We start from the raw sequence: 288,358 nt of genomic DNA, 5'->3' as shown, positions 1-288,358 counted from the left end.
CCATCAAGGAAAAGTATTACCCTGTCAGGAGCTATGAATATAAGTACATAAAGTGGACCACACCGAGGCACAGAAGGGACCAAGAAGTGTCAGATTTCACAAATATTTTTTATACCCTTCGCACAAATTTGGGTATCAACGATTCGTAGCAGCATTTGGTACTCAAGTACTGCAACTTTCTACATAAATACATCCAATACAAGATGGATTTCTTGGAAATCTCCTTGCTTGGTGTGACCTATCGATACACTGTCAATATCGAGCACAAATTTAAACAAAAGAAGTGAGACTTTGGATATGTGAATTCGAAGCAAGCGAAAGGCATCCCCAAACCGCAGAACAAAGGAAAAAGCTAAGGTGGGGTGACCCAGGAAAACCCTCTGAATCTAAAAGTAAATAACAACATCACGAAGACAAATAATGACACAAGAAAGTGGTTTGAGTTCCATAATAGCCAAGCTCACAACACAAGTGAGTGTCAATCCAAGTAGTCATTAGTGGCCAAGTTGAAGGCTTTAGATTCAGATGCAATTTTTGAATCTGAGTCAAAACCTAACAAGGGGAATAACAAAGGGAAGCATATTATTGATGTAGAGTCTAGCACCATTGTTGCCACCACCAAGGTCTAGAAGATTGAGCCCGAAGATCCATAGGAAGGGAGCATCTCTTCCACTCACATATGTGGGTGAAGGGTTCTCCATTGTAGTTCATTGTTAACAATGGTGTTATCACTCAGGTTGTTCCCAAAAGTTGTAAGAAAGGGAATACGGCCAAGGTAACCACAAACCAATCTTTTAGATACAGATTCTAGCCAATCTGCATCCAGAGAGGGCTCTCTCTTTATGATTTAGCTTTGTTTTTTAAAGTATTAGGCTAGTTATGAAGTTCAAGGGTTTTGTTTTGAGTTTGGGTGGTGAGATTCAATAGAACAGTGAGGTAAAACAGAATAGTTCAGTCCATTGGGCATGATGGAGTCAAAGCAGCATGGCTTTTTGGATTTGGTTTCTAACAGAGGATGGCATCACAGAGCAAGGTACTCAAGCATGGAACAATTAAAAGGCTAGAATCAGATGGAATGGACTCAAATGGGTGAAGGATAGTTAAGAATCCTTCAACATATTGAAAGAGGGAAAATGGATGCTTACCGACAAAGAGTAGTTAAGAATTCTTTATCAAATAATCAATATGAGAGAATCAGGAAACAGGAGCAATTAAGAATTCACTGTTTATACTAATTCTGAAGAAAACACAGAGAATAATAAAGACTGAAAACAGAGTGCAGTTAAGCAAATTCTGAATTAATCTTTTTCTTTACTATTCAGATCATGAAACACAGATGATATAGTAAACATGAAAACTGTAAAAACACAAGTTATAAGGGAATTATTGATCCGGAGTTTGATTCAATAATTCTGTGATAGGTCCTTTGCATCAATTCCTCATCCAGTAGGCCAGACAAGATTTTGTTTCCAACAGCTCTTTATTCCAAAGTTTCAGTATTACAGCAAAGTCTAAGAATCCACACAGTACCCAACCTCTCTAAAAATCTAAAGGAGGGGGTATTTATAAAAAAAAATATGTACAACAGAATATCTCATTATAGCTCTGAGATAATATCTGAATTTTAACCTAAAGTAATTTACAAGCAAAGTAGAAACAGCTAACTTATGTTGTGCTGGAGGCAGGCTTTTAGGGTTCGGCTTGCAGCTGTCCTACAGTAGCTCTGCGCCGACTGTTTGGTTTAACTGTGCTTTAATTCTGATCTGCTTCTCCTTATCGGCTCGGATACTCTTTATTTCTTATTTGATTTGCCTTTAATTCTGCAGTGATACTCTTCAATTCTAAACTGATATTCTTTGACTATGATCTGATACTCTTTAATGCCGTATTGATTTCTGCCCACCGTTGTCTACTAAGGTGTCTTCTCACCATTTTTCTCTGGCAAATCATGTCTCTAACGGTTCACTGGTTAGGGCAGCAAGTATCCCTGTTTATCTCTATTTTTTCTTCTGTGGGCTAAGAAGTCCTTCGGCGCTGGCTCGAACTGTATTTTAAAGGAAGAAGACTGTACAATGGCAACTTTGGTTGAGGTCGCGAGCTCATTGTTTGGAGCTTTTCTGGTTGGAGGTGGTCGAAAACAGCTGAAAATTTGATCTTGGTCCCTTTTACGCCTGGAGTGCACAGGGGCGTTGAATGAAAAAACATAAAAAAATGACCTTTCCACCCCTTTAATTGACAAAAATGATTTTTGGCGGGAAATTTTAATTCAAAGGATGGATGACGTCAGCATGACGTCAGCGGGGGGTACTTGACAAATGACGTGGTGGTGACATCAGCAAAGGATAGCTGACGTCATTAGATGACGTCAGCGAGGGGAGGGTGGTAAATGGTTTTCCCCGCACCGCTTTTGGGCTTGGGCGGTTTCGGGTGGAGGGGCAGTGAACACGGCGGGAGCTTGACTCGTGGCAAAGGTACGACGCCAAAACCACTGTTTCCCTGGGGCTTAACGTTCAGCGGCGGAGGGCTAGCGAAATGGATGCGAACTGTCAGATGTGGCGATGGAGATCTGACGGTGGACGCTCTACGGAGATGGCAGGGAGTTAACACGCAGGGCCGACACAAATAAATCACGTTTTTTAATTGTATCGGGGCGGATTTGATTGGTTCACGGGGTTGATTTGGTTATTAATTAACCAGAGGTTAATTAATCCCTTTATTTACGCAGAGGGAAGGCTATTAAAAGGTTCCAAATGAACTTATTAATCCCTTTTTTAAAACGGTGATATGGTTATATTTCAACCACGGGCGGGGATATTAATATTCTGGGGTTTTTGTTATATTTACAATACAGGATGGGTAAAAATTTTAGGGATTTATACATAATAAAAGTTAAAAATTAATATGGAATTTATGAAATGGAAAGCGCTAAGCCATAATGTTTAAAACTTTAGGCTAAAGGGGGAAAAAGAGTTTATACAAGAAATATGGCTAATCCCTAAGTAAAACAGATTCTTACTTAGGCAATCGTTATGGAATGAGATGAGTGATTTTTGAGTGATATTAAGCAGATCTTAATATCTCTGGGGGAAATTAGTAAGTGATTAGGGAGAAGTGTGAAGGGGAGTTAGTCATGCCTCGCTTGAGCTGCTCCAAAAAAATGTCTACCATGGCACTTGTGATAGAGATGTAAGATTAACATTTTGAGGGACAAAATTTATCACAAGTCTCAATCTGCAACACCAATCTACCTACCCAGCATACTTTGCCTAACATTTTTTCCTTCTTTCATTGGGTGCACTTAGACTAGCAAACCCTTTTCAATCTTCTTTTCTTTTCATTGTAAGCCTACCTAAGTCTGCACTTATTTCTTCCAAGGGCTCAGATTAAATAGTTGGGCTCCTTTGCTTCTCTACCTATCTACTTATCTGCCAAGTTTAAACAGTTTGGACAGATTTTTATTCTCTATCTCTAAAACATGAAATTCAAACATGAACCGGCCAAGATTAAGATGTTTGGCCATTCATCAATTGTGGCAAAAAAATTTCAACAAGCTGTACATGATGCTTTATTTACAGAAAATGAAATAGTAGTGACATTTGGACTTGCACACTTTCCTGGTCTTTCTTTTTTTTGGGTTCATTTCTTTTCATTTTTTCTTTTGACCATTTATTTTTTTCACCCTTTGATTTTTCTTTTAGGGTATACCCTCTTTACATTTGTTAATTTTTTTGATTTTTTTTTTGATAATATGGAAACCTTTACAGCAAGGAAAGGATGAACATATTACAGAGCTCAACCAGTCAATCATGAAATATGACACCTATAACTATATGAGTATAACAAACGGGAGCCAAAAAAAACTAATTTCAGCAAAATTCATGAAGGGGTTGGGCCTACCGACCACACCACACCCACATCCAGACATCATCGGGTGGCTTCACCAAGGAAGAGGTATTTGCGTCATCCAATAGTGTCACCTTCCCTACAGCATCAAGCCCTTCATGGATGAAGTATTGTGTGATGTTTCTCCTCTTGAATTTTTTGATGTATTATTAGGCCAACCATACTTGTGGAAGTGTCATACTGTGTATGAGTCTAGGCCTCACACTATTATTATTACTTTGGGCAATAAGTTATACAGGATACCAAAGGTAGCAATGCCTACCACCATCTCTGTGTTGGGTGTGGAGCCTGATTATCTTCTTTATTCAGATGTATCACCATGTTGTACCCCAGTTCTCAACAGGGCGGAAATGTTGCCCGTTTAATCGCCGTCAATGGCGGGGGGTGGGGGGTGAGGGTGATTTTATGAGCCCCCCTGGCAGGGGTGCCCCTGAAGCTAAAAATAGATGTAAAATTGTCTTGTAAAATATTGTAATATAGTCAATATGGTTCGTTCATTGGGTAGATGATCTGACGATAGAAGTTATGCTAATTTAGGGTTTTTTTTCCCTAGAAGGAAACCCTCGGTTTATATGAGGGAATTATATTGTGGTTGTGTATGATTATTCTGAGTGAGAAAGAGAGAGGAGACTATGTGAGAGAAAATAGGAAATTACATCAGATCTATTGTACGTTGTATCTCTTCATTTTGCAGGATAATATAAAGGAAGGATTGATTGTTTCTCCATGGACGTAGCCCAAATTGGGTGAACCACGTATACTCGTATCTCTCTTGTTTTATGCATTTTATGTGTTTGTGTTTCTGAAATATTTTATGTGTTCCATTTCTTTGTAATATATAATTTTCTAACAACCGATATCAAAGTCGAAGGTCTATATGGCTGATAAACTTAGAGGAGAGAAGGGTCCCTAGTTCAAGTGGGAGAAATGGCAGAAGATGATAGGTTTAGGGTCGAGAAATTTAACAGCCAAAACTACCAGTTGTGGAAGATTCAGATGGAATATTATTTGTATCGGAAATATCTATACCTACCATTGAGCATAAAAACAAAGAAGTCGACGAGTATGATAGACAAAAAATGGGAGATTCTCGACAGAAAGGCACTTGGAACAATATGGTTGTGCCTAGCAGTGTCGGTAGCCTTTAATATTTCAAAGGAAGTGACAACAAAGGGTTTAATGTTGGCATTGGCCAAACTATATGAAAAGCCCTGCGCCTGAAACAATGTATTTCTTATGAAGTGTTTATTTAATATGAAGATGTCAGAAGGTGGATCTATTGTTAACCATTTAAATGAATTTAAGATGGTTATAATTCAGTTAAGTTTTTTAGGGGTAAATTTTGATGATGAAGTTAGGGCTTTGTTATGTCTGTGCTCATTTCCAAAAAGTTTATGACCATTAGTTACTCTATCTCTGGATCTAGTACTTTAAAGTTTTATGATGTTGTCGGTGCCATCCTTGGCGAGGAAATGCAATGGAAAAGCTCTAGTGAGGCATTAGGTAATGCTTTGACTGTAGAGACTAGGTTACGAAAAATGGAAAGAGGAAATAGCCCAGGATATCGCAGTAATTCAAGGAAAGGAAGATCCAAGTCTAGATCAGGGATAGTGTGCTAGAAATGCAGGAATAAAGGACACCTGAAGAAAGATTGTAAGTCTCAGAAGGGAAAATAAGGAGACGCACAACAAAAAAACAAACATGAAGCGAATATGAAAGGTGATTTGTTGCAATATGCTTTGATTCTTTCATTAGAAAATATTATTGATGTCTGGGTGGTAGATTAAGGGGCCTCATTTCATGCCACACCTGATATGAAACATTTTCATGATTATGTTCAGGGAGATTTTGGACAGGTTCGTTTGGGTGATGATAAACCCTGTAAAATTGTTGGAATGGGTAAATTTTTCATAAAAAAGCAGAATGGAAACTGATGGATATTAAAGGAGGTAAGGCATGTTCCAGATCTGAAGAAAAATATGATTTCAACAAGGCTATTGGGAGGTGAAAGTTCTGTAACTACTTTTACAGATAAAACCTAGAAGGTCACTAAAGGAACCCTGGTAATAGCAAAAGGAGAAAATGTTGGTACATTGTATTTATGCAATGGTATTTCTAATTTTGTTAATGCTTTAACCTCCACAGGACCATATACAACATTGTGGCATCATAGGCTCGGGCACATGAGTGAGAAGGAGATGCAGATTCTCCACTCAAGAAATTTGTTGCCAGGTTTGAAGCATGTTCATTTGGATTTCTGTGAAAATTATGTTTATGGAAAATAGAAGAGAGTTGGATTTCTCAGAGTTGGGAAAGAAAATAAGAGCAGAAAATTAGAGCGTGTGCATATATATGTATGGGGACCTTCTCAGGTATCATCTCTTAATGGCTCTCACTATTATGATACTTTAATTGATGATGAAACTAGAAAAAACTGGATTTATTGTATTCGAAATAAATCTGATGTATTTGATACTTTCAAGAAATCAGAAGCTTTGGTTGAGAATGAGACAGGAAAGAAGTTGAAGTGTCTCAGATCAAACAATGGAGGAGAATATTGCACCAAAGAGTTTGATAAGTACTTTCCAGATCATGGAATTCGCAGAGAGAAGATAGTTCCAGGGATACCACATGAAAATGGTGTGTCAGAAAGGTGAATAGGACAATCATGGAGCGTGCAAGGTGCATGAGACCACATGCAGGATTGCCTTTACAATTTTGGGTAGATGTTGTAGATATTGTTATTTATCTAATAAACAAAGGGCCTTCAAGTTCCTTAGATGGTGGAATTCCATAGGAGGCATGGATAGGTAAAAAGGTAAACTACTCATTTTTAAAGACTCTCGATTGTGAAGCCTTTTTCCACATTAATAAAGAAAATAGAACAAAGCTTGAGGAAAAATCAAAGAAATGTACCTTTATTGGATATGGTGTTAATGATTTTGGTTATCACTTATATGATTATGATAATCACAAAATCATTAGGAGTAGAGATGTCATATTCAATTAACGGGTCTGGTATAAGGATCAGATGAAGGAAAAGAAACAGGAAAAAGAAAACAGAGAATACACATTGGTTAATGAGATCACAAAAGAAGTAAAAGTTCCTGAAAATCATAATGATCAAAAACCACAACAACAGGAAACTCAAACACATGAAAGCGGTGTTAGAAGATCTACCAAGATAAGTAGACCCCCTGAACAATACTCTCCTTCATTATATTATGTATTGTTGACTTATCCTAGTGAACCATAACGTTATGAAGAAGCAATGTAAGTAGAAACCAGGAAGAAGTGGGAGCTAGCCATGAAAGAGGAGATGGACTCCTTGGTACATAACCAGACTTGGGACTTAGTCATGATTCCTGGAGGTAAAACACCACTGCAGAATAAATGGGTTTACAAGTTGAAGGAAGGAGATGAAGGTAGAAAAAGGTATAAAGCTAGACTTGTGGTGAAGGGGTTTGCACAGAAGAAAGGTATAAACTTTGATGAAATTTTTTCTCCTGTTGTTAAAATGACCTCAATTAGAATTATTTTAAGTCTAGTAGTAGCAGACGATTTGCATCTTGAGCAGTTAGATGTAAATATGACCTTTCTCCATGGGGATTTGGAGGAAGAGATCTATATGAAGCAGCCACAAGGGTATGAGGTCAAATGAAAGGAGAAACTAGTGTGCAGGTTGAAGAAGAGGTTGTATGGCCTAAAACAATCTCCAAGGTAGTGGTATCAAAAATTTGATAGGTTTATGTCTGAACAAGGTTATACTAGATGTCACTTTGATCATTGTGTTTATCTCAAAAGGAAAAATGATGGTAGCTATAGTATATTGTTATTGTATGTAGATGACATGCTTATTGATGGTTCTAACATGCAGGAAATAAATATGCTCAAAGGAAATTTGGCAAATCCATTTGCAATGAAGGATTTGGGTGCTGCAAAACAAATCTTTGGTATGAGAATAACTAGAGACAAGAAAAATCATGAACTAACATTGTCTCAGAGTGAGTACATACAAAAGGTGTTGGCTAGCCATTTCAAAATAAGTAAGGAGATGTGTCCGAAGACTCAAGAAGAGATGGATTATATGTATAAAGTTCCATATACATCAGCACTTGGAAGCTTAATGTATGCAATGGTCTGCACAAGGCCTGATATTTCACATGCAGTGGGAGTTGTAAGTAGGTACATGAACAATCTAGGAAAAGAAAATTGGATGGTAGTGAAATGGATTCTTGGGTATTTGAGAGGTACCACAAATCAAGCATTATGCTTTGGTGGTTCAAACATTTCTCTACAAGGATATGTTAATGCAGATATGGCAAGTGATAGAGATAACAAGAGGAGCACCACAAGGTATATGTTTACTGTAGGTGGAACAACTATTAGTTGGGTTTTAGAAATGCAGTGTTGTTGCACTTTCAACAACGAAAGCAGAGTATGTTCCTGCTACAAAGGCTAGTAAATAAATGATTTGGTTACAAAGGTTTATGGATGAATTGTGTAAGAAGCAAGAGATGGGAAGGTTATATAGTGACAGTCTGAGTGCCATTCATCTTGCAAAGAACACAACATTTCATTCCAAGACTAAACATATACAACTCAAGTACCATTTCATACAGTCGGTGTTGGAAGATGGACAGTTGAAGTTGGAAAAGATACACACTAGCCAGAATCCTGTAGATATGTTACCAAAAGTTATAACCAAGGAGAAACTAAGATTCTTCTCGATTTAAATTGGTCTTCAAGTATGATTATGAAGATGAGAAAAAACCAGATCCAAAGTGGAAGCATTATCTAGCAAATGAAGCAGTGGTGGAGTTACTATAATTAGTCTCCAAGTGGGAGATTGTTGGGTGTGGAGCCTGATTATATTATTTATTTAGAGGTATCACTATGTTGGACCCAGTTCTTAACAGGGTGGAAACCTCGCCCGTTTAATCATCATCACAGGGGGGCGACAGTGATTTTATGACCCCCCCAGGTGAGGGTTCGGGGGCAACCCCCGAAGCTAAAAATAGATGTAAAATTGCCTTGTAAAATATTGTAATTTCATAGTCAATCTGGGTCATTCATTAGGCGGATGATCTAACGGTATAAATTATGTTAATTTAGGGTTTTTTTCCCTGGAAAGAAACCCTCAGTTTATATGAGGGAATTGTATTGCAGCTAAGTATGATTATTCTGAGCGAGAAGAGAGACAATATTGTGTGAGAGAAAAGAGGAAATTACAACAGATCTGCTATAGTGTGTATCTCTTCATTTTTCTAGATAATATAAAGGAAAGATTGATTTTTTCTCCATGGACGTAGCCCAAATTGGGTGAATCACATATATCTATGTCTCTCTTGTTTTATGCATTTTTTGTGTTTGTGTTTCTGCAATATTTTATTTGTTCCATTTCTCTGTAATATATAATTTTCTAACACTCTTTGACCTTTGGTAATTAATGCAGTAAGATCATCTCCCAGACCAGGCATTTTCTTCTTTCTAATTTGCTCTCAAAGTAAGGGGAAGATCGTGGCCACATCCATGACCCCCGGGAAGGGTTCCTGCACGTAACAGAAGCATGTGGATAAGTTCATGGAATAATACAGGGACATCTTCTACTCACCCATAGGGGTACCCATGAACTGTTAGTTCAAGCATTCGATCGATCTAACTCCCAAACCACCGCCACCCAATGGGCTGATATATCGTCGCTCCATTCTGGAAAAGGAAGAGATCAAATGGCGGATCTAGGATTTGTCGTAAAAAGGGCACATCCAACCAAGTTCCTCCCCCTATGGGATCTCGATTGTACTTGTACAAAAGAAGGATGGGACCTGGACACTCTACATTGATTATCAAGCACTAAATAAAATCATTGTCAGGAACACGTATCCAATCCCACAGATTGATGACTTTTTGCACCAACACAAGGGGGAAAAGTATTTCAATAAGATTGATTTGAAGTATGGCTATCACCAAGTTCCAATAGAGCCCACAAATGTATGAAAGACTACCTTCAAATCCAAGGAAGGCACTTTTGAATGGTTGTTCATGCCCTTCGAGTTGACAAATGCCCCTACTTCTTTTATGAGGTTGATGGATGACATTTTGCGGCCCTTCACCAACTTGTTTGTCGTTTTTTATCTGGATGACATCCTCATCTTCAACAAGTGTTGGGAGGTGCACTTGCAACATATTCGACAGGTCCTTCAAACCCTGCAGCAACACAAATCATGCACCAACTTGGAGGCATGCACCTTTGGCATGACCTAGGTCTAGGATCTGGGTTACGTTATAGATGAGCAAGGCATGCATGTGGATCCAAGTCATTCGTGATTAGCCAACCTCGACCACTCTAACAAATTTTTGCATCTTTTTGATCCTTGCAAATTTTTATCATAGGTTCGTGTTAGGATTCTCCCATATCACTTGGCCTTTGAGTCAGATTACCAAGGGCGGAGCAAAAAAAAAAAAATCCTGGTATGAGTCCCAATAGAATTCGTTCGTTGAACTAAAGCAATGTCTTTGCTCTGCATCTATACTCAAATTTCCATACTTGTAGCCACCATTTGAAATTGATAAATACACCTCTGACTATGCTATTGGTGTAGTCCTCACCCAACACGAGCATCCAATGGTCTATCATAGTGAGACGCTTTCCAATACAATTCATAAGTACCCCACCTATGATGAAGAGATGTATTATATCATGCAAGTGTGCTGACAATGAAACATTACATTCTGGGGAAGGAGATGGTCATCCACACTGATCACTGACGTCTTTAGTTTATATAGACACAAGGGAATTTGCAGAACGATCGCCATTAGAAGTGATCTACATATCTACAACAATTCCACTTGAACATTAAATACAAAAGGGGCAGCACCAATCATGTTGCAGATTGCCTCAGCCGACCCCCAGTTGCAACACTTACTATTTTTCTCGACTCTTGCGGCCACGAGATCTTTTGATGACTGCAACTATACAAAAAAGATACAAAGTTTTCCACCAAATACCAAATGCTAGTGGATGGAAAGCAAATTCCTGATTTCCACCTCCATGATACATTATTATGCTAATTGGGCCACCTTTGTGTTCCTCCAAACGAGCATGCCAAGCTAATTTGGGAGGCACACTATAGTCGGGTCACATGACACTTTGGTGTGGAGAAAAATGTGGTCGTACTCCAGAAGTACTTTTATTGGAAAAAACTCCGACAAAATGTTGGAAAATATATCAAATCCTAAATTTAATGTTCCATCGCCAAACCAACCATCAAGAAGCAAGGCATGTACACTCCTCTGCCTACTCCCAGCCAGCCTTGGGAATCCATCTCCATGGACTATCTGTCTAGTCCCCCTTCAACCAAACATGGTAATGATTGTGTATTTGTGGTTGTGGATAGATTTTTTAAGATGGATATATTGGCAACCTGCAAGAAGAGTATCACAGCAGAGGACACTGCCAAAGTCTTCTTTGAACAAGCGTGGGTACATTTTAGGATCCCGTAGACAAGTATATTAGATTTGGATAACAGGCTCCTAAGCACGTTATGGTCAATCCTCTGGACACTATTGGACACCAAGTTCACCAAGTCAACTGCATTCCATCCCTAGATTGATGGCCGGACAGAAGTCGTCAACAGGATGACAATGCACACACTGCGCATGTACAACTCCAAGCATCCACGAACTTGGGATGAGATCCTTCCCTATGTGTAGCATAGCTATAACAGAACTCTCCATAGCTCAACTGGTCATATTTCCTTTCAATTGGGTTTGAGATTTCAACCATTATGTTCGATTGATGTTGCAATGCCTCATGTGACTATAGAGACAAAATCCACACATGTAGAGTCTGACGCTGATAAAGCAATTAGGTTTATTGAACACATCCAACACATCCACCATTAGGTTCATGACATCTTAGAGAATTCCAATACAAATTACAATAAGTGGTATGATCAACATTGGGTGCCACACAAGTTTCAAGTGGGCGACAAAGTTTGGTTGGATTTGCATAAAGAACGCCTTACCGAAGCCCATCAGAAGATCAAACCACTCTGATATGGGCCTTACACCATCACCAAGGTTGTGGGAGATAATTATTTTGAGTTCAACATTCCCCCATTCCTTGGCCTACACCCATTGTTCAATTTTGGCCACCTTCGGTCATACTTTCCACCATTATTGGACACATCAGACATTGCATAACAACTCATACTAATAGAGCTAAACCCAAATTGCATGGAACATGCCACAACTGATCGAATCATGGACACGTATATCAAGAACACTTTCCATCAAAAGATCCAGCTTTATCGAGTTTTCAAAGCTGGCCAACTCTTGCACCAAGGCAAGTGGCTGACTAGGGAATAATTTTCGCAGAATTTTCTCCATCTCATAGAGGCACTCAACGTAATGGGGACCATTGCTTCCTAAGGAAGAGGACTGATCTAGGTGGATATTAGTGGCCACCCACCTATTCCACTTGAACCCCCAACATTGTTTCTTTCAATTTCCTTAATTGTAGCACAATTTATTATTTTTGGCAGTTTTTCGGGTCCTGAACTTCCAGAGTAGTTTTGAGGCCCTAAATAACATTTTTTAGGAAAACAGGTAAAGTGAAAACCAATGGTAAAGGTCTATAGACAAAATTTGTATTCCTCAGATAGATCTTTCTAATGAGGTATCATACGTGTCAAATGAAGATTGTATGCCAAAGTTATGACCCCAAGAAGTTGTACCAGTTTACCCCAACAAGGCCCACAAACTTTTGGCTCTTCATCTCCTAGGGTTAGGTTTTTGGAAGTTTAGGGTTTTCCATTATTTCTCATAAATAAATAGGTCTTTGAGCCTCATTGTCACACAATTTAGAAGGCATGTAGTTGCCACATATCTACTTAGAAATAAGCTATGGTCGCCTAAGCTAGTTTATTTCCATTCTGCATGTAAACAATTTGCAGTACTTTGTTACGCCGAGAGGCACTCTACGAGTGTAAAATAGATGTGTAGGTGTAATGTAAGTATGTAAACAATTCTTAACATAAGCTTAATTAAAAAATATTAATAATAAAAATTCAAAAGTGATCGAGGCTAAGTGCAAACATCTAAATGTTGGCTCAATTAATAATAAAAAGTTAAAGTAATAAAAATAATAAAATTCAATTTTTTATATTTTTATTTTGTTATTAACTTGTGAATATATTTTGTTACAATACCATGAGCCAATACCATGGCTTATTAATACCGCAAGCCCAAAAACCATAACTTATTTCACAACCAAAATATTTTATAATAATATGCTAAGATTCTTAACCACGGATATTCACCCCTACTTTATAGTGGATATTATTAGCTTGTAAAAAAATAGTTTTGTTACAATATCATGGGCCAATACCATGACTTACCAATACAACATACCCTAAAAGACATGAATTATTTCACAATCAAAATATTTTATTAACAATACCAAAATTTTCTTAACCATGGATATTCATCCCCACTTTACCATATATATTATTAACTTGTAAATAAATTTCTTATAATAGCATGGGCCAATACCATGGCTTATCAATACCACATGCCCAAAAAACATAACTATTTCACAATCAAAATATTTTATAACAATATGATAAGATTCTTAATGATGGATATTCACCCCCACTTTGTCATTGATATTATGAACTTGTGAATAGGCTTTGTTACAATAGCATGGGCTAATACCATGGTTTATTAATACCACATGCCAAAAAATCATGACCTATTTTACAATTAAAATATTTTATAACAATATTACAATAGCATGGGGCTAATACCATGGTTTATTAATACCACATGCCAAAAAATCATAACCTATTTTACAATCAAAATATTTTATAACAATATGAGAAGATTCTTAACCATCGATATTCACCCCCACTTTACCATGTATATTATTAACTTGTAAATAGACTTTGTTACAATACCATGAGCCAATACCATGGCTTATCAATAACACAAGCCCAAAAACCGTAACTTATTTCACAATAAAAATATTTTATTTTAATTTAATATATAGCATTTTTTTAATTGAAGCTAATAAGAAAAGAGTTATAATTAGTTTTGAGATATATATAAACCCTCTATCCTGGCAACTACTAAAAATATTCCCATAGAAATTAAATTAAGGTTTTAATCAAATTAAAAATGAGAATACATTTATATTTAAAGATGTGAAATTTATATAATACAATTATTATTAATAAGAACCAACATAGATCTATCTTAACTAAGGATCTAAGGGATGATAAAAAGCAAAGTGAAGGGAAGATAGGGGAAGAGAGAGAGGGAGGGAGATAGTGACAAAGGTGGAGGGCGGCGAGAGAGAGAATGATAGGGAGAGAGAATTATGGGGGGAGACGGAGAGAGAGGAACGAATTGAGAGAGGAGGGGAGAGAGAGATGGAGTTGGAGGGGGAGAGAGGGAAGAAAGAACAAAGACATAGGGAGAGAGGGGTGGAGAGAGAGAGGGAGAGAGGAGAGTCGGGAAGAGAGAGAAGAGGTGGGGAGAGAGAGGGAGAGGGAGAGAAGGGAAAGAGAGAGAGGGAGACACAAAGATGGAGGGGAGAGAGAGAGAGCGGTGGCGAGAGAAAGAGGGATGTGGGAGAGAAAGGGAGAGAGAGGACTCAAGAGAGAGAAGAGAGAGATGGAGTTGGAGGGGGAGAGAGAGGGAAGGAAGAAGAAAAACATGAGGGAGAAAGGTAGAGAGAGAGAGGGAGTGACAAGGGAGTCATGAAGAGGGAGTGAGGGAGAGAGGAGAGCAGGAGGGAATAGAGAGAGGTAGAGAGGAAGAGGGAGGGAGAGAGAAAGAGATAGATATGGAGAGAGAGTGTGTATGTTTGGGAGTTGAGATAGAGAGAGGGAACAAGATAGAGACGCATAGATGCAAATATATATATATATATATATATATATATATATATAACCAGTCCTTGAATCTATCAAGCATTGAGAGGGATCAAATCTCTCGAGGTGCAAACATTTCCTCAAGTTTTGCACTCAAAAAAGAGGTTTTCACCTTGAGAGATTGGATCCCTCTCGGCACTTGATAGATCCAGGTAAAATGGATCTTTATTAATGAATTGTTTTGTTCATATTTTCATTCATGCATAAATATGAATCGTGAAATTGGTTTATACCCTATTTCCAAACATATTAATATGTTATGCTCCTTCCGCCCTCATTACAATGTGATATATTTATATGTTTCGTTACTCCTAAGTGTAGACTTCTCTATAGATTCCAAGGCTTACATTGTATGTTCATATACATGTCACACTGAGAAAACTCCATAGAAGCTCCTTAGACCTAACTTAATCAATGTTTCTAATGTGTTCTTGCGATCAATGGTGTTAAGAAGCATTAAGGTTTCCAACAACCTTCATTTTATTCATTCATTCTTTTGTTTGCTTCTAGCGATTTTGCTTCTCTGCAACTAGTTTCGAGGCTTGTGTTTTCTTGGCTTGGACTATAATGTCGATAGTAGAGAGTTAAAGAAATAGGTTTTAAATCCATATTTCCTTTTTCCCTAAATTTACCCGTCGAAGTATCCATTACTTGGTTTTTTGAGTGGAGGTAACATATTTTTGTGTCGTTACTTGCATTTATTCTAAATGCTTCTCTCATTCAAAGTGTTAAGAGTTTTAAGCACTAACATTTCCCTTGTTGCGATTTCCTTCAGCTATTCGTAAATTTGACGTATATCCTTCCTTCCAAAATGGGTTTAGTGGAGTTTTAACTTCTTGACATACTACTCCTTTCCAGCATTGTTCTTTACGTTTCTATCAACCACTGTTTCTAAGGATAAATTTAAGATGACTCCCTTGAAAATTACTTTTATTACTTTTTATAATTTACGGCTTAAAATCTTTGTTTTTCTTATTTCTTTCTGTTGAAATTGTTCACAAGTTTCATTTAATATGTATAAGCTCTAGGGTTCTTGTACACTTGGCTTCCTAACCGCGAACTCTAGAAATACAAGGTAATTCTCATAAATTAATAGTTTTCCTTTTTGTTTGGAGTTGTCTATAATGCGACTTTTTGGAGATTCCGGTGACGGAATCCGACGGAAGAAATTGAGGTTAAATCTTGATTTGTTGCAGTTAAAATGGTTTTTTAACTGCATATTTAGATTCAGCACCCTGAAAAACCCCTGGGACGCTTTCATTGTGCAGAAACTAGCTATCAAACTTGCGATTCCAATAAATTCCTGCCGGATTTAGACCGGAAAAACCCGCCGAAAAGACTTTCAAAAAGTCGCGTTATAGACAACTGCTTTTTGTTTTACTATGTTATAATGATACCAGCCTTGTAACACCATTTTTTCCTTTTCACAAATGTGGGTTTTCTCGATATGGTTTTTTTTTTTAACCTTAGGGTTAAAGCCCTTTCCAGCCCTTTGAGCGATTGTTGGACTCTACAATACAATTTATAAGTGCCGGGGTTTCTTTTTATTTATTTTTTATTCTTGTGTTGTATCAAGGTGTGTTTTTTGAAGTAGGGTTTTTGTCTAGCCCTAAATCTTCGACAACAACATCCTAACTCTGATCCTGTCTTTGTCTTTCTTTCGGATTTATCAATTTATTTTTGAAGTTTGTTTTTACATACCTTATTTTTTTTTAGGGATTTCCTATTTTTATACTTATAAAATAAATAAATAAAATTACTCCCTATAAATATGCAAAAGAGTCTGGAACTACTTTCCTGTAATGTTTTCCATTATATATATGGTTATCCTCACACACATGTTGACTTTATTTCTAATATATTTTTACCAACTTAATGATTTTTATTATCATATATATATATATGATTATCCTCAGAGAGATGTTGATTTTATTTCTAATATATTTTATTAATTTAATGTTTTTTATTATCATGTGGATTTTCTGAGTCATTTGTACACTCGATTCTCCTTAGGTATAAATTCTCTTTGATATAATTGCTTTCAGTTAGATTTAATTTAACTCATTTGTATGTTTTAAAGTGTATTTTATAACATAATACTTTCTCTATTGTTTTCGAGTATTAATGCTCTTTTAAAATGATTTTTCTACCACAAGCTTTTATTCTTGCTCATGGAAGTTCTGGTAACTTGTCATTCCAAGTGAGAGGATTTCAAAACCCTGGACATGTTTGTGCATGTGACGCTAAGATATTTCACCAGGATGCTTATTCTTTGTGTTATTTATTTATGTTATGGTTTTTAGATTTATCTTGCTTTCTAGAAGATTCTTAGTCTACAAGCTTACAAGCCTTTTATTGTACTTAACAGTGGGTTCTTTCAACCTAGGAATTCTATGGATATTTGTAATTTGATAAGGTCATGTTGACTTATATTGTTTTGATGGATATTTCATTTCTCTATAATATTTTATAGAAACAATGTTTAAATGACAAATCTTTCTTCGTTATTTATTAACTATCTCTTTATATGTCCCATTGTTCTTGTATATAACAATTGTATTTGATTAGTTTGGATTCCTAGTCGTAAATATTCCTTTAGTTATATATTTGTGTGTGTGTGTGTGTGGGAATACTAGGAAAAAATATGGAATACAATGTTATAGTCAAATCCCATGAGACATAGGTTTGTAATAATTACACAAAAGCAGCTCAAAGCCCAAAAGAGAAAGGGGAATTATTTCCTAGCTTATATGGAGAGAAACAAGAAAATTTTGAAGCCAAGTTTGATTCCTTGTAGGAAAAATTATTCAAGGTAGAATTTGCAACACTATTTGAGGAGAGGACTTGGAAATCCTCAATGCCCCCTCATAATGCATCCATAGACTCATTTAAATATTATGTTGTCCGAGCGAAACAAGATGATATAGTGTGAGTAGGTTAAGGCCTAGAGGGGAACATGGACATAGGACCAATTAACCAAATAGACAACTCCTATTTTGGCATCAATCCTGAAGTCCTTGAGCTATGTAATTTTTATTTTATTATGTTTTGCAAAGTAGTTTTTCATTCAATCGGTTCACTAAGCAACATATAAGTACATTCCATAGGTATATAGCTAGGAAAATAAGGCTAGAACAACTGTTGGAAATCAAATTTGAAAATTTTGAATTGTATGAAGTAACTAAAATAGCTCTAATCTATTTTTTCCTTGTATTATCTTGCTATCTAGTTCAAATATAGGAAATTTTTAATACAGATTATAATCCTTCTTATTAAAATAAATAATTAAATTTGTAAAGGACAAACCTTCACAAAGGTATGTCAATCATGTGTTTTTACTCTATCAAAATCACCTTTTTTCATCAAGATATTTTATTGTTGCTAGCGAATCCAATTCAAAATATGATGTTACAACATCTTTCACTGCATTACTCCCTTCCTTTGTAAATAACCATGGAAGAATTGTTAGTTTCCCATGACTAGAAGACTAATTCAAATGTCACATCATATTAGCTTCCTCAATGTCACTACTATCATTGCAAATTTGATCTTTGTTATTCCTTCCATCTAACATTCTCCATATTAATTCTATGACATTCTTCCCAATATGCATTTTTTCAAACAAATCAACTATTGGAAGGTGCTCAAAGTATGGGTGTCAATTGAATTGTACAAAAAATTGCTTCATACATTAGGGAAGGCCATTGCACCAAACTATCGATAACATAAAATGAATCACATTTGTCAGTACAAAAAAATCTACACCAAGTAAACATTGACGAGGTACATACTTCAAGATAATTGATTTCTTACAATGGATACTTTTATCACAAGCTCTCTTCCACCGATGAGGTGTCACTCTTCATGGTTTTTTTCTTATCTCTTCTTTACAATTAAGATGTTTTTTAATTGTATGGTAGTTACCATTTTCAAAGAAAGAAATGTGTGTACTTATCATACACCTTTCTTAAACTGCTTCAATGTTTATATATAGATAGATAGATAGATAGATAGAGAGAGAGAGAGAGAGAGAGAGAGAGAGAGAGAGAGTACAAAGTTGTAGTCAAACCCCATGAGACATAGGTTTGAATAATTACACACAAGCAGCTCAAAGACCGAAAGAGAAAAGGGAATTATTTCATATCTTATATGGAGAGCAACAAGAAAAGGTATGCAATTTTGAAAGACAAGTTTGATTCCTTGTAGGAAAAAGTATTTAAGGTAGAGGTTGGGATAAGATTTGAGGAGAGGATTTGGAAATCGTCACTGCCCCCTCATAGTGCATCCATAGGCTCATTCAAAAACTATGTTTCCCAAGGTAAACAAGATGATATAGAGTGAGAAGGTTAATTCCTAGAGGGGAATATGGACATAGGACCAATTAACCAAATAGAAAACTCCTATTTTGGTGTCAAGCTTGAAGCCCTTGATGGGCATGAGCTATGTAATTTTTATTTTATTATGTTTTGCAAAGTAGTTTTTTCATTCAATCAGATCACTAAGCAATATATAAGTACATTCCATATGTATATATCTAGGACAATAGGGCTAGAACAACTATTGGAATAATTTTGAAAATTTTGAATTGTATGAAGTAACTAAAATAGTGGTACTCTCTTTTTTCCTTGTATTATCTTGCTATCTAGTTCAACTATAGAAAAAATTTAATACAAATTATAATCCTTTTTATTAAAATAAATAGATAAATTTGTAAAGGACAAACCTTCATAAAGGTATGTCAATCATGTGTTTTTACTCTATCAAAATCACCTTTTTTCGTCAAGATATTTTAGTGTTGCCAACGAATCTAATTCAAATTTTAATGTTACAACATCTTTCACTGCATTACTCCCTTCCTTTATAAATAACCCTGGAAGAATTGTCAGTTGTCCATGACTAGAAGAATAACTCAAATGTCACATCATATTAGCCTCCTCAATGTCACTACTATCATTGGCAATTTGATATTTGTTATTTCTTCCATCTAACATTCTCCATATGAATTCTATGACATTATTCCCAATATGCAATTTGTCAAATAAATCAACTATCGAAAGGTGATCATAGTATGGGTGTCAATTAAATTGTACAAAAAAAATCTCCATACATTGGGAAATCCCATTGCACCAAACTATTGATAACATAAAATAAATCACATTTGTAAGTACAAGAAAATATACACTAGGTAACCATTAACAAGGTACATACTTTAAGATAATTGAAATTGATTGCTTATAATGGAGACTTTTATCACAAGCTCTCTTCCACCGTTTAGGTGTCACTCTTCATGGTTTTCTTCTAATCGCTTATTTACCATTAAGAAGATGTTTTTTTATTGTTTGGTAGTTACCATTTTATAAGAAGGAAATGTGTGTACTTATCATACACCTTTCTTAAACTACTTCAACGTTGAGATAAAAATTTTGGAACACATATTAGACAACCATATTAAATACCCTTTGTTCGAATCCATCAAGATGTACAACACTATTATTAGTAATGAAATAGTTAATAAAAATGTGATTAATGATAGACAAATTAATGTTTGAGTGCACTTTGGTTACCATAAAAATGTAATATCCAAAAGCATCATGAAACAACCATGTAATATGGCATAGAATTGGAATGGTATTTTCCCTATTGATTTGAAATCTTCATGTGCAGTGATCCCAACTTATAATTTTTTAATTTCATGTTGTAGCGGCTACAACCACCCTCCAAAATTTTTCCTTAGCTTCGTTTTGGAGCCTCCCTACCAACCTTTCACAACAACATGTTTTGTCTTGTCATGTACACAAGCTTCAGTGATTTTCTTGCAAAATGACAACCTGTCCATCAAATCTTGTTGCATCCCCCTCACAGGTTGTTTCATCGGACTTGGTCCAGCTGCATGTTGAGCATCTCCCTCAAGAAACTGCTCAATTCTGGAGGGCACCTAGCCTTCCCTCCATAAATTGCGCAATTTTGTCTGGTAGCCTACTGGGCTCTAGAATTGCACAATTCTGCTTATCACTGTTCACTAAGAAAATTACGCAATTCCTCCTAGCAGGGTTGCTCAGCCCAGAAATTGCACAATTATGGGCAGCAGTCAGCTGCTCTGCCCAGAAATTGCGCAATCCCTCTAGGTAGCCAGCCCAACTCCCTCCCAGAAATGCGCATTTTTTCCTCCTAGTTGAGCAAACTGTTGCATGTGCAGTTGAGTTGACGGGTTCCCTCTGGGACAGAGAAAAACTAATTTGCATGCATGGGTTGCTCCTTCCAAGGAAGCATGCAAAGGCATCCCTTGATTTAGGGATCAACTTTTAACAACTAGAGGTTACATGCAAGGATCATCTCAGAAACCTCCCACCAAGTGTCACTTTTCCTAGATTTGTGGCATGCGCGTCACAACCTCGATCTTATCGAAACTCATCAATTGGACGTTGCATAGCTCATTCCTCACATCGACCTTCTAGCTCTAGCATCCCACATTACATTTAGGAGTCGTCAGCACATTCAGCTCAGTTGTCTTGGGGTAAGCCCACTACTCATGACTTGCGCTACGTTTTTGGCGCTTTTTGTGTTTCGCTTCGTATGAATGTTGTTTGCTTGATTTCAGTGAGCGCTTGTTGTCGTTTGCATGCATACTAGCTTGTACTAGCACCATTTCAGTTTTCATTTGCATCTCACTGTTGTCGCATGCATGACATTGTTTTGCACGGAGGGTCGTCGTTGCAGTGACTCGCTTCACACACATGCATGCTTTCCCGTTTTCTAAATCATGCACTTGTTGTTTGCATGAATAATCATTCACTCTCGTTTTCACTCATCTCACTATGCATTCAAACTTCTCATGTTTTTAGTCACCCATTGGCCGGATTGGGTTGCTTTGGCCCGAACTATGCCTTGCCCAGCTAGCACTGCGCATTTCCAGGAGCGAAGATTCTGCCTTCCCTCCAGAAATTGCGCAAGTCTAGCCAAGCACTGACCTCTAGGCTTGCATTGCACAATTCTTGTAGGCAGTGTCATGTTGGCTCAGAAACTGCGCAATACAGTTTGCTCGTTGCATGTCACTACTGACTAAAATTGTGCATTATGCAATTTCAGTCCTCAGTAGGCCAGGCTGGAATTTGCATTGTGCATTTCCAGCAGTCAGTCAGCCTCCTGATAGCTCAGACTGTGCCTTGCATAGTTTTGGCAGTTAGTCTCCCGACCTCCCAGTGGAAACTACGTGACCTTCATGATCAGTCACACAGGTATGTTGCAAGTCAGTTCTCAAGTTCGTTTTGGTTTTCGACTGACAAATTTCTTTCCATGAGTGTTGCCATGTCTCGAGATATCACAGGTGTTCATATGCCTCTCAGCAGTATAGGTATAATTGTTTCCAAGAGATCAAAGTCAAAGACACCATTTAGAGCACACTTGGGGATGCAGTCAATCAAGTATCTATGAACTTGCCTACCCATGAAGACATCAAGTTGTTCGTAGACAAGGACATCAAGATATGACAGCAGCAACATCACAACAAGCAGCACCATGAACAGTAGTTTAAGGTAGAATATTGGATGCAACGAATGCAAGAGGAAGGTTGTTGACAACACAGAGGCATAACAAAGTTGCAAGCTCAAGCAGATCCACTTGTGATGAAAGCAACTTTGGAGACTCAAGCTATGAGGTGATGGCACAACATGAGGATTATGTGAAGGTAGAGAATGGAACAGAGGAGTTGCATGTGCTGAAGAAGCAACTCAAGGAAGAACAAGAGTTGCATAGATGAGAGAATGAGTTGCAGCAGGAATAGGTACAGCAGGGGGCACAACATGCACTCGCAGATGAAACTGCACCCATACAAGTTATAGATCCATCCCAGCAGCTAGCACAGACCAGACATGGTGATTAGTGTTTTTGATCGCATGCAAGGGAATTCAGCAACATTCATGTCATTGTGCGCACTCATGCAATCCCACCCATTCAACACACTCACCAAGGCAAAGAAAAGAAGCAAATCAACTAGAGTTGAACATGTAGTTGATAGTTGATGCACATGACCACCAACACACACTGGAAGATCAGCATAGACATTATGCATCAGTGTGTTGTCGGTTCGGCCACACCCAAAAAGACCATGCGCATGCTAGTAGACGAGTTGGATGGAGGATCCATACCAATGCACCTGGATGCAACAGAGGCAAGAGTTCACTTCAGCAAGATGTCACCATGGAGTGCATGCACACTATCATGGATGACCAAGCTTGGCATCAACTCACCACCTTCACCATCACAAGCATGTCAAAGAGTTGGTCTCAAAACAAAGGACCGAGTGTCATTGATGTCTTGCATGGCTTGTTCAAGCCATTTGGTCTCACATGTGCATTGTAATGTAACGTCTTGTCAAGTGGAAGTTCAAGTGTCGATAGTTGGATGTAACAGTCATAGAGCAGATGAAGAGTCATGAGGGTAGACGAACTGTCACAAAGGGGAATGTTAAGGGTCACCCCACCCTTTGCTATAAATAGAACCTAATAACTCATTATAAAGGCTTTTGGTCAGCCAAGCTTCTGATAAGACTATCTTGGAGAGAGCTTGGACAATATTCTAACAAGCCTTGGCTTCTCCACTGTGTAGAGCTAGTATATCTCTTTCAAGGAGCAGGCGGTTGTGGTTGTAACATTCCGCTGTCGAACTCGTTGTTAGACATGGATGTATTGTATGACTAGAACTTACACTTATTAATATAACAGATCCAGCATGTTTCATGCATATGTTGTATTGTATTATATGCTATCTGGTTTACTCTAAATGATATATGTATTTGTTTTCTCATGCATGCATGTATGGACTATTCTGTATAAGTATGTATGAATCTTTCTAAAATGTGTTGTTGGTTTAACCATCACTTTGGATTTCTCGCTAACTTGCTTTCCAGCTTGTGATGCATCTTCGCTCATGTGTTCCCTTCCAAGTCACGTACTATTACAGGTTTCCAAGGGGTGCACTCACCTCACCCTCAGTGTGTTAGAACCTCTCATGCACCTTCCTTGACTTACTGCAGTTATCACACCCTTGCTACCAACAAGGACATCTTACTTGCCTCTGTGCAAAATCACGGTCAAGGCATTACCATACGACCCACTGCTGGGACTCCTACACCAAACAGTTTGAGGTCTAACTGGGACTTCTTACTGGGGAGATCCCCTTACATGTTGGTGGGTCCAGCACTATTAACATTTAGGCACTAGAAGGAGGGCCAGATGACAAGCTGAGTCCTCACATCTGTTTTGAATCTCTACATATCTACAATGACCAACTACAGAGTTTCTCTTCCGGAGTGTATGTCTTATGGAAACGACTTCATAATCTCAGAAGATCTCTTGGATAACTTGTCACATAAAACATATGATGGTGGAGGCCACGTAGCCTTGGTTAGGCACGCGGTCGGTATTGTAGGCTCATGTGAAGAATACATGACCTGCGCATTGTTCATCTACACGCTTCGAGGGCACCCAATGCACTGGTGTGCCACGCTGCCCGAAAAATATATTCATTCTCTTTCTCATCTAGTCGCAAAGATAGACCATGCTTTCAATCACTTTAACCATAAAGAACTCAATCAAGAAATTATGAAATTACGAAAAGCACCTGATGAATCCATTGATCAGTTTTACACATGCTTTTATAATCTTGCATACCAATTTCCCGAAGATGAAATTGATTGGGAATTTATTTATGGGAGATTTGAGTATCTTCTTCACATATCCGAACCCCACTCAGCACACTTCAGTGATGGAGTTGCACAATCACAGGTAGGCACAGTTGTTGTCACAAGTGATTTTCCACCTTCACCTCATCAAACAGCTCCACCATCGTGGAGTGATGTGGGAGATCATGCACACACATGTGGGAGATCATGCACACACATCTGTTGAACTGTCACATCCTCCCACGCCACCAGCTCTTGAGATATGTGCAGATTTGGCTTGCAAGTCTGTTGGTTGTCACGTGATTCATTCCCTCAACTTCCACCCCTGCATTCTGTTGATCCTATGGATTGTACTGACTTGTGTTCTTCCATTCCAGACTTCTCACCTATTGTGAACAAGGATCAAGTTGTCGACGGAGTTGGTGTTATGCAGCCAACCTACGCCATAATTCATGATGAGTGTGTTCATGAATCTAAAGAAGAACCCGCTGTGAAGGATGACTCCCTTCTAACCACACCTCATCTGCTTTATCTTGACATCCCTTGTGATTCTACCACTGTTGATTTCCCCTGTGAAAACTCATTTCTAGATTTTTCTACTTCCGATCGTTCACAGGACACGTCGGATGTCAGTCTGTCATTATAGTGCGGAGAGGACACATGTTCCTCTAGAAGTTCGTCCAATCTGTCATCTGTCATTTTTGAAAACACAAAGAGTGAACATATTTTCTTCCCATCTACCCCTCTACCTGATACATCAAATCATGAGGATGCCGACAAACATCTTGAATTTTCTGATCTTGGTTGTCATGATCTCTCTACTTCTTCATCTGATCAGGTGCTCATGTCCTAAGTGTCATAAAATGCTCAAAATTTAAAGTGATTAGAACTAGTTCAAAGTTGAATTACTGGAAAGTGCTCGTCTTCCCGATTCCGGCGCCGCAAACGGTTCGAAAAACGGTCGTCGTATGAGGAAGTTATGGCAAAAAGAAGAATTTGTCCATAACATTAGAAATTTTAATTTTTCAAAAAAAATTAAAAAATGAATATTCCGCCTGGCACGAAATCCAAGGCAACCACCAAACATTAAATGTAACTGCAGTTAAGTTGGCGGAATTTTGGCAGGAGCGCCAAATTTGGCGGACCCGCCATAATTGGCGGAGCTATCTGGAGTTAACTAAAGTTAGTTGGAGTTTTCTAGGGAAAAATTGGAGAAACTTTAAATGGCCATAACTTTGGCTAGGAAAGTCGGTTTTGGACGAATTTTTTTTTTATTTTGGGTATTTTCGACCTTCTGAAGCCATTGGCATAGGTTTCACAGCCATATGAGTTCATTTGGAGGTGTTTTTGCTTCGTGGAAGTTCCAGGAGCCACTAGGGCCAAATCAATTTGGGAGTTGCATTGGGAACTGTGCAACCAGTGAATGTGGAACGAAGGTCATTCCTGAAGGTTTTCAGCATTTTGAATCCATTTCTACAGCTCATTTTTCCTTCTGAGACATTCTTCTCAATGTTTATTTTCAGGGAAGCTTTCAGGGCCACGAGGACCATTTCAGTGTTGGAGCTGTTTGGGGGCTATGTTCATCCGTTTTTGGTGATTCAAAAGCCTATGTCTGCTATTTTCAACCTTCTGAGTCTAATGGAAGAGGTTTCAGAACCAATTGAGGTCATATTCACCTCAAAATTCTCCATGCAAGTTTAAAGGGCCACCAGGGCCAATTGGGGAAAGTACTGTATAAGGTACAAAATTCACTGTTTAGTGTTTTGGAAAGAGCATGTTTGGCTAATTCCTATCTTCTGATTCTGTATTTACAGTCAGATCTATCCTTTGAGACACCCATATTCTTGTATTAGCCTTTGTAGCAATTTTAATACAAGAGGACAAGCCTAGTTGGAGAGGTTTGGTCCAGCAGATGTAGCCCAGAGGGGGGGGTGAACTGCTTTATCATTTTGATGTCTTTATTTGCTGAAGATGATATGCTAAACAAAACTGATATAAAGTTTTAAATAGAAAATATATATAACTTGCATACATCCATAATCACCTATTCAGCTGCAGAAAGTTATTTGTCTTATTCCGCAAGGACATTAAACTTCAAGTTTGTGTATGTCAAAGACTTCTAAGTGTTTACTTGTTTATTTCTTTAGGCAGAGCCTGTAGAGGGCCAGGTAGCCTCTGGAACTCATCCTCTTTTTAGAGGTGACATGTCTGGTGAATGCCCCTACAGTCTATCTCTGTATAAGAAATAAGAGGTTTACACATTTTTAGAGGTCCATTGGAGTGTATAGCTCTCAGTTGAAATTATTGGAAATGGATACCTTGCACCCTTAAACAAGGACATTCCATTTTCAGGTCAGATGGTATCAGAGCACTAGGTTTCTTGACTGACATCACTAGCTTGATTGAGAAATAGGTTGCTTGACTGACATCACTAGCTGGAAAGGATGCATGAGTTGGAGACACAACTCCTTGTTGCCAAAGAAGCCTTAGCCAAGTATCAGCTGGAAGAAGAGGTAAACAATTCTAGTTTGTCTTCAAATTCGCATAAGAATGTTTATGTTGGTTCTTTTGAGAAACATACCAGAGGCATAGGGTCCAAGTTGATGTCCAAAATGGGATATGAAGGAAAAGGATTGGGCAAACATGCACAGGGTATAGTTGAGCCAATAATGGTTGAGGTAAGGCCTAAGAATTTAGGTCTTGGCTATGGACAATCTTGTGGAGGAAGTTCTAAAGCAACCATGAAGGCAATTGAAACAGCTCCTAGAAGGAGTTTCATTTCAGGTTCTCTATCTCAAGGTTGTAAAGGTTGTATCCTTGATGAATGCAATAGTTTGAAACATACCTTGCAGGAAGAAGGTGTGCATAAGCATGCACTTGAACAAGAGAATTGTGAAAGCTCTAAAACCATTGAAGGGATTCATGGTGTTCCAAAAGGAGCTTCTTCTTCGTTTGATTCACCTCCTCATGAAGGTAATGAAGGTGAAAGGGAAAGGTATAAATCTGATTTCAATCATATTTCCTTTGATCATGTAAAGCATGGAAAATTTCCACATAAGCATTGGAAAAGAATTGCATGTTCTTTTTGTGGTTTGTTTAACCATAGTGTTTCTAGATGTTGGAAAAGAATGGCAACATACAGGAAACTTTTGAAGGAAAGGAGGCAAGAAGCCAAAGTTCCATTGAACAATGCAAATCATGTTGTCAAGAAGATGAATATGTGTTGCACTTATTTCCATAAGCAAGGACATACTGTTGAAAGGTGTTGGGCTCTGAATCCAACAATGCTTCCACGAAAGTTGAAGAAATTGGAGAAAGAGTATGGCAAGAATGGGAAGGAAGTTTCCATCATTTATATGTGTCAGGATGATACGCATTTTGATATCGATGTGCAGTTAAAGGAAGCGCCTTTGAATGGATTGGTAAGAAATGGTTAGAATTCTTATCCAATTAAAGTTGCATGTCTTTTGATTGAATGCATTTCTTTGTTACGGGAATGCAAGTTGCAGGATGGAAAAGCTGAGTATGAGACTCACTCTATTGCAGCGAAAGTTATATTCATTTCAGCTTTGAAAGTACATGCACATGTGATCGAGAATCTTGTACTTATGATTGTACTTAATAGAAAGTTGAAAGATAAACTGCATGCATGAGAATGATATGCATGAGCACAGGGATCATGATGATTTCTTTGTATTTTAAACATGTATGTGTGATTAACTTGAAAGGTTGATTACTTTGTTTTTAACCATGCATATAATGTAATATTGACTTGGAAAAAGTTAATTTGATCTCCAAGATTGTAAAGAGGAGAAATGATGAGGTGTTTCATCTTTGTAAAAGCCTTCTCATTTGGGAGGCAGCTTTTCTTCTGGAGCGGAGGTGCCATGGATGGGCATCGTGACAGCTGGCAAGCCCACATGTTCAGGAGAATATTTCAGCTCATATATCAGAAAGTTTCATTGCTGGTTTCTGCAAACTTTCAGTTTGTCTGGCGAACAAGCTTGGTCGGGATTCGACGAATACTTGGTTTATGCAGCAACATTCGCCATGACGACAGTTGATAAGGCAGGACATTTTGGCATCAGTATGCTCTTTTGGCTGAACGGAAGAGGATATTTCTGTTCCTCAAGTGCTGTACAGTTCAGTTCAGAGATTCAGTGAGCTTTTGGGGACCAAAAGCCTTCTCATTTGGGAGGTGTGATCAGGTGCTCATGTCCTAAGTGTCGTAAAATGCTCAAAATTTAAAGTACTTAGAACTGGTTCAAAGTTGAATGACTGGAAAGTGCTCGTCTTCCCGATTCCGGCGCCACAAACGGTTCGAAAAACGGTCACCGTATGAGGAAGTTATGGCAAAAAGAAGAATTTGTCCATAACATTAGAAATTTTAATTTTTCAAAAAAAATTAAAAAAGGAATATTCCGCCTGGCACGAAATCCGAGGCAACCACCAAAAATTAAATGTAACTGCAGTTAAGTTGGCGGAATTTTGGCAGGAGCGCCAAATTTGGCGGACCCGCCATAATTGGCGGAGCTATCTGGAGTTAACTAAAGTTAGCTGGAGTTTTTCTAGGGAAAAACTGGAGAAACTTTAAATGGCCATAACTTTGGCTAGGAAAGTCGATTTTGGACGAATTTTTTTTTATTTTGGGTATTTTCGACCTTCTAAAGCCATTGGCACAGGTTTCACAGCCATCTGAGGTCATTTGCAGGATTTTTTGCTTCGTGGAAGTTCCAGGAGCCACTAGGGCCAAATCAGTTTGGGAGTTGCATTGGGAATTGTGCAGCCAGTGAATGTGGAACGAAGGTCATTCCTGAAGGTTTTCAGCATTCTGAATCCATTTCTACAGCTCGTTTTTCCTTCTGAGGCATTCTTCTCACTATTTAGCTTCAGGGAAGCTTTCAGGGCCACCAGGGCCATTTCAGTGTTGGAGCTGTTTGGGGGCTATGTTCATCCATTTTTGGTGATTCAAAAGCCTATGTCTGCTATTTTCGACCTTCTGAGTCTAATGGCAGAGGTTTCAGAACCAATTGAGGTCATCTTCACCTCGAAATTCTCCATGCAAGTTTAAAGGGCCACCAGGGCCAATTGGGGAAAGTACTGTATAAGGTACAAAATTCACTGTTTAGTGTTTGGGAAAGAGCATGTTTGGCTAATTCCTATCTTTTGATTCTGTATTTACAGTCAGATCTATCCTTTGAGACACCCATATTCTTGTATTAGCCTTTGTAGCAATTTTAATACAAGAGGACAAGCCTAGTTGGAGAGGTTTGGTCCAGCAGATGTAGCCCAAAGGGGGGGTGAACTGCTTTATCATTTTGATGTCTTTATTTGCTGAAGATGATATGCTAAACAAAACTAATATAAATTATTAAAGAGCAAATAAATATAACTTGCATACACACATAATCACTTATTCAGCTACAGAAAGTTACTTGTCTTATTCCGCAAGACCTTAAACTTCAAGTATGTGTATGTCAAAGACTTCTAAGTGTTTACTTTTTTATTTCTTTAGGCAGAGCCTGTAGAGGGCCAGGTAGCTTCTGGAACTCATCCTCCTTTTAGAGGTGACATGTCTGGTGAATGCCCCTACAGTCTATCTCTGTATAAGAAATAAGAAGTTTATACATTTTTAGAGGTCATTTGGAGTGTCTAGCTCACTGTTGAAACTATTGGAAATGGATACCTTGCACCCTTAAACAAGTACATTCCATTTTCAGATCATCATCTGATCACGATGTTGATTCAATCGTTGTTAATTTTTCTAAGACACTGGTCTACGATGATCTATCTATCAATGAAGTCAAAACCCCGCAAATTGTTGAGGCACTTCAACCCGAGCTGATGGTTATGTCAGGCCCTCGTTGTCCTGAGGTTGGTTTCACTTTCGGTCAGGAAATTGTTGAAACACTCAAGGCTCCTCATCATTCTCTTCTTTGCATCGAAGATCAACCAAACACCCAGATTTCACTTCCTCCACTCAAACTACATGATCCCATCACTCATGCATTGGAGGAATCTTACACAGCAAGCACACATGCACAACGTAAGTGGTCTACCTTTCTCACATTTTCTTGCATGTCATAGTCAAGAGAATGCATAGACTCGACATCTGCACACAGTGTAGCACAGCACCATGGCAACTCCACAGAGTGCATGTCATGCGCTTTCACTCATCTTTGTTATGTGGTCACTTGTAAGCTCGGAGTGTGTCTGTCTTCATCGTTATATCTTTCATGCTTGCTGGTTTGCGCAACTGCGATGTTCGCAAACCGTTCCTTCACCAACATGGGTCAACCAATGCGTTGGTGGCTGCATTGGAAATATCACTTCACATGAGATGACCCATGCATTGTTAGCTTAGGAGTAGGAGTAGTGTTTTCTTTTGGGTTGTTTTCTTGCATGCATATTTGCTTCTTTCTTTGTGTGTTTGTTTGCTTGCTTGTTTGTTTTCTTACTCGCTTTGCTTCCACATTTGCTTCTGCTTCTTGCTTTGATTTTTGGTTTGTTTGCTTGTTATTATCCATAGGTTAGTTTCGCATGGACCATGTGTGACTCTTGAAACAAGCTAGGTAAAGTACGAGAGGACTTGTACAACTATCAACATTTGGTTATCTGTTATCCGCTCTCTTATGTAAGAACTTGTTATCTTCAGTCCATGATACATCAATGAAAAATACGAATTGTTCGAAGTGAACCTTGGTGAAAACACAACGCTTGCGCGCTAACTAGTATCACCAACTCTAGTCGGTTGTTTTTGGGTTAATCCTTGTCATCTTAGTCAAGTAGAGTAAGGTGAGGGGGAAAACCTTAACAAGCACATCAGAGGTATACATAAACTACTTCTCTGAAGGAGCAACCTCTTCTGCTCTAATTAAGTCGGTATCCCTCTTCTGCCTCTGAAATGAATAAGTGTTATGCACAGTTATGAAGATAAAAAATGAAAAAAATGAAAAAGTGAAAAAAGTTTGAAAAAAAATGAAAATGAATAAGGCGAAAGAAGAGAAAGGCTTCATGTGTAGAGAGGTGATGCATGTAACTCCACCGGGGTACTGACCAGGCTCGCTGACAGCAGAGCAATGCTTGTGTTCCTGCGTGACTCCGCCGGGGTACTAACCAAGCTCGCTGGCAGCGGAGCGATGCTTATGTTCCTGCGTGACTCTGTCGGGGTACTGTCGAGGCCTACTGGTAGCGGAGCAACACTAGAGATGAAACTAAGGCTCTGACGATTATACTTCTTGTGCACCAATATACCCCTCAACCCCAATCGAAACAACTGTGTTGACTTGGCTTGGAATGTGTGTCAATCGACCAAGAGCTTGGCAGATGCTACATCTTACAATCAAGCAAGTGTGGAAACCAAGACGAACTGAGAACTGAACAATACTTCCGGAGGTGTTAGACTTGCTTTTCACGAACAAGGTCCATTCAGAGAGCTGGAGTTCTACCAGTGTGTCGCCAAGTGTTGTAGCGGCTACAACCACCCTCCAAAATTTTGCCTTAGCTTCGTTTTGGAGCCTCCCTACCAACCTTTCACAGCAGCATGTCTTGTCTTGTCAAGTACACAAGCTTCAGTGATTTTCTTGCAGAATGACAACCTGTCCATCAAAGCTTGTTGCATCCCCCTCACAGGCTATTTCACCGGACTTGGTCCAACTACAGGCTAAGAAGCTCCCTCAAGAAATTGTGCAATTCTGGAGGGGAACCAGCCTTCCCTCCAGAAATTGCACAATTTTGTCTGGCAGCCTATTGGGCTCCAGAATTGCGCAATTCTGCCTGTCACTGTTCACTGAGAAAATTGCGTAATTCCTCCCAGCAGGGCTGCTCAGCCCAGAAATTGTGCAATTCTGGGCAGCAGTCAGCTGCTCTGCCTAGAAATTGTGCAATCCCTCTGGGCATCTAGCCCATATCCCTCCCAGAAATGCACATTTTTTCCTCCTAGCTAAGCATATTGTTGCATGTGCAGTTGAGTTAAACGGTTCCCTTCGGGACCGAGCAAAACTGATTTGCATGTATGGGTTGCTCCTCCCAAGGCAGCATGCAAAGGAATCCCTTGATTCAGGGATCTATTTTTAGCAGTTGGAGGTTACATGCAAGGATCATCTCAGAAACCTCCCGCCAAGTGTTGCTTTTCCTATATTTGTGGCATGCGCGTCACAACCTCGATCTTATCAAAACTCATCAACTAGACGTTGCAAAGCTCATTCCCCACATCGACCTTGCAGCTCTAGCATCCCACATTGCATATAAGGGTCATCGGAACATTTAGCTCAGTTGTCTTGGGGTAAGCCTGCTGCTCATGACTTGCGCTGCATTTATGGCGCTTTTTGTGTTTCGCTTAGTATTAATGTTGTCTGCTTGATTTCAGTAAGCGCTTGTTGTCATTTGCATGCATACTAGCTTGTACTAGTACTGTTTCATTTTTCATTTGCATCTCACTATTGTCGCATGCATAACATTATTTTGCACTGAGGGTTGTCGTTGTGACAACTCGCTTCACACACATGCATGCTTTCTCATTTTCTGAATCCTACACTTGATGTTTGTATGAATGATCATTCACTCTCACTTTCACTCATCTCACCATGCATTCAGACTTCTCATGTTTTCAGTCACCCATTGGTTGGACTAGGCTGCATTGGCCCAGACCGTGCCTTGCTCGGCTAGCACTGCGCATTTTCGGAAGTGAAGACTTTGCCTTCCCTCCAGAAATTTCACAAGTCTAGTCAGGCACTGACCTTCAGGCTTGCATTGCGCAATTCTTGGAGGTAGTGTCATGTTGGCCCCAGAAACTATGCAATGCAGTTTGCTGGTTGCATGTCACTGCTGGTTGAAATTGCACATAGTGAAATTTCAATCCTCAGCAGGCCAGGTTGGACTGTGCATTGCACAGTTCCAGCAATCATTCATCCTCCTGACATCTCGGACTATGCCTTGCATAGTTTTGGCAGTCAGTCTCCCAACCTCTCGGCGGAAACTACGCGACCTTCATGATCAGTCACACAGGTATGTTGCAAGTTAGTTCTCAAGTTCATTTTGGTTTTCAACTGACAGATTGCTTGCCGTGAGTGTTGCCATGTCTCCAGGTATCGCAGGTGTTCATCTGCCTTTCAATAGTACAGGTACAATGATTTCTAGTAGAGCAGAGTCGAAGACAATGTTCAGAGCACACTTGCGGATGCAGTATATCAAGTGTCTATGAACTTGCCTACCCATGAAGACATCAAGTTGTTTCTAGAAAAGGACATCAAGATATGATAGCAGCAGCATCACAGCAAGCAGCACCATGAACAGCAGTTGAAGGCAGCATACCGGATGCAACGAACGCAAGAGGAAGGTTGTTGACAACACAAAGGCAAAACAAAGTTGCAAGCTCAAGCAGATCCACTTGTGATGAAAGAAACTTTGGAGACTCAGGCTATGAGGTGACAGCACGACATGAAGATCGCGCAAAGGTAGAGAACATAATAGAGAAGGAGTTGCATGTGTTGAAGTAGCAACTCAAGGAAGAATAGGAGCTGCATAGACGAGAGAATGAGATGCAGCAGGAACATGTACAGGATCGGGCGTAACATGCACTCACGAATGACACTGCGTCTGTACAAGTTATAGATTTGTTAACGGTGTTGAACCCGCCAACATTCAGGGGATCACCCCGGTATGAAGTCCCAACTAGACCTCACACTGTTTGGTGTGGGAGTCCCATCCGATATGATGGCCTGGTTGCCATTGTCTTAAGGATTTTCCTTAACTCTTGCTTGTCAGCACAGGAGAGTGGTTTGCTTTGTCTTCGAGAAGTGAGGTTCGCGTACCTGGTGAGTGTAAGTATACTTGTGTCAATGGTTCTTTTATTGTGAGGAGAAGAGAGTGAAGGTGAGTTCCAAGTTGAAAGGAATCATTCCCAACTCGGCTAGGAACACACAAAACAAAAGGACATGCACAGCGTCTGGCGGATCAGTCCACTCGGATGTGGTTGTCACAACATACAAGGTAAGATAACATGTACAGCACTCACGGATCAGTATGAGATGAGTACGATGGTTGTTGCAGCAAGGTTCATGTAAAAGGTCTGTCTGATGTCCGGCAGAGTAGTCGACACGGACGGGATAGTATTAAACAACATATACAACACATTCCCGTTAATATATGATGCATTACAACAAATGAATCAATTCAGATGTAGAACACATGGTTAAAGAAACATGCATTACAAGTCTTAAAGATCAATCTTACAAAAAATACAATACATGTATGAAAACGTGCTGGTCTATTAACAGCCTTCTGAATTAAGTGAAAGTTCCAAGACACATCGTTACGCCATACATCACTAACCCTGTCAACGGGGCATTGGAGCCATTACTTACTCCTCAAAGAAAAGATTACAAACTCTCTTGGCTATGTGGGAGGAGCTGAGTTGAAAAGTCCCTTCATGTACAAATGAGGGGGGTATTTATAGCCAAGGGTGAAACTGACCCTTATGGTTGTTTGACTACCCTCATGATCATTCGACTTCCATGAAATTTTGACTTACATGACTCTACGTTCAACAAGTGGGTCTCTTGGACTTCCATGCTACATCACGTTGATTTACAACAAGCCCATAGTGGAGAAGTGGGCAACATGACTCATGAATTGACATGACAATGCTAGTACATCCGTGTTGCTACTGGAGTGCATGTCAAGCTACAGTGCTCCAGAGTGATGGATGTATTCATGGTGTATCATAGATTCACCTCCACATGGTGAAGTGCATGGAGTCTTCAATGGTCCTTGGTTCACTTGATGAAGCTCTAGCATGTTGTTCCTTGCTTTCATGTTGGAAGGCTTGACAGGTTCACTTGTTCGCGAAGGTGCATGTTCGTTGTGTTCGTCCGCTTCGCATGCTTCATTCATTCGTCCGTTGGTGAACCTGTCCATCTACATGTGCTCCCTTTGTTCATCTCGTTCGTCGTCTTGACATGTCTGTTGGTGTACCTGTACCTGCAATCACTCATGACGAGACGACATCAAATCGAAAACCTCCTAGTTTACCATGACACATGATCATTCGAATGCGGGTGAACGGGATAGGCAGCAAGGCTATGATGCGGGATGATGGCTGTGGGAAACTGTTGATGAAAACTGCACAAGAGTCACTGAAGGATGAAGACGGACAATCTGAGTCGACAGTAACTGATTGCAAGGTCTAGCTCGGCTGGGAGGCAACATTGTGCAAATTTCAGGAGGGACGGTTCAGGCTGCTGGAAGGAAAGGCGGGCATGCTCTGTGCATTTTTCGGAATGAACGGTCAATAGGGGCTAGACAGCCAAATTTGCACAAATTTTCAAAGGAACGGGTCAGGCTGCATGAGGGGTCAGCAGGCAGGGATTGCACAATTTTTCTAGGGAATTTCCCGAGAGGCTGGCAGCCAGATCTGCGCAATTCCCAGAGGGAACTGCAAGTTAGCTGTTGGGGTCACTGGCATCTATATCTATGCAATTCCCAGAGGGAACTACTAGTTGGCTGCTGGGGTCACTGGCAGCCAAATCTACGCAATTCCCAGAGGGAACTGCCAGTTGGCTGCTGGGGTCACTGGTAGCCATAACTGCGTGATTCCCAGAGGGAATTTCCAGTTGGCTGCTGGGGTCACTAGCAGTCGGAACTATGCAATTCCCAGAGGGAACTTCCATTTGGCTGCTCAGTCACTAGCAGCAGAAACTGCGTAATTCCTAGAGGGAACAGGTAGTCTACTACTGGGAGCTGCTGGCTAGAAAAAATGCACTAAGGCTGGGAGGCAGGCCTGCTGATCATCTCTGCATAATTTCTGAGCTGAGATGACTGATGGGAAGTGGGAGACCTGCTCATGATCACTGTGCAATTTCTGAGATGAACAGCCAGTCGACTGTCCGGGTGGCCAACATGAGTGTTACTTGAGTTGCTTGCAGGCAGCGCATCCTGAAAGAACTAGCTTGGTGTTTCTGCGTTGTTTTGGTGGACAGTCGATCAAGTCGAAATCAGGGTGATGGTCTAGCTACCAGTGAGGAGTCTAGTCGTAAGAACTTCATCAAAAATGACTAAGTGCGTGAAGAGCCGAAAGATGCATAGGGGATCATACGAACACACACTCGCATGACTTGACGACGAAACAACCAAATCATCCAAACACACATGTTCAACATGGTTGATCGACGGTGCGAGCGACAAGCGTGACACTCGTGATTGATCATTCATGATCGAGACGAAGCTTGTGCAACAGTGAATGTGACTCCATGTGTGAGTGCGAAATATGCTTTCATGGCGAACACAACAATCACATACGAAGCGAAGACTTTGAGCATAACCAGAACATGGTCGCAAGCATGACTTAGACATCAACATGCAGAGACTTCAGTGCAACAGACAAGCAAGGAAAATGTAAAGACACACACGAGCTCATGGAGTGAACTCGAGCGTGTGCAGTCATCAAGCGAAACTCTTCAAGGGAGGTTCTGAAATTGGTGCAGGCCAAAATTTGGAGGCTGGTTGTAGCTGCTACAACACTTGACGACACGCTAGTAGAACTCCAGCTTCTATGTTTTGGTTCATTGCTAACACGGGGCTTTGGTCCTTCAGGGAGTATTGAATCACTATGCAAGTTACTTCAATTTCCCCACTTACCCCTAGACATACATGGTTCACCCTTTTCCAACTCAGTCAAACACAATCAAAAGTTCAGCTTAGATCTTAGTGTTTCGAATCCAGGAAGGGTAGTTTAGCTCGCGAGTTGAAGATTTTCAAAGTATAAGTTTTCATCTCTAGTGTTGCTCCACTGCCAGCAGGCCTGGACAGTACCCCGACGAAGTCACGTAGGAACACACGCATTGCTCCACTGCCAGTGAGCCTGGTCAGTACTTCGGTGGAGTTGCACGCTTCACCTCTCTGCGCAGGAAGCCTTTCTCTTCTTTCGCCTTTGTATTTTTGAAGAGAACTGTGCATAGGAACTTATTTATTTTTGGGGCAGAAAATGGATCCCGACTTATTGAGAGCTGAAGAGGTTGTTCCTTCAGAGAAGCATGTAAGACCTCTGACATAGGCTTGCTCGTTTATATTTTTCCCCTTCTCCGTTTCTACTAATTGGATTAGCTTCAACACTGAGATCAGAAGTTTGAGTACAGGCATGGGGCTTCCCAGTGTGGACACAGGTTCATGGTTTGACCAAAGCTTCCCTTACAGATGGTTTGTATTTTCTGTCATGACTTCATCAGCGGAAGGTTGTAACAAGCACAGAGAAAATGGACACAAGACTAGCCAAGTGTTGCAGTGTCACAAGTCTCTTCAAATTTTAGCCACATACTCTATTCAAAAGCCAGAACGTGGTAGTCGGCAGCACTTATTTCTGGAAACAAACAAAAATTCACGTGAACAAACAAAAATGCACGTGAACAAAAATAGTAAGCAAAATCAAAGATAATAAGCACAAAAAAACAAAGGAAACAACAAGTGGCAAGCAGACTATGTACAAGGCATGGGCGTGACCCACATGCTGAACTAATGTTTGAGGACTTGGCCTTTGATAAGAAGATTATCAATCCTCCCATCAAGTGATTGCAAATGATATGTGTGTGAGCCAAGTTTCTCGTGGACCAGTGCCAGTCCACTGGGCTCCGCTACCGAAACCTGGTGGCATTCCAAAAGACCTTCAAGTGAAGACAACACCATTGTTTCAGGACTACATGCAACATGGGTTCGGATGATGGCACGAGGTAGTTGTTTTTACTCCAAGAAGGGTTCAAGTTTCTGAAGTCAATGCGTGAGCGGATCTTCCTAGATTTCTTATGTGCAGGATTTAAATCAGAACACCAAGTGTGATGACGAACTTTGCAAGTAATCCAACCACTTAAAATATTAGTCAATTTATTCGGTGAAAGGAGTGCAAACAACATATATGTGTTACATGTTCTTTGTTGTAATGGCTTGTCTTTTCCTTTACCTAGAATCTCATGTTGGATTGTTCGCATGTAGTGGGTACTCAGGTCATCATCTACTCGTGTACGCCCATCTTGGTATTGTTCAATCAAGCAATCAACGATTGGTCGTTGTTGTAGTGTGAAACTTGTACCGAGATTAGCCATCTTCGGATCATGGTGGATTCCCAAGTTGCTATGTTCATTCATAGTGTTGGTCCTCCTTGTGTTCAGCATGAGTGCTTCAACATCATTGTTTGTGACTCCGAACTTCAAACAGCTTGAAATCATGCATTGTTCATTGTTTTGGATGACTAAGATGCACTCAGTCCTTGAGTCATCATGTGTTCCTAATTTATCAAGACTCATGGTCCGCAACTTGTCTGTACATGGACCGTTTGGCATGCTGGTACTGCTGCTACTACCGTTGTTGCCACTACTGCTAATAACAGAAAAAGAAATTGTACAAGTTTCATTATCATCAGTTGGGCGAGGAAGGAGTCCCAACTTCTTGTCTAATGGGGTTGGGGTTGGCTGGGTAAGATAACACTCCAATGTCTTTTCCAGGAAGCAGTTGCCAAACATGAGTTCTGCGAAGGTGAATGGTTTGTTCTCACCGTCAAGAGGAATGACATTGTGTTTCATATACCTCTCAGATAACACTTGGATTTGGTTGCATTTTCCCTTGTACGGAAGCCACAGGTGAGACCAGTCTGTAGCAAAGTACCCATCTAGCTTGTTGGACCAGCCTCTGCTGAGCAGCAGACCATATGCTTCTGGCATGCCCACAACAATTATGTTGATTCACTAGTGGACTCGACTATCATGGGATAGTTTGATGATCACATCTCGTTGTTCACCAATGGCTAGTACTAATGTTCTATCAAGTTGGATGATTCTCACGGATGTTTCGCTCCATTGTGCATTGATCTTCTTAGCAATGGAGAGCAGCATGACATTAGTTTTTGTGCTAGAATCAACTAGACAGTTGGGGACATTGTAGTTGAAAACTTCAAATGAAATCAGGAATGGGGGACAACCTAAGTTTGCTTCTTCCATCCGGAGTGTATTGAGCACAGTGGATAGTGATCCAGGAGGTGTGCATGCTCCCTTGCTGGTAGAGGTCGAGTTGTTTGTTTCTGTTTGTCCCAATGCGCGCAGCAGGATATCATGCTAGCTTTCGACTTTGGCTAACTCGAACAAACTGATGTTCGCTCTATTTTTCTTCATGTCATATACTATGTTGTAATCCATAGGTGTTAGACTCATCGAGGTGTCCGGGGTGGAACGGATGCTCGTGTTGTCTAGTGGATTGTTCTGCAACTTGTTGTTGATGGACGTGTTCTTATCTCTTGCTCTCCTTTCGGACTTGCTTTGTGTTTGTTGCTTTGAGGCAGCTGGTGGATTGGCCTTCTTTATCCGTCAGCTCACTTTCTCTTGCATCTCCTCAAGTGTCCGGGGAGCCCTTTACTCCTAAGATTGTATCGATCATTTTGCTTGTGGGGTTACTTCTCAGTGTTCGTCTTTGAGACTACTTGCAAGCACTGGTATGTGTTCACCACATGCCCAGAACTTGGTGCTTCATCATGTGCGACCTCTTCATTATCATCAGTGTCTTTCGGTTGCTCCTGTACGTTGCCATCCACATCAAGTGTCTAAGTACAGACAGAGATAACAACTCGCTTCCAATATGAACAAGAGTTCTCAAGGTGAAATTCTTCATGGAAGGAACAATACTTAGGATTGGCACATTGATTGATTTGGAACATAGGCTTCTATGCAGATCTAGAACTGAACCAGTTGTTCCTGTCTCTATCTGGGTGGATGACTGTTCACAAATGTGTCCGTCTTCCATTGCTTAAGTTCGGACATTTCAGTGGTCAAGTTCTTGACAAGGCGAGTGAGGGTCTCAAAATTAGTTGCTTCCTTGTCTCTGCCCTTGCTCGCTGTTTCTTGGGTCTTTCTGCTCGGCTCCTTGGAGTCTTTGGTTGATTTGTCATCCTTGATGACTCCAATGGCACGCAAGTCCTTCTCAACAGCAATAGCCTCTTTACAGCTTTCTAACAGTGTTGGCTTCGTAGCTCGCTTGACGAACTGCGCAATGGTGGTTAGCAATGCAGTTGTGTAATAGTCGACATTGATGGAGTCATGAGGTTTGGTGTCTGCTACAAACTTGTTCAAGATACGCATAAACCTCTTATTGAAATCTTTCACTTTCTCTTTTCCCTCCATCTTGAGGCTTCCCAGTTCTTTGAGTAGCATGGCTGAGGTCTTTTCATCAACAAACTTTTCAAGGAACATACGTTTGAAAGAACCCCAGTTCTGTATGGAGTTGGGTGGAAGGCTATGATACCAAGCAGCTGCCCAGTTGTCCAAGGTACATGGAAACAGTCTACATGCTACGTCGTCATAATGTACCTCAAGGGTTTGTAGTTGTAGGTAGAAGTTGTCTAAGTGGTCTTCTGCCTTCACCGCATTGTCAGGGTTAAACTTGATGTTCATTCTCTCTGCTTGCTTCGGCATCTTGTGCAGAACATCCAGGAGAGCCAATGGTCCCTGAGTCATCCATTCAAGATTTTGGTCAACCATCTCTTCGTCTTCTTCATCCTCTTCATCTTCTTCCTCTATGTCTGAATCTGATGGTTCCAAATCTGAGTCTGTTGGTTCATCTCTGCCTCCACTTCCTCCACTGCCTTCCACTCTGCCTCCTACACCGAAGTTCGATCCCATGACCACAAGAGTGCCTTTTTCATCTTCAAAGAAGATTGGAGGTTCCTCTCCATATTCAGGAGCTTCTTCCAACCCTTCAAAAGTAGCAAGGACTTCTTCTTCCACCGATGATACAACTACTCATGTGGAAGTGGCCTTTAGCTTCTTAGATGTGTGTGGAAGGTATTGTATGCCTGGGATCAGTCCAACTGCTTTCGCGAACTGGCAAGTGATGGGACGAACGAAGTGAAGGTGTTGATATGAAATTTCGTGTTCGATTCTAGAAGTGAGGAGTAACCAACTGCAGAGTCGTGAGAGAGGGGTTGTGATTTACTGCCTTGACCAGATGGTTGATGAGTGAGTGTGAGGGGAATTTTATCCATGTACAACTAGTTGCCCTCCTTCTAGCGCCAGAAATGTTGACGATGCTGGACCCGCCAACATTCAGGGGATCACCCAGGTATGAAGTCCCAACTACACCTCACACCGTTTGGTGTGAGAGTCCCATACGGTATGATGGCCCGATTGCCATTGTCTTAAGGATGTTCCTTCTTCCCTGTCAGCACAGGAGAGTGTTTCGCTTTGTCTTTGAGAAGTGAGGTTCGCATGCTTGGTAAGTGTAAGTGTACTTGTGTCAATGGTTCTTTCACTGTGAGGGGAAGAGAGTGAAGGTGAGTTCCAGGTTGAAAGTTATCAGTCCCAACTCGGCTAGGAACACACAACACAAAAGGACATGCACAGCTTCTGCCGGAGTAGTCCACTTAGATGCGGTTGTCACAACATACAAGGTAAGATAACACGTACAAAACTCACGAATCAGTCTGAGACGAGTGCGACGGTTGTTGCAGCAAGGTTCATGTGAAAATTTTGTCTGATGTCCAACAGAGCAGTTGACACGGATGGGACAGCATTAACAACATATACAACACATTTTCGTTAATAGATGATGCATTACAACAAATGAATCATTTCAGACGTAGAACACATGGTTAAAGCAACATGCATTACAAGTGTTAAAGATCAGCCTTACAACAAATACAATACATGTATGAAAACATGTTGACCTGTTAATAGGCTTCTGAATTAAGCGAAAGTTCCAAGACACATCGTTACACCATACATCACTAGCCCCATCAAGGGGGCGTTGGAGCCACTACTTACTCCTCAAAGAAAAGATTACAGACTCTCTTGGCTATGTGGGAGGAGCTGAGGTGAAAAGTCCCTCCATGTACAAATGAGGGGGGTATTTATAGCCAAGGGTGAAACTGACCCTTATGGTTGTTCGACTACCCTCATGACCATTCGACTTCCATGACTTTCTGACTTACATGACTCTATGTTCAACAAGTGGGTCTCTTGGACTTCCACATTACATCACATTGATTTACAACAAGCCCATAGTGGAGATGTGGGCAACATGACTCATGACTTGACTTGACATGACTTGACTCGACATGACTTGACATGACAATGCTAGTACATTCGTGTTGCTGCTGGAGTGCATGTCGAGCTACAGTGCTGTTGAGTGATGGATGTCTTCATGGTGTATCATAGCTTCACCTCCACATGGCGAAGTGTGCAAAGTCTTCGATGGTCCTTGGTTCGTTTGATGAAGCTCTAGCATGTTGTTATGTGCTTTCATGTTGGAAGTCTTGACAGTTTCACTTGTTCGCGAAGGTGCATGTTCGTCGTGTTCGTCTACTTAGCATGCTTCATTCGTTCGTCCGCTTCGTATGCTTCATTCATTCATCTGTTGGTGAACCTGTCCATCTGCATGTGCTCCCTTCATTCATTCCGTTCATCATCTTAACATGTTTGTTGGTGTACCTGTACCTGCAGTCACTCATGATGAGACGACATAAAATCCAAAACCTCCTAGTCTACCATGACACATGATCATTCAGATGCAGGTGACAGGGAAAGGCAGCAGCGCTGTGATGCGGGATGATGGCTCCAGGCAACTGGTGACAAAAACAGAGCAAGATTCACTGAAGGATGGAGATGGACAATCTGTGTCGAGAGTGACTGACTGCAAGGTCTAGCTCGACTAGGAGGCAACATTGTGCAAATTTCGGGAGGGACAGTTCGGGCTGCTGGAAAGCAACGCAAGCATACTCTGCACATTTTCCAGAACAAATGGTCAGCAGGGGCTAGACAGCCAAATTTGTGCAAATTTCTAGAGGAACAGGTCGGGTTGCATTAGGGGTCAGCAGGCAGGGATTACGCAATTTTTCTGGGGAACTTCCCGGGAGACTGGCAGCCAGATCTGCGAAATTCCCAGAGGGAACTACCAGTTGGCTGCTAGGGTCACTGGCAGCCAGATCTGCGTAATTCCCAGATGGAACTGCTAGTTGGCTGCTGGGATCACTGGTAGCCAGATCTGCGCAATTCCCAGAGGGAACTACCAATTGGCTGTTGGGGTCACTGGCAACCATAACTATGTAATTCCTAGAGGGAACTGCCAGTTGGTTGCACAGTCACTAGAAGAAGAAACTACACAATTCCTTCAGGGAACAGGTAGTGTACTGCTGGGAGTTGTTGACTGGAAAAAATGCACTAAGGCTGGGAGGCCAACCTGCTGATCATCTCTGAACAATTTCTGAGTTGAACTGAGTGATGGACAGCGGGAGACCTGCTCATGAGCACTACGCAATTTCTAAGATGAACAGCCGGTCGGCTGTCCGGGTGGCCAGCATGAGTGTTACTGGAGCTGCTTGCGGGTGGCACAGCTTGAAAGAACTAGCTTGGTGTTTATGCATTGTTCTGGTTGACAATCGATCAAGTCAAAAGCAGGGTGATGGTCTGGTTGTCATTGAGGAGTCTGGTCGTTAGAACTTTAGAAAAAATGACTAAGTGCATGAACAGTCGAAAGATGCATAGGTGATCATACGAACACACACTCGCATGACTTGACGACGAAATGACCAAACCATCTAGACACACATGTTCAACATGGTTGATCGACGGTGCGAGCGATAAGTGCGACACTCGTGATTGATCGTTCATGATCGAGACGACACTTGTGCGACAGCGAATGTGACTCCGTGTGTGAGTTCCACATATGCTTTCATGGCGAACACAACAATCACATACGAAGTGAAGACTTTGATCATAACCAAAACATGGTCGCAAGCATGACTTAGACATCAACATGCAGAGACTTGAGTGCAATAGACAAGCAAGGTGAATGTAAAGACCCACACGAGCTCATGGAGTCAACCTGAGCGTGTGTAGTCATCAAGCGAAACTCTTCAAGCGAGGCTCTGAAATTGGTGTAGGCCAAAATTTGGAGGGTGGTTGTAGCCGCTACAACAAGATCCATCCCAAAAGTTGGCACAGAGCAGACATGGTGAGAAGTTTTGTTGATCACATGCAAGTGAATTCAGCAGCATGAATTTCATTGTGTGCACTCATGCGATCCCACCCACTTAGCACACTCACCAAGGAAAAGACAAGAAGCAATTCCGACTGGATCTGAACATGTAGTTGATATTTGATGCGCATGACCACCAGAACGCACAGGGAGATCATCACAGACACTATGCCTTAGTGTGTTGCCGGTTCGGCCACATCCAAGAAGACCATGCGCATGTTAGTAGACGAGTTGGATAGAGGATCCATACCAATGCACCCAGATGAAATGGAGGCAAGAGTTCGCTCCAACAAGATGTCACCATGGAGCGCATGCACACCATCACGGACGAACAAGCTTCGCATCACATCACCACCTTCACCATCACAAGTGTTATCACTCCAAAATTTCTCTAGAGTTTTTGTGAAAGAAATAACAGAGGTAACCACAAACCTACTTTTGAGATCAGGATCTAGCCTTCCCAATGCTCAGAGAGGGCTCTCTCTTTATGATTTAACTTTGTTTAGTCAATTGATTTTATGCTAGGTATGATTGTACTTGGGTTTTGATTTGGATTTGGTGGTGGAATCACTAACTAGATGGATAGAGGGATGTCTTTTACCATTGGGCTATGGGGTCAAGTATCAAGCAAATAGCACTGGATTAAGCTCTAAAAATAGTGTTTACATGGCAAGGTAGCTGAGTGAATTCCGATCTTTTAGGCTGGATGGTGAAGTGGTTTTCAATTGGGGTCAAGAAGCAATTAAGGGTTCCTCAAACCTGATAATGTAGGAAATGACAGAGGTCAATTGAAACTAGGGAGCAATTAAGGATTCCCTAATCTGGATATCAGAAGAAAACATTAAAATGATTAACTGTTCAAGACAGAGTGTACTTAAACAAATTCTGTAATAAATTTCCAGTTATTTCATTCAATTTAGATAACATGCAAGTTTGTGAAACACTTAAGAAAATAACAATTTGACAAAAAGAAAATACTTCGGTGAAGTGGCCCAACACATGAATCCTGTAATGCAATCTCTTTATTACTCAGTCCAGTCTGCTGACTTGAAAAAATTGGTACAATGAACCCTCAAGTTACAGATCAATACAACTATAGAAATGTCTAGCAATCCACACTCTATACTTCAAATTCTGAAGTATTTATACAAAAATAGTTATAAAATATCCCAAACTGTCTTGGGAATTAATCTAGGAAAAAGAAATATCTTCATGCAAGAAGATAGAGATAGATATTCAACAGATGCAATCTGTCCCTATTTATTAGGTTGTGTTGTTAGATCTTTTGTTGCCTTCTCTCACTTGTTGTTTGTTTTCCATGCTAGTTGTCTTTTTACTTGGCCTTTTAACTGATACTCTTTCATCTAATACTCTTTTATCTGGTTGATATGTTACTTTTCTTTCACTGCTCTGTTTTTACTTTTACCTTGCAATTTCACAATAAATCATTTAACTTTTCCCAAGTCTCTGTGTCTGGTAATTTAATATTTACCATTCTTCTGTAGAATTCATCTGCTTCTATGTACTTTGCAAAGGTGGGCTTGTTCAAAAAAAGGTGTTTTACCTCATGCTAGAGGTAAAATAGGTTCTCAAAAGTTTGGTACAGAACCTTTCCTGTAGGCATCCCTTTCATAGATGAATTATTTGCTTGATCTCTTGCCACTTCTCTGATTTTCCTATTGTAGTCTTCTTGTGGCATTAATATATCATTTATCACCAAGGGATTTGGCAGACCTTTCTGCCTTAAAGCATCAAACTTAACCATGAACCTGTCTATAGCTAGCTCCATGGTTTGGCATTTGTCCTCAAGGTTCATCATTAAGTTTCTCTTGGTGAGCACTTTCTTCACCTCTAGTATGGTGTCAATCCTATCAGCTATGTCTAGCTCCTGCAATTCATATTTGTTCTTAGAGTTAAGGAATTGGATTATTCTAGTGGCTTCTTTTGGCATGTCTCCAAGCTCGGCCTTAACTCTCTGAATTGCTTCAGTAGCCTCTTTGACTAAATCATTTTGTTCAAAGATGACTTGTATAGATGGCCAAATATCATTGACAAAGTCAATGATATTGGCCCATAGTTGTTCTTTAGCTTGGGCAAGTGGCTTCTTCAATGTTAACTCTTTTTCTAAGTTCTTTATCCTCTCAGTCAACCTGGTTGACTTTTGAACTTCATTCTTGTGCATAATCTATGCCAGTTTCTTCTCATCCTCTAGACTTGTTATTTTTTCTTTTAGTTTATTTATCTCAGTGGTCTGAATGGACATGTCCTCCATTGCTTTGACCAGTTTGCTTACCTCATCACTTGGCTGAGTTACTGCTATTGTTGAAACTGTTACTGATGTAGATGATGTTGCAGCTAGAAGTGTTATAGCTAGTGGAGCTGTGGGGGCCAATGAAGCTGCCAAGGTTGATGGAACTGTTGTAGTCACTGTGGGAATGGCAGTGGCAGTGGCTGTCTCAAGGCTGGCATGTTTCAGCTGTATTAAGTTGTCCAACTCCTTCTCCATTTCTTTCAATTGATCATTTAATTGGAGAATGAGATCCATCATCTCCTCCTGCTGAGTTTGGCTTTCAAGGACCTCCTTGGTCTGTGGATGCTCTGAATGAGGCAGCTTCAATTGTTTCTTTAAAGCAGCAATATCCTCATTTTTCTTCTTTATCAATTTCTCTACAGCCTTGACATCATTGGGATTATATCCAAGCTCAATCACCAAGTCTTCTAGTGACTTGATTCTGTTATCCTTGGCCTGTGAGGATGCCTTTTCCAGCTTGTATTGTGTTGTAATATTATCCAGTGAGCTTTGGAGTTTGTGCACAGTCATTGCTTTATTTGTCATTGTGGAGTAAATCATCTTACTTGCTTATTTTTGGAACTCAATTTGGTCAATAGGGTGAACATCCCTAGCCAAAACTTCAAATTCAGTATTCCTGTAGTCTGTTGATGATTTGGGTTGTTGAATTGTAGGCTGATGGATGTCATTTGCATCATATCAGTCTTAATGTCAAAGGCTGACATTAATCTATTTTTATTTGCAGGTGTTTGTTTGAAGTATTGGGCATAAGTTTCAGCCTTCAATGCCTCATTCCTCAACTTAATTTCCTTGTATTTTTCTTTTATATCTTTCTCTTTATCCACAGGCTTGCTGGATGAAGAGACTTCAACATTGAGTTATTTCTCAATAAGTTGAGTGTTTGAAGTAGAAGGCTAGTGAGTTTCCTCTGAAACTCTTGGGCCTTTACTCGTTCCAACCATAGTGTCAGTGTTAGTGATTTCCACTATCGCAATGGTGTCTTCTTGCTCAGTTACATGATTAAGCTTGGGCCTCTTCCTGTAACTGATCTCAAATCTGTCATCTATGGTGTCCATCCCAGAGCTAGAACCTTCTTCCCTGGTTCTTTTCACATTTCTGTCTTCATTGGCTGGAGTCTGCAAAATGGGAGTAATAGTCATATTTTCTTGTAGGGATGGAACCTGCAGAAAGGAACTAGTATCAATCTGCTTTTCCACATCAATTAATGTACTCTCAACATCTATTAAAGTGTTCTCCAACCATTCTGATTGGTTGGCATATCTCTCAATGTCTGGCCTGGGATCATGTATGAAAGGACTCAATTTGAATTTGAGCCTTAGTTTATTTATGACTCCATTAGGGTCATACTGCCACATAAAATTGCTCTTGAAGTTCATCTCCTGTAAGAGTTTCTCTGCCTCTTGTCCAGCTTCCCTATTATTACAAATAAAAGGGCCCAATTGGTTTTTGATCTTAAATAGAGTCTTCTTCTTAGCTGATAGGAAATTAACCTCGTCAGAGTTTATGATTTGCCTTAAATACTCTAATGAAAATATCCTCATGGGGAGGTATTTGGGCAGCTTTTAGGGAGTGAGTTGGAATCCATATATTCTTATTTTTGTGTGGTCCTAGTAAAGATACCAATCTCCCACTCTATTGTTCTTAGTCAACTATAAAACTCTCTTAATCTCATCACTTGTCCTAGGTTGATAGCTACTGGTCAACATGTTTATAACTGGATGAACAAATGAATCAATGAACTCTTTATAAGTAAAAACAGTGGAATACATTTGGATCAATGGTGTCCAAAAGATGACAGATCTTGGATTGCCCTTGGTGTCTAACTTTTGGATGCTGACTGGAAACTTATCTGACTGAAAATACAGGAACATGTGAAACAATACAGATGAGTATTTGAATACTCTCTCATTTGGCAATCTGATAAATTGTTCATGGATTCTGTCTGCCAAGAACTGAGCATAGTTGTAAACTGTAGCAGGAGGCTTGCCTGGGAAAAAGATAGAAAGGAAATCAAGAACAACCTCATCCACATGTTCATCAGTGGTGTACCCTAGAATGCAAGAGAGCATGGTTATAATTTGTCTGCCTCTCTCAGAGAAAATGGTGGCAGCATATGGAGGACTATCTTTTGGAGTATGAGACTCTTCAATGATGAAGGTCTGAAAGATCTAAGCTTTATTGGGAAGGTCTAGTTTGGTGTAGAGTTCAAGTAAGCCTTCGATGGAAAGTGGGGTCTCATTTGGGCTTGGCTGGATCTGCAACATTTGATTTATTGATTCTGCAGTAATGGTGAACAAAACCTGTTGATCAGGGGTGACTATGGCTCTCTGACTTGGAACATAGCAAGCTTGGCAGAAGTGGATGATTTCTGGGAATAGGTGTACCTATGGGAACAAGTACTTGGGTAAATTTGATTCCTAGAGGTGAATATCATCATTTTGGTTCAAAAAATTGTCTTTACTCCAGCAGTGGGGTTTCAGTAGGTAGCTAGGGGAAACAGTGTCCTTGATTTGAAATTATCTGTCGGTTAATGGAAGGTGGTCAATATCTAGGTGAGGGATTTGCAGAGGTCTTACATCTAGAGAGGTTTGGGAAGCCATAATTTGTTTTATTCAACTAAATTACTCTTTTTGTGGCTTTAGGAATAAGGTCAGAAGCTCTAGAGCAGTGGGGAGGGTAATAACAGTTTGTAAAAAGAGGTTTGGGTGCACAGTGAGATTTTCTTCAATTTAGGAAGGTTTTTTTAATAATTTAATTAATTAACCTTTGATAGTTACTGTGTATAACTTTAAATTGCAGGGTCATTCCGGTTCTATCAAGAATACTGTCACGACCCTTCCACAATACATAAAAGTAATTTTTTTTTTTATGGTAAATTATGATACCCTTACATGAACCCCTTTAACATAACTACTGTCGCACATAGTTTATCATTACGTATAGCCGTTCGGAAATTGATACAATTTGGACATATAGTTAATTGGTTCACAGTTCGGCTCGTTTCTATGGTTTACATGTGTATTTATTCGGCAATCGGAATGTATGCATTGTTACGACCGGTAACTTTTCCAGCGATGAGTTGTTGGTGGCATTTAAGATTTCATGGCAGCTGTTTAATGCCCCAGCATAGGTGGCCTGGCTCACCTGCTTGGCCATGTGACTCGCCGTTCTTCGTACCCTCGGCCTTCACGCCTTGGGTTCCCGCTCCTTTCCTACGGTGGAGATCTAATGACTCAGATCTGAGGGCGGAGATCCGTCTAAGGGTTTGAGAGCTCTTCATAAACATTTGGAGTTTCTCTCGCGGCTCATTTGGTTCTGGAATGGCTTTCGGATTCCGCTTGTCTCTTTGCTCTTTGGACTCGTTTCCATTTCTCGCCTCCTCCAGGGCTTCATCAACAGCTCAAAGAATTTATGCTTAATTCCTGGAGTTACCGTGCAGGTAATGTATCATTTTTTTTTTAGAAATTAGATACAGTTTTCGCTATATGTTATTTCCTTCTTACGGGTTTCGCTACTAGTTCTGCATGCGTTTCTCACGAGTTTCACTGCTAGTTTTGCATGCATCTGTTAACAGTTTGTCTCTTGTTCTTTGTTGTATGAAGGTAAGGATTATAGCGATGCAACCTCTCTGCTTGCGGATTGACAGGCCTTCAGCGTTTCAACCTTCTCCGCCGCGTGCCAGGTAAGCAAATCGGTCGTAAGGTCCTGATGCGATGACTGGGGTTTTCCCTTGATGTGCTTGAGTCGGCTGTGATTCATACATGCTTGTCTTCTTCTCTTTTTTTACGTTTACTGGCTTCCTGCTTTCTATAATCCAAGCGAGGATTTCCAGAATAGGATCCTCATGATTTGCATGTGTTCTCGTATTCCCAGGTTTTGTGTTCCCCGCTTACCCTGTTGGGTTATGAGGAACAGTCGGTTCCCTTGCGCGGGATAAGCCTTAACCTTTTACAGCGATTGAGTTATTTGAAGGCAAACTTGTTTTTCTATGTTTAGTCATCCAGATGCAATTGTTTATGTGTAAATGATAAGGGCCACTGTTGAACTGGCCGCTGAATATGGACCCCTCTGTTCAAAGGGTGTTTTATTTATATTTTGATGAATATATTTCATTTGCACTTCCAGTTTCATCGTTTTAATAAAAACTTGCTCTGTAATTGTCGGTTCAATTCTGGTTTTTCCTCGGATAGTTTTAATAGCATGCCGCTTGTGTTTCAGTATGCTCAGCCTGATATTATTGGCTTGCCATTCTGAATCGGTTAGATGTTTAATTTTGTCCTGTGGATTGTATGTAATCTCCGGTTTTCAAGCTACAGCAGTTTGCTATTGTCCTCAAGAAGGGTAGGAAAGTTATTATTTCCTTGCTGCTCGTTTTTGTTTAAATGCTCCTTTTAACTGATACGGAACTCTGTTCTTACCAGCATATGGGTATTTACTGTTAACGAGCTTAATTTATAATGGGAATGTTAAGGTCGTTACTGAGTATATGTGTTTACTTGGTTTGAATGTATGTACATACATGTAGATACTTCCGCTGTCGTGTCCACGGCCACGGTTAGAGTAGTTTCTGCGGTTGCATTTTGTTGTCCTTTGAATGGAATACTACGGAATCTAGATTTGGTTCGTATTCCTCTTGAATCTTTTCTTAAGTTAATCATTCTCGTAATATTTACCTCTTCGGTATCTTTTGGTTACATGTAATTGTTTCACAGTTTAAGCAAACTGTTTCGTAATATTTACCTCTTTCGGTATCATTTGGTTACATGTAATTGTTTCACAGTTTTAAGCAAACTTTCTTGCTACCACAGACTCATATAGTTTCTAAACTCTAAACTATGTTCACACTGTACGTTTAGATGAATTGTCCAGTGGGTTTTCATATTACAGTTCTGATAACCCTGGCTGGCAGTCTAAAATAGCTCGAGGCCTTTTACATTCCTTCTTTTTAATAATGGATAAACTCAAGTAATTAAAGATAACTTAACCATTCTATTAATGCACTAACTGTTCGGATAACCTACACAGTACTTCTGATCCCGACTAATTGTTTTATTTTTTTTTTGTTGAAGCTACCATTAGCATATCAGGTTTTCCTTTTAACAGTTATCTAGCATTAAATCAGTAATATTTGCCTGAATCAATTATATTACAGCAACATAATATTGATGTGGGATTTTTATAATGTAATGGGTCTTCACTACCAACTACTGTGATTTTAGCTAACAGTATTGTCTACAATCACTGTTGAACTAATTTTCTTCAAATACTGTTACGTACCTGGTTCGCCAGATTTGTATATATGCTTCAGAAGTTCACCTGCAATCCATGTTTGCTCTTGTCCTCCCAACCATGAGATCCATCGCCAAGACTGGAATCTCCCCCCGAGCTATCTTGCAGGCCTACAGCCCTCAACAAGATACATGCACCTTGTGCCTGGTTATCTGGTCCTTACTAGACTTAACCAGCTTTCTTTTTTCTTCTCCTTCTGTCTATCCCTACAGCACAGAATTTTTGTCTCTACCCCCCCTTTTCCCCTGGAGGCCTTTCCAGTTAGGGAGGGTAGTTTCATGCAGTTTTCATAACTGATTTCCTCTTCAAATCTTCCTTTCAGAGGTTGCCAGCATTTCAAGAAGTATATATTTCTTTTCAATATATATTTAATTCACAATAAAATAATATGATTAGAGTTTTTTTAAAAACAGTCTTTCAACTCTATCTCTTACTACAGTAAAATTCCAATATTTACATTTTCCGAGGTCATCACAAATACCTAGAAATTTGACGGTTTGGTGCATAGACAGGGTTTTGTGGTAGCTGCAGAGGTTACTGAGTCTTCAGCTAGCTATTCGTTGCTTCAATTTGGTGTCTGTAGCGTCTTCGAGTGGAAAAAGGTGGTTAATTTGGTCGTGCAGAGGTTCAGGGTGTCAAAATTGGTTAACAGAGGTTTACAGTGAAAATGAGTGAAAAGAGTAAAATGGGGCTTTTTCAGCCTTTTAACCAATAACGGTTTCATTTTAGCACAAGATTTTTTGAATGAACAGTGGGCAGTTTTGGTTTAGGTGGGGAGGTGGTTTTTAGGCCATATCGCACTGCTTTTGGGTGGAGGGCGGTATTTTTCATGAGCACGCGATATAACCTGGTGTCACCACGTAGCCAAATTGTGCTCAGCCAAAACCGTGAATCTCGTGTGCTCTCGGACCGTTAACCGTCGAACGATGAATCTGCGCGATATTCATGTGCATCATTGGATCTGGAGGTGGGAGATCAGAGGGATATCGCGCAATGAAGTTGCACGGCTGGAGTTGGAAAGTGGTTGGCGGGCCCCGAGGTTTAATTACAATGAATTGTAATTAATTAACAAATAATGACGGGATTTAAATATAAGCAGTGGGTTAATAAGAGGTGGGGACCATGGGTTATATTGTGGAGTTTTTAACTATACCCCAAGGCTTGTTGGGTTAAAAAGGGTGTCGGGAAATTACAACATGGGGGATCTATAAAGCGGGACTTTAGGAAAAAACTTAGGATAAAGGGTTTTTGTAGGATTTTAAGGGGAAAAGGGAAATTAATAAGGGGGGAAAGTATCATTTGTGATGGGAATGTGTTTCACACTAGGAAAAGGGGTTTTGGAAAGGGGGAATGATTTTTTGAAGGGTAATGTCTAGGGAAATGTGTGAAACAAAGGGATAAAAGGTCAAAATGAAGGGAAAGGGTTTTTACAAGTAATGAAGGGATAATGAGGGGAAATTAGCAAATAAGTATGGGCTTAATGCTTTTGATATTATGATAAGCTTGGGCTTTTCTTCTGTTTCTATGTTACATTCTTCTATGTCTGCTCTTAAAGGCTCCATTTTTTGATTTCTAGCCACATCATTTGAGTCAAACAAATATTCTAATGGGACTAATCCCTTAGGCAAAAAATTATTCTTAAGGTTTAAAATCTCATAATCATCATTGATTATTTCTTCTATTTCTACTTTTTATAAGTTATCTATTTCTACTTTAGTGAATTTAGTGGGTTTATATACATCTAAAGCATTTATATCTATCTCAGTATTTATGATGTTATCTACTGTACAATCAGTATCTATGTGACAGTTTTGAAACTTTCCTTCAACATTCATGAAATCATAGATTTGAGAATCTTATGAAAAAATCTGCCAATTTTCAAATTGTCAGGTATGACAGATCTATGTCTTACTTCTGCAGTGTACTAGTGGTTGGGCTGAAAAGGTAATCTACAAGTGCTAGCAAAAGTAGCCAAACTGTGAGCTTGCATATTATGTTTCCTAGGAATAGCAGCAAAATCAGTTTCAAGGAGTTCATTAATCAGATCTAGAACAGTTCCTCTGTATTGGCTAAGTATGGGATTATTCACAGAGTATTCTCCTTTAATTTGTTTTATGATCAATTCTGAGTCTCGCATGATAGAAACTCTCTTGGCTCCAAGTTTTCTTACAATTTTCAGTCCTAAGATTAAAGCCGCATACTCGGCCATGCTGTTTGTGCATTTAAAGTTTAATCTAAAGGCATGACCTTCAGAATGATTGTTTTCCATGTTATGAATCCAAACTCTTGCACCTGCTCCTAATCTATTTACAGAGCCATCAAAATCCAAATGCCATAGAGACTCATGAAATATGTTTTCATTATCAGGTGATTTGTATTTTTCTTCTACAGTTGTGATTTCATTTTTGTCTTTGTCTAAATTATACAAGATAAAAGAGTCCATATCATAATGCATGGAGTATATAGAGAAATTATGTGGTTGTTTTGCACTACTTACCATGTGTTTCATCAAGGTCTCTCGGTAAAGCTTTCTTTGCTGACCAAACATAGAGATGGTAGCATATGACATGTCTAATTGTAGAGATCCCTGCAATTTTGATCCCAACGAGCGAGATAATATCATTCCATACTTGGGTGGGATATCAGCAACTACTATGTCCATAACAATACTCTTTGTTGGGCACTAGACTAGAGTCACACACAAATCTTTAATCAGGCCAAGGCATTTGACTTGGCTGGAATCAAAAGAAAACAGGTCCTTGTAGGGTCTGGTGATATCTAAATTTAATCTTTCCATGATTGCCTTAGGCATTAGGTTATGGGATGCCCCTGAATCTAGCATAGCATTATGTAAGATTTTATCATGAACATTTAAGCTAATGTAGAATGGAGGAATACCCCCTTGCTGATGTGTGCCATTTACTTCTGGACCAAATAATAACTCAGGTTGATCATCATTAAGGTTTACAACATCTTCTCCTTCACCTATGTTTAGTGTTTGAATGATTTGTGCTTTGTATGATTCATTTTTCACTAACTTTGTCAAAGGAACTAATATTTTCAATTTGGCTATCTCAGTCTTAATGTTGAATGGCAATTGAGTTTTTCCTGATTGTGTGAGATCTTCCTGAGCAATTGTGGTCTATGTAGTTTTATCTTCTTTTTCAGCACTTGGCAATTCAGTTTGTGTACCAACAGTTTTGTTTTGAATTCTCTTATTTGGAATAGTTTGACTAACAGTTGAAGTTTGAGTTTCAGCTGAAGTTATATCTACAATTTTAGGGTTGGAAGTCTCCTGAGTTCCTCTAGGGAGAATTTGTAGAACTTTGGTCACAGGAGCTTCTGTTATTTTTTTAGTTTGTATTTGGATTGATTTCTTAGTGGGAACTTCAGTATTCTTTTTGCTTCTAAGGCTGTATTGTTTGTGAACTTCATAGATAGCAAATTCATAGCCTTGTTTGAAGTCAAAGGACTCTCCAGATTCTAATTGTAATTATTGTAACATGTACAATTCATGTTCTTCCTGAGTAAGAAAAACAACATCTTCATTTTTAATCCCTAATAGGTTTATCTGGGTGTCATCCTCTTCTTCATGGTTTTGTGAACCTTCAGCATAATTTTCCTAGAAAGGTGGTCTAACCTGTTGATCAGGTATAGCATTTTTTCCAGTATTAAGATTTTTCCTAAAGTTGGGGTTCCTAATTGGGGGTGCTTGTTGACTTTCCCACTGAGATTTTCTTTCCATATTTTCTAATCTATCCATTATCCTTTCTACACTTTTAGCTAAACTGTCTATTTTACCATCTGAAGTGGATGGTTCCTCTTTAATGGTAACTCTTTTCTCATTTCTCATCCTAGCTTTCTTAGCTAATAAATTGGCTTCTACACTAACAGCATTACTTTGCATTTGTTCCAATGTTTCAGGGTTTCTTTCTCTCAATTGGTAAGACATATTAGTGTCAAAACCATCAGGAAATTTGATTAGTGCTAGGTTTGGTGGAGGTTTAATATTTGCAGGGATTGCATTATAGATATTGTTGAACCTAGTACAATAATCCTGAACAGATTCATTAGGAGCTCTTCTAATGTTTTCATATTCAGACAATATTTGTAAAGGGTTTTTCTTTCTTTCCCATCTATCAATAAACAATCTATGGAAAGCAGCTAAATCAGCAATATGATTAGCAGGTAAACCTTTAAACCATTTCTTGACATCCCCTGCCAGTGTTTGGACAAATAACCTCATTTTCACATCAGACTCATCAATCTCATGCAACTCAAAATAGTTAGTCATTTTATTCACATGTTGTTGGGCAGTATACTGACCAGTAGCATCAAACAAAAAGATTTTACTTTGGTAGTCTTGGGGCATGCCATGTAGTTGAGCTGGTAAGACCAAAGGTGCATATCTGTCTACCATGGCTGAGGTTCTGGTTTGACTGGGGGGTAAAGTAGTGGTGCTTGAAGTAGAACTTGAGATGGTTGTGGATGAACTAGATGAGCTTGACATGTTTGGTTGAAGAGGAAGTTGAGGAATGAATGGTTTAGGGGAATGAACTGTAGTGGATATTATAGGTGAGGTAGTAGTAAATGAAGGTTTATTTATAGTTTTTGAAGACTCTGTATAAGTTTCAGGGGTAGCAGCAGTCAGGGCAGCTAATTCAACTGATTGTTGAAGATAGGCTTCGTTTATATGTCTTATCAATGTTGAAATTAAAGCTTCTAGTTTATCAAAAGTGTCCAAAACATGTTGATCTAAATCAGGATGTATAGGCACCTTTTTGACTCAATAAATTGAATAAAATTTGGGTCTATTACAGTATCATGAATTGAATTTTCATATTTGGTTCTAAACAAAGAAAGCTCAAATGATAAATCAAATTGAATATCCTCTAAATTTGATAATTCCTTAGGGAGTGAATTTGCTTTAATTAATTGACTACTACTTCCTTGAGTTTCTACCTTTTTTGGTTTTCTTAAAATTCTGTCAGGATCATCAACTATTGTAGCAGGGTTTGGATCTGGATTTGCCCTGGTATAGTGTGTTCTTTTGGAAGCCAGAATTTTAATTTTTTAATTGTTTAATGAAACTTTTTTAACAACTCTAAAATGATCTTAAGGTGCAAAAGATGAGATTTAAGATTTCCTTAAAGTTTTATTAAACTGAGGACTGGTCCCCAGTATGGTCGCCAATATGTTATCACTCCAAAATTTCTCTAGAGTTGTTGTGAAAGAAATAATAGAGGTAACCACAAACCTACTTTTGAGATCAGGATCTAGCCTTCCTAATGCTCAGAGAGGGCTCTCTCTTTATGATTTAATTGTGTTTAGTCAATTGATTTTAGGCTAGTTATGATTGTACTTGGGTTTTGATTTGGATTTGGTGGTGGAATCACTGACTTAGATGGATAGAGGGATGTCTTTTACCATTGGGCTATGGGGTCAAGTGTCAAGCAAATAGGACTGGATGGATCTTTTAGGCTGGATGGTGAAGTGGTTTTCAATCGGGGTCAAGAAGCAATTACAGGTTCCTCAAACCGGATAATGTAGGAAATGATAGAGGTCAATTGAAACTAGGGAGCAATTAAGGATTCCCTAATCTGGATATCAGAAGAAAACTTTAAAATGATTAATTGTTCAAGACAGAGTGTACTTAAACAAATTATGTAATAAAATTATAATTATTTCATTCAATTTAGATAACATGCAAGTTTGTGAAACACTTAAGAAAATAACAATTTGACAAAAAGAAAATACTTCACTAAAGTGGCCCAACACATGAATCCTGTAATGCAATCTCTTTATTACTCAGTCCAATCTGTTGACTTGAAAAAATTGGTACAATGAACCCTTAGGTTACATATCAATACAACTATAGAAATGTCTAGCAATCCACACTCTATACTTCGAATTATGAAGTATTTATACAAAAATAGTTACAAAATATCCCAAACTGCCTTGGGAATTAATCTAGGAAAAAGAAATATCTTCATGCAAGAAGATAGAGACAGATATTCAACTGCTGCAATATGTCCCTGTTTATTAGGTTGTGTTGTCATATATTTTGCTGCCTTCTCTCACTTGTTGTTTGTTTTCCACGCTGGATGTCTTTTACTTGGCCTTTTAACTGATACTCTTTCATCTGATACTATTTTATCTTGTTGATATGTTACTTTTCTTTCACTGCTCTGTTTTTACTTTTACCTTGCAATTTCACAGTAAATCATTTAACTTTTCCCAAGTCTCTATGTCTGGTAATTTAATATTTACCATTCTTCTGTAGACTTCATCTGCTTCTGTGTACTTTGCAAAGGTGGGCTTGTTCACAAAAAGGTGTTTTACCTCATGCTGGAGGTAAAATAGGTTCTCAAAATTTTAGTACAGAACCTTTCTTGTAGGCATCCCTTTCATAGATAAAGTATTTGCCTGATCTCTTGCCACTTCTCTGATTTTCCTGTTGTAGTCTTCTTGTGGCATTAATCTATCATTTATCACCAAGGGATTTGGCAGACCTTTTAGCCTTAAAGCATCAAACTTAACCATGAACCTATTTATAGCTAGCTCCATGGTTTGGAATTTGTCCTCAAGGTTCATCATTAAGTTCCTCTTGGTGAGCACTTTATTCACCTCTAGTATGGTGTTAGTCCTCTCAGCTATGTCCATATCCTGCAATTCATATTTGTTCTTAGAGTTAAGGAATTGGATTATTCTGGTGGCTTCTTCTGGCATGTCTCCAAGTTTGGCCTTAACTCTCTGAATTGCTTCAGTAGCCTCTTTGACTAAATCATTTTGTTCAAAGATGACTTGTATAGATGGCCAAATATCATTGACAGAGTCAATGATATTGGCCCATAGTTGTTCTTTAGCTTGGGCAAGTGGCTCCTTCAATGTTAACTCTTTCTCTAAGTTCTTTATCCTCTCAGTCAACCTGGTTGACTTCTGAACTTCATTCTTGTGCATAATTTGTGCCAGTTTCTTCTCATCCTCTAGACTTGTTATTTGTTCTTTTAGTTTATTTATCTCAGTGGTCTGAATGGACATGTCCTCCATTGCTTTGACTAGTTTGCTTGCCTCATCACTTGGCTGAGTTGCTGCTGTTGTTGAACCTGTTGCTGATGTAGATGTTGTTGCAGCTGGAAGTGTTGTAGCCAGTGGAGCTGTGGGGGCCAATGAAGCTGCCAAGGTTGATGGAACTGTTGTAGTCACTGTGGGAATGGCAGTGGCAGTGGCTGTCTCAAGGTTGGCCTGTTTCAGCTGTATTAAGTTGTCCAAATCCTTCTCCATTTCTTTCAATTGATCATTTAATTGGAGAATGAGATCCATCATCTCCTCCTGCTGAGTTTGGCTTTCAAGGACCTCCTTGGTCTATGGATGGTTTGAATGAGGCAGCATCAATTTTTCTTTAAAGCAGAAATCTCCTCATTTTTCTTATTTATCAATTTCTCTACAGCCTTGACATCATTGGGATTATATCCAAGCTCAATCACCAACTCTTCTAGTGACTTGGTTTTATTATCGTTGGCCTGTGAGGATGCCTTTTCCAGCTTGTACTGTGTTGTAATATTATCCAGCGAGCTTTGGAGTTTGTGCACAGTCATTGCTTTATTTTTCATTGTGGAGTAAATCATCTTACTTGCCTATTTGTGGAACTCAATTTGGTCAATAGGGTGAACATCCCTAGCCAAAACTTCAAATTCAGCCTTCCTGTAGTCTATTGATGATTTGGGCTACTAGACTGTAGGCTGCATGAATGTCATTTGCATCTTACCAGTCTTAATGTCAAAGGCTGACATTAATTGGTTTTGATTTGCAAGTCTTTGTTTGAAGTACTGGGCATAAGTTTCAGCCTTCAATGCCTCATTCCTCAACTTAATTTCCTTGTATTTTTCTTTTATATCTTTCTCTTTATCCACAGGGTTGCTAAATGAAGAGACTTCAATGCTAAGCTGTTTCTCAATAATTTGAGTGTTTGAAGTAGAATGCTGGTGAGTTTCCTTTGAAACTGTTGGGCCTTTACTCGTTCCAACCATTGTGTCAGTGTTAGTGATTTCCATTGTCTCAATCATGTCTTCTTGCTCAGTTACAGGATTGAGCTTGGGCATATTCCTGTAACTGATCTCAAATCTATCATCTGTGGTGTCCATCCCAGAGCTAGAACCTTCTTCCCTAGTTCTTTTCAAATTTTTGTCTTCATTGGCTGGAGTCTGCAAAATGGGAGTAATAGTCATCTGTTCTTGTAGGGCTGGAACCTGCAGAAAGGAACTAGTATCAATCTGCTTTTCCACATCAATTAATGTACTCTCAACATCTATTAAAGTGTTCTCCAACCATTCTGATTGGTTGGAATATCTCTCAATGTTTGGCCTGGGATCATGTATGAAAGGACTCAATTTGAATTTGAGCCTTAGTTTATTTATGACTCCATTAGGGTCATACTGCCACATAAAACTGCTCTTGAAGTTCATCTCCTGTAAGAGTTTCTCTGCCTCTTGTCCAGCTTCCCTATTATTACAAATAAAAGGGCCCAATTGGTTTTTGATCTTAAATTGAGTCTTCTTCTTAGCTGACAGGAAATTAACCTCATCAGAGTTTATGATTTGCCTAAAATACTCTAATGCAAATATCCTCATGGGGAGGTATTTGGGCAGCTTGTAGGGAGTGAGTTGGCATCCATATATTCTGATTTTTGTGTGGTCCTGGTATAGATACCAGTCTCCCACTCTATTGTTCTTAGTCAACTGTAAAACTCTCTTAATCTCCTCACTTATCCTGGGTTGATAGCTATTGGTCAGCATGTTTATAACTAGATGAACAAATGAATCAATGAACTCTTTATAAGTAAAAACAGTGGAATACATTTGGATCAATGGTGTCCAAAAGATGACAGATCTTGGACTGCCCTTGGTGTCTAACTTTTGGATGCTGACTCGAAACTTATCCGACTGAAAATACAGGAACATGTGAAACAATACTGAAAAGTATTTGAATACTCTCTCATTTGGAAATCAGATAAATTGTTCATGGATTCTGTCTGCCAAGAACTCGGCATAGTTGTAAACTGTAGCAGGAGGTTTACCTGGGAAACAGATAGAAAGGAAATCAAGAACAACCTCAGCCACATGTTCATGAGTGGTGTACCCTAGAATGCAAGAGAACATGGTTATAATTTTTCTGCCTCTCTCAGAGAAAATGGTGGCAGCATATGGAGGACTATCTGTTGGAGTATGAGACTCTTTAATGATGAAGGTCTGAAAGATATGAGCTTTATTGGGAAGGTCTAGTTTGGTGTAGAGTTCAAGTAAGCCTTCGATGGAAAGTGGGGTCTCATTTGGGTTTTGCTGGATCTGCAGCATCTGATTTATTGATTCTGCAGTAAGGGTGAAAAAACCTGTTGATCATGGGTGACTATGGCTCTCTGACTTGGAACATAGCAATATTGGTAGAAGTGGATGATTTCTGGGAATAGGTGTACCTATGGGAACAAGTACTTGGGAAAATGTGATTCCTAGAGGTGAATATCATCATTTTGGTTCAAAATCTTGTCTTTACTCCAGCAGTGGAGTTTCAATAGGTAGCTAGGGGAAACAGTGTCCTTGATTTGAAATTCTCTGTCGGCTAATGGAAGGTGGTCAATATCCAGGTGAGGGGTTTGCAAAGGTCTTACATCCAGAGAGGTTTGGGAAGCCATAATTTGGTTTATTCAACTAAATTACTCTTTCTGTGGCTTTAGGAATAAGGTCAGAAGCTCTAGAACAGTGGGGAGGGTAATAACAGTTTGTAAAAAGGGGTTTGGGTGCACAGTAAGCTTTTCTTCAATTTAGGAAGGTTTTTTAATTAATTTAATTAATTAACCTTTGATAATTATTGTGTATAACTTTAAATTGCAAGGTCATTCTAGTTCTATCAAGAATACCTGGAAATTTGACGGTTTGGTGCGTAGATGGGGTTTTGTGGTAGCTGCAGAGGTTAGTGAGGCTTCAGTTGGATATTCGTTGCTTCAATTTGGTGTCTACGGCGTCTTCGGGTGGAAAAAGGTGGTTAATTTGATCGCACAAAGGTTCAGTGTGTCAGAATTTCTTAACAGAGGTTTACAGTGAAAATGAGCGAAAAGAGTAAAATGGGGCTTTTTCAGTCTTTTAACCAATAACAGTTACATTTTGACGCAAGATTTATTGAATGAACAGTGGGTAGTTTTGGTTTAGGCGAGGAGGTGGTTTTTAGGCCATATCGCACAGCTTTTGGGTGGAGGGCGATATTTTTCGCGAGCACACGATATAACCTAGTGCCACCACGTAGCCAAACAGTGCTCGGCCAAAACTACGAATATCGCGTGCTCTCGAACAGTTAACTATCAGACGATGAATCTGCGTGATATTGATATGCGTCGTTGGATCTAGAGGTGGGAGATCGGAGGGATATCGCACAGTGAAGTTGCACGGGAGTTGGAAAGTGGTTGGTGGGGCCCGGGGTTAAATTACAATGAATTTTAATTAATTAACAAATAATGACGGGATTTAAATATAAGCAACAAGTTAATAAGAGGTGGGGACCATGGGTTATATTACGGAGCTTTTAACTATACACCAAGGCTTGGTGGGTTAAAAAGGGTGTCAGGAAATTATAACGTGGGGGATTTATAAAGCGGGACTTTAGGAAAAAACTTAGGATAAAGGGTTTTGTGGGTTTTTAAGGGGAAAAGGGAAATTAATAAGGGGGGAAAGTATTATTTGTGATGGGAATGTGTTTCACACTAGGGAAAGGGGTTTTGGGAAGGGGGAATGATTTTTTGAAGGGTAATGTCTAGGGAAATGTGTGAAACAAAGGGATAAAAGGTCAAAATGAAGGGAAAGGGTTTTTACAAGTAATGAAGGGATAATGAGGGGAAATTAGCAAATAAGTATATGGGGGTGTAGTGAAGCGAGGGAAAATTAGTAAATAATCTTTAGTGAATGTCATTTCTCTTATACAATTCCTCTTGCACATGAAACATAGGATTAAGCATGATGAATGTGCTTTTGACTTAGCAACCTTGTGCACTTGCAAAACTTCTTCTACCTACCTTTGATTCACCCTAACATTTTCTCTTCATTCATTGGGTGCATTTGAGCTTGCTGACCCTTTATTTATTTTTCTTTTGATAAGCAAACTATCTAATTCTAACCTTATAACTTCCAATGGCTCAGATTAAACTATTGAGCTCATTTTTATTCTCTACCTAACTATTGATCTGCCAAGATTAAACAGTTTGGCTAGACCTTTATTCTCTATCTATCAACACGAAATTTAAAGCATGAATGAGTCAAGATTAAACTATTTTGACCATCATGGATTGTGGCATTTTTGACAAGCTACACACAATCTTATTTTGGAAAGTAAAGTAAAAGGAGTGGCATTTGAATTTGCACACTTTCATGATCTATTTTTATCTCTTTTTTGCGGTTCATATTTTTTACTTTTTTTATATTTTTCTTTCTTTTTGTGCTTTGATTATTCTTTTAGGACATACCCTCTTTACATTTTTTAATTTTAATATGGTAAAACATTTTGCAGAAAGCAAATGTATGTACAATATTACAAGATTCACCATAGCCAATTCAAAATTATAAATCATATTATTATAGGACCCTAACAACAAGCATGTCAAAGAGTTGGTCTCACCACAACGGACCGAGTGTCAGTGATGTCTTGCATGGCTTGCTCAAGCCATTTTATCTCACATGGCACATGTGCATTGCAATGTAACGTCTTGTCAAGTGGAAGTTCAAGTGTTGATAGTTGGATGTAACAGTCATAGAGTAGATGAAGAGTCATGAGGGTAGACGAATTGTCACAAAGGGGAATGTTAAGGGTCACCCCACCCTTTGCTATAAATAGAACCTCATAACTCATTGTAAAGGCTTTTGGTCAGCCAAGCTTCCGATAAGACTATCTTGGAGAGATATTGGACAGTATTGTAACGAGCCTTGGCTTCTCCACTATGCAGAGCTAGTATATCTCTTTGGAGGAGCAGGCGGTTGTGGCTATAACATTTCGTTGTCGAAACTAGTGGTTAGACATGGATGTATTGTATTACTGGAACTTACACTTCTTAATATTAACAAAGCCAGCACGTTTCATACATAGGTTGTATTGTATTTTATGCTATCTGGTTTACTCTAGATGATATATGTATTTGTTTGCTCACACATGCATGTATGGACTATTATGTATAAGTATGTATGAATCTTTCTAAAATGTGTTGTTGGTTTAACCATCACTTTGAATTTCTCGCTAACTTGCTTTCCAGCTTGTGATGCATCTTCGCTCATCTGTTCCCTTCCAAGCTGCGTACTATTACAGGTTTCCAAGGGACACACTCACCTCACCCTCAGTGTGTTAGAACCTCTCATGCACCTTCCTTGACTTACTGCAACTGTCACACCCTTGCTACCAACAAGGACATATTACTTGCCTTTGTGCGAAATCGCAGTCAACGCATTATCGTATGACCCACTGTTGGGACTCCTACACCAAACAGTCTGAGGTCTAATTGGGACTTCTTACCAGGGATATCCCCTTACATGTTGGCGGGTCCAACACTGTCAACAGTTCATTAATAAGATGCTTTATATATGGCATTTATAAGCATCAACATATCAACATTAATAAGTTTTTTTCTTTTTGAATTACAACAAATTTCTGAAGTCAACAATGACAAATCATGGTACATATCAAAATTAATGTCATAATAAATCTCCTTTTTGGACCCCAAATGTAGTAGTTTTTCTTTTCATGGAGTGCACACATAGAGGAATCGGTCATTTTCTTAGAGGACAACTCACTTTGGAGCAGGTCATTGTTTCCTACATAACTTGGAGACACTTGATTGCATGCATGGAGGTTTTTATTTTACTTGCAGATGCTTGGGTTGAGGAGTGATCATGTAGTTGTGGTTGAAATATAGGTACACATGCCTTAATAGATAGCATTTTGAGCATTGGAGGCCTTTGGAAAAGGTGCACAGGATTTTTTTCAATGAGTGTTCAGCCTTGGAAATTTCTTTTTAGATGTGCATTCCTTGAAGTTTGATATGTGTCACTTAGAGTTTGTGTGCTCACATGTAGCATATATATTGTATAGATAGGTTACTTATTATGGATAAAGTCCACTTGTTATTGTTGGCCTCCCCACATTTCATATAAATAGGGGAAGGATAAACTATTTCCATAATATTCATTGATGTTCACACATGTAATCACATACCTATGTTAGAGATGCTAGAACCAGAGAAAACTAGAATTTGTGTACTCTCTTCATTGTATTTACTCTATTTTGACTAGATCTAGGGTTCTTTATGGAATTCAAATGAAGAATAGGTTTAGGGTTTTATGTTAAGAACACTAGAGAAGCCAGGTTTGGAAGAAACCCTAGAGGCATAAAGGGAGCACTTGATATTGTAGTTGTTGCGGGAGAAAATGACTAGGATTTTTTGGCATGCGAAAATCCTTTGGAGTGATTTATGTGTAAATATAGGTGGAGACCATCTTGTACACTTATGTGATTCAAGTGGTGGTGCCAAAGAGGACCTTCCAATGTGTATGCTAGGTTGTTGAGGATCTTTAGTGAAGTAACTAGCACTAGTTCGTAGTGATTCCCAACAAGGAGGAGTTAGAAAATAAGGTTTTCTTATGGTTTCTCTAGATAGAGTTTGCAGAGTTTGACGTATACTAGCTTGTATCAAGTTGTGGTGTGTACCTCTACTAAATGAATTAGAAGTAAGTACCACAACTTGATACCAGTTGGTATAGGTCAAACTCTCCAAACCCTATCAAGAGAAACCATAAGAAAACCTTATCCACCAACTCCTTGTTAGGAATCACTTCCAATTATTGCCACTTCATTTGATATATATCCATGGCTTATATCCCTAAAAAAAAATTGGAGAAAATTAGCAAAAAAAAAAATAAGGACTCATGTTGAGAAATCTAGGGCAGCTAGATTAGGGCAATTTCTCTTACTTTCATAACCGCTTGTGATGTTCTTTTACTTAACTTGATGTACTTGTAATTAGATTCTTCTTTCACTTGATTATTATTGTGTTCTTATCATCAAATAATTACCAAACTATGAAGATAAATGTGACAAGAGGACACAAAATATAGGTTACTAACGAGGACCAAAACCTTTCCTTTGAGAGTAAAACCCACAAGAATTCTTCTCTTCTTATATAATCTTCAAATGACAAATTCCAAGACCTAAGACCCAAGACAAAGACCCCTCCAAGACAAATTCCAACTTCTCCTTGATGAATTTGTTTCCCACAAATTCAACCCAAGTCAACATTGCTTCAAAACTATTGCAACTTCTCCTTCAACCTTAATTTCAGACCTGCAACTTATGACTACAATTTTTGGGCTAACTATAGAAACCCTAGCTCGCATGTGTGAGTAAAATATGGTAGATTAAAACTCCTTTCTCCTTCGCTTAGTTTGTTTCTTCTTCCTTTGTAACTCAGCTTGCAAAATTGATCTCTTTGTTCCCAAACTTTGGCTTCTCTTGGCAAGTCTGCAATTCAGTCTTGCTGTAATAAGATAATGCCCTATTTCTTTCGCACGCGTGTGAAGATACATCCCTAAAACAGTCCTTAAAAATTTGATTTATCTTCCCTCTTTCTTTTCCTCTTCTTCAATGGTTATTCTTGTCCTTGTTGTACTTCAACGAGCTTGATGGATGTCCCTTCAAATGAGGTCTAGCTTATTTATATATAGGCTTCTTGGTGAGGTTCAAATAGCCCTAATGAGGCTGATTTCTCTGTTGTAGGCCGACTTGGTCTTAGAGGTTCTTTAGACATGATTTTGACTCAATTAAATACTTTTGACTTAATACATGATGCCCAATAGGGTATTTTACATATTACAATGATTCTTTGACTTCTTTGACTCTTTGAAAAATACCTAGAAGCACTCAATGGGTGCTTGATCTACAAATAAATTAACCTAGATCATGAAACCCATGCTAGAAATAATAATAATCAATATTTTTTTTCTCTTTTACATCAAATACGAAAATCAAAATCACATAAGACATTATGAAGACCGAACCTAGTTACATTTTCCAACACTCTCTCTTAACTAGGGATGTATTCATAATACATAAAATGTACATGGACATTCTCATACTAAAGAATTCTCATAAGAAGAGTCGGATTGGTAAGCCATCTCATAAGATATCTTATCAGCTTACATGAGTGCATATAATCATATCAACCAACATTGTTATATAGCAATGCATTGACTAACAACTCTATCTCTCCACTAGATTAGAGCACAATTCTCGGGAGACAATAATTTATAGACACCTTCAACATTGTCTCTCAAGGGACATACCCCATCTGGATGTTCAAGGTATGTACTTTTAGGACCATTCCTATCTTAGATTTACACATCCTCATGGAATTTCCTCTTCGACTACTCTTACCTATTGAATGCCCTACCTCATCCTCAAAGAGTATCATAATCAATCTTAGATGCTTACCCAAGCATCCATTCTTTCTTCACGATTTGAAGACAAGAATGATGTTTGTCTTTCCCTCTCAACTAGGGAGGATCTATTCATTCCTATAAAAGGAATATACCCAAGCTCCCTCTTAACTAGGGATTTGTTTCCAACAACAACTATCTTCTCTTTGGTGGAGATTATGGTACTATCAGCTGCTTGTAGGGCTCCTTCTCTTTGCATCATCATGTCATGGATGAAAATCAACTTCTTAATTATGGACCCATCTACTTCATAAATTCTTTGTAGGGCTTCGTCCAACTTCTACATAACTTACCTTCAACATAGTGTTGAACCAATAGTCATGTCATCCTTTTCTTCATTAGGAAGTGGCTTTCTTCGTCATCATCTGGCTACCCTTTATACTGCTACTTCTTCCAAGTCATGTTATTTCCAAGATTTTCCATCCAAGTCTATGTGTTCTAGTAGTAGGAGAATCTCTACAACCCTCTTCTGGTAGCACTATTTCCAATCTAACCATACGCTTGCTTTCAAAAATCAAAAAGTGAACTTCAAAAATATAATTACCTCTTCATGATGGCCTTTCATCATGACTTTTTCTTTCATAACATCAACATCTTGCATATTGTACAAATCCATCTCCAAGACATTTATCAAGGTTATCCTTCTTCATCGTACACATCAAGGTCTTCATACCTTTTCCATGGAGATGTCATAGCTAATTCTTCTAATTGTTATCAAATGTTGATTACACATCTTTACGAACTCTTCTTCTAGCTTCATCAAGTTGATTTGTGTTAGCATCGAATGTGCTCTAGCCACGAAAATTGGTAGAGAGGCTAAAGCACATGAGATCTCCAATACCCAGAAATGGTTTGGGCATATTCTAAACAATTTGAGAGATATTAAAATAATTAATATTTTTAATGGAGTCCCTAAGTCTAAACTTAGGGAAAATAAAATATTAATGTGAATTAATATAAAACTATGTTAGAAGGGTCCAAAAGTCATGGATCAAGCCAGAGTTAATCTTAGACATTGATTAAGGACTTAATATTGACCGTTGAATTGTCAACGAGAAAAGTATAAGAGGAGGCTTGAGGGTCACTTGGAGAACACACCAAGTTGATCAAGATTTCGGTTTTCTGGGGCAGGGTTTGCTGAGGAAGTCAAAAGAGTGATCATAGTTGCAGCTAAGGGGCAGTGAATACAGAATCAGAGACGCAAAGATAGCACCAGGAGGATCAGCGTTGTTGGCTTATGGGGGCCTGACCCAGGTTCAGAGTTATTTAGCCAAACAAATCCCTACACTACTGACCCTTTCGGCATTAGCCCGCGGAGCGCGGACTGAAGTCTCACATGAAGCAGTATGGGGAGATGTTGGAACCAAGTTTCTGCACCCTTGATATGGTTGTGATGTCGATTTAGTCCAACTAGACCTTCCTTCGTGCAGGTCGCTTCGTGCTCTGTTCTAACCATCAGTACCTTCGTGATCTGTTACAATCAGCCTTTGCGCAGCCCTAACCAGGGGTTGAGATGCTTTCGCACTACTAGGGCAGCGATCTGTGCTATTTCTCGAACTAGACTAAGTATCTTACTTATCTTAGTGACAGATCTTAATTATCTTCGCGTAAGAAGATATTCTAACTTGCGTTCACTTAACCAATACACATACACATTCGCGCATCATATAAGCATTAGAAATGAAATTCATACCCAATATAAAAGATGCATAAAACAGGAAATAAAGATGCAAAATTGATAGAAACTTCTCTTTATTAATACTTCCATATAGTTACAGACTCGACTCGCCCTGTGCACTCAGCTACAGGGTTCCGCGCACTCAGCTGCGGACTACTAGGCCTCTGCACACTCAGCTGCAAAGCCTCTACCTATGCTACAACCCAAAACTAGACTTTACACTTCAGATCTATCTTGCATACATCATATGTTCTTTTTTTTAGATTAGATTCCTTAACTACTTAGACCCTCACTCTATTTATACAATTCCATGTATCGCGGACTATGGATAGATCTTCTACAGCTAATATTACATTATCAAAATTAAGGGCGGACAACCCTATGACTCTTTAACAAACTATGCACTCTGTGCCCACAAAATGCAGATTCTTTACATTGGAATTACAAAATTAACCAAAATTTGGGCTCTAAGCCCCAAAACTTCCCTTTGGGGATCCCGCGCCCAACAAGCCTCCAACACAAACATCGTGACTCACCCTCGAGTCACTCTGCAGGGGCAGAGATCTTAGCACGAAGACCTCCCAACTCTGATTGGATCGCTGCAAGTTTGGCAGCACACTGAGCGGCTACTTGTTGAACTTCCTCTACACGTTGTTCGGTGACTCTTGTCATTGAATTGATGCCCTGAATCCTTTCCTGAGTTGCTTGCAGTTGCACAAGCTTTGCTTCAATGGAGGCTGTAATGGTATAAGCCTCATCGATCCATGGCTGTAGGTGCACTTTCAAAACTGCCTCTTTATGCTGAGCGGCATCTACCTGCTCCTTGAGCGCCTTTTCCTATTGCATCCTTGCAAGCCTCTGTGTAAGGGAAACTGTCTGTGCGGTCCCTTTTACCTCATCGTATCTCTGCTGCAGCTCGCGCGCCTCTGTCTCTAGGCGCTCTATGTTCGGGTCCTCCTGCAGGGTGGTGAGGACCTCGAACGATTGCTCAAACAGCTTCATGCAGTCTGTCACTGCACTGTCAACCATCGCCATTGTTGTTGTGATCGCGGTGGTGCGTTGTTCTCTGACCTCCAGCGGAGTTGAAGGTTGTGCCTTCAACTGTAGTTCTGTTATCTGAAGGTTCAACTCCAACTGAACCCTGGCCATTTCTGCTCTTGCATCGCGTACCCCTGTAGCTAACTTACGTACACGCGCCTCCATCGGTTCCTCTACTTCGATGGCCAACTCTGGGACCATTTGGCAGGCTTCCTCCACAACCTGCACTATCTGTCTGTTCTGTGCCACTGCCTCGTTGCGTTGCAGGCTCAATTGCTCAATGTTGATGCGTTGCTAGCTCATTACCTGTATAGCGCGACTCTTCCTGACCCGAAGTTCTGCAGTGACTCCATCCTGTAAAAGATAGAGCATCTCCCGAGGGAGCTCAACCATGTTTAACCTGACCCCTTTCAATCTGTTGACCATAGGCCTATCGGCCTCATTCTTTGTCATGAGTGCTCCATCTGGTAGCACTATTTTGTTGGTCACCCTGGCGCGTAGCATTTCCTCGGCAGTTGAAGTGTCAACTGTGAGGCTAGTGGACATTGTGCCAGCCTGTGGAGTGCACACCTACAACTCCTCTATTTTTGTCCGGAGAGCCCCCAATACCAGCTGGTGTTGTTCCTCAAACTACTGGAGGGCCTCCGTGGTGACATCCCTCACCGTTTCTCCAATAGCGTGCAAGTCTCCTTTAGTAAGGGTGATAGGGTCGAAAGATGTTTTTGAGGCCTTTGTCTTCTTTTGCGGCCCTAACTACTCTCGTGGTCGCGGACGCTTTAGCTGGGTGGACGTTGTCTGTGGGTCCATGCCACCTTATTCTGTATCAATCTCTGGTTCAAGCAAAGGCGACTTTTGTCCTTCGCGCTCTTATTTTGTTGTCTTCTGCTGCTCCTCGGCCAAATTCACAGCATTGCGTGCCGCCTGGGCCTTAGCCGTTGCTTCTTCCTTCCTGCGCTTTTCTGCCAGCTGCGCCATCCGCAGTTTCGTCTCTTCCTTCTTCCGTTGTGCGAAAAACTTCTCTCCTTCCACCGCGGAGCCAGCTGGAGTGTGCCACTCCGGTGGCCAAGACTCAAGGACTGAAAATATCACATCGTCAGTCGCCAAGTATGGTAACTCATGCCACATCTTCGTGGGGTCCTTCTGTGCCCTACCTACTCTCGTGGCCTATGTCTTCTTTTGCGGCCCTACCTACTCTCGTGGTCACGGACGCTTTAGCTGGGTGGACATTGTCTGCGGGTCCATGCCACCTTATTCTGTATCAGTCTCTGGTTCAAGCGAAGGCGAATTTTGTCCTTCGCGCTCTTATTTTGTTGTCTTCTGCTGCTCCTCGACCAAATTCACAGCATTGCGTGCCGCCTGGGCCTTAGCCGCTGCTTCTTCCTTCCTGCGCTTTTCTGCCAGCTGCGCCATCCGCAGTTTCGTCTCTTCCTTCTTCCGTTGTGCGAAAAACTTCTCTGCTTCCACCGCGGAGCCAGCTGGAGTGTGCCACTCCGGTGGCCAAGACTCAAGGACTGAAAATATCACATCGTCAGTCGCCAAGTATGGTAACTCATGCCACATCTTCGTGGGGTCTTTCTGTGCCCTGATGAAGACATGGTGGAAATCTGCCTTGAACTCCGCAAAGCTCTACAGACTGTTGTAGACCATGGGCGATAACTGTGGCTTGCGATTAATCCCCATCCTGATGTTCATCTCCATGAGCACCCAAAATATCTTGCTCTCTCTGACCCTCTGTGCATCCCTGGTTGCCCACAGCGAAGCGTACTTCGCTGCCTCTGGAAGGTCCTGCACGATCGATGAGAACTGGCTATCTTCGGGAAACTCCCATGCCACCAGTACTATCGACAACAAGAGCCATGCGTAATGAAATGTTTTTCCCTGCTCTTGTGCCTCACAGCAGTTCGCAAGGAACTCGCTGCATAGATAGTTTTCCCAGTTGAACTGGACCCCTTTTTCGCATTGCGCTGCTAGTGCAACCACTGGCGCAGGCACCTCATTCGCGCAGCACTTCCGCATCACTTTGCCTGCCAATTTCTGTGTCGCGACATTAACTGCAGGGTTTTTGATGTTGGAGATGGCATACCCTCGCTTCTTCTTCTCCAACTTAAATTTCGTTTTCATGGCCAAGTCATCACTTTTTCCCTCTAAAATGTTTGTTGGGTCCTCCCCTACGCAAGGTAGCCGTGTGATCCGGTGAATCAGATGATCTGTGATGGGGATGGGCTCCTCTAGCCACAAGCACCCATCATGCACCAAGCAGAGCAGTTGCCTAATGACGAAAATGGTCACTGGGGTGCGGTGGCAGTGCATCACCCAGAGCAGGTTTAGCAACCCTTCTTTCTCAACACCTCTGAGCCATTTTCGCAGCTCCAACTCTATCATTCCAGCCGACGCATCTGTCTTCTGGCGCATTAGCTGTGCGGTCGCTAAATGCGGGAACTTCTCGTGGTCCGCGAGGTCCCAATCTTCAAATTTCAATACGGGAACCCGTCCCAAGTGCGCTCCCTCAAACACAATATCATCTGGGAGCAGCAGAGTTTGCAGAGAGCTCTTGCTCTCATCTATATCCTTGGGCACCTTGGCTTTACCCTTCCGCGGAGGAACATATGCAGGCAGCCTGGTGAGAGGGTCCGCACCCTGGGTTTCAACTTCCATCTCTACATCCTCCTCCTCCACCAAGATTTCTTCAAACTCTTCCTCCTCATCGGCCTCCAAATTAATGGCCTTCCCCTTTTCCTCCATTGTGAGCTTGGTCCTCAGCGGATTTCTAGGCGAGACGCGCACCAGTATCATGGCCTGCTTGTCCTTCTTAGGTCTTGGCGTGCGCGGTGATTTAGGGACCTCTGCAATTATTTCGGCGCTCTCTGGGGCTTCTACTTCTGCAATTTCCTGCGCGGCTTCCTTGGCTATCACTACTCCTGTGTCCATGGCTTCTTCGGGTGCTGACATAGTGCGATTCCATAGTTCTCTCAGTGTCTCTGGTAATTGCTCAAACAATGAATTCGCTTTCAGAATATCGAATAAGTCTCGGTTCATGAATATCTGAGTGCGCAACAACTCAGTTCTCAAATTGCCAAGTGTTTTTTGCTAGACAGCCATTTGTAATTTATAGCGCCTTTTGAATTTGAATTCAACCATTCCCCCCACATTCGATCCATTAATGCTAGATTGGCAGCAGATTTTCAAGAATCTAGCCCATAAAGTTCGCCTTAAATGCTTGTCGTCCACTCCATTTGGTCTCAAAGCAAGTATCACATCATGAATAGTGACTGCAACGGTCACTTTCTGGCCGACCCATGTGGCAGCGCAGATGTCCTTGCACTGTCGCAGACCCTATGACACTTCGCTACTACACGCAATCCTGATGTCGTGCAGTTCCCGGGCATAGTATTTTATAGTCCCTCGCCTCCTTTCAGCTGCCTGGAACACTAGGACTGTGCTTTTGTCAGCTAGTCAAATGGCTGGGCCACCTGTGTATGGCTTCAGACAACTGCCATTCACTTTTCCTGGGAAGGGTTCTCCATTTAACTTTACCAACTGTACCGCGCCACCATCAGTAATCTCCTTAATAACATACGGCCCCAGCCAATGCATTCTGAGTTTCCCTGGGAATTTATCAAACTTACTATCATACAACAACACCAAATCATTCACCTTAAAGGTGCGCAGCTTAATATGCCGATTGTGCCATGCCTTTTTGCACTGCTTTTGGACCTGCTGGTGAAATCTAGCCAAAAATCTCTCTTCTTCTAGCTCATCCAACTGCGCGAGCCTCTCCTCCAGGGCTCCACGATTATTCATACCTGTGAGCGTTGCTATGCGTAGACTAGGCACGATGTATTCCATAGGCATTATGGCTTCCACTCCATAGACCAGCCTAAAGGGTGTCTGTCCCGTTAGTTTCTTGCATGGCATTCGATAAGCCCATAATACTGCAGGTATGCGTAGATCTCAATCACTTCGCTGCGCATTGCATACCTTGGCCAATGCGGTTTCCAGTACTTTGCTGAACGCTTTTGCGCGGAGAATCTTCTGCGCGATTTCTCTTCCTGCATAATGGCTTCCCAACATTAAGAGCCATCTGTAAGTTCGCCCCCCCAACACATGTTTATTGACTAGGTATTTTAGCGCAGAGTACATGTGCATCTACGCAGGTTGGTGCTCTTTTCCATAGGCCTGCGTCCACTTAGCTAGATGCGCGCGCAGATCATCCTACCCATCATACTTGTCTGTCAGTCACATTGTAGGCTTTCCAAAGTGCGCTCTCATCATTCTCCTACATTCGCGCCAATCATCAAAACTTCCTTTGTGCGTACCCCACCATCTCGCGAGCGTAGCGCGCAGTACCTAATCCAAGGCCTGGAAGCATTGCTTTTCCGGCACCTCCCTTTCAAATGCATCCAAGAAGGTATCTACCTCATTCAGACCATCATAAGTAGGCAGATCTCTTACTTATGTCGACACATAGTGCAGCGACATGGTCATCATATTGCAATTCAGCGTAGTTACCTCGTGTAACCGATTCTGCCATCGTTCTATTTCTTCATCAAAATCTGAAGTGCAGGAGCTCTCGCGCTCCCATGTAATCCGCCCATCCACGATGGGATTCACCCAGTCTTGGTCTTGCGCTGTTATCTTATAGATGTAGTCCAAATCATCATCACTTTCATAGTTACAAACCTGCTCCATATAGCGTGATTCTTCAGCAGGGTCCAGGGGTATAATTATGTGCAGTGACTTCTTCTCAAAGATCATTTTCCGCTTCTTCAGATTAATTACCCCGTTCATGTCAGTGGCCCATTCAATTCCTAAGAGCGCGGGGTAGGGATTTCTATCATCAACAATCTCGATCACTTCAAAGTCTGCCAGCGCGCTCGCTCCCTCAATATCCACAGTTATTCCCTGCAGTCGCCCCATGGGTATTATTTTTTGTTGGTCCGCCATCCTTAGCTGAATTGGAGACCATTGTAGCGCAGATCTTCCCATTCGCTCCAACGTCTGTTTCGGCAGAGCATTCGCATCCGATCCCAAATCCATGATGCCTTGATCCATCTCATATTCTCCGATATGCGTGGTTAGTCTCATTTCTCATCCTGTCCTTGTTTTCTGTTTTCCAATCTTGTGGACTACACGCAGTTCTCCTGGCGTGGTCCCAGCAGATGTATTGATAAGTTCCTGTAACCCTTTCACAACCCTACTGTCACACAGTAACTTCATGCAGGTTTCTAGGAAAGTCGTGAGCATAGATGGGTCCATTTCCGGCTCTGGTTTATCTTTGCTTCCTGAAGTGGAGGCATCAACAAAGCTCGTCTTAGCTTCCATGAAGGTTTCTCGAGCGTGCTCCAAATCAAACTCAGCTTCTTTCATCGTAGCTTTGCGAACCCAAGTACTATCTTTTGGTTGTATGCCTTTGTCATCTCCCGTTGTGATTCCACTTTGAAGCACAATGTTTACATTCGGGTCTTCCTCACGCGGCTCAGACCTCATCATTTGCAATTTCTAAGTTGGGGGAGGTGGTAGCGCTCCTTTGTCGCATCTCCTAGCTATCAGCGTAGGACAATCTTCTTTCTCATGATCAAACAGCGTGCAATACTTGCATGATGGGCGCGTTGGATTCATGCAATCACACACATAGTGTCTTGGCCCTCCGCAATTGTATCAAATCAACTGTCCGCGACCTCTTCCAGGTCCTCCACCTCGGCCTTTTCCGTGCCCCTGAAATCCTGTCTGCGCCATTCCTGCATTCTGGTCAAGGGTCCGCGTTTCAGCCTAAACTCTGTAGGTGGGAGTTTTATCCATCATCAACTCATAACTTCTGCAAGTACGCTCTTCATGTCCCACCAGCTTACAAAAGTTGCAGAACAACTGTTGCGAATTTTACGTATACTTCTGTAACAACTGACAGTTGTCCATGGCATGTTTTCCTGCTATTTGACAGATAGCACACCACAAAGCAGGCATCGCGGTAGGTCCTTCTTGAGCTTCCGGCCTTAAAGGCATCGATCCTCCTCTTGCAAGGTAATTTGTAAAAACTGGGCAATGGTCTTTGTCATGACCTTGACTCTTGCATTTCATGCACCATACTTCTTCGCGCACTTCTGGTCGAACCGTCCTATCATGTTTCAAACTCTGCATCTCAAGGCACAGATTCTTCAGCTGCGCGTGGATCTGCTGAACTCCTAGGTTAGGATCCTACATCGGGGTCTCATGAAGCCTCATGGCAATCTCCAAAGCCTCTGCCTGATTTGTTATCTTCTGCTGCTATAACGCACTCCTTAAATGTGGTAGTAGCGAAGCTACAAACCATTCGCGATGTTGTCCATCCGTCAGATTCATGTTGGCTTCACGAATCATACATTTCAGCCTCTGATCTAGTTCCCAAGGCATCTCACCTGGTAGCATCGTGATCTCTTTGAATCCCACAATCGACTGCGCTTCAGATTTAGGCCTGCTAAATTCTCTATTTAGCGTTGTTTGGATATTCGTGACTCTCACATTCAGGTTATCGTTGGAGTACTTAATATACCAAGTCAGCGCGTAATCCTGCAGGGCGCTAACTAGCGTCACTTTCTTTATATGTTCATCTGTAACACCTTGCGCTTCCCATATAGCCCTTAGAATGAACCAGAATTGGTCTGGATCTTCATTTCCCAAACCATAAAACACAGGAAACTTCACTGTGTTTGCCATGCTGAATCACGGTGGCGGTGGAGTTGGTACGGGTGAAGATGGAGGTGATGGCGGTGAAGTCGGTGGTGGTGTGGGGGGGCGGTGGTATTCGCAGAATTCTTTGTCTTATCAGCTGAATAGCACTTCGCGGAGAGACCTTCGCGAGCTCTTCCTCGTCCCTTCGCGGAGGTGAAATCAAGGGGCTATTTTTTGGACCCTTATTTCCTTCGTTCTTGTAAAGCTTTCCACTTCGTATAGCCTTGAACATCAAGGTAACTACATAACCTACTTTTCACACAACAACATTTTAATCCAAGTATTCAAAGACATTACGTACTTACCTCGCGGTCCTTTGAGAAAGCATCACTCTGCCTCGTTGTAGCTGACTAAGGTGTTGACCGCGAACTCAATAACAAATCCTCCTATAATACAATCGAGCCAATGATCAACGGCGTGCGCGATCTTATCCTCTGATGCTTCCAACCTTTGCACTAGTTCTGGGGTCCACACAATAGGACCGTCAAGCTTCCACCTTCCTTAGCTATTGTCTAGCTTCACAATCCACTCATATAGCTCAGTAGGGAAGGACATGAAAAGGATTTCGTGGATCTCCATATACAGGTAGCTGTCTAACCACTCTTTTTTTGCGTGTTTCTGTTCTCCTGCGCCGCGAACTCGTGAATTCTTCTATCCAACCAGCCTTCGATTTCTTTCTTAGTTGGATTCCAATGATACGACATCACACATCTCTATGCAGATTCTGGTCCCAGCAACGGAACCATTTGTTGGCTTATGGGGGCCTGACCCAGGTTTAGAGTTATTTAGCCAAACAAATCCCTACACTACTGGCCCTTTCGGCATCAGCCCACGGAGTGCAGACTGAAGTCTCACCCGAAGTAGTATGGGGGGATGCTGGAACCAAGTTTCTACACCCTTGAGATGGTTGTGATGTCGGTTTAGTCCAACTAGACCTGCCTTCACGCAGGTCGCTTCATGCTCTATTCTAACCCTCTGTACCTTCGCGATCTGTTACAATCGGCCTTTGTGCAGCCCTAACCAGGGGCTGAGATGCTTTCGCGCTGCTAGGGCAGCGATCTATGCTATTTCCCAAACTAGACTAAGTATCTTACTTATCTTAGTGACAGATCTTAATTATCTTCGCGTAAGCAGATATTCTAACTTTTGTTCACTTAACCAATACACTTATACACATTCGTGCATCATATAAGCATTAGAAATGAAATTCACACCTAATATAACAGATGCATAAAACAGGAAATAAAGACGCAAATTGATAGAAACTTCTCTTTATTAATACTTCGAGATAACTACAGACTTGTCTCGCCCTGCGCACTCAGCTGCGGACTACTAGGCCTCTGTGCACTCAGTTGCAAAGCCTCTACCTACGCTACGACCGAAAAATAGACTTTACACTTGAGATCTATCTCGCATACATCATATGTTCTTTTTTTTATATTAGATTCCTTAACTAATTAGAGCCTCGCTCTATTTATACAATTCCATGGTCCGTGGACCACGGGTAGATCTTCTACAGCCGATATTACATTATCAAAATTAAGGGAGAACAACCCTATGACTCTTTAACAAACAACACGCTCCGCGCCCACAAAATGTGGAGTCTTTACATTGGAATTACAAAATTGACCAAAATCTGGGCTCTAAGCCCCAAAACTTCCCTTGGGGGATCCCACGCCCAACAAGTGCAGAAGCCGGGAGAGAGGGACACAGAGCCATCCAAGGCTCACGCAAAGGCAACCAGGAGCTGCACAGTGCCTCAGAGAGCTAGCGTGGGTGATGCAGAGGCTCTAAGGGATAACGCAATGCCTCCAGAGGCTGAAGCAGGGCGAGCTAGGGTGACGTTGGGCAGACGTTGGGCCAGAAAGGGCTAATGCAATCCCTAGAGGCTAACGTTGGGGTTTTCGTAGGGAATATTGGAGCTGGGAGTTATCGGAGTGTTTATCCGGGATTTCAGCTGGAATATCTGCTTCGAAGTAGAGAGGTACTACTGCCGAGATTATTCTCTGTTGGGTGAGCCGGTTTTGGCACCCAGATTGTATTTAGAAACTACATAATAATAAAACCCTCATATAGTTGCACCGGTTTTCCCGCATTGGGTTTTTCCGGAGACATTGGTCCAAAAACAACAGTATCACTTGTGTGCTTGTTTTGTTTCCTTCAGTTAATGATCTGTAATGTGTTGAGCATGTACTTGTATTTATTTTCAGTATTTACATGGTAAATAACTTGTAAATTAATCAAAACAAGTAGGCAGAAATAAATCAGAAAAGTACATGAAGGGTTTCTAACGGGTTAGACTTAGAAATTCCAACACTTCATACATTGTTTCCTTGGGATCTCAATGCATAGTTCCTTCATCATAGAAATAATGGTTGTCGACCACCTAATATCCTTCATGAGGTCATGTAATATTGATTCCATCATGTCATCATGTAGAAGAGTTCAGGGCATATTACATTCATGCCTTTGTGTATCATTCATAAGGAAGAGTCCCTTATTCTTCAATCATGCTCAATATAGAGCATTCTAATCATTCTAACTAGAATCAAGTGATGACATGAATTTATCCATCTCTCAAAGTCAACACATATATGCATACATCTTCCTTCATGTGATCATCTAGACTTTCTTTAGCAGCTCCTTTTCCTTCCTTGAAGATGAAAATGCTTTAACCAACTTGACATGCTGCACTTCTATGTCATCATACCTTCATTCTTCTAAAATTTGGATTCCATACTAGGTGGAATGTAGACTCTCTGTGTGACACTTGCTTCTAAGTAGAGGTGAACCTTCTAACAAAGATTCCAATGGAGGATTTTAATGATCCTTATTCTGCAAATGCTTCTTTCTAGTGATGATGATGTATGAGGATTTATCTTTCTATCTTGCTAGATGACTTGCTTCAACCATATAAATTGCTACTTCGGTTATCCTTTTATGTTTCTAATGATGATGTCATGAGCTAATTCCTTTCTATCATGTAAGATGACTGCCTCAACCATATCCTTTTCATGCTTCTCTTAATAGTAGAGTTCTTTCACTTCTTCCTTCTTTGTCTTCTTCTCTTTTGGTTCTTCAACTTCTTCAGTCACATGGCCTTCAGTTCTTTCTTTTCTCTTTTTGTTGCCCTTATTAAGTTTAGGACAATTCCTCTTCAAATTCCCATACTCATTACATTCATAGCACTGGATTTTAGACATGTTAATTTTCTTTTCAAACTTCTTTTGAGGCTCAAACTTTCCAAATTTTCCTTTCCTCCTTATCATTATTGCATATGCTTGTGTTTGTTCATTTGATTGAACATCATTATTTTCCTTTAATCTAGTTTCTTCAATCTTACATAGTGACCACAGATCACTAAATGGGGTGGCTTCCTTCTTTCCATAGATGCTTGATACAAAGTTCCCCCATTCATTTGGTAATGCATTGAGTACAAGGGTGGTCATTTTTGGATTCGACATTGTTTCTCCTAGCTCTTGTCGTTGATATTTTATTTGAGATACATTCATGAGATATGAAGCTACCCCTTATTCCCTTTAATATTTTTTTTTGTATAGTTCAATTCTTAATGATATGATTTCCCCTGCGGTGCTTACATAAAATAACTCCACCAACTTGTCATGGATCTCTTTTGATGTCTTCAACTTTGCTACATAGGGGATGAGAGAATCCTTGATCGAGAGTCAATGAGAATTCTTTGAGCCCTTACTTCTCCTTTCATATATTTTGATAGTGCTTTAGATTTCTCTTGTGGAGGTTTTTCATTGGAGCCCTTGACATATTCAATAACTTCATTCTCCATGAGAATTAAATATATTCTCTTCTTCCATGCAAGGTAATTCGATGTCCCAGCAAGTTTATTGTTCTCCTTGGAGAAAGAAGTCATTTGGTTTGTAGGTTGAGACATACAATATAAAGTGCTTACTTGTCAAATGAAGATAGCTCCTTGATGGTGTATTCCACTAGCTACTTCCTTGACGATGTCTTCCTTCTTTAAGAATGACAATGCTTCTTCTTTAGTATAAGGAGAGATGTCCCTCTTCCTTCAAAGATGTTTGAGATGTGATCCTTTCTTCAATGAGAGGGAGATCACTTGTATTTTGATGATGAGGTGCTCTTCTTTCTTCCTTTGGTTATTGATCCAAGAGTAGTTCAAGTGTGTAGGGTCCTCCTTTCTAGGGTCTTTGAGGTCTTCTTCTTCTTCCAAGAGTTGTGATGATATGATCCTTGTGATGTGATGGATAGTCCTCCTTGATGGTCTTCTTATGCTTGGTCCTTATGTATCCTTATTCAATTGGATGATCTTCAAGCTTCCTCTTCTTCTTGTCACCTTAGCTCTAATACCATGTTGAGAAATCTAGGGCAGCTAGATTAGGGTGATTTCTCTTACTTTGATAATTGCTTATGATGTTCTTTTACTTAACTTGATGTACTTGTAATTAGCTTGTTCTTTCACTTGATTATTATTTTGTTCTTATCATCAAACAACTACCAAACTATGAAGATCAATGAGAAGAGGACACAAAATATAGGTTGCTAGCCAGGGCCAAAACCTCTCCTTTGAGAGGAAAACACACAAGAATTATTCTCTTCTTTTAGAATATTCAAATGATGAATTCCAAGACCTAAGACCCAAGACAAATACCCCTCCAAGACCAAGTCAAACTTCTCCTTGATGAACTTGTTTCTCACAAAGTCAACCCAAGTCAAACTTGCCTCAAAATTGTTGCAATTTCTCTTTCGACCTTAATTTCAGACCTGCAACTTATGACTGTGATTTTCTACCTAACTGCAAAAGCTCTATCTCGCATGTGTGGGTAAAATATTGTAGATTAAGACTCCTTTCTACTTCGCTTAGTGTGTGTCTTCTTCCTTTGTAACTCGACTTGTAAACTTGATCTCTTTGTTCCCAAACTTTGGCTTCTCTTGGTAGGTCTGCAATTCGGTCTTGCTGCAATAATATAATGCCCTAATTATTTCGCACATGTGGGAAGATGTAGCCCTAAAAGAATCCTTAAAACTTTGATTTCTCTTCCCTCTTTTTTTCCTCTTCTTAGCTAGTTATTCTTTTCCTTGTTATGCTTCAACGAGCTTGACGGATGTCCCTTCAAATGAGGTTGAGTTTCTTTATCTATAGGTTTCTTGGCGAGGTTCGAACAACCCTAATGAGGTTGACTTCTCTCTTGTAGGCCGACTTGTCTCCTTTAGGACGACTTGGTCTTGGAGGGTCTTTAGACATGACCTTGATTCAATTAAATACTTTTAATACATGATGCCCAATAGGGTCTTTTACATATTACAATAATTCTTTGACTCTTTGACAAAGCCCTAGAAGCACTCAATGGGTGCTTGATCTATAAATAAATTAACCTAGAGCATGAAACCCATGCTGGAAATAATAGAAATAAATCTTCTTTTTCTCTTTTACATCAAATACAAAAATCAAGATTACATAAGACATTATGAAGACCGAACCTAGTTACATTTTCCAACAACTCAGTGGTCCAAAAGGCAAGCAATTTCTAAGACTCCATTCGTAAAATGGTAATTAATAACTCATCCTAAAAACCTAATGGGGTAGGGATTGAAAAATATTCGTCTATTTAATGCATCATTGATAGAAAAAAAATATGTAAAGATTTAACCATAGATGGTTTATGGAAAATAATAATTATTCAAAAATATATGTGGCCTAGGTTAGTGATAAACTAGGTTAATAGTAAAATGAAAGGCAATAAAAACATTTATGTGGAAAGTTATGATTCAATCCTTCTTTGTAATAAGGAATCATCTAGCATAGTGGGTTGGATTAGGAGAATATATTTGAGTGATCTTATATTCAATGTTGGGATGCAAGGATAGCATGACTTTGTTAGATGAAGTCATAGAGTTGGCACTGCACATAAAAAATATTTACAATTTAAACCAACCAAGAGGTACGCTAGGAATAGAGGTCTAACATCTGGAGCAATGATCGACCAAACCTATTACTCTTACTGGAGAATGTGTTGAATCATTGGACAACACATATTATGAAGTTGAAAAGGTATCATATTAGACAATAGAAAGGACATAATTCTTTGGCATGTGCTCAAATAAAAGGAGAGAAGATACTCAACAAAGTTAGGGTACTATGTTATGATGGTGGATGACCCAAATGAAAATCCTTGGTGGTGCAAAAAGTTGTGTGAATTAAAGGGCCCCAAAAAAACTTGGGTTTCTATAGCTAGTGATGAATAAAATCGCAACCTAGCAGATATTGTACAACGCAATCCACTTATTGGTCTGCTCTATAGGGAAGACAATGAATATGTTTATCTTCTTAATTCATTGTTGTTTTCAGTGCATCTATTGAGAGAGGTAGAGGTAATTGTAGATATACAAAATCTCTGGAAGAAAGATTCAATGGAAGCATGTCTTAAGAAATGGTTAGCCAAGAAGGAGATGAAAATATTTAAGTTGTTGCCATGTCTCTCAATTTAGGTATATAGTTGACAAGGAACGCTCGAATATTTGAGGGGAAGCAAATCCTTCCCTTTTAAATTGTATCTTAGGTAAGGCATATATATATATATATATATAGAGAGAGAGAGAGAGAGAGAGAGAGAGAGATAACAAAGGAAGCTACAACTTTCGGTTTACCAGCTACAACTGGAAGGGATACAACCCCAAGATTTACCAACTCCCGCTAGAAGGAGGCAACAACCCCTTGAAGGATGCTACAACTTCCTTCCCTAGCACCACCCTGCCACCCTATAAAAGATAAAATAATATCTTCTTAGGATCCTGTACCAAGGACAATGGCACAATTACAACAACACTCATCTGACTTCAATTCTGCCCCTTTCATATCAATAGTTCAACTTAAGAAGTGCATACCTTGGATCACATGTGATCTTACCCCATCTTGTCTCAGAGTCTACTTCCAAAGGAGATCTTCAACAAATTCAAGATTTTCTCTCAAAATCTACTCAAAAGGCTTAGTCCAAGGCTGCTTCGAAATGTCATCCAAGTAACTTAAAGTTTGTTCCAAGAAACACTCCAAAGATTGCTCCAAAGATGATTCAAATGCTGCTCCAAGAAGGCTTCAAGATCTACTTCAAAATTCTCTTCAAGTTTGCTCAAAAGGTGTTTTCAAATTTGCTCCAAGAACTCTGCTCCAAAGCTTCTCAAATTTGCTCAAAAGGGTGTCACCAAGATTGCTTCAAAATCCTCTTTAAATTGTCTTCATGTTTGACCATGGAAGTCTCCAAGTCTGCTTCAAAAATCACCTCACATCTAATCAGAAGTCTACTCCAAAAGACTCGCTCCAAAGTCACTCCAAGAATATCTTCAAGGCAGGCCAAAATCGGGTTAATGTGGACCAAAGTTTGTTCTCAATTCAAGGCTGAGTTAATTCTCTACAAAAGGCAAATGAGTATGTTCCTTGATGCAAGACGAAGGTCTGTCACAAGGCCGAGTTCTGTGATTAGGCCCAAATTTCCACAGGAAAAGGGGCCAAATTACAGGCTCGAGTTAGCCTAAGGACCAGGTCCTCCACAGGTCCAAACTCTGCTACTTGACAAGGTTGAGATCTGTTGTAAGTTCATGACTAAGATCATACTTAAGGGGTCAAATTTTTTTGCAAGAAAGAAGGACGAAGTCCCAACAAAGAATAATTCCATAGATACTTCAAAATATGATAAAAAGCATCACCAAAATCCATAACCCAAGAACCACAAAAGTACAGAAGCCAAATCTCAAGTGATGCTCTTTCAATTTGCCATAAGGTTCATGAGCTATGAACTTATGTTCTTCTTCTTCAAACTAGAATTGCTCTTATGTTCTGCTCAGTCGAGTTGGTGGTCAAATGAGGTTGAATCATTCCTATTTATACTTGTTGAGCTACTCTTGAAAAGCCATGTCTATTCACTAAAGTTGGCCTGAACCAATTAGGGCCGACTTGGACAAGGGTTAAACAAGTGGATTTTTATCTTAAAAAATTAGTTTCTTCTTAAAGGAAGGGAGTTATGAAGCATGTAATAGATAATTAGAAAGGGCTTAAGGTGCTCTTTAAGCTTATCGTATTTTCTTCTTCAATTAAGCAACTTTTGACATCTGAAACAGTTAATTTCTCAACAAACTACTCATGGCCCTTTGACATCAATGACAAATTTTCCAGCAGGTTTCTCAAAGAACTCCAAAAACAATACATGTTTTAATATTAACTAGTTAATGGCTTGGGGATTCCTCGATAGTCCAAGCAAATATTCTTTGGTTTTCAATGGTTTAGGCAGTGTCCTATCTACATTAGACTTATTATATAAAAATCATGGCAATTTTGGGTTTGTGTTCTAATAACCTAGTGGAGCTAATGGCACTTAAGTAATTTTGTCCTGGTCAAGAAAAAAAACATATTTCACATATCTAGATTTTTGAAGACCCTTCTTTGGTGGTGAAATGGATGTAGGTGGTCAATGAGCTTCATGATACATACCATTGGACTTTGGGAGATCAACTCATTATGATGCTTGCACTTTATCATATATATCATTTAGCACATATTCAAGGCATTGAATGAAGAGATAGACACACTTCAAAGGAAGGCTAAAATGTTGCAAAGAACTTATGGGATATTCAAGAATAGAAAGAAGGGGTTTCATCTCTTTCTTTAGCAAGATGTTCAATCTTCTCTTTCAATCTCAATGAGTCACATTTTAAAGAGCGTTTTTCAGTATTACTTTACTATGGTTCTTTATTGACACATAGAGAGCAATGCCTGGATTGTGTTTCCTCTTTTTTGTTGTTGTACAAAGTACATACATAAATACTTTACAAGTCACATTGAGAAAAATTAGAGTCTTACAATGGATATTCGATATCTTTTGAGATCTACAAGAATGGAAACTTTTACTTTTGATATATAGGAGTATCAAAGTTCAGATATAATCTAGAAATTCATAGCTACCTAATTTCTTTGTACATGCAATGCTACGAGACATGAAGAATGTAATTTGTGTTCGTGCTTTAAATAAAAATACATTTTTTTCTTAAGAGAAAGAATGAATACATAAAGAAAATAGTGTGTATATTCACAATTTTCCAAGTGTGGTCACGCACTTCTTCGTTCAGAAACACTTCGTTCACAAAGTGTGCACATTTAACTTGAACCCAAAACTATCTTATCTTCACTACCAAATGTGTTCTTCAATCAATATTAGATGTAAAACAACCCTGTTTTGAGCTTCATTATATGATTGTATGGTGGAGAAATGTTGGGCCAAAAGAGACGACATTAAGATAAAGAATATTGTAAAGCTCTTTTCATGTTGAAGTAAAGTGAGGTTATAGAATTGACTAAATATACCCAATTCGTCAAGCAAATGGTTTTTATAAAATCTCCTAATCTTTCCATTAAGTTCAACCAATCTTAGAGCCACCTTTCCAACTATTTAACTTGGATGTATAATAAAATAATATTATAGGTGGAGAAGCACGGCATTTTTTTCTTAAACATAATCTAGATTACAAAGAAAAAAAAGAATTTGCATATAATACAAAATAATGTGTACTTTCATATAAACTATTATGACAAAGTGATACTAGTTTCTTAACTAGTTTTGTGTCTTTGACACATATTTTGATCAAAAGTAATATTACAATTACAAAATGAATTTCTCTTGTTATATTGGCTTTAATGACTACATAATGAATGACAACTCTATCCTTGAACAATATCACTGTTATTTTTTAAGTTATTGATTGTTAATTGGGGGTGTTGATTTATTATTGAGTTTCATTAAAGTACAAGTAAAAAGCAATAAAGGGAAAAATATTATCTAAACTCAGTTAAGCCCTTTTACACAAGGAAACAAATAGTTGATCATGACCATACCATAAATTATAGCATCATGATTACATAATTTTTTTGCAGTTAAAATACTTCCATTTTAATTAAAATAAAGAACATCCACCTGAGCAACAATAATTATGTAGAATTTATTTTTATACAATTATGTCATTCCATAAACAATCAAGTTCAAATATTGGAGACATATTGTATCTACCTAAGAGTTTCGAGACATATTGTATCTACCTAAGAGTTTGGGATATTACTGGATGTCACAAAGAAAACAGAAAAAATTATTCAAAAATAAAATACACCAAGGTGATAGTCTCTATCATTTTAACAAACTTGTTGGCATTATCATTGATGTTGTTCATTTAGTTATTATATGATTCATGCAATTCAATAATCATATAAACAATATGTTTAAGTTTAAACAATTAACGTTGGCAAAATTAAGTCATAATCTTCACATTTAGGCATAGCTAACATTGTCACATTTAGGCATAGCTAACATTGTTCGTAATTTTATAGCATATACACTAAGTCAACCTAGTAAACTCAATGTAAAGCCATAATCCCACTTTAGAGAAAGTGCCCTACCACTTTACTTGTGTATAAATACTCTTATTTGTAATTTCATATTTTTGTGATCATTTATTCGTTCTTATACACATGATTTACTGTAAAGGACCACGTAGCATTGCACTCTCTTATTCTTGGTTTGATCCATCCTACACCTTTGTAATCATTTATATGTTCTTATACACATGATTTACCCTAAAAGACCACAAAACATTGCGCTTTCTTATTCTCGGTTTGATCCATCTTATGCTTTAGTTAATTCTCTCTAACTCACTTGTGCTAAGATTTTATTCTCTCTAAGAATACGATCCACCCCCTCTTGGATGCCCAAGTATGTCTAGCTCTCTCTTTCACTGCAGAATTTGGATTAGTTTTGGTTCCGTTTAATTCTTTCACTAACACCAGTGAATCTTGACAATGCTAATGTATTTACTTAAAAGTTTGAGATCCCACTAGGTATAACTCTGTTTAGATTAAAAAAATAAATTAAAATAATAAATATTTATTATTTAAAAAAGAGAATGATAATATGCCAGGGTGGGATTCTCTGTCATTTCGCCACACTCAGGTGGCATTAATGTTGTGGTTGTTCATTTCAACTTATAAATTCTTAGTTAAAAAGCTTTCGTTATGCAAAAGCCACCAGGTTTGATGCTTGCCTGACCATTTCTTAAAATTTGTATATGTTTCATCACTCATTATGAAACCAGACTTAGCTTTTTCTAGTGATAGCTTCTAATTGATTAACTCTTCATATATCAAGACTTTATATTTTCTTTCTTTTCATATCTTAAATTAATTTGAAATAAAATGGCATTGCTCAATTCAGATCACAGCTTTCAAGGAAGTATTCCACCCCTTGCGGAAGCATTGACGTTCACTGGTATTTCTTTTTAATGACCACCAACCGTCAGCTGTTTTGTATTTATCTCAGGGATCAGCGTGCCATGCTTCAACAAGAAGCCAGATTCACCTTATTTTGGCAATTTGAATGTTATTTGTCAGTGATGTGACTTTATACACATCCAGTGTTAGCTGACACGTGGTTTTTTAAAACAACCAGAAACGGAAGGTTGTTTGGGAATTTACTTGGGATACAAACACGTTCTGTCTTTCGTTACAATTAAACTTTGCTGGAGTTCTGCCTCTAAAATTGGAAAATTGTGTACTGCAAAAAAAAAATTGTTAGATCTATCCTTTTGAACCAAGGAACACAAGAATTCGATGTGTTCGTTAGCAAATATGTTTCCATATTATCAGCCGAGTGGGGCCATAACCAAAGAGTACGATACAGTTGACCTCCTAATGTTGATGTAATTTTGTTGTAGTGACTCTTGTGAGATAACACGTGATAAATGTAAATGTGTTTCAGAGACATTTCAGTCAGCAGTAAGAAGGCAGAAAAAAATGCACAGACCATTTAATATTGCAGACCCAAGGCCGTAAGTCAAATTTATGGTAGCGTTACACATCATAATTAAGTTATTCACTGCAAAGCCAAAAGTGATATTTGCTCGCTGGGAAACAGTGACTCTTCTGCAGAGTACAGACCAGCAGTCTCTCATGTATGAAGTGGCTGGAATTACTATGCTCAACCAGCTGGCCATTTCATTTGCCTTCCACCTAATATATGCAAGTGAAGATGGTAAACTGATTGACCTGTAAACAAAATAAAATAAAAATATTAAGATATCCAAATTCCAAGCATGTTCAGATTACAACTTCACTGGCACACAGAAAAATGTCAATATGTATTGTAAATCCACATCACTTTCTGCATAAAGTTGGAATTTGTTTAGGATATCAGTTCAAGCGCTCAAAATCCATTCTTACAAGCACTAGGACCATTGTTGATGACTATGCGATACCCTTCTGATATTCCTTCCCTCTCAGCAACCACTTTTGCAGTATAAAGCATATACCCTAGGATTTCAGCATGCCTTGGTTCAGCCTGTATATTCAACACCCGTCACATAAGACATTCTTCTGGGTACAAATCTGAAACAGGAAATTATAAAAAACACAACCAAACAAAATAAATCAAAATAAAAAGTGAAAAGCAAAAAGCAAAATGCATGCAGAAGGGTAAAAATATTTATCAAAGAAAAACTTTTACATATAGTCTCACGGTAGCTTGAAAACAAAACAGTTGGGATGCATGCAAGCAGAACACGTACAAAAAAAAATGTTGTTAGTGGGTAATGGACATGAAAGAATAAGTTATCACATTTGAACAAAGGAAATATAACCACCAACCACATTGCTTGTACATTAATATCTTATATACAGCTTCAAGTCGTACTAAGATACAACACTACACAAGTTTGTTAAGAAGGCAAATTGCTCGAGTTTGTTAAGTATTTATAATTGCCGCACATGTATCCAAGAAATAAAAAATTTCAACATGTCTAATTTCATGGCAGATATCAAACAAGTTTTCTAACGTGTATGCAATCAGCACCTGCATGCAACAAAACAGAACCTTACTTCTCATCTTGAAAATGAAAATAAAATTGAAACCACCATTCCTTCTGTGTGTCTTAAACATTTTCCTTCAAGTTGCATGAGCAACAAAGACAATACTCTATTCCAACTGTTTGAAAATTTCACACTGGCATCTGTGATCAACCAAAGCAAATCATCTATGGCCCTCTTTCAATAGATGCTACAGAAATTATCAATGTTCATGCTACAGAAATTATCAATGTTCTAAAGCAAAGACTCGGACTAGGAATCGACCAAAAGAATATGATTATAAACTTCAAGACCACCTTTTTTCTTCCTCCTATAAAGCTCTCTCCAAGAACCCAATCAATGCCATAACTAGTGTAGTTACCAAAGCCATCAATTCTGCTTATCTAGACCGCTCCATTAAGAAACACCTTATTTGTCATTTCAAACCCATATGATCTATGGGAAACCTAAAATTTTAGGCCGATTGTAAGAACTATAGGAGTTCATACCCATGTGCTAGTTTGATTTGTCGCTGATAAACTCCACTCTTTGACTGGAAAAACTCCCTGATTTATTAAAGATTCATCTGATTTTATTCAAAAAACTAAGCATCTTAACCTCGATGAACATGACATCATGGTTAATTTTGATGTGGTGTCCTTATTTACCAAAATCCCAATTCCAGAAGCCATTGACCTTGTCTCCAAACTGGTGGACTTTAAAATCCTTAACCTTGTTAAAAATTGTCTCGCCTCCACTTTCTTCAACTTTAAAGGGAAATGCTATGAACAAATAAGAAGTGCAACCATGGGGTCCTCCTTATCCCCAATTGTCAATACTCTCATGGAGCATTTTGAAGCTTTGGCCTTAAACAACTTTCATCTTAAGCCCAAATGTTGGTATTGATTTGTTAATGATAACTTTGTTGTTTGACCATGGCCATCCCTCTTTGACCTTTTTATTTAACCAGCTTAACAGCATTTCACCCTATATCAAATTTAACATGGAAATCCAAAATTAAAACTCTTCCCTTATTGGATGTTCTCATTACTCATCTTCCCAGTGGCACCCTCACCCACCAAGCCTATAGGGAAAAAAACTTACACCAACCAATACCTTCATGCCCATTCTCACCATCATCATGCCCAGAAATCTATCATTCTTAAAACTCTCATTACTTGAGCCATTTGAATTTAAAATTCTCAATTCCTTTAGAGAGAAAAAATCCCACCTAGCTAAGGCCCTAGTGGCTGATGGTTATTCGTCTTCTCAAGTCAACAAGGCTTTTCACTCAGCTGGCCATTCTAAATATAATAAAAACTCTCATTCCTCCTCCCCTTCCTTAGCTCTCATTTCTCTTCCCTATATCAAAAGTACTACAGATCATATCTCTAAGAATTCAGCAAAAAAGAATATTAAAACTCTATTTAAACCACCTGAAGCCTTTATATAGTTATTCATAATAGCTAAGAATAAATCCAATGCCATGCTTGGCCCAAGGAGTTTACAAAATTCCTTATATGGCAAATCATACATAAAACCAAATTAGTAGATCATTTAAAGCTCGTCTCAAGGAACAGATAATTGACACCTTCCATAATTGCATCTCTAAGCCAGCTATTGCTAAACATCTCATTTGTTTTGAACAAACTAAAATTCTAGCTTATGAACCCAATTACTCCTCGTGTATCATTCGAGAAGCATTGGGAATTGAAAAAGATCCTAATAATTTTAATGGGGAGGATGGTCACAAACTTGGCTAATCTTGGAAATTCATTATTCATTGTCTTGATCATTAACCCTCTTCTTTTTAGAATTTTATTTCATTTTAATTAATTAATTAATTATTTTACTGTTATTTAATTTCTTCTCTTCTTTTTTGCTTCTTGGTTTAATTTGGGATTTTATCTTTTATCCCCCACTCTAATGGTATTCTTCCTTTACCCTCTTCACTCTCTCCTCATTTTTAGACATTTTTTTCATTACTTGAAATACAAACTACAATTTATATTTTGTTAACTTTATTTTAATATTTCTTTGATTTCAATTTTAACATTATCATTAATTAGCTTTTATTTCCAACAACTCTTCTACTATTTTAATCACTTTTCATAATAGGTTGTAACTCTTTTCCACAATGGTTATTCTTAATTTTGACACTATAAATATCCACCCCAACACTCTCTTCTATTAATATTTCTGTTTTATTTGTCCCTGATAATGGGTGGAGTGTCCACCTAAAACATGGGACATTTCAAAAAAAATTACACAATTTATCTCCAAAACACTCGAGCAACATTATGACTAATTGTGAAAACCTACACACTCAAATTAATGGTAATATTAAAAATAAAATTTAAGTTAAAAGATGAAAATGAGAGATAAAGGAGAATGTCAATTTTACTTCAAAATTTTAATATTACCATTAACTACTAGGGTATGTATAACATGAGATGAATCACAAGAAAAGGAAACAAAAGATTTCCCCTTGTTTATTTTATGGAAAATAGTCACAGTGTCCTTAGAGATCAATCCCCGAACTCACCTTTAAAAAGTGATGGTTAAATGATCAAGAATTTGATTATAGGGTAATATTGACAGAGACAGCAATAAATCGCAATAATTACATAATTATCACAATAATTTTAAAAGGAGAAATTATTGCGATATGCATTGCATATATTAATGCCACGGTTGGTTTCAGCTATATTATCATGATAAATGTGATAATTAGGCAATACGTGCAATACTAATTACCATTGTCACCTAGGCAAGGACAAGTCCTATGAAAGGGAAGCTTCCCTAGTAGCTTCAAAGGTTCCCAAGGCAAGAGGAGACCAAATCTAAGAACACCTATCTAGCTACTAAAAATACCACCAATAAGATACAATATTCAAAGCAAGTATAGAGTGGTTGATTAATGCAATTTTGAAATTTTAATGGATGAGCATCTAGGTCAATTTAGAAAGCTTAGCAAGTCAATATATATATCAAGAAAAGATACCCAAACACTACAAAAAGAAGAAAAAACTATTTAGTAAAAATTGTAACAAAGATAGTAAATTGCAGCGATAGAACAAGTTATGACAATAATTAAATCAACCCTTGAACAAGTAATTATCAATTAAAACTAGGGCTTCAACAATGGATTAAACTAGGGCCTAGCCAACTACCTAGATTTGGATATAACGGCCGAAGGAAACCATACGTTTAACACTAGAAGAGCTGTTAAAAAAATCAGCAAAACAAATAATGATGACAAGATTACCTTTTAGCCAAGTAAATGCACAATACTCCAAAACATTTGGCTTATCTGTGGCTGAAAATTTGTGTAAAGCTATTACAAACTCTAATCTAACCCTAAAACATAAAATAAAATTTAAATTTTGAATTTTATGATTGACTTATGGGAGTGTTACCCACCACCAGTGGGTGACACCCATAGGAGAAATTTTCTCCTAGATTTGTCTTCAGCCGGCAGCCAGTAGCTCCTTGCAGCCACCAGATAGCTCGATGTGCCACCATTCTCCGCCACCTAAGCCAACCATTATGTGCCCTCGCCCATCTGTTATGATTGTATGTTTGAAGGTGGGCCTTCCAACCCTGAAGGTATGGTTTTTCATTATGTAATTGGGTATTTTTGCTTACTTATCATGGACACATCTGGACATGGATTACTAGGAGAATTCGGCGGAAAGAATGAGCTTGGTTTGTACTCTTATTCCCTTGTCCAACTTGGTGGTTAGTCTTGTATCATATTCCCATGGAATCTTCTCTAGTGGCTACTAGCTTTAGGAGTGGCACTACATGGGAAACCCCGATTTTGGTTGTGTGGTCCTTCTTCCTGACACGACATACATCAATCCCCTTCACTCATTATAACCCCTTTTCACATATTTCCCATCCGGGTCCACATTTGTCCATTGGGTCTGTTGTCGCCCTGATTATACAAGCACCGCAACAATGCTCAGGAAGGGGGTTGTTACTCTGATCCCTGCCCACTCCGTTCTAGCTGTCTCCCAACAGCAAACTATGGGGGGTAGTCCCTATGGAATGAAAAGAAGAAAAGCAAGTTGCGAATCAACTTACTTAGGATATACGGATGAGTGGCCTAGCCACTTGGTTGAATTTAAGCAAGAATATTGATTAAATTAGATTTTTCTATTATGAGACCAGTGCCTTAATGGAGTCACAAATTCTTGTTTCTTAAGAATTGAAACCAAATGACTTGATGGACATCCGCTGCTTGAATGATTGACTAACCTATATGATGTGCAAATCCTAGAACCTATGTGAGATGCAGTGATCTTGGTAAATTTTAGTTAAATGCCTAGTTTAAGTGTAATCTTCCTTTAACTATTTTGAAGTTGGGCTCCAAGGTAGGTTGTGGGGAGAAGGCTAACATGAAGCAGCATAGGGCCTGATTAACGATACTTTCTGTTACGTTTCTATCACCCGATGTCTCCGGCGCTACAGAGACTGTGGCTCTGACGACTGCAAGGCCACCATGTTAACCACCGAAGAGTTGTCAAGGAACCTCAAGCTAGATAAGAAGGATTGATCTGTGTCTCTATCAACCTAGCTTATGCTAGGAGGTAAATTATTAATGCAAGTCTAGGCTTAGAATGCTTATGCAAGAAATTATGAGTGAAATTTATCTTGAGTTAAGATTTTCTTAAGTTGTTTAAGTACATTGATTAGAAACATTTTAAAGGTACTTAACAATAGTGAAATGTAAATCTTAAATAAGATAAATTCTTATCGATACAAGTGCAGATTTCAACAATATACCAAGATACCCAAGATGCCAAATGCTAACAAGATGTTGATCACAGATTTATGACAGTTTATATCAGCGATACTACTTCAGAAAATTCAGATTTATAAGTGTATAACTGCAGTGCATGAACTATTTTAAATGACGAAACTTACTCACACATTGAAACATAAAATTTCCAATTTGACTAGCAATATAAATTAGCTTACTTAGCACACTTTACGATGGTGTATTCAGTGATATTTCAAATCTGATTTTAAGATTACAACAGCAAGTAAAGACAGATCAGCAAGAATAAAACTGCCCAAGATAAATATCCAATATGCCCAAAAATAGCAAAATGCACCAGAACTTGAAAATTTCAACTTTAGGGTTTTTTAATGAGTTTGCCTTAGCAATTTTCATATCTAATATGATTATTACAGCAATGAGTTAATCACAGATCAGCAAATTAATTCAACCAAAAATAGAAGCTCAATATTTTTAAAAATAGAAAATTTTCACCAAACTTGAAAAAATTTAATATTTTGAGTTTTTTAGAGAATATGATTCAGAAATTTCAGAACTAATAAACTAATTACAGCAATAAGTTAGTTACAGATCAGCAAGCTAAAAATATTGAATATGCTACCCCAAATGTCTAAAAATAGTAAGTTTTTGTAGGGAAACTGAAAATTCAAAAAATTTAGTCCTTATCAAGTATATGCTTCAGAAATATTTCAGACTTGAATTTCACAGTTATGCAATAAATTCCAGCAAGCTAAAATGTTAGATCTAGGTCAAATTAGAGATGTCCAAGTGGCCAAAACTTGTGAAAACTTAGATTTTGCAATTTTAATCTATTTTGACCAAATAGAATATGATTTTAGGGCCTAGAAATTAACGATTTAACTGTTGTAATAAAACTGAATCAAAATAAGGGTTTGTAGGTCAAACCCTCGGCTCAAAACCTTGAAGATCACACCATTGAAAATTGTTGAAACTTTGGGATCACTTTGCCTCTTGAAAAATAAGAATTTTGAGACCTTAATCCTGCAAAACCACAAAGTATTTAGCTTTAAAACTTCAGTTTAGGGTTACAGGTCAATCTTGGGGCAAAAGAAGCCAATAATTAGAGAACAAGGCTAAGGGACGCAAATTTGTGGGGATAAATGGGCTAGGATGATAGATCAGGAGCTGAGTTGGCAAGAGGAAGCCAAAAACTGAAAACCTGTGTCTTGAAAATATTTTTTTCTTCTGAATCTGAATTTTGCCGTCAAATCTTCAGTGAATGTCCCTACAAAATTGTCTAGATACTAGATCTTACCCTCAAAGGCCTAGATCTAGCTCTTCACTCACTTGATTCCTTGATCCAACCTCTAAAAATGAAAATAAAAATACTCAAACCCCAAATATATACAAAATACTAAAAATCCTCAAAACCCAAGTTAGAAAAAATAATTCACAAGTGAAATCTACAAAATTATTCACAAGATCTACAAATATACAAGTGTTTTAAAAATTTTAAATTTTTTAGAAAAATATTTTTATGGATTTTTTTCCTTTGAAGAATGGCTAAAAATACTTTAGAAACTCCAATGTATACTATAGCCTTAGCGAAGATTTAATCCACCATATAAATATTTGGAATCCAAGCAACAGTGATTCTTGCCCAAGTTTGTGAACTTGGAGGCCAAGGACTAAAGTACCTGCAAGCACTATGAATTTATCTCAAAATAATTTGTTCGATCAAATGGGAAATCAAACAACCTCAGATTAGCCCAAAACTATCAATAGTATGGTTCTATCTCCATCTAATGAAAAAACAAATCTTACCAATATTCAACACAACATAGAGATGCTTGTAGTCAGCACATACCACAAATCAATAAGCAAGAAAACTTTGAGTTGCACCCAAGTCTTTATTATGATTGAAAAAATAATTCTCCGAGGGACTATAATTACAAAGTTCCTTCAACAGAAATTTTCTAGCCGAAGATCAAGATGACTAGAGACTCAACTGACTCTCTAATTTATAGATAAATCCTCCAAATGGAAAAATAACAGCTAATTTCTTTGATCTTTGTCAAAATAATCTTGGTCGTTGATAAACATTTCAGGATCTTTTAATCTTGGCCCTTGATTTTTTATTTTTGAGGAATTTCGAATTTATCATTTAATTCCATTTTAATTAACTCAAAATTAATTATTTTGAACTAATTTCCTCAAAAATTTGACTTTGACTTAACCACCAAAGTCCAAGAGTCCAAATTTTCTTGAAAAATACAATATTCCCTTGGTGGAGGACCTTTAAAAATTGACTCTTTTAAGACCCACGAATTTTTCCATTTGGAGAATTTATTTTCCTAAGACAATTTAATTTGACTCTAATTAATTAATTTTTTGGCTTAAGATTTAATTTTATTTTGCCAGAAAAATTAATTAATTTACACATGAGGGGATTAATTATTTTTCCAACCCTCTAATACATATGATTTTTCATTTACAAGACTCAAAGAGGGAATACACATTCGTCTTAGACCCTCAAGACACATAACCCATCTGCGACACAATATGATCTAGTAAACCAAGTGATTTGTAATAAAATAATTAAGTCAATTAGTTTAAATTATTCCCAACCCACTTTTACATCAAACTCGACTAAAACACTAGGGCTCACCTAATAATTAGACAATAAATTTCACCATAGCTTTGGGGTTTTAAGCTGGAGGGAAAAAACTCTTCTGATTAGCCATGTCGAAAAACACAGATAATCAGTGAGCTTAAAAAACCTCCTAGGATGGAATTCATCATCAAATTATAGGCTTTCCTAGGTTGTTACATAAACTCAAGGTTTTACTAAGATCATTTACAATATATAACTTGCAGAATGAGATGACCATGACACATGCATTGTTGATATGTGATCCGATCCTTGTTCAAAAAATTGGTACTTCCGCTTCACCGGAACTTTGACAATTTGAGTGCAACATCTGGCTCCATATGGAGACACGTTGCTTCCATGAAATAACATGAAAACCCCAGAATCCTACGTCTAAGAAAACAAAAGTTCATCAAATAGATATCCATTCAACATCAAAAGCATCATGCATATATAGAAAATATTGTTGGAATATAAAATCCAATGTTGATAATATCGGTATCGGCAAAATATTGACGAGGGTCCAGAAAACATCTTATTGGCAATATCAGCGAAAATATCGGCAAAATATCGGCAAGCATAAAAAATATTTTTTTTTAGATTTTTAAAAATAGCCGATATTTTCAAAATATCGCGATATTTTGCCGATATTTTCAAAATAGAAAATATCGCGATATTTTCTCGGTGATAAATCATTTTGCCGAAAATATCGCGATATTTTCAAATATCACCGATATTATCAACAGTGATAAAATCTACTCTAATAAACTGGAATATAAAAGACATAATATAAATGCGTGAAATAAACTATCTAACGACATGAAATAAAAAGGGAGCGGGGTTAGAGATACTATACAAAACGATGCCCATGGCATCAGATGTCCTCAACATAGTGTATACTGAGCATCTGCTGACTTTTCGACGAGTTTGTGGGTTGCTTATCAGATGTGCCACGTTGAATTCTGACAATGCTAGGACTTTGTCTTATCCAAATATCGAGTTGCTCCCGAGCATCAGATGCATCAAACTTCTTCCTTCTTCTCTTTCGCCTTTTACGCTTGCTCTTGGTAGGATGCGATGTTGATGTTGACACGATCGACATGCAACTTTCTATCTGATTCGGATAACATTCATCTAGAAAATTTGGAATGCCACTGATTTTTGTGACCTGCTCTTCCTTATTTTCGTGACCCTGTTCTATCAAAGTCGTTGGATCAGTGTTGCAATCATTGATCTGATTTCCTTCAGTTTCCTTCCTGCCTGGATCATCCTCGTTTAACTATTTCTCAATGGAATCAATGACTTCTTCATAATAAGATGAAGGTTGTTTGGGCGGTCTAGGAGGTTCTTGTACTAGATCCTTCGGTATTCGCTGGACTTGTGATTTTTCCAACATTTGTAGCTTACTTTGAAGAGTGACCTATTCAATTCTTATGGCATTTATTTCGTCAGCATGTACTGATTCCATAATTTTCATTTATTGTTTGTGATCAGCCTTCATGGTCTTAATCACACTCTGCAACCTATAGTCAATGGCATTCATTTGATTAAAATGCTTATCCTTAATAGCACTGATTTCCTTGGCATGATTTTCCTCCATGGTGATCAAATGGTCTTGCATGGTGGTCATCTGATTAGAATGATTAGTTTCCATGTTTTTCAAGTCCTCAGTGTGCTTTTCTTCTCTAACTAATAACATGTTCTAAAGAGATATTTGATTAGCATCCATGTCCTTTATCATTCTATTATGATCTTCTTGAATAGAATTCATTTCTCTCTTAAGATTTTCTTTTATGGAATTTATCTCCTCAACATGTTCCTCTTCTATGGTACCCACCATGTTCTGAAAGTTGATCCTTTGATTATATTGAGCAACTTCCATTGCATGTAACCTGTTTCCCATGGAAGTCATTTCTCTGGCGTGATCTACAATTAATTTTGCTTGACTAAACTGCATGTCTTTGATCATCTAAGTTAATTCCTCAACAAGATGCTTATCATTTTCTTTTCTATCGTCAAAATGATTAATTTGGCTACTAGTTCCTGCCTTTCCACTATCGAGGACTCTTCTTGTTATGGCACAAGTGGATTCATCATGACAGTGATTACAGTATCTACAATATGGTGCTTCTTGATCACTAACATGGTGTAATTGATTCTCTTGTATCTTCTTTATGAGATTCTGCATATCAGCAAATTGATTATTCCTCTTAACTTGCATACTTTTAACGATCTCTATTAATTCTTTAACCTTGTCTTCCTCTTCTGGAAGGTCATGAGGATAACCTTGAGTGTTAGTACAACGAAAAGGGACGGACAAGTCATCCATGATGACTTGCTTAAGGGGAAAGGGAAATGGATGTCAAAGAGATCCTTGTTCAAGAAAATCAAGAGGTTCATAAGAAGCGAGCCTCTAGCATAAATTCTTGCAAAAAATGAAAGAAGTGGAGTCGCCACTTGAACATGAATCTATCTCTGAAATCCAAAAGACAAAAAACTGAAAAGTTAATCAGGAAAAAGCAGGTGGATATCAAGGAAGGCTTCCCGTCTAAGAAAAATGAATGCTTACTAGAATGTAATTTGTTTAACTGAGCTCTGGGAGCAGGGTTAAGAAATCTAACATAATTCTTTCTAATGTAAGCCTTTGTGAATGGATGAAACAGTGGAGTGGCCACCCAAACAGGAAACTAGCCCAAATGTCCAGGTGCTAAAGTGCAAATAGAGGAGTGAATAAGGCGATAAGGAGATTAGTGAATGAGGTGTCAAGAAGATGAAAATGGATGAGAGGATTACAAATATTAATGAGAATGTCGTCAACACCAAGGTCCAATAAGTTGGTCCCTGGCAATGGTGCCAAAAATGTTGTTGCGTTGGTGGAACAAATGAATGAAGGATGAAAAATCATAAGATGATAGAATGTTGTAAACCCCCTCAACGAGCAAACTCGTCCCTGGCAACGGTGCAAAAAAATGTTGTCGCCGAATTGTACATGCACCGCGACAATGCTCAGGACAGGGGTTGTCACTCTGATCCCCACCCACTCCATTCTAATTGTCTCCCAACAGCAAGCTATGGGGGGTAGTCCCTATGGAATGAAATAAAGAAAAGCAATTTGAGAATCAACTTACTTGGGAAACATGGATGAGTGGCCTAGTCACTTGGTTGAATTTAACCAAGATTATTGATTAAATTAGATTTTTCTATTATGAGACCAATGCCTTAATTGAGTCACAAATTCATGTTTCTTATGAATTGAAACAAAATGATCAGATGGGCACCCGTTGCTTGAATGATTGGCTAACCTACATGATGTGCAAATTTTACAACCTATGTGAGATGCAGTGATCTTGGTAAATTTTAGTTAAATGCTTGGTCTAAGTGTAACCTTCTATTTTGAAGTTGGGCTCCAAGGTAGGTTGTGGGAAGAGGCTAACAGGAAGCAGGTTAGGGCCTAATTAACGATACCTTTTCTTAGGCTTCTATCACCTGATGCCTTTGGCGCTGCAGAGACTATGGCTCTGACGACTGCAAGGTCACCGTGTTAACCACCGAAGAGTTGCCGAGGCCCCTCAAGCTAGATACGAAGGATTGACCTATGTCTCTATCAACCTAGCTTATGCTAGGAGGTAAATGTAAAGCAAGTCTAGGGTTAGAATGCTTATGCAAGAGATTATGAGTAAGATTTATCTTGAGTTAAGATTTTCTTAAGTTGTTTAAGTACTTTGATTAGAAACATTTTAAAGGTACTTAACAATAGTGATATGTAAATCATAAATAAGATAAATGCTTATAGATACAAGTGCAGATATCAACAATATATCAAGATATCCAAGATGCCAAATGCTAACAAGATGTTGATCGCAGATTTATGATAGTTTATATCAGCGATACTACTTCAGAAAATTCAGATTTATAAGTGTATAACAGCAGTGCATGAACTACTTTAAATGACGAAACTTACTCACACATTGAAACATAAAATTTCCAATTTGACTAGCAATGTAAATTAGCTTATTTAGCACACTTTACAACGGTGTATTCAACAATGTTTCAAATCTGATTTTAATATTACAGCAGTAAGTAAAGACGGATCAGCAAGAATAAAACTGTCCAAGATAGATATCCAATATGCCCAAAATAGCAAAATGCACAAGAACTTGAAAATCTCAACTTTAGGGCTTTAGGTGAGTTTGTCTTAGCAATTTTCAGATCTGATATGATTATTACAGCAGTGAGTTAATCACATATCAGCCAATTAATTCAACCAAAAACAAATGCCCAATACTTCTAAAATTAGAAAATTTTCACGAAACTTGAAAAAAAAATGAGTTTTTTAGAGAATATGATTCAGAAATTTTAGCACTGATAAACTAATTACAGCAGTCAATTAGTTACAAATCAGCAAGCTAAAAATATTGAATATGCTACCCCAAATGTCTAAAAATAGTAATTTTTTGGCAGAAAACTGAAATTCAAAATTTTTAGTCCTTATCAAGTATATGCTTCAAAAATATTTCAGACTTGAATTTCATAGTTATGCAGTCAATTCCAGCAAGCTAAAATGTTAGATCTAAGTCAAATTAGAGATGCCCAAGTGGCCAAAACTTGTGAAAACTTAGATTTGCAATTTTAATCGATTTTGACCAATTAGAATATGATTTTAGGGCCTAGAGATTAACGATATAACTGATGTAGTGAAACTGAAGCAAAATAAGGGTTGCTCAAAGCTTTGAAAAGCCCACCGTTGAAAATCGTTGAAACTTTGGGATCACTTTGCCGCTTGAAAAATAAGAATTTCGAGACTTTAATCCTGCAAAACCGCAAGTATTTAGCTTTAAAACTTCAGGGGTTTCAGGTCAATTTTGGGGCAAAAGAGGCCAATAATCGGAGAACAAGGCTAAGGGAAGCAAATTTGTGAAGATAAATGGGCTAAGATGATAGATCGGGGGCTGAAATGGCAAGAGAAGGCCAAAAACTGAAAACCCGTGTCTCGAAAATCTTTTTTTTTTCCGAATCTGAATTTTGCCGTCAAATCTTCAGTAAATGTCCCTGCAAAATTGTCTAGAGACTAGATCTTACCCTCAAGGGCCTAGATCTAGCTCTTCTCTCACTTGATTCCTTGATCCAACCTGCAAAAATGAAAATAAAAACACCCAAACCCCAAATATATACAAAATACTAAAAATCTCCAAAACCCAAATTACAAAAAATAATTTACAAATTAGATCTACAAAATTATTCACAAGATCTACAAATATACAAGAGTTCTAAAAATTTTAAAGTTTTGAAAAATATTTTTATGGAGTTTTTTCCTTTGAAGAATGGCTAAAAATACTTTAGAAAACCCAATGTATACTATAGCCTTAGCGAATATTTAATCCACCATATAAATATTTGGAATCCAAGCAACAGTGATTCTTGCCCAAGTTTGTGAACTTGGAGGCCAAGGACTAAAGTACCTACAAGCACTATGAATTTATCTCAAAATAATTTGTTAGATCACACGGAGAATCAAAACACCTAAGATTAGCCCAAAATTATCAATAGTATGGCTCTATCTCCATCTAATGAAAAAACAAATCTTACCAATATTCAGCACAACATAGAGATGCTCGTAGTCAGCACATACCACAAATCAATAAGCAAGAACACCTTGAATTGCACCCCAAAGTATTTATTATGATTGAAAAAATACTTCCCAGTGGGAAAGTAGTTACAAAGTTACTTCAGCAGAAATTTTCTAGCCAAAGATAAAGATGACTAGAGACTCAACTAACTCTCTAATTCATAGATAAATCTTCCAATGGAAAAATAACGACTAGTTTATTTGATCCTTGTCAAAATAATCTTGGCCATTGATAAACATTTCAAGATCTTTTAATTTTGGCCCTTAATTTTTTATGTTTGAGGAATTTTCGAATTTATCATTTAATTCTATTTTAATTAACTCAAAATAAACTATTTTGAACTAATTTTCTCAAAAATTTAACTTTGACTTAACCACCAAGGTCCAAGGATCCAAATTTTCTTGAAAAATACAATATTCCCTTGGTGGAGGACCTTTAAAAATTGACTCTTTTAAGACCCACGAATTTTTCCATGTGGAGAATTTATTTTCCTAAAACAATTTAATTTGACTCTAATTAATTCATTTTCTGGCTTAGGATTTGATTTTATTTTGCCAGAAAAATTAATTAATTTACACATGAGAGGATTAATTATTTTTTCAACCCTCTAATACATATGATTTTTCATTTACAAGACTCAGAGAGAATACACATTCGTCTTAGACCCTCAAAACACATAACCCATCTGCGACACAATATGATCTAGTAAATCAAGTGATTTGTAATAAAATAATTAAGCGAATTAGCTTAAATTATTCCCAACCCACTTTGACATCAGACTCGACTAAAACGCTAAAACTCACATAATAATTAGACAATAAATTTCACCCTAGCTTTGGGAATTTAAGCTGGAGGGAAAATACTCTTCTGATTAGCCGTGTCGAAAAACACAGATAATCAGTGAGGTTCAAAAACCTCCTGGATGGAATTCGTCATCAAATTATAGGCTTACCTAGGTTGTTACATAGACTCAAGGTTTTACTAAGATCATTTACGATATATAACTTGCAGAATGGGATGACCATGACACATGGACTGTTGATTGTGATCTGATCCTTGTTGAAAAAATTGGTACTTCCACTTCCCTGGAATTTTGACAATTTTAGTGCAATAGAGTCCACAAGGAGTTGGCAGTGAGGATCCTCCTCCCCTTGTCCACACTCTGGGTCAGGCCTAGAACGATGCCTCAGAGGTTGATGCAGCTAAAACGAAAATTGAAAGCATAATTTGGCCACTTACAATAGAAACTGTACCATAAAGTGCAAAAGATGGTCGGACATAAAAAAGTTAGCACGCGGGCAAAAGCCAAACATGAGCTATTCATCTTATCATGGTCATCACCCTAGTTCCTAAGGCCATTATATGAGCCCCCTGCATCATTAAGGAACCCATGATCGTCCCAACCCCTGGTGGGTGATGAACTGCCAAGCTTAAGGCAGTATTCACTGCTATATCATTCGCATCATGCTCTCATTCCCTGGAGCCCCAAACAGTGATAAACAGAAAAATCAATAAAAGGCCAAAGGCATTTGAAAAAGGGTGGAAAAACAAAGGTCGAGGTAACTCATGTACTACGATTGCTCCCTCCTACATCTATACACCCATGAGTGGGCCTCCCTCATTATAGCTACCTTTGTACCATGTCATGTGGCTTGGAGCCTTCCCCTACTACCCCACTTCGTTTCACCATTATTTCATGACACCTACCATTTGACGAATGTACCATGGACTTATCACTCCCTTGGAGGTTGGTACCATCCAATAGGATCCTTTATTAACCACCCTCTTGAGCTTGGGGACACTTGTACATTCCAAGGCCCATTATGAAAGGGCATGCCACTATGAAATGTCCACTTGATTCCCTGATTTGTAAGCTCATTTACTCAATTGGACGAATGCATTGTTGTACTGGAAGGTGAGGAGACGCATTGGATCTAATACAAGATTGCAAGTGGGTCTTCGCCTTGGATTTGGCCTCCTTATACGAGATCTAAGCCCTCCAGAGGGTCATGAAGGCACTTGTAGGGTGAGCATTGAGAGCCATTGGCCTCCTCCACAGCAAAGCATTGATTGCCACACCATGGGATCCTTCAGCACCACATTTAGCTTGCTCGTGCCCCACTCATGCAGAGATGATGATGCACTTGGACCACATTGCCCAGCTGGCCACATGCATGCACCAGACACTTGGCAGTTGATCCAGGGCCCAGTTAGGGTTTTGTCTCACCTAGGGAGACATGGGAGGGCTTATATCACCATTCTAGCTCTCATGGATGGAGTATCGACAAATTGATCCAATTGGAAACCCATGAGACCATTTATTGTGGCCCCACAACCACTTGGGAACACCACAGACGTTTTGCTTGGAAACTATGGGGCCAATCCCTTGGTCATCATTATGAGAGCCCTCCTTTTCGATTTGGCACATGGAGGACATATATTGGCCTTCCAACGACCCCTTTGCACCATGATTCTATCATTTCGGCCTCATTAAGAAGGCTTATTATTGTATTTTTGAACTATTTGGTGGGCTTATCACCAATTAGGGTGTTATTTTGCACATTAGAGTCTTTTTTAGGGGTTTGTAGGGAAATTAGACCAATTTGAATTGTTAGAGGCTATATAAATACAAGTGAGGTTTCATTTGTAACTGATCATCACTTGGTATTTTCGCTAGCTCTTTTTGACAATTTCGACCTGGAATTTGTGGAGTGATTTGGATGGAATAAATGCATTTTGATATTTGGAAATCTTAGCTATCTTTTCTTGGAGCTTCTTGTTACAATATTGTGGATGGATATATTCTTCATTGTCTTGTAAGTACCTTTTAATGCTATATTTCTGAAACAATGATTGTCTAATGCGTGGAATTTCTTTCTTGTGGCTATTATTTTTCCATAATTCATTAAAAAAAATTGTTTTAGGCCTTGATGCTATTGGAAAATTTTGCATGTGTTACTCATGAAGATGATGAATGAATGAATGTTCCTAGGGGATCATTTGCATGTGCATCGTTGAAAATCCATAATATTTGCCATCGAAGTTGCTTTAGGCCTCCTTGAAGGGCGAAGGTAACAAAGTCGGGATCATTTTGACCCCAATCCTCCCAATAGTTAGGCACTAGTCTTAAATCCTACTTTTATCACCTCAAATTTCTTCTTTTCTCTCCCTCTCCCATTTTTTCCTAACCCTAGAGTGTCTCCTAGGGCCTAGTGTGAATTGCATTAGAGTGATCATCTTGAAGTGCAAGTTGGTAAGCAATTGCACTAAGATTTTCTCTAGGTGCCCTTAAATCTTGAAGCCCATCTCGTGGCTAGTTTTGGAGAAACCTCAAGCCCTAGTTCCAACATCATTTTTGCCCATAGGCTTCTTTGGTTAGTAGCTTTCAAGGGTCATTTACACCTTAAAACTCAAAGGAAGTTCACCTCTCATTGACCCTTCTTCTCATCCTTGCTTGACCTAGTCTTATTGTTGATGGTCATCCTGAACCCTAGGTCGTGCTTGGGTCCCCCTAGGTCTCTCTTGTGGTCCCAATCATTATATGATAGCCATCTCACAAAAAAATAAGAGAGGTCCTTCTCCTTCTTTAGGAAGTCTTGATCTAGTCATATCTATCATATTGATTCATCCCTTTACCTAGGTCTTAGCCTCCTATCAATAAGCCTTTCTTGGAGAGCCCTTTTTTTGCTTTTGAAGCAAGCAAACCTATTAGCCTCTCCTTTGAATGGGATTTTGGAAATCACACAATATATTATCATTAACCTCATCATTCTAGTGATTTCCTCCATACCAAGACTCCTCCCGTCGGTGAAAACCCGAGAAGAGAAGAGGACTTAGGATGTGGTGACAATGGACCTGCTAGTTTGTGCAACAACATTTTTGGTGTTGTTGGGGACACAAGACCTGTGCCTTGTTCCCATACGACATCATTGATATATCCTTTTGGCAACTCCATTGGAAGAACGAAGCCCTAGCTCTTCATTGAACTCCAAAGTCAAGGTTTGTAGGGTGAAGCAAGCATCTCTTTAGGGACCTTTGAATTCACCCTGGTGACTTCTACATGACTAACATGCCTAACTAAATAAGAGATGTCTTTCTTCGATGATTTTCCTGCCTTGGACATCATCTCACCTAGACCACCATACGTGTGGTGCCCAAGTTTGATGGCGATCCACTATCTGCAATTGATCATGTGGCAATATTTGCCACATATGCCTCAAAAGTTGAACTGGTTCATCACGATGTCTTCATGATGTTATTTATGAGATCCCTCCATGGTCAAAATTCATAGTTACATAATTCAAACCTAAGAGTATCTCATCTATTGAACTGTTCTTTGATGACTTTCTTAAACATTTTCAGGGGTGCCAACCATTAAATATTCAAAAGGAAGCCTTTATTGAAGATCTTGGGAAAGTTGATCCTTATTCCCCTTTGAACTTTGATACCAGTGATTACTTACATATTGAAGAGGGGAAATGGGAAGTTCATGGGCAAAGTTTTGACAAGGACCCTATCTATGACACTGACGATGATGATACCAATAGGACCTATTGACCACTACGTGTCAACGACCCATAGTAATACACCCCCTTTTTTCGCAAAAGGGATAGCGTTTGATCGACATGTCTGTGCCGTTCAACTATTATCATCAGCCTGATCATCATGTTATATTGTAAACCCTTTCTGCATGTGTAAATTGTAAATAGTCTCAGCAGATCCGTGTCGTGTACGTAATTGCCTAGGTAAACCTAATTTTTTGGTGATGATCTACATTCCGGGAGGTTTTTTGTCTCTCCGATCCATTCTCGGATGGTCGGCAGAGTTTTCCTTCAGCCTTACCCCAAAGCCAGAGTGGATTTTGTCACTAGGATCTTAGGAGAATCCTAGTGTTCTAGATCGATTCTATGTAAAAGTGATTTGGGAATAATCCTAACTATTTGGTTAGGTTATTTTATTACAAATTGCTTGGTCTGCTGGATTATATTTGTGTCGCAGAATTTGGTAGTCTGTGAGGATTTTTTGCAAATGGGTTTTCCCCCTTGAGATGTAAAAAATGTGAAAATCATGATGTAAAGTGTCCGGAGGGTTGGAAAAATAATTTATCCCCTCATAGGTTAATTAATTAAATTTTCTGGCCAAAATTAATTAAAATCCTAAGCCAGAAATTTAATTAATTCTAGGTCCTAGGTAAATTTAAATTCTTCGAAGGCAAAATTCGTTGGTCCTTAAAAAATTAAATTTTAAGAAGTCCAGGGACTGAGGTAAATTAATTATTTTGCTAAATTTTAAGCCCTTGGTCCCTGGGGTTAAGTCAAAGTCAAAATTTTGAAGAAATTAATTCAAAATTTTAATTTTTGAATTAATTAAAATGCATTTAATTAAAAATTTCGAATTTCCTCAATAATTTAAAATTTCGACGGATGAGATTTAAAAAAAAAATTTAATCGTCATCAACGGTTGAGATTGCTTTGACAAGGATCACTCGAACTAGCCGTTGGAGGATATATCTTTAAATAGGACGTCATTTGTCAGTTGAGATCATCCGATCTTTGGATCGTGTACTAAGCGAGAAGCTCTCTTGTAATCTTTTTATGAGCAATAAAGAAAGACTTTGGGGTTTAATTTTATGCTGGTGTTACTCTTCCTAGAAATATTGTAAGATGTGTCATTTTCATGCATAGATTTCTTTTTAGCCATTGATGATAGCTTTCTGAAGAGCGATTTGAGTACAGGTATCTTGCTCAGTCGCTGGGGTTTGAATGATAATTTAAGTTTTGAATATAATAGCAGGTATCTCTATTTATCTGAATTTTATTATCGTTTTCTCGCTCTATGTTGATGGTTAAATTGAGTTTTGCAGGAAATCCTTGATTATTAGATCATCGGGTGTTCGAGGAAATTCTCGGCTGAACCAGCCAACTCCCAATCCGTGTTTTCTGAAGAGCCCAGCTTAATTTGATCCCCGACTTATCATAAGATAACTTTTTATGGTGATGCATGAAGGGTTTTAAGCTCAGTACCTCCTCTAAAATTCGAAACAAATAAAAAAATAAAAAAAATAAAAAAATAAATTGTGCTAAATCGATAAATCTGGTTGTTGAGAGCCTCAGATTATCAGATCTAGGAGCAGAGATGGACTCACACTCCCTAGATCTGATAGATCTGCCATTCATGTACATAGATCTATAATTATTTCCAGTTTTCTAACTTGGGTTTTCTAGGTTTTAGTTTTTTGGGTCATTGTATATATCGCTTGGGTGTTTCTTGTTGTCCTGCAGCTGCAGATTTGAAGCTAAAAGCTGTGCAGAGTCCAGATCTAGGCCCTGGAGGGTAAGATCTGGATCTCTGGGGGTTCATCAACATCATTTTGCAGGAATATTAATCAGCCTTTTGCAGTCCAAGGGTTTAAATTTAAAATTCTTTAATTTGGAAAAATTCATAAGGGTTCCAAAAAAAATTTAGATCTGGATGATTTCTTGGGTTTCAGGGTTAAATTTTAAGCAGAGATATAACATTGTAACCTGGAATTTCTGGGTTACTTTTGGGATATCATTTTTTTTTTTATTTCTGGGTTTTGTTGGAAAATTTCGAATTTTTTAAAAATCTCGTCGTCTTTTGTTGCATGCCTTCATGTCTTCAGCGCCCTCAACGCAATGTTCTTTCACTGCTTTTTTCCTATTTGCAGTCCTTACCTACGCTGCCCATCTGCTTTTCCGGATCTGAAACCCTTCAACGTTGCTCATATCCGAGTTTCCTGTTGCCATACCTACGCAGCTCCTTCCTCCATCACCAAACCACTACCTCTTATCGCTCCATCTCACTACCCTTCCTCATTTCTTCTCCCGCTGGCCATTCTCTGCTCTCTACCCTCGATAGAACCCTCACGCAGCCATCCCTCCGTCTAGCAAAACTACTCCCTAACGCAGCCTGCCCTCAGCACCACACTTCAATTCCACGCATCTCCGTCTATGTTGCTCAAAACCTCCTTCCGCTCTTCGACTGGCCACATCTGTCTGCCAGCTCCAACCCTTCCACGCGTTTTACTTGCTGCGTGTACCCTCTCTACCAGAACGTCGAGCATAGTTTTTAAAACCGACCGTCCTAACCGGTAACCGATCAAACCGGCCAGTCAGCAAGACCACCGGTCCGAACCGGCTGAAAAACCCGGTCAGCAAGGTCATTTTGCCTATTTTGAGCCCTAATCGGCCGATTTGTGGTCAAACCGGCCAGTTAACTGCCATGACTATATGAGATGCTCATTTTGGAAACATTTGCAAGGTTTAAATACTTCAATACAGAGGTCTTGTGACATATGATTTCTTAAATCCTTTATGCTCATCAAAATTTCAAATATGCAAATATACAAAGGGAAGACAAACTCTCGAGATGGTCTCTATCCCTTCTGAAAAACTAGAATCTGCAAGGGATGGAGCCACTCGCGTATGCAAACTAAGTCACAGGGTTCGGTGAACCTGAAGCTTCAGGTTCGAAATTCGGCGAACCTGTAAAAAAAATTTGAGGTTCATTCAAGTTCAGCAAACCTGAAAGTCGAACCTCAAGTCGAACTCGAACCCCATCGAACCAGTCGAACCTCAACAAACCTAATCGAACCGAATCGCGAACTTAAACGAATTTTTTCAGGTTCGAAGGTTTTCCTTGACGGTTTTGTTGACGGTTTTAGAAAAAAACCAGGGGCCGCATACCGCCTTTTAGCAATTCTTCCCGCCAAATAATTTTTAATAAACCGTCGCTGGCTACCATTTTGGCACACACTGTCAGGAAGAGTATCGATTGAGGCTGAGTGTGTGTTTGTGGAGTTCTCCGTTGTTGATAACTTGATAGCGGTAGCGCTGTGCAGTTTGCAGTGAGTTTGAAGACGCGCAGCCCTGAGGCAGTGGGCACGCAGTGTGACTCGTGACCCTGAGGGCCAAGGCTTGCTGCGTGAGGCTTTGAGCAGTCGCACAACGCAGACCACCGACGCACCACGGCACCAGTGTGCACGCAGCACCCTTTTAGACATAACTTCAGTCTTCACTGTTCAGAGGTATTTACAATTTTAACATCCATGCCCCGAACAATAATCTATGTTTTCATGTTTAGTAAATTATTTTCCCAAAGACCTGTGCCATTGACTAATTAGTAGGATTTCAAAACTTCTTTGAATCAGTCCCCCTTTAGCGTTGCAATCTTAAAAGAAACCGAGGTTGTGTTCAGTAACTAGTCATTTTTTTATTTAAACCGTGTATTACAATTTCCGTAACAACTTTAGCTTTCCAGCAATCGTTGAATGTAAACTCTAGCCAGAAATTTCAGACCGGTGAATCCCAGTACTTGTAAAAATAATCATGTTTACAACCATGTTTCCTGGTGTTCATGAAAAGTCTTAGTTTCCAGATTATCTTTAATAGCAAACATCATCAGATTTGCATGATCTGACAAATGCCAACAAAAAAAACATAACAGAAGGTACTTTCCGGCATATACCCCGACTTGCCATAGGCTGGCATGTTGACTCACAGCTTCATCTGCTGCTTCATTGACTGGATCTATCACCTACATGTTCAAATCTTCATTTTCCAGGAGCTGATGCACTGTATTGTCTTCCAAGAGTTTCCAATGATCTGAATTCACTGATTGAGCCTAGTTGGAATTGGAATGACATGTAGATTCATGTTTTAAACAACCACTATTGTTCATTCTGAATTCTTCTAGATTCAACCTAGTTGAGGTTTTTGAGGATAGCCACATTATTTAACAGCTCCTTGATGCATCTGGGATATATGTTTCATTTCTCTAAATACCTTCTCAACAGGCCAAATGTTTATGCCATAATGAAATGCATTTGTGCTAGGATTTAAGTGCATGAACAAGTTCACTATAAATGTTGATATTTTCATGTGTTACATGATGAGTTTTAAATTTATGTTATTTGTATTTTGGCAATATGAGATGACTATATGGCACTGATAACTAATTAAAATGAAATTATGGAAACAATCTTCTTGTTAAGACTCAAAATATGGTGTCGGAAAATGGGGTGCACACGTCTATGAATAGCAATGCTAGATAGAGAAAACAACTCTTTAATAATAATGCGGTAACAGTGCATCTTTCACACACCATTAATCACCAGAGGTGATGTATTTATAGTATTTCTAGTTGGTTAGGTGGTGTAACAACTTAGCCTCCAACATCAACATTTAATATTACATTGATTCAAGTCGCAAACACAAAGTGACATAAATATCAAGCCAAAGTCTGAAGCCAGAGAAAGATCTAGACCAAACTCCTAAGGGAGTTTTGTGGGGACCAAAATTCTCTAGATTGCAGATCAATGATCGCTATTGGAAATGGCTTAGAAAAGAAAGCATGTAGGCATTGGTGCCATGCAGCTCTGACATAAATTGATCTGAAATTTTCCAGATGCTGATTCAGAAGCTGGAGTGGAATCTCTCATTTCTTTATCCTGAGTTTGCACAAAACAAATCTTTGAGCAACTTCTTGGATTTAAATGTTTTCATTTGTTTTCTGCTAGTGTCAGCAAAACTACGGAAAAATACTCTGCTACTGACCACTGAATCCTGTGCAGAAAGACGGTAAATATATTACAACAACAAACTTCTGCTTGCTAATTTATGGCAGCTATAAAAACTCCACACAGACTAAGACGATTGTTCAAAGATGGATGCATAGGAAGAGGTGTTGAAAGATTTCAGAGAGTATATTTTCAGGTGAACATGAGATAAAATAGTGCCTGCACAGTTATCTCATTCCACATTATTCAGTGGCATAAAACTATTTCCCATATTCCAAACTGGAGATACATGACCAAGTGGTAAAACTATGGCTGACCACTGTGGGATTCATTTTCCTTAGCAACAATATATAATAAAACTATTGATAATCAAGTGCATGCATGATGCATTTGCAAATTGCAACCTGCTTAAATGTCTTCAATCCATCCACCATTGTACTAAAAACTAGTGTTTTGTTCTCTTTAGACAGTGACATCCCAAAAATTTCCATGAGATAAAGAAATTGCATTCCTTCTTCCCAAAATAGTTGGGAAGTCCAACCACTTTGCCATGAGGTCTCTTTCAAGAACTGAATTGATACTTCTTTCAAAGAACTCAACAAATAGGTCCAATATACTTCTGGTCTGTGTAATGTTTTGTTAGTCAATTATTTATGTGCTTGTTAGAACTTAGAAGTGGAAGTCTGGAAGATAGTGTCCTTCGTAAATATATCTTACTGTTAATTTTGGCAGAATGAGCCTCATATGGGCATCTTCAATTATTATGACAGCATTCTACCAGACTCCAGTTAGTGAGTCCAATGAAAAACTGCCCACTACAGTTCAAAATGTTAGATCTTTAGTCCAATGATTTGGTTTTACACAATGATGTACATAAATCATTAAATGTATAATCTTTTTATTAAAATTTGAGTATTTTATGCATTGTTTATAATATATATGACTGTTTTTCCCCAGCTGCAATACAGTTTCAGTTTTGATAACTTCTATATGCTTGTAATAAGATTTAGAAGTGATCCATATTAAAAGATAAGTCAAACACCCTATCAGGGTTCTAGGACCTAGTATAATTCAATAGATTTTTTTACTTTTACTTTTTAATCAAAATATCAAGTTTTATTTGTATTTGAAAATTGAATTTCACTATTTTATCATTTATTTAAATTCGAATTTTAATATGCCATTGCCAACAAAAATGCAGACATATTTGTCATGGCACCTCCAAAATCAACGGCAAAAGGATGGAAATATGTGGAGAAATTGGACGGGCCTCATGGGAGGCATTTGAAATGCAAGTTATGTAATAATGAATTTTTTGGATCTTTAACTAGAGCCATGGACCACTTACTTTCTGTCACTAATGGCAAAGGAGGTGGCGTTGAAGGTTGCAAGAATGTGTCTGCAGAGCTCAAGGAGACACTTCAGAAAGATTATGACAATATACAAAAGGCTAAGAAAGTGAATGAAAACAAAAGACAACGTGTTCAAACAGAAATTGCAATGAGTTACAATTCATTATCTGCACTTTCTTCAAGCACGGTTGGTGTTGGGAGTTCATCTCAGTCAAAGATCAATAAATCAACTTCAAGTGGGACAGCTACATTAAATACTCTTTGGAAGCCCATGCAGAAACAAGAAGTTGATGATGCTGTAGGTGATATGTTTTTTGAATCTGCAATTCCATTTAATGTGGCAAGAAGCCCTTACTTCATCAACGCGTGTAAGATGATGGCAGGTTTTGGTAAAGGATATCTCCCTCCTAGTTCTGAGACTATAAGGACCACTCTTTTGAAGAGGTCAAAAGAAAGAGTTACAAACAATTTGCAGAAGATCAAAGACTCTTGGAAGGAAACAGGGTACACAATTTTACCAGATGGCTGGTCAGATATGAATCATAGACCTCTTATTAATGTGTTGGTTTCTTGCCCTAAAGGGGTACTTTTTTTGAAAGTAGTTGATGCATCAGGGAATAAGAAGACCTCTGAATTTATTTTCAAGATTTTAGAGGAAGCTATTCTTGAGGTTGGAGAAGAAAATGTGGTCCAGGTTATAACTGATAGTGCTTCAAATTGTGTTGGAGCAGGAAAAATGGTCATGGATAAATACAGAAAAATATATTGGACACCTTGTGCTGACTTATTGTTACATGACTTGGCAAAGTTTCCATGGATTAACGAGACAATTTGGAGGGGGAAACAAATTTCTCACTTCATATTTAACCATCAACTCACATTGAGCTTGTACAGGAATAATGCATCTAGAGAGTTGCTCAGGCCTTGTGACACCAGGTTTGCCACATATTATATTACTATCAAAAGGCTAGTTGAAGAAAAAGGGAGTATAAGAGGTGTTTTTTGCAATAATGAGTGGGAAAAGTCTCATCTTTCAAAGGAAGCTAAAGGAAAGGAGTTGGAACAGGTGATTTTAGGGAATGCTTCTTGGAACAATGCTCAGAAGGTCTTAAAAGTATGTGAACCAATTGTTGATATGCTTCGCATGGTTGATAGTGATACCCCTTCCATGGGTTTTGTTTATGAGGGCATGGATCGTGCTAAAGAAGCCATTGCAAAATCTCTTAATAATGAGAAAAATGAGTACATTGCAATATGGGAGATGATTGATGAAAGATGGAAGATGTTGCATAGTCCTTTACATGCAGCAGCTTGTTATTTGGATCCTAGACTCTTTGGGATAGAAAGAATAAATGATGCAAAAGTCATGAATGGCCTTTATGATGCAGTTGAACGATTGGCCCCTGATCTAGAAGAATGCAGGAGAATTAGAGAGCAGCTCCGAGCATATAGGTTGGAAGAGGGAATATTTGCAAGGTCTAGTGCAGTACAAGATAGGCCCAATATTCCTCCAGGGAGATGGTGGCAGTTTTATGGATCAGAGACTCTTGAATTGCAACGTTTTGCAGTTCGTATTTTGAGCCAGGGATCAAGTGCCTCTGCTTGTGAAAGGAACTGGAGTAGCTTTAACCATATCCAGTCCAAGAAAAGAAACAAATTATTGTCTACAAGGTTGGAAGACCTTGTTTATGTTCGCAGTAATTTGAAGTTGGCCTTGAGTAGTGTGGCCAAAGATGCATCTAGTTCCTCTGAGCCATGGTTTGATGCTTATCTAGAGCCAGAAGAAGATGATATTAGCACTGATGGTGACTCACTAGATGATCCAAATGTTGGAATTCCATCTATTGATGACTTTGATGATCACCATTATAGTGCCTTTACTATGCCATATGCACATGATGATTGAGAGCTTTTTGATCATACTAGAGTCTAGTAGGCCATAAGTATAGATTATCTATGTTTTTTGAATTTCCTAGAACAATTTTATGGATTATAACTATTTGGCAATGGTCTTTATGACTTCCTTATTATATTAGCATTGATGATGACTCACTAGATGAGCCAAATGATGGAATTCCATGTGTTGATGACTTTGATGATATTATGACTCTGATGATATTTAAAATTTTGAAATTTGAAGATGTCCTACAATGATGTGTATGTTTAAATTTTGATCATGTTTTGATTATGTGATTTTTTAAAAGATTACTAGTATTTGACATTCATTTAAATTTTGAAGACTGAAAATTATGTCATTTCTTTTTGCAAACTACATTTAACTAGATGTTAGAATGATTACATTATTCATGTATGTTTACTAATAAGAATTTGTGTTCATGTGTTTATGGATCGATTTTGAATTTTCTATTATTTTGTCATATATAGATATATACATATATAAATATATATATTGAAAAATATGTATAGTCGAACCTAATGCCGAACCTCATTCGAACCTGATCGGAAAATTCGAATTCGAATTGAACTTAATCGTTGTCGAACTCGAACCGTGTGACATAGTATGCAAATAAAATAACTAAGAATCCCTATCAAATAACTTTCTCTATAATTGACTAGAAATCTGAATTTCTTTTCTACCACAATAACAACAATTGTGGAAAAAGTTATGGTCATCTTACCAAAATCCGTTTGATAGGTATATATCATGTATGTCCCAATTTGTGATAGATGTATGCTTGTCAATAGTTAATAGTGTTAAAATATATAAAACATATGAACTGCAAAGTCATTTGTTTGATAAGCTTAATCTATGAAGTGCTTTTAGGAGAAGCCTGGTGATTTAAAAATTCTAGAAGCATTAGGAGCTTTTGTATTCAATATTACAGAATAGCAGGAGCAAATCTCAAAATGTACATATAATAGTAACATGCAATGTGTACTTGCATAATGGTCATCAAAACTTTGTAATACTACCTGATATGCAATACGGTTATGATTGAATATAACTGCGTGGATAAAAAACTCAACTTTTGTGGCTTGCTTAGTCATGGATATGAAAAATATATTTTTCTTGCAATACTTGGATTTATTTGTGTGAAGTTTCAACATGACTTGCCATTTCTTTTTCTTTGGTTTACGCTTATCTCTGTTCTAGGACTAGTTTCTAATTTTCAATACAAAACCTAAAATCTATTTGGCAACTTCTTTGAACTTAAACCAACATATATCAGTTCAACGGTCCATTAGGTCCACTTCTATTGTTATTGGTGGCATTGCTACTGAGGTTGCAGATCAAGCTGAGGCATCCTCAGACTCTGAACCAAATGATGTCTATGTAGCTCCTGATGATGATCCTGTGTCTAGTAGTGGTGATGAACTTGATGATTGAATCATTGATCATGTGTACACTCATCACTGTAGACTTGTAGTAGGCCAATGGCCTCATAGCTTGCAACATTGTTTTTGGACTTTATAGGCCATTTAGAGCGTCATTGCTTCTGTGTTTTACTATTTTGTCGATGATATCTATTACACTCAGTGCCATTTTGATATATTCACCTTTACATGGTATATAAATGAGCAAACTTTGCATATTTTGTCTCTATTGGCTTGGAATCATGGTTTTAAATCTTAAAAATAGTTTTCTTTCAATAAAAATTAATTACTTAATGTATTTTTCTAGAACCGGTTCGTTTAGACCTAACCAGTCCCGGTTCGACCGGTTCCGGTCAGTAACCCGGTTCATTAGGTGGACCAGTCCGGTCACTAGTTCCGGTTTTAAAAACACTGACGTCGAGCTTCATCCTCACTCTCCACCTACAAACACACTCAAGACTGCATCTCTCTGTCCTAATCCGCGCTGCCTCCTCCATCGTTTTGCTGCCAAGAAACCTCGACGACATCCTTACTCCTTCCGTCGAGTTTTCCTCAACCTGAACCTGCACACGACAAACAAAAGGCTCTCGATTTTCTTTTACTTATGTATGAGTTAGTCTCTTTTAGGGTTAGTGCATTCAGTTTTATTTGATTTAATTAAGACTTTAGTTAGAATCATTTAGTTTCAAAAAAAACAAAAAAACAAAGAATCCATTTTGTTTGATTTAGTTTTCTTTATATTCAATTTCATTTCTTCTTTTTTTGTTTCTTTAACGATTTCATTTCTTCTTTTTTTGTTTCTTTAATTTATAGCTAGGGTGTATATATTTTTTTAGTTTCATTAAAAATTTAACTTAGGACTTTAACAACTATAAAAACAAAACAAAAAATCGATTTAGTTTTTTTATTTCATTTACCTTTTTTTATTTTAATTTTTCATTTAAAAAATCTAAAAACTTTTAAAAAATTAACCTTTTCACATTTTATTTTTCCTTTCTTTTATTTCTGATTTAAAAAATTCAATAAATCCTAAAAATTAAAAAAACATTAAAAAATTCTAAAAATTTTAAATTTGTTAAAGTGAAATGAATTAAGGGGTTTTCGCTTAAACATTAAAATTTTTAATGTGGCCTATAGCCCATTAAAAATTTCGATTTTTTAATCCGTTGATTTGTTTTACTTCTTTAGTTATCGCCTAAGGAATAATTAAGATTTGAATTTGAAGTTCCTTAGTGTCATTAAATGCATATTTCTCTATGGTCAAGCTGCGATAAATGCTTTAAATATATTGGCTGTCGGAGAAGGTTAACTGGCTCTAGATTTGGGTAATTAATGAAAATCATCTTAAATCTAAAATATCTTGTGTGATACAGTTTTGGGCATTTATATTGATTATTCATGATTGTCATTATTCGTCACATATTTGCAAAGCATTCTGGATAACTTGTTTTACTTTATGTACGGTTAATTGAACATAAAGGCACTGGTCTATAATTGTTTCTATCTCGTGATCGTGTCTTGGTTACATTAGCGTTTAATATTTTATCTAAGTTAATCGAGATTTGTTTACTTTCATCAAAGTTGTCCATCATTAAAATCTCCTAGAGTCTATTTTTCACAGGCTATCTTCATCCATTTACCTAGGGACTACCCCCCTTGCCTTGCCTAGGAGAGAGTCTAAACGGAGTAAGGATCAAGAGTGACAACCCTTACTCTGAGCGTTGTCGCGGTGCCTAGACACTTTGTGCGACAACAGGACCCTTGTCTTTCCTCACAATCATGGGGATGTAGTTGAGTCTCATGTGGACCCTTTCCTCAACCCTTCTTACACTATCACTGATAATGAGGAATCCTCTCTCTCTCTTAAGTGTGATCATCATGAACAACCTGCTTGTTGTGTCTCTCCATGTCATCAGTCTCCCTTTCCTTTCAATCATGACCTTGTGGTGGCCATAAAGCCCGATATAAATGGTAGGGACCATGACGACGATGATATGCATGAGGTTGCCATTCATCAAAGATTTGTGAGCTTGATTGTTGATATCTCTATCTTTTGGTTGAAGGAGAGGATCCTGTGGAGTAGATTGCATATCTTTGCTCCCTCTTCCCCTGTGACCCTCCATGTGTGGACATTTTATTTTCCCACCTCCCACCCTTGTGACCTTCCATATAGTCGTTCCTGTGATTGCCTTTGGATCTATTGCATGAGTAAGTAGAGGGGCAGTGGTTCTCATATTGACTTGATTATGTGTTGGTTGCATTGGGTTTATGATTACACTTAATACTTGTATGATGTGATATGCATATTAGAGTAGGATGCATTGCATATTAATTTTTGCATTTAGAACTAACATCATATTATATTATCATTAAATGCATTTAGGTTAAAACTTGCATTTAGAATTAGATTTTATTTCATGTTGATTTTTATGGCCTAACAAAAAGCATGGGCGATCAAAAGACGCCATAAGAACATGTTGCCACGTGTTTAGTCTTTGAATGCGCAGGTTACGGGTCTACGGTTCCAAGAGATTGTTGGTGTTCTTGTTGATTTGGGGTAGCATCGGATGTGCTCTAACCACGAACTTTGGTGGAGAGGTTGGGGCACATGAGATCTCCAATACCCAGAAAGGGTTTGGGCAGATTCTAAATAGTTCAGGAGATATTAAAATAATTAATATTTTTAATGGAGTCCCTAAGTTTGATTCTAAATAGTTCAGGAGATATTAAAATAATTAATATTTTTAATGGAGTCCCTAAGTCTAAACTTAGGGAAAATAAAATATTAATGTGTATTAATATGAAACTATGTTAGAATGGTCCAAAAGACATGGATCAAGCCAAATCTAATCTTAGCCGTTGATTAGGGACTTAATCTCGGCCGTTGATTTGTCAACGAAAAAAGTATAAGAGGAGGCTTGAGGGTCACTTGGAGAACACACTAAGGGAGACCAGTCAGTTCAATTTCTGGAGCGAGGTTTGTTGAGAAATTGAACCAGTGGTCTGGAGCGCAGTCAGGAGGCAGCAAGTATGGAATAGAGAGACGGGAGATCAGCGCAGAGGCAGAAGAGGTAGATGCAGGGCCAGAGGAAGCCACGTAGAGGCAGAGATTACGCAAAGCTAGTAAGGCCTGTGTCATCCACGCAGAGGCTGTAGGAGTGACGCAAAAGGCCAAAGAGGTTGCGTAGAGCCTCAGTAGGCTGACACAGAGGTTAGTAGGGCCTACACTGGCTTCAAAAGAAGTGCTGGAAAATTTGTCTATCTGTGGGTAATCCAGTTTGGCACCCTGTTGTACTAGAAAATTGCTGAATAATAAAATCCTCCCTTGCTGCACCAGTTTTCCCACATTGGGTTTTTCCAGGGACATTAGTCCAAAATAACTGTGTCAACGTGTGCATATGTTTGTTTCTATATTACGGTGTGATATATGCAGCAATATTTATTTTAATGTTTGTTGAAGTAATTTCATGAATAACTTATAATGAAATAAGTAGGAAAAGTAAATCAGTTGCTGCAGTGATAGAATTTTCACATGGTATCAGAGCATGTAATCAGAGACAGAAAGGGAAAGTCAGTTATGGGTCAAGACCACGATGCTGAGGCATCCACCTCAGGGGACTCACGCAGATTTTCAAAAGATTGCACAAGAGAAAGACATTTCGATTTCTCTATGTTGGCTTCCAGGTTGGAAGAAGAAGTGGTGTGCATGGCTAGTGTTGCATCATCAGAAGTATGGTATATAGACAGTGGAGCCTCGTGGCATATGACGGGAATCAGGGAGTGTTTCTCAGAATATCGAGAAGAGAAAATAAACTTTCAGATCACCATAGGGAACAAGGCAAAGTGTACTCCAGTAGGAAAGGGTACCATAGTTTTTCAGACAGAATCGAGAGAGCAGTTTCGTGCCACAAATGTGTTGCATGTACCAAGATTGGGGATGAACTTACTTTTCGTGTCACAACTACAAGGCAAGGGCTATAACGTCTACTTCATCAAGGAAAAGGTATACGTCAAACACCCGAGCTGGAAAAAGAAAGTGCAAATTGAGATCAAAAGTAATCGGTTGTATAGATTACAACTAGAATCTCCAACAGCACTAATAGGCAGTCATGGGGACAAGGACTTGAACGAACTATGGCACAGAAGGATGGGTCACTTGCACCATGGAGCTCTGAGAATTCTCAGGAGCACTGTAACAGGAGTTTTGGATCTAAGTACAGAACGAGATGATGTATGCAGGGGATGCGCTCTAGGAAAGTATGCCAAAGCGGCATTTCCTAGGAGCAAACACAGGGCCAAGAGTGTACTAGGATTCATACACTCAAATATCTGCGGACCTATGTCTGTCAAAGCTCTCAACGGTGCCGAGTATTTCCTTACCTTCATTGATGACCACTCGAGGAAAACTTGGATTTATTTTCTGAAAACCAAGGATGAGGTTTTCTGTCGATTCAAGGAGTTCAAGGCTCTAGTGGAGAATCTGACTGGTAAGAAAATAAAAGTCTTGCGCTCAGATAATGGTGGAGAGTATGTCGATAAGCACTTCACTGATTATTGCGCTGAGGAGGGCATCAGAAGAGAGTGGACAGCGCCCTAGAATCCGGAGCAGAATGGGGTGGCAGAAACGAAAAACAGGACTATTGTAGAAGCAGCTAGGACCATGCTGTATGATCAAGATATGCCAAAATTCCTGTGGGTAGAAGCATGCAACACAGCTGTCTACGTTCAGAACAGGACTCCTCATTGGGCATTGGGCAAGATTACTCCAGAGAAAGTCTTCATTGGGAAGACACCTGAAGTCAGTGATTTTAGGATATTTTGGAGTTCAGCATATTGCCGCATACCCGAAGAAAAGAGGAAGAAGCTGGATCAGACTGCAGAAAAGGGGTATCTGGTGGGATATAGGAAGAACGCTAAGGCATACAGAATCTATCTTCCAGGGAGTAGGAAGGTAGTAGTACGATGAGATGTAAAGTTCGTGGAGGACAGAGCTTTCAGAAGATCTCGCGAAATGCCTTCCGAGGAGCATTCGCAAGAGGATCCGTTGGTCATGCCTCTTCAACCAACGGAAGTAAAGAATTCTTCCTCAGGATGAGGAGGAGGAGCGAACAGAAACACCTACTGACAAAGGAAGAACCAGCAGGGAACTTCGTCAGATTCTGCGTGATGCAGAGAACTTCATCGGAGAGCCAAGGAACAGTAAGACGGAGCGAAAACAGCCAGACAGGTATCAGGCGTTAGTAGCTCAAGATGGGGAGCCTGCTAGTTTGAAGGAGGCAGCTCAGCATCAGGTCTGGCTAGATGCAATGGTGGAAGAGTATAACTCCATAATGGTAAACGATGTCTAGGAGGTGGTGTCAAGACCTCAAGACAGATCTGTGGTAGGTTCAAGATGGATCTACAAGATCAAATATGTCATGGACGGCAGTGTTGAAAAATATAAGGCCAAGTTTGTGGCTAAGGGGTATGCTCAAAAGAAAGGGATTGACTATGAGGAAACCTTCACCCCGATAGCCAGGTATACATCTATTAGGACCGTGATATCTCTTACAGCCTAGATGGGATGGGAGATCCATCAGATGGATGTCAAGACGGCATTTCTGAACAGGGTAATAGAAGAAGAGGTATACATTGAACAACCAGAGAGCTTTGAAACTCATGAGAAGAAGTCTCATGTATGCAGACTGAAGAAAGCCTTGTATGGGCTGAAGCAGGCATCGAGAGCGTGGTATGGTTGAATAGATGGCTACTTGCAGAAGATAGGGTTTGTCAAGAGTGACGCGGATCCGAATCTCTACTATCTGGTCGTAGAGAACGAGCCACTTATCTTAGTATTATATGTGGATGATCTCTTCCTGACAGGATCATCCAAACTCATTGTGGACTGCAAGAAGAATCTAGCCACAGAGTTCGATATGATGGATCTAGGAGGAATGCACTACTTCCTAGGGTTGGAAGTTTGGCAACAGAAAGGAGAAATCTTCCTTCAGCAAGGGAGGTATGCTACAAAAATCTTGAAAAGGTTCGGGATGGGAGACTGTAGACCTATGGCTACGCCAATGATCACCAACTGGAAGAAGATTAATGCATCAGAAGACAAGGATGTCGATCCCACCCTATACCGACAGCTCATAGGCTCCCTGATGTATCTGATCAATACCAGGCCAGATATTTGCTACGTTGTCAACACCCTCAGTCAGTTTATGGTGGAACCAAAGAGGGCACACTAGGCAGCAGCCAAACACGTTCTCAGGTATTTACAGGGAACAGTTGACTATGGGCTCTTATACACCAAGGGGGAGGATATCAGGTTGAGTGGATTTACTGATGCGGGTTGGGTAGGAAGTTCAGTGGATCGGAAAAGTACCTCTAAGTATTGTTTCAACATTGGATCAGGAATGACCTCTTGGTGCAGTAGGAAACAGAAGTCCGTGGCTCTGAGCTCGTCTGAGGCAGAATATATGGCAGCAAGCACAGCTTCGTGTGAGGCCATATGGCTTAGAAAACTGCTGGTAAACCAATTCAAAAGAAATATGGAGGCGACCAGGATCATGTGCGATAACCAGAGTTGCATCAAACTCTCTGAGAATCCAGTGTTCCATGATAGGTCGAAACATATTGATATCCGGTGTCACTTTGTCAGAGATTGTGTCCAACGAGGAGCTGTACAATTGAGCTACACTCCTATAGGAAAACAAGTGGCAGATATCCTCACCAAGGCCCTTGGAAAGTCAAAATTTGACTACTTCAGGGAAAATATTGGGATGGTAAAGAACCCCTTTCAGAAGTAGTGTGTTAGCAACACGAATGAAGAGGGAGTTGCAGTGCAGATGCAGTGTTGGGAGAAAGGACCAGCAGCAGCACAGATGCAGAGGGAGTTGCAATGCGAATGCAGTGTTGGGAGAAAGGACCAGCAGCAGCACGGATGCAGAGGGAGTTGTCGTACAGATGCAGCAATGGCAGTATCAGAGTCATAGCAGTAGTACAAAATGCAGCAGTGCAGAGGATGTTGGGCAAGGAGGCTTAACATCAGCACAGGGACTGATGCCGAATGATTAGGGTGATACTCAGTGAGGAGTATTACTAGAGCACCTCGCTAAGAGGGAGTGTTGATTTGGGGTAGCATCGGATGTGCTCTAACCACGAAATTTGGAGGAGAGGTTGGGGCACATGAGATCTCCAATACCCAGAAAGGGTTTGGGGAGATTCTAAACAATTCAGGAGATATTAAAATAATTAATATTTTTAATGGAGTCCCTAAGTCTAAACTTAGGGAAAATAAAATATTAATGTGTATTAATATGAAACTGTGTTAGAATGGTCCAAAAGACATGGATCAAGCCAGATCTAATCTTAGCCGTTGATTAGGGACTTAATCTCGATCGTTGATTTGTCAACGAGAAAAGTATAAGAGGAGGCTTGAGGGTCACTTGGAGAACACACTGAGGGAGACCAATCAATTCAATTTCTGGAGCAGGGTTTGCTGAGAAATTGAACCAGTGGTCTGGAGAGCAGTCAGGAGGCAACAAGTACGGAACAGAGAGATGGGAGATCAGCGCAGAGGCAGAAGAGGCAGACGCAAGGCCAGAGGAAGCCACGCAGAGGCAGCAGAGACTGCACAGAGCCAGCAAGGCCTATGTCATCCACGCAGAGGCTGCAGGAGTGACGCAGAAGGCCAGAGAGGCTGCGCAAAGCCTCAGTAGGCTGACGCAGAGGGTTTCAGGCTGATGCAGAGGTTAGTAGGGCCTACGCTGGGTTCAGAAGAAGTGCTGAAAAATTCATCTATCTATGGGTAATCCAGTTTGGCACCCTGTTGTACTAGAAAATTGTTGAATAATTAAATCCTCCCTTGCTGCACCGGTTTTCCCACATTGGGTTTCTCCGGGGACATTAGTCCAAAATAACTGTGTCAATGTGTGCATATGTTTGTTTCTGTATTACGGTGTGATATCTGCAGCAGTAATTATTTTAATGTTTGTTGAAGTAATTTCATGAATAACTTATGATGAAATAAGTAGGAAGAGTAAATCAGTGGCTGCAATGATAAAATTTTCACAGTTTTCGTGACCTCCCCATTCAAGTATGTTTGTGCACTCTACTGAGATCTCATGTCCCAGTTGGAGCCAGATGTTACGCACCACTAGTGGGTGACACCCATAGGAGAAATTTTCTCCAAGATTTGTCTTCAACTAGCAACCAATAGCCCCTCGCAGCCACCAGATAACCCGATGTGTCACCATTCTTCGCCACTTGAGACAGCCATTATGTGACCTCGCCCATCCGTTATGATTGTATGATTAAGCTCTACCCCTTAGCACATGGGAAAATGCCAAACATGAGCTCTACCCCTTATCATGGCCATCACCCTGGTTCCTAGGGCCCCTATATGAGCCCCTAGCATCATTAAGGAACCCATGACTGTCCCAACCCCTGGTGGGCGATGAACTACCCAACCTTAAGGGGGTATTCACTGTTATATCATTCACATCATGCTCTCATTCCCTGCAGCCCCGCGCAGTTATAAAAAGAAAAATCAATAAAAGGCAAAAGGAATTTGAAGAAGGGTGGAAATACAAACGTTGGAGTAACTCATGTACCACGATTGCTCCCTCCTACATCTATACACCCATGTATGGGCCTCCCTCCTTACAGCTACCCTTGTACCATGGCATGTGACTTGGAGCCTTCCCTTGCTACCCTACTCCGTTCCACCATTATTTCACATGACACCTGTCATTTGACAGATGTACCATGGACTTGTCACTCCCTTAGAGGTTGAAACCACCCAATAGGATCCTTTATTAACCACCCTTTTGAGCCTGGGAACACCCATATATTCTATAGCCCATTATGGAAGGGCATGCCACTATGAAGTGTCCACATGATTCCCTGCTTTGTAAGCTCATTTACTCAATTGCACTAATGAATTGTTGTATTGGAAGGTGAGGAGACACATTAGATCTTATACAGGATTGCAAGTGGGTCTTCACCTTGGGTTTGGCCTCCCTTTACGGGATCCAAGCCCTCTAGAGGGTCATGATGGCACTCGTAGGGTGAGCATTGTTAGAAAATCAAAAAGGTAGAAAGATTTTCTTTATCTAGATAATTACTTGTGATATATTTGAATTCTTATTAGCTTCTTTTATGTCTTCTTTTATCTTCTTATCATCAAGCAACTATCAAAACCAAATGCATGAAGATCAAAACAACAAGTGACACAGTATGTAGGCTCTCAGCCAGGGCAAAACCCCTCTTCTAGGGGAAAACCCAAAAATTCTCTTCTCTTCCTTTAGAACCAAATCAAATGAGACAACCAAGACCTTTTAACTAAGATAAAGATCTCCTCCAATCCACCAAGTCAACCTCCCAAGATATTCCTTACAATCAACTTCTAATCAACAAAAATTAACCTTCTCCAATATTGCATCAACCATGAATTTCTTCCCTACTGCATCAGAATTTCGGCCTTACTACAAACTTGCAATTTCGTCCCCTTCCTGCAATCCAGAAACTCACACGTGTGAGCTAGAAACAAGAGAAAATGTGCTTCTTTCCTTCACTAGGGTTCCCCCTTCCTTCGCTAAGGTTTCTTCTCCTTCTTCAAGTCTTTTTCACCTCCTTCGCATTCCCTTTCAATGGCAAATCTAACTTCACTTTGATGGATGCTCAAATAGGTCGAATTGAAATTCTATACATAGTCCTTCTGTGTGGTCGAATTACCTTAGTGAGGCCAACTTGTCTTCCCTTGAGGCCGACTTGGTGGAAGAGTGACAAGTGACGAATTTTACATAAAAATAATTTTCTTCTTTGATACCATGAGCCCAAGAAGGGTCTAGTACATAATGACAACGATAATGCCTCAAAACACAAACCCTAGAAGCACTCAATGGGTGCTTTGACCTAGAAACAAAATAAATAATGCATGAAACCCATGCTTATAAATATTTTTTCTTTGACAATAAATTTTATTTTTCTTTCATTTGACAAATACATACAAATTACATAAGACAACAATTATGAAGACCGATACTAGTTATATTTCTCAACAAGCATTGAGAGCCATGGGCCTCCTCCATAGCAGAGCATTGATTGCCACACCATGAGATCCTTCATCATCACATTTAGCTTGTTCGTGCCCCACTCATGCAAAGATGATGATGCACTTGGACCACATTGCCCAGTTAGCCACGTGCATGCACCAGACACTTGGCAGTTGATCCAAGACCCAAATGGGGTTTTGTCTCACCTAGGGAGACATGGGAGGGCTTGTATCATCATTTTGTCCCTCATGGATATCGACATATTGATCCAGTTGGAGACCCATGAGACCATTTATTGTGCCCCCACAATCACTTGGGAGCACCACGGATGTTTTGCTTGGAAACCAAGGGGCCAACCCCTTGGTCATCATTATGAGAGCCCTCCTCTTCCATTTACCACATGGAGGACATATATTAACCTTCCAACGGCCCTTTACACCATGATTATATCATTTTGGCCCCATTAGAAAGGCTTATTATTGTATTTTTGAGTGATTTGGTGGGCTTGTCACCAATTACAGTGTTATTTTGCACGTTAGAGTCATTTTAGGGGTTTGTTAGGCAAATTAGACCAATTTGAATTGTTAGAGGCTCATATAAATACAAGTGAGGCCTCATTTGTAACTGATCATCATTTGGGATTTTCGCTAGCTTTTTTTGACAAATTCGCCCTGCAATTTGTGGAGTGATTTTGATGGAATAAATGCATTTTGATATTTGGAAATCTTCGCTATCTTTTCTTGGAGCTTCTTGTTGCAATATTGTGGTTGTATATATTCTTCATTATCTTGTAAATACCTTTTAATGCTATATTTTTGAAATAATGATTGTCTAATGCATGGAATTTCTTTCTTAAGGTTATTATTGTGCCCTAATTCAAAAAATATATATATATATGTTTTAGGCCTTGATGCTATTGGAAAATTTTGCTTGTGTTACTCATGAAGATGATGAATTAATGAATGTTCCTAGGGGATCATTTGCATGTGCATCCTTGAAAATCCATAATATTTTCCATCAAAGTATAAATGTCTAAAGTTGTCGTGTAGTTGCATCCATAGAAGGGCGAAGGTGACAATGTCAGTATCATTTTGACTCCATTCCTCCCAATAGCCAGGCACTAGTCTTAAATCCTAGTTGATCACCTTAAATTTCTTCTTTTCTCTCCCTCTCCCATTTTCTACCCTAACCCTAGAGGATCTCCCACGGCCTCATGCGAATTGCATTAGGGTGGTCAGCGTGAAGTGCGAGTTGGCAAGAAACTGCATTGGGGTTTTCTCTAGGTGCCCTTAAATCTTGAAGCTCATCCCGTGGCTAGTTTTGGAGAAACCTCAAGCCCTAGTTCCAACATCATTTTTGCCCCTAGACTTCTTTGCTTAGTGGCTTTCAAAGGTCATTTACACTTTAAAACTCAAAGGAAGTTCACCTCTCATTGACCCCCCTTCTCATCCTTGCTTGACCTAGTCTTATTGTTGATGATCATCCTGAACCCTAGGTCTTGCTTGGGTCCCCTAGGTCTCTCTTGTGGTCCCAATCATTATATGATAGCCATCTCACAAAAACCTAAGAGAGGTCCTTCTCCTTCTTTATGAAGCCTTGATCTAGTCATATTTATCATATTGATTCGTCCCTTTACCTAGGTCTTATCCTCCTACCAATAAGCCTTTCTCAGAAAGCTTTTTTTTTTTTTGCTTTTGAAGCAAGCAAACCTATTATCTAAGCCTCTCCTTTGAATGGGCTTTTGGAAATCAAACCATATCTTATCAATGACCTCAACATTCTAGTGATTTCCTCCATACCGGGACTCCTCTCGTCGATGAAAACCCGAGAAGAGAAGAGGACTTAGGTTGTGGTGACAGTGGACCTTTGTCCCAAGGTGTTGTTGTGCCCTCTAGCTTTAGCCTATATACTAGGCCTACTAGTTTGTTCAGCAACAAAGAGAACACTAGTGCCTACTATATTTGGGGGGCATACGGGGTTCTATACGAATCCTATACGCCTTACTGTTCACACCTGGAAACACACTTAGGGACAGAGCTTCTGAAGATTGTTCTTGCTTGAAGAAACCCTCAACTAGGGTATACAATCTATTGTTCTAAACCTTAGTACAACTCTGCATTGCCTAGCAACCATCGCTTAGAAGAGTCATTCCTTTGCCCTTTCAAGATGCCACTTCTTGCAATCTAAAAGTCCCGATTATGGGCACTGTTTTCTGATATTTTCAGCCCTCTGTTAGGGCACACCTGTACGAACCATGGGTCTGCCCTAATGCGGCCTAGCCAAACCTCCAAACTCTTCCTCAAACCTCATGCTTAGGCTTTTGAACTTGCTCATTGATCCTTTAAGGTTATGCGGCCCTCTTCCTGCAACATACTAGGCCTTACAGCCTTCTAGTACACACCTTATGTGAAAAATCGGAAACCCGATTCCTATTGCAGCAATTGGAAACAATTCTCCTAATTGTTAAATTAATTTTTAAGAATTTATTTATTGTTTGCTACTGCAAATACTAAATCAATCACACTGCAACCTATACAAATAAACTGCGGAAGAAATAAACGCTGGAATAAATACTAGCACACACACATAAAATAACACAGTGATTTTTGGACCAATGTCCCTAGGAAAACCCAACTCGGGAAAGTCGGTTCCACAACAGAGGGTTTTATTATTATGCAACAGTGAAATAATCTGAGTACAACTAGATGCCAACACTGGCAATCCTACAGAGAAAAACTAGCAAGAAAAATCTAGTGAGGAATTCCCTCACTCCACAGGCAAATCCAGGCTCTAACCTCAGCTCAAATTGAGCGGTCCAAACTGGCTCTGCGCAAACACTACGTCACCCTAGCGCAGTTGCTCATGCACTGAGCTCGGAACAACTTCTCCTCAAGTCGCTTGATCAGTTGATGTCAGGGAAAATGTCTCTATTGGCCTCTGGAACCTTTGCCTAGCTTCTGGCACTAAAACTCTGCTTCTCCCCATCAAAATCGAAATTGCCTCTAGAGGCTACTACGCTACTCTGCGTCAACCTCACTGTGGCTCCTCTGCTTCCCTGCAAATCCACTCACCGGAACTGGAATCCTTCCTCCGACTTCATTGTCCCTGCCCCTCTCTCACTGCTTCGATTTCTCTAGCTCTCTCTCCGACAACTGAATGTTGCTACTCACGAAATCGATCTGCTCATGAAATCGAAGTGCTGAAGTGATTTCTCCAAGCCCCATCGACTTTTTCTTATAATCCCCTGTTGAGACTTCAATGGCCAAGATTAGATCTTAATCGATGGCTAGGATAAACTTGAAGTCGATCCGTGTGAGTTTTTAGAACATTCACACCATAACTTAATTAATTCTGATTAATTAGTCACATTCCTTCGAAAATATTTAAAAACTGACTAATAATCTAATTAAGTCATTTCTAGACGGAATTTCCAAAATCAATTTATGGGTTTTGGAGATCTCATGCATTCTAGCCTCTCCACAAAATTTCAAGGCTAAAACACATTCGATGCTACAACAACTAATGCTCCTGCATAGCGAGGAATGTGTTCTAGAATTGTTGCCTTCTGCAGCAACACCCTGTCTCTGCATCATCTCATGTTACGATGTTGATGTCTGGCTGCTGCTGCCCACCAACTACTGCGCAACTCTGATATATGTTGCATCTGTGTTGTTGCTGACTCTGCTAAACTGCTGCCAACACTACATCTGCACTGCGACTCCCTCTCATCTGTTGTTGCTGCAACTGCAACAACTGCAACTGAGAAGCATCCTAAATACTAAATCCACTGTGATCAGTATAATGCATATGTCACCCGAGTCTCTGACTGCTGCTAGTATTTGCATTGTCACTAAGGCATCTGCGCTGCTACTAACTCTGCACTTATGCCACCTCTGCACTACGCTCCCCAGCATCTGATTGCTACTAGACTCTGCATCTGACTACATCTATTGCCACTGATCCATTCTGCTACAAAAAATATTGTGGTCCCTCTTAGCAAGGTATTGATCCAAGAGGTAGACCTCCTCAAGGATCCTGCCCATCTGTAGCACTCTAGGGCTACAGCACCAAGACACCCCACTTAATTCCTGGGGGTATATCTGCAAACATGGCAAAGTCTTCCTACAACCTGGAGGATAGCTTATCGATCTTTGCTGATGCTGCCTGTTGGTCCTCCTTCTCCTACTTGTCCTTCTTCCTGAGAGGACACTGGATATTGTAGTGACGAAGCTCACCACACCTGAAACACTTGACCTTTGACAGGTCCCTCTTCTTCTTTCGCTTCTCCCCCTGTCCCTGACTAAGACCCTTCGATGCGAGGGCCACATTCTCCTCCTCCTTCACCTACTTCGATCCGCTGCTGCTGCCACTGATGGAGTTCTTCACTAGGTCTTGTCTCAACTCCTCCTGCTGCAAATCTGCCCACATCCTGTCCCATCTTGGCAAGGTTTCTCTGCCCAAGATACTTTGGACAAATACATGCCACTCCTCTAAGACACTGTTGAGTGCCAATCGCACTAGCTCTGTGGGTTGAGGCGTCGCCCCAACAGCTGACAATTGGTTCCCAGATCTCTTGAACCCTCGTGAGGAAGGGGTCTATGTGTTCCCCTTTCTGCATCCTGGTGCATCTCAGCTTCTCCTCTAAGTGCATCTTTCGCTGCTCAGAAGTGCCCTGATGCAGTGTGGAAAGTGTATCCCATATCTCTTTGGTCGTCCCTTGGACGCTATGTGTGATACAACATGATCCCCAACACCATCAAGGATCAACCTCTTTGTGCGCACCATCTCCTTTCTGTACACCTTCAGCTGATCTGCATCTGTGGGGATACCTACCACTGCATCTATGATTGGTTTCAGGCCATACTCATCCAAAAGGAAGGACATCCTTGCCTTCCAGATGGCATAGTTGGAAGCACCATCCAACCTGTCCTGATCTCATATTCTAGCAGTGACCACTCAGTAATGTCGAAAATCTCCTCTTCCCTTTTGCTCCGCTGTTGCTAGGCTATTCGCACTCCCTTCTAGAGTGAGAGACTCTACTCACAACGACTGCTGATCTGCAAGGGAAATCGAACTTCTTGAGACTAGAAGTTCCATAAGGAAAATTTTCCCTCAGTGGTGCTCTTCTTCCACCCAACGCTAGTTCTACTCTAGCAAACTATTGCAAAACTACTACATCCACCTAGAGATCTGCTCTGCCGAAAATATTGGTTGTTGCCTCTGCCTCTGGAATCCCTCGATCTAGAGAGATCGGATTTTTTGTCCCCCTCCCAGAAAAAATCGATTCTCCTCAAGAAATTTGACCTCTTGGCCAAGGTGACTGTGCTGCCTCTGGGGTTTCGACATGCTGCCCCTCAACGAACAGCAAAACTCCCTCTTCCTTCGCTACTGAGCTCTCCAACCGGTGATTTATGCTCTAATACCATGTGAAAAATTGGAAACCTGGTTTCTATTGCAGCAACTGGAAATAATTCTCCTAATTGTTAAATTAATTTTTCACAATTTATTTATTGTTTGCTACAGCAAATACTGAATCAATCACACAGAAACCTACACAAATAAACTGTGAAAGAAATAACCACTAGAAGAAATACTAGCACACACACATAAAATAACACAGTTATTTTTGGACCAATGTCCCTAGAAAAACCCAACTCGGGAAAACCTGTGCAGCAGCTGGGGATTTTATTATTATGCAGCAGTGAAATAATTTGAGTACAAAGGGATGCCGAAGCTGGCAATCCTACAGAGAAAAACTGGCAAGAAAAATCTAGTGAGGAATTTCCTCACTCCATAGGCAAATTCGGGCTTTGACCTCAAGCTCAAATTGAGTCGTCCAAACTAGCTAGCTCTGTGCAGTCACTGCATCACCCTAGCGCAGTTGCTCCTGCACTCAACTCAGAACAGCTTCTCCTCAAGTCGTCTGATCAGCTGCTGTCTGGGAAAATGTCTCTACTGACCTCTGGTACTGAAACTCTGCTTCTCCTCAGCAAAATCGAAATTGCCTCTAAAGGGTATTGTGCTGCTCTACGTCAGCCTCACTGTGACTCCTCTACTTCTCTGCAAATGCACTCATCAAAACTGGAGTCCTTCCTCTGGCTTCACTATCCCTACCCCTCTCTCACTGCTTCAATTTCTCTAGCTCTCTCTCCGACAATTGAATGTTGCTATTCAGGAAATCGAACTATTGAAGTGATTTCTCCAAGCCCCATCGAATTCTTCTTATAATCTTCTGTTGAGACTTCAACAGCCAAGATTAGATCTTACTCGATGGCTAGGATTAACTTGAAGTCGATCCGTGTGAGTTTCTAGAACATTCACACCATAACTTAATTAATTATGATTAATTAGTCATATTCCCTAAGTTTAGACTTAGGAAATATTTAAACACTAACTAATAATCTAATTAAGTCATTTCTAGGCCCTTATCGTGCACACATCCCTCCATTAACTGTGAGCTTGAGCCCCCCTCCCCCATTTTCTCCACAACCCCGCCGTCTTTACAAGCTCTGAACCCTCTCCTACAATCCCCTCCCTCCCCCTCTGCATCGGGCTCGCACACCTACAACCTCCGATCTCGTCCTTTGAACAGTTCCTCCCTGCTAGGTCTCGGCATCCCCCCCTCCTTTCCGAGATTAAACCCTCCAGAGGTAGGCCTTCAAAGATATCCAAAGCCATCAAATCTGCGGTGGCATCTGTAGCGCAGGGTTGACAGACCACCATTGAAAGGGCACTTAGAGCATCTGAAACCCTTGATACTGTTCCCTAATGATTTGGCTCTCTTTCAATTGTAGGGGCCTGGCTAGCCCAAAAAAAAAATTGGCCCTCAAGCCCCTGTTGAACTGTACCCCCTGTGACATTATTCTTCTCCAAGAAACCCTAGGGCCTTCTGATCAGATCACTAAGATCTTGCAAGCCCTTCTACCTGGCTGGCACTTCCAAGGCCTGGATACTATGGGCCGATCTGGGGGTCTAGCCATTGGCATCAATCCAAAATCTATTAGGGTGATATCCTCTTGGGGGGGCCAGGGTTTCCTGGGCATGGACATTTTCTCTGCAGATTTAGGCATACAGATTCGCATCATTAATATCTATGCCCCCAACCAAAACAGACTTGCTTTTTGGCAATCTCTTCTGGATAACCCCTTGATTAATAGTACCACTATTATAGGGGGAGACCTGAACTTTTCCATTGGAAATGAGGAATCCTGGGGGCATCACTCGCAGCTTGACCCTCTCTCAGACCAGCTGAGCTCTCTTCTGGATCAATATGGGCTCATAGATGTACCCATGAACAAGAAGATGCCAACTTGGCATAATAGGCGTACTGGCGAAGCTGCCCTTGGTAGAAGGCTGGACAGATATCTTATACATGAAGAGCTACTCAGAACTCTCGCCATCTATAGGCAATGGGTAGGCTCGAGGGGAATCTCGGATCACTCCCCCATCTTCTTGGAAGTGGCTGGCCCATCCAGGAAACCAAGGGCCCCTTTCAAATTTAACTCTTCTTGGTTAAAGGATCCGGATTATATTAAGATGGTTTCGGATTTCTGGCATGCCCAGCCACCCCTCAGGGATCAAAGAAAGGCTACGGATTTCTGCAGAAACCTGTATCAGCTCAAGAGATTAACCATTGACTGGACTAAAAGGAAAAAAGCAAGGGATGACCAATCCCTTGTGGATATCGAAGATCAGCTGGCCTCCTTAACGGATGTTAGTGGGCTTGGCTACTTATCCACTGAATCAAAGCTTCGTCTAGTGGATTTGGAATCTCAGAGATCCAAGATCCTTCTGGACCGGGAAGAATTATGGAGACTCAGAAGCAGAGCAATTTGGCTACAAGCGGGGGATGGCAACACAAAATTCTTCCACAATTTTGCCAATGGAAGGAAGGCCAGCAATACTATATGGCAGATGCCCTCGGATCAGGATCGTTTGGCCACCACTCACTCACAGCTCGCCCAACTTGGTATCTCCCACTTCAAGCAACTCTTTAAAGCTCCCTTGCCCCATCTCTTGCTAAAATCATTAACCTACCTGGCCATTTCCCTGAGTACTTGGAACCGAATGGAATTGATGATCTCATAAAACCAGTTTTCATGGGGGAATTAGAAAGCACACTCAAATGGTTCAAGAAAGACAAAAGTCCAAGGCCAGACGGTTGTCCAATGGAATTCTATATTGCTTTCTTGGACATCATTGGACCAGACCTGCTAGGAGTGATAGAAGAGAGTCAGTCTCTTGGTCGCATATATGCCCCCTTAAACTCCACTTTCATTGCCCTTGTACCCAAGACTGACTCCCCCACCTCCTTCCATGACTTTTGCAATTGTCTCTACAAATTATCGCCAAGATTATAGCCAATCGAATCAAGCCTATCCTCTCAGAACACATTTCTCAAGAACAATTCGCCTTCCTCCATAATAGACATATTCATGAAGCCATTGGCTCTGCCCAAGAGGCCCTCCACACCATTAAATTGAGAAAACTAAAAGGGATGGCGCTCAAAATAGACCTCTCAAAAGCTTTTGATAAAGTAAGTTGGTTATATCTGAGGATGATACTCACACATCTGGGTTTCCCTCTGGAGTTCACCAGATGGATAATGGGATGTATAACTTCAATATCCTTTGCAATCCTTATAAATGGGTCAGCCTCCCATTCCTTTCAGGCGGAAAGGGGAATCAGGCAGGGATGCCCCTTATCCCCCTTACTGTTCCTTCTAGTTATGGAAGGCCTGAGTAGATTGATAGCAACAGAGAAGTGAGCTGGGAGACTCAGGGGACTTATGATAATTGATCACTTCCTATTGACTCATCTAGTTTTCGTTGATGATATCCTCATCTTTCTAAATGGGGGTATACAGGATATCATTACTCTTAGGGAGACATTAAAACTCTTCAGTGCTGCTACAGGAATGGAAATCAATAGGGAAAAGTCTACTGTATCTTTCTCTAAATGTTCCCAGCAAGAAATTCATCTCGCCCTACAAAATTTCCCTTATCAAATACTGGATCTATAGGATGGACTGAAGTATTTGGGCTTCAGGATAAACGCTGATGGCTACAAAATAGCAGATTGGACCTAGTTGATCACAAAGGTGGAGAAAAGAATAAATATCTGGTGTCATCGCCTTCTATCCATGGCAGGAAGACTAGTACTCATAAAAGCAGTATTAGAAGCAACCCCAGTCTTTTAGATGTCCTTGGCCTGGATTCCCTTGGGGATTCTACATAGGATCCAACGAGTTTGCAGCCATTTCCTGTGGAAGGGACATAAGGATGGAAAGCCTTATGCGTGGGTCAAATGGAGTAGAATTATGACCCCCAAAAAATGGGGTGGATGGGGCTTAAAGCATCTCCCGGCCTTTTCACAAGCATTGGCTGCAAAGCAAGGCTGGTTACTTTTGAAACACAAGAGTCTATGGTCGGAGGTGGTCACCCATAAATACATTTGGCCCAGCTCTATTCTAGATTGGATAAGGCAACCTACATGGAACAGAAAAGGCATTTCAGTCATTTGGAGGGCCATATTAAACACCCTGCCCATCATCAAAAGAGGACTTATCTGGAGGATCGGAAATGGGGCGTCAGTGCATATCGAGATTGATCCTTGGATTGGTAGTGGGAATGTTTATCAACTACCACAGGAATTGATCACACACCTCAACTACAATGGAGCCCTGTATATATCACAACTAGGAGACCATCGTAATACAACCTTTCTTCAGCAAGCATGGCACACAGGAGAGGCTTGGAATATCCCGAACCATTGGGAAAGACAGTGGAGAATTTATCTGCAAGCTCTATCAGAATCCCATGTTCGCCTCAATGAAGAAGAGGATGAATTGATTTGGGGTTTAACTAAAAATGGTCATTACTCCTCCAAGCAAGGGTATGATCTCATTCACGCTGAGCACAAACCAGACAAATTGATGAGTTGGTGGAGTCAACTTTGGAAGTTAAAAGCACCTCCACGCACAAAATTATTAATGTGGAATATCATAATGGATAAAACCCCCACAGGAGCTAATCTCAGAAAAAGGGCTTTCCCAGGTCCGACTTGGTGCGTTTTATGCCACGAGGAGGAGGAAACAAATCAACATTTATTCCTCACCTGCCCTATTTCCCAAATACTCTGGACACAAGCACTGCACACTCTAAATATTAAGCAAACCTGGAGTGGCGCTGATATCCAGAATGCCTGGGACAGTTGGTGGGAAGCTGCAACTGAACCAAAATCTAAAAATCTGCCGCTATTGGTCACTTGGCACATTTGGATGGGCCACAACATTATCATCTCTCGAGACCGAAATATAAACTAGGCCCTAATACCTTCAAAGCTATGAAGAACTCCCGACCGAGGAATTTGTCAACAGAACTCGGATCATCACACAGGAACAGATTGACAAAGCCCACCCCTGGGCATATTTTGATGGGGCTGCAAAAGCTCAGGGATGTGGGGGAGGCATAATCTTTCATCTATCAGACACTCATTTTTTCACATATGCATGGGTTTGGGAGAGGGTACAAATAATTACGCAGCGCTGATTACACTTCGACACTTGTTACATTTTACCATTCTCAAACAATGCAGACACTTTCAAATATTTGGGGACTCCAAAATAGTCATAAATTGGTTTAACAACACAACTTTATGCCATGCATATACTCACAGAACTATTATGGATGAAATTGTTTTTCTTAAAACACATTTTGATCACATTTCATGCACTCATATCTACAGGGAGCGTAATGAAAGTGCGGACAATCTATCGAAAGAGGCAATGCATCGTCCTCGAGGAGAATGGCTGATCATAGAACACACACCAAAGAGGACCTACCAGTACTTCCACAGATCATACATAGATCAGGAACTTCGGAGGGCAGACAGGCCCTAATATCAGCAGCATATACTTGTCTCTTTCACAGATACTTTCTTATTTTGTAATTAGCAACTTTTAGCAACAAAACAACGATCACTGGTGATTTTCTAAATATGTAATTATTTATATATGTACAGCACACCCAACTGGGTCTATCTATTTCTACAAATTTTGTAACTACAAACAGCTGACTACGGTCACAGTATTTGCATATGCCTATGGGCATCTACAGCATGTAATTTCCAACAAAGTAATGGAAATTACGATTTTTCTTCCCGGGAAAAAAAAAGTCATTTCTAGGCGGAATTTCCAAAAATGATTTTTAAGTTTTGGAGATTGCATGCATTCTAGCCTCTCCACAAAATTTCAAGGCTAGAACACATCTAATGCTATAAAAACTAACACCTTACTGGGGTTTCAACCCTCTCCTTAAGTCCTAAATAGCTACGGCCTAATTCACAGAGATTTGACTTGCATTCTTGTGCCCAGAACCTCATCCAATCACTTAACCAACAGCTCCTCCTACTCGGCCAAACCAGATCTTAAGAGAGCATAAACAACCTTGTCCTTCTCCAAACTTTTAGCATCACTAATTAGGTCTTTGGCCTCACAAATTGCCTCTCTTCTCTTGGACGAATGCACTAGGATGGATAATCAACTTGATGTTGGTTTAATTTTGCACTTGCTCTGATACCATGTAGAAAATCCACAAAATTCTGATCTGCTAATATGAACAATCTGAAATATAATTTATTTTCATATAAACATAGAATTTCTCTACTAAACTTTGCAGTAGAATAGGAGCAAAAATAAATCACAGTCACACAGTAGCAAAACACAATAAAAACACATTGTTTTTCTAGGGAACCCAACTGGGAAAACCCTCTGCTTGATTATTGATAGAAACTGAGCAATAGATCTCTTACAAATACAACTTGTTTCAATCTGAAAACAACCTTGTTTTCCTACCTTGAACCAGGCTTGAAACCCTTGCAAGATTGTTGATCCCTGCCTCCTAAATTTATGCGCACTCTTGAGCCCTATTTCCTTGCGCTAGAGCTCCTAAATCCTAGCGCAATAGGCCTCCTATTAAATAGGGATTCTCCCTATTTTTGTGTGCACTCTCCAAGGAAATCTGCTCTCTATCAAACTCGCACAAGCCTCAACACACAAGCACCAACCTGTGCTCTCTACTGCCTTGTCTCACCAACTCGTGCTCACAAGACAATGAATCAAATTGTGCCTTCATTCCTCCTTTTAATGCAAATCGAATGGCTAAGTTTAGCGAGTTTCTAATTAAAGAGTTTGCTTTTGTGATTGATTGAGTTAGCATGAGTTAAATATTCAGGCAACTCGTCCTATCTCAGATCAAGGACATTGAGACGCACACACATTTTTTTCCTCAATTAACTCACACTAGAAGATTGATAACTCAGCCTTCCACTTTAACACATCAGTTAACTGCATCTTAACTCCTAACTTTTAGGAGCAAATCCTAAATTATAAGAATTTGTCTGAACTTATAGGAAACTCGATCATGCCAAAAAGAAACTCATTGTGGTTCCTTTGATTATAGCACAAATCAAGGAATCCTTTCTCGCTATTATTTTCAACACAAAATAAATTTGAAGATTCTCAACTAGAAATCTTCCTAGGGTTTAAAAAAGGATCTAACAAAGAACCATATAAAAAGAATGAACCCTCACCACTAGATAAGTACATTTGCACTTAATGATCATACATAAACAAATCCAACGAGAGAGACCAATTACTCAAGAAATCATGTGCATCCACAAACCCTAGCCATGAAAAACCCATAGAAGTTGCAAAATCATCCACAAATCATCTCCTCAATGAGACGCATTTAGGTATCCATCATAGCTAAGAATAAGAGTAACAATAGACAAGTAGTGAAGCCCTAAAAACATGAAATAATGCTTTTATCTCTTACAGGCCATGGAAATAAGGCAAGAACACAAAGTATTCATGATACAAGAGTACATAAGTCTCAAGACTTTCAAAAATGCCTCCTAAATGAATAATAATGTTCAAAACATCTAGTCATCCTCATAAATGTGTGCTCCAAAGCCACATATGCGACATAAATTCTCTCCTATGGTGGATGGCTCGCTCTAGGTAATGTGTAGGGGCTCCAAAACTGAAACTTTGCCTCCAAAAATTGCAACGTTTCATCATTAAAAGATCATATCATCCCTCAAAGGTGTGACATCATCATCAAAGGTGTCCAACCATCATGGAAAGCATCATATCAATCATCAAGGTGCAACGTCTCATCGCAAGACTGCTATGTTGCCTCCTATATGGGCTACGACATCTCAACAAGGTGCCATGTCATCACAAAGTCCAATGTTCTCAAGTACGTAAGGAACCTCGATCAAGTGTGGAGAAATTCATCATCAACGTCCTCCAAATGACCACTTCTATGCAAAGCATCATCATCAATAAGGGGCTCCAAGCATCCAAATGTGACCATCTGACATTTGCACAAGAGTCAAAGCAACATAAGAAAGTAATTCATGTATGATGCAAAAGCCATAAGGTAGATCACACTTCAAAAATCACAACAGCTTATGACTTTATGCAATTTGTCAAATTTAAGCAAGGGAGGATCATCATAAAACCCTATTAGGTGTGTTGCTACCCAGGAAGAGGAGTGTTTTCCGAGAAACCAATCAACATGTAAGTGTAAATGACAATGGTATGACTTGGGATTTACTTCATGGGAATGGTGTCATTGAGATGCAAGGTTACATAAGATATCCATCCTCATGAGTGCCTTTGCAAAGGGAGTGCTTATGCATTGAGTTAACCATTCCTCAGTATTGTGTCTTACCAAACCCCTTTTCTCCTTTTTCTTATATCTTTATTTTGCTTCACAAGCCCCTTTAGCTTGTAAATGTATTTCATTACATAGAAGTCAAGATAATTTAATATAGTCCTTTCCTTATGAATTTCATTGCATACGACATAGGGCAATGGCCTCATAACATGAGGTTAGAGCTCAAACTTTGGATTTTTATCTATCGTTAATATTTGTTTCATTTTTCTTTCGCATTTTGAAATTTGTAGCATGTTCTTTCTCTTTCTTTATACAGTTGCATCAACCTCAAGCATCCAAGCCCCTTTTTTCTCACTGGATATGAAGCACGAACCCTTTTGGGGTACATGTAACAATGAACCCAAAAGAAAGGGCAACGGAAAGGGGAATAGATAGAGTATGTTAAGTGTAAAAATATAGGGGCACAATACCCTTATCAAGGTCCCCCCGTAGCACCCCTTTCCCTAAGAGTGGCACGCTGCAACACTTGACGAGAAGATCGATGACAATCACTAAGGTGAAACAAGGCAAAAGGCTTAACTTTCAAGCATCATGATTCATTATCTAATTCAACCCATGATCCCTACTTTCATGTCAAATACATTGAATATACACTTAGTATGAAGCAATGGACAAATGTACATCTTGTGTGTAAGGCACCAAAATCATCAAATGAGTGAGTTGAGCATAATGTAGTGAAAAGAAAAAAGACGCAGCACCTGATAACATTAACCCAAAAGGATAAAGAAGAGAAAGCTGCCAAGCTCAGACAGGAAAAAGAGGAGGAAGCATCTATGGGTTGTTGTTTGTGGAGAATGTTAAACGTCATCATCAAGACAATTGTTTGCGATGTGTGGATCATCGAAGAAAAATATCCTATAGTTATCCCTAGAAGTGAGGAAGTAACAAGGACCAGAAAGACTCCCTTGATCTAGGGCAAACATCAATGAATGTGCAAGATCCTCCTTTCCATGCCTTAATGACATGGATTATGCACTCGATCTGCTTCTTGGAAGGCCAAGTCTAGGCAAAAATATTTCATTCCATCTCATCAGTTGCTAAATAGGAATAACAACCCCCCTTATTTTCATACTAAATTATAGATTCAAAGGTAGGGTTCTTTCTTCTCTTTCAAAATCAGCAACCAAATAGCATGATCAGAGTTCTTTCTCTTTGCAATTAGAAACCTAGTTTCTTAGAAGATTAGCAAAAGCATATCTCTCCTCAAGGATTATGCCTTCATGCCCAAGATAATGGTGTATTTGTGACCAACATTAGTACTCTTTCCAATAATGACTAGAGAGGACTCTCAAAGAAAGTAACAATAGAAAAAATTCACAAACAATGCATTCTCTTTCATAAGTAAAGGATTTTTACTGCACTAATAATAGTGTCATTGGTTTTCGTATATATAAGCAGCATCCTAATTCAAAATTGACACCAATAGTCCTCTAGGCAAGCACCCTCATCGCTTTGTTAAAAGGGGCAACCCTTACCTTACTCATTTTCTAGAGTTAGAACATAAAAGTCCTCAATTTAGACTCCCTTTTCTTTAACTTGAAGATAGTGGTGAATATTGCCACAAAATCTTGCAGGTCTGGTGAAAAGATGTTATTCTTGAGGCATGGTTTTCATGCTCAAGAGAAATTTATTTTTAGGTCAAGCACCCATTGAGTGCTTCTAGGTTTGTCATAAAGTCAACTGACTCATTGTCATGTATTGAAGACCCATTTGGGCATGTTACATATTGTAAAGAAAAATTATTTAAGTCAAAAGACCCTCCAAGACCTCATCATGGTGCAAAGATTAAGTTGGTGTAAAGATAGCAATTCGTACCCCTCACAAGACTACAAATAAGAAGGAACTCGACCTCATTTCTACACTCACTCAAGCAAGTTCGATCTCCTCAAGATAGAAGCTGGAAAAGGACGAAAAGGAAGAAGAAAAGCAAGATCGAAGTTTTTGGGCCTCTCCCTCTCTCGTGTTAGGGTTTCTACAATTGTTGGGCAAGTCGAAGTGCAGGAAAGTTGTTGGACAAGTTGAAGTGTTGAAAAGTTGTTGGGCAAGTCGAAGTGTTGGAAAGTTGTTGGGCAAGTCGAAGTGCAGGAAAGTTGTTGGACAAGTTGAGGTGTTGGAAAGTTGTTGGGAAAGTCTAAGTGCTAGAAAGTTGTTGGGCAAGTCGAAGTTGCAGAAGAAACTGTTGGGTCGAAGTTACAGAAGAAACTGTTGAGGCGAAGTTGCAGAATAATTTAGTGGGGGTCGAAGTCGCAGCCAAAGTTGGTGGAGGTCGAAATTGCAAAAATTGTTGCAAGGAAAGATCGAAAGGTTTGACTTGGTCTTGGAGGGTCTTGGTCAAGAGTCATAGGTCTTGGAATTCGTCAATTGAAGTTCTATAAGAAGAGAAGAATTCTTATGGGTTTTCCTCTCAAGTGGAGAGGTTTTGGCCCTGGCTGATCGCCTACATCTTGTGTCCTCTTGTCTCATTGTTCTTTATGATTTGGTAGCTATTTGATGATAAGAATACTAAATATAATTAAGTGAAAGAAGAAGCTAATTAAGTTAAGTAAAAATACATCACAAGCAGATATCAAAGTAGGAGAAATCAACTAATCTAGCTGCCCTAGATTTCTCAACATGGTATCAGAGTTAAGGTGACTACATTAAGGAAAAGTAGCTTAAAGAAGGATACTCAAGGGCCAAAGCATCAAGAAGTTCGATCAAGCAAGAAGTCTAATACCTAGCGAAGACAAGGAAAGGTAAAGGAAGGAAGAGCGAAGTACTTTTGGGTCTATTTTCTAGGCTATATTCTCCACATGTGCGAAGTATTAGGGCATCCTTCTACAGCAGCAAGTATCGAATTACAGCCACCATCAAAGGTCAAGTTTGCAAGCCGAAATAACAAGAAAAAAAAGCCAAGTCGAGCAAAGTAGAAAGGAGGCAAATTTGTCCATCTTCTAGCCACACGTATGATCTAGGGTTACTATAGAAGGCCAAACTTATAGACTTGCTACAGCAAGCCAAAGTTCTGAAGAAGGGTCGAAATTTGAGGTTGTGAAACAAGTTTGACTAGTGTTGACCCGAAGGAAGAGAAGCAGGAAAATGCTTTGTCATTATCATCAAGGAATCAATGTGATCTCTCTTTGAGTCAAGGATAACTTTCAAAGGAAGACATCTTCACCAAGAAGACATCTTCTATTATCTACATCATCATCAAAATCATGAAGGCTTCAAGTGTAAGATTTCATCATCTAGGAGTATCTTCACTTGTCAAGTAAGTATCTTTATATCTATATTTGAATATGTCAAAATGACTTCATTTTGCAAGGAAAGCAACAAATTAGTTGGGTCGTCAAACTTTCTTATATGGAAGGAGAGGATAGATTTGAACCTCATAGAAAAAGTCGTTGAGCATGTTAAGGGTTATGTCATTAAACCTCCAAAGGAAGAAGCTCAAGTTATAGCTAAATACATGAAAAGGGAAATAAGGGCTCAAATGATTCTTATAGAATCCATCAAGGATCACCTCATTCTGTATGTAGACAAGTTAGAGACATCAAAATAAATCTACAAGCACCGTTGGAGAAGTCATATCTTTAAAGAACCGAGTTGTATAAAATGAAGATATCAAAGGACGAAGGAATAACCTCATACTTCATGAGGATGTCAAAAATTCGAGACCAACTGCAAGAGTTGGGGGGAAATCATGTCAGATATAAAAATGACCATCGTGGTGCTCAATTCATTACCTGATGAATGGGGCAACTTCGTATCAAGCATTTTCGGAAAGAAGGAAGCCACCCCATTCAGTGAACTCTGGTCATTATGTAAGATTGAAGAAACCAGGTTAAAAGCTAAAAGTGATGAGGGACCAAGTGAACAAGTTCAAGCATTTGCTGCCATGGCTAAAACAAAAGGAAAGTTTGGAAAATTTGGTCCTTAGAAAAAGAAGGGGAAGGATATGTCGAAGATCCAATGCTATGGTTGTTAAGAATATGGGCATTTCAAGAGAGATTGTTTGAAAGTCAAGAAGGACAACAACAGGAAAGAAAGAAATGAAACTCATATCACCAAAGAAGTGGAAGACCCTGATGAGAAAAAATCCAAAGGGATAGATCTTCACTATTAGGGTTTCTCCCATGCATAGCAAGGAGAAGTAGGAGGTGAAAAGACCTCTACCATGGAAGTCAAGATGAGAAGCATCATGACTAGATGCATCTTAGTAGAAGATGGCATCATGTTAGAAGCATATCGTTAAAGCAAGAGCTCATGACATTATTAGAGAATCTTGAAAGGATAGCTGAAGTAGAAGTCTACATGGTTGTAGCAGTCATCATAGAAAGGAAGTAGCTCTTGGTAACCTCATTGAAAGCATAAGTAGTATTTATGGGAAAAAAAATAGTTATCTAGCATGATAGAGGATAGAAAGAGTTCATCATGTATCACCATCATTAGGAAGGAGCATTTGCAGGATGGGGATAATCAAGATCCTCCGTTGGAATCTTCATTAGAAGGTTCACCTCTCTTAGAAGCAAGTGTCTCACTGAGAATTCCATCACCTCTCTTAGAAGCAAGTGTCTCACTGAGAATTCCATCACCTCTCTTAGAAGCAAGTGTCTCGCTGAGAATTCCATCTTGTATGAGATTCATGATTTAAAAGGGATGATGGTATGATGACAAATGAGTGCAGCGGGTCAAGGTGGTTGAAGTACTTTAAATCAAGGAAGTTGCCAAAGGAATCCTAGATGACCAAAAGGAAGAAATGAGGTATGTATGCATGTATTTGATAGATTGAGTTATATCATATAGTTGCAGATAGCATGGATAAATGCTCTATCTCATGAGCATGATCAAAGAAAAGGGGATCTCTTCCTTGAAAAGATACATGAAGGCATGGTTCACATATTGACTAGACGAAATCAACATGATATGTCCTCATATGGAATGTAAGGTGGTTGACAAAGATGAAGGAACTATGGATGAAAGTTCCTGGGGAACAATATGTGAAGAAAGAAAGAAGAGATCGTGAAAGATGCAACTATGAGCATGTAGAAAAGGAAATCAACATCCAATGACTAGAAGAATTGACCATGACATCTCCATGGAAAAGGTATGAAGACTCTGATGAAGTCTGGAAATAATGGAGACACTTGACATTGAATATCTTGGAGATGTGTCAATATGTATGAAGGATGTTGATGTTGCTACAAGCAGATGTCATGATGAACAGCCATCACAAAAGGTAACTTTGATTAGATATTCATTTTTTATTTTTTGAACAACAGTTGGACGGGTTGATATAGGGATACTGAAAGAGAGTTGTAGATGTCACCTACAACTAGCACTCATGTGGTTGGATGAAAGATCCTAAAGGAAACATGACTTGGAAGAGGTAGTTGTATGAAGAAAAGCCAGATGTGGATTAGAAGACCACTTTCCGATGAAGAAAAGGATGACATGACTGACATAGTTCATGAAGGAAAGTGATGGATGGTCAATGCCCTATGAAGAAGTCCCAAAAGATGAAGGCTCCATAATGATAAAAATGAAATTCATGACATCGAAAGGAGGAGCTCTTCAAGCAGCTAAAGGTACCATGATCTCCACCGAAGAAAAAGTGAGTTGCTGAAAACAAGTCCCTAGTTAAGAGGGAGCTTGGATACATTCCTTTTATAGGAATGGGTTGGTCATCCCTAGTTAAGAGGGAGTGACAGATATGGTTCTCTACTTCATGTGTCATGCACTAGACCAGGACTAACAACCATAAGTCTTAGTGAAGGCCATGAGGAGAGATAGACACATCATTCTTATCTTCACTTTGGAAGAAAGAATGGAGGATTGGGTAAACATCTGGCATCCGATACTCTTTGAGGATGAGGTAGGGCATCCAAGATAAGAGTAATGAGATAGGGCATCCAAGATAAGAGTAGTCGTAGAGGACCGATATTCTTTGAGGACTAGGAATCCAAGATAAGAATAGTCCTAGGAGGACATACCCTGTGAACACTCGGGTACGCTATGTGCCTTGAGAGACAATGATGAAGTGTTTTTATCAATCATTGGTCTCGCCAGCATTGTGCTTTGATCTTGTGGAGAGATAGAGTTGTTAATCAAGGCCTTTCTATGTGCTAGTTGATATGATGCTAAACAAATAGGTTACCAATCTTACTCTTCTTATGAGAATTCTTCAAATCGAGAATGTCCAAGTACCTTGTATGGATTATGAATACCTCCCTAGTTAAGAGGGAGTGTTGAAATATGTAACTAGGTTCAGTTTGCATAATGACATATGTGATCATGATATTATGTATTTAATGAAAAGAGAAAAAATAAATTTATTATTGTTATTCTTGAGGCATGGGTTTCATGCTCAAGAGAAATTTATTTTTAGGTCAAGCACCCATTGAGTGCTTCTAGGTTTGTCATAAAGTCAATTGACTCATTGTCACGTATTGAAGACCCATGTGCGCATGTTACATAATGTAAAGAAAATTTATTTAAGTCAAAACTGAGTCAAAAGACCCTCCAAGACCTCGTCATGGTGCAAAGAACAAGTCGGCCTACAGATAGCAATTTGTACCCCTCACAAGCCTATAAATAAGAAGAAACTCGACCTCATTTTACACTCACTCAAGCAAGTTTGATCTCCTCAAGATGGAAGCTGGACAAGGACGAAAAGGAAGAAGAAAAGCAAGATCGAAGTTTTTGGGCCTCTCTCTCTCTCTCTCTCGTGTTAGGGTTTCTACAGTGGTTGGGCAAGTTGAAGTGTTGGAAAGTTGTTGGACAAGTAAAAGTGTTGGAAAGTTGTTGGGCAAGTCTAAGTGTTGGAAAGTTGCTAGGCAGGTCGAAGTTGCAAAAGAAACTATTGGGTCGAAGTTGCAGAAGAATTTGTTGGGGGTTGAAGTTGCAGAAGAATTTGTTGGGGGTCGAAGTTGCAGAAGTTGTTGTAAAGGAAAGATCGAAAGGTTTGACTTGGTCTTGGAGGATCTTGGTCAAGGGTCATAAGTCTTGGAATTCGTCAATTGAAGTTCTATAAGAGAAGAATTCTTGTGGGTTTTCCTCTCAAGTGGAGAGGTTTTGGCCTTGGCTAATCGCCTACATCTTGTGTCCTCTTGTCTCATTGTTCTTTATGATTTGGTAGTTGTTTGATGATAACACTAAATATAATTAAGAGAAAGAAGAAGATAATTACTAAATATAATTAAGAGAAAGAAGAAGATAATTAAGTAAAAATACATCACAAGCAGATATCAAATTAGAAGAAATCACCTAATCTAGTTACCCTAGATTTCTCGACAAAGGACTCACTAGGCGAGGGGTCAAACCTTATGGCAACGATGAGAAAGGATTGTGATCATTGCCTCAGCGAACTTCCTCCTATTGTTCAGTGGAATTTCAACCACAAGGCAGGCTTCCCTATGCCACCTATAAGGTATTTGAAAACTAGGGCTCAAGGTGACTTATTTGAAGGTCTAAAGATGGATAGAGGGCTTAGAAAGGCAAAAGATGACCATGGTATTTGAAGCTAGGGTTCAAGCTCTCTAAGGTTAGATCAATAATAAGGTTGCTATAAGTTAGGGTTTGAATGATATTCAATATTAGGGCATGCAATGGCATATCACAACTTAAGAAAAACCCGACAAATGATATTCAACAAGAAAAGGGCAAGGGTTTCCAATAGACACAAGGGATAATTCAAGCAAATAGGTTATAGGGTGATTAGATGTGTATAAACAACAATAAATTAAGGTGATGTCAGCCCTTCTAGGGCAACCAAGACAACTTATAATGCTAGATTTTGCTTTTAGTGGGTTGATATAGATTGACCTACAATTTAGAGCCACTTTGAACAAATTAAGCAACACTATTATACACAAATCTACATCTAAACCCAAGCAACTGCCCTAGCTGTCTAGGAGAGAGAAAGTTTAGGGAATTTTTTTTATTATTGAGGTGACCAACACACTTCTAGACCAGTGCCTTAAACTACAAGGGCTTATGAAGTCTTAATGGAGCAAAATACCAAGGAAGGATTATGATAGAGTAAGGGGGGATGCATTAGGGTATCCACTTCTAAAACTCTAGTTTATTCTTGTGAGGGGAGAAATTAGTTATATGGTTTGCACACATAGAGTTTCCTCATAGGCTATGAAGAAGACAATTTTACGTACAATTATGAAGCAAAGTTTCATCAATGATAAGCATTTAGATATTGAACAATAGAAACTCTACTTTAAACAAAAAAGCATGCAAAATATCAATAATCAACAATCAAACCTAAAAAATCTTCCACAATGGCAACTTTTTCAATCCCTGAATAATATCTCCAAGAAAAAGTCACATCCAATAGCAACTCGTATCCATAGAAGATCACATTATGCCCAAGTAGCAAAAAGTATCTAGTTCACACTCCCTTTTGGGGAGGTCGAATTACGTGTGTGATGATGAGAAGAGAAGTAGGGAGGCTCTATTTATATGAGCCTTCTTCCACTCACTTTAGAAATAACACGACTAAGAAGCCCTAAAGACAAGTTCACTTTGAGTGTTTTACAAGAAAGAGGTTTCAAGCCAACCTCATAGCTCAAAATCAAGACAAATATGCCATAAAATCCCACACGCATGGGAATAAATGCTCTAATATGATGTCACCCTCCAAGTGAGCTCAATAAGCCATCAAAATGTGATATAAGGGCTACTGAGTGCTCCATACTCCAAGAATTGTCTCAAGGATCATGTGCAAACCATCAAAATTCACTCACACGTCATGTCCAAGGTGTCCCACGTCACCCTCAGAGGAGGAAAAGGGGTGACATGGCAATAAAATAGCTCAAGCATTAGGGGCCCCCAAGGTGATATGCAAGCCTTCCTTTGTCATCTCAAGGATAACGACCATCATCTAGGCTTTGAATCAAGTGATGCCCATCAAACAGTGTCAAGGCCAACCTGGGGTCATCCTAGGTCCATTGGAAGCATCATCTGTATCTCCAACACTATGCATCATAGGCTCAGTTTTTTCTGCATTCCTTGGATGTCAAGCATTGAGTGAAGCCCTCAAATAGCCTAACTGTTAGTTTTTGTAGCATCGAACAAGTGTTCTACTCTTGATCGATGTCAAAGAGGTTAAGAACATGATATCTTCAAAACCCAGAAAAGGTTTTGCGAGATAAGCTTGCAAAAATCCTTAATTAAATTAATTAACCATCATTTAAATTTTTCCTAAATCTAACTTAGGAAAATTGGTTCATTAATAGGAATTAATTAAGGAAAGGTGAGAAAGCTCTAGAAACTCACACGGATTGAGTTTGAGATGATCTTAGCCATTGATAACGTATTAACGATTTAACCATGGTTGTTGGTGATCCAACAAGAGGTTATAAGAGCAAGTTGATGGGGTTGGAGATTTTTAAACACACACATGGCAGAAAGAATATGAAAGATAAAACATGCAAGTACAATTTTTTATTGACAAATGATATACATTTATAGTACATTATGTGACCATTGGGTTTCACATCCCAAGGTCTCTTGGACTACTTTGTCTATTCAGCTTCCACACTAACCCATTGAGGATTAGGTGTCCAACATTCCCCCCCTTAATCCGAAGGGTTATGTATGAGTCCAAGAAGAGATCTGTAATACAAAATCTGCAAATATGCATGGCAACACTAGGCTGAATGTGCTCTATGAAATGTTGGTATAAAGGGCGGTGGTTTAAGGATGACCACCAACACTAGAACGCTTAGTGCAGTTCCCGGAACTCTTCCAAAACTGGCAAGAAGCTGAAGTCTTCTGCTAGAGGAAGTGTTCCTATTGTTTTGAAGAGGGAAACCTTCAACCATGAAAGGGAGGTCTCACCCCGCATAAAAGGGAGAACTTCAACCTGAAAAGGGAAGTCTCAACCTGTGATGGTTTAAGGATGACCAACAACTCTGGAATGCTTAATGCAATTCCTGGAACTCTTCCAAAACTGGCAAGAAGTTGGAGTCTTCTGCTAGAGGAAGTGTTCTCAATTTTGTTCCTGGAATTCTTCCGAAACTGGCAAGAAGCTGAAGTCTTCTGCTAGAGGAAGTGTCCCAGATTGCCAACTGAAGGCATGTTTACGGGCATATTTGTTTCTAGCTACAACTCTGAAACTGGTGTGGCAGGTTGTGGCTCAGGCTCACTTGATGTGACTTTGAAGCTTGTAGATGACCATCATTTCCCCCCTGTCACATACAAGGTGAGAAAATGGAGAAAACTCAACTGCAAAACTGTTCAATACTCTGGAACAAGTTCTGACATGTGTTTGGAATATCTTCTTGGCTGTTGATGCCCATTGCCAAGAAGCGATCCATCCAAGATGAATCTTTGTTCTTGCAGGACGTTTATTTTTGAAGCATCTGTGTGAAGAATGGGTGGTTTTATGACAGTGCTTACATGGATGAAGATCAAAACAGTGATCTTTCAAATGGCCAACTCGATCACAGTGTTGGCATTTCACAATCTGTTGTTGTTGTTGTTGCGGTGGAAGAGGAGTAGAAACTGGAACAGCTGGAGGTGAACTGTCATGAGGAGCAAGTGAATTGTCATGAATAAATCCAGCACTCTGAAACTGAATGGGCTTTGAGTAGTCTGGGATATGAAAGGACAAGTCCTTGTCATATCCAAGACCGGTTCTGTGCTTGTTGTGGACAAGTTGTTCCCAAGGTCTGATGATGGGCTTGGGAAGTGCAGACTGAGTTTCTGCATCTGCATGTACAGCTGCTACTTTATTGGGCACTGGATTTGAATGAACTTCAACAATATTGTCTCGCTGTTTATGGGAGTCTGTTTCAATCTTCTGAACAGAAACAGATTCAGAATGATGACTCCACTGCTGTAATTCTTCTTGTTGTAGCTGAGATTCAAGCTGCAAAAAATCAATCTTTTCCTGTGCATTTTGTAGACATGTCTGAATTTCTAAGAGAGATCCTATGCTGATTTGTAATGTGTCATCAACAGTAGATTGTATAAGAGTTTTCATGAACTCTAATACTTCACTGATTCTAGCCATTTTTCTTCAATGTCAGATTTACACCTTGAAAACTGATCACAATTATTACTTAATGCAGAAAAGTAATATCCACTCACAGTACACAGCGATATCTTGTATAAATGTGCAGCAAATGAATCAGGGAATCAATGCATATATATGTAGATAGAAACTATAATGGGTTTTAAATACAATGCCACAATTGGGGCAGCAGCAACTGCAAACTTGCTTGGATCCTTCAAGTACTCCTTCACTTTCAAATCAGAAATGATGGCTATCAAAACTTCAATAATTATAACACCATGTCATGGGCATTGGAATGAATCTCTAGCATGCTGAAACAGCGGTGATAGACCTCCTTACATGTCCAAATACTTAGCAAACTGTATAGTGTTGGTCATATATACCATAGCATTTTACCATGACCTTTCAAGAGCCTTCCAACTATGCACAGTTTCAGGAAAACCTCCAGGAGATTAGAGAATACTCGCCCCTGCTTTAGATGTATATGCAACCAATTATTAAGGAGATTTGACTCTTTGACAGTGATAAAATCTGCCCACAAAGGACAACTCGAACACAAACTGATAGAACTTGATTTGAAGATGCTTTTAAAACATTTGATTTTAATAATATATCAGCCTGCAACGTATATTATTTTTCTGCGCAGAGGCATACAAAACTCGGTTTTAACGTACCATTCAAGCATATGCACATTCCAACGCACAATTCATACTTTTCAATGCTTCAAATGATGTGTATATAATGCAAACTATTCCACGGCTTCAACAAAGGTGGCATATATCGGACTTTTAGGAATAGGTTTTCATGACAGCGCAGCCCTTCAAAACAGTTCAACTCCCAAAGAAAACATTCATCGATCAATATAGCACAGCATACATACCATATAATACCAAGAAGTCTTCTAACAAACGCAAAGCATACACTGTCTAGTACAGGGTTGCAGGAATCGCCCCCCCCCCCCCCCCCGCCGGATCCAAACCCAGAACCGCGGATCGGAGCGAAGCGTCCCGGAATCCACCCTGGAAGCGCGGATCGGATTTGGAGGTGGCGCGATTCCGGCAGAAAATAACGATTCCTGCCATTTGCTGTTGCGGCCGCCCGGAACCGCGGATCGGAGGACGCTTCGGGCACGGGGTGGCGCCACGCAACCTGCCCGGAAGCGCACGCCACCCGCACGCCACCCAGGCGCAACCCGGACGCAACCCCGCGGGCCAGCGATTTTTACTTCTTTTTTTTTTAATTTGTTTTAAAATGTAACTTAACTAGCATGAGGGGGTGGGTTAGGTGAGTTTAGGGTGAGTCTAGGGTGACTTTAGAAAAGAATAAAGCCCCCATTCTCTTCTCATTTTCTCACTTTGAGTTTATGAGAGTTGGAGAAGAGAAGAGAGGAGAGGAGAAGAGAAGAGAGGAAAGGAGAGGAGAAGAGAGGAGAGCTTGGAGGAGTGAAGAAGGAGGAGCTAGGAGAAGGAGGAGGAGCTAGGAGAAGGAGGAGGAGCTTGGAGCAAGAGCTTGGAGGACTTCATCTACAAGAGCTAAAGAGGTAAGTTCAAACCCCAAACTCCCTTGTTTTTTTGAAAAAAAAATTGTATTTTTCTCCTCCCTCTCCTACTCTTTCCCATTGTTTCTACTTGCTCCTTTATTTACAGGTTGTCCACCACCTATATCCATATTCCAAGATGGTGTTCTTTTGGCTTCTATGTATCATTCCACTCTTGGTTTTAATGATGGCAAGGGTGAGGAATAGAGGGGAAGAGGAAGGGGATGAACTTGGTCCTAATAGTAGTGACCCAATGTATGATGAGGAGGAAGGGTTTGAAGAGGAAGGGGATGAACTTGAAGAGGACACTGAAGCACAAGATGGGAAAGGTACATCAAATCCCTTGTGGACCTATGTGACCAAACTTGAAGGGGGAAAGGGTGGTGGATCTTACAAATGGATGTGCCCTCATGGTTGTCATGGAGGAAAACCATATACGGGTTCATATACCCGTCTGAGGAGGCATCTTTGTGGGGTGCTAGACAGTGATGAAAAAAAGGGTTCCGTGGGGGTAACCATTTGCCCAAACATTTCAAGTGAACAAAGACAAAAATACATCAAAATAGAGATGGCTGCACAACGAAAAAACAAGAAACAAAAAACTCATTCTGAATCAAGTGCAACCTCTAAATTTGGTAGTTGCCCATCTCCTCATGGTACTTTTGCAACCTCTGGAGGTAGAAAAACAATAGGGGATTTCCTTAATGTTGCTGGGAGGGATGATGTGGATGGAAAGATAGTCCGTTTTCTTTGTGCTTGCGGTGTACCATTCAATGTGCTTCGCTCTCCCTATTGGCATGACATGGTAAAGGCCATCAATGAAGCCCCAAAAGGATACAAGGCCCCCAACTATGAGAAAGCTAGAACAGTGTTATTAGAAAGAGAAAAAGCTAAGGTTCAAAGAGCTTTGACACGTTTTACACATGAGTGGGTGGATTCTGGGGTATCCATTGTATCAGATGGGTGGACAAATATTAGAAACCAACATTTGATAAATGTTCTTGGTGTTTCTTCTAGTGGTGCAGTATTTATTGCATCTCATGACTCCTCCTCCATCAGTGCAACTGCACCAAACATTGCAGATCTCCTATTGAAATCAATCAAAGATGTTGGTCCGAATAATGTGGTTCAAGTGATCACAGATAATGCAGCAAATTGTAAGTTAGCAGGAAAAATTATTGAGCGTACTCATCCACACATCTTTTGGTCTGGGTGCCTGGTTCACACATTGAACCTTTTGATGCATGATATTGTGAAACACAAAGATTGTGGGTGGATTGCTGAGGTTTACAGGAAAGGGAAGCAGCTCATTAAATTCATCACAGGGCATACAAGGGTAAACTACTTCTATGGCACTTACTCCAAGTTGCAATTGCTTAAAATTGCAAAGACAAGATTTGCTAGTTATTACCTCACCTTTAGGCGGCTAGTGAGGGTGAGACAAGCTTTAACTAATCTGGTGTGTGCTGAAACATGGGATGAAATTAACAATGACACAGATGGTGCTAATGAAGTCAAGGACACTGTTCTTGACAGTTACTTTTGGTCACAGGTTAAATATGTTTTGCAATTCACCAAACCAATTTATTACATGATCAAGTTTGCAGATTCAGATCGACCAGTAATTGGGGAGGTGTATGAGCAAATGGATAGCATGTTGGGGCAGATTAAAGACATTGTTGAGCCTAGAGATACCACCTTGTACAATTATATTCGTGAAGAGGTGGTAAAATGATGGGATATGCTAAATGTTCCATTGCATGCATTAGCATATGTTTTGACACCTAAATACTATCATCCATCATGGCTTTCAAAACCAGCACCTGGGGGGGGAGTCAGGAGAAAACCACACCAAGATAAAGAGGTTCACGAAAAATATATGGCTGCATTGAGTAGATTAATCCCTGATGAGGAGGAGGCTGCATTGGTACGGAGACACGTGAGCAACTATACGAGCAGCACTGGTCCATTTTCGAGCATGCATGCAATTCAAGATCGAGAGAATTTTTCTGCTCTTGAGTGGTGGAACATGCATGGAGGGCCTACTCCACTTCTACAGAGTTTGGCATTGCGGGTGCTATCACAGGTGGTAAACACTTCTTCTGCAGAGAGGTGTTGGAGCTCTTATTCTTTCATCCACAGTGTTAAAAGGAACAGGTTGAATTTAGACCGGGCAGAGAGCTTGGTTTATGTTCATTACAACTTGCGATTGTTGTCCCATTACTGTGAAGATGCAAAGTCTAATAAAGACTTGTTGACTTGGGACAAGAATCCAAAGGAGCCCAATTTGGAGGATGGAGTGTTGCGACTAGAGCAATTAGAGGATTCTCTTATCCAGGTATGTCCATTGTGGTATGAATTTTCCAATTTTCCCTTATAAAGAATTCATGTTTTTAATTTTTTTGTTAACTAGTGTTTTTTTTTTGCATGAATTTTTTGAGCGATTCTAGGATGATGACACGGGTGTTGATATGCCACCACCCCCACCCCCATCTGGTCCCTTGGTTTCTAGATTCCATGGTTCAACACCAACGGCAGGGGGTTCTTCTTCATCAGTTCCAGTGCCACGACTTACACAGGGACCATCTTCTTCATTGCCACCACGTGGAGGCCCACCATCACGTTCTATTCGTGGTGGAAGGAGGAGAGATTAGTAGATATATTCACAATCTACTTCTTTTTGTCATAGATTACTCATTAGACTTGTAGACTTGTGAATTTGAATTTTGAACCTTTTTGGCTTGGCGGTGACCAAGTGACATATTTTGTAAACATTATTATTTGAATTTTGGACATGACAAATGTTGACAGTTGCTCACTTGCTAGATAAATCATAATATGCTCTATGTTTTATGTTTTATAATATGCTTAAATGTTTTATGTTTTATAATATGCTTAAAAATTTGATGTATGTTTGTAATAGCTAGAATATAGATGATTGTTGTACATACTAGTAACTACAATGGAATCATGGATGCCATATCTATCTTGATTTATGCAAAAATATGCATGTTTTCATGTCTTCTACAATTAATTTGGTATTTGGGATGTTTGTTTTGAGTATAAATGCAAAAAAATATAAAAAAATATATATATATAGCAGACGCTTCCGCGGACGCTTCGCTCCCTAGATTTTTGGAAAATGACGCTTCCGCGCTCCGCGCTTCCGCTTCGCTCCCGCTTCGTGCAACATTGGTCTAGTACCACAATCCAACAGAAATTGTTAAGACACCGTATTCACCATACTATTGCATATATGCCACTTTTTCACTGCAAATTTTACATCGGAGGCAACACTCCAGGGACCGAGAATCACTACAACACATTATCAATACAGCCCTCAAAAGTTCAACAGACTTTCCAACAAATATATACCACTGCTTGCATCAAAGATGAAATATTTGATGCCTATGACCGAAATGAACCGCTTGAAGGAAACAACCAAGAGTATATATTCAGGGTGAAGTCCTGAGACTTGCTGCAACGGTAAGGCTAGCGCTGTTACAAATGAGATCGCGTGGTAAGTCGGGAACTGTTACATAACCATTACATGACAGGTCGCGGGGATAGCTCAGTTGGGATAGCCTGAGCCAGATCTTGGATTCTACAAGATGGCAAGAGATTCTTCAGCTATCAACGTCACCTCAAGCTTTGGCAACACTTGGCAACATTGTATCAACTAAAAGCCTGAGAAGATTATTCCACCTTGTGGAGCGTTGCTATAAGCACCGTGAGCCTGTGCTTCTTGTCGGTGAAACTGGAGCTGGAAAAACGACAGTTTGTCAATTACTGAGCCTTGTTTCGGATCGGTACCAGAAGCAACCTAACCTGTTCGAGCAGCACCTCTTTACATGACGTGGTTCCTATCTCATGGGTTTGCATAATACCAATGGTTGGTAGTATTCGTTCACTTGGAACAGCTTATTTAACTTTAACGCGAGATTATGGGCTCCCTACTGTAGTCAGTTTGGTGGCTCGCTTCTTCAATTCATTAATAATCGTTCAATACTGTGAAGCAGCCTTAAGCTATATATAAATTGATGAACGAATTTGGTGATAAGAATACCATATAACACATTACAACTAAATAAACAGCACACTGAGTCATCGGTAGGACCTCCATAAGCTGTGATATATGCTTAGTTTGGATATGGCATTTTACAAGTCTCTTGGAATAGACCGTAGAACGCCCGTGCTGCGGATTCCTTTCGACTTACACGCCGCCTTAATGGACTCTGTTGGCACTGATCGTAACTTCAGGAGAACTTGTGCTCTGCCTTTCAATTTATTCTCCAATTCTTCATTGTTGAGCTCTTCTGTTTCCAAACCATCAGCCAGGGTGGACGCCACCACTTCCAGTTCAGTAATACGCTGCACAAGCTCCTGGTCTCTCACAGTTGAAGCGGTGTCATATTCTTCTATAGCGTTCATGAGCTGCAACAACAGTTCCCGTTGCGTGTCGATGGATGTGAACCGTCATTCATGTGAAAAACGGCAGCATTGATACGCATTCATTTGAAACGTATTGAAACAGTCATTCATTTGAAACCATTCGAATTGATACGCTGAGGTTACACCATTCATTTGAAACCATTCAAATTGATACGAATTGATACCATTACATTCGATATCATGAGCAGCATTTATTTGAAAAACGCATTGATATGTACAAATACTCAAAGCAGCAAACGTATTTCAGGCAGCATGAAAAACAGTTATGTTACCGGTGGTATGTCGATTCAACAGAGGCGTTCTTCTGCCTTCCGCTCTGGACCAAGTAATCATTCACCAAATTAATCCTTCAGAGGACAGAGGCGTTGAGGACAGTGCTCAGGTCAGAACGACAGAGGACAGTGATGTCAGTCAGCAGCGGATTTCAGGCAGAAAATTCTCAGGACAGAGCACATGCAGTGTCAGGAGCAGCTAATTATATGGAGGAGCAGTGCAGGCATTGTCAGGGGTATGGAGGCGCTTTTATATGGAGAGCAGACACCAGCAGCAGTATAATCAGGTTGCAGCTAAAATTGAGCTGAAGAAATATTCATGAGAAAATATTCATGAATTTCATGGCAGAAATAAACTGCACAGAAAGGCCATAAAACAAATGGCTCAAATTAATTATGCAGGGCAGGAATACGCCTGCTCTGATACCATGTTAAACACACACATGGCAAAAAGAATATGAAAGATAAAACATGCAAGTACAATTTTTTATTGACAAATGATATACATTTATAGTACATTATGTGACCGTTGGGTTTCACATCCCAAGGTCTCTTGGACTACTTTGTCTATTCATCTTCCACACTAACCCATTGAGGATTAGGTGTCCAACAGAGATAGACACATCGAGCAAGAGGAAGAGTGAGTTCCTTAGGCAGATCGAGCTATCCAATGCAGTGACTCAGCAAGAAGAAGAGCTTGAGCCAGAGAAACAGTGATTGAGGGAGCAGCAACAATGATTTCCGGTGAAGTTCCAGAGTCAACAGCAGGAGGGTCGCATTATTTCTCAGTGAAGCTACACAGAGGCAACGTAGAGGCTTAAGAGGGCAATTCAATTCAGCTGAAGAGGAGGTTGATTCAGGAGATAGTGGTCGGGAAAATTTCAAAGAGGCCAAGCGAGTCATCTCTAGAGGTAGATTCAGGCAGAACGACACATTTCGGGCAGCTCCTCAAGCATTGTGAGTAGGGCCCACGCTAGACTTGCGCAGAGGCTGACGCAGGGGCATTCGAGTGGCCCAGATAGAGCCAGTTGTTGGAGTGGGATTAGTTGTCGGGTGAGACAAATTTTCTCACTAGTATTTTGGCCGGATTATTTTGTTGAGGATTGCTAGTTTAGGCATCCAGATATTGTACTCATATTTTACTGTTGCATAATAATAAAATAAACCTTCACCTATTGCACCAATTTTCCCTTCATGGTTTTTCCAAGGACATTAATCCAAAAATATTGGTGTCATTTTTATTTTGTTTGTTTGCATCTATTTTCTCAGTTCCAATTTATTTTCTGCGGCATAATTTTATTGTGAAGAATCACAGTGTGATTTATTCATTATTTGCCACAACATAAACTGCATAATTAATCAATTAGAAGGATAAATTCCAGTTGCTACAATTTCAAGGAATTTTCACATTGTATCAGAGCTACATTGAAGATCAGATCAGAGGCTTAGTAGCAAGGAGTAGCAAGGAGAAAATTTTGCAGTTTCAGAGGGAGATATGAGCAGAATTTCTCACATTTGCGCAGGCCACCAAGAAGTGTGAAATTGCAGAGGCAGAGGGCTCAATTTCCAATTCTAGGTAGGAGGAAAATTTAATCGACCTCATAAGCAGAGATTTGCAGGTAGTGGATTTGTCGGGAAGCAGTTTTGATGGGCAAATCAGTCAATTCGTTGAGCAAATCTGGGCGTAGTTGATTTGCAGTAGGTTTTGCAACAGCAGATCAACGCTCACTGGAAGAGAAAGCACACAGAAAATTATACTCAAGATGTCTTCAATAGAATTCTCGGACTTCTCCAGTATGGCCACATAGAGATTTAACATTCAGGAGGCTATGAATTTGTCTTCCAAATTGGAGGATGAATTCGCTTAGATAGCTTGCCTCTCTAGCTCAACTTCACAGGGTGTCTAGTATATAGACAGTGGAGCGTCAACTCATATGACAGGAGTTAGAGAATACTTCTCCAACTATAAGGAGGAGCAAATGGACTTCCACATTTAGATGGGAAACAAGAGTAAATGTACTCCAGTTGGAGTAGGTACCATCAAGATTCAGAGGGAGTCAGGAGCAAGCACCAGTGTTACAGATGTGTTGCATGTACCCGGCTTAAGCATGAACCTTATTTCAGTGTCTCAGCTACAGGATAAGGGATATGATGTCCACTTTGTAGGGAAGAAGGTGTTCATAAAACACCAAAGCTGGAAGAAGGTGAAGCAGATTGGAGTTCGTAGCAACAGGTTGTACAAGTTGTAGCTCGATTCTCCAAAGGCACTAGTTAGCAGCAGCAGCAGTGATTGCAGTAGCAATGGGAGAGACCTAAAGGAGCTATGGGACAGGATAACAGGACATTTACACCACATAGCACTTAGGATGCTCAGGGAGATAGTAAACAACTATTCAAGAACTAGGCACAAAACATGATGATGTGTGCAAGGGGTGTGTACATGGGAAGTATGTTAAGGCAATGTTCCCAAGAAGTGACAGTAGATCAGATGATGTGTTACAACTTATACACTCAGATATTTGTGGTCCTATGTCCACTAGATCTCTCAGAGGGTACGAGTACTTCATCACAACGTTGCACGAAGCGAGGACACGAAAGCGTCACTTCCCAAAAATCTAGGAAGCGAAGCGCCTCAGAAGCATCTACTATATATTATATATTTTTTTGCATTTATATTCAAAAAAAGCATCCCAAATACCAAATTAGTTGTAGAAGACATGAAAACATGCATATTTTTACATAAATCAAGATAGATATGGCATCCATGATTCCATTGTACATCAATGATTAATTATTCGAGCATCAACCATCTAGATTCTAGCAATTACAAACATACATCAAATTTTTAAGCATATTATAAAACATAAAACATTCAGACAATAAAATCATCAAACATTCAACTTATCTAGCAAGTGAGCAACTGTCAACATTAGTCATGTCCAAAATTCAAATAATAATGTTTAAAAAATAGGTCACTTGGCCACCACCAAGACTCAAGTACACACTGAACTAGGAAGAGTAAGACAAAAAAGTTCAAATTCACAACAAGCCTACAAGTCTAATCTATGACAAAAGTAGTAAATTGTGAATATATCTACTAATCTCTCCTCCTTCCACCACGAATAGGACATGCGCCTCCACGTGGTGGCAATGAAGAAGATGGTTGCTCTGGAAGTTGTGGCCGTGACTATGGAACTGATGAAGATGAAGCCCCTGTTGTTGGTGTTGAAGCATGGAACCTGAAAACCAAGGGACCAGATGGGGGTGGCATCTCAACTCGATCATCATCATCCTGGATAAGAGCATCCTCCAATTGCTCTAATCGCAACACTCCATCCTCCAAATTGGGCTCCTCTGGATTTTTGTCCCAAAGCTTAAGGTCTTTATTAGTCTTTGCATCATCACAGTAATGGGACAACAATCGCAAGTTGTAGTGAAAATAAACCAAGCTCTTTGCCCAATGTAAATTTAACATGTTCCTTTTAACACTGTGGATGAAAGAACAAGAGCTCCAACACCTCTCTGTAGAAGAAGTGTTTACCACCTATGATAGCACCTGCAATGCCAAATTTTGTAGAAGTGAAGTAGCACCTCCATGCATGTTCCACCACTCAAGAGAAGAAAAATTCTCTCGATCTCTAATTGCATGCATGCTCCCAAATGGACCAATGCTAAGCATATAATTGCTCAAATGTTTTCATACCATGGCAACCTCCTCCTCATCAAGGACTAATTTATCCAATGCTTTCATATAACCAGATAGTGTTGGAAAATCAGAAAGGCAGTAAAGATTTTCTTAACCTTGATAATTACTTGTGATATTTCTTATTATTACGATTCTTTATGTCTTCTTTCTTTAGTTCATCAAGCAATTATCAAAAGCAACAGCACATAAAACAATAGACACCAAATGTAGGCACATGCCAGGGCAAAACCCCCCTCGAGGGCAAAACCCCCTCGAGGGGGGAAAAACCCAGTCAAGATAATTCTTCCTTTCAACAGTATTCTTTGAGACTCTTCACCCTAGACCAAGACTAGACCTTCCCTCCACACCAAGTCAACCTCCCAGAATTTCGACCTCTTCCCAGCAACTTCGACTATGCAGCAGCTTATGGCAACTAGCAGCTTCCAGCAACTGTGAAACTTGGAAGACTTTGATCTCCCAATCCAGGACACGAAACAAAGACAAAGAGAGAGAGAGAGAGAGACCAAAATTTCGATTTTCCTTGTCTCCTTAGACTTCCCCAAACTCACACTCACTTCGGCTTCCCGGCAACAGACTTTCCCAACTACAAGAGAACTTCACACTTCTGCCCAACAACAAGAGATTTCCGCACTTCTTCCTAGCAAATAGAGCATTTGAACTTGATGAGAGAATGATGATCCAAATGAATTCGATGACCTTCCTTTTATAGGCTTCTTGTGGGGTCGAATAGGGTCCTTAGGACAACTTGATCTTCTCTTAGGCCGACATGATGTGGAGGTTACATAATTCATATTTGACTCGATACTTAACCTTTTTACATGATTCAAAAGCCCAAGAAGGGTCTCTTTAAATGTACAATAACTATATAGACTCAGAATAAATCCTAGAAGTCCTCAATGGGGACTTTGACCTAAAACATTGTGACCCAAGCATGAAACCCATGCTTTAGTAAGTCACAATAATAATAATAAAATTTATTTTCTTTATTCTTTTGACAAGTACATTACATAATGATTCAAGTACATTATTGAAGACCGAACATAGTTAAATTTTCCAACACTCCCTCTTAACTAGGGAGGTATTCATAATGTACAAATACAATGGAAGATCTCAAACTATATGAACCATGAAGAATTTTAGGCACCGCAATGCCATGGACTAGATTCCTGACCAGGGCAATCTATCCAAACAGTCACTCAATAGTTTAGGCACCACAATGCCAAGGACTAGATTCCTGACCAAGGCAATCTATCCAGGTGGGACTAAGATGGACTCAAGCTTTCATCCCCTTTAGGTAACCTCAGGCTTACTTGCTAACCATCAACCCAAAATCCAGGTGTGTATCCAAAATAGAGCTCTTTGATTAACACCACCTTTCCAACTACAGACATCAACACAAACTGTCAGCCAAATGTCTTCCCAGGCAATGCTTGACTCATAAAGCCTCAATACCCCTTGATCCGACAGATCAAGAATGACCAATCTCTCCCAATCAAACTTGATTGGAAACCAACATGCTATCAAATCCTTCGAGAGATTCACCTATACAAACACAATCCCAATCAATAATATCCTTTCACATGCACATAATCAAATACAAACCTTCGAGGTCTTACAGACAGCAGATGTTGCTCTTCAACATTCTATAGTAGGACTATCAACCGAATTTTTGACAGAAGATTCCTCAAGCATATGTTTTACTTCCTAATTCACATGCACAAAACATATCCTCCGAAATTCATTCTTCAATTAATACCAAGCTATGCCCTCCCTCTCAACTAGGAAGCACCTCTTTATCTAGACTCCCTCTTAATCTTAGGGAGATCTCTTCTATTCATGCTTCCTCCGGGAGATTAGCTTCTTCTTTTTTGACATCGGAGAATCTTTTGTGGCTTCCAACCATTTCATCAGAGTTATCATCAACCTCATCATGCTTATCACATCAACGAGCATCTTCACCAAGTTGAAGATTGTGTGCATGCACAACTTAAATAACAAGTACAACCAAATCTATAGAAGCATGATGTTAGCCGTATCAAAATCACGGAAGCATTTCATTTGTATGCATATCAAATACCTAAACTCAATTACAAACAAGAGACATATACTCTTCAACATCTTTGCTAGGGACTTTGTTATACACCCTAGACTACTTCATAACAACATTCATTCCATCTAGGGTTTCAATGTGTCTTCCAAAGGTATGACATACCTTACTACAACATATAGCAAACCCTAGAAACAATTCACACAAATATAGATCTACAAAGCATCTAACAACCTTTCAAAATACATATGTTAGACTTCTCACTAGGGATTCATACAAATCCTAGATTTCATACAAAAGAATCAATCAAAGTCAATCACAGCTTAGTCATTAACTTGACCAGCTTCCACTAGGGTTAGTTCTAACCCCTAGATTTTCAATCAACCATCAAACAGTCACTAACATGACCAGCTACCACTAGGGTTAGTTTGCAAACCCTAGATTTCTGGCAATCATCAGACTCAACCAAAAATTCAAATTTCAACAATCTCTTCACAAATCTCAAATTATCATATAGTCAACATTCAGAGATTTCTACTTCAACTAAGGTTCAACTTCAAAACCCTAGAATTCCATTTTCACAAATTCAACAATCTTACACAGATCTCAAATCATCAAATTTCAGAGATTTTACTTTGACTCAGGTTTAACTCCAAAACCCTAGAATTCCACAATCTCAACAATCATTAAATACATAGATCTCAGATTGTTACATTACACACATTAGACAATGTCACTACTAGGATTTAACTGGAAAACCCTAGATTTTCATTTTCAACAATCACTTGATAGATTTCAAATTGTCACACACTAAATAGTTTAACTTCACTAGGGTTTAGCTATAACACCCTAGATTTCCAAATATCATCATCCTAGAATCTCAGACAAGGACTTCCATTAAATCCTAAAACTCATGACCATCAATGACTAGGTCAACACATATTTAGGAATTCATAACCATATATAAGCATATCATATGTCCAATAATATTAATACATCTGACCTAGACCAACCTAGGATTTCAACCAAAGGACATAACTATATATGCCTAGATTTCATCATCATGCAAATACATTTCATATCATGTGTTAGACAAACCCAACTTCATAAAATATCAATAAGAGTTAGACTCACAACCATCTTGATTACACTAGGGTTTGATGAGACAAACACATACATACCAAGTAAATCAATTCTAAGACAATATAAGGGCCTTGCTCATTCATTCCACCAAACCCTAATGAGTTAGGGTTCCAATGTAGAACACACATTCCATCAAACCCTAATGAGCTAAGGTTCCAATGTAGAACACACATTCCACCAAACCTTAATGAGCTAGGGTTCCGATGTAGAAACATAGCAAACCTTACATTACCAAAATTTCAAAGGTTTCGGGATTTTAGACTGTTATCACTTAACCCTAATAAGTTAGGATTTTTTTATCATACCAAAATCCCAAACAAGACATCATCAATCAAACTTCAACTAGCATTTCACAATATCCCTAAGCAGCGCAGGATTTCAGACATTCACATTAACATATCCTTTGGTTAGGGTTTTGTAGAACCTATCTAGGGTTCTACCAAAACAATTAAGAGTGGGCTGGGTAGATTTATCAAGAGATGAATCACCTAAACAAGAATCATTGAGATTCAATACAGCTAGTCATAACAAAGTTAGTAATAGGTCATCAAATAAATAATCCTTTCAATCAATGTATTCAAAGCGTACCTTTATTTCTTGACTAACCTTGCCTTGAGAGATCCTCCTTGTAGATGTTTTCCTAATCAAGACAATAGAGGGAGAAAAGTGATCAGTATTTGATATAATCAAACTAAATGAGTACATGAACCCAAAACTGAAAAGACATGAGATACTTATCTTTGGGAGTTGTTGAGGGCTCCCTCCAAAACTTGAGGGAAACCTACAATCTTAAAACAATACAAAAATGTCTTTTCCAAAATATGTTAAAAACCTATAAATTCTAAAACATATAAAACAAGATATGTAAAGCTACAAGCAAAGGACTTAATAGTGTAAGTCCCTAATGTCGAGTTCTTCAGGCTTGACTTTCTTTGAGTCTCCTTCCACAACAAGGTTGGCTTGATCTCTTCCTCTCTTCTTATTCTTTGGATTCTCTGGACAGTCACTTTTGTCGTGACCCTTTTATGACATTGATAGCACTCTATCTTGGACATGTCAACTTTCTTCCTTGGCCCCTTTGATCACTTTCCTTTATGATGAGCAACATAAGCATTTGATACTCCTTCAGGATTAGCAACCATTGAGATCCTTAATTCTTCTTGACTACAGGCGGTCCATAATTCTTCAAAGGTGGGAGCTACCTTCCAACTGTTGAGACCTGCAGCAAATGCACCCCAAGAGGGTGGCAATTCTAGTAGAGCAGTGATCACAAGTTCTTTGTCATGAACAATTTCATCGATGGCTAAGAGATCGTCCCTGAGTCTAGCTATCTTCACAAAGAAACTTGCCACAGTATCCTCTTTATTCATCTTCGTAGTGCTCAGCTCATTCTTCAAACTTGCTACTTGAGCAATGTTCTTAATAGTAAAAAGCTTCAACGAGGCTTCATACATCCCCTGAGCATGATCGATGTTAGCTATGAATGGGACAAGATTGTCTTTTATCCCTTCTACCATCAGAGTCATAGCCACCAATTCTAAATCCCTGAATTTCGCTTTGTCGACATCACTGGCTTCTTTTGTAGGCTTCTTTACATTTCCTTTTACCAAATCCAACACCTTGTTCTTCTCGAGGATTAGGTCAATCCTCTTCTTCCAAGATCTGAAGTTAGATGCTCCTTCAAGTTTGTTCTCACCCTTGATTGAGTTAGACATCCTCCTTGAATATAATAGAATCCTTCCCTGAGATAGTGCATCTGAATGAATCTGCATTTTTCTTTCTTTTTCACCAAACCTCTAATACCATGTTGGAAAATCAGAAACGCAGTAAAGATTTTCTTAACCTTGATAATTACTTGTGATATTTCTTATTATTACGATTCTTTATATCTTCTTTCTTTAGTTCATCAAGCGATTACCAAAGGCAGCAGCACATAAAACAATAGACAATAGATGTAGGCACATGCCAGGGCAAAACCCCTCTCGAGGGGAAAACCCAATCAAGATAATTCTTCCTTTCAATAGTATTCTTTGAGACTCTTCACCCTAGACCAAACTAGACCTTCCCTCCACACCAAGTCAGCCTCCCAGAATTTCGACCTCTTCCCAACAACTCCAACTATGCAACAGATTATGGCAACTGGCAACTTCCGGCAACTGTGAAACTTGGAAGACTTCGATCTCCCAATCCAAGACACGAAACAGAGAGAGAGAGAGAAACAACAAAATTTCGATTTTCCTTCTCTCCTTAGACTTCCCCAAACTCGCACTCACTTCAGCTTCCCAGCAACAAACTTTCCCAACTACAAGAGAATTTCGCACTTCTGCCCAGCAACAAGAGATTTTTGTACTTCTTCCCAACAAATAGAGAATTCAAACTTGATGAGAGAATGATGATCCAAATGAATTCGATGACCTTCCTTTTATAGGCTTCTTGTGGGGTCGAATAGGGTCCTTAGGCCGACATGATGTGGAGGTTACAAAATTCATATTTGACTCAATACTTAACCTTTTTACATGATTCAAAAGCCCAAGAAGGGTCTCTTTAAATGTACAATAACTATATAGACTCAGAGTAAATCCTAGAAGTCCTCAATGGGGACTGTGACCTAAAACATGGTGACCCAAGCATGAAACCCATGCTTTAATAAGTCACAATAATAATAATAATAATTTTCTTTATTCTTTTGACAAGTACATCACATAATGACTCAAGTACATTAGTGAAGAAAGCCATGATGGATGATAGTATTTAGGTGTCAGTACATATCTTAAGGCATGCAATGGAACGTTTAGCATATCTCATCGTTTTTCCACCTCTGCACGAATATAATTGTACAAGGTGATATCTCTAGGTTCAACAATGTCTTTAATATGCCCCAACATGCTATACATTTGCTCATTCACCTCCCTAGTTATTGGTCGATCTGAATCTGCAAACTTGATCATGTAATAAATTGGTTTGGTGAATTGCAAAACATATTTAACCTGTGACCAAAAGTACATGTAAAGAATAGTGTCCTTGGCTACAATAGCACCATCTCTATCAGTGTTAATGTCCTCCCATGATTCAGAGGTCACCATATTAGTTAGAGCTTGTATCACCTTGACTAGTCGCCTAAAGGTGAGGTAATAACTTGCAAATCTTGTTTTTGCAAGTTTAAGCAACTGCAACTTGGAGTAAGTGCCATAAAAGTAGTTTACCATTGTATGCCTTGTGATAAATTTAATGAGTTGCTTCCCTCTCTTGTAAAGCTCATTAATCCATCCACATTCTTTATGCTTCACAATATCATGCATCAAAAGGTTCAATGTGTGCACCAAGCACCCAGACCAAAAGATGTGTGGATGAGTACGCTCAATAATTTTTCCTGTTGCCTTACAATTTGCTACATTATCAATGATCACTTAAACCACATTATTAGGACCAACATCTTTGATTGATTGCAATAGGAGATCTACAATGTTTTGGGAAGTTGCACTAACGGAGGAGGAGTCATGACATGTAATAAATACTGCACCATTAGCAGAAACACCAAGAATATTTATCAAATGTTGGTTTCTAATATTTGTCCACCCATCTGAAACAATGGATACCCCACAATCCACCCACTCATTTGTAAAACATGTCAAATATGTTTGAACCTTTGCTTTTTCTCTTTCTAATAACATTGTTCTAGCTTTCTCATAGTTGGGCCTCTTGTATCCATTTGGGGCTTCATTGATGGCCTTAACCATATCATGCCAATAGGGAGAGTGAAGCACATTGAATTGTACACCGTAAGCACAAAGAAATCGGACTATCTTTCCATCCACATCATCCCCCCAGCAACATTCAGGAAATCCCCTATTGTTCTTCTACTTCTAGAGGTTGCAGAAGTACCATGACGAGATGAGCTACCAAATCTAGAGGTTGCACTTGATTCAGACTGAGTTTTTTGTTTCTTTTTTTTTGTTGTGCAATCTCCTCTATTTTGATGTATTTTCTTCTTTGTTCAGTTGAAACGTTTGGGCAAATTTGTATCCCGACGGTACCCTTTTTGTCATCACTATCCAACACCCCACAAAGATGCCTCCTCACACGAGTATATGAACCACTATATGGTTTTCCTCCATGACAACCATGAGGGCACAAAAACTTGTAACTTCCACCACCTTTTCCCCCTTCGAATTTGGTCACATAGTTCCACAAGGGTGTCAATGCAGCTTTCCCCTCTAGTGTTTCAGTGTTCTCTTCAGGTTCATCCCCTTCCTCTTCAAACCCTTCCTCCTCATCATACATTGGATCACTCATATGGGGACCACTATCCTCTTGTTCTTCTTCCCTTCTATTCCTACTCCCCCTTGCCATCATGAAAACCAAAAGTGAAATGATACATAGAAGCCAAAAGAACACCATCTTGGAATATGAATATAGGTGGTGGACAACCTGCAATTAAATAAGCAAGAAGAAAGAATGGGAAAGAGTAGGAGAGGAAGGAGAAAAAATACAAACAACAATGACAGAAAAATGAGGGAGTTTGGGGTTTGCACTTACCTCTTTAGCTCTTGTAAATGGAAGCCCTTCTTTACTCCAAGCTCCTCCTCCACTACTCCTAGCTCCTTCTTCTTCACTCCTCCAAGCTCTCCTCAAGTCTCTCTTCTCCAAACTCCCTTCTCCTCTCTTTCTCCTCTTTTCTCCAAGCTCTCTTCTCCTCTCTTCTCCAAGCTCTCCAAAAATAAAAGAGTGAGGAAATGAGAGGAGAAAAGGACTGTTATTCCCCTCATTCGTTTCCCTAACCCAAGCTAAACCCACCCCAACCATAGTTAAGAAAAAATAAAATAAAATAAAAAACATATTTGTGGGTCTGACCCGCGAAACCTCCTGGCAGGCATTAGAACCGCTCGGGATCCTCCCAGAATCGCCCCTAATCCACGGCAGATCCAATGTCAGAGCTGCGGTTCGGACATCCGGAATTACGGATCGGGCCGGCACAGTTCCAACAGTCCAAGAACTGTGTTTTCCGGCCCAGTCCGCGATTCCGAAGCCAGATCGTCCACTGATCCGTACGGGTTGTGATTCTGACTTTTGATCCAGGGGGGGTATTTCCTGCAACACTGGTCATAACAAATCATCATCAACTGGTTCATTGTCACATATGGGCATGACATCAAATATTCATCAAAGGTTAGTGTCATATAATTAGATTAGTTGACAAGTGTATCTACAAGAATTATAATCACAACATCACTTCTTTATCATATTACTCAACCATCAAGACAGGGCATCCAATTTTACCACATTTCAAAATTACTAAGCTTATCAAAACCTAACCAAGGTCACTAAGAAGATCATGAATATCAATCTTATTGTTACACTTTTATCATCAAGGTTACCATGCCGATCCCAAGCATTATCAATAGTATCAAGTTTCCATATATCAAAAACAATGTATCTAGCATGCTTCAGGAAATCCATCATGTAAAATACTTGCCAAATATCAAGAGCGCCAGTATATGACATGCGTCAAAAATCAAACTTACTTTCATATGCATGCATGAGTCATTTATGAAGGTAATATTCTTGACATACCTTAGGGCTTAACTTGCCATTCAATCTTGCAGCTAAATCAATATACTATACATACCTTGTAGTATTCATATACCTGTGCAACTTGTAACACTTATTTGTCATTGGCAGTTGTAGTACTTGCATATTGTAATTTTCGGATGCTACTTTGCAAACTTTCCTCAAGTACTTCTTTCTTTTTCCAACACCAACTCTTGTCTTCCTGTACTAGCTCTCTTTTCCTGCACCTTAGATGATCCTCAAGAAGGATCTACGTATCACATCTTATCTAGGGGTTAGAAGTATTTACATACTCAAATATTCATGCAAGAAGTATAAAACAATAAATCAAAACAAGAATAGTGTCACAAAGAAGTAACATAAATCTAAAAAGGTACTTATCTTTAACGAGAGGAGATCAACACCCTCTTGAATGAGCCTTCAAGAGTTAATATTGTCCATTATCCATGCAACCAGGCCTAATTGAGGTTAGCCCAACTAGGTTTACGCTTAAATCTGTCACAAGTGCTATAACAACTTCTCATTAATCATGCTAGGGTTTTAAAACTGCAAAACTCAAGCCTTTATCTTATCCCAGGGTTTCTTCCAAACCCTAACCTCATGATATCCATTAAACCCTAATAACCAAATTGCCTAGGGTTTCCTTCAAACCCTATCATTTTTTTAGGTCTCCTCCATCTTCTCTTGCTTCTATCGCAGGTGTCTTCTCAGGGGTGATCTCAATGACTTTTCTTCAGCCCAACTCTGATACCATGTTAATTTTTCGTAGGGCTATATTGTTTTTTGCTTTGATTATTGCATTTCATTATTTACATTTTGAATTCACCCAACAACATCATAATATCATTAGCAGCATATGCAATTATATAGAAAGAACAATATCATTATCAATGTAGCGGAACATAAAGGAACAATAGAAGAAAAGAATTCACACACAGAGACACGAGAATTGGTCAAAGACAAGGGAAAAACCCTACAAGGGGGAAAACCCTTTCAAATTCTCCTTCTTATTAGATTGTCATAAAATGTTTAGCAAAGAGAGAGTACAATAATCCATTTCTTCATTCACAAGACTATCCAGCAAGAATAACCAAACCATATCCCAGAGATGAACCCAGCAATAATACTAGACAAAATCATGATTCAGAAGCCTGCGGCCAACTGTCAACATTTGCGGTCAACTAACGAAACATGTGGTCCACTGTCAAATGAAACCCTAGGTCCCAGTCACACAGAGGAAGTGTCATGCATGTAGCTGGAGGTTTCCGACCTCACGGATAGGCTTGTATGCATGCAGTTGGAGCCAAAAAATTCTTGTGTCAACCCTACAGCTGGAAACCAAAAACCCTAATTCACACATGCGAGCTAGGACCCTGCAATTTATGACCTTTGTGAACCAATTTCCCGCGAACCAACTTCAGACCTATGTAAGCCAAACCAAAGAAAGAAGAATGATTGATGATCTCCAAATAAGGGTCACTTGACTTCTATTTATAGCCATCCAAGTGTGTCCAATTTCTCTTTTGGGCCAACCTATCATTTTGTACACATGAGGGTTTCCATATTAAAAATATATTTTTCCTTAACCAAATTAAATTCTTCCAAGGGGCTAGAAGGGGTCTTTCTCGATGAGGAAGATTGTCCAATGTAGGGAATTTGTCCCTGAGCTGCCAAATTAACGTTTTGTTTCTCCTAAACTAATTTGACTCTCTCCACACATATGACCCATTTCTACTGGAGAGCTCCCCTCTTTGACCTCTTCTTGGTCCCTCAAGCTCATGCATTCCACTCCCTTTTGACCACATCCACTATATTTTATTGTTTTTTACTTTTTCATCTGGATTTATCTTTATCTTGACTAGGTCTTCCCTCATGTGGACAAAATTTAGTTATTTACCACTTGCATTGAGCATCTAGTTTTGATTAGCACATGGATTATATTTAATGGTTTATGTAAGGAAGGCTCTCTCACCCATTTCACTTGTTATAGAATACAAAAAATATAAAAATATATATTTTTCAAGCATTTCTGCTAGGTTTTCTTCTTTCTTATTTGTTTTTAAAGAATATTGTCAAAGGGTTTTCAGCACTTCTCTTCTTTAAGTAGCAAAGTTGACAGCAAGGGTAAGAGTTTAAGGAAAGTATGTGTCAACTACCTTCTATTTTTATTTTTATTGCAGTTTATTTGGCATATTAGTATCAAAATGTCATTGTGATTTTATACTTCAAAATTTCGTTTATTTTCATTATGTTAATGGCAATTTTATATGTATTTGAATTTTGATCTAACCCTCTTGGAGAAATGTATAGTATTGGAAGCCATTTTTTCCTTGCAGAACCTTATCTATGCCCTACGGTAGAAGACAGCTCAAAACAAGAAAAAGGGGGCATGTCAAAGAAAGGGGATAATTCATACCAAATCAAAGTTAAATTAATTCTTTGTTTTTTCGATCCAAGTAATTTTTCTTTCATTCATTTCGAAATTTGGCAGTAAATTTAGGTATTAAATCAAATCTTCAGATAGTTTGCTACCTGTGATGCTAACAAATTTAAATAAGCCATACATATTATGATTTTTCTCTAACTCACATTCTAAAGATTTAAATGAATGGGGTAAATACATGCTTACTTAATCAAAATCTTGTGGAATATGCAATTTTCCTATACATTTTAGCTTGCTGACTTTTGCTTTAAACTCTGCAATCAATGGTTCTAAGCTTGCTGATATGATTTTAAATAGTAATAATTTCTGCACTATTTTCCTTGCTGCCCACACACATAACAGCTCAATAATAGGTGAATATTAACTAAAAATTAAGGCTAAAACCATGATATAAGATCGCTGATAAACATTGTTGACAATATGAAATTTTTGGAGTTAATTTCCTTTAATTTCTAGCAGTTTCTTAAAAACTTTCTTGGCTGGTTTCATGTTCAGATTTACAATTTCATTGTTATCTAAGCATAATATGTTATAAATGATCTTGAACACATGGGTCTGTGAAGACAGTAATTTTTATTTAAAGCACTCTTAATTTCCAGCAGCAAATTTTTCTCTTGATGACCATGGAATATTAACACTTACAAATCTGCAATTTATGTCTCAATTGTTAATTTCAACAAGCATCATTTCTTTTTTTTCCAGGAGAAAATCAGGGTGGCTCCACCCGAAGGGACCACAACCCCCGGCCAAACTAATCCAAGCCTGACCCCGAGGGCATCGAGGAGAATTGTACCCATAACCTCCCAATGGCAAGGTGCTTTAGCAATGGGACTTCTACCAATTAAGCTAACCCTCGGGGCTAGCAAGTATCATTTCACATTTCACTTCATGAATTGAAATTAAGTTGAGAATAATTTTCATATGCACACATTTTTAAAGTGAACAATGCAATACTCTTTTGTGGTGTATGGTGATTGGCATATTTTTCATGACATGTGAGTACATTTAGTAAAAGAAATTTACATAACAAATTTTATAGGATGTCAAATGTGATTTACTCTTTTGATTTTTTGGAATAATTCATATTTAAATGAGACATGCTTTCGTTTTGTGTATGACACTTATTTCTAATACATGAGCAACGTTCTCTCATTTAATCCATGTTTAAAAAATAACAACACACGATTGTGCACTGCAATAATCAAGCTACTTGTGCTCACAGGAATATCATAAAATCAAAACAAGTGATCACCAAACACCTTTACCGTGAGATTGTCTTGTCCTTGCTTCCATTACTACCCCTTTGTCCAATTTGGGCTTTATTTCAGATAGCATTGTAAGTAGCGATTTAATCTCAAAAAATAAGCATTTGGTTGTGAATTAGCTTTGCTTAGTTATTGTTTCCCTAATTTACCAACCACAAAAATAGAACCTAGGATAAGCCCAAGGGATTCTCCCTTTGGCTTGGTTCTTTCCAACCCTGAAGTGAGGAGTGAGCCATCCAAGTGACAATTGGTGGCTTTACTTAGAGGTTGTCTCAAGCATTCCATTTGAGTGAGGTTAGACTTTCCCTCTAGGGTGCAAGAGCTAACAAGTACCATCCTCAAAATGAGGGGAAGTGCCTGGTGGGCTTCCCCAGGAAATGCATTATGCGGAAAAATTAAATAAATAAATAATAACTTACCAATCAAATATAATTGCCTCAAGTTAAGATTCATGATGTTTTTTTAAAAAGATACCTAACCTAACAATAAGAGATCAAAAACATTCCATCCATTTTGTTATATTTTCTATACTTCATAAGCAAATATGTATGTTCCACCAAGACTCTAAGATGGGGAGATGCATAGGGTGGACGTGTGGGAGCACCCTCAAATTTTAGCGAAATTTAGGGGGAATGGGGGGAACGTCAAGGTATATATATATATATATATATATATATATATATGGGGAGATGCACAAGGTAGACATGTGGGAGTACCCTCAAAAACTAAATAAATAAATAATAACTTACCAATCAAATATAATTGCCTCAAGTTAAGATTCATGATGTTTTTTTTTTAAAATACCTAACCTAACAATAAGAGATCAAAAACATTCCATCCATTTTGTTATATTTTCTATACTTCATAAGCAAATACCTATGTTCCATCAAGACTCTGAGATTCATGATGTTTTTTTAAAAAAATACCTAACCTAACAATAAGAGATCAAAAACATTCCATCCATTTTGTTATATTTTCTATACTTCATAAGCAAATACCTATGTTCCACCAAGACTCTGAGATGGGGAGATGCACAGGGTGGACGTGTGGGAGAACCCTCAATTTTAGCGAAATTTAGGGGGGATGGGGGGGCCGTCAGGGTATATATATATAATTCAAATTCATATTCAATAATGAAAGAATAAATACATAATTGAATTAAATAATGAAATACATTGATCCATACTCATCAATCATATTGGTAAATGCATCATTCATCCATACACCACGAGATTCAATAATGAAATACATTGATTCATATTCCATTCATTATCCATCATTCTAGAATGTACATTGATTTAAAAATTAAATTCATCATTCATCATTCTAGATTCTAAATTGATTAGATATTTAAATTCACCATTCATCATTCTAGAATCTAATTAGTACTAAGAAAAATAGACTATAGTAGGTACTGAAGTCTGAACACCGGAATAGTAAATTGATATAACTCAAACTTAAAAATAGTAAAGATTGACGAGTCTGAGAACCAGTCTAAGGTCATCGATATCTAGAGTCAAGACTCGAAAGTTAAAATTGAAAACTAAAAATGGACAATGAACATTGAGGGAGCATCGTGGGGAGAAGAGGCAACAGTGAACCGTTAAGTCAGATAGCATCGCGAGGTAAGCCAAGTAGAGGTAAGCTCAGTAAGTCGAATGAGTGAGTTAGGGATTGCAAATTAGTTTAGGTTTTGATATTTGTTATGTATTTTTCTTTTTAGTTTTAATGTTATTCTTTTAAATTTTTGTTCTTTTATAATTTTTCTTTTTAAATTTGAAGGGTTATTAGCTATGTTGCACGGGGACCCATCCCCCACAAAAATACTCACTTACCATGTTCCAAGGACTTTTGGACCCTTAGGAAACGTCCCCAAACTGTTGGGGACTCCATTGAGGACTTGGGGACTTGGGGACTTGCTAGTCGTCCCCTAGATGTTCCGAATAGATTTCAGGGATGCTCTGAATAGATTTCAGGGATGTTTTTGGCAGATTTCAAGGGTTTTCTGGGCAGATTTCAGGGATGTTTTGGGAAGGTTTTAGGGATAATCCAAGCACAAAGCTTCAGTTTTGACAATCATGGACATTGATGATTGAACAATATGATCATTTTTCCCATTCATTTTTTTGGAATGCATTGAATCTAAATTTTTTGTACAAGTTGCAGCTCAAAACATGGGTTTTGTACGATGGGTTTCATTTTGCATTTCTAGTGATTTAGATATTGGATTTTCAATGGTATTAACATTTGTAGTTGTTTCAAGCTAGTATTATGCACAATCCTTACACTCGCCAATTAAAATCTCAAACAATTTGAAAAGGGGTCGAGTGACATTCCATTATTGGCCACTAGACATCAGCTTTAGCCTTAGAAAACTTAAGTGTAACTACTTTAAATTTGTAATAAGGTCCACGAACAATCTATCAAGGAGAACATATATATATATATTGTCGTCCCCAACCCCCATCCCCTGAAAATTTGGGGGTGCACTCTAGCCATTTTGGGGACTCGTCCCCGTCGTTCCCCCGTCCCCAAAATCAATGCAACTTAGGTTATTAAACAAAATTGAGGGGGGACGCATCCCCCCTCAAAAGGGGTGCTTCTAGGCTTGGTGCTCATGATTAAATGCTAGTTCCAGACCCTCATACGTGATAGAATCCAATGGAAACATTGCAATCAATCCTGAAATCCTAAAAACTGCTAGGTCTGATGGATTTTGAGTGGGATCTAAAATTCTACTTTCTTCAATGAGATCAAAACCATTGTCAAACATCTTGAATCAATTAATGGTAATGTTAAAAATTTAAGTAAAAGGATGAATTTTACATAGCATTAGTAGTGCCCTAGGGTTGAATATTAAGCTTGTTCACTCATAAACTATTGTTTTCAAGCAAAATTAAGTGGGGGCACCCACAAGCACCCCTTTCAAGAAAAAGTGTCTTCTACACCGGGGAAACATTTCCCTTGTGTCTCCTCGTGTCTCCCCAAATGGGGGACGTGGGGAAACATGTCCCCAGGCATCCCCCCATCACAAGAGCATGAGATGTGTGCACCCCACCTGGGGAGACACGTCCCTATGGAACACTAGCAAACACTTTAATTCTCTTCTGTTGCTATCACTGCACATGGTACATTTGCAACTTTACAGTGCTGTAGTCGTCAACTTTAAGATTACTTTCTATGTAACAAAGAGCCAAAAATTCTAGTTTATGAATCTGGCTAAATTATGGCTTTGGAGCTGAACCTGAAAACCTGTTTTAACTTTTAACTGTCATTTTACTAAATAGCAGAAATAAGGGGAAAATCCATTTGGATTTGTAACATAAGTGTATAAACACATTACTTTAGCTTAAATTTCTCTCTTCCAATTTTGGGTGAAATAACTGATCCAAAGATTAACCTCCACAATTACAACAGCTACAAGATATCAAATGACAGGTTAAATCTCACCTTGGAAAGTTGAGTCAAGCCATCTCGTATTTTAGGAATCAGCAATATATGGACTGGTGCCTGTGGATTAATATCTCGAAATGCCAACACTTTTGCATCCTCATAAACAATAGTTGCTGGAATTTCCTTCTTTATGATCTTGTCAAATCTGAAAACCAAGGTATATGCAGTATATGCCTTAAATCTAATACAAACAGCATTGTAGTATGGTGTTCTAATTAAAACAATGGCTATAAAACTATTCAAGGTGACCAAATAACCACAGTACAGCATGCAGCAATGACCCAAAATTCTTGCATTAAATTTCAATCCTAGAAAACATTGCATCAATTGCAGATATAATTACAGCTTTGTCAAGCTTACATGGTTGGGGCTCCTGTCTCTGCTAAAGCAGCAGCTGCTTTTGCAGCAGCTTCTTCATCTACTGAGGCTCTAGGTGATGAGAATGCTCTGCACAAACATGGAACTCTCTAGATTTCAGCTCCTTTTCAACAAAGTAATAATTTAAGCAGCATTTAATAGAATGCCAAAGTTTAATAACAATGTGTCCAGTTTAGAGTAGTATACTCCATAAATGGCTTATAATCTCCCAGGACTAAATTTGCATGACTTAATATCAGAACCAACTCAGCAAGTTCTTTGACTCAGATTCAGTCGCAACACTCGCAGTCAACATCGAAAAATTAACAAATATTCAAAATCTAATTAAGATAAAAACAGATCCACGCACAGCAAATGTAAATACAAACAATTAGACACCAAACATGCCAGTTTGCTGATTTATATTGCACGTCAGGGTGTAAACAAGCCGAATCACATTGAGAATCGAGATACATAAATTAAAACTTCATCTGAGATACAAAATAAGTGAAATTTTGAGAAACTAAATGACAGACTGAGTCATAATGCATGGACATTGAGGCTCTGAATGGTCTCTGGAGTCCAGAACTCAGCAGACTCTGGTAAATATTCAAAGTCATGACTAATGACTCATCAAAATCATCATCACATCCTGGTCTCTCAGGGATGTCCTCCAATTCAATCTCTACTTCCACCAAACTCCCCACTTGACCCTGCTAAGGGACCAAACCTAAAGGTCATACACCCAACTCATCCACTTATGGTCAATTGAACAGCTCCAAGTCCATCCAACCAAAATCCTCCTACAGAAAAGTTGGTAGCCGACTCTACAATATCTAGTCTATTCAAGGAGGGCTCAATCTCCTCCAAGACCATGAGATCTGCAACAGGTGTTGAATAATTTGTCATGTCTAAACCAAAGATTGTATTGCATAAAAAGTTAAAAACCAAATCATTTACCCATTGTTCTAAATGGTTTTGCATTGTGTGAATTGGAGATAGGGAATTTGAGGCTGCATTTGGTTTTGTTTTTGGTCTAAACCATTGTTTAAGCCTTAATGTAAGTGCTCTTCTTGAGCTTGCATTTGTTAGATTTCTAAAAACTCAGCAATCTAATCTGTGAATTTTACTAAGTAAAGAGCAGAAAACTGAACTCAGATATTAACCTGCAAATATACTTAATTTACTAACTATCATGCAGCGGAAATAAGGAACAAATGAAGACAAACACACCAGAAAACCATACACAACAAATTTACCCAGGAAACCCCAACTGGAGAAAACCTGCAATCTTGGTGTTTTTATTATTCTGTGCAGCAAACATTCAGAAAAATGATTACAAATGTAAGGGAAAACTTTCCTTTTGTCTGCTAATCTTCTACCCAAGAGATCTGTGCACTTCACACCAACTCAGCCTCTCTTTTGCGCCCTATACTAACACATACAGGCCAGTACGGCCCTTCTACACACTAAATGTGGCCCCTGGCAGAAGTCTGCGCTGGCTGGAAATGATCTGAGGCTGAATCAACCTCTTTCTACCTCTATCTGCACTGATTTGAAGCACTAGTCGCTGAACAGAAAACCTTTATCCTTTGTAGAGTTGAACATCAAGTTCTCTAGTGTATAATGACCAAGTCTGTGCCCTTTTTCCCTCTTAGAAGTTGACCTCGGCCCACCAATGCCATGAAAGGCTAAGATTAAATCTACTTGGATTAGTTGAGATCGCTCTAATTCTTGATTATAGGAAAATTTAAATTTTCCTAAGTCATAGAATAATAGAAAAAGTGAAATCTACGCCTTGGCCCCACTTGTGGTCCCTCTACCAAATTTAGTGCACCTGCTAAATCTGGCTCAACCCTTCCTCCTCTAACCCCATTTAACACTCCCTCTTAGATAGGAAGGTGTTATGAACTACACCCAGTTTGTCCCTAATATAGACAAAGCTCCCTCTAGCAAAAGCTTTGATCAACATGTCCGTTGTCTACTCTATTGTAGGAATATACTAAAGTCTGATCTTGCCCTCTGAACACAGTGTCTAATATAGTGATTCTAGATCTCGATGTGCTTGGAGCAATCATGAAACAATGGATTGTCAAAAAGCTTAACTCAGCTCTGATTGTCACTGTGTATGATTGTAGGCTCCAACCTCCAACTGAAAATCCCAACAAGCAGCTTCCTCAACTAGATGGCCTCACAAGCTGCCAAGTTGGAAGACATGTATTCAGCCTAGGCTAAACTTAGTGCCACTGATCTCTGCTTTCTGTTGAACCAAGAAACAACTATTGACCCAACACTGAAGGTGTAACCTAAAGTATTCTTCCTGTCTGCGGAACCCCCTACCTAATCTGCATTTGTGAAGCCTTTCAGCTTCACTCCATCAACCTATCTGTACAACAACCAATAATCCATTGTGCCTCTGAGGTACCTAAGAATATGTTTAGCAACAAGTTAACAACCCAGTGTACTCAAGTAGGTTCAACCATGAATTCACTCAATTGGTTCACTGCATAGAAAATGTTCGGTCGTGTGTTCACAAGATACATCAACGACCCAATCAGTGGTTTGTAGAGTGTGGCATCAACTCGCTACACTCTACTAACATCTACCTTCCCCCAGTTCATCACTTGAGATGTGGCCATGGGCTTACAATCCTGCATGTAGAACCTCTTGAGAATCTCCAAAGTGTAATTCCATGTCCCACGAAAATTTGTCCATCTCCCTACCATGCCTCCAACCCAAGGAAATAGCTCATAAGCCCTATATCTTTCATGTCAAACTCTGTTATAAGATCCTTCTTGCAATCAGTGATGAGCTTCTCGTTCCTTTGTCAATATGAGGTTATCTATGTACAACACAAGAATGAGACATTGTCTCCCAACCATGATGTAGTAAAGGTTAGGGTCAGCTTCACTTTTGGTGAAGCTCAGTCCCAAAAGATAGTTGTCAATGTGAGAGTACCACGCTCGTAGGGCTTGCTTGAGCCCATATAGAGTTCTCTTGAGCCTGCACACATGCATCTCCCTGTTATGTGCCTCGAACCCCTCTCATTGCTCTATGTAAATCTCTTCCTCAACCACACCATTGAGAAAGGCAGTCTTCACGTCCATTTGGTGGATCTTCCACCCCAGTTGTGGTGCAAGTGCTATAATGCTCCCTGTTGACCACTCCATGTCACCTACCCTATAGCAGTACACTCTTTTTTTCGCAAAAGGGATTTCATCATGTTCCAGTGTTCAGATCATCCAGGATTCATCATTAGTCAACAATTTGTCAAATTTGTAAACTCATTCTGCATGTTTGTAATGTAAATGATTTTAGTAAGACCATAATGTATGTAACAACCTAGGTAAAACTATTATTTTGATGGCGATTTTCATTCTAAGAGGTTTTTCATCTCACCAATTCATCTGTTTCTAAACACAAATGATCGGCAGAGTTTTTCCCTCTAGCCTCACCGCAAAGCTAAGATGGATTTTGTCGTCAAGATCTTAGCTAAGTCCTAGTGTTCTAGTCGAGTCTCCTGTAAAGTGATTTGGGAATAATTTTATCTAATTGGCTAAATTATTTTATTACAAATCACTTGGTCTACTAGATCATATTTGAGTCGTAGAATTGGGTAAATAATTAAGGGTCTATAACAAACGGGTGTTCCCCCTTCATGGGTTAAATGTAATTATCTTATGTAAATAATATTTTAGCCATGATCCCCGGATGCGGGTGGTAATTAAGGCGAGTTTGGTGATGAGACGAGGCGACGGTGGGCGAGGCAGCCACATGGCCCTCTACAACCATCCCAACAACAACATGAGTGATATTCATGGCACCTCGCAGGCGGCATTTAATGCCTGCTCTAGCCGAGGCAAGGCCATTACCTGCATAACTATGGAACCGAAGCACATTCCAGTCACCCTGCCCCTGTTTCACTGTGCTTGCCCTCCGCAAGTGGGAGAGCCGACTGAGCGAACCAGCACTGGGCGCAGATGCTGGATTGTGTGTTGTCTTGACCTGGGTAATGGCTTCCACCATTCCCATACAAACCTCTGCAACTCGGCTCTTGTCCCTCAGCACCCTGTAACCTCTGCTCAAAATTCTACTGTCAATTCCTCCTCCGCCCCCTGACTCTTCCACTGCTCCTATCTCCATCATGGTTCGCCACCGAATGCGCAGCCGTCAAGGTGGCACGCGAGGTGGTAGCTCCCACTCTGCTGCTTTGCATAGCCACAATTCGGCTTCAGCTGAAAATCCCCGCCATTATAGTCTTGCAGGTCTTTATCCGAATACCAAAAGTGGTAGAGGCAGAGCCTGCCTCCATTGCTCTAGACGCGACGAGGCAGCAGTCCGCACTGCTACCTTTCCTCTGCCTCCGCATCAGGTCCCTCACACGACGCAGTTCCGGTTCCGTAGCACTCTGAATTGCCCGGTCATTGTTGCCACCGTCTCCATCTCCATTTCTGAAGAGACTGAGCAGCACATTCCCATGACTGTGTCCATGGAGGAGACGAACAGAGCGGGCCCAAGCCAGAACAGAGACAACAATGACGAGCTGGAAGGTAATGGAGGTCGGAACAGAAGACATGGGAAAGCCATTGCTGGCAGCTCGCATGATGACTTGGGCGTTCCAAGTGACACGCGGGCCATGGAAAGCCGTCTGGAGGACACGTCGAGCCCGCAGGTGGAGGCTGGAAGCAGGGAAGAAGGACATCAGGAAGCGGAACGTGGCGACGCGGACAACCCGTGGGCATGTCCAATCGTGGAGGAACCTGTTCCGGCTGACCTTGAGGCGCGTATCACTTCTGCCAGGTGGCATTTCATTTAGTTCTGGGTCTAGTTTTTGTCTTGCTTTTGTGTCATCAGGGTAATCTGCTGGTTGGTTGGTCCAGTCAGGACAATCTGTTGTTTTTCTGGGTGGTTTTGTTGTTGTTTTTGATGGGTTGGTCTCATCAGGAAAACTGTGGTTTAAATCTGGTTGCATTTTGGACAGTTCTTCTTTTGGACTGGTTTCCCCTTTGTAGGGGCAGTCTCAGACAATTTTCATGGTTGCGTGCTGATTAAGGCCGAGACCCTTTACGGCCCGAATACTCTGTAACTATTTTTGTATCATATCAATAGATTAACCTTACTTAGAAAAAAAAAAAAAAATTTAGCCATGATGCTAAGCTAAAATATTAGAGGGTTGGAAACAATAATCAATCCCCTCATGTGTCAATTAATTAAATTTTCTGGCAAAAATAAATTAAAAATCATAAGCCAGAAATTAAATTAATTAGAGTCAAAATTAAGTTTTAAGAAAAATAAATTCTCCAATTAGAAAATTTGGGGGTTCTAGAGAAATTAATTTTTTGAGGTTCTCCACCAAGAAAATAGTGAAAATATCAAGGAATTTTGAACCCTTGGGCCTTGATGGTTAAGTCAAAGTCAATTTTTTTAGGAAATTAACTCAAAATAATTAAGTTTGAGTTAATTAAAAATCAATTAAATGAAAATTTCGAATTTTCCTCAACAAAATAAATAATTTCGACGGTAACGATTAAAAGATAATTAAATCTTTATCAATGTTTGAAATTACTTTGACGGAGATCAAGCCAACTAGCTGTTTGGAGAATTTATCTATAAATTAGAAGTCATTTGTCACATCAAAGGATCTGATCTTTGGATCGTATACTTGCTCTTAAAGCTCTCTTTTAATCTTTTCTGGAAAAATATTAATGCAAAAACTTTGGGATTTACATTGACAGTGGTGTTCCTGTCCTGCATCTTATGGTAAATTGTTTTTATGTTCTGCTAAATATTATTTTTTATAAATTGTTGGTGAATAGCCTTTAAGGAATAATCTATTGCACAGGTATCTTGAATAGTTTATTGGATTTTAAATAGCATTTTAATTTAATAGAGTTAGCAAGTATCTCTAGTTCTAGAAAAATTACATTGTTATTTTATATCTCTATTAATCTGACAATTTAATCTGAAGTATGTAAAAATCATTTGAATTTAAAAAAAAAATGGGTGTTTGGGGAAGTCCTCAGCTAGACCCGCTGACTCCCAAGGCATAAGGTCTGAAGAGCCTTCCTAATCTAAATTCCTAGACTTATTTTACGATTTTCCTTTTGCAATATTTTTAGGGCTAGTACCTCATTTTTTAAATTAATCATCTTTCATAATTTGTGCTAAATAGATAAATCTGGTTAAGAAGAGCTTATATCTACAGATCTGGGAGTGGAGTTGAACTTCTACTCCTCAAATCTGTGATTTAATTGTATAGATCTGAAGCTTTTGTAGAATATTTTAAAATTCTAACATCTGGGTCTTGGGGTTTTAGTTCTATTTTGTATATATCGGGTCTTGGGTATTTTGTTTTTTACTTGTGCAGGTGTAGATCTGAGATTTTTCAAGGAGATCTGGGGGTTTTAAGACAGATCTAAGCCCTGGAGGGCAAAATCTTGTTTCAAATTTTGTTTGCAGGGCCAAAAATCGAATTTTGTCCATTTAAAGGAAGAAGATTGGGGTTTTAAAATTTCGTGAAGTATTGGGTTAAGTTTTTAAGGCCCTAGAAGCCTAGCACTGCCTTTTCTCCTCAGATCTGCCTCCTCCAAGGTTGAACGCAACCCTCCAGTCCTCTCTCCTGCTTGCCGCAAGCTCTCAAAGCCTCCTCGCTATCCCTGTGGCTCCTTTCCTCTGGCCTGTGTCCCCTTATCCCTCCTCCTAACCCTCAGCAGCTCCCTCCTGCTTCGTTGATCCCTTCACGTTGTTGAACACAGCCTTATCCTTCCATCCGTAGGCCTACCGTGGCCTTGGCTGCCTATCTGTAGCCTCCTCCTGCTCCCTGCCTTCTCCCCTCGGTTCCTCCTTTATTCCTCCGCCTTCATCATCTGTAGCCCTCACGTTGTGGCCCACTCCTCTCCTTCTCGGCATTTTCTAGATCCCTTAACGTTGCTTAAGCAGCCTCCTCTGCCTCTGCCTCAGCCTTCCTCCATTCCCCTTGACTGCGCTGCCATTGAAGTTTTCACTGTTGCCTGTAGCAGCGTCCCAAAAACCCCATTTTTTAAACATTCTCTCCTTGCTGTACAGGATTCATCAATTTAATTTGCTACAGTGGAGAATAATCAGAATTCTGGTTGGTGTATTATCGAGTTTTGAAAAGAAGTGTGGAAAAGGAACTGTGTTTTAGGTTGTTCATCACTGAAGAAATTTGCCAAAATACTTCAAGGCCTAGGACCTTATGTTTCGTTTCTAAACCTTCACTTTTATCACTATCTAATACATCAAGCACATCATATCTAAAAAGTGATATTAATTAAACACATTTGCAAGACATATATGGGGATAAAGCTATATTTTGAATGATTGTCATATGCCTTCTGAAGTCTGATCATAGCATTGACTTGCGTCATTAATTTGGGTACATTCAGAAAATAATTAATTCAGAACTGTTTAGCACACTTGGCATTAGTTTGGCATTTTAAGCTCATTGCCATCCTAAATAAATTCACTGTTGTCCTGAATATTAATCTCTGAAATTTAGGTGTTGTAATATTATTTCAAAGCTAACTGTCATAAGAATTTAGAGGGCTAATTTCTCTGTTGTCATAAATTTAATCTCTGGAAATTTAAGTAATTTTGAAAGATAAGCAAGGCTGAAATTAATTGAGGGTTTGAGGAATTTGAAAAGTCTGAATTCTTAATTCTTTCTGAGTTCCATGATCTGAAACTTGCAGTCACATATTTGGTCAAGAGGGTAATCTAGATTCTAAAGAGTTGTTGATATCTAATTTCTTGTTCCATTAATTTGTGAAGGTTATTTGTGTTAAGATTTAAATCCCTTTGAGCTAAGCGGTATTGAAGGTGATTTACCTTAATTACATATCATTGAATAATTTTGGATAATTGATTGATTGAAGTTTAATTGTGCATTTTTTGGATGATTAATCTTCTTGAAAGCTTCAAATCATTATCATTGGCATTTTTCATTGAAATTGGATAAGTACTCTATTGTGAATTTGTGATAAATTGTCTATCTTTCAATTCTCAAGTTGAGTATTTTCATTTCATGTTATGAGCATTTTCAAAGTTGGCATAATTGGGATCGTCTAATCAGACTTCTTGGATAAAGTACTTGGCGAAATAACTCAAGATAAATCATAATCTAAGTACTCTAAAGCGTTAACATCCTCCTTCTAGATAATCATCCTCTTTCCTCGCTTTGCATCCACATTCTAAGTTAGTCTTACATTTAATAATTGACCTCCAAGCATAAGCTTGGTTGAAAGAAAGATAAGAACACCTTTTGCTTCTTCTCTTGAGAAGTCTAGTCTTTTTAGTGTCTAAAACGGTGACCTTGCAGTCGTCAGAGCCACAGCCTCTACAGTGTCGGAGGCACCAGATACGTTAGATTTCAAGGAGAGGGATCGTTAATCACACCCTCATGTGCTTCACCTTGACTTCTCTCTGCCATTCGCTATAAAGTTTAGGCTCAATACAGACAAAGATCAAAAGACATATTTAGAATAGGCATTTAAATAAAATCAATCAAGATTCCTGCATTTCACTTAAGTCATAGGAATTGCATTTTCATATAGGATAGTACTCATCAAAGCAGTAGTTGTCCATCCTGTACTTGGTCTCAAAATTTGTAAAGCAAGAGTATTGAACTCCATAAGGCACTGGTTTCAATATTTATAAATCTAATCAAATCCTTAACATCTTGCTAAATCTAAACAAGTACTTGGTCACTCAATTGTGTCTCCCTAACTAGTTGGCTCCCAACTAGTTGCCTGTGCTAGCTGTCACTATTGGGGTGGGCCCTGCTTACTCTTCTCTCTCCTCCTGCTCCTGTGTAGCCTCTTCATTTGATTGTTGTATGGCCCACAAAACAATTAGCTGTGATGTGGCCTGAGGGGCTGTTGAGCCTCCTACTTAGGAGCCTACAACTCCTCCACTTGTGTTGTAGCCTGATCACGCTCTAAGGACTTCCTAAGAGCCTTTTCCTCCTCAAACTTGACATCACACCTCATAATTGTCTTCCTCAATGCTGGTACGTACACCTTGTACGCCTTAGATGTCTCATTGTAGCCCACCCAAATGCCTTTTTCTATCGTAAGCTCCATATTCTTCCAGCTCTCTTAAGGCACATGCCAGTTAACCAAACTGCCAAAATCCGGAAGTGAGAAATGTTTGGCTTCTTGTCGGTGAATGCCTCCTCTAGTGTAACTCGTCCAAGCACCTTAACTCCTATTTTGCAGATATACTGCAATGTTGCATGCTTCTGCCCAATGGAATAATGGCAATCCTGGTCATGCAACATGGTCTTGGCTGCTCCAACAGTTGATTTTTTATAGCATCAGATGTGCTCTAGCCATGAAAATTGGTGGAGAGGCTAAGGCACATGATCTCCAAGACCCAGAAATCGTTTGGAGAAATTCCACCCCAATGAAGAGATATTAAAATAATTAATATTTTTAATGAAACCCTAAGTCTAAACTTAGGAAAATTAAAATATTAATGTGTATTAATATCAAATAGGTGAGAAAGTTCTAAGAGACGAGGATCAAGCCAGATCTAATCTTAGCCGTTGATTAGGGACTTAATCTCGGTCGTTGAATGGTCAACAGGAAAAGTATAAGAGGAGGCTTGAGGGTCAGTTGGAGACACCCCAAGAGAGATCAAGAATTCAATTTTTTGGGGTTGGGTTTGCTGAGGAAATCGAATTAGAGATCAGTTGCAGTGAGGGGCAGTTCAGCAAGGGATTTCAATCCAAGGCTGAAGAATACATAAAGAGGCAGCAAAGTGCCGGAAGAGGCAGCGCAGAGCCTAGGAAGGTTGACACAGAGGCTAAGGATGCTAGCGCAGAGGACGTAGAGGGCCGTAGAGGCTGACGCAGAAGTCGAAGAGGGATTCAGAGGCAGCGTTGGGAGAGTCTGTGGGGCAGACTGGGAGTTGATCAGTTGACGCAAAGCCGAGGAAGGGTGACACAGTTCCTGAAGGGTGACGCAATTCTAGAGGAGTGCTTGGAGCAGCTTTTGTTGTCCAGCACAAGGAATAGCCGGATTCACTGTGGGATTGTTCATCTGATTGCTAATTTGCCGAAATATCTGTCTTCAGATAGAGGTACCACTGCCAAGGATATTCTCTAAAGGGTGAGCCATTTCTAGCACCCTAGTTGTATTCAGAAATCTGCTTAATAATAAAACCCTCATATATGCTGCACCAGTTTTCCCGAATTGGGTTTTTCCAGGGACGATTGTCCAAAAATAACAGTGTCCCTTGTGTTGTCTCAGTTTATTTCAGTTGTTGATTTGTATATTTGTGAAGGCTGCAATTATGTTTACTTCGATGTTTATGTTATTAAATAACTTGTTAATGTAAAGAACAAGTAGGAGATAGTGAACCATATATTGCAGTAGCAGTTTCTGATGTGTTAGATTCAGAAATTTTCACATAGTATCAGAGTGATTGCAGACCAAAGAGGGCTGAAGACACCAGCCGAAAAAATCTGAGAATTTGCAGCAGAGAAGTAGTTTTCCTGAGAGACAGCGTTGTTCCAAAGCTGAAGAGGAAAGAAGAGGAGTGACACAGTGCAAAGAGGGTGACGCAGAGGCTCACGTAGAGCCTGCGTCAGCATTCTGAGCCAGGAGAAGGGCCAGCGCAGAGGCAGAGAGGGGCAGAACAGGCTCACGCAGAGCCACGTCATCCTTCTCAGCCAGGAAGGATTGATGCAGTTGGCCGGGAGGAGCAGATTCAGCCTACACCGTGATTGCGCAGAGCCTGAAGGGCTCAGGTTCTTCAGTTGTCGGGGCTAAGGGAGCTGTGTAGATTGTGATTTGAGGAGTTGGTGGGACACTGGTTCTATCAGTACAAAACAGTGTCTAAGGAGACGGAACCAAGGTAGAGGGAAGCACTACCTCGACGGATTTCTAGCCAAGAAATCCAGATCCAAGTTGCAGCAGCAAAGGGGGATTGGAGAGGAGTGATTCGACAGTTGGCAGGAGGATTTCCAGGAGGGAAATCAGGACTCAGAGGGAGTCTAGCGGAGAAGAGCAGAGATGGCAGTGAACGGATTGAGGGATCAGGACAGATTGGACGGGGCTTCCAATTTTGTCATCTGGAAGGCCAGGATCCTAGCAATCCTGGATAAACATCGCATCAAGGACTATGCCTTGAGAACCATAGAGGTCCCAGTTGACCCTGATGCAAATGAGAAGTATGAGGGCCTAGGCGAAGGCGAAATGCATGATCCTAGAAGGGGTCAAGGATCATGTCATACCACATATTGTTGAGAAGAACACAACAAGGGAGATGTGGCAGACCCTGACCACCTTATACCAAGGCTCTTCCATGCAGCAGAAGATGTTATTAGAAAATCAGTTGAGGTCATATCAGATGCAGAAAGGAGAGGAGATAGATCACTTTCTTCTCAGGTTACAAGGGATTCGAGACCAGCTTACTTCCATGGGGTCTACACTGGATCCAGAGTTCATGGTCAGGACTGCCCTGAATGCAGTCTCCAAGGAGTGGGAGACATTTGTCCAAAGCATTTTGGGCAGAGCGACTCTCCCCAGTTGGGAGGAGATGTGGGCAGCTCTTCGACAGGAAGAGCTCAGGAGATTGACCAAGACGGGGAGTAGCAGCAAGGGGGCTCGAATCAAGAAAGAGGAGAAGGATGCAGCTCTAGCATCTGCGGCACAGTAGGGGGTTCAGAAGAGGAAGAAGAAGGATATCACCAAGGTCAAGTGCTTCAACAGTGGGGAGCTAGGACATTATGCTTCTCAATGCCCCGGGAAGAAAGGCAAGGGAGAAGCTTCCGACTCAAAGGCAGCTCCACCAAAGGCGGAGAAGGATGTCGAGACTGATGACGAATGTGCCATGAGTGTTCATGCGCCTCTAGAGAAGAGGTGGGGAGACATAGAGCTGTAGTCGAGAGGACTACAGATGTGGGACAAGGTCCTTGAGGTGCCCAAACTCTTGGATCACATATGGCTACGGGAGCCCTTAACGACACTAGCATGATGACAGGTGTCGGGTGGAGCAAAGTGTGATGAAGCAGCAAGGCAATGCTAGAGTGCAAAAGTCTGTAGCAGTGCAGTGGAGGTTGCAGCAATGTGAGAGGCACAAAAGAGGTTGCAGCAGCGCAATGGCAACAGAGGGAGCACAGGATAGCAGCAGAGGTAGCTTCAGCATCACGAGGCTTCCAGACTGACCAGGATGTTAGTGTTTGGGTGAAGTCAGTTACTTACTTCTCGGTAACTGAGTTGCAGTGCAACAGTTAGCAGTGGCAGTGCTATGGGCAGCATGTTGAGAGGGAGCTGCAGTACAGATGTCGCAGTGGCAATTGCAGTGTCATGGGTAGCAGTACAGGAAGCAGCAGGCCAAGCGTCAGCATAGGTACCGATGCAGAAGATCAGTGTGATGTTTCTATGGTGAAGCATTACTAAAGCACATTCCTCACTAAGAGGGAGTGTTGATTTTTGATAGCATCGGATGTGCTCTAGCCATGAAAATTGGTGGAGAGGCTAAGGCACATGAGATCTCCAAGACCTAGAAATCATTTGGAGAAATTCCACCCCGATGAAGAGATATTAAAATAATTAATATTTTTAATGAGACACTAAGTCTAAACTTAGAAAAATTAAAATATTAATGTGTATTAATATAAAATGGGCGAGAAAGTTCTAAGAGACGAGGATCAAGCCAGATCTAATCTTAGCCGTTGATTAGGGACTTAATCTCGGTCGTTGAATCGTCAACAGGAAAAGTATAAGAGAAGGCTTGAGGGTTAGTTGGAGACACACCAAGAGAGATCAAGAATTCGATTTTCTGGGGTTGGGTTTTCTGAGGAAATCGAGTTAGAGATCAGTTGCAGTGCGGGGCAATTCAGCAAGAGATTTCGATCCAACGCTGAAGAATACACATCAAAGAACCAGGAAAGTGTCGGAAGAGGTAGCGCAGAGCCTAGGAGGGCTGACACAGAGGCTAAGGAGGCCAACGCAGAGGACGCAGAGGGTCGTACAAACTGACACAGGCGCCATAGAGGCTAACGCAGAAGTCGAAGAGGGCTTCAAAGGCAGCGCTGGGAGAATCTGTGGGGCAGACTGGGCGCTGATCAGCAGACGCAGAGCCGAGGAAGGGTGACGTATTTCCTGAAGGATGACACAGTTCTAGAGGAGTGCTTGGAGCAGCTTTTGCTGTCCAGCACAAGGAACAGTCGAAGTCACTGTGGGATTGTTCATCCAGTTGCTGATTTGCCGGAATATCTGTCTCCGGATAGAGGTACTACTGCCGAGGATATTCTCTAAAGGGTGAGCCATTTCTGGCACCCTAGTTGTATTCAGAAATCTGCTTAATAATAAAACCCTCATATATGTTGCACCGGTTTTCCCGAATTGGGTTTTTCCGGGGACGATTGTCCAAAAATAACGGTGTCCCTTGTGTTGTCTCAGTTTATTTCAGTTGTTGATCTGTATATTTGTGAAGGCTGCAATTGTGTTTACTTCGATGTTTATGTTATTAAATAACTTGTTAATGTAAAGAACAAGTAGGAGATAGTAAACCAGATATTGCAGTAGGGGTTTCTGATGTGTTAGATTCAGAAATTTTCACACCAACAATACTCTTGTTCTTGCGCTCTACCACCCATTCTGCTGAGGGTTATAGGGTATGGTGAGCTCCCTCCTAATTGCTAGTTTCTATAGCATCAGATGTGTTCTAGCCACGAAATTTGGTGGAGAGGCTAGAATACATGAGGTCTCCAAAACCCATGAATAGTTTCTGGAAATTCTACCTAAAAATGACTTAATTAGATTATTAACCAATTTTTTTGATGTTTCCTAAGTCTAAACTTAGCAAAATTGGTTAATTAATCAAAATTAATTAAGTCAAGGTGAGAATTCTCTAGAAACTCACACGGATCGATCCAAAAATGATCTAAGCCATCGATTAAGATTTAATCTTGGCTGTTGGAGTCCCAACATGAAGATATAAGAAGGGATCGATGTGGTGATGGAAAATACACCAGAGACACTTGGAGAATTTGATTTTCCAGAGTAGCAGCATTCAGTTGCCGGAGAGTTCGAGCTTTAGTGAGGAAGCAAAGTAGCGAGGGGCAGAGACAATGAGGCTAGAGGAAGTTTTCCAAATCCAGCGAGTACATTTGCAGAGAGGCCGAGATTTCTCCAGCAGGTTGCGCAAGCCTCAAGAAGGCAATTTGATTTGCTGGGACATAAGACGTTTTCAGTTCCAGAGGCCAGGTAGAGGTTCCAGAGTGTCGAAGAGGCATTTTCCTAGCCAACAGTAGGTAGGACAGCTAGACTAGCAGTCAGTTCGGGTAGCAATTTCAGTAGGCAGCATCAGGTTGACGCAAAGTCTACGCAAGCCTAGCTGGACGACTTGCTTTTCAGAGGCAATCCAATTCCGAAATTACTCGAAGTGAGGGTAAATTCCCTCTAGATATTTTTGCCACTATTTTCTCTTCAGGATAGCCAGATTTCGGCATCCAGATTATTGTACTTAAAATTTCTCACTGTTGCTTAATAATAAAAACCCTTAGTTGTTGCAATGGTTTTCCCAAGTTAGGTTTTTTCGGGGACAATTGTCCAAAATTAATGGTGTCATTCTTATTGTGTGTGTGCTAATATTTTCTCAGTTTTTTCTTCCGCAGTTTTTATTTGTGAAAATCACAGTGTGAATTATTTGGTATTTGACGTAGCAAACTGCAAATAAATTGTTAATTAACAATTAGGAAAATAATTTCCAATTGTTGTGATAGATGAAATTTTCACACTAATGCCCTCCTTGGCACACAAATCCTTTAAGGCATTGGAGATGTACTCCCCTCCATTATCTAATCTTAGCGCATTGACCTTCTTCCTTGTCTGGTTCTTCACCAATGCGTTGAACTCCTAGAACTTCAAGAACACCTCATCTTTCTTCTTCATGAAGAAGATCCACGTCTTCTAGAAATGGCCGTCATTAAAGGTGACGTAATACTTGTTTCCCATGAGGGATGGAGAAGAGAATGGACCACATACGTCTGAATGAACCAAGTCCAAGATGCCCTTGGCTCGGTTTTCACTGTTGGGAAAGGACGTCTTGGCATACTTGCCAAGTGTGCAGCCCTTGCACATGTCATGCTAGTCTGTGTTGCACTATGGCAACCCTGTGGCTATCTCCCTGAGAATTTTCAGTGCTACATGGTGTAAATGTCCAACACGCCTGTGCCATAGCTCCCCAAGGTCTCGGCCCTGCTCATAGCCCTCTTTGCTACTCAAGGTCGCGGTTGTCTCAAACTATAGCCTGTAAAGGTTTTTCACCCTCACTCCAATCTGCTTCATAGCTCCAGAATTTAAGGGCTTGAGGTAGGCCTTTCCTCTACTGAAAATGACCTCATAACCCTTGTCCTCTAGGGTTGAAACTAAAACAAGGTTATTTTTTAAGCCCTGGAACGTAGAGGACATCCTTGAGATGAAGAGGGTTACTAGACTCCCTCTCAAATCTAATAGTACCCACACCCTTGGTCAAGTACCTGCCATCATCTCCTAGCTCAATGTGAAACTGCATGTCCTTCTCTGTCAACTGGCTGAAGTATTCCTTGTTCCCAGTCATATGGTTGGATGCTCCACTATCAATGTACCATATGTTATTGGCTACTAAGCTTGTCATGCAAGCTATGAGCGAGAACTCCTTCTCAAACTTGGAACTGAACTCATCCACCTCTGTCGAAGCTGCCACTTGGTCCTTCTTGGACCCTTTCTTCCTCTAAGGACACTTGGTGGCGTAGTGTCCAAACTGATGACACTAGAAGCATTTTACCTTGCTTATATCTTTCTTCTCTTTTTTGCCTTTAAAGCTGGACTGAGGACTCAACCCCTCCTGCACTCTTCTTTCCTTTCACCTTGCCCCCTTTACCAACTAGGGCAAAGTTCTCCTCATTCTCATGCTGAACATGAGCTCCAAATCTAACCTGCCTCTGAATCTCCTCCTGAACACAATCACCCCACAACCACTCCCATTCTCGAAGCTTCTCTCTACCACTCATTGCATCCTAGAAGTGATACCACGATATGTGAAGGCCTAATAGCGCAAGGATCACCATATCTGCTTCAAGTACTATCTCCCCCACATCGGCCAGCTCGCCCTTCACCAGGGTGAACCTAGTGAGATAAGAGATTATGGGCTCAAACTTGCCCATCCAGATGTTTCTTAGTTTTTCCTTGAGCATGAGTTTTCTGGCCTCACTTGAGCCCTGGTAGAGGTTCAAAATGGTTGTCCACATTTCTTTGGCAATCTTCTTGTCAGAAAGATGTGGCACAATATGGTCTTTGACTCCCTCAAGAATGATCCTTCTCGCTCTGGCATCATTCTTATTATGTTGAGCCAACTACAAGAGGTCAGTTGGTTTCGCTAGAGGGTTATCCACACACTCCTTCACACCCTGCTCCTCTAGCACCATAGTAATCCTCTCCTTCCATGAGCAGAAATTTGTTGCTCCCTCCAAACTGTGCTCTGGTCTCAAACCTTGGTAAGACATTATGTTGGTCAAACTCTTCAAAAACCCTAGTGCCCTGGTCTGACTAGTGATAATTGCACTTGTGGGTCAAAACCCTAGGTCACACTACTAGAAACCCTAGTGCAACCCTTCAGTTGTACTACGCTTTCCTTCTACACCTTAAACATGTTCCTGAGGTCGAAACACGGGTGTTGGTCTTCACTCAAAAACATGGCTCTAATACCATGTTAGATTTCTTAAAACTCAACAATCTAATCTGTGAATTTTACCAAGTAAAGAGTAGAAAATTGAACTCAAACTTTGACCCACAAATATACTGGGTTTACTAAGCGGAAATAAGGAACAAATGAAGACAAACACACCAGCAAACCATACACAACAAATTTACTCAGGAAACCCCAACTAAGGAAAACCTGCAATCTTGGTGCTTTTATTATTCTACTCAACAAATCTTCAGAAAAATGATTACAATTGTAAGGGAAAACTTCCTTTTTGCCTGCTTATCTTCTGCGCTAGAGATCTGCGCAATTCACACCAACTCGGTCTCTCTTCTACGCCCTGTACGAACTCGTACAAGCATGTATGACCCTTCTACACATTGAATGCAGCCCCTGGTAGAAGTCTGTGTTGGCTGGAAATGATTTGAGGCTGAATCAACCTCTCTTTCTGCCTCTATTTGTGTTGATCTGAAGCCCTAGTCGCTATACAGAAAACCTTTCTCCTTTGCTGAGCTGAACACCAAGTTCTCTAGTGCATAATGACAAGTTCTCTAGTGCATAATGACCAAGTTTGCGCTCGTTTACCCTCTTAGAAATCGACCTGGGCCCACCACTGCCACGAAGGGCTGAGATTTAATCTCCTTGGATGGTTGAGATTGCTCTAATTCTTGAATACAGGAAAATTTTAAATTTTCCTAAATCAAGGAATAATAAAAAAAAAATGAAATTTGCGCCGGCCCCACTTGTGAGTCCCTCTGCCAAATTTAGTGCACCTGCTAAATCTGGCTGAACCCTTCCTCCTCTAACTCCATTTCACAGCATTTGATTTGACAATTGTTGTTTGCTTGTGTTTTACTTCAAGTCTCTGTTGTGATTAAACTTAGGATGTTCTCTGCTTAACTTGATGACCCTTCTGTTGTGTGTGCCCTCATCATTTTATTTCTTCACATTAACCTCTTAGGTTCTCACTAGGTGCAAAAAGTAACCTAAACACACAGATGAGACCCCAAGGGCAACTTAGGCAAGACACCACTATCACGTCAATGGCATTTCCTTTCTCACTTTAGACTAAGAATGGATCTAGTCGATGGGATCTTCACTACAATTAACTAAGATTAATGTATTGTAGTATAAAATGTGTGGAATAGAGAGCTTAATTTTATTATCTGATTTAATGTTTATGATTGATGTTTTTATATTCATGACTTAAATCAGACTTAAATTAGTCTTAAAGATCTAATGACCAATACAGCACTAGTCTAAAATGATGTAAATGGATTCAGAGTTATGCAATGAAATTCAACAAACTTGCATCTGAGAGACAAATGATCAATTCCAAATCTGATTAAGAGACATTAATTGCAGAAATTTCATATCAGAAATAGGATATATCAACAGCCCTCTTTCCGTGATATAAACAATGAAAAATTAGGCCTTCAACTAGCAAATCAATTTAAATGCCAACCATGAAATAGAGTAGTTTCGCTTATGACGTATGCAAGTTGATCTATAAATCTTATTTAATGTATTTCCTCAAGTCAATTTCCAGACTTATCAATTCATCAATACCCTTTATTAAGAAACAAAACAACAACAAACAAGGGCAAGAAGGAGCAAAACGGCTAGGGTATTGACACTAGAATCCACATGCCAAAGTCTGAATCTGTCTATTGTGAAACTTTATCTATTGCAATAACTGGAAATATTCTTCTAACTGAAAATTTAATTATGCAGTTTATTTGCTACGGCAAACAATGAATAAAATCACAACTGCAATTTTCACCATAAAAACACTGCGGAAAATAATATACTGAAAACTAAGGAATTCTAGCACACACACAAGAATTTTGACACAGTTATTTTTGGACATGTTGTCGCGCGGATTGGCACGACAACGTTCAGACCGGGGGCTGTCACTCTGATCCCCGATCCCTCCGTTTAACCCTGTCTCCCGTGGCTAAGGGGGGTAGACCCTGTGAGATGATGAGACCAACTGTCGACCAGTTGGTTGGGAGACACGAGACACGGTAAGAAAAGCACTAGAAGGATTTGATTAATTTAGCAGACCAGTGCCTTAAGAGATTGTTGTCAAAATGATTACTTGTTAGATGATATAGAATATAAACCATGAACAGCAATCACTTATCATTAACCAGATAATCATTCATTTCGCATAAATATAAAATCTCGACGTGATGAATTCCCGCAAAACTTATACTTTTTTTTTTTTTTTTTTTTAATTTAAAAGAAAATGAATTTAAAATGAGACTTAGCTAGAAAAGATTAAAAAATAAAATTAAAATTTTAAGATCTAATTCTAACTAAGGTCTAAAATTCTAAATCTAAACTAAACTAAAATTAAACAAATTAAAATCTAAAAAAATAAAAAATAAAATGAAGTTAAATTCTAAAATCAAACAAAGCCTAAACAATGAAATGCCTTTTATATTCGATTTTTTTTTTTTTTATGAATCTAAATGCAACTATAAAAAAAAAAAAGAATTAAAATCTAAATATTTAAATCCTAAAAGAACTAACATAAAATCTATGTAACGAAAACTATTCAAAACCTAACAAATAAATTAAAACCTGAATAAAGCCTACGACTATACTAACGGATTGGCAATACTACGGTGAAGGAGTGAATCGAAACCAGGACGGCAGCAATAGATCGATTCAACGCAGCTGCCCACACCATTTCCTGAGCCAAGATTCGTGAGGGCATACACGATAACGATAAATCGATATTCAAACACACCCTAATCTACAGCGTGAGACGCGACTGCGTAAATTTACCTGAATGCATGAATGATTTCACACTGCAAAAAATGAAACCGCAGATTTATGCTAACCCTTCACGAAAATGCAGGCTTTACCACGACTTTACCTGGCCCGAGAACGATGAGAGACGGCATACATGTACCCAGCAGAACGTTACCAATTTGCAGACGTCTAGATCGCTGAGGATTGCGTGAGACTGAGACGGCGGATTGAATTTCTGAGCGTTTTGCAGGTAGGACGTAATCCCGCAGTGCCCACGCCTGCGATTTTGTCTCTTTGGTATCTCTTTTCAGTGTAAGATTGCAGGTAAAAAGGAGTGAGGGCTCTTGACAGCGCAGGAATGGTTTCAATATTTTATTGCAGGTGTATTGGCGATAAAAAAAAAAGCGTAGCAGTGTGGTAAGGAAGGAACCCACGGAAGTACAACAAAATCGTGACCCGGATGGATTGTTCGAGGTTCGTTCACGCTGGATACAGTGGCATGAAAATGGAGTAAACTCGTTTTTTCCTTTTTGTCCAGACAACCACCGAAAAAAAAAAAAAAAAAAAAAAAAAATCGCCCAGGATAACTCAGCGTATGCGTACAGCCTCTAAAGGGACCACGTGATGGCTTTAACGTTTAACTCCTGAAATATTTACGAATGGAACGATAACCTGAATGATTATGAGCTTTTCCTGGCACGGCTTCAGGTTGATTGCAGCGTCTTTACCAGGACTTTGACGGCGTAAAGATGAAGATCCAAGGGTTTTCAACAGCAAGAAGGATCACGCACAAGCTCGAAAAACCCTGAAAAGAAACCCTGTTCCTGCAAACACAAAAGAAAACAAAACCCAAATGCAAAATCTGTGTAAAGCAGAAATTTATTAAAACCCTAGATCAGCCTAATAATTTACAGATTTTGGCCCTTTTAACAGCCAGGTTAAGCAATAAGCACAGAAATATTATCGAAAGAAAACAACTTTAGATTTCACTGTGAAGAACTTCAGAAAAATATCTCATGCAAATCAAATAAATAAACCGAATGATAGACCCAGGATCAAATCCAACTGGGCTCAGCAAAAAATGCTTGCGGGAGTTGGCTGGTTCAGCCGAGAACTTCCCCGAACGCCCACAAAATTTCCTTCAATGATGTTTTCTGCACAGCTCAAAACAACCGTCAACAAAGAGGGCAAAAATGCTGCTACATCTCAAACAGTAATGGAGATACCTGCCATTACTTCAGAAACCCTAACAGCACCCAAACCCCAGCAAGTGAACAAGATACCTGTGCTCACAATACTCTACGAAAGCTATTATTAACGGCTGAAAATAACATATACAGAAAATGAAACAATCTCACAGCATTTCAAGAGAGTAACACCAGCAAGATATGGACCCCAAAGTCTTCTTTTATTAACCAGAAACAGATTTACAAGAGAGCTTCTTCAGTATCTGACTCACAGATTCCATATCTGAAATGACCCCTAGCACCCTATTTAAAGGAAATGATCCCAACGGCTAGTTCGAGTGATCCATGTAGAAATGATCTCGACCGTTGATGAGGATCAAGACATCTCTTGATCTCATCCGTCGATTTATTCACTTAAAATATTATTATTTTATTAGTTAGGGTTTTTGCTTTATTTTTTAATTTTTTTATTATTTTTTATTTATTTCATTTTTTTTAATTTTTATCTATTTTATTATTTTATTCATTTTTTAATTTTTTAATTCATTTTAAAATGGATCATCGAACTAAGCCTTCGGAAACATCACCTAAGACCTAGGACTTAGGACTCATGAGGGGATTTAAAACATTTTCGACCCTCAGGACACATTACATCATGACTTTTACAATTTACATCTTAAGGGAGAAAACCCCTTTAACATAGACCCTCACAAATCACCCAATTTTGCGACACAACTATAATCTAGCAGATTAACACACTAGGATTCTCCTAAAGTTCTAATGACAAAATCCATCCCGGCTTTGGGGTCAGGTTTGAAGGAAAACTCTGCCGATCCATGGATCGGTGAGACGAAAAACCTTCCGGGACATAGATTATCAAAGAAAGTTAGGTCCACCTAGGCAATTTTACATACATGACTCTGATCTGCTTAGATTATTTACAATTCATACATGCAGACTGGGTTTACAATCAAAATGATCAAGCTGCTGATGATGGCAGGACGGCACGGACATGCTGATCAGGGGCTGCTCCTTTCTGTCAAGAAAAACGGGGTGCACTGCATGGGTAGTTGACCAGTAGAGGTCAACATTTGGCTCTACTTGGGGACACGTTGCTGCTTGCAGAAATGTGAGAATTCAGAATCTGCATCCATACAACACAAAAAATAAGTAGCATCCATCCAAAATCATCATATACATTAAGCACAAGAAAGATAAAAGCTCTTCATTTATTAACTAATCTAGAAAAGCAAATCTAATCCTAAAACAAAAATAAAAATGCGGAAAAACAAGGAGTAGGGTTAGAAATACGATACAAAAGATGCCCCATGGCATCAGATGTGTTCAATATAGTGCATACTGAGCATTTGCCTGCTTTCAGGCAAATCTGTCGGCTGCTTGTCGGATGTGCCATGTCCAATTCTGCATATGGTAGGACTTTTTCCTATCCGAAAATCAAGCTGCTCGCGGCCGTCTGATATATCAAATCTTCTTCTCATTTTCTTTCTCTTACGCTCTTTCTTTCTGGCAGGTTGACTTACTGATGACCTGGAACTTTCTGTTTCAAAACTATCAGATGAAGTATGCGTGATATGTCTTTCTTTATCCTGCATCTGATCTTTATCATTCTTAAGTCTGTCCGGATCACCTTCAATTAACCATCTTTCAATCGAACTAATGACCTCCTCATAATAAGATGGAGCTTGTTGCAGCGCATGAGAAGGCTCCTGATCTATTGATGTCACATGGTTTCTTTCATCTTCCAATTGCTGAAACCTTTGAACCTGTATTCTAATGGCATCCATCTGTCTAGAGTGTTCAACCTTTATATCACCGATTTGTCTGGCATGGTGCTCCTGCATGTCTTTTATTACTTTATCATTTCCTTCCTTTATGTTCATCAAGCAATGTTGTATAAAATTTATTTCTTCTTTATGATTCGCTTGCATGTCAGCCACTTGATTATTATGATTGAACGTCATGATAGTCATTTCCTCATCCATAGTTAATAACTTGTTTTGCATAGAGTCAATTTCCTTATCATGATCAGCTTTCATAGTCACCATATTTTCCTCTAAGACTGACAACCTGCTTTGCATGATTCTAATTTCTGTTTCATAATTAGTTTTTATGGCCTCAATTTCTTTAGCATGGTGACTTTGCGTGACCTCAATCTCCCTGTTACGCTTTTCCAGATGGGTGCATAAAGTTTTCACATCATTGACATAATTAGTTTGATTGATTTCCATATTTCTCACCAGCATCATTAGGTCTCGTATAATTTGCTTTTGTTCCTCTTTTTCATTGTCATTTGTCCCTGATTTTTCACTATCATGAACTTGATCTACAATGTTTCCAGTGGATGACACATTCTGACATGATAAATCGTCTTGGGATCTTTCAGCTGGACCTCTTATCAAATTACTTTCATTCTGTTGCACAATTTTAGAGGCAGAAGGCAAGCTGTTTGGATAACCATATCTATTTTTAAAATCATCGACAATGTCTTCTAAAGAAGTGAAAGATTCCTTTGGAAAATTGTTAAACCAATTCAAAGCATCATCTTTTAAAGAAAGGACAAATAGACGCATTTTGATATCTTCATGATTAAACTGAGGGGATCTACAGTATATGGTCATGATGCGAGTAAACAAGACTATATGCCTTCTAACAGCGATTGGATCACCATCCGAGAAAATAGGTAACTTAGGAATGGCATCTTCCGGAAAATCATGGAGACGTTCAGTAAAACAACATGGCTTAAATGAATAATCCATGATGAATGATAAGGGATTAAAAGGATGATAGAACTAGATACCTGCTCAAGAAAATCAAGAGATGAAAACAGTGGAGTCGCCACTTGAACAATGAATCTGATTCTAGGATCCAAAAGGTAACCACAAGCAAATATGAGGAAAGCTTCTTGTCTGGGAAAAATGAGAAAGTGGAGTCGCCACCCAAACAAGAAACAAACCCAAGAGATGTTGCTGATATGGGATGAAAAGATGCCCAAAAAAAATTGAATCTACCAGCTCAACTGAGAGATGAGAGATGAGAAGATGAATGTCGATGAAACCCCAGGAACAGAAAAAACTCTGTCCCCGGCAACGGCGCCAAAAAATGTTGGCGTTGCCGGGCCAGATGAAAAGATAAAAAAGAGAAGGAAGATTTTCGTTGAAACGCCGAGAAAACAATTTCCCCGGCAACGGCGCCAAAAAATGTTGTCGTTGCCGGCTCAAACGAATGATAGACAGATGAACGATGAATGATGAAAAGATGTCGAAAAACCAAGGACAGAAAAACTCTATCCCCGGCAACGGCGCCAAAAAATGTTGTCGCGCGGATTGGCACGACAACGCTCAGACCGGGGGCTGTCACTCTGATCCCCGATCCCTCCGTTTAAGCCTGTCTCCCGTGGCTAAGGGGGGTAGACCCTGTGAGATGATGAGACCAACTGTCGACCAGTTGGTTGGGAGACACAAGACACGGTAAGAAAAGCACTAGAAGGATTTGATTAATTTAGCAGACCAGTGCCTTAAGAGATTGTTGTAAAAATGATTACTTGTTAAATGATATAGAAACATGAACCATGAACAGCAATCATCTATCATCAGCTAAATCACAATGCTCAAAACGATATCCGGTAACTGAAAATTTTGAAAAGATGAAAGCCTTAAAACACCACGAGAATCGCAAATCATTAACCAGATTATCAATTTCGTATGTCGACTTGAAAATTCTCAGATCTCAGCATGAAAGATATAACATGAAAACCACTGAAACTGGCAAAACTAATTTTCCACAAAATTTTAAATTTTTTTTTTAATCTTTTCTAGCTAAGTCTCATTTTAAATTCATTTTCTTTTAAATTTAAAAAAAAAAAAAAAAAAAAAAAATGTATAAGTTTTGCAGGAATTCATCACGTCGAGATTTTAGATTTATGCGAAATGAATGATTATCTGGTTAATGATAAGTGATTGCTGTTCATGGTTTATATTCTATATCATCTAACAAGTAATCATTTTGACAACAAATCTCATAAGGCACTGATCTATCAAATTAATAAAATCATCTTAGTGCATCTCGTCTCCCAGGCCAACTGTTTGGCAGTTGGCCTCCATAACCTAACAGGGTCTACCCCCCTTAGCCGCGGGAGACAGGCTTAAACGGAGAGATCGGGGATCAGAGTGACAGCCCCCGGTCTGAGGGTTGTCGTGCCAATCCGCGCGACAACAGGACAATTGTCCCTGGAAAAACCCACCCAATGCGTGAAAACTGATGCAGCAGATGAGGGTTTTATTATTATTCTTCAGCAGCAATTCTAAGTACAATGATTTAAATGCTCAACTGGCAATCTAATCTAAGGAAAATATTGGCAAAATTGTTGTGAGAATTTCCTCTCACCCCACAACTGATTTTTGCCTCCGAAATTACCTCCCTAGCCTCCGCGTTGAGCCTCCTGTGTCACTCTCTATGCAGTGCCTACGCACACTCTGTGGGGATTTTGGCCTTCCCTTCTTTGTCTCTTCCCAGAACTGAAAACTTCCTCCCGGAATGCTGCTACCCTCCTCTTCCACCTGCTACTCACCCTCTAGCTCTATCTTCTCTGCTCAATTACTGCCACTGAGAAAATTGAACTACCTGTGCAACTAAGTATCTGCACTAGTGTGTTCTCCATCACCACATCGATCTCTTTTTATAATCCATTGTTGGAGCACCAACGACCAAGATTAAAACTTAATCAATGGCTAGGATCATCTTTGGATCGATCCGTGTGAGTTTCTAAATGATTCTCACTTCATCTGAATTATTACTAATTAATTAACCATATTCCCTAAGTTTAGACTTAGGAAATATTTTAAAAACGGTTAATAATCTAATGGAGACGCTTCTAGGCGAAATTTCCAGAAAAGATTTTTGGGCTTTGTAGATCTCATGCATTCTAACCTCTCCACCAAATTTCGTAGCTAGAACACATCCGAAGCCACAAAAACTAACACTCCCTCTTAGCGAGGAATGTGTTCTAGTGTTGCACTCCCTGCCACAACACACTGTCTTTGTATCATCTCTTGTCACGTGTTGATTTGGGGTAGCATCGGATGTGCTCTAGCCACGAAAAATTGGTGGAGAGGCTAAAGCACATGAGATCTCCAGTACCCAGAAATGGTTTGGGCAGAATCTAACCAGTTTGGAAGATATTAAAATAATTAATATTTTTAATGGAGTCCCTAAGTCTAAACTTAGGGAAAATAAAATATTAATGTGAATTAATATAAAACTGTGTTAGAAGGGTCCAAAAGTCATGGATCAAGCCAGAGTTAATCTCAGCCGTTGATTAGGGACTTAATCTCGGCCGTTGAATTGTCAACGAGAAAAGTATAAGAGGAGGCTTGAGGGTCATTTGGAGAACACACCGAGTTGATCAAGATTTCGACTTTCTGGGGCTAGGTTTGCTGAGGAAGTCGAGAGAGTGATCAAAGTTGCAGCGGAGGGGCAGTGAATACAGAAGTAGAGAGGCATAGATAGCACCAGGAGGATCAACACAGTAGCCGAGAGTGAGGGACGTAGAACTAGCCAGGGGTTCACGCAGAGCCAGCCAGGAGCTGCGTAGTGCCTCAGAGGGCTAATGTGGGTGACACAAAAGGCCAGAGGGATGACGCAGTGCCTCCAGAGTCCAAACGCTGACGCAGGCCAAGCCAAAGTGACGCTGGGAAAACGCTGGGCCAGAAAGGGTTGACGTTGTCCCTAGAGGCTAACGTTGGGGTTTTGTGGGGCAGATTGGAGCTCTGAAGCTGCCAGAGTGATTATCCGGGGTTTCAGCCGGAACATCTGTCTCCGACTAAGAGGTACTATTACCGAGATTATTCTCTTTTGGGTGAGCCGGTTTTGGCACCCAGATTGTATTCAGAAACTGCATAATAATAAAACCCTCAGATAGCTACACCAGTTTCCTGCATTGGATTTTTCCGGGGACATTGGTCCAAAAATACCTGTGTCAATGTGTTGATTCTTGTGCATATGTTTGTTTCTGTATTACGGTGTGAAATCTGCAGCAGTATTTATTTTTATGTTTATTGAAGTAATTTCATAAATAACTTATTGTGGAATAAGTAGGAAAAGTAAATCAGTTGCTACAGTGACAGAATTTTAACATGGTATCGAAGTGTGGTTGCGGATCACAAGAGAACTGAGGACATCAGCCGAGCAGAGCAGCAGCAACAGAAAACAGATGTCCCGAGTGACAAAAGTTGTTCCTAGCAGAGTAGCAGCAACGAAGGGGTGACGCAGTGCCTGCATCATCAAGATTGAGCCAGGAAGAGGCCAGCGCAGAGACTGAGGAGGGTAGAAAAGGCTCAACCACGCAAAGACCGAGAGGGTTGACACAGTTGGCTAGGGGAGCATTTCAACCATTGCCTGATTGCGCAGAGCCTAGGAGCTCTAACCTTCAGTTTGTTGGGGTTTAGGAGGTTGTGGGTAAGTTGCAGAGCGGAGTTGGTGGGGTACTGTAGTCAGAACAGTACCTAACAAGGCAAGGCCAAGGAGGAGAGAGTTGCTATCGAGGATTTCTTGCCGAGAAATCCGGATCAGTGATGCAGTTGCACTAACAATCGGAGTGGGGGCATCTCAACATTGGCAGAAGGGTTTCCAGGAGGGAAAACGAGGCTCAAAGGGAGTCACACCAAGAACTTCTAGGAGGGAAGTAGAGGAGCAGCGAGATGGCAGTGAACAGGGTAAGAGACTAGGACAGACTGGACAAAGCCTCAAACTTCGTAGTCTGGAAGGCCAGAATCTTATCCATTCTAGACAGGAATCATGTCAATCACTTCGCCTTGAGGACGATAGCAATCCCAGTTGACCTAGCTGATAACGACAAGTACGAGGAGGCAATGGCGAGGGCCAAGAGCATCGTTCTTGACGGGGTAAAGGACCATGTAGTACCACATATTGCCAAAAAGGACACGGCAAATGATATGTGGGAGGCCCTAAAGAAATTGTACCAGCATACTTCTATGCAGAGAAGGATGTTACTAGAAAATCAGTTGTGGTCATACCAGATGCAGAAGGGAGAAAAGATCGACCCCTTCCTCGGTGGATTGAAGGAAATCTGGGATCAGTGGACTTCCATAGGAACCACGCCAGATCAAGAATTGATGGTGAGAACTGCCCTGAACGCAATCTCAGAAGACTGGGAAGTGTTTGTCCAGAGCATACTGGGTAGGGCAACCATTCTAGATCGGAAGGAAATGTGGGCGGCTCTTCGCCAAGAAGAGATCAGAAGGCTAAGCAAGGCGGGAAGCAGCGGCAAGGGGATCAGAATCAAGAAGAAGGAGGAGGTGGATGCTGCCCTAGCATCTGAGGGAAAACAAGAGAAATAGAAGAAGAAGGACCTCTCCAAGGTCAAATGCTTCCACTGTGGGGAGTTGGGTCATTATGCGACCTAGTGTCCAAGGAAGAAGAGCAAGGGAGAGGCCTCAAGACCAAGGTTGCGCCAGCAAGGGCAGAGAAGGAAGTGGAGACAGACGATGACTATGCCATGAGTGCTCACACGCCACTTGAGCAGAAGTGGGGAGACATCAAGTTGTAGTTAGATGGACTACAGGCGATGAGGGTCATGATCCTTGAGGTACCCAACCTCTTGGATTATACCTAGCTACGGAAGCCCCGAAGAGGAGTAGCAAGACTGGCGGATGTCAGTAGAGACGGATGCGGATGGAGCGACAAAGAGGGCTACAATGCAGAAGTCCCAAGACAGCGTGAGGCAACAGTGCGAGAAGCATAGAAATGTCGCAGCAGCGCAGAGGTTAGAGAGGGAGCACTTGTCAGCGATAGAGGGAGCTTCAGCATCGGGAGTGTTTCTAGCAGGGTTGCGTGGGAGCGGCTCCCCCCCTCGAACCCGCTCCCGAATCGCGCTCCCTTTGGGAGCGACTCAGGAGCGACCAAGGAGCGCGCTCCCGCAATCGCTCCCGCATAGGAACAATTTCGGGAGCGAAATTTTCGCTACGTAACCTTTTTTGCCATTTTTTTGTAGTAATATTCTAAATGCAATTTTTTTCAAAGAAATAAATAATTTTTTAGTGGGGCAACCTAATTATCAAGCTTATGGCCCTAGTATTGATACGTGATTCATGGTAATGTTAAATTCTTAAAGTAAAAGTGACATTCTCCTTAATTTTCATTTTCATCCTTTTACTTAAATTTTTAACATTACCATGAAATGACTCAGGATGTTTGAGAGTGGTTCCGACCTCATTGGATTTCATATGGAGAAAGTAGAATTTTAAATCTCATTCAAAATCCAACAGACTTATCAGTTTTTCAGGATTTCAAGATTGGGGGGATTGCAATGTTTCCATTGGATTTTGTCATGTATTAGGGTATGGAACTCATATTTAATGAAGAGCACCAATCCCTCTATGTACCTTGATGTTAGTGACATTGGTTGTCGAACTCCTCTATCATGACCCTACTAAAAATGTAACCATCACTCGAACAAAATCTTGACTTGACATGCTATGTTTTTTCTATCTTATGTTAATGAGGGTGATATTAATGACAAAGATCTTGATTTTCCAACAAGACTCAAAAATTAGACATTTCTCGCGGCGGCAAGAGACCCAAGCATTAGCAATAGATAATAGATTTACTTGTCTTTTCTAGTTTCTAGTAGTTTTTATAACTATTGACTCTTTCATATTTATTATGATATTTTTTGTAAACAATATATGACAATTTAAGTTTGAAGTTTGAAGTTGGCAATTATAACTCATTGGTAATGAATTATGAATATGATGCTTCGTGAAAGTTGAAAGTTGTTTCATTTCATTTCATTTTATAACATTTCATTTCATGTTAGATATTATTTGTTGTAATGGTTACACTTAGCTTACAAGTACAACTTTGGTGATCAATAATGATAAATGTTATATATTGAATTTTGAAAGCTTGAAACTTTAAGATTGATGAATCATGATTCATGAGACTCAATATGTTGTATGTTACTAACTTGTGGACGTGGTTGATGAAGATTATAACTTCTAGATGATTGTTGTTATATTGTTCAATCTATGTTTTTTTATATCTAATTCATCATTCTACATGTTTTTGTTGACATATATGCATCAAAATATAAAAAATATAAAAATATATATATTATATACAAAACGCTCCGGGATTCGCTCCCAAACTGGGAGCTTCTGAAAATGTCGCTCCCGCTCCCAAGTAACCTTGGTTTCTAGCCTGACAGAGATGTCAGAGTTGGGAGATCAGTTACTTACTTCTCAGTGACTGAGTTGCAGTGCAGCAGTTAGCAATGGCAGTGCTATGTGCATCACAATGCAGCGTGATGAGAGGGGTTGCAGTGCAGATGCAACAGTGACAGTGGCAGAGCCATGGGCAGTAGCACGGATGCAGAGGAAGTTGTCATACAGATGCAGCAGTGGCAGTGGCAAGGCCATGGGTAGCAGTACATGATGCAACAGTGCAGAGAATGTTGGGCAACAGGCCTAGCATCAGCATAGGGACCGATGCCAGATGATCAGGGTGATGCTCAGTGAGGAGTATTACTAGAGCATAGTCCTCACTAAGAGGGAGTGTTGATTTGGGGTAGTATCGGATGTGCTCTAGCCACGAAAATTGGTGGAGAGGCTAAAGCACATGAGATCTCCAATACCCAAAAATGGTTTGGGCAGAATCTAACCAGTTTGGAAGATATTAAAATAATTAATATTTTTAATGGAGTCCCTAAGTCTAAACTTAGGGAAAATAAAATATTAATGTGAATTAATATAAAACTGTGTTAGAAGGGTCCAAAAGTCATGGATCAAGCCAGAGTTAATCTTAGTCGTTGATTAGGGACTTAATCTCGGCCGTTGAATTGTCAACGAGAAAAGTATAAGAGGAGGCTTGAGGGTCACTTGGAGAACACGCCGAGTTAATCAAGATTTCGACTTTCTGGCGCTGGGTTTGCTGAGGAAGTGGAGAGAGTGATCAAAGTTGCAGCTAAGGGCAGTGAATACAGAAGCAGAGAGGCAAAGATAGCACTAGGAGGATCAGCGTAGTAGCCGAGAGTGAGGGGCTGCAGAACCAGCCAGGGGTTCACGCAGAGCCAGTCAGGGCTCACGCAAAGGCAGCCAGGAGCTGCGCAGTGCCTCAGAGAACCAGCGTGGGTGATGCAGAGGGCCAGAGGGATGACGCAGTGCCTCTAGAGGCTGACGCAGGCCAAGCCAGAGTGACGTTGGGCAAACGTTGGGCCAGAAAGGGTTGATGTTGTCCCTAGAGTCTGATGTTGGGGTTTTGTGGGGCAGATTGGAGCTGTGAAGCCGCCGTAGAGATTATCAGGGGTTTCAGCCGGAACATCTATCTCCGACGGAGAGGTACTACTGCCGAGATTATTCTTTGTTGGGTGAGCCGGTTTTGGCACCCAGATTGTATTCAGAAACTGCATAATAATAAAACACTCAAATAGTTGCACCGGTTTTCCCGCATTGGGTTTTTTCAGGGACATTGGTCCAAAAACAACATTGTCACTTGTGTGCTTGTTTTGTTTCCTTCAGTTGATGATCTGTAATGTGTTAAGCATGTACTTGTATTTATTTCTAGTATTTACATGGTAAATAACTTGTTAATTAACAGAACAAATAGGTAGGAATAAATCAGTAAAGTACATGAAGGGTTTCTAACAGTTAGACTTAGAAATTCCAACATCACGTTGTTGACATCTGGCCATACTACCCACCAACCACTGTGCAACTCTAATATACGTTGCATTTGTGTTGCTCCTGACACTGCCATACTACTGCCAACACTGCAACTCCCTCTCATTTGTTGCTGCTGCAGCTAAGAATCATCCAAGGTAATCTACCTCTGCTACTGAAACGGGTTCTCCACCATACCCATCTATTCTCAGAAATAAATGAACTTAGCTCTTCCTAGAGCTTTCATGAGTATATTTGCAACCTGCACTTTTGTGGGAACATATTGTCGCTGGACTGCTCCACGTTGTACACAATCTCTGATGAAATGACATCGAATATCTATGTGTTTCAACCTGTCATGAAACATTGGATTCTCAAAGAGCTTTATGCAACTCTAATTATCACAGTAGACATTGGTCGCCTCCATCCTCTACCTGAACAAGCTCACTAGCAGCTTTTAAAGCCATATAGCTTCGCACGTAGCTATGCTTGCTGCCATGTACTCTACTTCTGCAGAGCTCAGTGCTATTGACTTCTGCTTCCTGCTACACCAAGAAACCATCCCTGATCCAACACTAAAGCAGTACCCAGAGGTACTTTTCATGTCCACTGAACTGTTTGCCTAATCTGCATCTGTGAATCCACATAATCTGACATCATCTCCTCGGGTATATCTCAACACATACTCGATTGTGCCACGCACATACCTCAGAATGTGCGTCATTGCTGCCGAATGTACCCTCTTCGGCTCTACCATGAACTGAATAAGGGTATTGATTGCGAAGCAAATAATGGTCTAGTATTGACTAGATACGTGAGAGATCCAATAAGTTTTCTATACAAGGTGGGGTCAACATCCTTGTCATCCGATGCATCTATCTTCTTCCAGTTGGTGATCATGGGCGTAGACATGGGTCTGCAATCCTGCATTCTAAACCTCTTCAGAATATCTGTAGCGTATCTTCCTTGCCCAAAGAAGATCTCCCAATCCTTCTGCCACATTTCCAATCTTAGCAAATAGTGCATCAACCCCAAATCCTTCAGGTCAAACTCTGCTGCCAGGTTCCTCTTGCAGTCCTCTATGAGCCTTGATGATCTTGTCAAAAAGAGATCATCCACATACAAAACTAGGATCAGTGGCTCACCCCCTACCATCAAATAGAAAAGGTTGGGATCTGCATCACTCTTGACGAATCCCATTTGCTACAAGTAGCTTTCAATCCTACCATATCATGCCCTTGGAGCCTACATGACTCTGTATAGATCTTTATTCAGTCTACACACATGAGTGCGCCTCCCATGAGTCTCGAAGCCCTCTGGTTGTTATATGTACACTTCTTCCTCTATCACCCCATTCAAGAAGGTTGTCTTGACATCCATCTGGTGAATCTGCCATCCCATTTGAGTTGTTAGGGATATAACTGACCGGATAGAAGTGTATCTAGCAACTGGGGCGAAGGTCTCCTCATAATCTATCCCTTCTTTCTGTGCATACCACTTTGCCACGAACCTAGCCTTATATTTTTTCACACTGTCGTCTATAACATATTTTATCTTGTAGATCCATCTAGAACCTGCAACTGATCTGTCTTCTGGCCTTATCACTACCTCCCAAACATCATTCATCATGATAGAGCTATACTCTTCTATCATGGCATCTACCCACACTTAATGTTGTGCAACCCCCTGAAAGTTGGAAGGTTCTGCAACCTGAGCCACCAATGCTTAGTACCTGTTAGGATGTTTGCGTTGTCTTTTGTTCGTCCTAGGAGTTCCATTAAACTCCTTTGCATCTTTAAATGTCTGACGAACCTCTCTGCTGGCTCGACCACTAGTCGTGGGAGGTTCAACGAGCTCCTCCTCATCCTGCCTCTGTTGCTCCGTCTACTGAGAACTCCCTGGATTTCCTACACCTCAGGAAACACTGGTACTCATCACAGTACTTGATCCTTGTGACTGTCCTCCTACCTATCCCACTGGCTACCCCTGCTGCTCGACCAAAGGAGCTTTTGTTGACTAATTTTGATTACCTGCAGGCATCTCATGAGATCTCCTAAAAGCTCAGTCCTCCATGAAATTCACGTCTCGCCTTACTACAATCTTCTTATTGCTAGGAATGTAGATTATGTATGTCTTTGAGGTTTTGTTGTAGCCAACGAAGAACCCTTTCTCTGCAATCTGATTCCAATTTGGTACGTTGCTCATCTGGCACGTGGCAATAAGCAGCACTGCCAAAAATCTGAAGTGACTAACTTCTGGCTTCTTCCCTGTGAAGACTCCTTCTGGCGTTTTCTTCCCCAATGCTTTATGAGGAATCCTGTTATGAATATATATTGTCGTGTTACATGCCTCTGCCCATAGAAATCTGCGTAAATTATGGTCATATAACATAGTCGTTGCTCATCTGGCACGTGGCAATAAGCAGCGCTACCAAAAATTCTGAAGTGACTAACTTCTGGCTTCTTCCCTGTGAAGACTCCTTCTGGTGTTTTCTTCCCCAATGCTTTATGAGGAGTCTTGTTCTGAATATATATATTGTCGTGTTACATGCCTCTACCCATAGAAATCCTAGGTAAATTCTAGTCATATAACATAGCCTTTGCAGCTCCAACAATGGTTTTGTTTTTCCACTTCGCTACACCATTCTGTTGTGGATTATATGGAGCTGTCCATTCTCTCTTGATGCCTTCCTTCGCACAGAAATCTGTGAAGTCTTTATCAATATATTCTCCACCATTATCTAAGCGAAGCACCTTGATCTTCTTCCCTGTCGCATTCTCCATGAGAGCTTTAAACTCTCTGAAACGATCGAAGACCTCATCTTTGGTCTTCAAGAAGTAGATTCAGGTTTTCCTGGAATGGTCATCAATAAAGGTGACGAAATATTCGGCACCGCTGAGAGCTCTAGTGGACATCAGGCCGCAAATATCTGAATGTATGAGTCCTAACACGCCATCAGCTCTGTTGTCACTTCTTGGAAATGTTGCCTTAGCATACTTCCCAAGTACGCATCCTTTGCACACATCATCGTGTTCCATGCCAAGTTTTGGAACCCTTGTTACTGTTTCTCTGAGCATCCTGAGTGCTCCATGGTGTAGATGTCCCATTCTCCTGTGCCATAACTCATTCAGCCCCTTCCCACTGCTACTATCACTGTCTATTAGTGCCATTGGAGAGACAATTTGCAATCGGTACAATCTATTACTTCGAACTCCAATCTGTCTTAACTTTTTTCCAGCTTGGGTGTTTGGCATACACTTTCTTCCCTACGAAGTGAATTTCATACCCCTTATCCTGTAACTGGGATACTGAAATCAGGTTCATACCCAATCCTAGCACATGCAATACATCTGTAGCGTTGGTGCTTGCTCCCGACTCCCTCTGAAAATCTATGGTACCTCTCCCCACTGGAGTACATTTCGTCCTGTTTCCCATAGTAATCTGGAAGTCCATCTGCTCCTCCTTGTAGCTAGAGAAATATTCTCTAACCCCTGTCATGTGAGTTGATGCTCCACTGTCTATATACTAGACACCCTATGAAGTTGATCCTGATAAGCAAGCAAATTTGTCCTCCAACCTGGAAGACAAATTTGAAGTCTCCTAAATGTCACTTCTATCCATGGTTATGTTGAAGAATTTATAGTGTGTTATTCCTCTTTCACCTGACAATTGTTCTACACTAGCAATCTGCTGCAAAACCTTCTACGCCTAGCTAGAGATCTGCCCAACGAAATAACTAAGCTGCTCCCTCTGCCTCTGGAATCACTTGAACTGGAAGAATCGAATTTTCCTGCCCCTCTCAAAAAAATTGAACTTCCTTAAGCAACTTGGCCACTTGGCCAAAAGATTGCGCTGCCCTTGGGAATTTCGGCCTTTTGCCCTTGCTGAGCAACGAAAATTCCTTTCCTTCATTCTGAGCTCTCCAACCGATCAACTGTGCTCTAATACCATCTGAAATTTTTATCTATTGCAATAACTGAGAATTATTCTTCTAACTGAAAATTTAATTATGCAGTTTATTTGCTATGGCAAACAACGAATAAAATCACAACTACAATTTTCACCATAAAAATACTGCGGAAAATAAAATACTGAAAACTAAGGAATTCTAGCACACACAAGAATTTTGACACAATTATTTTTGGACAATTGTCCCCGGAAAAACCTGATGCGGGAAAACTGGTGCAGCAGATGAGGGTTTTATTATTATTCTTTAGCAGCAATTCTGAGTACAATAATTTCGCTGCTCAACTGGCAATCTAATCTGAGGAAAACAATGGCAAAATTGTTGTGGGAATTTTCTCTCACCCCACAGCTGATTTTTGCCTCTGAAATTACCTCCCTAGCCTCCTGCGTCACCCTCCGCATAGTGCCTACACAGACCCTGTGGGAATTTCAACCTTCCCTCCTTTGTCTCTTCCCGAAATGTTGCTACCCTCATCTTCCACTTGCTACTCACCCTTTGGCTCTATCTTCTCTACTCAATTACTGCCACTGAGAAAATCGAACTGCCTGGGCAACTAAGTATCTGCACTGGTGTATTCTCCATCACCACATCGATTTCTTCTTATAATCCACTATTGGAGCACAAACGGCCAAGATTAAAACTTAATCAATCGCTAGGATCATCTCTGGATCGATCTATGTGAGTTTCTAGATGATTCTCACCTTATCTCAATTAATATTGATTAATTAACCATATTCCTTAAGTTTAGACTTCGGAAATATTTAATCAATGGTTAATAATCTAATTGAGACACTTCTAGGGCGGAATTTCCAAAAACGATTTCTGGGTTTTGGAGATCTCATGTATTCTAGCTTTTCCACCAAATTTCGTGGCTAGAACACACCGAAGCTACAAAAACTAACATCTATGTGATATTTGTTCATGCATATTTCAGATCTAGAACAAAGACTAAACGCCTCCTTTTAAGATATACAAACCAACAAAGAAAGAGGTACAAGCAAAACAAACTGACTAGGTGTTTAAGCTAGAAAAGGTCAACGATTTTCTTCCAAACCCACAAGATGACTTTAATCTGATTTTGGTGATTTATGTGATGAAATATTCAGATCTAAATCATTTATTTAAGCTAGAAAAGGTCAACGATTTGCTTCCAGACCCACAAAATGACTTTAATCTGATTTTGGTGATTTATGTGATGAAATATTCAGATCTAAATCATTATTTTAGTGTCATTTTCAGATTTTACAAATCAGCACTCAAACTAGGGCTAAAACAAGCAAATATACCTAAGGTTTCAAGGAAAAAATCAACGATTTTGCTTGAGAATAGAGTCAAACTCAAGTTTTGACTTTTAGGGTGTAAATTGCACTAAATGCAATCTGACTTGTGGTTTATCACTGCTGTAAATTACAGGTTGCTAAATAGAAAAATTTTGCGAAATTTTGAGATGAATTTTGAAGTTTTGGGGTTGTTGAGAAGAAAAGAAACCAGTGCCTTGCTTTGGTCGGGCTATGGGATCAAGATGCAACCTTTATGGGGCAATTCTTCAAGAAATCTATAGGACAAAAAGGCTTTCAAAACAAGATTCAATATGTCCTAGATCTAGCAAGCCGATTATCACCAAAACAAAAAATCCTGAATGTAGGGCTCTTCAAGAATCGTACCACCTCCAAGTCAACTATGGAGTGTTCCTTGCTTAAAAGGGATTGAATGTTGCTTTTGTTCACATGGAGTAATAGAGTAAGGAATCTTCACTTTAAACAAGGTAACAAAAAGGTTGTAGACATACCTCTTATAACGTAGCAATACCACTCCTCTATGGCACCCAAGTTGTCTTTGACAATCCAAACATGCAATAAAGACTAGCTAGTATGCACCAAGAATATTTGTCACATTTCAAGAAGGTTGATCATCCATTCCACAAACCCTTAGACAAGAGACAAGACCAAAAGATTTTATTCCAATAACTTCCAACAACTTTACAATTAGGAGTCGTCTCTTATTCATAGATGAAGAGCTCAACAACCTCTACAATAAAATATTATTAGAGCTCTAACAAATCCTAAATCTATGCTTAAAATACTAATAACTTTCTTTTTTTATGTTATTTTTGGCAGTTTCTAGGGGTTGCACCTGCACTTCCACATCGTATTTATACTACTTGTATTCCTCAATCCCATTGACCTACTATTGTGGCCATTCATTGTACATTAATAAAACTATCTTATCTTATCTTATCTTATCTAACAAATTAAAGATGATCATGTAAATAACAATATAAAACGGTGGACTAATGCCACATGGACAATACAAAACAATAGATGCCTCAACAAAGTGGACACCCTCCTCAAATAGTGAGAAAGACATGGTCAAAGTACAACAAACTTCCTCCTCTAAGGGGTTGACCTCCTCAAAATACAAGAATATAGCCTCAAGATGCTCCAACAATCTCCACACGTGTGGATCCAACGAAAATAGGAGGGTTTTCCCCTCAAAATACTCCATCAAGTACTCAAAAAACCCACACATGTGAGCAAGACATCCCAAAGGTGAGTTGCTCCCTGAAAATGCTCATGTGACATCCCAAAGACAAGTTGCTCCCTCAAAGTAGTCATACGACCTCCATAAACAATGTCAAGTGAGTGGAACAAGAGGTAGGTGGCACTCCAAGTGCAACAACCTAGGTCAAAATGGTAGAAGCAAGTCAACCCCTCAAATGAATGATGATGTGGCACCTGCGGCTCCAACATGATGCAAAGGGCTTGTCACAACACCCAAAACGGGTATTACAACATCCAAGGCAGTCACAATGCCCTAGGCATAGGCTCACAGTTCCCAATGCAATCACAACTCCCAATGCAAGTACACAATTCTCAAGGCAAGTACACAACTCTCAAGGTAGAGATGCAATTCCAATGCAAGTAAATTGATCCCAATACAAGTGGGCCTACCCATAGTGATGACTTTGTTAATTTTCCACTATTCTATGTTGTTACAATCACTTAGCCCAATCTTTTCTTCAATTAGCAATCAAATTTAATCTTCCAATGATAAATAGCAATTGTAGATAGAATAGTAAATGCAATATACAGTAGAAGACAATCAAGAGCAATAACAAGAGACGCCAAATTTGATCAAAGACCAGGGAAAAACCCCACAAGGGGAAAACCCTTTCAAATTCTTCTTCTTATTAGATTGTCACGAAATGTTTAGCAGAGAGATACAATGATTCAATTCATCAACTAAAAAGTCACAGTCAATACTTTGACCATCCAAGAGATCAACCAACCAAAATCCAATGAATGAGCTTCAAAGTCAAATCTGGGCAACAAGTCAAAGTTTGCAATCCTACCACAATCAACAGCAATCAAAGAAGCCCTAACTAATCCACAAGTCAACAGTCATACTCCTCCAAAAGAGCTTGGTCGACAATCAAAATATTTGGCCTTCCAAGTTGGTCAAATCTCAATCAAAACAATCCCAAACAACTCGGTCAAACTTGGTCAAAGGAGAGAGAAAATCCCAACAGTCAAACTTCAGATTGCAGAGGTCAAAGTCAGCAATTAACAACAGTCAAAAGTGCCCAAAAAATCTCGGCTCCACAGAAAAATTGGGCCTCAAAATATCGAACTTTTGCAAGTCAAAGGAGGTTAAAATACCAAGTCAAACTTGGTCAATGGTCACCCAAATACAAAAGTCAACGCATAATTTCATATTAGCCCTTGAACCTTCGCACGTGTGAACTCGGTTGCCCTGCTTCAGACCTGTACGAACCAATCACAAGAGGAGAGAGAAGAAGATGTGTGTTGATGTGATGTCCAAATGAGGTTGCCTTGACTTGTATTTATATGTGACTTTAGAGACCCAATTTTGTCTTTAGGTTGACCTAAACTTTTGTGCATATGTGGGTTTTCACATCAAAAATATATTTTTTCCTTAACCAAATTAAATTCTTCCAAGGGCAAAGAGGGTCTTCTCCTGATGAGGAAAGTTGTCCAAAGGACGGAATTTGTCCCTGAGCTATGAAATTAACACTCCCTCTTAGCTAGGGAGAAATTTCCAACTGCAACATATGTCCCATCTCAAATGTCTCGTCATCATCAACTCAAATATCGTCTCTACTCATCTTTGCTCACCTGTTGAACACTCTCGAATCTAAAAGAAGAAGAATTTGACATCTTAAGGGGTCTCAAGCTACCACTCTCTATCCAAGGACAACAGGCAGGATACGACTTACCACAAGGATAAGGATCACACTCTATCCTATTGACCTATGACAATAGGCACAATACTACTTACCATGAGGTAAGGATCACAAAATATTCTATTGTCTGTTGATCTTCCCAACTTGACCCTCAAGAGTCAGTGGTAGAACACATGCATCCCATAACTTGAGCAGGATACTACTTACCATAAATGGCAAGGATCGCGCCTAATTCAAGTAGCCAACACCCATTGACCAGATGGGTCGGAAACAATCCCAACAAGCCCAACTTGTGGATAGAATGCCAACTGGGGTATACTCTGTCAAGTCCAATGAGTGACAATAGGCAGGATATGACTTACCGTGGAAGGTAAGGATCACAGACTATCCTATTGTCAGACAATAGGCAAGATACGACTTACCATGGAGGGTAAGGATCACAGACTATCCTATTGTCCAAAGTTCCCTCAACCCTAGGAGCTCTCTGGCTCAATTCCTCTCCCTGTGAGCTCAAACAGGGGGGAAGAGCATAGCTCAGTGTCCTCAATCAGCCAGGACCCTTACCCAGGAGGGTCACATCCATCAATCCAAGTTGCTCTCTGAAGACCAAGAACTTCCCTTTCGGCAAAGCCTTGATGAGTATATCCACTATCTGCTCATCAGACGAAATGTGATGAAGTCTCACTCTCCCCTCTGCACTATATCTCGAATATAGTGATACCTGATCTCGATATGTTTGGACTTGTCATGAAACACATAATTCTTTGCTAATTGGATCCCACTCTTGTTTCGCAATATATCATTTTCATATCTAGGACCTGCTCAAACAACTCTCCAAAGAGCGTTCTCAACCAAACTGTCTCGCAGCTAGCCATGCTAGCAGCAATATACTCTGCCTTTGTCGTACTCAAAGCTACGGACTTCTGCTTCCTGCTCATCCAAGATATCATGGCAAACCCCAAACTAAAGAAGCACCCTGATGTGCTCTTGTTGTCAATAACATTTCCATCCCAGTCAAAATCAATGTATCCATGAAGTCTCACATCTCTGGCAATATATCTCAGACCAAGATTAATCATCCCATGCAAATATATCAGCACATGCTTGGCAACGACCCAGTGTGCATGAAGAGGCTTAGTCATGAATTGACTCAAAGTGTTGACTGCAAAACATATGTCCGGGCAGGTGTTCACTAGGAACATCAATGCTCCAATCAACTGTCGATACTCAGAGGGGTTTGCCAAGTCAGGTCCAGGAGCATCTCCACATATCTTTTTGAAATTCATCTCCATCGGTGTGGCCAAGGACTTGCATTCTACCATTCCAAATCTTTCCAATAGTTTCACAACATATTTTCCTTGAGAAAGGAAAATCTCACTAGGTCTTTGCCACACTTCTAATCCCAAGAAGTAATGCATCAAACCAAGATCCTTCATTTCAAACTCAGAGGTCGTCTCCCTCTTACACTCGAGCATCAAGCGCTCACTGCCTGTCAAGAATAAATCATCAACATATAAAACCAAAATCAAAGGCATATCTTGGACCACTTTGAAGTAGAGGTTCAGGTCAGCATTACTTCTCATGAATCTAAGCTTCACAAGGTAACTATCAATGCGGGTATACCAGGCTTTAGGGGCTTGCTTCAAGCCATATATAGCTTTTTTCAACCTGCAAACATGAGACTTCCTATCCTTCACTTCAAATCTGTGAGACTGCGCAATATATACTTCCTGTAGTATGCCCTGAAGAAATGCAATCTTCACATCCATCTGGTGAAGGGTCCATCCTTGACTAGTAGCAAGGGCAACAATAGAACGAATAGTAGTGTATCGGAAAACTAATGCAAATATGTCAGCATAGTCTTCTCCCTCTTTCTGGGAGAAACCTCTAGCCACAAACCTTGCTTTATACTTTTCAATGCTTCCATCAGCTCCATGCTTGATCTTGTATAGCCATTTCGAGGTCACAACATATTTTCCTTTAGGTCTTAGTACATCCCATATATAATTCTTCATACTAGACTCATACTCTTCAACCATGGCATCCTTCTAAACCTGCTCTTGGAGGCTCAGCCTGGATGATCGAGCTCATAGCTACAACATATCCTTGGTACCAACATGGCTTCTTGCTTTCTCTAAAGGTTCCTTTCACAGGAACATCTCTTTTGGCATCTTGTAATGTATTACGAGGCCAAAGGGGTCTCTTTCTAGCAGGAGGATCACATGGAGGAGGATCCAAAGGGTCCATAGGCTCCATGGGATCATTAGCAACATCTTTCTATGGCTCAAGCTCCTAGGCCATCTAGTAAGTCCATGTCAACATCCTTCTTTTCAACAAGAGGAGGAGGAAGGTCCCTTGCTTTTCCAAGGGAAACATCTTCATCAAAGGTTACATCCCTACTAAACTTGATTTTCTTTTAACCATATATATATATATATATATATATATATAAAAGGCTTTAGAATTTTCACAATATCCAATAAACATACCTTTCTTTCTGGTGGCTTCCAGCTTGTTCCTTTTGTCCTTCGGCACATGAAAATACACGGGGCAGCCAAATATCCTTAGATGAGCAATATCGAGCTTCACACATGTAAACACTTCTTTGGGAGTTTTGTTATCTAGGGCTTCATGAGGAACCTTGTTTTGAACATAGACCGTTGTATTTGTGGCTTCTCCCCAAAGGAATTTTGGTAGCTTTTGATCATGTAACATGGCTCAGGCAGCTTCCATGATAAACCTGCTCTTTCTTTCAGCCACACCATTATGCTCGGGATCATATGGTAGAATAGTCTCTTTCTTGATTCCATCCTCGTAAAAGTCAACGAACTCATTTGAGGTATATTTCTACACCATTGTCGGCCTTGAAACTTTGATTCTCTTTCCAGTTTGATTCTCTATCAGCACCTTGAAATCCTTAAACATGTCAAATGCTTCATCCTTATGCTTCAAATAGAATATCCATGTTTTCTTGGAGAAGTCATCAATAAAGATAATATAATAGAGGTAGCCACCAAGGGAGTGCACAAGCATGGGTCCACATTAGTCAGAGTGGATGAATCGTAGAATATCATTAGTCTTGTTTTTGCTGGAGGGGAATGGTCCCCTTGTCTTCTTTCCACTGGGACACCCCAGACATACACAATCATGACTAGCTTGAACATCAGGCATCCCAGAGACCAGCTTTCTTACTTTAGGGAGGGCTTTGTAATGTAGATGTGCCAACCTTCGATGCCATAGCTCACTTTGATGATTAATATCGTGGACCATAGCTCACAGTGGTTTCCCATTGACTCTATAGAGTCCTTCAATTCTAGATCCCAAGGTGAAATCATCCCTCATGCGAAATTCCATAGGCCAGGTGAGGACCTTACCTCTTATGAAGGCAACTCTCATTCCTTTGTCTTCCAAGGCAGATATGGATATCAAGTTCTTCTTTAATCCTGGAACATATATTACGTCATGAAGAAGAACGGTTTCCCCAGAGTCCAAATGAAATTTAACAGAACCAAAGCCCTTTACAGGATATGTAGAGTTGTTCGCAAGAATGATCTTTAGATTTGACTCCATCTCAACCAAATTTGAGACGACTTCCTTGTACCCAGAGAAATGTCTAGAATGTTGATTTCTGGTACCATCAGATGTGCTCTAAGTCTCAAATTTTGCATGGAGGCTTGGGCACATGTATTCCAAAGAATCCAGAAACAGTTTTATTAAAATAATTAATTATTTTTAATGGGACCCTAAGTCTAAACTTAGGAAATTAAAACAATTAATGGGTATTAATCTAAATTGTGGGTGTAACTTCTAGAAGAAGACGAGGATCAAGCAGAAATGATCTTAGCCATTGATTAGCTTCTAATCTGAGTCGTTGAATGTCAACGAGGAGATTATTTAAGGAGGGTTGAAGGTCATTTGGAAAGACACACAGAGAGTTCAAAAGTTCGATTTTCTGAAGCAGAGCAGCTGCCAGGAGAATTTCGATAATGAGCTTGTGCAGTGAGGGGTGGGGATAGTTGGGTTGGAGTATCTTCTCCAGAGTCGAGGATACGCAGCAGAGAGGCAGAAAGACACCAGAAGGAGGCAGCGCAGGACCCAAGAGGGGTCGACGCTGACCCTGAAGGGCTCACATAGAAGCAACGCAGTTCTCTAAGCAGAAGTTCAAATTTGCTGAGGGAACTGACATTTCTGACCCGGGAGGGCTGGAAACTTCTCCAGAAGGCAAATTGATTCCCATTTGAGCTGACGCAAAGCCTTAGAGGCTAACCCTAGGCCTATGAGGAGGCAACGCAGAAATAGTCGAGGACACATTGGTTTAGCTGTCGGAACTTGTCGGGTAGAGTGAGGTAATCTCACAAATTTATTATGTCAGTTTATTTCTCTGTAACTGGATTGTCGGTAGGGCATCGAGAGTTGTATTCAGAAAACTATTGCATAATAATAAAAACCCTCCGAGTTGTTGCACCGGTTTTCCCGCATTGGGTTTTTCCGGGGACATCTGTCCAAAAAACACTGTGTCATTTGTGTTGTATCTTTCTCTAGTGTTTTGTTCTTGTTTTGGGCATATTATTTAATTGGTGTAAGTTGCAGTGTATTAGCTTCGATATTTGTTGTAGGAAGTAGTAAATAATTTGTTTCAGAAATTAACAAATAGGAGAAGTTTAATCAGTTGTTACAATAGGGATTTCGGTTTGCAGAATTTTCACATGGTACCAGAGCTAGTGCATGTGAGCTAGTGCATGTGAAGCAAGAAGAACAGTACCAGAGAACCCAGCGCTGAGCAGAAGAGGGAGATCAAAATAGCTGCAGGAGGCAGCAGTTCGAAACCCCAAAGGGTTTGCGCAGTCCAAGCCGAGAGGGAAAAATTTTGAGGAAGTCTCTCTCTAAGTGAGTCAACAGAGAGAAGGGCTTCCAGATCGAATTCTTGTCGTGGCAGAGGGAACAGCATTGAAACCTCATCATGAGGAGGAGCTAGTGGGACACAATTTTTCTGTAGGTCGTTTTGCTGGGCAGAAAGACGTCAGAAGAGAGAAGAGAAGCACAGTGAGGGAACTTTTCCTTAGTAGACTTCCTGCCAAGAAGTTCGTTCTCTTATTGGTTGAGCAGCAGCAGTAAGAAGCAAAGAGAAGCAGTACGACATTTTTGTGGCAGAGATGGCAACCAGTGGCTTGAGAGATCATGGCAGGTTGGATGGGGCATCCAACTACGTCCTTTGGAAGGCGAGAATGTCATTCCTTCTAGATGAGCATGCTCTCAAGTCATATGTCGACAGCGTGGTGGTTGTGCCTGCAAATGCAGATCCGTTGAAGAAGTACAAGGCAAAAATGGCGAAGGCAAAGAGAATGATCCTCGACAGAGTGAAGGATCATGTTTTCTGTCACATCGCTAGCAGAGGGACTGCTAAGGAGATGTGGGATGCGTTGTCTACGTTGTATCAGGGATCTTCTGAGCAGTAAAAGATGTACCTTGAGCAGAAACTGAGATCTGCTCAGATGCAGAAGGGGGAGCGTGTGGATCCATTCCTCACGAAGCTTCAAGAGACCTGAGATGAGTTATCAGTTGTGGGGTCTACACCTCAAGATTCTGAGTTGGTTAGACTGGCCCTCAATTATGTCTCAGATGAGTGGCAAGTCTTTGTCCAGAGTATCTTGGGCAGGGCGACTTTGCCGAATTGGGATGAGATGTGGGCAGCTCTCAAGTAAGAGGAGTTGAGGAGAGACTTGGTCAAGTGTAAACTTGACGGAAGCAGCAGCAATGGGTCAAAGCCCAAGGAGGAGGATGAGAATGCAGCCCTTGCATCGAAGGGGCAGCAGGAGCAGCGGAGGCGGAAGAAGGATGTCTCGAAGATCAAATGCTTCAGGTGTGGTGAAATGGGTCACTACGCAACACAGTGTCCTCTCAGAAAGAAGGACAAAGATGAGAAGCACGATTTGAAGGTTGCATCCATGAAGATCAAGGAGGAGGAGTTCGCCATGACAACCGAGATACCTCTAGGAGGGAGGTGGGCTGATTTGGAGTTGTACTTCAAAGGAGCTACAGATGGGCAGGATCCTTGAGGAGCCCACCTCTTGGATCATACCTTGCTACGGGAGCCCAGTTTTGTGGTAGCAGGATGGACTAGTGTCGGATGGTGCCAAGGAGTGTCGGAGAGATAGTTGCAGTGGCTAGGAGCGCCAGAGACTGAACAGTGCGAAGTGAGTTGACAACAGAGCAAAGGTCAGCAACAACGCAGAAGATTCAGAGGGTCAGCGCAAAAACTAGCAGCAATCAGATTCCTGCATTCACATGGTATCATACTGAACACAGTTAGTTCAGTAATTTGGGATGTTTTTCCGTTGCTGATGTAGTAGCAGCAGCAGTTTGCAGTGCAGGGGCAGTTGGCAGTGGCAGTGCCAGCAGCAACACAGATGCAGAATTTCAAAGGGAGTTGCAGTACGGATGCAGTGTTGACAGTGGCAGGGTCAGTAGTAGTACAGACGCAGCATTTGAGCAGTGGTTGGTGGACAGCATGTGAAACATCAACAACGCAGAGGGAGATGTTACAAAACAGGGTGATGCTTCAGCAAGATGCATTGTTAGAGCACATTCCTCGCTAAGAGGGAGTGTTGATTTCTGGTAGCATCATATGTGCTCTAAATCTCAAATTTTGCAAGGAGGCTTGGGCACATGTATTCCAAAGAACCCAGAAAGCGTTTTGGGAAATTCCACCCAGAAACAGTTTTATTAAAATAATTAATTATTTTTAATGGGACCCTAAGTCTAAACTCAGGAAATTAAAATAATTAATGAGTATTAATCTAAATTGTGGGTGTAACTTCTAGAAGAACACGATGATCAAGCAGAAATGATCTTAGCCATTGATTAGCTTCTAATTTGAGCCATTGAATGTCAACGAGGAGATTATTTAAAGAGGCTTGAGGGTCATTTGGAAAGACACGCAGAAAGTTCAGAAGTTCGATTTTTTTAAGTAGAGCAGCTGTCAGGAGAATTTCGATAGTGAGCTTGTGCAATGAGGGGCAGGGATAGTTGGGTTGGAGTATCTTCTCCATTTTTTCTGCAGACTGTTTTGCTAGGCAGAAAGACGTCAGAAGAGAGAAGAGAAGCATAGTGAGGGAATTTTTCCTCAGTAGACTTCCCGCCAAGAAGTCCTTTTTCTTATTGGCTGAGCAATAGCAGTAAGACGCAGAGAGGAGCAATTCAACAGTTTTCGTGGCAGAGATTGCAACCAGTGGTTTGATGGGATCAAGATGGTTTGATGGGATCAAGATAGATTGGACAAAGCATCCAACTATGTCATCTGGAAGGCAAGGATGTCATTCCTTCTAGATGAGCATTCCCTCAAGACATATGTCAACAGTGTGGTGGTTGAGCCTGCAGATCCAGATCCGCTGAAGAAGTACAAGGCAGAAATGGCGAAGGCAAAGAGAATGATCCTCGATGGAGTGAAGGATCATGTGGTCTGTCACATCGCTAGCAGAGGGACTGCTAAGGAGATGTGGGATGCATTGTCTACGCTATATCAGGGATCTTCCGAGCAACGGAAGATGTACTTAGAGCAAAAATTGAGATGTGCACAGATGTAGAAGGGGGAGTGCATTGATCTATTCCTCACGAAACTTCAGGAGAACAGGGACGAGTTAGCAGTTGTGGGGTCTACACCTCAAGATTCTGAGATGGTAATACTGGCCCTAAACTCAGTGTAAGAAGAGTGGCAAGTCTTTGTCTAGAGCATCTTAGGCAAGGCAGCTTTGCCAGACTAGGATAGTATGTGGGTAGCTCTCAACCTAGAAGAGCTGAGGAGAAATCTAGTCAAGTGCAAGCTTGACGGAAGCAGCAGCAGTGGGTCGAAGCCCAAGGAGGAGGATGAGAATGCAACCCTTGCATCAAAGGGGCAGCAGGAGCAGCGGAGGCGGAAGAAGGATGTCTCAAAGATAAAATGCTTCAGGTGTGGTGAAATGGGTCACTACGCAACACACTGTCCTCTCAAAAAGAAGGGCAAAGATGAGAAGCACAATCCAAAGGCTGCACCCACAAAGATCGAGGAGGAGGAGTTCGCCATGACAACCGAGATACATCCAGGAGGGAGGTGGGTTGATTTGGAGCTGTAGTTCGAAAGAGCTACATATGGGTAGGATCCTTGAGGAACCCACCTCTTAGATCAATTCCTTGCTATGGGAGCCCACATCAATAGTAGCAGGATGGACTAAGTGTCAGATGGTGCAAAGGAGTGTTGGAGCGATAGATGCAATGGCTAGAATGCCAAGTCTAAGCAACATAGTGCAGAGTTGCAGAAGTGCAGGGAGGCACAGTGCAGTAGCAGCAGCAACAGAGTGGCTTCAGAGGGACAGCGTGGGACTAGCAGCAGTCAAATCTTCAACCTCGATATGCATCTATGTCGAACACTTGTTCAGTAATTTGGGATGTTTTTCTGTTGCTATACAGTAGCAGCAGCAGTTTGCAGTGTAGTGGCAATTGGCAGTGGCACTGCCAGCAGCAGTGGCAATTGGCAGTGGCAGTGCCAGCAGCAGCACAGATGCAAAAATTCAGAGGGAGTTGCAGTATGGATGCAACGCTGACAATGGCAGGGTCAAGAGCAGTACAGATGCAGCATTTACGCAGTGGTTGATGGACAACATGTCAGACATCAACAGCGCAGTGGACGATGTTATGAAGTCAGAGTGATGCTTCAATGGGAGGCATTGCTAGAGCACATTCCTCGCTAAGAGGAGTGTTGATTTCTGGTAGCATCAAATGTGCTCTAAGTCTCAAATTTTGCAGGGAGGCTTGGGCACATATATTCCAAAGAACCCAAAAAGCGTTTTGGGAAATTCCACCCGGAGACAGTTTTATTAAAATTATTAATTATTTTTAATGGGTCCCTAAAAGTCTAAAATTAGGAAATTAAAATAATTAATGGGTATTAATCTAACTGTGGGTGTAACTTCTGGAATAAGATGAGGATCAAGCAGAAGTGATCTAAGCCATTGATTAGCTTTTAATCTAGGTCATTGAATGTCAACGAGGAGATTATTTAAAGAAGCTTGAGGGTCATTTGGAAGACACACAGAGAGTTGATTAGTCAGATCAAATTGAAGCTAGAGGTAGCACAGTGATTTGTAGTGATCATGTAGAGAGGGGCAAAGGGATTTTTGGCTTGAGGATCTTCTCCGGAGCCAAGGATACTCAGCAAAGAGGCAGAGAGACACACAGAGGAGACAGCGCAGAGACCAGAGAGGGTGACGCAAAGCCAGGAAGGGCTCACGCAGGCCCCATGCAGAGCAACGCAGAGGTCTCCAACGCAGAAGTCCGAGTTTGCTGAGGAGATTGACATTTCTGAGTTGGGAGGGCTAGAAAAGGCTTCTGAAGGCAGATTGATTCTCAGTTGAGCTGACACATGGACCTTAGAGGTTGATGCAGGGCCCATGCAAGGGTAGCACAGATGTAGTTGGGGAACTCTTGGTTCAACTGTCGGATCAGCCGAGACTTGTAGTGTAGAGTGAGGTAATCTCACCAGTTTCTTTTGCTAGGTGATCTTCTAAGATCATTTTTGCTTGATCCTCGTCTTCTTCCAAAAGTTACACCCACAATTAGATTAATACCCATTAATTATTTTAATTTCCTAAGTTTAGACTTAGGAACCCATTAAAAATAATTAATTATTTTAATAACACTGTCTTGGGTGGAATTTCCCAAAACGCTTTCTGGGTTCTTTGGAATACATGTGCCCAAGCCTCCCTGCAAAATTTGAGACTTAGAGCACATCTGATGCTACCAGAAATCAACACCACTCACCCTGTACACAACGCACCAATAGGGGAAGGTGAACCACTCACCCTATGGTCGCTCATAGCTCCAAGAAGTACCCCAAGCCCCCAGGAACTCCCAGAGCTCAGTGTTCAACTCAAGCGGGACCCTCATAGGAGGGTCTTTCGACAACTCTGAGTCTCTCTCGAAAGCCTAAGAATTTGACCTTCCCTAAGGGTTTAGTGAGGATGTCTGCGACCTGCTCATCAGTGCTAATGTGTTGGAGCCTTATTGCTCCCCTTTGTACCATATCCAGGATAAAGTGATACCTAATATCAATGTGCTTGGAGCGGTCGTGGAACACAGGATTCTCTGAAAGGTGAATCCCACTTTGGTTGTCGCAGTAGATCACGGAGGTATCCAGCACATGCTCAAATACCTCACTTAAGAGCTTCCTCAACCAAACAGCTTCACAACAGGCCATACTAGCTGCAATGTATTCGGCCTCTGCAATGCTTAGAGCAACCGATTTCTGCTTCCTGTTTTTCCAAGAAATTGAAGTAGACCCCAATGAGAAGCAACATCTAGACGTGCTCTTACAATCCACCACACTACCAGCCCAGTCAGCATCAATATATCCATGTAGCCTCAAATTCCCGACAGTGTATCTCAGTCCATAGTTGATTGTGCCACGGAGATATCTCAAAAGATTCTTAGCAGCAATCCAATGTATGTGATGAGGTTCGATCATAAATTGACTCAACGTATTCACAGCAAAGCATATTTCAGGAAGGGAGTTTACCAAGAACATCAAGGCCCCCACAAGTTGTCTATATTCGGAAGGATTTGCCAATTCGGACCCACTAACACTTCCACATAGCTTCTTGAAGTTGAGTTCCACTGGAGTAGACACTGACTTGTAATCCACCATCCCACATCTCTTGAGCAACTTCACAATGTATTTTCCTTGAGAAAGGAAAATCTCACCTGCCTTTTGCCAAACCTCCAGGCCTAGGGAGTAGTGCATTTGACCTAGGTCCTTCATCTCGAACTCGGAAGCCAACTCACTCTTGCATTGATAAATGAGAGGGTTTGCACCTGTCAGAAAGAGACTATCCACATAAAGGACCAAAATGAGAGGCATGTCCTTTTCAACCTTGAAGTATAGGTTAGGATCAGCTTCGCTCCTTATAAATCCCAGCTTCATAAGATATCTATCAATCTTCTCATACCAAGCCCTAGGGGCTTGCTTCAACCCATAGAGGGCTTTCTTCAAGCTGCACATGTGTCCTTCGATCTTGTACTTCGAACCCCTCAGGTTGTTCTATGTAGTCTTCCTCCTTAAGCGAGCCATGCAAGAAAGCAATTTTAACGTCCATTTGAAGGCTCCATCCTTGAGAGGCAGCAAGAGCAATAATAGATCAGATAGTGGTATATCGGGCAACCAATGCAAATATCTCGTCATAGTCCACTCCTTCCTTTTGAGAGAAGCCTTGAGCAACGAACCTGGCCTTGTAATTTTCAGCACTCCCATCAGCTCCGTGTTTGATTTTGTAAAACCATTTAAAAGTGACCACAGACTTGTTCTTGGGTTTAGGAATCACTACCCAGACATCATTCTTCATGGTTGATTTGTACTCCTCATTTATCGCATCCTTCCATACTTGGGGTTTCACGGCTTCTTCGAACATACATGGCTCTAATTGAACAATAGTACTCATAGCAGCTAAGTACCCTTGATACCTGTTCAGCTTCTTACTTTCACGAAATGTCCCTCTTGGAGCAATATGTCTTTCAACATCTTCGAGAGTATCTTTGAGCCACAAAGGTCTTTTCCTTGAGGTAGAGGGATCACCAAGAGGTGGATCAATGGGATCCATTGGGCATCGGTTCATCTATCGAAGATTCATCCTGCTTTCTTGCAACATCATCATTGTCCTTCCTTGGGATAGGGAGATCTTTGGCTTTCCCAAGGGCAAAATCTTCATCAAAAGTGACATCATGGCTTATTTCCACTTCTCTTTGACCAGGCACATAGATTCTATATGCCTTCGAAGTTTCACTGTAGCCCACAAATGTTCCTTTCTTCCCAAATGCTTCTAACTTGTTTCTTTTCTCTTTAGGCACATGAAAATACACGGGACAACCAAATGAGAAACATTAGGTTTCTTACTAGAGAAGACTTCTTCGGGTGTCTTTAAATCCAATGCTTGATGCAGGCTCCTATTTTGAACATATACAGCAGTGTTGGCAGCTTCTCCCCATAAGAACTTCGGTAGGCCTTGGTCATGAAGCATGGCACGGGTGGCTTCTATGATTGTTCGATTCTTCCTTTTAGCAACTCCATTTTGCTCAAGAGTGTATGGAGTGGTGGTCTCCCTCTTAATACCAGCCTCTCTACAAAAATCATTGAATTCATTTGATTCATATTCGGTTCCATTATCGGTCCTCAATATTTTGATCTTCTTCCCTGTTTGATTTTCAACCAAGGCTTTGAAAGAACAAAACCATTTGAACACTTCGTCCTTCTTCAAGAAATAGATCCACGTTTTGCGAGAGAAGTCATCCACAAAAATTGCATAGTATAAGTATCCTCCTAATGATGTTACGGGCAACATACCAGATAGATCAGAATGGACCAATTGAAGAATGTCGGTAGTTTGACTTTCACTTGAGGGGAATGGTCCCCTTGTAAGCTTTCCAGTTGCACAACCTTGACAAACACCTTCATGATTTATGTTGAACTCGAGCATACCTGTGACCATCTTCCTTACCCCAGGTAAGGCTTTGTAATGAAGGTGAGCAAATCTTCAGTGCCATAATTCAAATTGAAGAGAAGTATCACAAGTCATAGCTCCCAAAGGACTTCCTCCAACTTGATATTGACCTTCAACCCTAAATCCAAGTGTAAATGCATCTTTAGGGCTTCTTTGCCAAATGTGTACCTTTCCATCAATGAATGCTACCTTGAAGCCTTTATCTTCCATCGCAGAATTAGACACCAAGGTCTTCTTCAAATCGGGTACATACAATACTTCTTGTAGATGAAGGGTCTGACCTTGATTTAAGTGAAGAATGACAGTCCCTATCCTTTCACGGGGTAGGTGGCATTGTCTCCCAGTATGACCTCCAAATTAGTCTTCTTTTCAATCAAATTTGAGAGGGCCTCTTTGTACCCAGTGAAGTGCCTTGAGGCACCACAATCAATCAACCAGTGATCCAAAGTATCCGAAGGAGAGGCAGCAGAGATGGCGGAAATAAGATAAAATTCTTTTTGTTTTTCTATAACATTAGTTTCCTCATACCTGGAATTTCTCGTCCTTTTGGGAGGTCGACCATTACCATATCAAGCAGCGGGAGCATTCCTCTTTCTTTTATTGTTGAACCTATTGTTCCTTTGATTGCCATTGCCTTTGAAATTGTTGTGATAGTTCTTGTTGTTTTCGTCATCCGGTGGAGTATCCTTCTTGTGAGGACACTCTCTAGCATAGTGGCCAAACCTGTTGCAAGTGTAGCACTTTCCTTTACTTCCTTCTTTGAATCCCTGCTTGAATCCTTGCCCTTGTCTCTTTGGACCAGCATTGTTCTTCCTCTTTGCATGAGCGAAGAAGGCAATAGTTTCATTTCCATTTGAAGGCTTGTCTCTCTCCATCATCCTCGTTTCATGTGCATCTAGCCAATAATTCATCGAAACTAGGAATCCTGTCATTGTTAAGAATGGTGGTGTTAAACACATCCCATGCTCTTCCAAGAGCAATGGCAGTGAGCTCCCTATCAGCAACAACTTCTCTGATAGATAGAAGATCATTCTTGAGTTTTGTAATCCTCATAAAGTGCAATTGGATAGACTCCGCTCTATCCATCTTGATGTCTTTCAACTTGTTCTTGAGAAAGAAGAGTTGATTTGCATTGTTCACTTTGAACATCCCAACCAGCGTTTCATACATCTCCTTAGATGTTCCTAAATCAAAAATATAAGCAACCAAATGTTTTTGAATGGAGTCTATAATAATTCTTTTAGCTTTGACCTTACCTTTCTTGTACTTTATTTTTGCGGTAGCAGGTGCATTTGAAGGAGGCTCCACTACTCTTCCCTTTACATAGTCCATAGCATCATTCTCTTCCAAAGTCAAATCCAAAGTCATCTTCCATGAATGATAGTCGGATTTGTCCTTGAGCTTATACTCGAATTTGAAGTATGATGTAGTCGCCATTGAAGCTAGACCAATATTCTTGTCCAACAACTCTTTTCTTTAGTGATTGTTTTTCTCTCTCTTGCTTGGGCTTTGTCTTCACCTGGGCTCTGATACCATATTAAATTTAGTTAACAATGGTATGTTCTATGCTTAGCTCAATTACTTCATTGTTCCTTAAGTAGCCCAATAGCAATTTCCAATTTAGATTTCTAGTAGCAATCACATTAACCATTAATCACATTGATAGTAAAAGTAGATAGAACATAAAACAATATGCAGAAGATGAGCCAAGACAAGAGGACACCAAATTTGGCAGATGCCACAAAAAAAACCCCAATGTGGGGAAACCCTTTAATCAATTCTTCTTATTATTATATCAAAATGTTCAGCGGAGAGAGAGAGTACAAAAGTCATATTGACTTTGCCCAATTCAAAGCCAAAACAGTTCTGTCAATTTCTGCAGTCAAACTTCAGCGCTAACCAGAAAGTCAATGTTGGTCAAAGCAGCTATAAATGTCCTCAAAACAGCTCGGTCTTCCCTAGTCAAACTCGGCCTGATCAAAACGTCAAAGTCAGCCCAAAACAGTGCAGTCAAACTCGGTCAAAGGAGAGAGAAAACAGTTGTAATTTATGCGGTCAACCTGCAATTTGGTCTACAGTCAAAGTGCTCATAAAACCTTAGTTTTTGTGCCAAAAGTTGCGGCCTGCTGAGACAGAAATATCCCCAAAAGATCGAAGTCAAATGATGCCCAAAAGGTGTTGGTCAACATTGGTCAAACTGTAATCAACTCTATAATTTCGGCCCTGTAATTCAGCTTCTGAAATTCGTCCTTCTTGATCCACACGTGTGAGAGAAGAATGCCCAATGTAGTACGAACCAATGAGAGAAGGAGAGAATTTGTGAGTGATGAAGATGCCAAATGAGATGAGAGGTCACTTGTATTTATACAAGTCATTGAGGGTGAAGTGACACATCCATTGGGCTTTCTGAGCCTACATGATGATGTGGCCAACCTTGACAATTTGCACATGTGTGGGCATAAATTCAAAATCACACTTCTGCTTGCCCAAATGAGATGATCTTTATATCAATTTTCGTCCTCTCGAAAAGATGAATTTAATGCAATGATCATCTCCATCAAATGAGCTGTCCTAAGGTGGAATTTGGCCCTAGTTTCCAATTTTAACCCATCAGTGGCACTAGCAGCAGGATCGAAGGGTGTGAAGGAGGAAGAAAATGCGGCACTCGCATCAAAAGGGAAAGCAAAAGGTCCCAGTCAGGGACAAGGCTCGCAGGGAGAGAAGAAGAAGAAAAAGGATCTATCCAAGATCAAGTGCTTTAGGTGTGGCGAGTTTGGCCACTACAGTACCCAATGTCCTCAGAGGAAGAAGGACAACGAGGAGAAGCAGGATCAGGTGGTAGCATCTACAAAAATAGATCAGTTATCCTCCAAGTTGGAGGAACAATTCACTTTGTATGCAGTTATACCTGCAGGAGAGAGGTGGGGAGACATCAAGATCTAGACTCCAAAGTTTTGCAAAGTTGGGCAGGGTCCATATAGGAGCAACAGTTGCAATTTACTCCTCACATGGATCATTAACCTTGTTACAGGGCCCCACAGTATTCAATAGCAAGTGGATCAGTGTCAATTGGTGCAGTCAGTTCCAGAGTGACAATTGCAGACTAGTTGAAGTCAGATGTTGAGGAGCACAGAGCAGTGTTGATAGCAGTGCAGGAGGCACAGTGCAGAGTCAACAACAGCAGATTTCTCAATGGACAGTGCAAAGGCTAGTAGCAGTCAGAGACTCAAGAGACAATTGCAACACAGAGACACAGTTGATTCAAAATTATGAATACTTCTCAGTTGCAGTAGTTGCAGCAGCAGCAGCGGCAGTTAAAGGGAGTGTTAGTTGGGTTGTAGTGAAGATGCAAAGTTGGCAGCAATTTAGGATGTACAGTGCAGTGTTAGTAGCAGCACAGATGCAGCATGGTATAACTACAGTTAGTGGCAGATGAATCAAAGTTAGCGCGGTGGTTGATGGCCAGTTGCAGGTAGCTACAATTTTTAGACATCGGCAGCGTGTATGGGATGATGATGCAGAGACAGGATGTTGTAGCAGTGCAGCACTAGAACACCTTCCTCGCTAAGAAGGAGTGTTAGTTTTTGTAGCATTGGATGATGTTCTAGTCTCCAACTTTGTGGAGAGGCTAAAACACAATAGATCTCCAAAACCTAGAAATCGTTTCTGGAAATTCTACCTAGAGATAGCTCAATTTAATTAATTGACCATCATTTAAATTTTTCCTAAGTCTAGCTTAGAAAAATTGGTTAATTAATAGGAATTAATTGAGAAAGGTGAGAATTCTCTAGAAACTCACATGGATTGACTTAGAGATGATCTCAGCCATCGATTAAGATTTAATCTTGGTTGTTGAAGTCTCAACTAGAGATTATAAGAGGAGGTCGATGGGGTTGATGGAGAATACACTAGAGGGTCGAGTTCCTTGGCAGTGATCGAGTTTCCCAGCTGCAGTAATTCAGCAAAGAGAAGTTTGATCTAGAGAGGGGGCGCAGAGATAGTGAGGGGCAGAGACAGTGAGTTTGGAGTAAGACTTCCAGTTCCAGAGAGTCAACTACTAGAGGGTCGAGTTTCCTTAGTGAGGCTGCACAGGGCCTACGCAGAAGCTTCAGACGTAGAGTTCGATTTGGCTAGACTGAGGGTCAATTCAGTTGTTCGAGGCTGGGAGAATTTCCGGAGGGGCTAGCAAGTCATTCTCAAAGGCTGAGTTGGGCTAGACAGCTTGATCAAAGCAGCTTCCAGGCAGTGTGATTTTGGCCTGCACAAAAGCAGCGCAGAAGGCTAACGCAAGGGTTCGAGCAGCCCAGTTGTGCCAATATTTGGAGTTGGATCAATGTCAAGTGAGGCAAGAATTGTCTCACTAATTTTTGTGGCTAGTTTATCTTGTAGAGGATTGCCAGTTTCAGGCATCCAATTGTACTTAGAATTTCTCACTGCTACATAATAATAAAACCCTCAGTTGCTGCACCGGTTTTCCCACATTGGGTTTTTCCGGGGACAATTGTCCAAAAATAATTGTGTCATTTTTATGTGTGTGCTAGCAAATTTCTTAGTTTCCAGCATTTTATTTTTCGTAGTATTTTTATGGTAAAAATTTGCACTGTGATTTATTTTATATTTGTCATAGCAAATAAACTGCAAAATGAATTTACAGTTAGAAGAATAAATTTCCAGTTGTTGCAATTAAACTTGTAAATTTTCACATTTCCTACAATATGCACAGTAGAAACCAATCTCTAATCTAATAAGTACTACCTAATTATGTTTAACAATTTATCTTTATGTTACTGATATCATTCAACAATTATACACAGAAAATCTCAACAATAATGCAACGAAAATAGTAAGATCATACAGAGACAGGCATGCGCAATAGAGACAACAAATTTCCCATGGGAAACCCAAACTTGGGAGAAAACCCAAAAACTCTTCTTCTAAGAGAAATTATTCTTCAGCAAGGTTTACAATTCAAAATTTTCTAGAAATTTGTGCCAAAATCCAAGTCCAAACTTCAGTCAATTTGTCCTCCATCTGCTCCCACATGTTACTACTATTGAAGAAAGATGATGATTCGAATTGGTCAAATGAAAATGTCACATTGTATATATATACAAGTCGAATGGGTGCATTTACCCCAAGGGACACGTCCCTTCATGAGCTAGGATGACTTGTCCATTTTGAGCCTACATGAAGCCCAATAAAAAATTGAATTTTTATTTTTATTTTCATAAATATTCTAGGTCGACTTAGGAGGCCTCTTGACATGCGGGAATACCTCCTGATGCTACACAAAAATCAACACTCCCTCTTAACAAGGGACGTATTCTCCTTGGCTACAACAAATTTCCCCTTAGCTGAAATTTCTCCTTCAAAAGAAAAGTTCATGAGCTTTCTATGTTCATGCATGTCTATAAATCACTCCAACTTGGAGTGGGCAATGTGAGTATCTAGGGCCTTTTACCTCTAGACAAAGTCCTTTATGGCTCCTCAGGTAAATGTATCAATCTCCTCTGGTCAAAGTCCTTTATGACCTAACCAAGTCCTTCTGGCTTCTCAGGAGAGAATTTTCCCTTGGACCATTCACCTTCAACCAAAATCCTTTATGGCTTCTCAGATGAATTACATCTATCTCCTCTGGTCAAATTCCTTTATGACCTAGCCAAGTCCTTTTGGCTTCTTAAGAGAAGATTTGTTCAATCCTCTAATTGCCCTCGGCCATTCAGCTCTAGTCAAAGTCCTTTATAACCTAGCCAATGCCTTCTAGCTTCTTAGGTGAATGTATCCATCTCCCCTGGTCAAAGTCCTTTATGACCCAACCAAAGTCCTTTATGGCTTCAGGAGATGGTCTGCCCTAATCCTGCAAAGACATCAACCCTCCCTCTCAACGAGGGAGACATTCTGCATCACGCCAAGCTTGTCTTTGAAGTATACAAACTTCACTCTAGACAGAGGCTTGGTGAGAATGTTTGTAATTTGCTCATATGTGTATATGTATTGAAGCTCCAATGCTCCTCTCTGCACCATGTCTTGGATGAAGGATCTTGATCAAGGAGTCTTACAAGAAGCTTCCAAAGTCACACTATTTCATGACTTGCAACACGGGCTGCAATATACTCTGCCTCTGCTATACATAGTGCGACAGAAGTCTACGTCCTGTTAAACCAGGATATTAGAGCTTATCCCACCCTAAAGCAGCACCCTGTTGTACTCTTTTTGTCCTCTGTACTCCCAGCCCAATCTGAATCTGTATATCCCTGCAGCTTCACTTCACTGCCTGAGACATATCTCAAACCATATCTATTGTACCACGTAGGTACCTCAACCATGCTTTGTTGTAACCCAATGTATCTGCCTCAGTTCAACCATATTTAGGGTGTTCACTACAAAGCAAATATCAGGCTTGGTGTTAACCAAGTACATTAATGATCCAATCAACTGCCAGTACATCGTGAGATCTAACAAATCTAAATCTCCAATCCCAAGAAATAGTGTATCTAGCCAGAATCCTTCATTTCAATCTTTGAGGCCAACTTCCTCTAACACTTAAGCAAATCCTCTTACCATTATTGCTCCCTCTATTACATAGGTAAGTCCTTCTACCATTGCTTCTCTCTATCATGTAAGCAAGTCCTTCTGCTATTCTTGCTCCCTCTGTCACATATGCAAGTCCTTCTACTATCTGACATGGTCTCCTTAGAGAAAGACATACTACTCCTAAAGACCTTCTGTCTCTGAGCATCTTGACAATCTCAATCCATGACATCCTCTTGGAAGCTTGACCCTTCCTCTTTGTCTGACTATCTACTCCCTCGGAACCAGAAGCTCTTCCAGTCCTCTAGCATGATCCTAGATGTTTGTACAATTTCTCCCTCTCGAACACCAATCACTCTTGCTAAGTCCATGCTCAAGTTGTTAGGTCATACAAGAACCTATCCATCGAAGGCTGCTGCAAAAAAATATCCTTGTAGTCCACTCCCTCTTACTAGGAGAACCCTCCTGCCACAAATTTTACTTCATTCATCCCGATGTTGCCATCTGTTGCCAGAATTATTGCCTGGCAGCCTTCACAATGTACCTGCAAACCTCATTCAGGAGGCCATAGAAGAAGCCATTATGACCAAGCAAAAAATACAAAGACAAGGGGTTGACGGTTAGAATACGAGTATGCATGGAGTTTGGGGAAAGCATCTAATAACCAAGCAGATATGTATGCTCTTCTCCAAGGTTTAATGCTAGCAGTTTCAATTTTGATTAGATCCCCCATCATAACAGGTGATTCAAACATCACAATCAGGCACCTTGCTCTTGGCACAAGTCCTACAGAAAGGAAATTTTCGCATTTGTATAAAAGAATCACAAATCTACTAGCTTCATTCTCAATTTTCAAGTCAAACATGTTTTCAAAGACCTACATGGTGTCCAAACAAATTAGTAAATCAAGCTATTTAGCTAGCCCCTGGAACCTTGTCAATAAACGAAATTCAGAGGAACGCCCCAATTCAATGGCCGGTGTAAGTGCAATATAAAAAAGGTGGCAAGAAATATATGGCTGCTACATGCAGCAATCGTAAAAGATTAGATCAACCAAGTGACCAAATCATCACGTCAAATAAGGTTCAAGCATAGTCCAGCGACATCTACATCACACGACTTCAGCCAACCCATATCAGGTGTAAAGGAGCCCATTAAACTTCTCCCCTGCAGATCGAATACAAATCCCACTCCAGAGATCATTCAAGCCGTCTTTCCCATGTGATTTCTTCGAGGGACAATCATGAATCGATGTGAAGCAAAGATGAAGCAGCATGGGAGGAGGCGACCCATTAATTGGGTATTGTGCGCAAAACCCAGCATTAGCATCTGGAGACAATAAGGCACAGGAAATTGACCAGTATTATAGCAGGCACACGGCAGTTTGAGGGCAGCCAGGATTCAAGTAGCTCCATAAGCGAGACCTATAAAATGGGCAGAGGAATTTGGTAGGCAGTAAGATCAGGTTCAACTGGGGAAATGGATAACAAAGGGAAGAAATAGTGTGGAATCTCAGAGGTGCAGAGGATTGAGGAAGCAATCAAACTAAGATTTCGTTGACAAATAGAAAGGTGGACAGGCTCTCACTTCAGACAGACACATTAACAGGCATTCTCTCTTCTCAACAGAGGCAGCTGCATGACGTCAAACTCGACCTTCAGCACCTGCACACTCAACTTCAGACCATTATGGAGACAAAGCAAGGAGAATTTCATGATGTTGGGAAGCAAGTTATTTCCATCAACTCTGTCAAGCCTGACCAGCATGTATGCACTGATCTCAGTCAAGTAGCCACAAAATGCAATTTCATAATCATAGATGAATAGGAGTTGATTTCAAGTGCTTTTTGACAGTTTATGCCTTCAAAGTGTGGCTATTTTCTAGATAGTTTCTTTCAGTTGTATCCATATAGACATAGTTGTTGTATAGTTAATTGACAAAGCAAAGATTCAAAGGGCCATATCATATTAGCCTTCAAATTTTCTGCCTCTCTATACTTCAGGAAAAAATTAATGTACCTCTCATGTGCTTAGGCACATTTTGCTCATATAAATATATTGTTACTGTTAAAAAAAAATTTACACCTCACAAGGTAATAGTGTGTGGAATCAATAAATATAAGTGGCCTCATCAAAGAAGTTCCACTAGTTAATGGCTGAGGCTTACGAGGTTGGAGTTTTGGTCAATCAGAAACTATATGTAGTAGCAGAAGCTATATAATTGGTTGTCAAGCGAATATTAATGTATTTGGAGCTCTGCTCATGCTGGAGGTTGCCATTTTGAAGAAGCAAGTGACTATTGAATCCAATACTGAATATCAATAAAGGTTTGCTTACTGTTGTTATTTTCCAAATCTGGTTCTGTTTATTTGCTTTCTGCGACTATGTTTTTATTTGTTTTACTCTTTCGGCTAAACAAGGAACAGGACCCCTGCAACTTTGATGGCAAATTCCGTTTATGTTGCCGCTAGTTTGAACAGTCAGGACTCTGGACTTAGGCAATCTAAATATAATTTGTCCAGATAATGATCCACCACCTGTGATGGTTATGGGCAGCTTCTCGGTTTATTCTGATATGTCATAATTTTGTCTAACACGTGACTGATACTAGCCATCACTGTTTGATGTTTTATGGAGATGGAAGTTAAGACTCCCAGACTGATTAAACATCTTCCTAGGTTCCTATATCCACTGCTGTCAATGTAATTATGAACATATAATAATAGCATCATTGTTTACTTACTAAAATATAACTTAAACTGCATATAACACTGTTCAGATATGTTACCTGAAAGTTGAAACGAGAAATACTTACAAAGTGAAATGCGAAACGGTTCACACCAACAAACGAAATTTCTCAGGTTTTGCAGTAAGAAACACTCCATTGCTTTTTAATACATAATATTCAGGAATCATTAAAATTTAAAACCTAAACTATCAAACTCAACATGCAAAAGAAAATTGTAAATCATTCAAATTTATTAAATTAAAATGAGATATCATATTTGTTAGTTTTTGTAGCATCAAATGTGTTCTAGCCACGAAATTTGGTGGAGAGGCTAGAATACATGAGATCTCTAAAACCCGGAAATTGTTTTTGGAAATTCCACCTAGAGATGACTTAATTAGATTATTAACCAATTTTTTAATGTTTCCTAAGTCTAAAATTAGGAAAATTGATAATTAATCATAATTAATTAAGTCAATGTGAGAATTCTCTAGAAACTCACACGGATCGATCTAGAGAAAATCTGAGTCATCAATTAAGATTTAATCTTGGCCGTTGGAGTCCCAACGGGAAGAAATAAGAAGGGATCAATGTGGTGATGGAGAACACACTAGCGTCACTTGGAGAATTTGATTTTCCAGAGTAGCAGCAATCAGTTGTCGGAGAGTTCGAGCTTCAGTGAAGACGCAAAAACAGTAAGGGGCATAGACAGTGATTCGGAGGAAGTTTTCCAGATCCGGAGAGGCAGCAACAAGGAGGCCAAGTTATTCCCAGAGAGACAGCGCAAAGGACTGCACAGTTGCTTCAGAAAAGCAATTCGATTTGGCTGGAGGAAAAATCGATTCAGCTTCCAGAGGTCGGTAAAGTCTTCCAGAGGGTCGGAGAATCAGTTTCCTCAGCAAAGACAAGCGGAACGACTTCATCAGAGGCAATTTCGAGCTTAGACGTCCAAGGGTCTGCACAAGCACTACGCAGAGGCTGATGCAGAGGGTCAAGGAGGACGAATTTTCCCTTAAATAATTTTGGCCATATTTTCTTGTTGTTTGGATTGTCAGTTGAGCATCCATATATTGTACTAAGAATTTCACTGTTGCATAAAAATAAAAACCCTCAATTGGTGCACCGGTTTTCCCAAGTTGGGTTTTCCCAAGTTGGGTTTTTCCAAGGACATTTATCCAAAAATAACGATGACATTTCTATTGTGTGTGTGCTAGTATTTTCTCAGTTTCCAGCGTTTATATTTCTGCAGTTTATTTGTGAAGATTGAAGTGTGATTAATTTGGTATTTGTCGTAGTAAATAAATTGTTAAATTAATTCCAGTCGCTGCAATAGGATTTTAGTTTTGGAATTTCCACATGGTATCAGAGCGTGAGTGATCAGTCGGGAAGCAAAGAAGTGAAAAAGGAAATTTCGCTGTTCAGTGTGAGCAGCAGGTTAAAATTCCTGGAGGCAATGCAATCCATTGCCAGGCAGGCCGATTTGCTTGGGGAAGTTCAATTTTTCAGTGTAGAGTGGCAAAAAAAATTGACTTTCCAGATTGAGTGATTCCAGCAGGCAGAGGGAGCAGCAGCAGCTCAGTTTTCTTTTTGCTAAGCAGATTCCTTGGTTGGACGCAAAAGGTTTTAAAGCAGCAGAACCAGCGTCAGGTGGAAGAGAAAAGCACGCACAGCAAAGGGGAAATTTCTCTCAGGGAACTTCTAGTCTTGGAAGTTTGATTTTTCCAGCAACAGATTGGCAGTAACTAAGTGCAGATTCTCTCACTCCATAAAGGACTGCGTATAGTAGAACCAACAACCAAGCACAAGGAAAGAGAGAGTTTTCGATTTGATCAGAGATGGCCACAGCAGGGCTTAGAGATCATGATAGGTTGGATGGAGCTTCCAACTATGTTATGTGGAAGGCTAGGAATATGGCCTGAAAGCCTACATAGATAATGTGGTGCCAGTTCCCCGGGATGCGGATCAGCTGAAGGAATAAAGAAAGGAGATGGCGCGGGCGAAGAGGATGATTTTGGATGGAGTTTGAGATCACATAGTCTCGCATATTTCTGGCAAGAATACTGCTAGGGAAATGTGGGTAGCTCTCTCCACGCTATACTAGAGTACTTCCAAGCAACGGAAGATGTTCCTGGAAGAAAAGTTGAGATGCATTAGGATGCAGAAGGGGGAAGGCATAAATCCCTTTCTCACCGGGATTTGTTGAAGAATCTAGGGCAAGATAACAATAATGATTCTTCTAACTATGATAATTGCTTGTAATGTCTTTTTACTTATTAGGATTACCTTCTTATTATTATTATTATTATTATTATAGTGTGTTCTTCTTTCATCAAACAGCTACCAAAAACAAGAAGATCAACAAGATACAAGAACACAAGATGTAGGCTCCAAGCCAGGGAAAAACCTCTCCTCTTGAGAGGAAAACCCTTCGGTCTCTTCTTATAGATTCTTTATTGACGAATACCAAGACCTTTGACCAACACTAAAGCCCTTCCAAGACCAAGATCAGCTTCTCAATAATGTGCTTGCTTTACTGCTTTCCAAACCCAGCAAAATCTCTTCCGGCAACACTTCTTCGACCTCCAGCCACAGATTTTCGGCCCTAACTGCAAATCTGCAACTTCGGCCCCCCGGCAGTAGCTGCTACTTCGCACGTGTGGACAAGAACTGCTTCTTCTTTGCCTCTAGCTGCCTCGCTCGTCCTAATTTAACTTCTGGATCTAGAAGGGGACTTTATTGGCCCTTCTTTCAACCCTTTTTCATTAGATCAAACCCTCACAAGGAAACCCTAGCCAGACTGCAGAAACCCTAGCGAAAAGCTGCAGGATTTCAGCCTTCTTCTTCGCACGTGTGGAGAGAAAGAGAGAGAGAGAGACCCAAAACACTTCTTCTTCTTCTGCCTTCTTCGCTATCCTTTTCTACTTCTTCCTTTCCTTGAGAGAGAGGAATGATTGTCTCCAAATGAGGTCGAACTGCCTCCTATATATAGGCCTCCCAGGAGTACGAATTCCAGTTTCTAGGTTGACTAAACAGGCTGGCAAGCCGACTTGGTCTTGGAAGGCTCAGTAAAATACAAAAATTATTCTTTTTACAATTTAAAAGATACGCAATGTGGTCTTCATATTACGACAATGCCCCTATTTGACTACTTGACTTATAACAACCCTAGAAGCACTTCTAATTAGTGCTTGACCTATAAAACAAATTTCTTGGGCAAGAAACCCAAGCTCAATAATAATAATAATCATTTTCCTTTCTTTTACAAAATACAAGAATCAAAAGTACATTTCATATTTATGAAGACCAAACCTAGTTACACTTTCTTCAATAGGATTCGAGAGGTCTGGGACCAGCTTGCAGTTGTTGGGGCAGCGCCTCAACCATCAGAGCTAGTGAGGTTGGCACTGAACAGTGTCTCTGAGGATTGGCAAGTATTTGTCCAAAGTATATTGGGCAGAGACACGCTACCAGGATGGGACAGAATGTGGGTTGACTTACAGCAGGAGGAGTTGAGGCGAGCTCTTCTAAAGAGCTCCATCAATGGCAACAATAGCAGTGGATCGAAGGGTGTGAAGGAGGAGGAGAATGTGGCCCTCACATCAAAGGGTCCCAGTCAGGGGCAAGGGGAGCAAAAGAAGAAGAAGAAGGACCTATCTAAGGTCAAGTGCTTCAGGTGTGGCGAGTTTGGCCACTATAGTACCCAATGTCCTCTCAGAAAGAAGGACAAGCAGGAGAAGCAGGACCAGGCGCAGCACATGCTGAAATAGATAGGTTGTCCTCCAGGTTGGAAGAAGACTTCGTGATGATGGCAGACATACCTTCAGGAGTGAGGTGGGGTGACTTGGAGTTGTAGCCCTAGAGAGCTACAGAGATTGGGTAGGGTCCTTGAGGAGTCCACCACATGGATCATTACCTGGCTATGGGGGCCCACAGTATTCAGTAGCGGGATGGATCACTGGGAGTTGGCACAGTCAGTACCAGAATGACAGTTACAGACTAGTAGTAGTTAGATGCTGAGGAGCACAATGCAGTGTTGGCAGCAGTGCAGAGTGGCACAATAGCAGAGTCAACGGCGGCGCAGAGTTTTCAATGGACAATGCAATCGCTAGTAGCAGTCAAAGACTCGGGAGACAGATGCATCATACTGAACATAGTTGATTCAGTATTTTGGATGCTTCTCAGTTGCAGCAATTGCAATTGCAACAACAACAGATGAGAGGGAGTTGCAGTGCAGATGCAGAGTTGGCAGCAGTATGGTAGTGTCAGCAGCAGCACAGATGCAGCATTAGAGTTGTGCAGTGGTTGGTGGGCAATAGCAGCCAGACATCAACAACGTAACAGGAGGTGATACAGAGACAGGGTGTTATGGCAGGATGTGTAGCACTAGAGAGAACATAGTCCTTGCTAAGAGGGAGTGTTAGTTTCTGTAGCATCGAATGTGTTCTAACCACGAAATTTGGTGGAGAGGCTAGAATACATGAGATCTCCAAAACCCAGAAATTGTTTCTAGAAATTCCACCTAGAGATGACTTAATTAGATTATTAACCAATTTTTTAATGTTTCCTAAGTCTAAACTTAAGAAAATTGGTTGATTAATCAAAATTAATTTAGTCAAGGTGAGAATTCTCTAAAAAATCACATGGATCGATCCATAAATGATCTGAGCCATTGATTAAGATTTAATCTTGGTTGTTGGAACCCCAACAGGGAGAAGTAACAAGGGATCGATGTGGTGATGGAGAACACACCAGAGTCACTTGGAGAATTCGATTTTCCAGAGTAGCATCAGTCAGTTGCCGAAGAGTTCGTGTTAATTTTAGGCAACAATGGTATGTTCTATGCTTTAGGTCAATTTTACTTCAATTTCTTTATTAGCCCAGTATCAATATTCAGATTAGCAATCACATCAACATGAAAGTAAAATCCAAATAGAACATAAACATAAACAGTAGAAGACAAGCCAAGACAAGAGGACACGAGATGTGGCATCAGCGAGGGACAAACCCCAATGTGGGGAAACCCTTGATCAAATCTTCTTTTAGTTTTCAATAGTTCAGCAGAGAGAGATAGTACAATTTACAAATTCTAATAATTTATAACAGCAGCAAAAGAGCCCTAACCAGAAAAGTCAACGCTGGTCAACAGGGCAGATTTGACCCTCAACAAATCGGTCAACTTTAGTCAACTTTGGCCTCCAAACAGCAAGATAAAACAGCCCTCAAAACATTCAGCCCAGTCAAAGTTTGGTCAAACAGCCCACCTGCAGTCAACCCTAGCTACAGTCAACGTTGGTCAACGATCAACGTTTGGCCTTGATTTCTGTGCCCAAAAATGTTGCCTGCCCAAACAAAGATAGCCCTCACAAAAACACAGTCAAAGGAGGTCAACGCACGTTGGTCAACGCTTGGTCAAACTGTCCAAAAATTTGGTCTCCTGAAATTTCGGCCTCCTGAAATTTCACTCTCCTGAAATTTTGACCTCCTGAAATTTCACTCTCTTGAAATTTCGGACGTGTGGAGAGAGAGAGGCCCAGAAATCTGTACCCAATCAATGACGAGAGAGCGAGAGAAGTGTGAAGATGAGTGTGTGTCCAAATGAGGCCAAGTCACCTTTTATTTATATGCAACATTGAGGATGAATAGACGTGACTGTTGGGCTTCTGAGCCTACATAAGTTTGTTGGTCGACCTTGAAAATTTGACCATAAACAAAATAAAATCATAACTTCATTTGTACATGTCAGAATCGGATGATCTTTACATCAATCCTACACCTCTCGGAGAGAGGAATCCAAGAAAAATATCAGTTGTCATAAATAAGATGACCCGTGTGGCGTTTGGCCCTAGTTGCCAATTTTAACAGTTTGAGCTTCAATGAGGAAGCAAAGACAGCAAGGGGCAGAGACAGTGATCCGGAGTAAGTTTTCCAAATCCGGAGAGGCAACAGCAAGGAGGCCGATTTATTCCCAGTGAGGCAGCAAAGAGGACTGCGTAGTTGCTTCAAAAAAGCAATTCGATTTGGCTAGAGGAAAAATCAATTCAGCGTCCAGAGACCAGGAAAGTCTTCCAAAGGGTCGGAGAATCAGTTTCCTCAGCAGAGACAGGGAAAATGACTTTATCAGAGGCAGTTCTGAGCTTAGACATCCAAGGGTCTGCGCAAGCACTGCGCAGAGGCTGATGCAGAGGGTCCAGGAGGACGAATTTTCTGAAGGGAAGTTGTGTCGAGGTTGCTTGAGGAAGAAGGGAAGTTCCCTTAAATAATTTTGGCCAGATTTTCTTGTTGATTGGATTGCCAGTTAAGCATCCATAGATTGTACCCAGAACTTCACTGCTGCATAATAACAAAAACCCTCAGCTGCTGCACCGGTTTTCCCAAATTTGGTTTTTCCGGGGACATTTGTCCAAAAATAATGGTGTCATTTTTATTGTGTGTGTGCTAGTATTTTCTCAGTTTCCAGCGCTTTTATTTCGGCAATTTTATTTCTGAAGGTTGCAATGTGATTAATTTAGTATTTGTCGTAACAAATAAATTGCTAAATTAATTAACTGTTAGAAGAATTAATTCCAGTTGCTGCAATAGGATTTCAGTTTTGGAATTTTCACAATATTCATACTCAGCGACATGATACAGATTAAAATTGCAAATATCAAAATGTCCATTATTTGGTCATAAACTATAAATCAGTCCACAAATAGACCAATATTCAGATTTCATCTCCTCCATTGACACTTTTGGAGTGAAAGAGAAAGAAGCACCACTCTGACCAGTAGTATCATGACTATGGCCTTCTAACATCTTTCTACATTGGCATGCGACAACTCCAAAGGCAACTCATCATCACCATCATCCTGAGAACCGACATAATCCCATATCCTAGTGGGTGAAACAAGGTACTCTTCCTGTTGTCGTGGTAAGGGGCGGGAATTTGCATGAATACATACTAAAACTTGTGCCTTTTGCAAGGTTAGGTGAGTCCTCTTAGCAGGTCTGATGAAGGAATACTAGCTCCGATTTGGTTCACTCGTCAACCCTACTCACATATCATCGCAACATGGAGATGGTGTGATTTAAAATTTATAATAGAAATTTGAATTAGGGTCTTTTTGTTGGTCGCTTCTGGCTTGAGAGAAACGACCAGCAGAAATGCTGAAATTTTCTCAAGAAATGGGATTCCTATCCAGAAACGAGAGACAAGCGCCAAAAAATTGTAATGGGGTTTCGTTTTCGGAGCGGGTTTGTACAGAAACAGGCCCTTGCAGTGCATTGAACTTGACGCAACAATACTCGGTTGGGCCTGACAGTTGCATTGACAGGTAATGCTGAAGTAATTCCGGACAACGTCACATGAAATGTTAAAATATTTATTCATGAATACATTTTTTTGTATATATGTAAACTTGCTCTCAAATTTGTTATTATTTTTCAAACAGTATGTTTAGGAAATATGAATTTATAAACTTTAACACAATTCATTTTCAGAAAATCTCAATGCAATAGCATACCTTCTAACAGGAGCCAAATTACCAATTTGTAACATTCCGAGAGGCTTCAGATTTCTCGATGTCTGATTGTAACACCATCGCCCTTTAGTTGCTCGCAATAACGGAGCCCTGCAATCAACATTTTATGCATAACTGCTGCTCGGATTGTTCATGAATGAGCACTTCAAACCAGGAAATCTCAGTCTACAATGATTCACAAACTTCTACATATATATATGAGAGGGTTGTCGCGTACTCACTGAATTGAAGAGAATGTGAACGACAACGTCGCCATATGGGAACAATGGCGCATCTGTTTGAGCATCGTGGTCTTTCATAGGCCTCCCTCGCCATTTTTCACCTTTTATGAGCACTTTAATATGGTTTTACGAATTACGAATTTAGGTAGGGTATTCCATAGGTAGTTCATCATTTTTATGTTGAAAATTTAATTATATTTTTTATAATTTGAGAGTGGAGGTAGAAGAGTGTAACCCCTAATTTTACGATAACATAACTTATATTTACCATTTAAATCTTGAAGTTAATTATTTTTATTAATGGTTATTAAATTTCTATTATAGTTTATTAATGTAAATAGTTATGGAGACTATATAAAATTATTTGTCAGGTTATTTGTGTAATTTATGTTTCAAGTTATGGTAGATATAAAATACATGTGTTACACATTATGGTGTATATGGAAGAGATGTATTAATTTTAGTTTGTTTAGAAGAGTTGTGATCACACCATTAGATTTATGTTGGTTTAGTGTGCTAATTAGTTGTAACTCTAAAGTAAATGATAGATCAAAGCACTATGTGGTTTTCATTTATATATAAGAAAAAAAGAAAAAGAAATAGTGTTGATTGACTACATTTAGTGGTGCACAATCATCTTCAATGGGAGTAAAGTGTATGTGAGATTGACCCTGTGGTGAGAGATCCATGAGATACCATTTCTCTAAACAAGGAGGAGCTCATTCTTCTATTACATTGATTTTTTAACAATCGATGTGCAATGGCTTCAGTGTCTAGTGACAATCGATGTGCAGTGGCTTCAGTGTGCAATGGCTTCAGTGTTTTTTGTTTTATTTTGCAATGGTTATATTACCTAGTGACTTCATTTACCAGTGTTCCCCATTTCTTTTGGATGTTAGCTTTTGGCTTCCTTTCGAATACAATATTGGTCTCCACCCATCCTATATCAACCTTGGTTTATAGTTTATGCTCATGATTGATCCAAGAGGATCCAAAAAGGCCTAAAATTCAAAGTTCTCAAAATTTGTTGGAAATAATGTCATGTCGAAGAGCTCAACAAGACGATTCCAATGCAACTTGAATCGCATTAAACGGAGCCTATATGCAAAAGTTATGGTGTTTTGAAGTTCATGTCAAATAGCAAAAAAGTTGGACAAGATGACACATGGCACGTCCTACAACGCCACGTGGTAGAACTGTACAATGACATGTGGCATTCATACAAATGATGTAGCGGGACCAAAAATTGACATGCAGCAAACTAAACAAGCAACACGTGATTGAGCCTCAGTAGTTGGCAGGATAACTAAACATTAATCGAGTTGTTGATTGGATGCCACGTCCTACAACGCCACGTGGTAGAACTGTACAATGACATGTGGCATTCATACAAATGATGTAGCGGGACCAAAAATTGACATGCAGCAAACTAAACAAGCAACACGTGATTGAGCCTGAGTAGTTGGCAGGATAACTAAACATTAATCGAGTTGTTGATTGGATGCCACATGGCAGCCTTTAAAAGGCCAGAGAGGCTTGAGATCCGAGTCATAATTGTTGGAGGATATATTTATCCGCAACGGTTTAAAATAGTATGCAAATGGAACCAATGGGGTTTGACCATGCAACCACCAACACAAAATCTCAAGCACTCTTCCAATAAGCCATGCCATGGCTATTGGAAATGTAAATAGATGAGGTTATATTTAACATTATGTTGTAACGAAATACCAAAAGGGGGAAGGCCACGGGCTTGACCCCCACGACCTCCCCGCTAAGCTATATAACTACTGTCGCATGTCGTCAATACAATGTAAGCATGTAGCCATGTAAACATGTGGCCTCATAACCATATTATTTTTTGGATAAACAAAAGGTTACACACCAATCGAGTTATGGTTATAACCAAAGTGTTATTTATATATATGGTTACAATGGATGGGGCCGCAACCTCTGCGTGCTCAGCCCTGGCGCTGTAGACCCCTGATGTTATTTATACCAAATTGTGATGCCATTGCACCACACAGTGTGTTCATGTATAGAGGGTCAAACCTTTATGTTTTGAAGGCCAAGTTTAAACTGTTTGTGATATAGAAATCGGTCTTTTGCCTATTTTGAAGATTGAGAAGAGGGGGAGGTTTTGATAGAGGTTCTTTAGGTCAGTATACAATTGTGTGGTTGTGAAAATGAAGACAAGCTCCTTAGTCTTGTGTTGTGTTTTATCACTGTGTTTTGTGGTAAGACACCATTTTCATGCTCTTTTGGTGATCAGAGAAAGGAGAGACTTTTGTGAGGAGTTCTTTGAGGCTTTATATAGCTGTAGAATAGAGAGTCAACTTTAGAGATTGAGGGTTTTGATGTAGTTTGAGTCATTTCGTATCATAATTAAAGAGGACACTCCATTGGAAGTGGACCCAAAGACGTAGCCCACATTAGGTGAACTTCAATATCAATCTCATTGTGTTTTTTAGTTTATCTATAATTGTTTATTTATATTCATATCATTTTAAAATCTTTTGCTAAGTTTGGTATTTCTCATTATATTTAAAAACAACAAATCATAGGCAGAATGGTATTCGTGGCTCACTCATGTGGGTCTTTCTCCGGTGTACGGATTACAAAAAAACTTTCTATCACTTTTTAATCTTTGTGGATGATGATCTCCTTTTCGAGAAACTTTATGTTATCGAATGGTATGCTATGCACCAAATTATTATCTCCTTCAATGATGCTACAGGTCTCTATATGGGTAAAATGTTAATTACTTTGTAGTGATAAGAGACAAATGTTTTGGAGATTGCAAGTCTTTTTGCGATGGAAAAGGCTTTAATGGAAAGAGGTTTTAAGTATATTGGTTTCATTCTAAAACCAAATAACTATGGTATCAAGGATTGGAGTTGGTATATAGATAAATTTGAGTAAAGGTTGCTATCATGGGCCCATAAATGGTTAAATATCGGCGAGAGATTGGTTCAAGTACATGTGGTGTTACAAAGCCTAGCGGTTTATTGGGTGCATCTATATATGATGCCCAAATACATCAATAGGAGGATAAATTCTATCATTAAAAAAAATTATTTCGGCTTGCTCTAAAGGTGCGGATAAAATACACGTTACTGGTCTAGAAAACATTTTAATGAGTAAGGAGGTTGGGGGATGGAGTATCAAGAATATAAGAAAATTTGGATGGGCCCTGTTGATGAAGAGTTTATGACATGCTTTAAATGGTGGTGGTATTTGGCAAAGTATTATAAAGGAAAATTACCTGAGAAATAAATCTTCAATGACATGGCTCAAGGATGGGGCTCAAGCACCATGCTCCCCTTCAGACATATGGAATAACATCATGAAAGTTAAAATATGGCTAATAGGGAACTTGAAATCGTAGGTTGGATTTAGTTTTATGGTGGAGATATGTATGGATCCCATTAGGGGTTTCATTGGAAATCATTCACTACATGTTCCTCTTATTAGGTATATTCATGATCTAGGCATATATTATTTAAATCAAATTCAGGTCTCTCATTGTAACTCCTCTTTATATCCTTCATGGGAAAGCTCTTGGGATCTTGGACTAGTTGGAAAATTGGCTGAAACGTGGGAAAAGTACATGAATAATCTTTTCATGATTGGTGTTACATTGAATTAAAAAGAAGACGTTTTCTCTTGGGATGGAAAAACTGTCATGGTATAGATCTTAGTGGAGGAGGCCTATTGGTACATCACCCTTGTGACCCAGTATTCGCAGGAAAGAAGATGGTAATATGGGGTTGGAACATCCCCCTTAAACTTAAAAGTTTAGTATGGTTGGCTTGGCAGAATAAGATTTTGACTTAGAACAACTTATTGCACAGGGGTTTCATAGGCCCGGGGAGATGTGTTATATGCAAATTTGAACAGGAGGATGCAGTCCGTCTTTTCCTAAGATGTCCTTATGTAGTCTTTATTTGGTGTGGTGTGTTACAAGTATTAAATATACTTGTTGATTCAAACACAAATACTATGGAATCTTGTTTGCAGGATTGGATGTTTAGATGTAAGGAATATCGTACACTTCCACTCTGTATTTTATAGGGAATTTGGAGATGTTGAAATGCAATTATATTTGAGGATTCCCACTTGAATATAAATTGCACTTGTATTCATATTATTGCATACTTAAATGAAACAAGGTCGGTGTTTGACCGGGGGCCCTCGAGAAATTTTCAACCATTGAATATTTGGGACAGATATCCTATGGGATTTTTTGATGGGGCAAAAAAAAAATTATTTGTGGTTGTGGAGCGTGCATTGTCTTAAAGTCGGGATTTTATTATCATTTTAGCTAGAGTGGTGGTGTAGGCTCCAACTCTCGTGCAGAGGTATTGGCTTATGGGGGGTCTTATATTGTGCTAAGTGATTGTCTATAGAGACAATGGATATATATGGATTCAAAGAGGGATATAGAATGGGTATCGAAGTGGTCTACTTTCAACCCTCCTTTACTTATAAACTGGATGCAAAGAATTTTGTGGTTGATTGAGTTATTTCATGGGGTGACTTTCTTTCACATATATAGGGAACAAAATGGAATTGTGGATGCTTTATCCAAGATGGGTCGCAAATACCAAACTTGGGAGATTATAGTTTCTGCCTACGCCAACAACATTTTCTAGAGGATGGGGAAAATCCTCTTTACATAAGCTCTTCTACATTTGATGTGGCACATCGGTTCTTCTTTTATGTTGTATAATGATAGTCTTTATCATGAACAAAACTTAATATGTTACATTATCTAACTTTGTACATATTTAGTCAGTTAGTAAGTTGTAAAAGTAGGAATGTAATATCATATTTTGCGAGCATTTAGATTCCACACGCTTGTCTCGTGCAACTTGGCTTTTACTATATGTAAACAACTTTTATCAATAAAAACTATGTTGTTTTTTTCCTCGTTGAAAAAAGGGCTTGTATTAAAAGATCTTGATCAAATTTAGTATTAGAGCTAAATGAGTTATTTTGATTTAGTTCTTGAGTGTGGATTATTACCGAGTCTAAGCTTAAGAAGGGAGAGGGTGAAATTTAAGCTTACAATCCCGAAGTTGGTTCTAGGAGCTTCACTCAAAGAGGAGAGATGGCTTCACCAAGACGAGAGAATCCTTTTATCTCCGAGTCAGATTTTCTCGAAGCATTTAGTCAGTTGCAGTCAAGGGTGGAAGAGCTCTATAAAGAAAGAGGAATTCAAAAAGGAGAAGGCATTAGTCAAGTAAAGAACGAGGGTGATCAACCCCCTCTTCCTTCATTTTCTCCTCCTCCTTCAATACCTCCCTCTCCTCCTCATTCTTCACCTCCTTCTTCTCCTTCTAATTCTCCATCGCCATCTCCTTGTAAGAAGATTGCTTCAAAGAAGCCATTGTTGAAATTTGATGTCAAGTTTAAATTACCATTGTACAATGGTGAGATTAATGCAGAAAGATTATATAATTGGGTTCGATAGATAGAATTGTATTGTGGTATTCAATAGATTGTTGAAGAAGAGGTAAAGATTCAATTAGCCTCTCTTTGGCTTGAAGGTGCAACGTTGGTTTGGTGGGAAAGTAAACTTCAAGAAGGTATAAAAAGCAATGGTAAGCTCCTTTCTGCATGGTGAGAATTCACTAATGCAATAAAGAGATAGTTGTATCCTTTAGATTATACTCAGAAAGCAATCATTGAATGGAAAAATTTGAGATAAGAAAAAGGAAAAAACATGCAAAGTTCTACTGAATAATTTAGGAAGAAAGCATTGGTTTTGAATATCCCATTAGATTCTCTAGAGACGCTTTTAAAATGCAATGGTGCATTGCATAGTTACCTTCACCACAATATTATTTTATTTAATCCCACTAATTTGGATGAAGTATGTGCCCAAGGCACTCATCTTGAGTCTAGGGGAAATAAAGTGCAGAGTGATTTTGAAAAGAAGCAATTGTCAAAGTTCTCTAAAGGCAAATTTAAAGGAAGGAGGAAAAGAAAGAAGATTGTTATAGTGAAGAGAGAAGAGGCAAAGATAATGTGCTTTCATTGTAAAAAGGAAGGGCATGACAATGCCCATTGTTGAAAGCTACATCCTAAGCTATGGCCTAATAGGTTTGGAGGTAAAGGAAAGAAAAAGAATGTTGCAACATTGCAACAAGATTTGGGATATGATTCAAGGGATGAAACTCAGGTCACAACTATAGTAATGCAAGGTAAAACATCTTTTCATGCTAGTTCTAATTATTCTATGTTGTCTCTTGGTGTTGAAAGCAAAAGAAGTGAGCTTTTTCATATAAGGGTGATTATTATGCACACGAAAGTTGATAGTCTTTTTTATATTGGTTCCCAAGTGAATTAAATATTTGAAGTGATTATCAAGAAGCTAGGATTAGAGACAATACTCACAAGAAACCTTATCCTCTCAGTTGAGTTTGTGACAATGCAAAACTACAAGTAATGGAGCAGTGTAAACTTAGATTTGTTGTCAAGTCAAAATTTGTTGATGAGGTTTAATTAGATCTTTTTCCTCTTGATATTTGAGGAATTGTTTTGGGAAGCCTTTATTTATATCATAGGAAAGTCTTATTCTTTAGAAAGGATAAAAAATCAATTAGTAAGGATGGGGTTGAGTATATTGTAAGAGTACACAACATGGAGACTAACTTATCACTTGTTAGTGTAAGGCAAATGAAGAGGCTCATAAAGTCTAGCAAGAAGTTTGTCCTTTTAGTCATGAAAGCAAAGGATGTCGAACAATCTGATGCGTTTAAGGGTTGTGATCCTAATGTTGGAATGTATAGGATGTTTGTGATTGAAAATGCAAAGATCAAGAAGCATGTTTAAAAATTGTTCAAAAAGGGAGACATCGGGCCTAGTTCCTCTCCATGCGGATCTCCTATTGTGATGGTACCAAAGAATTATGGTACATGGAGAATGTGCATTGACTTTCATGCACTAAACAAGAACACAGTAAAGAATAGATACCCCTTCCTTGTATCGATGATTTGTTAGATCGGTTAAAAGATGCAGTTTACTTTACTAAGATAGACTTGCGAAGTGGTTATCATCGGATTCATGTCGCAAAAGGTGATGTTTTGAAAACCACTTTCAAACACAAAGCATGGTTTGTTTGAATGGTTACTAATGCCTTTTGGGCTTTACAAAACCCCGACAACTTTTATGTGTGTGATGAACGATGTTTTTCAACCATTCATTGAGGACTTTGTGATTATCTACTTAGATGATATTCTTGTATTTAGCATAACTTGGGATGGGCACGTCAAGCATATCAGGCAAGTATTTGATACTTTGAAAAAGGAGAAGTTGTATGTGAAATTGTTGAAGTGTGAATTGGAAAGGAATCATTAGTGTGCTTGGGTTACATAATAGGGGGTGGTGAATGAAAAAATGGATCTCTCTAAGGTTGAAGTGATTGTGAATTGGCCCAAGCCTACATTAGCAACATAAGTTAGAGGATTTTTAGGAGCAGTACAGTAATGGAGACAATTTATTGCTAACATCTCGTGTTTGCCAATTTAATTGTCTTAAATTGTTACATAAATTATCGGGGGGAATTGGTAAACTTGTGAAGTGCAAATGCACTATATGTGCTAGAAGTCCTTTTTATTAAGTTAGATTATTATTGTACATGATTGAGTTATTGAAAATTACTTCTAAGGATGTTTTTCATTCCTATCTTACTCTTCAAAGAAAATGGATTTAACACATTAAATATTCCTAAAATTTCCTCACTCCTTTCTAATGAAATAAAAAATGCTCTTCACACTTGCAAAATGAAACTTAAAGCAAACTCACACTATCTCATTAAGAAAACTTAACTGATCTATTGCAACACAAATTTAATCTCTAAAAGCATAATTATTCATCTAACATTCTAGCAATCCTTTGCATAAAAACCAAAATGAAATTGACTTCTATTCAAAATGAAAACCACACATTTACTCATTATCAATCACTCATGCTTTGAAATGAAAACCATAAAGAAATCACTCATGCTTTGAAATGAAATACTGTAAAATGAAACTATAAAGAAATCACTCAAGCTCTGAAATGAAACACTCTGAAATTATAAAGAAATCTATGAAAAGTGATTACACTACCATTAGCATAATTACAAATCAACTTGAAAAAGGAACAATTAGTGAAATATGGTTATTGTAATCTAATTGAAATCAAGATTGCAGAATGATTCTAAAATATATGAGCAACTAGCAAAATGATAAAGAAAAGATACAAAAAATGCAAAACCTTCACTGTTTGCAAGGGCCCTCCACAAACAGGCGGTCACAGAACTTTAATCGAATAGTCAGCTACACATCAAAGCTTCATTTTTCATTAACAAATAAAACAGAGTTTGAAACAATACTATTGCATATAAAAATTAATCTTCTATTCATGTTTGTTGCATGGTATTTATAAAATCCTATGTCAATAATCGTTCGAGGCTTTTACGCCTACCCTAGCTAACAGAGTTCTAATTTTAGCTTCTAACATATATCAAAATATCGTTTGCTCACGATTTACTATTTGGCAAAGCAAATCGTGAAGCGCAAGGATTTCAGACTCTCGCTCGCCTGTTCAGCAACATGTCGACTTTTACCCTTTGACCATGCAATCGAACAATCCTTTGATGATCTGGTTCAGATGAATAGGAGGAAATCGTTAAAGGGATCAATCTCCACCTATTCATATCTTTCTCCTCTTAGCTGGCACCTCAGATCCTGATAAACCTTGGAATCAGCTACAGAAACATAGATTAGCTGCAGAATCATGCAAATTCGGTAGCTAATACAAATATTAAATCAATAATAAGGAACATTATTAAATATGAAAGATAAGACAATTAAACACCTTACCATGACAAAAACCTTGTTGTTTGATGCCTATTGAGTTGATGATGATGGTCAAAGAAAGGAAAAATAGGTAAGGGAGAGTGTCAAAATGAAGCGATCATCAGGCTCAACATCTCGTTCATTGCATCTCCTTTACATGCTTTGACTTGCATGAAACAAGTCTTTCAATGGGGATGCAAGCAATAGAAAGCCTTTGATACATTGAAATAAAAGATCATTACAACACTAGTGTTATCATTACCAGACTTGCAGTAGTAGTTTGAGATAGAGTATGATGCAAGTGGATACAATCAAGCATTGCATTTGTCTACATAGAGCTCTCCATTCAAAACTTGTTTTGGGTATCTTCCAAAATCTCCATTGGATTTGATTTTTGGGGAAAATGTTGATTTTGATGAGCAGAGAGATGAAGATAAAGCCTAAAAATTCATTCAGAAGATCCAGATGGTGCATCAAATAGTGCAGGAATAGTTAGAGAAGAGCCAAGACCAGTACAAGGCTAGGCATGATAAACACAGTATGGATCATTACTTCCAAGTTGGTGATCGAGTTTGGCTACATATCAACCAATATAGGTGTTTGGTTCAATCTAACCCTCTTTAAAAACTAAGTTACCTCTACAAATTCTACATCACATGAACCTTTGTCTTGTTACTACTTGCCTTGTTTAGTCTCTCAAAATCCGTTTTCGCTATCCTTACCTACCCCTTACACTTAATCTCTTCCATAATCTTTTAAATTCAATCTTCCCTTGAAACATTGAAGCATAAAAATGATATTTACCGCATTTGAATAATTTGAGGGTTATTTATTGAATAACAATAATGGCCAACATTAATGATATAAAAGAACTTATTAGCTACATTAAATAATGTCACATATTATGCATATCATTATATACTTATATATAACAATATTACTAATCACATATTAATATATTCACACATATATTTAAGGAGTTGTCTTTAGTGCGACTTTTTGGACTTTCCGGTGTCAGAATCCAATGGAAATTTTTGAGTTGAAATCTTGATTTGTGTTATTTAAACTGGTTTTTTGACCGTATATATGGATTCAACACCTTGAAAAACCCCTAGGGCACTTCGATTGTGCACGGGTTACCCATCAAACTTGTGATTTCAATAAATTCCTGCCGGATTTTAGAGAAATTAGACCAGAAAAACCCACCGGAAAAGCTTCCAAAAAGTCTCACTAAAGAAAACTCGTATATTTAACATCAACCTAAGCAATGATTAACAATCATAATACATAAATACTAATGATGTCCACAAAAGGGAGAATATGTCCATAAAAAGGGGGGATATATAAAAGATGCATTATAATAAACCTAACTTAAGGATGACTACGCTAGCACATTCTTTAACTAACACATGTATTATATATGTTAGCATAATCCTACCCCAAATAAATATTGGTAAAAACCATGTCAACCAGTCTTATTATATTGTGTATGTTGTCACTTATTGAAAAATTGTTTAAATGGTGCCAAATGATGTCAAAAGAGTGCAAAAGAGCAGAGAAGTTTGTAGTCATCTTCCAAGCCATAGAAGGAGTCAAAGCCTACATCAGATGCTCTCCATTGAAAATTTCTTTTAACAAGATTTCCAACGATATGTGGAAGTCCGAAAATGGACTCCTGGATCAAAAGATATTGTCTCGCAAAGTTTGAATGGTTTGAAGCCTTAAGAGAGAAGGAATATCGAAGATCGCAACATCATAGGTCCAGAAAATCGAAGATCGGTGATCGTGCGTTATGTCTCGACATATTGGTGATCACACATTGGAGGTCCTACATGTCGGAGGTCCAATGGATCGTAGAAAGCAGTATCGGAGCTCGAAGGAGATCGACACATCACAATATCGCAACATCGGCAATCAGAGAATCAGAACTTTTGAGGGTGACAACCTTTTAAAAGTTGTGACATGGGTAATGTGCCGATAGTGTAAAAACCACCAGGGGACTCCAATAAAGATTAACAAAGGATTTCATCTCAAAACCAAAGGTGGACGGACCCTTTTCTCCCTCCTCTAGCAGGATGCATGGCATCATATGATTGGTTCTGATAAGCTACACGTGACAGCGTATGATTGGCTCTGATAAACACACGTGGCAACATATGATTGGTTTCGATAAAGCTACAATGGCATATGACATCAGCATGACGTGGTTGTACGACAGGAAACGTGGTAGGTAGTTTTGGCGTTTTGAGGGGCCTAAGGGGAAAATCTGGGTGACATGTGTCACCACTTAGGAAGTGCCACGTGGAGCGATGATGTCATATCAGAGAATTAGAATGTCGCAACTCCAAATTTATTTCCCCGATTGGAAACTATCGATGAGAGGGGCTCCAATATTTACCTAGCGCATGGTCAAGAAGAGTTTAAAGAACCAAGGGGCACAAATCACTTTACAAAGGAAAAATGGCCCCTGATAGGAACAAATTGCCCTAGTGCCTTAAGGCTAAGTAGCAGGTCACAACCCTTGGTCCTATGATGAGAATGCAGAAAGGGGCTAAACAAAAGGGGCCAAGGACACTGAAACTCGTTGTTTTCGTAATGACTCTTAAGAATAAAGTTATGATAAGTCATAGCTCTGATATAATACTATGGCTATATTATAGGACATATTGGGTTACGATAATGTAATACAGAGAGGTAAGAGATGGATGAGTCGGCAGTTGTGTTTCCGTGACAACACTCAAGTCACCATAGGTGATCGCTCCAAGCTCCAGAGAGTGGGAAAGTTCAAGCAGTTAAGAGGAAAGCGACAAGCGAATTGACCGAGTATCTGAAGAAGAGCATTGTGGCAAAGACGTGGCCGGATCAAAGGCCATCATTGGAACGATAGGGAGATATTTTCCTCCATCATCATTCAATCTTCCCATATTTTGATATTTTGTAATTTCTCCATTTTAAAGAACGAAATAGAATCCTTTGTTCATTTAGGAATAGAGGCTTCGCATGTCAAGACAACTAGTCGATCAAACAACTGGAACTCAGCTTAGATGTTTTTGTAACTATTTTTCAAGCTCTCCCTCTCCTTATAAAAGGAGGGAAGAAACACTTAAAGAAGGTTCAGAATTTTTGGTAAGAACTCTTGGAAAGGGCCTTTCCTATTTTCGTGAAGGCGATGTTATGAATCTTGATGTATGCACATTTCTCATAATATTAATACAAGATTTATGGTGATTCCAACTTATTGGATTGCAGTATGTTCATCTCCCTCTGTATTTTCATATATGTTAAATATTCCTCTCAGATTTCATGTCACGTAGCTGCTAGATATATTTCTCATTAGATGCAGATTCATTTAGATCAAGCTATTGATGGAAAATGCTTGCATTAATGTGGAAACATAGTATTTAAAAAGAACTCCATGTATCTTAGCATTCCATAAGCATTTCCTTACTCTCGCTTCTCTCTAAATCCAGAGATATAGAATTATTAAAGTTTAAGCCTTGTATGATGGATTTCTCCTCTACTGTATTCTACCATTACATCTATCTTAACAACTGATTTGTTGCAAGCTCTCAATCTGATTTGGCCACCATTGATTGAGGATTATTTCCTGTGTATTCCCGTGTGTACATTGGTTCATACATTATATCTTTATGAATGGTTATGAATCAATCCTATTTGAATTACTTGTGACAAACTATGGTGCTACTAGTCCTTAAGACAAATCTAACAACACTAATTAAGATGTCCTAGGCACTGGCCTCCCATCAACCAAGAGGTTGTCTTTTTGTCATCGTTGCCGAGGAACGAATCAGAATATTTTTCCCTGGGTACGACAATTTTTACATTCCCTCTACCGGGTTAGCAAGGGAAGTGTAGGTTGAAGATATCTCACCTTGGTGACTCCACTGTTTGAATCTTATTGTAAACACCTTGGCGAATCCACTATCTTTATCCTTATTTGGTCATCCTGGCTTTCAAGAGGTCTCATACTCACTTTGATGCTAAACAATAGAAAACTTCCCCTACATCTGATCTTGAGATTACTCACCTAAAGGTGTTTTCAAAATGGCCATTCCTGCATTCTTGGCCAATAAATTTGCCCCACTGGATTTTTCTTCTATTGTTGTTTATCCGACATCATTTCTCTTCAGTTCATGAATGGTATACCTATTTGCCTATGATTAGTGGAAACAAAAATAGAAAGCTGGACCAACACCTCAAGGATTTTCATGAATGCATGGAACAATATGGTATTGCTTTTGAAGATGTGAAAATGAAACTATTCATGTATTCTTTAGATGAAGATGTTAGAGTTTGGTACAGAACAATACCTCATGGTAGCATATCTTCCTTAAATAGCTTTCACATAGCATTCAATCATTTTTGCAAAATATTATATCCACTGGGTGCTCTATTCAAAGATTGTTGTGCACATTTTAATGTTGAAAATATTTCTAAGGTTAATGATCCTGCTCAAGATGTTTGTGGGGCTCAACTCCAAGAAAAAATATACTAGCATCAAGAAGCACTACCTAGCAATCAAGAAATGGAAGAAGGAGACATTATCAAGTTACAAACCCTCAGAGATCTTATTCTGCTGAATTTGATGATTCTCCTTCTTATGATGTGTATGACTCTGATGGGGAGTCAAGCGATGCAAAACCACAATAGTCTCAGCCATGGGAAGCTGAAAAAAAAGAGTAGGCCCACCATGAGGTTAACAAGGAGGATGCAATTTACGATTCACATCCTTCACCTAGAGAACAAGTTCAAGAACCTTCTCCAATCTATGATTCAGATGATTCAGAGGAGTATAAGATGGTTGGAGACTTTTAAAGGGATTTGCTTACTAGCAAGTGGGGAGAAGGTTTCCAACAATTTTATTTTCAAGAAGAGCCCAAAGTTGAAGGACCAATGATCTAGGTGGATATTGGTGGCCACCCATCTATTCCACTTGGACCCCCAACACTATCTCTTTCAGTTTTTCAGTTTCCTTAATTGTAGCACAGTTTACTATTTTTGGTAGTTTTTTCGAGTCCTGAACTTCCAGGGCCATTTTGAGGCCCTAAACGACGTTTTTTTAGGGAAAACAGAGAGACTGGAAAAGTCCCAAATTCACCCTTTCATTTGTCTTCAACCTTCTCTTCGAGATCTTCGAAACGAGATATTATGATAGCCAAACGAAGATCGTATGCCAAAGTTATGACCCCAGGAAGTTGATGTACCAATTTACCCAAATGGAGCCCACAGTTTTGGCACTTCATCTCCTAGGGTTAGGTTTTTGGATGTTTAGGGTTTTCCTTTGTTTCTCAATAATAAATAGGCCTTTGAGCCTCACTATAACACAGTTCAGAGGCATGTAGCCGCCACATCTCTTCTCAGAGATAAGCTACCATCGCCCAAGATAGTTCATTTTTATTTCTCTATGTAAGCATATTTCACTTCTTTGATATTAATTAAATGAAGTTTTATTTTTGTTGCATCTCTGTGTATATGGGTATTTCTGTATTTTGTTGTGTTCCTGCATAAGTCCAGATCAATGGTATCAAAGCGGTCTGCTCTTTATCTATTTTTCTTTACATGTCCCCAACGAGGTTAGGAAATAAGGAGTTAGGGCTTGATCTGGTTGAACCTTTGCAAGACCAACCTATCAAAACCCGACGATCTCCCATGGCAAAAGAAAAAAAAAGACGAGGGGGCAGGAGATCCTTTCAAAATATTGCTCGAGGGAATGTGATGATGGATAAATTTTCCCAGATCCTTCGACGGCTACCCACAGGTGACACATCTTCATCCAGCAGCCACTCTAGAGGCGCCACTCCTTTAAAGGTACAAGTTAACTTTGATATTCACATATTTGAGGGCCAAATAGATGCATATGTCATATATAAATGGTTAAATTTGTTGGAAGGGTATTTTCTAGTTCATGACTTTTCCAATCGGGAAAAAATTACTTTTGCACTTCTCAAAACCGTCCCACACGTTAAGGACAGGTGGGAAACCTACTATGAACAAAAGGACAAGAGGGAATCCTCACTGTTTCAGTTGCACCCACTTGGAATTCTTTCTAAGACGCCATCAAGGAATAATATTACCCTGTCAAGAGCTATGAAGATAAATACATAAAGTGGACCATGCTACGACAGGGAAGGGACCAAGATGTGTCGAAGTTTACAAATGTTTTCCATACCCTTCGCATGAAGTTGGGTATCAAGGATTCTGAGTAGCATTTGGTACTCAAGTACTGCAGCTGCCTACACAAGTACATCCAAGATGAGATGGAGTTCCTGGACATCTCCTCACTCGGCATGGCATACTGATACGCTGTCAATATTGAGCAGAAGTTTAAATAGAAGAACTGAGACTTTGGATCTGCGAATCCGAAGCAAGGAAAAGGTGCCCCCAAACCACAAGCAAAGGACAAATCCAAGGCGGGGCGACCCAGGACAACTTGAAGAAGTTGCAAGCAAAGAACAACACCACGAAGACAAAGGACACAGGAAAATGGTGTGAGTTCCATAAGAGCTCCACTCACAACACGAGTGAGTGCCAGGCCAAGTAGTCACCGGTGGTCGAGCTGAAGGCTTTCGAATCATACGCATGTTCCAACTCTGAGTCAGAACTTGACAAGGGGAACGACAAATGGAAGCAGATCATTGACGCAGAGCCTAGTGCCACTGTGGCGACCACTAAGATCCAGAAGAATGAGCCTGAAGATCCAAAGGAGGGGGAATGCCCCTTCCACTCACAAATGTGTGTGAAGGGTTCTCCGCTGCAGTTCATTTTCGATAATGGGAGCCAAAATAACCTCATTTAAGCAGAGGTCATGAAGCGGTTGGGCCTATCGACTACAATACATCCGCATTCGTACACCATTGGTTGGCTTCACCAAGGGCGAGATCTCCGCATTAGCCAATAGTGCCACCTTCCCTATATCATCAAGCCTTTCACGGATGAGGTATTGTGTGATGTTGATCCTCTTGAAGTTTGTGATGTATTATTAGGACAACCATACTTGTGGAAGACGCATGTTATATACGAGTCTAGACCTCGCTCTGTGATTATTACTTTGGGCGATAAGTTGTACAAGATACCGGACGTAGCCCCGCCCATCACCATCTCTTTGATCACTGCAATGCAATGCAGTAAGATCATTTCCCAGTCTAGGAAATTTGTTTTCCTTATGATTCGCCCTCAGGGCAAGAAGAAGGTTGTGGCCACACTTCTAGACAGGGCTCCTCAATACAACAACATCATATGGACAAGGTCATGGAGGATTACAGGGACATTTTCGCCTCACCTATAGGGGTACCTCTGCACTGTCAGGTCAAGAACTCCATCGATCTGACCCTAGGCGCGCCGCTACCCAGTGGAATGATCTATTGATGCTCTGTTCTAGAGAACGATGAGATCAAGAGGTAGATTCATGAGCTGTTGCAGAAAGGGCACATCAGACCAAGCTCATCACCCTGTGGGAGCTTGATTGTATTGGTACAAAAAGAGAAGGATAGGACCTAGAGACTCTGTATTGACTATCAGGTGATGAACAAGATCATTGTCTGAAATAGGTACTCAATCCCACAGATTGATGACCTTCTGGATCAGCTCAAGGGGGCCAAATATTTTAGCAAGATTGACTTAAAGTATGGTTATCACCGGGTGCCTATCGAACCCTCCGATGTGTGGAAGAGTGCCTTTAATTCCAAGGAGGGCCTTTTCGAATGGTTGGTCATGCCTTTCGGGTTGACGAATGCCCCCACAACCTTCATGAGATTCATGGACGACATATTGAGACCCTTCACCAATGCATTCATGGTGGTGTATTTAGATGACATCTTGATTTTCAGCCAGAGTTGGGAAGAGCACTTCCACCATATTTGACATGTCCTTCAAACCCTACAACAACACACGTTGAGTGCCAATTTGGAGAAATGCACTTTTGGCATGAGCCAGGTTCAATATATGGGGTACATCATTGATGAGAAGGGTGTGCATGTGGACCCAACCAAGATACAAGTCATTTAGGATTGGCCAACCCCAACCACTCTTACAGAGCTCTGCAACTTTCTGGGTCTTGACAATTTCTATCGCAGGTTCGTATTGGGGTTCCCTCATATCACTTGGCCTTTAATTCTAGTCACCAAGGGCGGAGCAAAAGCAAATTTCTTTTGGTTCGAATCCCAATAGAAGGTGTTTGTCGAGTTGAAGCATCGCCTCTGCTCTACACCAGTGATCACATTACTAGACTTGTAGCAACCATTTGAGATTGAGACAGATGCCTTCAACTTTAGTGCACAACATTGCCAAAAAATCGTTTTTTAGGGCCTCAAAACGGCTCTGGAAGTTTAGGACCCGAAAAACTGCTAAAAATAGTAATTTGTTCTACAATTAAGGAAACTGAAAAATTGAAAGAAACAATGGTGGGGTCCAAGTGGAATTGGCAGGTGGCCACCAATATCCACCTAGATCATTCCTCCCCCTTTAGGAAGTAATGGTCCCCATTGTGTTGAGTTCCTCCATGAGATGGGGAAACTTCTGTTGAACTTGGTCCCTAGTGAGCCACTTGCCCTGGTGAAGGAGTTGGCCTGCTTTGAAAACTCGAAACAGTTGGATCTTCTGCTGGCGAGTGTGCTTGATCTGCGTGTCCATGATCCGATCAGTTGTGGCTTGTTCCATGCAATCTGGATTTAACTCTGTAGGTGTGAGTTGTTCTGCAATGTCTGATGTGTCTAGCAATGGTGGGAAGTATGGTCAAAGGCGGTCCACATTGAACACTGGGTGCAAGCCAAGGAATGGGGGAATGCTGAGCTCAAATGCATTGTCTCCCACAACCTTGGTAATGGTGTAAGGACCATATCGGAGTGGTCTGAGTTTTCGATAGGCTCCAATAAGGCGTTCCTTCTGCAAATGCAACCAGACTTTGTCGCCCACCTGAAACTTGTGTGGCACCCGATGTTGATCATGTCGTTACTTGTACTTGGCATTTGATTTCTCCAAAATGTCATGGACCTGCTGGAAGATATGTTGGATGTGCTCAATGAAGTTGTTTGCCTTATCGGTTTCGGACTGGGCATGAGCCGAATCTGCCTGAGTAGCTGCAAATGGCATGACCACATCAATGGGACATAGTGGCTGGAATCTCAAGTCCACTAGAAAAGGGTTGTGGCCAGTCGAGCTGTGGAGAGCTTAGTTATAGCTGTGTTGGACATAGGGGATGCTCTCATCCCACGTGCATGGATTCTTTGAGTAGTACACGATCATCTATTGACAACCTCTGTCTAGCCATCAGTTTGGGGATGGAAAGATGTGGATTTAGTGAGCTTGGTGTCCAGCATCGACTAGAGACTGGACCAAAATGTACTGAGGAAACTGTTGTCTCGACCTGAGATGATAGACTGTGGGATCCCAAAGTGTACCCACACTCGTTCAAAGAAGAGTTTAGCAGTGGCTTCCACTGTGATATTCTTCTTGCAGGCAGCCATAATGGCCATCTTCGAGAATCTGTCGACGACCACAAAAACACAGTCGTTGCCATGCTTAGTAGAAGGAAGGCTCGACATGTAATCCATGGAGATGGATTCCCAAGGTCGACTAGGGGTAGGTAGCGGAGTATAGAGGCCTTACTTCTTGATGGTCGGTTTGGCAATGGCGTAGGTAGTGCAAGATCTGATGTACTTCCCGACATCCTATTGAAGATTCGGCCAATAGAAATAATTCTGCAACACTACCACCATTTTCTCGACCCCAAAATTCCCAGTAGCCCGACTGTAGTGTGCTTCCCAAATCATCTTGGCACGCTCCCTTGAAAGAACACAAAGGTGTCCTAGGTGGCATAATAGGGCATCCTGGAGGTGAAAATCTGGAACTTACTGACCCTCCAAGAGCGTCTGGTATGTGTGGTCAAATTTCGGGTCGCTTTTGTAAAGAAGTGGCCAATCAGAAGTCTCATGCCCATAAGAGTTGAGCACGGTGGTTAACACCATGATCAGTGGTCGACTGAGGCAATCTACAACATTATTAGTGTTGCCCTTATTATACTTGATATTCAAATGGAACTGTTGCAGGTATGTGGACCACTTCTGATGGCGATCATTCTGCAACTTCCCTTGCGTCTGTATGAACTGCAGGGGTCGGTGGTCTGTGTGGATGATAGTTTCCTTTCCCAAAATATAATGCTTCCATTGTCAGGAGGCCTGCATAATGGAATACATCTCTTTGTCCTAAGTGGTATATTTCCAGACTGTGTATGAAAGTGTCTCACTGTGATATGCCACTGGATGCCCCTGTTGAGTAAGGATTGCCCCAATAGCATAGTCAGAGGCATCTATCTCGATCTCAAATGGTTGTTGCAAGTCTGGTAATGTGAGCACTGGTGCAGAGCAGAGGCAATGTTTCAACTTTGTGAATGCCTTCTGTTGAGATTCAGACCAAAATAATTTTGCTTTCACTCCTCCCTTGGTGACTTGACTCAAGGGCCAAGTGATATGAGAGAATCCCAACATGAACCTGCGGTAGAAATTGGCAAGACCCAGAAAGTTGTGGAGCTCTGTTAGAGTGGTTGGAGCTAGCCAATCCCGAATGACTTGGATCTTGGCTGGATCCACATGCACCCCTCGTTCATCAATAATGTATCCTAGATATTGAACCTAGGTCATGCCAAAAGTGCATTTCTCCAAATTGGCACATAGCTTGTGTTGCCGCAGTGTTTGGAGAACCTGTCAGATGTGGTGGAGGTGCTCTTCCCAACTCTGACTGAAGATCAGGATGTCATCCAAGTATACCACTACAAATGAGTTGGTGAATGGCTGCAAGATGTCATCCATTAGCCTCATGAAGGTTGTAGGAGCATTTGTCAACCCGAAAGGCATAACCAACCATTCAAAAAGGCCCTCCTTGGCTTTGAAGGTAGTCTTCCACACATCAGAGGGTTCGATTAGTACCTGGTGATATCCTAATTTCAAGTCAATCTTCCTGAAATATTTTTCCCTCTTTAGTTGGTCCAGAAGGTCATCAATCCGTGGGATCAGGTACCTATTCCGGACTGTGATCTTGTTCAGCGCCCGATAGTAAAAACAGAGTCTCCAAGTCCCATCCTTCTTCTGTACCAACACAATAGGGCTCCCACAGGGCGATGAACTCGGACGGATGTGACCTTTTTGCAACAACTCTTGAATCTGCCTCTTGATTTTGTCGTTCTCCACAACGTAGTGCCGATAGATTGGTCCATTAGGTAGCGACGCACCTGGGGTCAAATCAATGGAGTGCTTGACCTGACAGTGCAGAGACACCCCTGCGGGGGAGGTGAAGATGTCCTCGTACTCCTCCATGACCTTGTCCATCTGTTGTTGTCGTGCAGAGGGGCACTGTTTAGAGGTCATGACCACCGTCTTCTTCTTTCCTTGAGGGTGTATCATTAGGAAAACAAATTTCCTGGTTTTGGAAATGAGCTTACTGCATTGTTTTGCAGTAACCAAAGAGATGAAGGTAGGTGGTGCTATCTCCAGTATCATGTACAAATTATTTCCCAAAGTAACAATAAAAACATGAGGCCTTGACTCATACACAACATGTTTCTTCCATAAGTATGGTTGGCCTAATAATATACCACAAACATCAAGGGGAGCAACGTCACATAATACCTCATCTGTGAAGGGCTTGATGTTGTATGGAAGGTGACACTGCTGGCTCACGCGAAGATCTTATCCTTGGTGAAGCCACCCGATGGTGTACGGTTGTGGATGTGCTATGGTTGGTAAGCCCAGCCGCTTCACGACCTCTGCCGAAATGAGGTTCTTTTGGCTCTCGCTGCCGACAATGAACTGTAGCGGGGAACCCTTTACCCACATCTTGGAGTGGAAGAGGTGTTCCTCCTCCTCTGGATCTTCAGGTTCCTCCTTCTGGATCTTCATGGTGGCAATGGTGGTGTTGGGCTTCGCATCGATATCTACTTCCCTTTGTCATTCCCCTTGTCGGGTTCTGACTCAGAGTCGGAACATGCATCTGATTCCGAAGCCTTTAGCTCGACCACCAGTGACTGCTTGGCTCGACACTCACTTGCATTGTGAGTGGAGCTCTTATGGAACTCACTCCACTTTCCCGTGTCCTTCTTCGGCTTTGCAGCATTGTTCTTTTCTTGTGGCTTTGGCGGTTTGTCCTGGGCCTCCCCGCCTTGGCTTTGTCCTTTGTTTTGCAGTTTGGGGGCACCTTTCCCTTGCTTCAGATTCGCATATCCAAAGTCTTGCTTCTTTTTAAACTTTTGCTCGATCTTGACGGCATATTGGTATGTCGTGCTGACCAAGGAGATGTCTAGGAATTCCATCTCGTCCTGGATGTACCTGTGCAAGTAGCCACGGTACTTGAGAACCACACGATTCTTAGAATCCTTGATACTCAACCTCGTGCGAAGGGTATGAAAAACATTGGTAAACTCTGCACATCTTGGTCCCTTCCTTGTTGCAGCGTTGTCCACTTTATGTATTTATCCTCATAGATCCCGACAGGGCAATACTACTCCTTGATGGCATCTCGGAACGAGTTCCAAGTGGGTGCGGCTGAAAACAATGAGTTTGTACTTTCATCCTTCTACTCACAATAGGTTTCCCACCAGTCCTTGACGTGGGGGGCTACTTTGAGAAGTGAAAAAGTGATATTTTCCCAGCTGGAAAAATCATGAATGGAAAAATATCCTTCTAGCAGATTTAACCATTTATCTACAGCGTCTGCATCTATCTCACCCTCAAATATGGGAATGTCAAAGTTAACTTGTACCTTAAAGGGTGTCGTGCTTCCAGAGTAGTTGCCTGAAGTAGACACGTCGCCCTCGGGTAGCCGCTAAAGGATCTGGGCAAAGTTGTCCTTCACCGCGTTCCTTTGTTGCTCGAGGGCTTCTTCGAGCAAGATTTTGATAGGATCTCCTGCCCCCCTCATCTTTCTTTTCATCCGCCATGGGAGGTCGTTGGGATTTGCGAGGTTGGTCTTACAAAGGTTCGACGAGTTCAAGTCCTAACTCCTTACGACCTCGTTGGGGACATGCAAAGAAAAATAGAGAAAGAGTAGACCGCTCTGATACCACTGATCCAGATTTAAACAGGAACACAACAAATTACAGATATAGCCATAAATACAAAGATGCATTAGAAATAACACTTCATTTCATTAATATCAAATACTGAAATATGCTTACAAACATAATGGAAATAAGACTAGCTTGGGCGATGGTAGCTTATCTCTGAGAAGAGATGTGGTGTCTACATGCCTTTGAACTGTGTTCTAATGAGGCTTAAGGGCCTTTTTATTATTGAACAATAAGAGCAAACCCTAAACAACGAAAACCCTAACTCGAGGAGATGTAACATTAAGAGTTTATGGGCCTCGTTGGGGTTAGTTGGACAACCAACTTCTCGGGGTCGCGACTTGGTCATATTATCTCCGTTTGACGTGCATGATACCCCATTGGAAAGATCTCTCCAAGGACTACGACAAAACAGATGACTCTCGATGACAAATCGCTGGTACAAGATTTCCAAAAAAATGTCGTTTAGGGCCTCAAAACGGCTCCTGAAATTTAGGACTCGAAAAACTGCTAAAAATAGTAAACTGTGCTACAATTAAGGAAACTGAAAAACTGAAAGAAACACTAGTGGGGGTCCAAGTGGAATTGGCAGGTGGCCACCAATATCCACCTAGATCACTTTGTTTCTCCATTTGTTGTTGACACTCCTCAATTGTCATTTTTTATGCCTTTCTTTGTCGACTTGCTCTTGTTGTTCATTTCTATTTAAGATGGATCTAGGCTGATGATTAAGATGGATCCAAGATATTTCTTGCTCATTTATATTTAATATATATCTAAGTCGATGATTACTTTAACACAAAAATCAATTCAAATTGTCAATAGTTACTTTTTGCATAGACTGATATCAATGCACACTATTAATCTAATTACTTTGAAAGCAATGCATATCATCCATCTATTTACATCTAATAAAAAATTGACATCAACACTGAAATCAATGCATCCTCAATTGTGATATATTATGCCTTGTCGACTTGCTCTTGGTTGTCTATTTCTATTTAATATGGATCTAGGCTCTTTGTTGTTCATTTCTATTTAATATGGATGTAGGGTCATGGTTATTGTAACACAAAATTCAATGCACGCCATCAATAATTACTTTGTGCATCCAATGAAATCAATGTATTTAATGCAAACAATCAAATAGGATTAGAAATCAACATCTACATTGAAATTAATGCACCTAGTGCAACCAATAAAATATGATTAAAAATGAACATCTACACTAAAATCAATGTATCTATTTCAATAAAAAACAAAATATTAATGTCAAAGTTATCTAAAATCAATTTAGGACCTTGTGTATGCCTTTGCCCTTTTAATTTAGTGCAAATGTTTAATATTATAATTCTATGTTCAATATAATATAATATTATAATATTATATAATGTAAATATTTCTCTATAGTTAATTAATATTTTGTATTATATTATTACATTAAATTAAGCCTAAGATGATTAAATATTTGTTAGCTAGGTGAAGCCCCCTCTCAATTGCACTTGCAAATATTATTGACTTATGCAGGAATAATTTGTTCCTTCCTAATTTAATAAGTGAATCATAAAGTGACGCAGAAGCATTAAAGCTTCCCAACCATTAAGTCTTGGATGTGAAAAAAACTTCAAAATGGGGTCTTGATTTTTGAGAAGAATTTATGTTCTTCTATGTAAATAAATTGTATTTTCTAAGTTGGTATATTTTATGAGTTTTATAACTAATGAGTCATAATTTAAAAAAAAAAATTATGGATAGCTCTTATTTTGTCCATAAGGAAAAAAACTAATTTACCTTCAAAATCATGAGAGATTTAGGGAATAAATCATGAGAGCTTTATGGAAAAAATCAAGGAGTGATTTAGGGATCTAGGAAAATCCACTTGTCTTCTAAAGTTGTGTTTAGTCAATGTAAGCCTAAGGCAAAGCTAATGACAAAATGAATGTGAAATCAAGCCATAGAGATTAAATAGAGAGAAATAATGTTTCTAAGTATTTACATGTACAAGATTTGTTGAATGAAATTGATTGAAAGCATCCTTATGCTCATGATTGTACATGTATATTTGTGAACGAAGAATTCTAGCATCTATGTGTAATATGGAATTAACTTAAGAGTTTAAGTTATGTGTGAATGTTGATACTGATAATATATTGAGTTTAAGAATCTGTCATATGAGAAAGGTAAATCGTGTAGAATATTCGGAACAATTAAGTGAGGGAATTAATTATATGCATAGTCAATCTGTATGCAAGACATGCAAAAAATAATCTCTATTGTAAACAGAGACAAGAGTCGAATTCAGGCGAAGAATTCAAATTTGGGGTTTTTATGTGAAATAACCTCGTCGATTGAGAAACAATATTAAGAAGGTGAAGTTCCTATGAACTTCATAATATGAGATTAAATCTCTATTTGTTTTTATTAATTTTTAAGTATTAAGCGAAAGCATTTATGCTTGAGGCGTTGAACAGTAAGGTGCTTAAGAAATTATAAGAAGGTAAACTTGTAGAAAATGTGAATTTTTCCTACATCATAAAATAACCTAAAAAGGTAATAAGACATAAATATAGGATCGTGGTTTACCCAATTGTGAGAGAAGAGTCATGATATTATAAGAGGCTCCCATGTAACACATCCCATATTATTAGAAAATGATGGAAAACAAAAGGAAATCCTTGAGAAATATTTAGACACCCACTTCCATTGACTTAAATGCTCCTCAATTCCCATTTATATATACTTATTTGTTATGTAGAGATAAATAACTTATTTGCTTGCTCATTTGTAGGAAATCTTATTCTTATGTAGTGCTCACAAAAACCAAGGAAGTGAAAGGGTGAACTTCTTTTCAGAGTAGTTGTAATTATAATTTAATGGCATTTTTTTATTATTATTATTATCTAGTTATTGTTACCAAAAGTGGGCTTGGTCTACTTGAATATTACATGTGGGGATAAAAGATGTTATGCAACGAACTCACAAATAGATAGATCAACGACTTAAAAATTATCCTCTTCGAGGGGGAAACCTCCTTTACATTACATAAATGAACAATTCTTGGATGATACAAATGACAAGGCCTCCTTTGTATATATAGGGGTCTAAGGGGTCACAATATAATCGAAGCCTACATAACAATAATAATGTAAGGGAAAAACAATAATAACAATGGGCTTCTATGGGGTACACCAATAACAATATGGGGGCTACATGGGCACAACAGTAACAATAAGGGGGATAGACTAGTATGATAGGGACCTAACATGTCCCTCTATTTCAAAAAAGTGTTGTCCTCAATGCTTGAGTAGTTATGGATGCTTATGTATACCTCCCATGTGGAATCTTCAGCGGGTAAGTTCTTCCACTTAATGAGATACTCTGAAATTGATCGATTTCATAGCTGTCGGGTTCTTGTTTCTATGACTACTTCAGGCTCAAATATGATTTTTCCTTCTTCATTGAGTTCTAGAAACACCATTTGAACTGGAAGCTTGTCACCTATAACCTTCTTTAAGCATGAAACATGGAAAACTAGGTGTATTCGGGAAGGTGCAGGCAACTCCAATTTGTATGTCATAGTACCAATCTTTTGCAACACCTTGTAAGGACCATAGTATTTGGGTGATAATTTATTATCCTTCTTTGCTTGCTTGAGAGACATTTGTTTGTATGGTTGTAGCTGTAAAAATACCCAGTCACCTACATCAAAAATTCTATCACTGCGATGTTGATCTGCCTGTTGTTTCATTTGATTCTGTGCCAGAGTGAAGTTATCCTTTAAGAGTTGGAGAACTTGCTGTTGATGCTCAATGTGATCTTCCACTGCTTGAACCTTAGAATTTTCTCTTAAATATGATGTGATGGATGATGAATGATATCCATAAAGTGCCATAAATGGGGTCTTTTTTGTTGCAGTATGGAAGGAAGTGTTATGCCACCAATCAACTAGAGGTAACCACTTGACAAATTGTGTTTGTTTTTCAAATACAAAGCAACGAAGATATCCTTCCAAACATTTGTTCACTATATTTGTTTGCCCATCATATTGAGGATGATAAGATGAGCTATGAGATAATTGAGTACCAAGACAATAAAATAATTCCGTCCAAAAATTTCCAGTGAAAATGGGATCTCTGTCACTTACTATAATATTTGAATTTCCATGAATCTTTTGAATTGTTTCCATAAATGTAGTAGCAACTATGTTGGCTTTAAAATGATGAGATAATGCACAAAAGTGTGCATACTTGGCAAGTCTATCAACTACCACCATGATGACACTCTTTCCTTCAGACTCAGTAAACCTGTGATAAAATCCATTGATACCTCTTCCCAACGCTAACTTGGAATGGCTAAAGGCTGTAGCAAGCCCAGGGTCTTAATTATATCAACTTTATATTGTTAAAAAGCCAAACATTTTGCCACAAATTTCTAAATATCCGATTAAAGGCCATCCCAAAAAAAATTCTTCTTGACCCTATGGTAAGTTTTTAAAAATCTTGAGTGCCCTCCTAAGGGAGAGGCTTGCAATTCCAAGAGAATCTTTTGTTTGAGTTTGGAATTCTTACAAAGGTATAAGCGATCTTTGTACCATAATGAATCATTTTTCTAGCTAAATGTATGAGATGTACTTGGATCTTGCTACAACGTTTGAATGAGTGACCACACCTTTTCATAATTCTTCCATTTGTCCCTTGCTTCAGTTATCCACTCAGGTTGGATAATAGAAATGGCACAAAACAATGCTTCCACATCCTCATCCTTTCTTGAGAGTGCATATGCAACAACATTTTGCTTCCCTTTTTTGTAGATGATTTCAAAGTCATAACCCAACATCTTTGTCACCCATTTTTACTGCTCTTTTGAAGATAATCTTTGTTCCAAAAAGTATTTAAGACGATCATGATCTGTGTTTACCTTGAAGTGTCTTCCCATTAAGTAAGGTCGTCATTTCTTTAGTGTTTGTAGTATTGCCAACATTTCCTTCTCATAAATAGGTTTGTGTAAATACTTTCCTTTGGTTGGGTGACTTTCAAAAGAAATGGGTCTTTCTTTTGCATTAAAACAACACCAATTCCATTTTCTGAAGCATCACATTCCACAATAAAAAAATTTGTGAAGTCTGGCGTAGCTAAGACTGGTGCTTGGCACATTGTCTCTTTAAGATGTTCAAAGGAATTCATTGCTTCTGGAGTCAAAGAAAATGCATCTTTATTCAATAATGATGCTATAGGTTCCGTTATTCTCCCATAATTCTTAACAAACTTGCAATAATACCCTGTCAACCCTAGAAATCCTCGAAGATGCTTTATGGTTGTGGGGATTTTCCATTCCTTAAAGGTTGTAATTTTGTTAGGGTCTACCTTAACAGCCTCATGAGATACAATATGACCCAAATATTCCACCTCCTATACTCCAATGAAACATTTGGAGGTTTTTGCATATAATTGTTTCTCCGCCAATAGTTTGAGCACCTTGTCAAGATGCTGAACATGATCCTTCCAAGACTTGTTGTAGATTAGTATATCATCAAAAAATACTAACACAAATTTTCTAAAGAAGGATTTGAAAATGGAATTCATCAAACCTTGAAATGTGGAAGGTGCATTAGTACGGCCAAAAGGCATGACCAAAAATTCTTAATGACCCTCATGAGTTCTAAATGTTGTTTTCAAAATGTCTTCCATCTTCATTCTAATTTGATGATATCCTAAACAAAGATCCAACTTGGTGAAGTAAATTGCTTCATGTAATTCATCCAAGAATTCATCAATGACAGGAATCATAAATTTATCTTTAATAGTGAACTTGTTAAGCTCTCTATAATCTGGAAACATACACGATGATCCATATTTATTGTGCACCAATACTACTAGAGCAGAGAAAGAACTTTGACTAGGTTGAATTATACCAGCCTCTAGCATTTCTTGCAACCATAAGTTCAATTTCGATCTTTTGGGCATAAGGATATCTGTAAGGTCTGATGTTTGGAGGAACAATTCCTAGAATCAAGTGAATCACATGATCCTACTCACAAATAGGTGGGAGGCCTTTGGGAGTCTCAAACACCTTGGAATGATTGTCCAAGACTTTTGGGAGATCTGGAGAAATAGATGATTTCACTATTTGAACCCCTAGTGAGCATAATTGTGCAATTATGCCTTGTTGTTCTTTCTTCAGAAGCTTTGTCATGCCATTAGAGTTGATTATCTTTCCTGGTTTCCCTACGATACCCCTTAATTCAATTTCCTTTACTTCCCAAAAACATTTCAAGAAAAGTTCTTGAAAGTTGAAAGCTATCGTCCCCAAAGATTGTAACCATTGGACTCCTAGTACAACATCAACACCACCCGCTGGAATGGAAAGCATTGAACTATTCAAGACATATTCCCCCATGGTTAGCTTGATATTATGGCACTTTTCAGAGCAATTTATAGTTGCTCCATTTGCAACCATCACTTGACACTCTACTGCTAGATATAGGAAGCAACTCAATTCCTTGGCTATCTTACAATGAATAAAATTATGGGTACTACCTGAATCAATCAACACTATTACCTTTTTATTCTTGATATATCCTTCTATCTTGAGAGTTTGAGGAGTGGTAATTCCTACCAATGCATTACAATATATGGTCAGATTCATTTCTTCTTTCTTTGGGGTTGGTTCCTATTGTATATCCTCCTCTTTTGATGTTTCTTGTTCCTTTTCTTCCTCCTCTTCACAATCTATGTAGAATAATTTCTTCTCAGCGCACTTATGACCTTTAGTGTATTTGCTATCACAACTGTAACAAAGCCCTTTTTCTCTTTTTTCCTCCAATTGTTATGATGTCAACCTTGTAGGTTGTGGAAGACTAGGACCAACAACACTTCCATCTTTATAGTTGTGAGTGGTAGACTTCCTTGTTGCCATAATTTTGCTTTCAAATTTTCTTGCCACCCTAAATGCCGTCTCCAATGAATCAGGTTCCTAAAGGTGAGCCTCATGTTGGATATTATATTTTAAAGTCCCTATGAAAACATCAATCCTATGCTCCTTTGGAATATTGGTTACCCTAATATTCAATTTTTGGAAGTCTTCAATGTGCTCCGCCATTGAACCCTTTTGCTTGAGATTTATCAATTGGCTAAAGAAAATATTGCTCTTTGTATCTTCATAATGTGCTATCATTTACTTCATAAAAATTAACCAGGTGACAAGTGGTTTATGAGAACAAAGCCATCTATACCATACAAATTGTTTGAGCTCTAAATATAAAAATGCAATACGTACCTTTTGTGAGGGTTTCACATCATGTAGATCAAAATATTACTCCAAATGTAGTATCCAAGTTACTGGATCCCTTCCATCAAGCTTCCTCATATATATCTTTGGAATGTGGTGGTTCTTAAATCCCCCATTGGAGTCTCTAAAATCGTAATTGATATTCCTTTTATCTTCATCATAATTTTCATGGATTGGCTTGTCACCATTGGGATGCCTTTCTTCTAGAAACTTTGCCAAACCTTCCTTCAACCTCTCTATATTGAAATTAACCATTGCTTCCATGTCTACTTTTAAACCATCATTCAAAACTTCCATGTCGCTTTTTAACCATCTATATTAGCTTCTGTTACTTTTTGTGAGAGTGAAATTTGTTGCACTTGGTCGCGTAATTTGGATATATCATGTTGCATTTCTTCCTCTTCTTCATGCATCACATTAGAGCTTTCAGGTTGCTTACTAGGTGTTTCCATTTTATTTCTTCACGCCATCAATTAATGATATTTATGCTTCGCTATTCCCTTTGAATCACTTCAAACTAATTTTCCAAACAAAGCTTATGCAAATTTAAAAAAACACACACATTTTTCTTGTTTTGTAGGAGCTCGATATTGAATCTGTTGTATCTCTGCAATTTCCGATCTCCAATATCTGCAATTTCGTCCTGTGATATCACTCCAAGTCCTATTTCCAACCCCACAAGTCTGATCGAGATTGGATTCTTCAAGAAATAGTTATGCCCCATCTCTCACGATGACCTGATTATAGACTAGTTCAGTAGAGAGAACTTGTATAGAGTGCCACGTGTCACTATTTCGACCTTCGGCCCTGAAAATTATACCCAAAACACTACATTCCATCCTATTTCTGTCAGTTTTTATGAAATTTAAATCTGATGCTCAGATAGAAATTTATGACAATTTTCCCAAGGTCGCTTGTTTGAGATGGAATTCTGGAGCCTCCAAAAACCCTAACTTCCTCGGATCATATCTCCAAAAATATAGTGAGACAAGATCTGAAATTCACACACAAGGTTCACCAAGATTTAGGCTCCACGTGGTTTCAATTTCAGCTTTTGAAGCTGTTGACGGTGTTGGGCCCACGAACATGTCAGGGGGATCTCCCTAGTAAGAAGTCCCAATTAGACCTCAGACCATTTGGTGTAGGAGTCCCAGCAGTGGGTCGTGAGTTAATGCCTTGACGGCGGTGTCGCACAGAGGCAAGTAGAATAACTCTGTCAACAACAAGGGTGTGACTGATGTAGTGAGTCAAGGAAGGTGCATGAGAGGTTCCAACACTTCGAAGGGGAAAGGAGGTGAAGGTGAGTTCCAGGTTGAAAGGGATCAATCCCAACTCAGCTAGGAACACACAACACAAAGGACATGCACAGCTTCCGGCGGAGCAGTCCACTCGGATGCGCAGTCACGTCATACAAGGTAAGATAACATGTACAACACTCACGGATCAGTCTGAGATGAGTGTGACAGTTGTTATAGCAAGATTCAAGTGAAAGGTCTCTCTGATGTCTGGTAGAGCAGTCGACACATACGGTGACATCATTAACAACAAGATTCATATAATTGCATGTGAATCAGTTCATACACAAGTACATAAGTTAAACACCACATATCAGTAAAGCAATCGAAGCAGTCCAACTACAATAACAACATATGAATGAAAATGTGATGGCTCTTATTATATAAAGAAGTGTAAGTCACAATCATACAATACATCCATGTAAACTTGCTAGCCCCAACAATGGAACGTTACAACCACATCCGTCTGCTCCTCCAAAGAGATGTACTAGCTCCGTGTGGTGGAGAAGCCAAGGCACGTTACAATACTGTCCAAGCCTTCTTCAAAATAGTCTTAGTAGAAGCTTGGCTGACCAAAAGCCTATACAAGGAGTTATGAGGAACTATTTATAGCAAAGGATGGGGTGGCCCTTGACATTCCCCTTTGTGACCATTCAACTACCCTCATGATTCTTCACCTACTCTACGATTGTTACATCCACTCTTGACACTTGACTTACACTTGACATGACTCAACATTGCAATGCACATGTATCCATGTGAACAATGGCTTGGAAAAGCCAAACTAAACATCATTTGGACTTAGAAAACCATAGAAGTCCAACTGCTCAACATCCTCATGCTGATCAACAGTGACATATTGATGCCAAGATTGGTAGTCCTTGAGAGTGTTCGTGTGTTCTGTTGTGACATCCGTCTGAAACCTGAACCTTGCCTCCATGGAATCTGGGTACATTGCTCGGGCTCCTTTGTCCAACTCATTTGTGAGCATGCACATCATTGTCTTCAGTGTGGCCGGACCAACAACGTACTTGCGCATGATGTCTGCACTGACAGGCAAGTCTGGGCTAGTGGCGGTGCACATCAACTCGTTGAAGTATGAGTCAAGCTCCTGTCAGACCTGTTTATTGGTCTTCGCCTAGGTGAGAGTCCCAAGTGATGGGATTGCATGAATGTGCACTATAACCTACATGCTTTTGAATACTCATGCATGGGAAGCCTGTATGCTAGTGATGAGTTGCGTAGGTCTTCATAGTTCCAGATCTGACTCCGAAACATGCTTGCAGCTCGACCGCATTGGCCTTCATAATCTTTGGCAAGTGAAGCGGGGCTCACTTGTACTTCATCGTCCATGCTTGCATATTATCAAAAACAAATATGTATGTTCTTCAAGATGCGTTCTCTTCTTGCACATCGTTGCTGCCATCCGTGGAGATGAACGACTGCTTGATGCACAGTACCAAACTTGGAGTACAATGCTCGCATAACTATGTCCAAGGACAATACTTCATCTAGTATTGCCTTCTTCAGTTCAACTCAGGCGGACATTGTCACCAAGTCTCCTCCCTACTTGGCCACCTGTAGTTCCTTCGCCATTCGTTCATTCTCAGTTATGAGAAAACGAACACTTGAGCCAGTGGCTTCGACATACACTCTAGTTGCATCAGCCAACGCAGCTGGATGCTTGTGCACATCACTCACGATCAATTGCTCTTCAAATTGTGCAGGGGATGTTTGGTCCTCCGGAGTCGGTACTCTATGAGAATGCACAACTTTGTGATGAGATTCGTCAAAGGAGATGTTGTGCATCTCTACTTCCGGTTGACCACCAAGGATCTCAGTGCCTCCTTGGTCATTTGAGACTTGCTCATCATCGGGATGCAATGAAGCAAATGAGTCGACCTCTTTGCGGTGAGGCATGAGGTCGGTATCCTGTTCCAACCCCTGCTGCTCCATGTCTGCATCCAACTGTTCAAGCACCTATTCTATCTCATGAGAAAAGTCTTGCCCTTGCGATGGTTCACCCTGTTTGCTTGATGCTTGCTATTCAAATGAATCAACTACTTGTACAGGTGTTGCTTCATTTGTCTGCACATGATGCGCCCTCTGCTGAATCTGCTGCTGCTGCGCTTCTTGCTCCCGTTGGCGCATCTCTTGTTCTTTCCGAAGTTGTTCCCTCAGCTCATGCAACTCCTTCTCTGCTTCTTCCATTCTCTTCTTATCCCTCTGCCTTCACGCGATTCGCTTGTCACGCTGTTGCCTCTTCGCCTGAATAGCCATAGATGCTTGTTCTACAAGTGGATCTACTTGAAACTTGCAACTTTTCTCTTCCTCCATGCGGTCGACAATCTTCCTCTTCCCTTTGTCACACAAAAGTATGCTTGGCTCTGCTGCCTTTGTTGCTGTTGCTACTATTGGTGTTCTCCGTGGTGTTGCTTGATGCTGCTTTGCTAACCATTCTACAATGAAGCCGAACTGTTCATTAGGTTTGGAGGAATTGTAGCAGTACCTCCATGAGTCCTCCTCGGCCCAATGACATGCCCCATGGATCCAGTTGAACTGAACTCTCGCGCAGTGATCCTTCACAATGCAATGTGGGTCATATGGGTTGAAGCTTCGGAGGTCAAAAGGATACTTCCTCATCTGTTATGCTTCAACATCCGCTTGCTTGATACTCCGGATCTCATATAACCCAATCCGCAACAGAAGAGTGGGCCAAGGTGCCTTCTTCTTCCGCTGCAGTCTAGCTGTCAATCTTGCCAAGATGTGGTACACTACTTCCTGCATGACAAGCACGTCCAAGGCGAACTTTGGCAGAACATGCGGAGACTTCTCCACACTGAACACTCGGATGAATGTGTTAGACGGTGAGGCATACCAATCTGTAATGCCTAGCAATGCCTTCATCACTTCCTCTGACATGCAGGGTGGATCCTGTTCGAATATCAACCTATACACTGGGGTGACAAAATGGTCGGACAACCATATGATCACTCCTCTGAAGTTGCATTCGGACAACAACTTGAAATACGTGTTCACAATAGTCTCCGTCGGTGACCATGCCCAATCCAAGCCCGGGAACTCATGTCGGGCACAGACTGCATCTAGAATGTAAGTGGACATATAAATCTCTGCATGCATACCATTGGGTGACTGTCAAGCGTACGTGACTTGCTCCTTCAGTTGATGAGCCAATATGTCGAACCAGTTGCATGGTCTTCCTTCTCTAGCTAGTTGGTCCAGCGCGACCACCCAACTCTGAGGGAAGGTCTCAATGCTTGCTTGGCCACTCAGTCGACATGCGAATATGACCAAGTATTGGTATGCCTTCCTCAATATCTTTGTCTTATAAATCTGATTGGGTGTCATCCTAAAATGAGCTGGCTCCTTTACCCAATCCTTCATAATGTCTCTGGAGTGGCCTCTGCTGTTGGGCAAGCTGAACGGGGGAGTCATAATAGTCACGGACTCAGTCATCTGATACATGTCATCGTAATCTCGTGCCCAGAAGGTTGCAATCTTCATCCCACTGGCACTGCTCAAGGTCATCGTCTCAGGGTCAGTGTGAGAGACGATCCAGTGAATCATGTCCGCGCATGGGAATGCGGGGTATCTGCATGCAATCTAGTACAAGCCAGACTTATGAATGTTCACATACACCTGACGGTCTTCAAGGTCTTCCCCAAAAGTACCTGCGAATGTTTCATTCACCTCTTGCCACTTCAGTTTGATGTCCTTGTCTAGATACAACTTCGTATCTTCATAAATCGGCAAACCAGAGGACACCTGCTTAGCTACTGCTCTAGCTGCCATACCATCAGTGTCTTGAGATACTGTTCTCTTGGAAGCCATTGAGACAGATGAACACGTGAAAGATTTGGAAAAAAACAACATGCATGGCAAGAAATATGTCAGTGAAAACAAAGCAAATCCGGGGAAGGACACAACACATATCTGGGAAACTGATGAGCAAGATTGCGCAAATTTCATTGGGAGGCTGAGTGACTGGCTGCAAGAATTGCGCAAAAGGCAGTCTAGGTTGTCTAGGAGGTTGGACTGGCTACTGGATTTGTGAAATGCGCAATCCAGTTGGGCATCTGGCTACTGGGATTGCTGGCCCAGGGACATATTTGTGCAATTTCTTGGGCCAAGCAGCCACTGTCCCCCAGGAATGTGCAAATCAGTCTAGGAGGCCAGTGGTGGGCCAGAATGTGCAAATCTGGAAAGGAAGGTGAGCCTTCCTTCCCTAGATTGCGCAATGTAGCCTTGGTGAAGGCAGAGACTGGGCCAAGGTTGGTCTGACTTGCCAACGAGCAACTGAAAGCAAGTAAGTTGATGAAATGCATGGCGACACTAAGTGATAGAAGAAGTGATAAACATTGCATACCAAACATGAATGGAAGATTCAACAAACAGATCAACATTCATGTGGGTGAGGTTGTTCGTCGGTTGGGCGAACATCCGTGCAAAACAGTTTCATGCATGCGACAGTAGTGAGATAGTGATGAAAACTGAAACAGAGCTAGGACAAGCTAAAATACACGTAAATGACAATAAGCGTTTGAATAAATCAAGCAAACAACACTCACACAAGCGAATACACAAAAAGCGACAGAAATGCTGAAAAAAGACAAGTTGAGGCCACTTACCCGTGAATAGTTGAGCCGGATGTGTCGAAGAGTCCTGGATGTGTTGTGGGATGTCAGAGCTCCAAGATTGATGTGAATGAATGAGCTCTGATGCGTCGAATAAATAATTTTGGTCTCATGACGTGCATGCCACAAATCTAGGAAAAAGCGACACTTGGAGGGAAACTTCTAAAACAACTTTGCATGTAACCCCTGACTGCTAAAAATAGCTCCCTGAATCATGGGATGCATTTTGCATGTTGTCTCTTGCTATTCTGGGAAGATCAAGTCATGCATGCATGCAAGTCAAGTTTCCTCGGTCCCAGGTGGAACTGGTCAACCGGACTATTCATGCATGCGAGTGCTCAACTGCTCGGGAAAAATGCACATTCCTGGCTTGGAGCAGGGTTGACTGCCCATGAGGTTTGCGCAATTTATGGGTAGAGTAGCTGACTGCTACCTAGATTTGTGCAAATCCTGGGCTAAACAGATTGCTACTAGGAAAATTTGTGCAAACCATGCTGGGGGGTTGGTTGGCAGGATTGCACAATCTTGGAGCCCAGTAGGCTGTCAGAGAGGATTGCACAATTCCTGGAGGGAAGGTTGGTTGCCCTCCAGAAATGCACAATTTTCAAGGGGAAGCTGCTCAGCCTACAGCTAGACCAAGTCTGGGTAAGCAGCCTGTGAGGGGAATGGATCAATTGTGATCGACAGGCTGCCTTTGTGCGAGGAAAACACTGAGCTTGAGTACTTGACGAAGCAAGACAAAGTGCTGTGTAAGGTTGGTAGGGAGGCTCCAAAATAGGCTAAGGCAATATTTTGGAGGGTGGTTGTAGCTGCTACAACAGAAGCTTCATGGAATTATTTTTATAGGGAAAATGCCACGATGACCTGTTTGAAGCAGCGAAACCCTAGAATCCAAAGCTCTGATACTAAATGTTATGCAACCAACTCACAAATAGATAGATCAATGACTTAAAAAATATCCTCTTCGAGTGGGAAACCTCATTTACATTACATGAATGAACAATTCTTGGTTGATACAAATGAAAATACCTCTTTTGTATATATAGGGGTGTAAGGGGACAATATAATCAGAGCCTACATAACAATAATAATGTAAGGGAACAACAGTAACAATAGTGTACTTCTATGGGGTACAACAATAACAATATGGGGGCTATGTGGGCACAACAATAACAATTAGGGGGATACACTAGTATTATAGGGACCTAACATATATATTTTTATTTTTAAACATTCTTTAAGGTGCTTTTAAGCCTCAAAATATATGTAAAGCATGTTATAGGTTTTTAGTTATTAAATGGTATTTTAGAATAATAAAATATAACATTAAAAACCAATATCTGTATTAATATAAAAAATAATAGATGTACATATGTGTGTGTCTCAAAAAATTAAAGAGACATCTTGATCTTGTTTTGAAACATTATATTCTTGAGACATAGAAAGATGTATCTAGGTTTTTGAGTGTGAAGGTTGTTACTATTATTTATCATGTTGCTTGAGCTTTCTATAAATAAATTGCATAAAATATTTTGAAATGTCCAACTTTTTGTCCACTGGATTTGAATAAATGGTCATTGGGCTTATTGTTAAGACACTCCTTGATGGTCATTAGGTGTATTGTTAAGACACTCCTTTATAGTACAATTACTAGTTCAAAACCTATGGGTAGTAAAAGCTATCTAGCTATGTTGCGATGTTACTCAATCTATAGAAACATGTTTTGAATTGTTGTTTATTACATATTAATAAATTTACAAATGGAGTATTTGGATAATGTTAAGAGGAGACTAAATTGTTAAACTAAGATGAAGTGATTTCACAAGGCATAACTAATTTTGTTGTGGTATAAGCTCACATTAATCCTTTCTCTCAATGGCTTAGCTCTTACCTCTTTGAGAAGAAGATGAAGAATAATAATTCTGTGCTATAATATATGGATGGAATCAATACATCCTCTTGTGAAGATATATAACCTGTAATATTTGTTCTTATGAAAAAAGCTTAATATTTTATATTTATATTTGAAAATATTTTAGTTTCTAAAATTACAATTAATTTATGTCTTAGATAGGTTTGGAACCTATGAAATATTTGATAATTATAACCTAAGATAGTTTAGATTATCATTCAATTTGTTATCTATCTTCATACCTTTTAGATGAAAAAATTAGAAGACCTGACATGCAAAGGCTATTTTAACAAGTGTTGCAAAGGAACTTAGTCCTTGCCACACAAGGTAGAAAATATGCTTTGGGAAAAATTGCATAAGCTAAATTAATAGTGGTCAATAGTCAAATGGAATCTTATACTCTTTCTTTGGTAGGAACTAATAAATTGAGATGTGAAGTGGATACATTAATTTCTTACATAGGACCAAGGATTTACATAAATTTTGGTGGGTAGTAACCACTAGTAAGTCTACACATTTATAGATTTAATCATACATAAGTGCTAAGGAAAACATAAATAATGGTGGGAAGTAACTCCTCATAAGTACATTTGCTATCCACTTTTTATGCAAATACTTGCTTAAATTATGGTGGCAAGTAACTGATGTTAAATATGTTATTTACCTGAGTATGAACTATTTTCAAGGATTTCATTTTTGGATGGTTTTCATGCAAAGCTTAAGAATAAAAAATCACTGCAGAAATATCTAAGAAACATGCATTAATATTGCAATGATATCCATACAATATTTTATTATAAAGATTTACTATAACAACCAATATGAGTTGGGGGAAGATAATGAAGTATATACCGTTATAATAATAATAATTTATAGCCCATTATTGATCTAGTGCAAACATACCTCTAAATTCTGTTGTGGCCACAAAAGCTATTAAACCATTTTAGTTAGGCAATTATAACCAAATATGTATTTGTGCATGATTTTTTTCATAGAAATTTATTATTCTTATTATTATGGAAATCAATCAAAGAATGGAGGAAGGTGCATTTGTGGCAATCTGAGCAACATACATTTTTGTTTTTCATTTTAATAAATAATTATTAATGTGGGGTCTATCTATGATTTTTGAAAGAATTTTTATTGAGTCAACATGTAAATGTTTACACTCATTTATGAACACTACAACATCTCCCCCATACTAATTTTTTATGGAGCCAACATGTAAATTTTTACACTCATTTACGAACACTACAACATCTGCCCCATATTAAATTTTTATTGAGTTGACTTTTAAAATGTTTACACTTATTTACAAACACTACAACATCTCCCCCATACTGGGTTGTAGAGCATCTTGTGCCGCAATTAAAATTATGATAACAAAATAAATTGCAATTATCTTAAAAGTTTTTAGCATTTGATAAATTTCAAATGAAAACAAATCAAAATTACTTTTAAATATAATCAAAATGATCACTTTTAACAAGAGGAAAAAAATAAACAATTATATTCACAGATGTGAATATACATGTTACGGTACTTTAGATAAATGTTTCACCCTTTAGCTAGCTTGCGTTCTAATTAGAACAAAAGTACGAACTTGAATCCCTTCTAAAAATCAAAACAAAGATTAATTGTTTCAAGAATACATGACTTAAAATAAAACTACAAGGCATTCTTGGTTAATCCCCATTTCCTAGAAAAACAAAAATATTGATCCAACTACAACTTTAGGTCCAACACCTAGGTTGTAACAACTCAAAAGTGGAAGTCCATTCATTCTTGTTCCATCCCTCCACTAATTTTAAGATGCCAAAAGGTCCTACAAGAAGTGCTAGCATTTCCTTTGAGAGTTCATTAACCTTTGAATTCAGTTCCTTAAGCAAATGTGAGAAGGATAGTTAGTTAAAGGATAACATTGAATCCTAAATATAATGTAGAAGGGATTGAAGGCAAATCATTTTGAATTGAAATTATTTTTCTTCCCCAGTCAATCACCAATTTGGAATCCCCAAGAACCTATAAATTTTTGATAATTTTTAGAGAAGCAATGAAGAGAAGTGTTCTCAAAGCTATACATTTAGCTCAATTGTTTGAGCCTATATCTGATGCATGACATGTGACTAAGATAAGTGTAATAAAAAACTTATCTTTCATACTATAAGGTGACCTTGTGAGGTGTCGTCTAAATAACCCCAAGGAGTAGCATGGTTGAGGGGCTGAATCATACACGTTATCCTCTTCTTCTGTTATGAGATAACTATGAATTATTTGCATAACTTAATGATCATTCTTGCTATAATTTATGGCGGGACATTCAAAGTTTTAAAACTAATAGAATTTTGGGACAACTAGATTCCATATATCTGAATATGTAACAAATCCAACCCCTAAATGCTTAATTAAGGGTGCAAGGTATCCAAGCCCAAACTTCTAGGCCACTTTTTGGAAGCGAGGTTATAAGAATTCCTCTTCAAGTAACTCCTTTAAAACTTAATTATAAGTCTACTATCATCTTCTACTCATAGAGAGTTCTTCAATGATATAAATTTCATCTTAATCTCAGCCCTAGACACCAAGTTATGGTCACTGAAAGGTTTGTCCTTTCGTGCCATGTTTGCTGCCATACAATCGATGTTTCACCATCCCAATAGACCACTTTGACCTAAAATTCCACCCACATAGGCATACTAAGTTATCGGGTTAGTGGGCTATTAAGAGGAGACTCAATTTTGTGAATAACCTGACACCTTGATCCATAATAGTTCGATATTCGAGAGGAGCTCCAACCTCCTGATATGTGAACAATTTGATACACTAATAGTCAGATCACCATGCTTCTGGCCACTAACAACCATAACCCAACCATTTTAGGGTATGATGGGAACCAAGAATATATAATAGATAACAGAGTCTAGACATAGATTAAACAGAAGAGAAAATAATGCTCCAAGATTAGTGGGTGGTGTCTAGAGACATTATTATAACATTTAAGCTCAACACATTATGGCCAAAACATTACAATGCACAATGAACAATACAATCACAATCAATATTGATAATTACATCCATATATATTTGACCCATAGGTTCCTTTATTTACAGTTACCAAATCTAACCAATTTCCTTGGATTGCAGAGGATTTGGTCCACCAACAAGCATTGCTCATTACAACTATTTCCAGTAAATTTGTACTATCTTTTTACCCAATGAAATATCGAAGTCAATCTGATGGTTCAGTTGATTCCTTTGACCATTCAGTATATGGTCCCACTAGTCAACCAGTGGATCAACACAACGACCTCTCAACCAACTACTCCTCTACATAATCATTTTACTGGCAGTTAGATGCTAGCCAATCCTTCGACTGACTCTCCCTAGAAGCTCCAGATGTATGATGAACTATCATAACTTTAGATTCCAATACCCTCCCATCAACGTAATATTCTAGAGGTTTAGGAGGAGAAATTATGTTTTTAGGACATACCCACCCTATAATTGCAACTTCTTGAATCCCAAGCAAACTCGTTGTGTGACAAATTTGGCTTCAACCAATGAATTTGAAAATATATCAATAAGTTGATCATTAGTGCAGCAATAGATAAGAGTGAAAACATTGTCTTAAACTAAACCAACTGTGGTAAATACTGAGCATGGATTTTGACATGTTAATCTTACTATGTGCAACAAGATTGTCAACAATTTGAGTTGTAATTTGATAGTCACAATTGCTAGTAGTCAAGGCCAAAACAAGAAATCTAACCTCTCTCAAGAGTTGATGAATCCAAACCGCCTTTGTCCCTACATTACTATCTCCACAAGACTCGACTTACATAGTCGACACAATGACAACACATTGTCTCTTACACAATCGAACTAGCGGTCCAACACTAAATTGCAACACATAGCTAGATGTGGATTTTCTGTAATCATTGTCACCTGTCTAGTCAAAATCAGTGAAACCAACCAACATATTTGAACTTTGATTTTATATCAA

The 288,358-nt window shown here is 39.7% G+C and overlaps 1 protein-coding gene across 1 annotated transcript; it reads right to left on the bottom strand.

Annotated features, from left to right (window-relative positions):
* Positions 1-88,703: 88,703 nt before the first annotated feature.
* LOC149238336 (14 kDa zinc-binding protein-like) lies at positions 88,704-247,425 on the bottom strand. The gene is made up of 6 exons (XM_089366962.1): positions 247,289-247,425; positions 247,050-247,157; positions 178,244-178,330; positions 177,881-178,028; positions 89,310-89,427; positions 88,704-89,135 (listed from the first exon to the last, which is right to left on the bottom strand). Exons 1-6 carry the CDS (start codon positions 247,351-247,353, stop codon positions 89,068-89,070), a joined length of 594 nt encoding a protein of 197 aa, XP_089223088.1. The 5' UTR covers positions 247,354-247,425; the 3' UTR covers positions 88,704-89,067.
* Positions 247,426-288,358: the final 40,933 nt, after the last annotated feature.

Source organism: Pinus tabuliformis, chromosome 8 (genome assembly GCF_031772625.1).
Source record: "Pinus tabuliformis cultivar Carrire ecotype Pingquan chromosome 8, CPIR1, whole genome shotgun sequence".
Lineage (NCBI taxonomy): Eukaryota > Viridiplantae > Streptophyta > Pinopsida > Pinales > Pinaceae > Pinus > Pinus tabuliformis.
The sequence above is the reverse complement of the archived record's forward strand: the minus strand, read 5'-3'. Positions and strand labels throughout refer to the sequence as shown.

Coding starts and splice junctions, on each gene's coding strand:
- LOC149238336 (XM_089366962.1), bottom strand. CDS start 247,353: ATGCTCAAACAGATGCGCCATTGTTCCCATATGGCGACGTTGTCGTTC. Junction 89,428..177,880: donor GCTTGACTCAACTTTCCAAG/GTGAGATTTAAC, acceptor TTGAATATACAG/GCTGAACCAAGGCATGCTGA. Junction 89,136..89,309: donor CAACAATGGTCCTAGTGCTT/GTAAGAATGGAT, acceptor TTTTGTTTACAG/GTCAATCAGTTTACCATCTT.